Source organism: Podarcis erhardii (genome assembly GCF_964252035.2).
Source record: "Podarcis erhardii genome assembly, chromosome: 2".
NCBI classification, from domain to species: Eukaryota; Metazoa; Chordata; class Lepidosauria; order Squamata; family Lacertidae; genus Podarcis; species Podarcis erhardii.
In genome coordinates, this window is record NC_138498.1 from 120,005,762 (window position 1) to 120,278,352 (window position 272,591).

The window sequence follows — 272,591 nt, forward strand, 5'->3', positions numbered from 1 at the left end:
AGGAAAACAGCCCTGGATCCATTTTGACTCCCAAACTGACCAAATGTTTTCTCTGCAAGGTCAAGGAAAATGGAAAAGCCTCCCCATTGTCTTTTCCTTCACAAATCCTGTCTTAAGGGTATGTCTGTGTATGAATAGGATGAGCCTGTGACCTGGCTCAGGAATTAAGTATTTATCGTTACAAAAGACTGGCCAGGCTCCCCAGGGTATCCAATCAAGTAAGCATTAACAGGTAAGCTGCCAGACAGGAGGTAAACAACACACTCAGATTTCTGTTGTAGACCGCCCTTTCTGTGATATCGGTATGATGTGTCTGGGGGGTGGGCTTGGGCTACACCCCTTTCTGTGATGTATGTATTATGTTTCTGGGGGTGGGCTTGGACTCCAGGGCTTGCAATTTAAAGTGTCTATATAAGGGCGGGCACACCTTGGTTCTGGGTCCTCCTCTTTCTCCTGCGTGTGAAGAGGGCACTCTGTTGCAACAGTTCAATAAAGATCAGGCTTACTAGCTGCTTTGCTTCTCCATATTCTCTGGCTGGCCTCTGTTCTTTTCTCCGACTGATGGAGAGCCTGGAAAACGACTCTATAAGGGCTCTTGTGTCCCCCCATAAGGGAATAAGGGCAGATTTACGTTTATGTTTCTTACACATCCATGACAGACGGGAGCTCTGCTTAAAAACCTCCAAGGAAGGACAGTCCACAATTTCCCGGGAGGAAACCGTTCCACTGTCCAACAGCTCTTACCATCAGAAAGCTTTCCAAAATGTTGAGTTGGAATCCTGAAATATACTCAGAGTCGACAGCTCATAGCGGTGAGGAAGAATGGAAGTTCCCCCAGAATGCCTGCTTTATATACATTATTTACACAATGGGCCCCACGTGATTGGCTAATTCCGGGATTCACCTGTAGGCCAATCTGGTTGCGGATTCACTTCCACCTGGAGCTGGATTGGGTGGCTCCTGTGGACCAATCAGACTGCTGCATTCTGAATCCTATTGTTCTAGGACCAATCAGACTGCTGCCTTTTGGGTCCTATTCAACTCAGTACATAACAAATCCCCTTTGTTGTAACCTGAAGCCATTGGTTCGAATCCTACCCTCCAGAGTAGGAGAAAACAAGCATGCTCCCTCTTCCACGTCACAGCCCTCCTAAGGCTTGGTTTCCAGACCCGTGGTGCTTGGAGCTCAATCAGTGCAAGATATATTAAGATATACTTTCTTGGGCTCCATGATCACTGCAGATGGTGACAGCAGTCACTAAATTAAAAGACGCCTGCTTCTTGGAAGAAAAGCAATGACAAACCTAGACAGCATCCTAAAAAGCAGAGACATCACCTTGCCAACCAAGGTCCGTATAGTAAAAGCTATGGTTTTCCCAGTAGTGATGTATGGAAGTGAGAGCTGGACCATAAAGAAGGCTGATCGCCGAAGAATGGATGCTTTTGAATTATGGTGCTGGAGGAGACTCTTGAGAGTCCCATGGACTGCAAGAAGAGCAAACCCATCCATTCTGAAGGAAATCAGCCCTGAGTGCTCACTGGAAGGACAGATCCTGAAGCTGAGGCTCCAATATTTTGGCCACCTCATGAGAAGAGAAGACTCCCTGGAAAAGACCCTGATGCTGGGAAAGATGGAGGGCACAAGGAGAAGGGGGCGACAGAGGACGAGATGGCTGGACAGTGTTCTCGAAGCTACCAGCATGAGTTTGACCAAACTGCGGGAGGCAGTGGAAGACAGGAGTGCCTGGTGTGCTCTGGTCCAGGGGGTCACGAAGAGTCGGACACGACTAAACGACTAAACAAGAACAACAAAATTAGGCCACCGATGCCATAGAATCATAGAATCATAGAGTTGGAAGAGACCACAAGGGCCATCGAGTCCAACCCCCTGCCAAGCAGGAAACACCATCAGAGTACTCCTGACATATGGTTGTCAAGCCTCTGCTTAAAGACCTCCAAAGAAGGAGACTCCACCCCACTCCTTGGCAGCAAATTCCACTGTCGAACAGCTCTTACTGTCAGGAAGTTCTTCCTAATGTTTAGGTGGAATCTTCTTTCTTGTAGTTTGGAACCATTGCTCCGTGTCCGCTTCTCCGGAGCAGCAGAAAACAACCTTTCTCCCTCCTCTATGTGACATCCTTTTATATATTTGGACATGGCTATCATACCACCCCTTAACCTCCTCTTCTCCAGGCTAAACATGCCCAGCTCCCTTAGCCGTTCCTCATAAGGCATCATTTCCAGGCCTTTGACCATTTTGGTTGCCCTCCTCTGGACACGTTCCAGTTTGTCAGTGTCCTTCTTGAACTGTGGTGCCCAGAACTGGACACACAGACCCATCTAGTTGATATCCCTGCATTGCGGAGGGTTGGGGTCCCTTCCGACTCTACAATGCTATTATTCTATGGCACCTGCTCTGCTCAACCCCCTGCCTCTTGCCCGTTTTCTCTCCAGTCACTGTCCAGCTACTCTGCGTCTCTGCAACCCGCCTCTCGCTTTTCTCCCTTGCATTTCCCCCCTCCCCATATTCTCTGTGGGTCTCCTTCACCCAAATGCAAGAGGAGGGGGCTCACCAGATCCACACCCCCCCCCTGGAAAGGACAAAGGCCACTTTCCCCAGGTGGAGGCGCACCACCTTCCAGGAACCGGCTTCCGGCTTGCAAAATAAATCTTCTCTTTGCGCTCCTTGCGCGCGCCAAACCTCCGACTTCTCTCCAAGGTTCCCTTTGCAAAGCTGGAGGGGTGAAGTCTTTTGCTTTAGAGCAGTGTTTCCCAATCTTGGGCCTCCAGCTGTTTTTGGACTACAACTCCCATCATCCCTAGCTGGCAAGACCAGTGGCAAGGGATGATGGGAATTGTAGTTCAAAAACAGCTGGAGGCCCAAGGTTGGGAAACACTGCTTTAGAGGACACGCTCCCCCCTCTCCTTTCCCAATTTCCTTCCTCTCTAGGAATCGCTCTCCTCCGCTTCACTTTAACCCTTTCTTCCTCAGCTTCTGCCTTCTGGAAGAAGGTACAGCACAGGGTTATAAAAGCCAGGACTAGCCGCCTGAGAAACAGTTTCTACGCAAATGCAATTCTGGTTGTAAACGCAGCATAAGGAGTCCCTATAGTATATTGTATTTTAAAATGGGGTTTCAGAGTTTTTAGGGTTTTTTGAATGTTTTATGTAGTTTTTCAATTTCATTGTTCTGTATGGGACAATGACAATATATTGTATATCATATATTGTCCAGGCAGCAGTGACGAAATTAAAAGACGCCTGCTTCTTGAGAGAAAAGCAATGACAAACCTAGACAGCATCTTAAAAAGCAGAGACATCACCTTGCCAACAAAGGTCCGTATAGTTAAAGCTATGGTTTTCCTAGTAGTGATGTATGGAAGTGAGAGCTGGACCATAAAGAAGGCTGATTGCCGAAGAATGGATGCTTTTGAATTATGGTGCTGGAGGAGACTCTTGAGAGTCCCATGGACTGCAAGAAGATAAACCTCTCCATTCTGAAGGAAATCAGCCCTGAGTGCTCACTGGAAGGACAGATTGTGAAACTGAGGCTCCAATACTTTGGCCACCTCATGAGAAGAGAAGACTCCCTGGAAAAGACCCTGATGTTGGGAAAGATGGAGGGCGCAAGGAGAAGGGGACAACAGAGGACGAGATGGTGGGACAGTGTTCTCGAAGCTACTAATATGAGTTTGACCAAGCTGCGGGAGGCAGTGGAAGACAGGAGTGCCTGGCGTGCTCTGGTCCATGGGGTCACGAAGAGTCGGACACGACTAAACGACTAAACAACAACATGGTCCAGGCAGCAGAAATAATAACAGCCTGGGAACCGTAGATTTTTGCAAATGCAGCCAATCTGATCCACGCTTTCCAGCGGTGCAGCCACATTCTGCACCCCAAGTTGGGTTTTTAAAAAATAAAAGGTAACGTGCAATGGAGCCTTCCTCCATCCCAGATGTTTTGCACTACAACTGCTGGAAGGTTTGTTTGTTTTTTCCCCATTTCATTTGTATCCCAAGGAGCTCAAGGCATTTTATCCTCACAACAGCCCTGGGAGGTAGGCTCAGGTTGAGAGACAGTGGCTGGCCCAAAGTTGCCCTGGGAGTTTCATGGCTGAGTGTGGGGAATGGAAGCTCACTTTCCCAGGCACAAATCCAACAGGCTAAGCCCACCTTCACCTTGCTGTTTTCTGAACTCGGGGAAGAACCATGGCTCTTGCAAATTCTGCCTCTCCCGGAGATGCGCAAAGGCCCAGTCTTACGGCTGGTGCCACAACTTTGAGATTAATCCAGAGTGAGAGGCCTGAGTTGTAAACCCTAACTGAAAAGGCGGTCTGCAACAGAAATTTGAGTGCTTGGTTTATCTCCTGTCTGCCAGGTTATCTGATAATGCCTTATCTGATTGCCTTTCCTGGTAGTCTGCCCATTCCTTTGAGATGGTAATCACTTAATTCCCGAGACAATCACCCTCTCCCTCCTTGCAGAGAAACATTCGGTCAGTTTGGGAGTCAAAATGGTTGCAGGACTGTATTCCTGTGCTGCTCCAGACCTTAAAATTCTTTTAACAGTTCCCCCGGAAATGGAGAACTGGGTGAAGGATCAGGGAGCGGAGACCAGTTCCCAGGCAGTGGCCCTGGTCGAAGGTCTCTTCCTGAGCCAGGCAGAGGAGAAGCAGCAGCAGCTGAGACAGTTTCATCCTGGTAACTCCCAGAGATCTGTGGTGGCTGGCGAACTCTGCGGTGGGGAGGGGGGTCGCTTAAAAGAGGAAAGAGTTGCAGCTCAGTGGCTCTAGGGTGCAGAAGGTTCCGGGTTCGGTCCCCGACATATCCAGGCAGGGCTAGGAAATCATCCCTGCCTCAAACCTGGAGAGATGCTGCCAGTCAGTGCAGACCGTACTGAGCTAAATGGTCCAGTGGTCTGATTCTGGATGAAGCAGGTTTCTCGGTTCCTATTTAGACAGCTCTCCATTCCGAAGCAAGAGGACAAGAAACTTGCTTTGCCTTTCACCTGTGTCCAAATATTAAAGGTAAAAGGCCCCCTGACCATTAGGTCCAGTTGTGGCCGACTCTGGGGTTGCGGCGCTCATCTCGCTTTAGTGGCCAAGGGAGCCGGCGTACAGCTTCTGGGTCATGTGGCTGAGGAGATTTCACCCCTCCCATATCCAAGAATCTGCTGATGTTCTCTGCTGATTCTCCAGAGAGGAGGGGGCATTTTCTGCTCTCTACTTATTCCGCTCCACCTCACATCAAAGAGAGAGAGAGAGACTGAGTTTTAGAGAGAGATCGTGTGTAGAGATAAGGTTGCTGCTAAGAGCAGCTGCAGGCACTCAGTGCAGTTCAGCATTTTCGCTTAGACCTCATTTAGCTCTGTACATAGTTGTGTATTATAGTTGTAGATAGAATAAAAGAAGATATTCTACAGAGCTGCTCTCCGAGTTGTTTATGCTCTGCTATACTCTGCTATACTCTGCTGTGCGACGACTGTCTTCTTGTTGGAGTGAATCCGGTGCTCACAACTCTAAGCTGTGAGTCCACAGCACTGTGACCTGTTCCTGTGCAGAAGGTGGTCTCTGGAAGTGCTCCCCAGCTCGCCTAGCCCAGTCGGGCTGAAGTGGATGAGTCCAGTAGGTGGCACTGGCTCAACGGCAATGCTGACAGTGGCCAGCATGACTAAGCCGCTTCTGGCGAACCAGAGCAGCGCACGGAAACGCCGTTTACCTTCCCGCCGGAGCGGTACCTATTTATCTACTTGCACTTTGAGGTGCTTTCGAACTGCTAGGTTGGCAGGAGCTGTGACCGAGCAACGGGAGCTCACCCCGTCATGGAGATTCGAATCGCCGACCTTCTGTTTTTTTTTTATTATTATTATTTTTATTATTATTTTTATTATTATTATTATTATTATTATTATTATTATTATATTTATTAAAGTTTGAGAATACAACAAAGAAGAAAAAGAAGAAAAAAGAACAAAAATATCAAGAAAAACAAAAATAATCAAACAGCAAAAAAGAAAATACAGAAAAATACAATAAACCTTATTAGCTTAACTTATTTGACCTCCTCCCGCCTCCTTTTTTTGTATTCTGCTTCAATTAATTATTTCAGCAAATCCTTTCCATCTTTCCCAAATTATTAACCAATAATTTATCTCAACATAGTATAATTTTACTTTCCCTCATTTCCTTCCACAATCTATTTAACTTAAATCCATTATAGTATTTATACAAAAGTCACATAGTTTCTTTCCAGATTCCGTCTAAACTTCCTCAATTTTGCTATATTTTTGTAAATAAGCTTTAAATTTCTTCCAGTGTTCTTCCATCAACTCTTCTTCCTGGTCCCGGATTCTGCCCGTCATTTCGGCCATTTCCATAAAGTCCATCACCTTCATCTGCCACTCTTCCCGGGTGGGTAGATCTTGTGTCTTCCAATATTTTGCAATCAGTATTCTTGCTGCTGTTGTAGCGTACATAAAGAAAGTTCTGTCCTTCTTTGGCACCAATTGGCCGACCATGCCCAAGAGGAAGGCCTCTGGTTTCTTCAGAAAGGTATATTTGAATACCTTTTTTATTTCATTATAGATCATTTCCCAGAAGGTCTTGATCTTTGGGCATGTCCACCAAAGGTGAAAGAATGTACCTTCAGACTCTCTACATTTCCAACATTTGTTATCAGGCAAATGGTAGATTTTTGCAAGCTTGACTGGTGTCTTGTACCACCTATAAATCATTTTCATTATATTCTCTCTTAAGGCATTACATGCCGTAAATTTAATACCTGTGACTGTTCCCAGTCAGACATCATGATATTATGTCCTACATCTTGTGCCCATTTAACATAGCTGATTTCACAGTTTCATCCTGGGTATTCCATTTCATCGAACCGCCGACCTTCTGATCGGCAAGTCCTAGGCTCTGTGGTTTAACCCACAGCGCCACTCACGTCCCTTGTCCTAGATACTATTCAAGTGCAATTTCAGCACCCCTGCACATTTTTCTGTTTTTTTTCCTGTCTATGCATTACTTCCCTACCCTGTGCCCACCCCCTCCAGGAATGTTCTCTCTCTTTCTCTCTCTCCTCCCCCCCTGCTGAGTTGCTTTCTCCCCCCCACCCCCCTCATATTTGAGCAAAAGGGACCCATAGGTCATAGAACAAAACATGTCCCCCATATCAGTCTCTACAGAAGGTGCTGCAACTCTCTTAACAACTTGACCTCACCCGCAAAGGTCTCCCTCTGGTTGGCCACTGTGAGAACAGGATGCTGCCCTAGAAGGGCCTTCTTATGTTTTTAATAATATAAAAATAGAATCCGAATACAGTCAACCTCGGCTTCTGAACACCTCCGTTTTGGAATATTTCGGCTCCCGAACGCCAAAAACGTGGACATACATGTTCCAGTTTTCGAACGTTTTTCGGAAGCTGAACATCCGACGCGGCTTCTGCTTGAGTGCAGGAGGCTCTTGCAGCCAATCAGAAACCGTGTCTCGGTCGTCAAACATTTTGGAAGCTGAACGGGATTACGGAACGGATTATGTTCGACAACAGAGGTAGGATTGTATAAAATGTTGCTACTTACTGTTTTGAACACAATGGTACGTTACCATAAAACACCATTAAAGGATTCTGTGGCATGTATCACTTAGAAATGTTCTTCTTTTCTAGAAACCATTTATACAATATTTTTTTATTTTGAGGAGGGAGAGTGGAATTGCATTTGCAAATGGATCAATTGATTAATCCTTTCTCAAGAGTGTTAATAACAGGATTGTCACATGACATCTTTGTGGCTTTGCAGGATAAGGGATCCCCCTCATTTCAACTGTCTTTGCTTCAAGAAGGAATCTGACGGAAGAAGGAAGCGATCCTACAGCTCAGGCAGATCCACTTCCTGGAGGCCGAGGGACCCCGAGAGGTTTGCAGCCGACTCCACCATCTCTGCCGTCAGTGGCTGAAGCTGGAGAGAGACACCAAGGCTCAGATCCTAGATTTAGTGATCCTGGGGCAGCTCCCTTTGGGAAGGATTTCTAAAGGTTTGTGTTATGTACTGAACAATAGGATCCAAAAGGCAGCAGTCTGATTGGTCCTAGAACAATAGGATTCAGAATGCAGCAGTCTGATTGGTCCTAGAACAATGCAGCAATATGATTGGTTGGCAGGAACCACCCAATCATGCTCCAGATAGAAGTGAATCCACAACCTGATTGGCTTACAGTAGAATTCCAGAATTAGCCAATCATGTGCAGCCCATTGTGTAAATAATGTATATAAAGCAGATACTTTGAGGGGACTTTCATTCATTCCTCCTCACCACTATGAGCTGAATAAAGAGCATGAAATCACTTTGCGACTCTGAGTATATTTCACTGGCGACGAGGATGGGATCCCGCTGAGCTGACTGCCACACACAGCACCGCAGCACCGCCACCTGCCGCACCGCTGCCTCGCACCGTGTATCCAGGCTTCAGCTCCGGGACCCAAGGAACTCAGAATGGCAACCGACAGCAGCTTCTCGCCGTTCAACCCAGCATCTGGAGACTGGGAAGCGTACGCCTCCCGTTTCACCTTCCTCCTAGAAGCCAAAGGGATCACCGATGAAGAAGACGCCAAGAAGAGGGCAATATTCTTCAGCGTCTGCGGAGAGGAGACGTTTGAAATCGCCCAGGCTCTCCTTGCACCTGAAGACGTCGCTACTGTTCCATACAAAACAATAATGGAACAGCTGAAGGGGCACTTTTCGCCACAGCCCTCAGTGGTGGCTCGTCGAAATGCCTTCTACGCAAAGCGGCAAGCCCCTGGGGAAACCATAACCGGGTTTGTGACCTCTCTCCGCCAAGCTGCCCGGTTCTGCAACTTCTCAGAGCTGGAGAACATGCTTCGTGACCGCCTCGTCGGTGGCCTGAAGGATGAGAAGCTGCAACGATGCCTCTACGCTAAGAAGGACCTAACGTTCCAGGTCGCTCTGGAGGAGGCCCTGGCAACAGAAGCTGCCGAGAGGTCGACACAAGAGGCACGGCCGAGCCAGCCGTCCCAACCGAGGGTCCACCACGAAGACCTCACCAACGACTCAGGATCCGACAGGGAGGAGGTGCACCGAGTACAGCAGCGCACTCAAGCAGCCCACATACCACAGCTGCCTCGACGAGAAGGAGGGAACTGTGCAAGCTGTGGAGAAAGTCACGAGAGGAGGACCTGCCGTTTCTGCAACGCAGAGTGCAGGCAGTGCAGAAAATTGGGACACATCGCCCGGGTGTGTCGGGCTCGGCCCACCTGACGCCAGGCATCAGATGACCCATCCAAGAGCCCCAGGTTCCGGGGCCCAACGCACCAAGGCAACTCAACGGAGCTCACGGACTTCCAGGTATACCAGTTGCCCCACCCCAACTTAGAGAAAATTTATGTAGAGGTACGGATAGAGGGGGCCCCATGCCGCATGGAGCTTGACACGGGTTCAACTCTATCCATAATCTCGGCAAGGACCTTAAGGAAACTGTGCCCTACTGGCGGTCCCAAACTCAGGCCGGCCCCATTCACCCTCCGGGACTTCCAGAAACGTAAGGTCCCCACAATGGGGGTGGGGACCTTCAGGGTGCAATACAGAGGGCGGACGCGGCAACTGGACTTGCTTGTGGTCAAGGGCCCCTACATTAGCTTACTGGGATTGGCATGGTTTGGACCACTGGGGCTAGCCATCACCGGGGTGAACCACATGAGCTTACAAGTGGACGTGGACGCCATATGCAAGGAATTTCCGGGGGTTTTCGATGGGAAATTGGGACAGTATACGGGCCCCCCCATTGCTCTACAGCTTGACCCTGCAGTACGACCGGTCAGGCTCAAGGCCCGCCGGGTCCCGTTCGCCCTGAAACCCCGTATAGATGAGGAATTGGACCGACTCGTGGAGCAAGGAGTGCTGGAGCCGGTGCCTAATGCCCCCTGGGAAACCCCACTCGTCACACCCGTCAAGCCTAATGGTTCGGTCCGCATCTGCACAGACTACAAATGTACCATAAACAAGGCCCTCACGGCCCATGCATACCCAGTGCCAGTGGTCAGCCATGTCCTTGCCACCCTGGCTGGGTCGAAAATTTTTGGCAAGCTGGACTTGGCCCAAGCATATCAACAGCTGCCGGTAGATGAGGCTACAGCAGAGGCACAGACGATTGTGACGCACAGAGGAGCGTTCAGGGTAAAGCGGCTGCAATTCGGGGTCAGCGTGGCACCAGGCATATTCCAGAATCTAATGGACTCTCTCCTTAAAGGGATTCCTGTGTCACCCCCTTCTTCGATGATGTGTTGATTGCCGGGCCCACACCCGAGGAGTTTGAAGACCGCCTCCGCACCGTTCTGCACCGTTTCCAGACGGCGGGTCTCAAGGTGAAGCGGGAAAAATGTCTACTAGGAGTGCCTCAGGTGGACTTTCTGGGATTTATGGTGGATGCAGAAGGAGTCCACCCAACTGGGGACAAGGTATGGGCTATTTGTGATGCCCCAGCGCCCAAGAACAAGACTGAACTTCAGGCCTTCTTGGGACTATTGAACTTTTACCATTCCTTCCTTCCCCACAAGGCGGCGGTAGCGGAGCCCCTACACAGACTCCTGGACAAGCGGGCTCCTTGGGTGTGGGGCCAGCGCCAGGAGGCCACATTCCAGGCAGTCAAGGACTTGCTTGTCTCAAACTCGCTCTTGGCACACTTCGACGAGAGGCTGCCAGTTGTGCTAGCATGCGACGCCTCACCCTATGGCATTGGCGCTGTCCTGGGACACCAACTCCTGGATGGAAGAGAGGTACCGGTGGCATACTTTTCCCAGACACTCAACGAAACCGAGCGGAACTACTCACAAATCGACAAGGAGGGTCTGGCAATCGTGAAGGGAGTAAAAAAATTCCATGATTTCTTGTACGGGCGGCCCTTCACTGTGGTGACTGACCACAAGCCGTTGCTGGGCTTGTTTGCCCCCGAAAAGCAGACCCCTCAAGTGCTGTCTCCTCGCGTCCTCAGGTGGTCAATTTTCCTTGCCAGCTACCAGTATGCACTGATTCACCGCCCTGGGAAGGCGATGGGCCATGCGGACGCCCTCAGCAGGCTACCACTACCGGAAACAGGCCCCGACCCAGCACCTGCACAAGAGGTTATGAGCCTGGAGCTGCTTCCCGACCGCCCCATTCAGGCACAAGAAGTTGCACACCATTCCAAGAGAGATAGAGTCATCTCCCGGGTCCTGGACTGGGTGTGGAGGGGATGGCCCAGCAGCAGCCCCGGGCCAGAATTCGCCGGCTACACAACCCGCAAACATGAACTGTCGGCCCACAAGGGGTGCCTGTTATGGGGAAGCAGGGTCGTTGTTCCCCAGCCCCTCCGCAAAAGGGTCCTCACAGCCCTACACGAGACACACCCAGGGGTAGTAAGAATGAAAGCCCTTGCCAGGAGTTATGTGTGGTGGCCGGGGATCGACGGAGAGATAGAGGCCTGGGTCAAACACTGCCAGGCCTGCCAAGAATCCCGCCCAGATCCCCCAAGGGCCCCAGTCCAGTCCTGGGAGTCCGCCCGAGCACCATGGTCACGCCTGCATGTGGACTTCGCTGGCCCCTTTCAGGGGAAAACATTCTTCATAGTGGTGGACTCCTACACCAAATGGCTGGAAGTCGCACTGGTACCGTCCACTTCTACGTCCGCAGCCATCCGGGTACTACGCAGGCTGTTTGCAACCCACGGGCTCCCTGACACTCTCGTCTCAGACAACGGGACTGCATTTACGTCAGGAGAATTCCAAACCTTCACAGCGCAGAACGGCATCCGCCACATCCGTTCGGCGCCATTCCACCCAGCCACCAATGGCCAAGCAGAACGCATGGTGCGGACCACCAAGGACACCCTTCGCCACATGACGCAAGGGGATTGGGAGTACCGCCTTGCCACATTCCTTCTAGCACAGCACAGCACCCCCAGCTCAACGACTGGCCGGAGCCCCGCTGAACTACTAATGGGTCGGCGCCTTGCAATCAGATTGGACCGCCTTCACCCCGATAGAGCTCAGGATGAGGTAGGGGTGGGGGAAGGCAGGAACCCCCGGACCTTCGAGGCCCAGGACCCAGTGTACGCAAAGAATTTTGGGGCAGGCCCTGCATGGGTACCCGCCACAGTCACCAGGGTCACTGGCCCCGTGTCGTACAAGGTGCTAACAGATGGGGGGCAATGCTGGCGCCGCCACTGCGACCAGATACGGCGACGATTCCCGGGAGAAAACCAGGAGGAGGAGGACAGGTCAAGGGAGTCCCAAGGGAACAGTGGGGCAGTGAGGCCCATAGAGCAGCAGGGGCAAGCAGGAGAGGCAGAATCAGTAAATACAGAGAGGACCCGTGAGGCCGAAAGGACACCAGAACCAGAACTACGACTGAGCGAGCAGGTTGTACCAGACCAAACAGCCCCATCACAGCCAGCATCCTTGGAACACGAGCCAGAACCTGAACCCCGGACCAGGGAACACCCCAGGCCGCAACGCACACGTAGGCCGCCGGCGTACCTTGAGGACTATGAATGCGACCTCCCGGGCAGGACTGGAACTTAGAGGGGAGGGGTGTTATGTACTGAACAATAGGATCCAAAAGGCAGCAGTCTGATTGGTCCGAGAACAATAGGATTCAGAATGCAGCAGTCTGATTGGTCCTAGAACAATGCAGCAATATGATTGGTTGGCAGGAACCACCCAATCATGCTCCAGATAGAAGTGAATCCACAACCTGATTGGCTTACAGTAGAATTCCAGAATTAGCCAATCATGTGCAGCCCATTGTGTAAATAATGTATATAAAGCAGATACTTTGAGGGGACTTTCATTCATTCCTCCTCACCACTATGAGCTGAATAAAGAGCATGAAATCACTTTGCGACTCTGAGTATATTTCAGTTTGAAAAAGAATTATTAAAAAATAATGAGAAATTGTTATCAAGAATGTACAAACCACTGTTGGAATGGGAGACGAAAGATGAAGAGGTTAAAGCTGTAATGATACACTTGGCAAAAGATATAATATACCAGTTGAATCATGGGGAAAATTGTGGAAAGGGATTTTAAAATTCCCAGCATGCAGTTCATTAAAAGAAAATTCTATTAAGATGATATACCGATGGTATTTCAGTCTAGTAAAGCTTGCTAAAATGTATAAAGATACCTCTAATTTATACTGGAAATGTAAGGATAAGGAAGGTAATTTTTTTTCCTATGTGGTGGACATGTAAAAAAGTAAAGGGCTTCTGGGAAATGATATACAATGAACTTTAAAAAATTCTTAAAATTGCGTTTGTTGAAAAAAACCCAGTGGCTTTTTTACTAGGTGTAATAGGAGAATTGCCAAGGAAGCAAAAGAGACTGTTTATTTATGTGATTACAGCAGCCAGATGCTACTAGCCCAGATGTGGAAAGAAGAAAAGGTCCCAACGAAAGAAGAATGGATAACTAAGATGACTGACTCTGCCGAAATGGCTAAACTTTCCGTGAAGATCAGGCACCAAGATGAGAAAAAATTCAATTTAGAATGGGAAAGCTTTATATATTTTAGAGAACACTGTAAAAACCTCAAAACATTAGTAGGTCTGATGTAACATTGATGAACTAAGAATAGAATTAGGAGGGGGAAAAGAAGAAATATAATTATATGCAAGGAGAATAAAGGGGGGGATGGAAACAGGAGAGGGGCGAGGAAAAGCCATTTATTGCAAATTTGGATTGAATATCTATATACCAAAAGGGGAACTGTTGTTATTTTGAAAATAAAATATTTTTTATTAAAAAAAATAGTTTAGAAAACTTTTTGGGGCGCCCGTGCAGCTGATCCAGAGGGACTTTCCGGAGGCGAGACCAGCGCCTCTCCTCGCTCTCTGCCCGGAGAAGCCCAGAGGCTCCTGCCGCTCGGCTCCGAAACGGTTAAGAGCAGCAACAACAGCGCTGAGATTCCTAGAGCGGAGAGGGAAAAGGCAGGTGGATCATATCATATATTATAACGGGTGGGGTGGGAGAGTGGAGGTGCTGCTGGAGGGAGTGTGGGGAGGGATAAAAAAAAAAAAAACTCCTATTAGGCAAACCGTTTCAATGTAAGTTTTTTTCTGCGTCTCCTTTTTCTAGTCATCAGTTTATCCAGATTTTCACATCTTGTTACTTTTAAATAGAGCTCTTGAAGATTGATGGTCATTTTGGTGCAGATTTCTCCTAATGCCCACGCTTTTGCAAAGGGCATTTCCCCTAATATTTACATTTCCCATAATTAATGCATTCTGTATATAATTCCGCTAAAAAAATGCTTTATACGTCTTTCCCCCTTTTTATGGGGGTAGGACATCTTTTAGATAGATAGATAGATAGATAGATTCTTTATTGTCATTACACAAGTGCAACATTGCACAAGTGCAACGAAATTGGATGCCATCCCTTAAAAACAACAAAAGCAAAACAACAACAACAACCAAACAAACCACATTCCAGCCACACCCACACCCACACTCATCAAACTCCCAGGTCACACTATCGAGTTACTGCATTTAAGAAGGCCACAGCTCTTGGATAGAAACTATTTTTCAGTCTATTTGTCCTTGACTTGATGTTTCTGTATCTCCTGCCAGAAGGCAGTAGTACAAACAGACTGTGTCCCGGGTGAGATGCATCCTGCAGGATATTGTTTGCTTTCCTAAGACAACGGGAACCGTACAGTTCTTCCAAAGATGGGAGGGGATGACCAATAATCCTTTGGGCTGTGGTTATGACCTTCTGGAGCACCTTCCTCTTCCTAGCTGTACAGCTGGAGAACCAGGCACAAATACAGTATGTGAGAATGCTCTCTATTGAGCCTCGGTAGAAGGACACCAGCAGTCTCTCACTCAGATTGTTCTTCTTTAAAAGTCTGAGGAAATAAATTCTCTGCTGGGCCTTCTTCACCAGAGCAGTGGTATTTGCGCTCCAAGTCATGCCCTGATCGATAGTCACTCCCAAAAACCTGAATTCCGCCACCGTCTCCACCCGTTCCCCGTTGATATACAAGGGCTGAATGTCCGCCTTTTTTTTCCTGTAATCCACCACCAATTCCTTGGTCTTAGCCGTATTAAGAGCCAGATTGTTCTCTCCACACCAAGCACAAAGCCGCTCCACCTCGTCCCGATAGGCGGACTCATCCCCTCCTGAAATGAGCCCCACCACCGTAGTGTCATCAGCAAACTTGATGATTTTGTTGCTGGAATAAATGGCTGTACAATCATACGTATAGAGAGTATAGAGCAGGGGACTCAACACACAACCCTGTGGTAAGCCGGTGTTAAGGCTAAGGGCTGTGGACATATGTGACCCTACTCTAACCCTCTGAGAACGTTCTGACAAAAAGTAGGACATCTTTTCCCAATGGAAGGGCAGATCTTTCTCCTGCTCTCCTCCCTGCAGGCCAACTTGGGCAGGTGGGGGACCTTCCTTGGTCTCTCCATAGGGCTTGGGGTCAAGGCAAACCCTGAAGCATTGGGAAACCTTCTGCTGGGGCTACCCCTGGAACTTGTAATAACGTTAATAATGATAATAACAACAGCAACAATTTATTTATTTATACCCCGCCGTCCCTGGCCAGGACCGGGCTCAGGGTGGCTGGCATGAAATATAAATTACAATAAAATGTAATAGAAAATTTAAAAAAACAGTTGATTAAAATATGGCTTAAAATACAGTGGATGAAATATCCGGATTAATGCATCAAACACTGGTAGGGGCTCATTATCAAGCCTACCTAGTGGCAGTGAAGTCAGTAAAGAAATTACTGTATCCTTTTCTGCCTCCGTTGCATCCTCATTATGTCATCTGGCAGAGCTTTTCTGGGTTGTACGGGGCCTTCTACACCTTGGCCCAAAGGGGTTGGTATAACCAGCAGGAGCTAGCTGTGACTTCTTTGCAAAGCATTTTGAAGATAAAATGGCTTGCATCCACCAAGAGCTTGACTCTGCTGTTACAGCAGATGAGTCTCAAAGGATGTCCAGAGCACAGTCTAGTCCTGTTGTGTTGAATGAGTTTTTTCAGTTGGTAAGGCTCGAGGACATGGACAAGGTGCTTGAATCAGGCATGGAATCTTTCTGGAGCGACTCTCTGAACTAGGGGTGGGTGGCCCTGCTTTGCGGTGGTTCCAGTCCTACTAGGATGGTCGTTCCCAGAGAGAGTTACTTAGGGAATGCATTTCAGCCCCATGGAAGCTTCAATGTGGGGTTCCACAGGGCCCAATCCAATCCCCCATGTTCTTTAACATCTACATGAAATCGCTGGGAGGGGTTATCCAGAGGTTTGGAGTACGTTGCCAGCAGTATGCTGGTGACACTCAGCTCTATTTCTCCTTTCTATCTGAAGATGAGGCAATGGAAGTGCTGGACCAGTGTCTTGCCTTTGTAAAGGGCTCGATAAAAGTGAGGCTCAGTTAGTGGGTGGTTCCCTAGAGCAGGTACCACTTTAGCAAATGGGGCTTCCCGCTGCCACCACACGATTTCTGTTCTCATCCTGAAGCAAAGTTCTTAACCTGAGGTACTATTTATGGGTTAGCGGAGTCTGTAACCTGGAGCATCTGTAACCTGAGGTACCACCGTAAAAATAAATAAATAAATACAACATAGACATAAGGGTTTGTAGCCACCGACAGCCTAGTCCTGAATTTATACAATCCTCTTTTTTAAGCCTTCCAAGTGGGTGGCTCAGTATTGCCTCTGTACATCTCAGCGGAGAGGAGGAAACTACCAGCCCCACATATTTATCATATATACACATATGGGGTTGGACTAGGTGACCATTGAGATAAAAAAACTCACGTTCTCTAAAATAGTCTATAAAGTTTCCCCATTCTTGATTGAATTTTTTCTCATTTGATCGGTAAGATTAGCCATTTCGGCATAGTCAATCATCTTAAGTTATCCATTCTTCTTTCTTTGGGACCTTTACTTCTTTCCACCATGTCTGGGATAGATAAACAGTCTCTTTTGCTTCCTTGGCATTTTTTCTCCTATTACACCTAGTAAAAAAGCCTCTGGGTTTTTTTTAACAAACGTAATTTTAAGAATTTTTAAAAATTTCCCAGAAGCCCCTTACTTTTTTACACGTCCACCACATAGGAAAATGTGGAAAGAAGACAAGGTCCCAATGAAAGAAGAATGGAAAGATGGACTCTGCCGAAATGACATTTATGAACTAAGAATAGAATTAGGAGGGAGAAAATAGGTTGAAATTAATTAATTGAGGAAATATATAGTAATTGTAATATATTGTAATGCAAGGAGAATAAAAGGCGGGAATGGAAAGGGGGGGAAGGCAATTATTGCAAATTTGGATTGGATATCTGTGTACCAAAAGGAAAAACGTTGTTATTTTGAAAATAATTATAATAATAAATAGTTTAGAAAACTTTTTGGGGCTCCCGCGCAGCTGATCCAGCGGGGCTTTCCGGAGGCGAGACCAGCGCCTCTCCTCGCTCTCTGCCCGGAGAAGCCCAGAGGCTCCTGCCGCTCGGCTCCGAAACGGTTAAGAGCAGCTGCGACAGAGCTGAGATTCCTAGAGCGGAGGGGAAAAGGCTGCCGGGAGAATGGCAGCTTCCGCTTCCTGTCCCGCTTGGAGGGGGGGGAGATACCTGTCATGGCGGCGGCTGTCCTTCCTCGCGGAGGCGCTGGAGGTGGGTCGTATGTGTTATGTATTATAAAGGGGGAGAGACGGGGGGGGGTGCAGCTGGGGGGAGAGTGGGGAGGGATGAAAAAGAACCCATTAGGCAAACCCTTTCAATGCAAGTTCTTTTCCTCTGTCTCCTTTTTCTAGTCATCAGTTTGTCCAGATTTTCACATCTTATTATTTTTAAAGAGAGCTCTTGAAAGTTGGTCGGCATTTTGGTGGGTGCCGATCTCGCCTAATGCACACGCTTTTGCAAAGGGTATTTCCCATATGTTTCCCATAATACCCCTGCTTTTTAACATCTGCATGCAGCCGCTGGGAGAGATCATCAGGGGGGTTGGACTGGGTGTCCATCAATATGCGGATGAGACCCAGCTCCGCCTCTCTTTCAGATGGGAACCAGTGAAGGCGATGAAGGTCCTGTGTGAGTGTCTGGAGGATGGATGGCAGCTAACAGATTGCGGTTGAATCCTGACAAGACACAAGTACTGTTTTGAGGGGGCAGGTTGGCGTGGGGGACTCCCTGGTCCTGAATGGGGTAATTTTACCCTGGGAGTCATTTTTGGACCCGCAGCTGTCCATGGAGGTGCAGGTCAATTCTGTGTCCAGGGCAGCTGTTTACCAGCTATATCTGGTACAGGCTGAGACCCTACCTGCCCACAGACTGTCTCACCAGCACCTTCTGGCGGTTCCCTCATTGCAAGAAGTGAGGTTGCAGGGAACCAGGCAGAAGGCTTTCTTAGTAGTGGTGCCCTCCCTGTGAAACACCCTCCCATCAGATGTCAAGGAAATAAGCAGCTATCCTATTTTTAAAAGACATCTGAAGCCAGCTCTGTTTAGGAAAGATTTAAATATTTAAATGCTGTATTGTTTTTAACACTTGATTGGGAGGCCCCCAGAGTGGCTGGGGAAACTCAGCAGCCAGATGGGCGGGGTATTTATTATTATTATTATTATTATTATTATTATTATTATTATTATTATTAAACATTTCCCATAATTAATGCATTCTGTATCTAATTCTGCTAAAAAATTTTCATTTATAGGTCTTCCCTCCTTTTTATGGGGGTAGGACATCTTTTCCTAATGGAAAAGATCTTTCTCCTCCCAGCAGGCCAACCTGGGCAGGTGGGGGACCTTCCTTGGGCTCCCCATAGGGCTTGGGGTCAAGGCAAACCCTTAAGCATTGAAAAACCACCTGCAGAGCTTCCCCCTGGAACTTGTAATAATTTTTATCTGGCCTGATTTTACTATAATTTGTTACATTTATATACCTCCCTATACCCACAGGCCTCAGGACAGTTCACAGGATAAAATTACAATATAAAAACTCAAAGTACATAATCAAAACAGAAACAAAAACAACCCAATAACATCCCCCCAACACACACATTTTAAATTTGTGTTTCAGTTAAACAGCAGTTTCTGCAAGAGCAGTTCTGGGCAGAAGAGGTTTTTTAAAAAAGGAGAAACAAGCAACTTCAAGTCCACATTAAAAGTCCACGTGTTGCTGCGGCCTTATACCGACAGGCTAATAATGATAATACTACTAGTAATACAAATATTCCTGAGCGTCCTCTCCCACTTTGTGGAGTCCGATTGGCCCCCTTGTACACTCCAAGCTGGGAGACTGAACGCAAGTGGATGAAAGATCCTAATTAATGCAACCAAAGACTGGTAAGGGCTCATTAGCAAGCCTACCTAGTGGCAGTGAAGGCAGCAAAGAAAGCATAGTTTTTTGCCTCCATTGCATCCTCATTATGTCGTCTGGCAGAACTTTTCCGGGTTGTACAGGGCCTTTTACAGGCTGGCCCAAAGGAGGTGGTAGAACCAATGGTAGCCCGCTTTGACTTCTTTGCAAAGCATGTTGTTGTTAAAATTGCTTGCCACAATGCTACATCGATTGCAGGAGAGATCTGACCAGGTTCATATGGCAGGGTAAGAAACCCCGCATAAAATACAAATTACTGACTGACAAAAAAAGAAAGGGGCGGGTTTCGCACTCCCCGATTTAAGAACATATTTCAAAGCCTCGTGCCTATGTTGGATAAAGGATTGGATCTTATTAGAGAAAACATAGACTTGATTTGGAGAGTTGCAACAACAGGTACGGATGGCATAAAGTCAAAGTCCACAGAGGGTTCACTAATCATATAGTCAGAAATGCTCTTTATAAAGTGTGGACAAAATACCAACCATTATTAGAACCCCAAACGCCATGGTGGCTGTCCCCAGTAGAGACTTTTGCAGTCAAAAAAGTAAATATGGAGGGAAATTGGGCAACCCATAGTCAACTATTAAAAGAAGACAAGGACATCTGAGATTGAAAACATTTGGAGAGATAAGGCACTACCTCACCAATTGGCTTCCATATCACTAAAAAATTGGCTTTGGGAAAGATGAATCCAAACTACAAAAAGCATTATTACGAAATGACAAAAAATATTATCTAAAACTGTTATTGGAATGGTATCTGAAAGATGAGGAAGTAAAGGATGTAATGGTTAAATGGGCCCAGGACATCGGCCCCACAATACAGATGTAACAGTGGGAGAGACTCTGGAGGTTAGATATCAGATTTACTGCCTGTTATACTATCAAGGAAAACCTAATGAAAATGTTATACAGGTGGTATGTGACACCTTTCAAACTAGCCAAGATATGTAAACTCAAATCCAACCGATGTTGGAAATGCAGTAAAGCAGAGGAAACAATGATACATGTATGGTGGAGCTGTGAGAAAATTAATAAATTTTGGGGGTGTATCCATGAAGAACTAAGAAAGATGCTCAAAGCTCCTATAGAAAAAAAGCCAGAGGCATACCTAATGGGCATTATAGGAAAGGACACCCCACAGGATATCAAAAGGTTATTCTTATATGCCACAGCTGCATCCAGATTATTACTTGCTAAAAATTGGAAAGGGGGCATTATTCCCACAAAAGAAGACTGGATAAGTAAATTATGTGACTTTATAGAATTGGCCAAACAGCAGCCATAAGACACCAGTCTAATCAGAATTTAAGGAAGAATTTATGACAAATTAATAATAGGTGAATGTTGAATACTATCAAAAACACAATGTAAATAAGAGTGTAGAATATTGAAAGATGTCGAGCTGAGGCGGAGGGAAGTCCCAGTGTTGGAATTTTTATTTTATATATCTTTATGTTGGACTCTTTTATTTTATGAATGTTATATTGATTGTATATATACTTTCTATAATAAATTTTATCGAGGAAAAAGAAGAAGATAAAATTGCTTCCATCCACCAAGACAGCAGATGAGTCTCATGGGGTGTCCAGGGCACAGTCTAGTCCTGTTGTGTTGGATGAGTTTTTTCAGTTGGTCAGGCTCGAGGATATGGACAAGGTGCTTGGATCAGTCAGGGTGACCGTTTGCACTCTTGACCCTTTCGCCTCTTGGCTGATAAAAACCAGCAGGGAGGGAACAGCAGGCTGGGCCAGGGAGATGATCAGTGCCTCTTTACAAGAGGGGGTGGTCCCTGCATGTTTGAAGGAGGCAGAGGTAAAACCACTCCTTAAGAAACCTTCTCTTTCCTGGGCAAGGTTCTGGAGCGAGTGGTTGCAGACCAGATCCAGGTGCTTTTGGAAGAAACTGATTTTCTGGATCCATTTCAATCAGGATTTAGGCCTGGTTTTGGCACAGAAACTGCTTTGGTCGCCCTCTATGATGACCTCTGTCGAGAGAGAGACAAGGGAAATGTGTCCCTGTTCATTGTTCTCCTCCTCTCAGCGGCTTTTGATAGCATCCACCATGGTATCCTTCTGGAGCGACTCTCTGAACTGGGGGTGGGTGGCACTGCTTTGCAGTGGTTCCAGTCCTACTTGGATGGTCGTTCCCAGAAGGTGTTACTTGGGGAATTCATTTCAGCCCCATGGAAGCTTCAATGTGGGGTTCCGCAGGGCCCAATCCAATCCCCCTTGTTGTTTAACATCTACATGAAATCGCTGGGAGGGGTTATCCAGAGGTTTGGAGTACGTTGCCAGCAGTATGCTGATGACATTCAGCTCTATTTCTCCTTTCTATCTGTAGATGAGGCAGTGCAAGTGCTGGACCAGTGTCTTGCCTGGGCAATGGACTGGATGAGAGCCAACAAATTGAAGCTCACTCCAGATAAGGCTCAGTTAGTGGGTGGTTCCCTAGAGCAGATGGCTGGAAGGTCGCCTGCTCTTGATGGAGTTACACTTCCTCTGGAGGAGCAGGTTCGTCGCTTGGGGGTTCTCCTGGATCCTTTGCTGTCGCTCGAGGCTCAGATGGCCTGGAGTGCCTTTCATCACCTTTGGCTGGTGGCCCAGCTACACCCCTTTCTGGACAGGGATAGCCTATCTACCGTTGTCTATGCTCCGGGAACTTCAAGGTTAGATATAGATATGCGTTATACGTAGGTCTGCCTCTGAAGACAGTTTGGAAACTTCAGCTAGTGCAGAATTCAGCGGCCAGGTTGCTCACCGGCGGTTTGAGCATATTGCCCCCATCCTGGTCTGACTGCACTGGCTACCAATTAGTTTCTGGGTCCAATTCAAATTGCTGGTTTTGACTTGTAAAGCCTTAAATGGCTCAGGACCAGGAATACTTCAAGGACTGCTTCTTTCCATATGAACCTACCTGGACCCTGAGATCCCCTTCTGAGGCCCTCCTTCGTGGGCCTCCTCCTCACGTGGTCCGGAGGGTGGCAACATGAGAACAGGGCCTTCTCTGCAGGGGCTCCCTGTCTGTGGAATGCTCTCCCCAGGGAAGTTCGCCTGGTGCCTTTCTTATAAACCTTTGTTGTTGTTTAGTCGTCTTAGTCGTTTCCGACTCTCCGTGACCCCATGAATCTTTTTTATTATTATTAATTTTTTTATTACATTTTTCCATAATATCTCCAATCATACAATTTTCCACATCCCATATTTTGACTTATTGAACCTCCCTCAACTCCTCTGACAATCATCCGTAGTTAAATTTCTATCTTCACATTCCTTAATTATAATATCGCCTTTAAATAAAATTTTTCTGTCCTCATTTCCATTCTTGCAATATTCCTTATTTTTTCACAAAGCTTCTTTAAAACACACTAGCGTTGTTTGTTCCTCACATACAATCTTCAGATATTCTCTGAATTTTCCCCAGTCCTCTAGAAACTTATGGTCTCTTTGAAGTCTGATTTTTCCAGTTAATTTGTCCAGTTCTGCATAGTCTGTTAGTTTTGTTCTCCATTCTTCCAAAGTCGGTAGTTCTTCTTGTTTCCATTTTTGGGCCATCAGTATTCTCGCTGCTGTTATTGCGTACTGGAAGAGTTTACAGTCCCTCTTATTTATATCTTTTCTAGTTATTCCCAGTAAGGTGGTTTCTGGTTTCTTTATGAAGCTATATTTCAGCATTTTCTTTAACCCATTATATATCATTTCCCAGAACCCCTTCACTTTCTTACACTCCCACCACATATGAATAAATGTACCCTCTTTCTCTTTACATTTCCAACATTTGTTACAGGTTTTGTACATTTTTGCCAATTTAACTGGTGTCATATACCATCTGTATACCATTTTCACAACATTTTCTTTTAACGTAGTACATGCTGTAAACTTCAGATTTTCATTCCAATTTTTTTGCCAATCTTCCATATCTATACTATACCCTAAATCTCTGGCCCAGTGAATCATTACCGCTTTAACTTCCTCATCCATCGTGTGCCATTCCAGTAAAATTTTATACATTTTTGAGATTATCTTACAATCATTATTAACAATTTCTGTTTGAAATTTCGAATCTTTTTCTTTATACCCTTTTTCTTTCACATCCTTTTTAAACATATCACTTATCTGATAATAGTGCAGCCAGTCAAATACATGTTCTTTTACTTGCTCATATGGTTTCAATCTCCATTTCTCTCCTTCTTTTACCACTAAGTCTCCGTAAGTAATCCAATTACTCCTCATGTTAATTTTCTTGACTCCCATAACCTCTAATGGGGATAACCAATGTGAAACCCCCATTTCTAATAATTTTTTGTATCTGTATTATTTTGTATCTGTATTATTTTGTATCTGTATTATTTTGTATCTGTATTATTTTGTATTAAAAACTTCCCTACACATTGCTGCCTCCAGTTGTCTTCTAAAATTTGCATAGTTATTTTTTTGATAACTGACGAGAGGGCGTTCCACAGGGTGGGCACCACTGCCAAGAAGGCCCTCCGCCTTGTTCCCTATAACTTCCCTTCTCACAGTGAGGGAACTGCCACAAGGCCCTGGGACCTGGATCTCTGTGTCCTGACTGAATGATTGGGGTGAAGACGCTCCTTTAGCATTTCATCAGTTTGCCTTTTTATTCCATCAGGAGATGTTGAAGTGATGCTGGCAGAAGGGGAACAATCAGAAGTGTCACCGAAAGGATCCAAAGAAGAGGGGGAGCAAAGGAAGCTGAGGGTTCAAAATGGAGGCAGAAGGCGAGAGGGGAGACGAAGGCAGAAGCCGGAGGCTGACTCTGGTATGTCTCAGGGTGGTGAAAATCAAATTCCCAGAGAGGAGAAACCTTATAAATGTTTGGAGTGTGGAAAGAGCTTCAGTAACAGTAGTGCCCTTACCTCGCATCAAAGATCTCATACAGGGGAGAAACTGTATATATGTTTAGAGTGTGGAAAGAGTTTCAGTCGCAATGATGCCCTTACCAGGCACCAAAGATCTCATACAGGGGAGAAACCGTATACATGTTTGGAGTGTGGAAAGAGCTTCAGTCTGAATAGTACCCTTACCAGGCATCAAAGATCTCATACAGGGGAGAAACCGTATACATGTTCAGAGTGTGGAAGGAGCTTCAGTCAGAATAGTTCCCTTACCTCACATCAAAGATCTCATACAGGGGAGAAACCGTATACATGTTCAGAGTGTGGAAAGAGCTTCCGTGACAATCGTAGCCTTACCGGGCACCAAAGATCTCATACAGGGGAGAAACCGTATACATGTTTGGAATGTGGAAAGAGCTTCAGTAAGAGTAGCAATCTTAAGTCCCATCAACGAACTCATACAGGGGAGAAACCGTATACATGTTCGGAGTGTGGAAAGAGCTTCCGTAACAATCATAGCCTTACCGGGCACCAAAGATATCATACAGGGGAGAAACCGTATACATGTTCTGAGTGTGGAAAGAGCTTCAGTAACAGTAGCCATCTTAAGTCCCATCAACGAACTCATACAGGGGAGAAACCTTATAAATGTTTGGAGTGTGGGAAGAGCTTCAGTCAGAGTACTGTCCTTATCTTGCATCAAATATCTCATACAGGGGAGAAACCCTATAAATGTTCAGAGTGTGGAAAAAGCTTCAGTGAACGTGGTACCCTTAAATTGCATAAAAGATCTCATACAGGGGAGAAACCGTATACATGTTCAGAGTGTGGAAAAAGCTTCAATCAAACTGGTAGCCTTAAGTTGCATCAACGAACTCATACAGGGGAGAAACCGTATACATGTTCAGAGTGTGGAAGGAGCTTCACTCAAAGTAGCACACTTAAGTCGCATCAACGAACTCATACAGGGGAGAAACAGCATACGTGTTTGGAGTGTGGAATGAGCTTCGCTCGCAGCAATGGGCTTACTAGACATCAACAAACTCATAGAGGCAGCAAACCTTATAAATGCTGGGAATGTGGCAAGAGCTTCAGTCGCAACGACTACCTTTCCTCGCATGAAAGAATTCATACAGGGGAGAAACGATATACATGTTTGGAGTGTGGAAAGAGCTTCAGCTACAGTTGCAGCCTTACCTTGCATCAAAGATTGCACACAGGAGAGAAACCGTATAAATGTTTGGAGTGTGGCAAGAGCTTCAGTCGTGGTAGCTTACTTACACTGCATCAAAGAACTCATACAGGAGAGAAACCGTATACATGTTCGGAGTGTGGAAGGAGCTTCAGGTGCAGTAGCTCCCTTACGATGCATCTACGAACTCATACAAGAGAGAAACCGTATACATGTTCGGAGTGTGGAAAAAGCTTCAGTAAACGTGGCACCCTTAAGTCGCATGAAAGAACTCATACAGGAGAGAAACCGTATACATGTTCGGAGTGTGGAAGGTGCTTCAGTCACAGTCACTCCCTTAAGTCGCATGAAAGAACTCATACAGGGGAGAAACCGTATACATGTTGGGAGTGTGGAAGGAGCTTCAGTCACAGTCACTCCCTTAAGTCACATGAAATAACTCATACAGGAGAGAAACCGTATACATGTTGGGAGTGTGGAAGGAGCTTCAGTCAGAGTAACCACCTTAAGTCGCATCAAAGAACTCATACAGGGAGGAAATCTTAGAAATGTTTGGCCTATAGAAAGAACTTATGTGACAAGGACTCCCTTACTAAACTGAAAAGAACCCGTACTAGGGAAACAGAAATGTTGGAGTGTGTGAAGATATTTAATCATATCAAATAACTCCTACGGAGAGTAAAACAATGATTGTATTCAGAATTAGAATTTGCTTCCATTAGAATTTTTATTCCTTTTAGTGGCTGTGTTGCAGATTATTCTCCCGATCAGAGTTAGATTTACATAGCTATGTTCTATTTTTTTTCTCATGCGTTATTTCCCATGTATTCATCACTTGTATATAGCGGTGCTTTCATATTTCTCCCATCCCCAAGATTTGTTAATCTGGTGTGAATTGATCTGATATTTTTCATAGACACAAATGCATTCTCTGGTATTCTGTTGACGTTTGTAAATGACGTATCTTTGCAATGAGAGTATAGCCCCTCAGATCACAGCTCTAATGAACAAATGCTGTTGAAAAACATATACTGTATAATAAGCCTCAATACGCAGTCAAGAGAGAAATTATTCTTCTTTGGCGTAGCAGAGTAAAATTGTCTTCCATGAACACAGTCTTAACAGTGAGTCCGTAAGTGACTGTGGAGGCCAATTCTGGACCCACACATCCTTCCACAGTGGGGACATAGCTTTCCAGGCGGGAGTTGATCATGGTTGGGGTTTGCCATGCATGCCTTCCTCTTAGCACGCTTCTCCCTTGCGTTCTGAGTTCGAATGTCACCTTTGGTTGAGAGAGACATTAGAACAGTATAGAATATTTCAATATAGTATTTTCCAGCCTGTGTCTACAGTGTTAATAGGTCACTGTTTCAGGATGTGTGTTTCTTCACCTTCATGGTGGACTCTAAATGGCCAAAATATTGTGAAATTCTAGAACAAGATGGTGAAAAGGTTAAACTTCAGAGTTATGAGAAATTAAAGTCCAAAGTTCGAGATTGGTTGCATTACCATCAGATAAATGAGACATTTAAGCAGGACAGGGAAATAGGATTCCAGAAGGAGAGGTCAAAATTAGAAACAGAATTGTTAGAACCCAATACAAAAAATTTGTCAAGAATGTATAACTTGCTGTTGAAATGGAATACACAGGATGAAATGGTGAAATCAGCTATGATTAAATGGGCACAAGACATCGGTCATGACATTATGTTCGCTGACTGGGAACAGTTATGGACCACCGGTGTTAAATTTACGGCATGTAATGCCTTAAAAGAAAACATAATGAAAATGATCTATAGGTGGTACATGACCCCAGTCAAGCTTGCAAAAATTTATCATTTGCCCAATAACAAATGTTGGAAATGCAATGAGACTGAAGGTACTTTTTATCACCTTTGGTGGACCTGCCCGAGGGTTAAAGCCTTTTGGGAAATGATCTATAACGAAATTAAGAAAGTCCTTAAGTGGACCTTTCCTAAGAAACCTGAGGCTTTTCTCCTGGGCATGGTTGGCCAATTGGTGCCAAAGAAGGATAGGACCTTTTTTATGTACGCTACCACAGCAGCAAGAATTCTTCTGGCAAAGTATTGGAAGATGCAAGAACTACCTACTCTGGAAGAATGGCAGACAAAGGTCATGGACTTTATGGGACTGGCAGAGATGACCGGCAGAATCCGCGACCAGGGGAAAGAGACAGTGGAAGAGGACTGGAAGAAATTCAAAATATATCTTAAAAATTGTTGTAAAATTGAGGAATGTTAAGATGTCAAGGGGTAAGAAGTAGAGAATTACAGCTATAACTAACAAGCTTATGGAAACGTAATGAAAGGGAACTAATAGACAAACTGACTAAAGGGTTGCTAAAGAATTCCAAAATAAGGATGCAGCGAAAGGGAGGTATGGGGAAGTCGGAGGAAAGAAGGTGTATGAAAATAAGATTATGAAATTATACATGTTTAAATGTTTTGTATGTTTTTGTCTTGTGTTTTGTTTGTTTTTATTATGTGTTTGAAAAATGAATAAAAATTATAAAAATAAAAATAAAATAGAGTGTTAATAGGTCACTGTTCCAGGATGTGTGTTTCTTCACCTTCATCTGCCTAGCAGGGATTTCAGTTTTATGTCTCTGAAATATCCAGGCAGTGGCCGGAATAGAGGCAGTGGAAAGAATATGACGAAATAAAAGAACATCTTCAAAGCTGGCTGCATCATAGACAATTAAAGGATATCTTTAAAGAGGACAATAAGAAAGGCATCTCATAGTCGGTTTCCAAATTCCAAAGAGGCAGTGATAGAAGAAAGTACAAAATTATTTTTAAAAGGCATATAACATTCTTTTGGAGTGGGAAACCAAAGACGAAGAAGTAAAATTGGTAATGATTAAATAATGGGCCATAACATACAATTTGAAGATTGGGTAAAATTGTGGAAAGTAAATTTGAAATTTACAGATTGTATACTATTGAGAGAGACCTATATGAAAATGATGTATAGATGGTATCTATCACTGGTTAAACTGGAACAAATGTATAAAAATGAAAAGAGAGTGTTGGAGATGTGAAATAGAAGGTACGTTTTATCATATGTGGTGGGATTGTAAAAAGGTAAAAGCCTATTGGGAAATGATAAATAATGAATTGAAGAAAATGTTGAAAATAACTTTTCTAAAAAACCCAAAAACCTTCTTACTAGGTATTTTAGGCCAAGACATAAGGAAAGGAAAGAGGACTTTATTTATGTGTGCCACTACAGCAGCAAGAATGTTGATTGCACAAAATTGGAAGACTGGAGAAATACCAAGTAAAGAACAATGGCAGGAGAAGTTGATGAACTGTGAGGGGAGAGACTCCACCAGGCAAGGCCTCTTTCCACCTGCCTTGCCCCACTCTCTGCTTCTCAATGTGTATTGTATTGTTTTATGTACTGTGGCTTGCCATTGTTTTATTGATTACAGTTTAGATATTATTGTAACTGTTGAGTGGATTTCTGTTTAACTTTTATATGTTGATATTATTATTTTATACTGTTCTAATTGTTGAATGTTACTTTTTGGATGGAGGTTGCCTATTTTAAAGTTATGTTTTATTATCACATTTTTGTATTGCATTAGATTGTTATAAGATGTACATTTTTTTGTTTCTTCAGCTTGTAAGCCGCCTTGAGTATTGTAAGATAGAAAGGTGGTATACAAATTAAAAATGATGATGACGATGATGTAGAACTGGCAAAAATGACAGACACACTAAGAGAAAAGGACAACAGCGACTTTGAAAAACAATGGGAACCATTTATAGAAACAAAGAAACAAAGATAGACTTGATGGCAGGATTTAAATAAACATTCACACTATTAGTATTAGAAAATGTCTAGAAGATAGAGAAATATGGTGTGTTTACTTTTATGTATTTAGGTTTGATGTTATGTTATTAATAACTTTTTCTGTTAGGAGGTAGCAAGTGTTGTGTTTGCAGGCTCCTGTGCACAGCGGAAGGATGAGGAGTACGTGCCACATACTTTACATTACTTTATTTACACTTCAAAGCTGATAGATTACAGAAATGCATCCTGCCTCTGCGAGAGCAGAGAAGCAACCTCTCTCCTCGGAAGCACAGAGAGAACTGAGAAAAACAGGAAACCAGTGTACGTCACATCCAGTCTCCTTTCCCGTGGGAAAACCCAACAGTACGCTGACTGTGGAATGTAAACACCTGTCTTATGACAAGCACTTCGCTGCACAGTGAAGGAAGCAGAAACCAACATCCTCCCCCTTTCTGTGAACATCACTGGGCAGCGTGTTCGTACAATATCAGTACAAACCCAACTTCTGCACATAGGTATAGTGTTGATCCCTTGATACAATCTTGGACAATACATCAGCAGGAATTTCATTACCTGGCATATAGGACACCGTTACGAGTCCCTTCTGAATACGTTCCCTAGCATGTTGCAACTTCAATTGCAAGTGCTTCGTGCTTTGCTTACAACCTTCAGAATTCAGCAAAGCCAAACATGCTTTGTTGTCCTGGTAAACCTGGATTGGACATTTGACAGGAATTTTCATGTCTTTGCACAATTGTAACAACCATTCACAATCTTTAAGTGAATAAGACAGTGCATTCAGTTCAGCTTCACAAGTACTTAAGCTAACTGTTGTTTGCTTCTTGCATGACCAATCAAATAGACCCTGATTGTACATATAGCAAACTCCAGACGTACTTTTCCTGTCTGTAGTGTCACTTCCAAAACTTGCATCTGCAAATATCTCAAGACCACCAGATTTCTGATTGTTAAATCTTAGTCTGTAATGCATAGTGCCTTTCAAATACCGCGCTATGCGTTTCAGAGCTTTCCAATCCTTAACAGTAGGATTGTTTACTTGTCTGCTTAGCAAATTACAGCTAACAGCAATGTCAGGTCTTGAACATCTGGCAATGAAGTTTAGCTTGCCTAGCACACTTCTGTACAGTGTAGTGTCAGAAAATGCTTCTTCAGTGTCATCTACCTGATAACCTGTTGTCATCGGTGTGTCTACAGGGTTAGCATCCATCAGGTTTAGTTTGCTTAACACATCAGCAATTTTCCGTGACTGGTGTACTAGAATGTTACCATCTTGATCTCTCTCTATTTCCAGAGATAGGTAGTTGTTTACCTCACCAAGATCTTTCATGTCAAAGTGCTCTTTCAGTTGAGCTAGGGCATTATTGTACATTGTCAAAACAAAATAGAAAAATTCCTTCCAGTAGCACCTTAAAGACCAACTAAGTTAGTTCTTGGTATGAGCTTTCGTGTGCATGCACACTTCTTCAGATACACTGAAACAGAAGTCACCAGACCCTTCTATATAGTGAGAAGGTGGGGAGGGGTATTACTCAGAAGGGTGGTGGGAATGGGTGATTGGCAGATAGCTGTGTTGAGCCTGTTGACGACTCTTAACGACTGCAATAGGTCTTACAGGAAAAAGCAGGGGTGAAAAGGTGAAAAATGGCTTTGTCATGTATAATGAGATAAGAATCCAATGTCTTTGTTCAGACCAGGTCTCTCCATGGTTTTGAGTTTGGTAATAAGCTGCAATTCAGCAGCTTCTCTTTCCAGTCTATTTCTGAAATTCCTTTGTAATAGAACAGCTACTTTGAGATCTTGTATAGTATGTCCTGGGAGATTGAAGTGTTCTCCTACTGGTTTCTCTGTCTTGTGATTCCTGATGTCCGATTTATGTCCGTTTATTCTTTGGCGTAAGGTTTGGCCTGTTTGTCCAATATAGAGAGCTGAAGGACACTGTTGGCATTTGATGGCATACACAATGTTAGACGATGAGCAATTAAATAGTCCCGAGATGGTATGTGTGATGTTGTTGGGGCCAGTAATGGTGTTGTCCGGGTGTATGTGGCAGCAAAGTTGGCATCTGGGTTTATTGCAGGCTCTGGTGCCAGTGTCCGTGTTGAGTCTGGTTGTAGTATTATTGTGGGTTAGGAGTTGTTTAAGACTGGGTGGCTGTCTGTAGGCAATGAAAGGTCTTCCTCCCAGAGCTTGAGAAAGAGAACTGTCATTGTCCAGGAGAGGTTGCAGATCTCTGATGATGCGTTGTACTGTTTTAACTTGGGAGCTGTATGTGATGACTAGAGGTGTTCTGTTATTTTCTTTTTTGGGTCTGTCTTGCAGCAAGTTCTCTCTGGGTATCAGTCTGGCTCTGTTGATCTGTTGTCTAACTTCATCTGCTGGGTATTTTAGTTCTAAAAAGGTTTGCTGTAGATCTCTTAGGTGAGAGTCTCTGTCTGTAGAATTGGAACAGATGCGGCTGTAACGTAGTGCCTGGCTATATGCAATGGACTGTTTGGTATGTTTGGGATGGTAGCTAGAGGCATGTAGATATGTTTGTCGGTCAGTTGGTTTACGGTATAAGGTAGTGTCTATGCGCCCATCCTGTATTTTTATAGTAGTGTCCCAAAAATGTATTTCTTGCATAGATTGATTTATTGTTAGGTTGATTGTGGGGTGAAAATCATTGAATTTCTGGTGGAAGGTGTCCAGGGTCTGTTGACCATGTGTCCAGATGATAAAAATATCGTCAATGTATCGCAGGTACAAGAGAGGTTTGAGTGGGTAGCAGTTTAGGAAACGTTCTAAATCTGCCATGAAGATGTTGGCATACTGTGGGGCCATGCGGGTGCCCATTGCTGTGCCGCTGATCTGAAGGAACAGGTCATCACCGAATTTGAAGTTGTTGTGGGTAAGGACAAATTGGCAGAGTTTGGTAGCAAAGTCCGCTGTGGTTTTATCTGAAATGGTGTTCCTTATAGCAGTGTTTCCCAACCTTTTTTGGGCAAAGGCACACTTGTTTCATGAAAAAAATCTCGAGGCACACCACCATTAGAAAATGTTTAAAAAATTAACTCTGTGCCTATATTGACTATATATAAAGTAACTCTCTTTAATAGGAATCAAATAAACACAAAGAAAGTATTTTATAATTACTTTATTATGAAATAGTAAGTACCGTATTTTTCGTCCCATAGGACGCTCCGTCCCATAGGACGCACCTACTTTTTTGAGGGGGGAAATAAAGGAAAAATTTTTTTCCTTTATTTCCCCCCCAAAAAACCAGGTCGGGGAACAGTGGGATGGCGGTGCTGCGCCTCCCCGCTGTCCCCCGAGCTTGTGGGGCTGGCCCATGTCTGCCTGGCGCGAGGGGCGCTCTGCTCCGAAGGGCGCCCCGTGCTCCGCGCTGCCAGCTGACGCCCGCAAGCCTTGCGCTCCCGGGGGGAGATCCCCCGGGTGCGCAAGGCTTGCGGACACCTGCGTGGAGCACGGGGCGTCCTCTGGAGGGCGCCCCGTGCTCCGCACTGCAGGCTGCTGCCCGCAAGCCTTGCGCTCCCGGGGGGAGATCCCCCGGGTGCGCAAGGCTGGCCGACACCAGCGCGGAGCACGGGGCGTCCTCCGAAGGGCGCCCCGTGCTCCGCGCTGCCAGCTGACGCCCGCAAGCCTTGCGCTCCCGGGGGGAGATCCCCCGGGTGCGCAAGGCTTGCGGACACCTGCGTGGAGCACGGGGCGTCCTCTGGAGGGCGCCCCGTGCTCCGCGCTGCAGGCTGCTGCCCGCAAGCCTTGCGCTCCCGGGGGGAGATCCCCCGGGTGCGCAAGGCTGGCCGACACCAGCGCGGAGCACGGGGCGTCCTCCGAAGGGCGCCCCGTGCTCCGCGCTGCCAGCTGACGCCCACAAGCCTTGCGCTCTCGGGGGGAGGTCCCCCGGGTGCGCAGGGCTGGCCTACAACAGCGCGGAGCACGGGGCGATGGGATGTGGGAGGGAGCTCGCTCCCCGCCCCGCGTGTGCTCGCCGCCGCCGCCCTGCCTCTCGCCGCCCGACTCGCCCGCCTCCCTCCCACGGCACACCAGGCAACGTCTCGCGGCACACTAGTGTGCCGCGGAACACCGGTTGGGAAACACTGCCTTATAGCTTGTAAACCATCGTTGTGTGGGATGTTGGTATACAGAGATTCCACATCCATAGTAGCTAGTATAGTATTGTTAGGAAGATTATTTAAAGATTGTATTTTCCTCAGAAAATCTGTGGTGTCACGTACATAGCTGGGAGCACTGATGGCATATGGTTTCAGAACAGAGTCCATATAACCAGAGACACCCACTTTAATAGTGCCAATACCTGAAATGATGGGGCGTCCTGGATTTCCTGGTTTGTGTATTTTAGGTAGAAGATAGAAAGTTCCTGGTCGAGGTTCTGTTGGTGTGTTTGTGAGGATCTGTTCTTGGATGTGTGGGGTAAGCTCCTTAACAATCTTGTTCAGTTAAACTTTCATCAGCTTTAGCTGGTAGCCCAGCTACACCCCTATTTGGTCAGGGATAGCCTGTCTACCATTGTCTATGCTCTGGGAACTTCAAGGTTAGATTCAGATACGCATTATACTTAGGGCTGCCTCTGAAGACAGTGTGGAAACCAGCTAGTGCAGAATTCAGCGGCCAAGTTGCTCACTGGAGTAAGGCGGTTTGAGCATATTACACCGATCCAGGTCTGACTGCACTGGCTACCAATTAGTTTCCGGCCCCAATTCCAAGTGTTGGTTTTGACCTATAAAGCCTTAAATGGCTCAGGACCACAATACCTCAAGGACCGCCTCTTTGCATATGAACCTACCCGGATCCGGAGATCCCCTTCTGAGCCCCTTCTTCGTGTACCTCCTCCTCGAGAGTTTCAGAGGGTGGCAACACGAGAACTGGCCTTTTCTTCAGTGGCTCCCCGTCTGTGGAATGATCTCCCCAGGGACACTCGCCTGGTGTCCTCATTATACACTTTTAGGCACCAGGCAAAAATGTTCCTTTTAACCAGACCTTTGGTTGATCTGTTTGACATCCTATGCCCTTTTTCAAATGTGGCTCTTTTCTGGAGGGGTGTTATTGGGTTGCTGTTTTTATTCTGATTATATATGTTGTGATATTTTCTGTGAACCACGCTGAGACCTCCAGGTATAGGGCAGTATAGAAACACTGATAATGATAATGATAAAAAATTTATTATTTGTACCCTATCCATTTGACTGGGTTGCCCGAGCCACTCGAGCTGGCTTCCAACAAGTATAAAAGCATAATAAAACATAAAACTTTAAAAGCTTCCCTATACAGGGCTGCCTCCAGTTGTCTTCTACAAGTTGTATAGTTGTTTGTTTCCTTGACATCTGATGGGAGGGCGTTCCACAGGGTGGGCACCACTACCGAGAAGGCCCTCTGCCTCGTTCCTTGTAACTTGACTTCTCACAGTGAGGGAACTGCCACAAGGTCTTTGGAACCTGGATCTCGGTGTCCTGACTGAATGATTGGGGTGAAGACGCTCCTTTAGCATTTCATCAGTTTGCCTTTTTATTCCATCAGGAGATGCTGAAGGGATGCTGGCAGAAGGGGAACAATCAGAAGTGTCACCACAAAGGGGCAAAGAGGAGGAGGAGCAAAGGAAGCTGAGGGTTCAAGATGGAGGCAGCAGGCGAGAGGGGAGACGAAAGCAGAAGCCAGAGGGTGACTCTTGTATGTCTCAGGGTGGTGAAAATCAAATTCCCAGAGAGGAGAAGAAGCATGAATGTACAGTATGTGGACAAAGATTTGGTAATCGCTCCACTCTTACTTTACATCAAGGACTGCACACAGGAGAGAAACCGTATACATGTTCAGAGTGTGGAAAAAGCTTCAGTCGCAGTTATCAGCTTACTAGACGCCAAAGAACTCATACAGGAGAGAAACCATTTACATGTTCAGAGTGTGGAAAAAGCTTCAGTTGCGGTAGCTCCCTTAGGTTGCATCAAAGAACTCATACAGGAGAGAAACCGTATACATGTTTGGAGTGTGGAAAAAGCTTCAGTCGCAGTTATCAGCTTACTAGACACCAAAGAAGTCATATAGGGAGGAAATCTTTAAAATGTTTGGCATATGGAAATAACTTCAGTGACAGGGGCTCCCTTCCTAAACAGTAAAGAACTCGTACGAGGGAAACATCTTAGAAAGGGTTGGAGTGTGCGAAGATCTTTAATCATATCAAATAACTCCTACAGAGAGTAAGCCAATGATTATGTTCAGCGTTAGAATTTGATTCCATTGGAATTTTGATTGCTTTTAGTTGCTGTGTTGCAGATTATTCTCCTGATCAGAGTTAGGTTTACATAGCTGTATTCTGTTATTTTCCCATGCATTTTCCATGTATTCATCACAAGTCTCTCACCAACCCTTGTTGGCGTGGCCAGAACTATTCTACCTGTAGGAGCGTCTCCACCCCCATCGTCCAACCTGGACACTGAGGTCCAGCTCCGAGGGCCTTCTGATGGTTCCCTCACTGCAAGAAGTGAGGTTACAAGGAACCAGGCAGAGGGCCTTCTTGGTAGTGGCACCCACCCTGTGGAACGCCCTCCCATCAGACGTCGAAGAAATAAACAACTATCTCACTTTTAGAAGACATCTGAAGGCAGTTCTGTATAGGGAAATTTTTAATGTCTAATGTTTTAACAATTTTTTATGTGCTGTATGCTGCCCCGAGTGGCTGGGGAAACCCAGCCATGTAGGTGGGATATAAATATTAAATGATGATGATTTGATAAATCTGCTAATGGATTCATTGTGCAACATTTTGATATTTGTCTCAATGTTTAGTTGTAATATGGTCTTGTGTTGATTTTAGTTTAACTGTTTTTAGCCTCTTCTGCATAAATGTTGTTGAAAAACAGGTATGCTGTGTTCTCCCCAGCTCTCCCCTCCACTAGTATTCTCCCCCCCCCCCATTCTGAAAATGTGAAATCCACTGTGCAGCTGTGTGCAGGTATTTGCTTATCTGGTAATCTGGCAACGGAAGAAGATGCAACCTCATCCAGAACACAACACTAAAAAAAACCAAATTATGTTTTAATTACAATTTTTAACTACATCAGATTTGCACAGAAGAGCAATCAAAGATTTAAAAATTCATGTGTGTTAGCGGGACAGTTTCCCTGTTGCATAGTCTAGTGAAAGGTGATATTTTGGTCCTGAACTCTGCTGATCAAATCCCTGATAGTGCAGGTCATAGTCCAGGAAACTTAACCCATCTTTTTCAAGGGATGCCTGTTAGAAACTGTCCTCTGGTCCCCCCCCCCCATATGTCTGTCGTTCACTAAAATGCTTGCCCTTCCCATGACAAGGTGCAAGCCCTTCCTGGGAATTCCAGGCAGAGAGCTGCTGAACCCCAGACCCCAAAAGGAAATCCAACCTCATCCCGCAGGCAATGCTAAAGATTGAATTCTTTTATAATGCAGTTTTAAAGTTATATTTGCACCAAAATGTAAAAAATGCCTGTGTTAGGAAAACAGTTGCCCTAGGTACTCTAGTGCAGGCTTTCCCAAACTTGGGTCTCTAGCTGGTTTTGGACTATGATTCCCATCATCCCTTAATACTGCTAGCTGGGAGTGATGGGAGTTGTAGTCCCGAAAGATCTAGAGACCCAAGTGTGGGAATCCTGCTCCAGTGAAAAGTGAGGATACGGACGTGAACTGCGCTGATTCAGTTGTAGATGGCATCTTTCTTGGCTCCAATAAGAGTTCAGGGAGCAAACGGCCTCTTCCTCTGATGACGTCTCTCCCCCTGCCTTGCTGAGCTTGTGTGTTTCTGCGTCCTTGCAGCCATGGGATCTGCTGCTGTTCAGGCTCATGCCACTCTCTGTGTTGCCTTGTCAGAAGCTGCCCACTGGTGTCCCCCAGCCCTACTCCCCCCCATGTGTGTCATCCACTGTAAGGCTTGCACAAGCCATTGTTCGCCACTGGCAGAGAGCCTGCCCAGACCCCAATGTGTCTGCTTCCTGCTCCGCCACTTCTTTTGCCAAAGGTTGCCCATTCTCCACCAGAGAAGAAGGCAAGCAGGTCCTTAAGGCCTCCCGCTGCCACCACACGATTTCTGTTCTCATCCTGAAGCAAAGTTCGTAACCTGAGGTACTATTTATAGGTTAGCGGAGCATCTGTAACCTGAGGTACCACTGTAAAAATAAATAAATAAATACAACATAGACATCAGGGTTTGTAGCCACTGACAGCCTAGTCCTGAATTTATACAATCCTCTTTTTTAAGCCTTCCAAGTGGGTGGCTCAGTATTGCCTCTGTACATCTCAGCGGAGAGGAGGAAACTACCAGCCCCACATATTTATCATATATACACATATGGGGTTGGACTAGGTGACCATTGAGATAAAAAAACTCACGTTCTCTAAAATAGTCTATAAAGTTTCCCCATTCTTGATTGAATTTTTTTCTCATTTGATTGGTAAGTTTAGCCATTTCGGCTTAGTCAATCATCTTAGTTATCCATTCTTCTTTCTTTGGGACCTTTACTTCTTTCCACCACGTCTGGGATAGTAGCCTCTGGCCGCTATAATCACATAAATAAACAGTCTCTTTTGCTTCCTTGGCATTTTTTTCTCCTATTACACCTAGAAAAAAAGCCTCTGGGTTTTTTTAACAAACGTAATTTTAAGAATTTTTAAAAATTTCCCAGAAGCCCTTTACTTTTTTACACGTCCACCACATAGGAAAATGTGGAAAGAAGACAAGGTCCCAATGAAAGAAGAATGGAAAGATGATGGACTCTGCCGAAATGGCTAAACTTACCCAAAAGATCAGGCACCAAGATGAGAAAAAATTCAATCTAGAATGGGAAAGCCTTATGGACTATTCTAGAGAGCACTGTAAAAACGTCAAAACATTAGCAGGTTTGATGTAACATTGATGAACTAAAAATAGAATTAGGAGAGGGGAATGAAGTTGAAATTAATTGAGGAAATATATAGTAATTATATGCAAGGAGAATAAAAGGGGGGAATGGAAACGGGGCGGGGGGGAGTCAGTTATTGCAAATTCGGATTGGATATCTGTGTACCAAAATGAAAAGCGTTATTTTCAAAACTGAAAATAATTATAATAATAAATAGTTTAGAAAACGTTTTAGGGCTCCCGTGCAGCTGATCCAGCGGGGCTTTCCGGAGGCGAGACCAGCGCCTCTCCTCGCTCTCTGCCCGGAGAAGCCCAGAGGCTCCTGCCGCTCGGCTCCGAAACGGTTAAGAGCAGCGACGACAGAGCTGAGATTCCTAGAGCGGAGGGGAAAAGGCTGCCGGGAGAATAGCAGCTTCCGCTTCCTGTCCCGCTTGGGAGGGGGGAAAGATACCTGTCATGGCGGCGGCTGTCCTTCCTCGCGGAGGCGCTGGAGGTGGGTCGTATGTGTTATGTATTATAAAGGGGGAGAGACGGGGGGGTGCAGCTGGGGGGAGAGTGGGGAGGGATGAAAAAGAACCCATTAGGCAAACCCTTTCAATGCAAGTTCTTTTCCTCTGTCTCCTTTTTCTAGTCATCAGTTTGTCCAGATTTTCACATCTTATTATTTTTAAAGAGAGCTCTTGAAAGTTGGTCGGCATTTTGGTGGGTGCCGATCTCGCCTAATGCACACGCTTTTGCAAAGGGTATTTCCCATAATACCCCCGTTTCAATGTAAGTTTTTTTCTGTCTCCTTTTTCTGGTCGTCAATTTACCCAGATTTGCACATGTTATTATTTTTAAATAGTGTTAATTTTAAAGAATTTAATTTTAAATTATTTCAACCTCTTGAAAGTTGGTCAGCATTTTGGTGTAGATTTCTCCTAATGCCCGCGTTTTTGCAAAGGGTATTTCCCATCCCATAATACCCCCGCTTTGTAACATCTGCATGCAGCCGCTGGGAGAGATCATCAGGGGGGTTGGACTGGGTGTCCATCAATATGCGGATGAGACCCAGCTCTGCCTCTCTTTCAAATGGGAACCAGTGAAGGCGGGGAAGGATGGATGGCGGCTAACAGATTGAGGTTGAATCCTGACAAGACACAAGTACTGTTTTGAGGGGGCGGGTTGGCGAGTGGGACTCCCTGGTCCTGAATGGGGTAATTTTACCCCTGAAGGACCAGGTGCACAGCCTGGGAGTCATTTTGGACTGACAGCTGTCCATGGAGGCGCAGGTCAATTCTGTGTCCAGGGCAGCTGTTTACCAGCTCCATCTGGTACGCAGGCTGAGACCCTACCTGCCCGCAGACTGTCTCGCCAGAGTGGTGCATGCTCTGGTTATCTCACGCTTAGACTACTGCAATGCGCTCTGCGTGGGACTACCTTTGAAGGTGACCCAGAAACTGCAACTAATCCAGAATGCAGCAGCTAGACTGGTGACTGGAAGTGGCCGCAGGGATCACATAACACTGGTCCTGAGAGATCTGCATTGGCTCCCAGTACGTTTCTGAGCACAATTCAAAGTGTTGGTGCTGACCTTTAAAGGCCTACATGGCCTCGGTCCAGTATACTTGAAGCAGCGTCTCCACACCCATCGTTCAGCCCGGACACTGAGATCCAGCGGTTCCCTCCTTGCGAGAAGTGAGGTTGCAGGGAACCAGGCAGAGGGCTTTCTTATTAGGGGTGCCCTCCCTGTGAAACACCCTCCCATCAGATGTCATGGGGAAACTCAGCCAGATGGGCTGAGTATATATTATATTTACATTTCCCATAATTAATGCATTCTTTATATAATTCAGCTAAGAATTATAGGTCATTTATAGGTCTTCCCCCCTTTGTATGGGAGTAGGACATCTTTTCCCAATGGAGGGGCAGATCTTTCTCCTTCCTGCAGGCCAACTCTGGCAGGTGGGGGACCTTCCTTGGGCTCCCCATAGGGCTTGGGGTCAAGGTGGCCTGGAGTGCCTTCCATCAGCTTTGGCTGGTGGCCCAGCTAAGCTTCTATCTGTACAGGGATAGCCTATTTACCGTTGTCTATGCTCTGGGAACTTCAAGGTTAGATATAGATATGCGTTATACGTAGGGCTGGCTCTGAAGACAATTTGGAAAATTCATCGAGTGCATAATTTACTGGCCAGGTTCCTCACTGGAGCAAGGCGGTTCGAGGATATTACACCCATCCTGGTCTGACTGCAGTGGCTGCCAGTTAGTTACGGGGTCCAATTCAAAGTGCAAATTTTGACCTATAAAGCCTTAAGTGGCTGAGGACCACAATACTTCTTTCCTTATGAACCTAAGTTTTGCGTATGGGCACAGTTTGGCGGCACACAGTTATTCTCTTGTTTCTTTTTCCTGGACTTTTTTGTGGGGATGAAAGGGTAGGGCTCACAGTAGGGTTAGTTGGGATGGTGGTTGGGGTTGGGTTTACCTCCAGGCAGGTATGGTACAAAAGGAGGGAAAAGGAGAAGTGAGATGGTTGGGCAAGACGTGATAAAGAATGTGAATATTGTGTGTAAAGCTCTTAATGTTAGAGGTTTGGTTAATCAGGTGAAGCGAGTGAGGACTGGGAAGTACATTTGATGATGTTTTTTTGCAAGAAACATATTGTGGGGGGGGTGGGAAGAGGGAGGTTAATTTCCCTGGCTTTGTAAAAGGGAAAAAAATTTATTGCTTCTGGAACTTTGAAAAGTAGAGGGGTGGGAATAGTAATTAAATCCAATGTTGGCTTTGTGGAGAATAAGGTGTTAAGAGATAAGAATGGAAGGTTTGTTTTTGTTCAAGGTTGCTTGGAGGGTCAGCCTGTGGCATTAGCATCCATTTATCCCCCTAAGAAGCACCAGCTGGATTTTCTCTATAGGTGTTTACAGAAGCTTGAGAAATCCTCGCCTTATACAAAAGTAGTTGTGGGGGGGGGACTTTAATGTTAATCTACAAGGGGGAAATAGTTCCAAAAAGGAAAAGGGTATGAAGTTTAAAAAAATTATGTGGGAGGTTTGGATTATTGGAACTATGGATGGAGTTGTTCCCCAAGGATTACTCATATTCATTTTATGCTAGCCCACATGGAACATTCTCAAGACTGGATGGTATTTTAATATCACATGAGGCTAGGAAATGGGTGAAGGGAATGAATATTGGAATGATTAAGATCACTGACCATGCCCCCATATCTTCTTTCCTTCAAATAGGTCACATTAATAGGTCTTACCCTTGGTTGGTAGCTGATGAGCTGAGTAGGTTAAAATATAAATTGCGGTAGAAAGGTATTTTGAGGAGACTCTAGACCCAGAAATCCCATTAGCAACAAAATGGGAAGCAGTGAAGGCAGTCATTAGGGGAGAATGTATTCAGAGTTTGTCAATGTTAAAAAAAGGGAAAGAGAGAAGGATTAAGGAGGTAGAAGAAGTAGTTAGGTTATTGGAGGAGAAATTTAGGATGTCTAAGCAAAAGAAGGATAGGGAAAAAATAGATCAAAAGAGAGAAGAGTTGAAAGTTTTGGATATAAATAGAACCACTTTAAAGTTATGGTATAGTAGACACAAATATAATGAATTTGAAGGGAAAGGAGGAAAAATATTAGCAAATAAAATTAGGAATTATCAGGAAAGGAAAAATATTAGAGCTATTAGAGATGATAAAGGGGGATTGGAAACAGACCCTAATAAGATATTGGAGACCTTTTTAGGATTTTATAAAAGATTGTATGCAAATAAAGGAATTAAGGACGAAGAGGTGGATCAATTTTGTGAAGGGCTGGAGCTCCCAGAATTACAAGAAGAAAATAGAAGGGAATTGGATAAGGATATAACAGAGGAGGAAGTTAGATTAGCAATCGAATGTGCAATCGGCACCAGGATTGGATGGGTGCAGTGTGGTGTATTATAAGCATTTTAAGGATATATTGGTGCCACCTGTGACTGTACTGTACCAAGGAATTTTGAATGGAGCTTCAACTCCACCTTCTGGTTGGAGCCAAGGTTGGTATTAATTCCCAAACCAGGGAAAGATCAAACTCTGCCAGACTCTTATAGGCCAATATCGATTACTAATATGTGTTATAGAAAGTTTATTGTACAATTGGTGTGGAAAGAGCAATTTGGGCTTATGCCTCAGACGTATTTGGTGGAGGCAGTTAGGAAGGTGATGTGTATGGTGTATTTAGTGAAAAATGAGGACCTGCCTCTTACTCTCATGCCATTGGATATATATAAAGCATTTCATTCGGTGGATTGGGATTATTTGAAAAAGATACTGCAAAAATATAAATTTGGAGTGAAATTTCAAAACGTGATAGAAGCAATATATACAGAGTCCAAAGCAATGGTAGGAATTGGTGGGTCGGCAGGGGGGTACGCCCAGGTGCTAAGTGGTACAAAACAAGGGTGTCCACTTTCTCCCATGCTCATTATCTTAGCATTGGAACCATTAGCAATGAAACTCAAAAAGAATAATGAGATTAAAGGATTTGAAATCCCGGGGGAAAGGAGAGCAGAGGGGGAGTTAATGACAATGTATGCAGATGATATTATGATGATGACGGTCAAGGACCTAGAGACCCCAACGGGGCCATTAAAAAGAATTTTGCAAGGATTTTCAAAAGTATCAGGGTTAAAAGTTAGTTTTTCTAAATCACCAATGATGTGTTTAATGTGGAACATAAAACTCAATTAGAAGTCTCTGAATTATTGGGCACAGTGGTACCTCGGGTTAAATACACTTCAGGTTACATACGCTTCAGGTTACAGACTCCGCTAACCCAGAAATAGTACCTCAGGTTAAGAACTTTGCTTCAGGATGAGAACAGAAATGGTGCTCCCGCAGCGCAGCAACAGCAGGAGGCCCCTTTAGGTAAAGTGGTGCTTCAGGTTAGGAACAGTTTCAGGTTAAGAACGGACCTCCGGAACGAATTACCGTATTTTTTGCTCTATAGGACGCACTTTTCCCCCTCCAAAAATGAAGGGGAAAATTATAAAGAAATTTGGAGCGGTATTCAGTCGAAGTTGAGAATATGGGAGAAAAGGAAGGAATCAATTAGTACAAGAATTGCCTTAGTTAAAATGATTTTGTTAACCAGATTAACCTGTCTTTTTTATGTATTACCCTGGCACATACTGGAATGGATTTTGAAGGGGTGGCAAGGGAAAATCGATAGGTTTGTTTTTGCATTCAAGAAACCAAGGATGGCCGGCAGATATTGGTATCATAGAGCGCAAGGTGGAGGATGGGGGATTCCCAATTTGGTTTCATATTATGAAGCTTGCCAGTTGAGACATCTTATGATTCGGTTTGAGGGAAAATAAGAAGATTTGATAGGAGGAAAAGGAAAAAGGGAGTAGAAAAAATATCAACATTTATGGGGTCCATTTGGGTATGGGAGAAGTGGAGAAGGAAGCTTTTTCCTGATCTTTCTCCCCTTACCAAAATGTGGTATTATGATAAAATGGGCCCGTTACGGGAGCTCATCCCAAAAGAGGTAGGGGATAAATTAAAGGAGATCTCAATTCAGGATATAGAGAAAAGTTGGGAAATAGAAGGTACGATGGAAGAGGAAAGTGGAATTTGGAACAAAATTAATTGGTTACAGAAAAAAACAACTTTCCTCCCTGTTGAAGTAAGAAGAAGTTAAAGAATGTGGTAAAAGAATTATTACACCCTTCAAAGAATTAGTGAAAGAATATAGGTTAGATAGGGCCAAAATGGTTTCAAAATTGTATAACGTGTTATTATATATGGGGAAATCACCAGAGGAAAGTTTGAAAGAATATTGGAGGTTAGATATCCAGGAACAGATTTTAGATGAAGATTGGGAAAGAATTTTTCAGCAGTCACTCTTTGTTGCGACCTCTAGGATAATCCAGGAACAGGGGTTGAAGCTGGTACAAAAATGGTATTACACACCAGTAAGGTTGTATCATATCACAAAATGTGGAAGTAAGAATTGCTGGAGGAAATGTGGAGTGATGGGAACGCACAGTCATATGTGGTGGGATTCTCCATTAGTTAAGAAGTTTTGGAAACAGATTGGTATAGAAACATTGGGAATTGTGGGTAGAAGTGTGGAAATAACTAAATTACCGTATTTTTCGCTCTATAACACGCACCTGACCATAACACGCACATCGTTTTTAGAGGAGGAAAACAAGGGAAAAAACATTCTGAATGAAACAGTGGATGTATCATTTTTGTGCTTCATGCTGTGGCCACAGACATGTGATCTGATGGTGAATTTGGGGTGACCCAATGCAAAAATCCTGAGAATCCCTGTGGATCCATGCTTTGTAACCACGTTTTTGCACCATTGCAGCCCCAGGCAACAGTGGGTGTGTGATTTTGGGGGGGCAGGCTGTAGCCATGGACATGCTATGTGATCTGATGGTGAATTTGGGCTGACCCAATGCAAAGATCCTGAGGATCCATGTAGATCCATGCTTTTTAACCACGTTTTTGCACCATTGCAGCCCCAGGCAACAGTGGGTGCGTGGTTTTTTGGGGGCAGGCTGTAGCCATGGACATGCTATGTGATCTGATGGTGAATTTGGGCGACCCAATGGAAAGATCCTGAGGATCCATGTGGATCCATGCTTTTTAACCACATTTTAAGTGGGGAGGGAAGGAAAAACACAGAAGGGACAAGGAGCAGGAGAGGGGTGTGCAGAGAAGCAGCTGGCTAAGAATGCAGGAGAGGGGTATAAACGGGAGGAAGGAAAGGAAGGCAAAAGTTTTCCCTCACCTACCCACCCAAGCCAGCCAGCGCGCGCGCGCTCTCTCTCTCTCTCTCTCTCCCTCCTGCATGTTTTCACTCTGCTTTCCCCTCTGCTTGCTTGGAGGGGAGGGGCTTTCCCTGCTCTTCGTTCCGTTTGAGCAAACACAGCAAGGAAACAGAGGTGGGTGGGCAGTAAGACCCTGAGGCAGAATGCAGGAAAGCAGCCACTTCCTCTTTTCAGGTTTCCCTTCTAGGAGACGCGCGATTTGATTTTTGCCTGATTTTTTTTGCCTCCCCTCGCACCATTTGGCTCCAGGGACCACACATTCGCTCAATAACACGCACAGACATTTCCCCTTCCTTTTTGGGAGAAAAAATCTGTGTGTTATATAAGGAAAAATACGGTAATGGTTCTTATTAGCTTGGGTAGCACCGGGTTAAAAACAAAAGAGGAATGTAAATGGGTAAAATTGATGGTAATTGCAGCTAGACAGGTTAGAGCGAATAATTGGAAAAATGGAGAAGAGCCAGGGGTGAACAAATGGAGGGAAAAATTGAATAATATTATCTTTTTAGAATACCTAACTGTGAAGGTACGTAAAATGAAAGGGTTTAAGGTCAGTGAGAAAGAGGAGGACTGGTTTTAGAAGATATTGAATTATTTGGGTAGGTTTGAACAATATGGGGTGATTAAATGTTAAAATCTTATGGAGTGTGGAGTTTAATATATATAGAATTGTACATATGTGTCAGGGGTTCCGGAGGAGAGACACAGGAGGGGGAGTAAATGGAGAGTGAGGAGGAGGAATCCGAGCTAGGTGCAGGCAGTGACAGTGGCCAGAGTCGTTCCACGAGCCTCTCCAGCGAATTGGAGGACTCACAGAGGGGAGCGCCGATGGCCAGAGCAAGGGGGGCTCCAGGGGGGAAGCCCCAGGAGGAAGGGGCCAGCGGGGAGTCCCTGAGCAGCAGTTGGAAATCAGGACCAGCTTCCCCACCAGAGCGCAGTGGGGAGGGGGAGTCCCAGGAATCGGGACCAGTGCTTTCACCACCAGCGGGAGGAGAGGAGTCAGGTTTGGCCACGCCCACATCGGGAAGTGGGGAAACGGTCAGGAGGAAGGTTACCGGCTGGGCGCGCGCGCCAAGTTCAAATGTACAGGCGAGCGGCACAGCAGGGAGCCCGGAAAGGGAGCCAGGTCCTAAAGCCCGCCGGAAGGAAGGGCAAGACCAAGGGGGGTCAGCGTCAGAGGAGTCCAGGAAGGAGGAAACCCCAGAGTGCAGAAGGACCCAGCGAAGGAAAGAACAGCGTAGGAGGTGGAGCCGGGCTAGGATCTTAAACTGGTGCGGAAGGAACAGTGAGTCAGAGGGGACTTAGCCGGTCTAGAGTCAAGACGTAGGGCTGCGCGCCCTGGGGTTTGAAATGGAAACTAAACTTCAATAAAGACTTTTGTACATTACATCAACCGGGCGTTGGTCCTCTGTGAGCTGGGACCTAGAGGCAGTCATGACAAATGGAGGGGAGAATTGAATAATATTATCTTTTTAGAATACCTAACTGTGAAGGTACGTAAAATGAAAGGGTTTAAGGTCAGTGAGAAAGAGGAGGACTGGTTTTAGAAGATATTGAATTATTTGGGTAGGTTTGAACAATATGGGGTGATTAAATGTTAAAATCTTATGGAGTGTGGAGTTTAATATATATAGAATTGTACATATGGTTGATTTGAATATGTTTTTATTGTTTATGTACACCCAACGTATCGGCCGCCTGGGGGGTTTCACTGTTTGAGTTTGGTTCCTGGTTATCTACATATTTTTTTTTTAAAAAAAACAACCTACCCGAACCCTGAGATCATATTCTGAGGCCCTCCTTCGTGGGCCTCCTCCTCAAGAGATCCGGAGAGTGGCAACACGAGAACAGGGCCTTCTCTGCAGTGGCTACCCATCTGTGGAATGCATTTCCCCAGGAATGTTCTCCTGGCACCTTCATTATACGCCTTTAAATGCCAGGCAAAAAGGTTCCTTTTTAAACAGGCTTTTGGTTGATATGTTTGACATCCTATATCCTTTTTCAAATGTGACTTTTTTTTGGAGGGGGTTTTATTGGATTGTTGTTTTTATTCTGTGATCTTTCCTGAGAACCACGCTGAGACTTCTGGGTATAGGGAGGTATATAAACTCAATAAATATTAATACTAATATTAATACTTTCATTATTTGTACCCCACACATCTCACTGGGTTGCCCCAGCCACTCTAGCTGGCTTCCAACAAATATAAAAGCACAATAAAGCATAAATCATTAAAAACTTGCCTCTGCATGGCTGCCTTCAGATGTCTTCTAAAGGTTGTATAGTTATTTATCTGACATCTCACAGGAGGGCATTCCGCAGGGTGGGCACCACTACCAAGAAGGCCCTCTGCCTCGTTCCCTGTAACTTCCCTTCTCACAGTGAGGGAACTGCCACAAGGCCCTGGGACCTGGATCTCGGTGTCCTGACTGAATGATTGGGGTGAAGACACTCCTTTAGCATTTCATCAGTTTGCCTTTTTATTCCATCAGGAGATGTTGAAGGGATGCTGGCAGAAGGGGAACAATCAGAAATGTCACCAAAAGGATCCAAAGAGCAAAGGGATCTGAGGGTTCAAGATGGAGGCAGCAGGCAAGAGGGGGGACGAAAGCAGAAGCCGGAGGGTGACTCTTGTATGTCTCAGGGTGGTGAAAACCAAATTCCCAGAGAGGAGAAAAAGCATGAATGTTTGGAGTGTGGAAAGGGCTTCAGTAACAGTAGTGCCCTTACTGTGCATCATAGATCTCATACAGGGGAGAGACCGTATACATATTCAGAGTGTGGAAAGAGCTTCAGTCAGAGTGGCCACCTTAAGTCGCATCAAAGATCTCATACAGGGGAGAAACAGCATACGTGTTTGGAGTGTGGAATGAGCTTCGCTCGCAGCAATGGGCTTACTACACATCAACAAACTCATAGAGGCAGCAAACCTTATAAATGCTGGGAATGTGGCAAGAGCTTCAGTCGCAACGGCTCCCTTTCCTCGCATGAAAGAATTCATACAGGGGGGAAACGATATACATGTTTGGAGTGTGGAAAGAGCTTCAGCTACAGTTGCAGCCTTACCTTGCATCAAAGATTGCACACAGGAGAGAAACCGTATAAATGTTTGGAGTGTGGCAAGAGCTTCAATCGTGGTAGCTTCCTTACACTGCATCAACGAACTCATACAGGAGAGAAACCGTATACATGTTCGGAGTGTGGAAGGAGCTTCAGTCAGAGTAGCTCCCTTACGTTGCATCAACGAACTCATACAAGAGAGAAACCGTATACATGTTCGGAGTGTGGAAGGAGCTTCAGGTGCAGTAGCTCCCTTAAGTCGCATGAAAGAACTCATACAGGGGAGAAACCATATACATGTTCAGAGTGTGGAAGGAGCTTCAGTCACAGTCACTCCCTTAAGTTGCATGAAAGAACTCATACAGGAGAGAAACCATATACATGTTCGGAGTGTGGAAGGAGCTTCAGTCAGAGTAGCCAGCTTAAGTCGCATCAAAGAACTCATACAGGGGAGAAACGATATACATGTTTGGAATGTGGAAAGAACTTCAGTTTCAGCAGTAACCTTACCTCGCATCAAAGATTGCACACAGGAGAGAAACCGTATAAATGTTTGGAGTGTGGCAAGAGCTTCAGTCGTGGTAGCTCCCTTACATTGCATCAAAGATTGCACACAGGAGAGAAACCGTATAAATGTTTCGAGTGTGGCAAGAGCTTCACTCATGGTAGCTCCCTTACGTTGCATCAACGAACTCATACAGGAGAGGAACCGTATAAATGTTTGGAGTGTGGCAAGAGCTTCAATCGTGGTAGCTCTCTTACATTGCATCAAAGATTGCACACAGGTGAGAAACCGTATACATCTTCGGAGTGTGGCAAGAGCTTCAATCGTGGTAGCTCCCTTACATTGCATCAAAGATTGCACACAGGTGAGAAACCGTATACATGTTCGGAGTGTGGCAAGAGCTTCAGTCGTGGTAGCTCCCTTACATTGCATCAAAGATTGCACACAGGAGAGAAACCGTATAAATGTTTGGAGTGTGGAAGGAGCTTCAGTCAGAGTGGCCACCTTACGTTGCATCAACGAACTCATACAAGAGAGAAACCGTATACATGTTCGGAGTGTGGAATGAGCTTCAGTCAGAGTGGCCACCTTAAGTCGCATGAAAGAACTCATACAGGAGAGAAACTGTATACATGTTCGGAGTGTGGCAAGAGCTTCAGTCGTGGTAGCTTCCTTACACTGCATCAAAGAACTCATACAGGAGAGAAACCGTATACATGTTCGGAGTGTGGAAGGAGCTTCAGTCAGAGTAGCCACCTTACGTTGCATCAACGAACTCATACAAGAGAGAAACCGTATACATGTTCGGAGTGTGGAATGAGCTTCAGTCAGAGTGGCCACCTTAAGTCGCATGAAAGAACTCATACAGGAGAGAAACTGTATACATGTTCGGAGTGTGGAAGGAGCTTCAGTCACAGTCACTCCCTTAAGTCGCATGAAAGAACTCATACAGGAGAGAAACCATATACATGTTCGGAGTGTGGAAGGAGCTTCAGTCACAGTCACTCCCTTAAGTCGCATGAAAGAACTCATACAGGAGAGAAACGATATACATGTTTGGAGTGTGGAAAGAGCTTCAGCTACAGTTGCAGCCTTACCTTGCATCAAAGATTGCACACAGGAGAGAAACCGTATAAATGTTTCGAGTGTGGGAAGAGCTTCAGTCGTGGTAACTCCCTTACGTTGCATCAACAAACTCATACAAGAGAGAAACCGTATACATGTTAGGAGTGCGGAAGGAGCTTCAGTCACAGTCACTCCCTTAAGTCGCATGAAACAACTCATACAGGAGAGAAACGCGTATACATGTTGGGAGTGTGGAAGGAGCTTCAGTCACAGTCACTCCCTTAAGTCGCATGAAACAACTCATACAGGACAGAAACCGTATACATGTTCGGAGTGTGGAAGGAGCTTCAGTCAGAGTAGCCACCTTAAGTCGCATCAAAGAACTCATACAGGGAGGAAATCTTAGAAATGTTGGCCTATAGAAAGAACTTATGTGACAAGGACTCCCTTACTAAACTGAAAAGAACCCGTACAAGGGAAACAGAAAGGCTTGGCGTGTGGGAAGATATTTAATCATATCAAATAACTCCTACAGAGAGTAAAACAATGATTGTATTCAGAATTAGAATTTGCTTCCATTAGAATTTTGATTCCTTTTAGTGGCTGTGTTGCAGATTATTCTCCTGATCAGAGTTAGATTTACATAGCTATGTTCTATTTTTTTTCTCATGCGTTATTTCCCATGTATTCATCACTTGTATATAGCGGTGCTTTAATATTTCTCCCATCCCCAAAATTTGTTAATCTGGTGTGAATTGATCTGATATTTTTCATAGACACAAGTGCATTCGCTGGTATTCTGTTGACGTATGTAAATGACGTATCTTTGCAATGAGAGTATAGCCCCTCAGATCACAGCTCTAATGAACAAATGCTGTTGAAAAACATATACTGTATAATAAGCCTCAATACACAGTCAAGAGAGAAATTATTCTTCTTTGGCGTAGCAGAGTAAAATTGTCTTCCATGAACACAGTCTTAACAGTGAGTCCGTAAGTGACTGTGGAGGCCAATTCTGGACCCACACATCCTTCCACAGTGGGAACATAGCTTTCCAGGTGGGAGTTGATCATGGCTGGGGTTTGCCATGCATGCCTTCCTCTTAGCACGCTTCCCCTTGCGTTCTGAGTTCGAGTGTCATCTTTGGTTGAGAGAGACATTAGAACAGTATAGAATATTTCAATATAGTATTTTCCAGCCTGTGTCTAGAGTGTTAATAGGTCACTGTTCCAGGATGTGTGTTTCTTCACCTTCATCTGCCTAGCAGGGATTTCAGTTTTATGTCTCTGAAATATCCAGGCAGTGGCCGGAATAGAGGCAATGGAAAGAATATGACGAAATAAAAGAACATCTTCAAAGATGGCTGCATCATAGACAATTAAAGGATATCTTTAAAGAGGACAATAAGAAAGGCATCTCATAGTCGGTTTCCAAATTCCAAAGAGGCAGTGATAGAAGAAAGTACAAAATTATTTTTAAAAGGCACATAACATTCTTTTGGAGTGGGAAAACAAAGACGAAGAAGTAAAATTGGTAATGATTAAATGGGCCATAACATACAATTTGAAGATTGGGTAAAATTGTGGAAAGTAAATTTGAAATTTACAGATTGTAAACTATTGAGAGAGACCTATATGAAAATGATGTATAGATGGTATCTATCACTGGTTAAACTGGAACAAATGTATAAAAATGAAAAGAGAGTGTTGGAGATGTGAAATAGAAGGTACGTTTTATCATATGTGGTGGGATTGTGAAAAGGTAAAAGCCTATTGGGAAATGATAAATAATGAATTGAAGAAAATGTTGAAAATAACTTTTGTAAAAAAACCAGAAGCCTTCTTACTAGGTATTTTAGGCCAAGACATAAGGAAAGGAAAGAGGACTTTATTTATGTATGCCACTACAGCAGCAAGAATGTTGATTGCACAAAATTGGAAGACTGGAGAAATACCAAGTAAAGAACCATGGCAGGAGAAGTTGATGAACTGGGAGGGGAGAGACTCCATCAGGCAAGGCCTCTTTCCACCTGCCTTGCCCCACTCTCTGCTTCTCAATGTGTATTGTATTGTTTTATGTACTGTGGCTTGCCATTGTCTTCTTGATTACAGTTTAGATATTATTGTAACTGTTGAGTGGATTTCTGTTTAACTTTTATATGTTGATACTATTATTTTATACTGTTCTAATGATTGTTGAATGTTACTTTTTGGATGGAGGTTGCCTATTTTAAAGTTATCTTTTATTATCACATTTTTGTATTGCATTAGATTGTTATAAGATGTACATTTTTTTGTTTCTTCAGCTTGTAAGCCGCCTTGAGTATTGTAAGATAGAAAGGCGGTATACAAATTAAAAATGATGATGACGATGATGTAGAACTGGCAAAAATGACAGACACACTAAGAGAAAAGGACAACAGCGACTTTGAAAAACAATAGGAACCATTTATAGAAACAAAGAAACAAAGATAGACTTGATGGCAGGATTTAAATAAACATTCACACTATTAGTATTAGAAAATGTGTAGAATATAGAGAAATATGGTGTTTTTACTTCTATGTATTTAGGTTTGATGTTATGTTATTAATAACTTTATCTGTTAGGAGGTAGCAAGGTGGGTGAAAAGAGTAACAAACCGGAAGAGGAAGTTGGGGAAGCCTAGGAGGGGAGGGAGGAAGGAATACATAATAAAGGTTAAGACTTTAAGATGTATGTAATGAATGAAAAAGAAAAATGAATAAAATTTTATTTCAAAAAACCAATGAGTCTGTAAGTGACTGTGGAGGCCAATTCTGGACCCACACGTCCTTCCACAGTGGGGACATAGCTTTCCAGGTGGGAGTTGATCATGGCTAGGGTTTGCCATGCATGCCGTTCTCTTAGCACGCTTCTCCCTTGCGTTCTGAGTTCGAGTGTCTTCAAAGTCCATGACGCATTTGGTCGAGAGAGAAATTAGAACAGTATAGAATATTTCAATATAGGATTTTCCAGCCTGTGTCTAGAGTGTTAATAGGTCACTGTTCCAGGATGTGTGTTTCTTCACCTTCATCTGCCTAGGAGGGATTTCAGTTGTTGTTTTTTTCCAGCATAATTTTTATTAGTTTACAAAATACAAAACAAACTATAACGGTTCTCAACATATATCGCAAAATGTGACTTCCTTCAGTCTTACCACAAATCGTCCATACTGGTAATAAACAATATATCCGCATTTCTTTGTTTGTAATGCCGTAAGTCGTTCTCATTCACCCCTTTCCTTTTGGACATTACCCTTTACTTCTTACAGAGCACCTTTGAAACCCACTAGTGTTATCTGATCATCAGTTAGACTTTCCAGATATTTCGTAAAGCTTTCCCAATCTTTAACAAACCTCTGATCTTTTGTGTATCTGATTTTTCCTGTCATCCTATCCATCTCCACGTACTCCAGTAGTTTTGATCTCCAATCCTCCAATGTCGGTAGACCCTCTAATTTCCAATTTTTAGCTATGAGAACCCTTGCTGCCGTTGTTGCATATTGGAACAGCTTGTAATCTTTCTTCTTTATCTCCCTTCCTACCAAACCTAGCAGGAACGCCTCCGGTCTTTTAACAAAGGTATATTTTAACATTTTCTTCATTTCGTTGTATACACTCTCCCAGAACCCTTTAACCTTTTGGCATTCCCACCACATATGGTAGAAGGTCCAGGAGGGATTTCAGTTTTATGTCTCTGAAATATCCAGGCAGTGGCCGGTTCCTGATGGGATGTATTTGGGCTGTGTGTTCTCTCCCCTCCCCTAGAATTTCCCGTAACACCCCCCACACACACAATCTGGAAATGTGAAATCCACTATGCAGCTATGTGCAGGTATTTGTTTATCTTATAATCTGGGAAAGGAAGAAGATGCAACCTCATCCAGCACACATTAAAAAACCAAATTATGTTTTAAATACAATTTTTAGATACATCACTTTTGCACGGAAGAGCGGTCAAACATTTCAAAATACATCTGTGTTAGCGAGACAGTTTCCTTGTTGCATAGTCTAGTGAAAGGCAATGTTTCAGAACGGAACTCTGCTGATGAAATACCGAGTTACAGGTAGGTAGCCGTGTTGGTCTGCCGTAGTCGAAACAAAATAAATAGATAAGACAAGATTCCTTTCAGTAGCACCTTAGAGACCAACCAAGTTTATTATTGGTATGAGCTTTTGTGTGCATGCACAACCCTTCAGATACACGGAAACAGAAGTCACCAGACCCTTCTATATAGTGAGAAGGTGGAGAGGGGTATTACTCAGAAGGGGGGTGGGAATGGGTGACTGGCTGATAGGTGTGGTAAACCTGCTGAGGACTGTTAATGCCTGCAATTGGTCTTACAGGAAAAAACAAGGGGTGAGATGGCTAAAATAGCCTTGTCATGTATAATGAGATAAGAATCCAATGTCTCTATTCAGACCAGGTCTCTCCATGGTTTTAAGTTTGCTAATAAGTTCAGCAACTTCTCTTTCCAGTCTATTTCTGAAATTCTTTTGTTATAAGACCGCGACTTTCAGATCTTGTATAGAATGTCCTGGGTGATTGGAGTGTTCTCCTACTGGTTTCAGAAATGCCTGATAGTGCAGGTAAAAGTCCAGCAAACTTAATCCATATTCTCCAATGGATGCCTGTTGCTCATGCCCAGCGATGGGAAGGCCTGGAAAAAAAACTAGAAATATGGGGGGAGGGGACAGGTTTTTTCCTGAAGCCCTTTTTTCCTGGAAAAATTGAAAAAAAATTGTTTGATATACAGTGGTGCCCCGCAAGACGAACGCCTCGCTAGACGGAAAACCCGCTAGACGAAAGGGTTTTCCATTTTGGAGGCGCTTCGCAAAACGAATTTCCCTATGGGGTTGCTTCGCAAAACGAAAAAATCTTGCGAGTTCCCGCGGGTTTTTTCCGCTCCCCCCCTTTTCCTAAAGCGCTAAGCCGCTTAAAAGCTGATCCGCTGATAAGCCACTTCTCAGCTGATCCGCTAAAAGCCGCTAGACCGCTAATAGTGCTAATCCGCTAAGCTGTCAATGGGCTTGCTTCGCAAGACGAAAAAAACGCTAGACGAAGAGAATCGCGGAACGGATTCTTTTTGTCTTGCGAGGCACCACTGTAGTTTGAATATTCCACACACTTTTATTTTCATTTTTTTCCTGGAAAAAAAATGACTTTGGAGGGAAAGTGGGAAAAACGTGGCCTCCCCCCTTTTTCCATCCTCCCCCCCAGGACTTCCAGAACCCCCACTTTGGAGCTCCCTGCCGACAGACGCCAGGCAGGTCCTCTCACTGCAACTGCTCAAAACATTTTCGTTAGGGCCAGCGCATCTGAACACGCAGAAGCTGCATGCGATTTACTTCCTTTTAACCACTGCTGACTTTAATCATCTTTTGAATGCCCTTAAATACCTGTTTTTAACTGTGTTTTATCAATCATTTTAATGTTAATGTTCTGTTGTATATTTTTGTAAAATGTTTAGAAGCTCTCTTACCACCATACGGTTTATAATATATAATAACAAATTCCATTTAGAAAACACACAGACTCGTTTTCCTTTCAAACAGAGTTGGAGCCTTAGTGCAACAATTGTTGTTGTTCTTTAGTCGTGTCCGACTCTTTGTGACCCCATGGACCAGAGCACGCCAGGCACTCCTGTCTTCCACTGCCTACTATTCAGTAACCGGGTGTGGCTTCCCTCTGGGCCTGGCATGCAAAAAAATGGCCTTACGCTTTGCCCCAGCTGTTCTCAAGTAGAGAAGGGAAGGCCTGGGGAAAAACCGGAAAAATGGGGGGGAGACAGTCTGTCCCCCCGTTTCCCCCCAAAGCCGTTTTTTAGAAGTCCATGCGGAGAATGACAAAGAGGAAGAGGAAGAAGAAATGGAAAATGATAGCAGTAGTTGAGAAAGTGAGATAGAATAAACTGCATGTATATGTTGTGTCTTCTGTTGTTGCTTTTAAAGCACTACTCAAAGGGTAGACCTTCCATGGAGCTTAAATATTGAGGTGGACCTTAACTTTATTTGCTGTTGGTGCTAAGGGGCAATTTTGATTATTATTTATGTTGATGGTTTCTTGCTTTTTTTGATGCTTTTGAGAGAAAGGGGGGTGGTTACATGGTTTATTGCAAGCCTAATACTTTTAGATACACTGCGTTTCACACAATTTGTAAAACTACTCCACACTGAATTCCCTCCCCCCCCCCAATTTTTTCAAAATTTCCTTTTCCCCAAAAAATAACGGAGGGAAACGTCCCGTCCCCCCCATGGCTTCAAAATTTTTGGAAATTTTACATCTCAACTCTACTGCCTCCTTAGAAACTGTCCTCTGGTTCCCCCCATATGTCTGTCGTTCACTAAAATGCTTTCACTTCCCTTGACAAGGCAGAATCCCTTCCTGGGAATTCCTGGGCAGAGAGCTGCTGAACCCCAGACCCCAAAAGGAAATCCAACCTAATCCTGGAGACAATGCTAAAAACTGAATTCTGTTTTAAATGCAGTTTTTAGGATGCGGGTGGCACTGTGGGTTAAACCACAGAGCCTAGGACTTGCTGATCAGAAGGTCAGCGGTTCGAATCTCTGCGGTGGGTTGAGCTCCTGTTGCTCAGTCCCAGCTCCTGCCAACCTAGCAGTTCAAAAGCAGGCCAGAGTGCAAGTAGATAAATAGATACCCCTCCAGTGGGAAGGTAAACAGCGTTTCCATGCGCTGCTCTGGTTTCCCAGAAGTGGCTTAGTCGTGCTGGCCACGTGACCCTGAAGCTGCCTGTGGATAAACGCCAGCTCCCTCAGCTAGTAAAGCGAGATGAGTGCCGCAACCTCAGAGTCATCCGCGATTGGACCTAATGGTCAGGGGTCCCTTTAATACATGGTTCTTCCTCTGTTCCTTTTATCCCTACCAACAACCCTGTGGGGTAGGCTAGTCTGAGAGGCCACCCGGTGGGGAATTCAATCCCTGGTCTCCCAAGGCCATAGTCCAGCACTTTAACCACTACACCACACTGCCTCTCACCACTGTCTAAAAAGTCCCAACATTGTCAAAGCAGAGATCAGAGTTCCTAGAAGGGAGATATTTTTTTCCATCCCAGCTGCCTGGTCTACAAGGGGTTAAAGATGAAGTGCAGGATTCCTAGAGAGGCAGGAAACTGGAGGAGCTCTTAGTCCTCCAGGGCAAGCGCCCCTCCTCCCTCCTGCCTTGTACATGGTCCTTTTGCAGAAGAGAGGCTGCAGTGGTTGGATGTGTTATGTATTGAAGTTCTCACCCTGGCCACCAGGGGTATTGTGCATATAGTTTTCACTCAGGTCCACATCAGATAATTTAGACAGGAAACCCTGGGATGTTGTTGTTGTTGTTGTTACAATGTTGACAGCTGGCTGCCTATAAAAGCGGGCCTGCTGAGCTACTTGCAGAAACCTCTGTGTCATCTGATATGTCCACCCACTATCTCACAGAATGCATGGAAGGAAGCAGACAGGGAGGCTGGGGCCGGATCCTGCTCCAGCCCAGAGCAGCTTAGAGCAGGACCTGAGGTTCCCCCACCTCTGGCTCAGCCCCTTTGTGGTCCACGCTCCCTTGGCCAGCCTTTGCCTTGAAGCAGAACCTGGAAAGAATAGGAAAAGAGGCTGCAGGAGACAATCCCCAAACTGCCCCACTTGGGAGCTATGAAGACCCTCCTGGATGTAGACACCCTCAGCTCAGTTGCTAGTGCCAGAGATTCAGGCATTCCCACTACCAGGAGGCCAAGGGACCCGGAGAGGTTTGCAGCCAACTCCACCGCTTTTGCAGGGAGTGGCTGGAGCCAGAGCGACACACCGAGGCTCAGATCCTGGACCTGGTGGTCCTGGAGCAATTCCTGGCCGTCCTCCCCCGGAGATGGAGAACTGGGTGAAGGATCACGGAGCGGAGACCAGTTCCCAGGCAGTGGCCCTGGCCGAAGGTCTCTTCCTGAGCCGGGCAGAGGAGAAGCAGCAGCAGGTGAGACAGTTTCATCCTGGTAACTCCCAGATATCCGCGGTGGCTGGTGAATTCTGAGTGTGGTGTCTCTTAAAAGGCGAAAGTGGCTCTTGGGTGCAGAAGGTTCTCAGCTCGATCTCCAGGAGGGGCTGGGAAATCGTCCTTGCCTGAAACCTGGAGCGGGGGTGTTTGTGTGGAATTGCATTTGCACATGTGGCAACACATGGTAAACTTAAAGCCTCTACTATTAGAAAATTCTTCCATTTGTGATGCATATCTACAAGCAGTGCAATGTCCGCATTTGAAAAAACCTCCTGGAGCTGTGGTCAAGGTCTGGTGTGTAGACGTGTGTTGTAAGTCAGTATGTACTAGCATATCTCTAAGTGATCTGATGCGTCATTTATCAAAGCAGGAAAAGACCTCACAGCCTGGAATATTCAATCTCACTGGGCAAAAGACATATACCACTTGAATCATGGGGAAAGATTTTAAAATTCACAGCATGCAGTTCATGAAAATAAAATTCTATGAAGATGATGTACCGATGCTATTTCACTCCAGTAAGCTTGCTAAAATGTATAAAGATACCTCTAATTTATGCTGGAAATGTAAGGATATGGAAAGTCATTTTTTTCTATTTTCATATGTCGTGGACATGTAAAAAAGTAAAGAGCTTCTGGGAAATTATAAAAAAGGAACTTAAAAAAATGTTTAAAATTACGTTTGTTAAAAAATCAGAGGCCTTTCTTATTAGGTGTAATAGAAGAATTGATAAGGAAGCAAAAGAGAATGTTTATTTATGCGACTACAGGGGCCAGATGCTACTATCCCAGATGTGGAAAGAAGGAAAGGTCCCAACGAAAGAAGAATGGATAACTAAGATGACTGACTCTGCCGAAATGGCTAAACGTTCCGTGAAGATCAGGCACCAAGGTGAGAAAAAATTCAATCTAGAATGGGAAAACTCAATAGACACGTTTAAATAACACTGTAAAAGAGGCAAAACATTAGCAGGTTTGATGTAACATTTATGAACTAAGAATAGAATGGGGGGGGGGAGAAGTTGAAATTAATTGGGAGAAATATAATTATATGCAAGGAGAATAACGGGGGGGGTGGAAACCGGGGTGGGGAGTCATCTATTGCAAATTTGTATTGGATATGTATTCTGTATACCAAAAGTAAAAATGTTGTTATTTTGAAATTCGAAAATAAAATATATATATTTTATAATAAATAGTTTAAGAAACGTTTTGGGGCTCCCGCGCAGCTGATCCAGCGGGGCTTTCCGGAGGCGAGACCAGCGCCTCTCCTCGCTCTTTGCCCGGAGAAGCCCAGAGGCTCCTGCCGCTCGGCTCCGAAACGGTTAAGAGCAGCGACGACAGAGCTGAGATTCCTAGAGGGGAAGAAAAAAAAGGCTGCCGGGAGAATTGCAGCTTCCGCTTCCTGTCCCGCTTGGAGGGGGGGGGGAGAGAGAGAGATACCTGTCATGGCGGCGGCTGTCCTTCCTCGCGGAGGCGCTGGAGGTGCGTCATATTATTATGTATTATAACGCGGGTGCTGCTGGAGGGAGTTTTGGGGAGGGAGTTTTAAAAAACCCTATTAGGTAAATCGTTTCAATGTAAGTTTTTTTCTGCGTCTCCTTTCTCTAGTAATTCATATAATATTTTCAGTTCCCATTATTAACGCATTTCTGTACATTATTCTGCTAAAATAATGCATTTATAGGTCTTTCCCCCTTTGAATAGGGGTAGGAAATATTTTCCCAATGGAAGGGAAGATCTTTCTTCTCCTCCTCCTCCCTGCAGGCCAACTTGGGCAGGTGGGGGACCTTCCTTCGCCTCTCCATAGGGCTTGGGCTCAAGGCAAAACCTTGTGCATTAATAATAATAATATTTATTTACTTATACTCCGCCCTCCCTGGCCAGGACCTAGCTCAGGGTGGCTAACACGAAATATAAATTACTATAAAATGTAGCAGGAAAAAAATTACAAAAAAATAGTTGCTTAAAATACTGTGCATTAAACACTGGTAAGGGCTCATTATCAAGCCTACCTAGTGGCAGTGAAGGCAGTAAATAAACCATATTTTTCTGCCTCCATTCCATCCTCATTATGTCGTCTGGCAGAGCTTTTCTGGGTTGTACGGGGCCTTCTACACCTTGGGCCAAAGGGGTTGGTAGAACCAGCAGGAGCTAGCTGTGACTTCTTTGCAAAGCATTTTGAAGATAAAATGGCTTGCATCCACCAAAACCTTGACTCTCCTGTTACAGCAAATGAATCTCAAGGGATGTCCAGTCTAGTCCTGTTGTGTTGAATGAGTTTTTTCAGTTGGTAAGGCTGGAGGATATGGACAAGGTGCTTGAATCAGGCATGGAATCTTTTTGTAGCGTCTCTCTGAACTAGAGGTGGGTGGCCCTGCTTTGCGGTGGTGCCAGTCCTACTAGGATGGTCGTTCCCAGAGGGTGTTACTTGGGGAATTCATTTCAGCCCCATGGAAGCTTCAATGTGGGGTTCCGCAGAGCCCAATCCTATCCCCCATGCTGTTTAACATCTAGATAAAACTGCTGGGTGGGGTGATCCAGAGGTTTGGAGTACGTTGCCAGCAGTATGCTGATGACACTCAGCTCTATTTCTCCTTTCTATCTGCAGGTGGGGCAGTGGAAGTGCTGGACCAGTGTCTTGCCTGGGTAATGGACTGGATGAGAGCCAAGAAACTGAAGCTCAATCCAGATAAGACTGAGGTGCTATTAGTGGGTGGTTCCCTAGAACAGATGCCTGGAAGCTTGCCTGCTCTTGATGGGGTTACACGTCCTTGAAGGAGCAGGTTTGAGGCTCAGATGGCCAAGAGTGCCTTCCATCAGCTTTGACTGGTAGCCCAGCTACACCCCTTTCTGGACAGGGATAGCCTATCTACCATTGTCTATGCTCTGGCAACTGCAAGGTTAAATACAGATATGTGTTATACATAGGGCTGCCTCTGAAGACAGTGTGAAAACTTCAGCTAGTGCAGAATTCAGTGGCCAGGTTGCTCACCAGAGCAAGGCGGTTTGAGCATATTACCCCCATCCTGGTCTGACTGCAATGGCTACCAATTAGTTTCCAGGCCCAATTCAAAGTTCTGGTTTTGACCTATAAAGCCTTTAATGTCTCAGGACCATAATACTTGAAGGACCGCTTCTTTACGTATGAACCTACATTCTGATCTCAAGTGGTCCGGAGGGTGGCAACACGAGAACAGGGCCTTCTCTGCAGGGGCTCCCTGTCTGTGGAATGCTCTCCGCAGGGAAGTTCACCTGGCACCTTCCTTATACACCTTTGTTGTTTTTTACTCGTCTTAGTCGTGTCCGACTCTCCGTTACCCCATGAATCAGAGCATGCCTTGGAAACTCACTTTCCTCTCAAAGCTTCTCCTGTTTTATGTCCATGGAGGTTTCATGGCATAATACTGGAGTGGGTTACCAGTTTCTTCTCCAGGTGGATCACATTTAGTCTAAACTCTTGGCTGACCTGTCTGTCTTGGGTGGCCCTGCACGGCATAGGTCATAGCTTCTCTGAGTTATTCAAGCCCCTTCGCCACGACAAGGCAGTGATCCATGAAGGGGTTTACACCTTTAGGTGCCATGCAAACATGTTCCTTTTTAACCAGGCTTTTGCTAGATATCTTTGACATCCTGTAGTCTTTTTCAAATGTGGCTCTTTTGGGGGGGATTTATTGGGTTGGTATTTTTATATATGTTGTGATCTTTTCTGAGAACCATGCTCAGACCTCTGGTTATAGGGCGGTATATAAGCTCAATAAATAATAATACTAACAAATACTTTCATTATTTAAAAGCATTATAAAACATCAAGTATTAAAAACTTCGTTATACAAGGTTGCCTTCAGATGTCTTCTAAAACTTGTATAGTTGTTTATTTGACATCTGACGGGTGGGCATTCAACAGGGTGGGCACCACTACCAAGATCGCCCTCTGCCTCGTTCTCTGTAACTTCCCTTCTCACAGTGAGGGAACTGCCACAAGGCCCTGCGACCTAGATCTCTGTGTCCTGACTGAATGATTGGGGTGAAGACGCTCCTTTAGCATTTCATCAGTTTGCTTTTTTATTCCATCAGGAGATGTTGAAGGGAAGCTGGCAGAAGGGGAACAATCAGAAATGTCACCAAAAGGATCCAAAGAGCAAAGGAAGCTGAGGGTTCAAGATGGAGGCAGCAGGCAAGAGGGGAGACGAAAGCAGAAGTCGGCGGGTGACTCTTGTATGTCTCAGGGTGGTGAAAATCAAATTGACAAAAAGGAGAAAAAGCATCAATGTACATTGTGCGGACAGAGATTTTGTAATCGCTCAACTCTTACTTCACATCAACGAACTCATACAGGGGAGAAACCGTATACATGTTCAGAATGTGGAAAGAGATTCAGTCGGAGTGGTACCCTTATATTGCACCAACGAACTCATACAGGAGACAAACCTTATACATGTTCAGTGTGTGAAAAGAGCTTCACTCAAAGTAGTGGCCTTACTTTGCATCAAAGATCTCATACAGGGGAGAAACCGTATACATGCTCAGAGTGTGGAAAGAGCTTCACTCAAAGTAGTGACCTTACCTTGCATCAAATATCTCATACAGGGGAGAAACCGTATACGTGTTCTGAGTGTGGAAAGAGCTTCAGTCACAGCACTGCACTTACTAGACATCAACAAACTCATCGAGGCAGCAAACCTTATAAATGCTGGGAATGTGGCAACAGCTTCAGTCGCATTGACTCCCTCTCCTTGCATCAAAAAATTCATATAGGGGAGAAACGATATACATGTTTGGAGTGTGGAAAGAGCTTCATTCAGAATGGCACCCTTACCTTGCATCAAAGAGTGCACACAGGAGAGAAACCGTATAAATGTTTGGAGTGTGGGAAGAGCTTCAGTCGTGGTAGCTCCCTTAGATTGCATCAACGAACTCATACGGGAGAGAAACCGTATACATGTTCGGAGTGTGGAAAAAGCTTCATTTGCAGTAGCTCCCTTATGTTGCATCAAAGAACTCATACAGGGGACAAACCATATAAATGCTCCGAGTGTGGAAATAGCTTCAGGCGCCGGAGTCACCTAACTAGACACCAAAGAAGTCATATAGGGAGGAAATCTTAAAAATGTTTGGCACATGGAAAGAACTTCAGTGACAGGGGCTCATTTCCTAAACAGTAAAGAACACGTACAAGGGAAGTATCTTAGAAAGGGTTGGAGTGTCTTTAATCATATCAAATAACTCCTACAGAGAGTAAACCATGAATCGTTTTCTGGTCGTCCCCCTCCCCCATATTTCTGTCATTCACTAAAATGCTTGTACTTCCAATGACAAAAGCACAAGCCCTTCCTGGGAATTCCTGGGCATAGAGCTACTGAACCCCAGACCCCAAAAAGAAATCAACCTTGACCAGCACACAATGCTAAAAAATTCTGTTTTAAATGCAATTTTTCCCGATATATTTGCACAGAAGATCACTCAGAAATGTTAAGAATGCCTGTGTTTGGAAAACAATTGCCCTAGATACTCTAGTCCAGGCTTTCCTGCACTTGGGTCTCTAGCTGTTTCTGGACTACAATTCCCATCAACCCTTACTGCTGCTAGCTGGGGGTGATGGGAGTTGTTGTCCAGAAAGAACCAGAGACGCAAGTGTGGGAATCCTTCTTTAGTGAAAGGTGAGGATACGGACGTGAACTTTGCTGATTCAATTGTAGACGGCATCTTCTATAGCTCCGATAAGAGAGGAGTTCAGGGAGCAAACGGCCTCTTCCTCTGATGACGTCTCTCCCCCTGCCTTGCTGAGCTTGTGTATTTCTGCTTCCTTGCAGCCATGGGATCTGCTGCTGTTCAGGCTCATGCCACTGTCTGTGTTGCCTTGTCAGAAGCTGCCCACTGGTGTCCCCCAGCCCTACGCCCCCCTACGTGTGTCATTGACTATAAGGCTTGCACAAGCCATTGTTCGCCACTGGCAGAGAGCCTGCCCAGACCCCAATGGGTCTGTTTCCTGCTCTGCCACTTCTTGTGCCAAAGGTTGCCCATTCTCCACCAGAGAAGAAGGTAAGCAAATCCTTAAGGCCGGGTTTGCTGCTGACGTCCACGGGAACGCCAGGATCTAAGCCAGGAAACCTTGGTTCATTGTGGGGATCTGTTTCTCTGTGCACATGTGACTCGCTAGGAAATTAATTTTGGAAATTACGTTGTACCAACAGGGCAGTCAAAAAATTGAAGAATATTTGCAACCAACTCACTGCCTATTGATACGAGGCAGTAGCTTTCACTGTGTTTTAATCCAGGTTTTATTGTTTATTTCATTATTTTTAACAAGAAAATAGTCATTTTAGGGTTTTTTTTACTGATAATGTCATTGTTTTATTTTTCCTGAACCATGGATTTAAAAAATCCCAAACATATATGTATAGTAAAGCTGCATGCAAATTTTAGGGAACAAAATAATGAACGCCTACAAAAGATGAAATAGCCAAAACAAGTGTGCAGTTCCTAAGAATCCATTTACGCTTCAGTGCAGGTTTTCTCAGGAGTCAGTCCCACCGTTCTCAACAGGTGCTTAATCTCAGGGATGAGCTGTATGTCAGCCTGTCTAATACTTCTCAGGGAATTAAGAGACAATGCTCAAGATTTCTTCTTGTGGGCCACTGAACTGAGACAAAAGGTCCATTTGCCCCACCCCACCCCCATTCAGCTGCTACCGCCCACCAGAGGGTAAATGGAAGGTCCCTGTATTGTCTTTCTCCCCAGAGGAATGATTTCAATTGCGAAAACGACACTGGAGGAACCCAAGAAGCTGCCTTGTACCAGCTGATGAAGGTGAATACATCGAAACAGGGCCCTGTCCTGGTTTCCGATCCATAATTGACTTCTGACTTCTGTTTAATGATTGAAACTAAGACCTCCACGTCGAATCTGACTATAGATGAACATGTACTTATCTCTACTCATAAACTCTTATCTCTATTTCTGTAACGAATTTTTGTGTTATACCTGTCCTTATGAGTTTGAGTTTGTAATCTCTATTTGAGTTTACAATCCTTGTCAGAATACTGTACATACTTTTGAATGGATTAGTTTTTGTCACAATTGACTATTGATTTGCTAATAGGGACGACTCCCACTACTGAAACTAACATTGGCCTGAGTTCTTGGTGTGCTTTTCTCTTGGTATATTTAATAACAAGAACTCCAACTTATTTAACGTTAATCTCAGGGAAAAGCAGATAAATTCAGTTTTGGGATTCCCCAGGCAGAAGAGATTTTGGTCCTCTGAGGGTTAAATGCAGTGAGAGAGGGAATTATGCTTTTCCTTCCTCTCTGCTTGCCTGAACTCTGCAGGCTTTCACCAAAGGTCTTGGGTGTTACAGATCCTTTCCTCACTATTAGTGCCACCTGCCTCAGGTACAGTTCCATCACAATGTGATTGCTTACAGGAATCTGTGTTTGACAGTGAATGGTCTCCCCTTCCTTGGAGGTTTTCAAGCAGAGGTTGGATGGCCATATGTCAGGAATTCTTTAGCTGAGATTCCTGTATTGCAGGGGGTTGGACTAGAGGACCTTTGGGGTCCCTTCCAACTCTTATCATTCTGGCTCCCAGACTCTTAACACACTGGCTGCCAGACTTTCTGGCTCCCACCTTGTTGGTTCCATAAAATCGTCCCAATGCCTTATTATTATTATTATTATTATTATTATTATTATTTATATACCGTCCTATACCTTGGGGTCTCAGAATAAAATCAAGATCCAAACCACAAAATACAAAATAAAAACCAAAACAACCCGCACAAATCTGTTGGGGGGGGGTTGGGCCAGATGACCATTAGGTCCCATTCCAACTTTTCCCCATTCTTAGATTCGATACAACAACCCTGTGAGGTAGGTTACGCTGGGAGGCAGTGACTTGCCCCATGGCCACCCGGTGGGGAATTCGATCCCTGGTCTCCCAAGGCCATAGTCGAGCACTGTAACCACTACACCACACTGCTTCTCACCACTGCCCAAGATGTGCCATCCTTGTGAAAATAGAGATCAGAGTTCCCCAAAGGGAGAGATTTTCTTCCACCTCAGCTGCCTTAGTCTTCCAAGGGTTAAAGATCAAGTGTAGGATTCCTAGAGAGGCAGGAAACTGGAGGAGCCGCTTGGTCCTCCAGGGCAAGCGCCCCTCCTCCCTCCTGCCTTGTACGTGGTTCTTTTGCAGAAGAGAGGCTGCAGAGGTTGGATGCATGGAAGGAAGGAAGCAGGGAGGCTAGGGCCGGATCCTGCTGCAACCCAGAGCAGCTTGGAGCAGGACCTGAGGTTCCCCCGCCTCTGCCCCAGCCCCTTTGTGGTCCACGCTCCCTTGGCCAGCCTTTGGGGACAATCCTTCAGCCATATTGGAGGCTGCTGTCCAAATCCCCAAAGTGCCCCATTTGAGAGATCCTGGGAATAGCTATGAAGACCCTCCTGGATGGGGACGCCCTCAGCTCACATGCTCAGTGCCAGAGATTCAGGCATTCCCGCTACCAGGAGGCCAAGGGACCCCAGAGGTTTGCAGCCGACTCCACCGCCTTTGCAGGGAGTAGCTGGAGCCAGAGCGACACACCGAGGCTCAGGTCCTGGATCAGGTGGTCCTGGAGCAATTCCTGGCTGTCCTCCCCCCCCCCCCCCCGGAGATGGAGAACTGGGTGAAGGATCAGGGAGCGGAGACTAGTTCCCAGGTGGTGGCCCTGGCCGAAGGTTTCCTCCTGAGCCGGGCAGAGGAGAAGCAGCAGCAGGTGAGACAGTTTCATCCTGGTAACTCCCAGAGATCCGTGGTGGCTGGTGAATTCTGAGTGTGGTGTCGCTTAAAAGGTGAAAGTAGCTCTTGGGTGCAGAAGGTTCTGGGTTCGATTCCCGACATCTTCTGGCGGGGCTAGGAAATCATCCCTTCCTGAAACCTGGAGAGATGCTTCCAGTCTGTGCAGACAGCATGAGCTAGATGGTCCAATGGTCTGGTTCTGGACTTGGCACCTTCCTTGGTTCCTATTTAAACAGCTCTTCATTCCGAAGCAAGAGGGCTAGAAACTTGCTTTGCCTTTCACCTGTGCCCTCGATATTATTTGAGCGCAATTTCAGCACCCCTTCACATTTTTCTGTTTTTTCCTGTCTATGCATTATTTCCCTACACTGTGCCCACCTCCTCCAGGAATGTTCTCTCTCTCTCTCCCTGCTGAGTTGATTCCCCCTCCCCCTATATTAGAGCGAAAGGGATCCATAGGTCATAGAATAAACATATCCCCCATATTGGTCTCTACAGCCAGAGAAGGCCCTGCAACTCTCCCAACATCTTGACCTCACCCCCAAAGGCACACTCCTCCATGGTCTCCCGAGACAGGCGGATGCCAACATCGTCATGGATTCCTGCATTGCAGCGGGTTGGACTAGATGACCCACAGGGCCCTTCCACTCTATGATTCTATTCACAATATTTTCTTCACCCACAGTCCTCAGAGGCAGCAATGCTTCTGAATACCAGTTGCAGGAGAGGAGAGGGCTCTTCTGCTCGGATCCTGCCCTCTGGTTGGCCACTGTGAGAACAGGATGCTGCCCTAGAAGGACCACTGACTTGATCAAGCAGTCCTTCTTAATGTTTATAATAATATAAAAATAGTATGCAAATACAGTCAAACCCTGGCTGCTGAACACCTCCATTTTGGATTCCTTACGCCATGAGCATCACAATTATTTTTTTTTTTTTAAATATTTATTAAGGTTTTTTTAGATATAAAATACACACATAGAACAATCTTACTTCTATCACAACAAATTCTTCGCTTCTTTGGACTCCCTCACGTCCCCCTCTCCCATTTACGTCGTTAAAAATTTTTTTTCCAAACAAATTATCAGCTTGTTTACAATCTCATGTCCACACATTCAAATATAATCTAGCACTTTTTCCAATAAATTTTTATATTTTCTTTAATCTCACTTAGCATTAAATTTAAATCTAGTTTAGTGGTGGCCAATTTTTTATAATCACAATTATAAACAAATAAAGGCTTGAGGTATCTCGCTTTGCATGTCATGATTCTATCTCATGTCTTAGTTTCACCTTTTAAGTTGAATTACTGAAATAAGCGAACTTTTCCATGATATTCTAATCTTTCGAGTTTCACCTGTAATGAAACATTGGGCAAAAGATACAGGTTATAATATACCGGTTGAATCATGGGAAAAACTGTGCAAAGAGATTTTAAAATTCACAGCATGTAGTTCATTAAAAGAAAATTATATGAAGATGATATACCGATGGTATTTCACTCCAGTAAAGCTTGCTAAAATGTGTAAAGATACCTCTAATTTATACTGGAAATGTAAGGATAAGGAAGGTAATTTTTTCCCCTATGTGGTGGACGTGTAAAAAAGTAAAGGGCTTCTGGGAAATGTTATACAATGAACTTTTAAAAATTCTTAAAATTACGTATGTTAAAAAAAACCACAGGCTTTTTTACTATGTGTAATAGGAGAAAAAATGCCAAGGAAGCAAAAGAGATTTATAAACTATTTTAGAGAACACTGTAAAAAGTCAAAACATTCGCAGGTTTGATGTAACATTTATGAACTAAGAATAGAATTAGGAGGGAGAAAATAGGTTGAAATTAATTGAGGAAATATATAGTAATTGTAATATATTGTAATACAAGGAGAATAAAAGCGGGGAATGGAAAGGGGGGGAGACAATTATTGCAAATTTGGATATGTATGTACCAAAAGGAAAAACGTTGTTAATTTGAAAATTGAAAATAATTATAATAAGAAATAGTTTAGAAAACGTTTTGGGGCTCCCGTGCAGCTGATCCAGCGGGGCTTTCCGGAGGCGAGACCAGCGCCTCTCTTCGCTCTTTGCCCGGAGAAGCCCAGAGGCTCCTGCCGCTCGGCTCCGAAACGGTTAAGAGCAGCGGCGACAGAGCTGAGATTCCTAGAGCGGAGGGGGAAAAGGCTGCCGGGAGAATAGGAGCTTCCGCTTCCTGTCTCGCTTTGGTGCGCAGTTGCTGGTCATGGCGGCGGCCGTAATTTCTCGCGGAGGCGCTGGAGGTGCGTCTTATTATTCTGTATTATCAGGGGAGGGAGAGTGGGGAGGGATTAAAAAAAACCCCATTAGGCAAACCGTTTCAGTGTAAGTTTTTTTCTGTCTGCTTTTTCTAGTCGTCAATTTACCCAGATTTCCACATGTTGTCATTTTTAAATAGTGTTAATTTTAAATAATTGTATTTTAAATTATTTCAACCTCTTGAAAGTTGGTCAGCATTTTGGTGTAGATTTCTCCTAATGGACACGCTTTTGCAAAGGGTATTTCCCATAATATTTAAATTGTGCATAATTAATTCATTCTGTATATAATTCAGCTAAAATGATTCATTTATAGGTCTTCCCCCCTTTGTATGGGAGTAGGACATCTTTTCCCAATGGAAGGGCAGATCTTTCTCCTCCCTGCAGGCCAACTCTGGCAGGTGGGGGACCTTCCTTGGGCTCCCCATAGGGCTTGGGGTCAAGGCAAACCCTTAAGCATTGGAAAACCTTCTGCTGGGGCTCCCCCTGGAATTTGTAATAATTTTTATCCGGCCTGATTTTACTATTATTAAATTTATATACCTCCCAATACCCACAGGCCTCAGGGCCGTTCACAGGATAAAATTACAATATAAGAACTCAAAGTACATTATCGAAACATAAACAAAAACAAGCCAATACCCCCCCCCCCAACACACACATTTTATATCTGTTTGTTTCAATTAAGTAAGCAGTTTCTGCAAGAGCAGTCCGGGGGAAGAAGAGGTTTTTTTTAAAAAAGGAGAAGCAAGCAATTTCAAGTCCACTTTAAAAGTGTGGCTGAGGCCTTATACAGACAGGCTAATAATGATAATAGTACTGGCAATACAACTACTAATAATATGAATACCCCAGAGGGTCCTCTCCCACTTTGTGGAGCCCAATTGGCCCCCAGGTACACTCCAAACTGGGAGACTGAACGCAAGTGGATGAAAGACCCGAATTAATGCAACCAAACACTGGTAAGGGCTCATTATCAAGCCTACCTAGTGGCAGTGAAGTCTGCAAAGAAGGCATAGTTTTCTGCCTCCATTGCATCCTCATTATGTCGTCTGGCAGAACTTTTCCGGGTTGTACGGGGCCTTTTACAGGCTGGCCCAAGGGAGGAGTAGAACCAGCAGTAGCTGGCTGTGGCTTGTTTGCAACACATTTTTGGCGATCAAATTGCTTGTATCCACCAAGACCTTGACTCTGCTGTTACAGCAGATGAGTCTCATGGGGTGTCCAGAGCACATTCTAGTCCTCTTGTGTTGGATGAGTTTTTTCAGTTGGTAAGGCTCAAGGATATGGACACGGTTCTTGGATCAGTCAGAGTGATTCTAGACCCTTTCGCCTCTTGGCTGATAAAATCCAGCAGGGAGGGAACAGCAGGCTGGGCCAGGGAGATGATCAGTGCCTCTTTACAAGAGGGGGTGGTCCCTCCATGTTTGAAGGAGGCAGAGGTAAAACCACTCCTTAAGAAGCATTCCCTGAATTCCTGAATCCTAACTAAATACCGGCCAGTTGCTAATTAACATTTCCTGGTCAAGGTTCTGGAGCGAGTAGTCACAGACCAGATCCAGGTGCTTTCGGAAAAAACTGATTTTCTGGATCCATTTCAGTCAGAGTTTAGACCTGGTTTTGGCACAGAAACTGCTTTGGTGGCCCTGTATGGAACCTTCAATGTGGGGTTCCACAGGACTCAATCCAATCCCCCATGTTGTTTAACATCTATATAAAACTGCTGGGAGGGGTTATCCAGAGGTTTGGAGTACGTTGCCAGCAGTATGCTGATGACACTCAGCTCTATTTCTCCTTTCCATCTGAAGATGAGGCAGTGCAAGTGCTGGACCAGTGTCTTGCCTGGGTAATGGACTGGATGAGAGCCAACAAATTGAAGCTCAATCCAGATAAGAGTGAGGTGCTGTTAGTGGGTGGTTCCCTAGAACAGATGCCTGGAAGCTTGCCTGCTCTTGATAGGGTTACACGTCCTCTGAAAGAACAGGTTTGTAGCTTGGGGGTTCTCCTGGATCCTTTGCTGTCGCTCGAGGCTCAGATGGCCTGGAGTGCCTTCCATCAGCTTTGTCTGGTGGCCCAGGTACGCCCCTGGGCCCAGGGATAGTCTAACTACCGTTGTCTATGCTCTGGTAACTTCATGGTTAGATTTAGATACGCATTATACGTGGCCCAGTTACACCCCTATCTGGACCGGGATAGCCAATCTACTGTTGTCCATGTTCCGGTAACTTCAAGGTTAGATATAGATATGCGTTATACGTAGGTCTGCCTCTGAAGACAGTCTGGAAACTTCAGCTAGTGCAGAATTCAGCGGCCAGGTTGCTCACCAGAGCAAGGTGGTTTGAGCATATTGCCCCCATCCTGGTCTGACTGCACTGGCTACCAAATAGTTTCCGGGCCCGATTCAAAGTGCTGGTTTTGACCTATAAAGCCTTTAATGGCCCAGGACCACAATACTTCAAGGGCTGCTTTTTTCTGTATGAACCTACCTGGACCCTCAGGCTCTCATTTGTGGGCCTCCTCCTCAAGTGGTCTGGAGGGTAGCAACACAATAACAGGGCCTTTTCTGCACTGACTCCCCGTCTGTGGAAAGCTCTCCCTAGGAAAGTTCACCTAGCACCTTCATTATACACCTTTAGGCGCCATGCAAAAATGTTTTTATTCTGTGATCTTTTCTGTGAATCATGCTAACACCTCTGGGTATAGGGCAGTATATAAACTCAATAAATAATAATACTAACATTCATACTTTAATTATTTGTACCCCACGGATCTGACTTAGCTGGCTTCAAACAAATATAAAAGCATAATAAAATATTAAACATTAAATACTTCCCTGTACAAGGCTGCCTTCAGATGTCTTCTAAAACTTGTATAGTTATTTATTTGTTTGACATCTGAAGGATAGTGTTCCACAGGGTGGGCACCACTGCCAAGAAGGCCCTCCGCCTTGTTTCCTGTAACTTCCCTTCTCACAGTGAGGGAACTGCCACAAGGCCCTGGGACCTGGATCTCTGTGTCCTGACTGAATGATTGGGCTGAAGACGCTCTTTTAGCATTTCATCAGTTTTCCTTTTTATTCCATCAGGAGATGTTGAAGGGATGCTGGCAGAAGGGGAACAATCAGAAGTGTCATCAAAAGGATCCAAAGAGGAGGAGGAGCAAAGGAATCTGAGGGTTCAAGATGGAGGCAGCAGGCGAGAGGGGAGACGAAAGCAGAAGCCGGAGGGTGACTCTTGTACATCTCAGCGTGGTGAAAACCAAATTCCCAGAGAGGAGAAAAAGCATGAATGCACAGTGTGTGGAAAGAGATTGGGTAGTCGGTCAGCTCTAACCTCACATCAACAAAGAGTACACGCAGGAAAGAAACCATATAAATGTTTGGAGTGTGGAAAGAGCTTCAGTCAGAGTAGTTCCCTTATCTCCCATCAACGAATTCATACAGGAGAGAAACCATATACATGTTCCGAGTGTGGAAAGAGCTTCACTCAAAGTAGTGGCCTTACCTTCCATCTAAGATCTCATACAGGGGAGAAACCGTATACATGCTCAGAGTGTGGAAAGAGCTTCACTCAAAGTAGTGACCTTACCTTGCATCAACACATTCATACAGGGGAGAAACCATATACATGTTCTGAGTGTGGCAAGAGCTTTAGTCACAGCAGTGCGCTTACTGGACACCAACAAACTCATCGAGGCAGCAAACCTTATAAATGTTCGGAATGTGGCAACAGCTTCAGTCGCATCTACTCCCTTTCCTTGCATCAAAAAATTCATATAGGGGAGAAACGATATACATGTTTGGAGTGTGGAAAGAGCTTCAGTCAGAATGGCACCCTTACCTTGCATCAAAGAGTGCACACAGGAGAGAAACCATATAAATGTTTGGAGTGTGGGAAGAGTTTCAGTCGTGGTAGCTCCCTTACGTTGCATCAAAGAACTCATACAGGAGAGAAACCGTATACATGTTCAGAGTGTGGAAAAAGCTTCATTTGCAGTAGGTCCCTTATGTTGCATCAAAGAACTCATACAGGGGACAGACCATATAAATGTTCCGAGTGTGGAAAGAGCTTCAGGAACAGGAGTCACCTTACTAGACACCAAAGAAGTCATACAGGAGAGAAACCATATACATGTTCAGAGTGTGGAAAGAGCTTCAGTCAGAGTAGCGGCCTTAATAGACACCAAAGAAATCATACAGGAAGGAAATCTTAGAAATGTTTGGCGTATGGAAAGAACTTCAGTGACAGGGGCTCCCTTCCTAAACAGTAAAAACTCATACAAGGGAAATATCTTAGAAAGGGCTGGAGTGTGGGAAGATCTTTATTGATATCAAATAACTCCTACAGAAAGTAAAACAATGATTGTGTTCTATTCCCCCCATGTTTGTCATTCACTAAAATGCTTGCACTTCCCATGACAAGGCAGAAGCCATTCTTGGGAATTCCTGGGCAGAGAGCTGCTGTACCCTAGACTGCAAAAAGAAATCAACCTTATCCAGCACGCAATGCTAAAAAATCAGATTCTGTTTTAATGCCGTTTTTTAGATATATTTTTACAGAAGAGCATCCAGAATTGTTAAAAATGCCTGTGGTAGGAAAACAATTGCCCTAGATACCCTAGTTCAAGCTTGCCCAAACCTGGGCCTCTAGCTGGTTTTTGGACTACAATTCCCATCATCCCTTACTGCTGCTATCTGGGGGTGATGGGAGTTGTAGTCCAGAAAGAACCGGAGACCCAAGTGTGGGAATCCTCCTCTAGTGAAAGCTGAGGATACGGACGTGAACTGCGCTGATTCAATTGTAGATGGCATCTTTCATAGCTCCGATAAGAGAGGAGTTCAGGGGGGAAACAGCCTCTTCCTCTGATGATGTTTCTCTCCCTGCCTTGCTGAACATGTGTGTTTCTGCTTCCTTGCAGCCATGGGATCTGCTGCTGTTCAGGCTCATGCCACTCTGTTGCCTTGTCAGAAGCTGCCCACTTGGTGTCCCCCAGCCCTACGCCCCCCTATGTGTGCCATTGACTATAAGGCTTGCACAAGCCATTGTTTGCCACTGGCAGAGAGCCTGCCCAGACCCCAATGGGTCTGTTTCCTGTTCTGCCACTTCTTGTGCCAAAGGTTGCCCATTCTCCACCAGAGAAGAAGGCAAGCAAATCCTTAAGTCTGGGTTTGCTCTTGAAGGCCACAGGAAAGCCACGCTGCCACCGCACAATTTCTGTTCTCATCCTGAAGCAAAGTTCTTAGCCTCAGGTACTATTTCTGGGTCTGTAACCTGAAGCATCTGTAACCCAAGGTACTACTGTATAACCCTTCCCCCAATGTCAGTTGCTTCCTGTGTGTCTCTCTGTTCTCCCCCTCTTCTATCATGTCCCTCACAACAGCAGTCGATTGCGTTTCTTCCTTGATTTCATGCTCCTTTTCTCTTTGGGGGCCTTACCAAATAATTGTGTCTCTTCCCAGCAAATGTTGGGAGAGAGAACGAAGGAGAGTCACATGGAGGTGCCTTGGAACTAACCAGTTGCAACGAGAGGGGAGGCCAAATCACATGTACGGAAGGAAATGAGATGAGGAAGAATAAATCCCCTGCCTCTGAAGACGGTGACATTTTGGAAATCCAAGAAAACATGGATGGAGGAAAGGAGAGGACTCTGTGCTTAGTGTATGGGGAAATCTTTGGTTCAAAATCGAGCCTCGCTGCTCATCGGAGAATCCACACAGGGGAGAAATCCTTTAAATGTTCAGACAGTAGTAGGAGCTTCAGTGACAGATCAACGCTCGAAAGGCACCTGAGAATCCACACAGGGGAGAAACTGTTTAAATGTCTGGATTGCTTCAGTCGGAGCACCAGCCTCACTTCCCATCGCAGGATCCACACCGGGGAGAATCCGTATAAATGCCTGGAGTGTGGGAAGAGCTTCAGCGCTTATGAATACCTTACTCTTCATTAGAGAATCCACACGGGAGAGAAGCCCTATCAATGCCCTGAGTGCAAGAAGAGGTTTAGTAGGAGACACAACCTTTCATCGCATCAAAAGATTAACATGGGTGGGAAGCTGTACAAATGCCCAGAAAGAGCTTTAGCGACAGCACGAACCACCGTTCACACCGGAGAATTCACCCTAACCCAACCTCAATTCACATAAGAGAATCCACACGTGTGGAAACAGCTCCAGTAATAGCTAGTACCTCAGTTCCCACCCAAAAATCCACACAGAGAAGCCGTTTAAATGCATAGAGTGCAGAAAGAGGAGCTGTTTTAGTACTAGCCTTATTTCACATCAAACTGTCTACACGGGAGAAACCCTTTAAATGCCTCGAGTGTGGAAAGAGCTTTAGTGCTAGTAAGTACCTTGCGTCTCATCAACGGAGTCACAGAGGAGAGAACCCATAGAAATGGAGACTGCAAGGAGAGTTGAAGCCAACGCTAGTCAGCCAGTGGACCTAACTAACGTAGATTCATTACTTGCAATGGGTCTACTCTGAGGCCAAGCCTTATGAGGAACGGTCGAAGGAGCTGGGTATGTTTAGCCTAGAAAAGAGGAGATTGAGAGGAGATACAATAGCCATCTTCAAAGATCTGAAGGGCTGTGTGGCGTTTGCCCTCCTCTGTGTGTGACATCATACAGGGTTCATAGGAAAAGGGTTAACTAATTGTAAAATGACTAACCAATAGGAACCCAGGGGGCAGAGTTAACTGTGTATAAGGTTTAAGCACAGAGGGTTTTTTAGGGGTTAGAGTTAGAGTTCTTGAGAAGACAGTCTGGACTTAGAAGAGACAGAGAAGATAAGTCTGGGTTGGGCTAGTCTGGTGTGAGAGAATGAGGGAATTCGTTAAGAGGAGTCAGTCAAACAGTTGAGATAATCAGTCAGAAGGTATTAGGAAGGTATAGGCCAGTAAGGAAACTAAAGTTAAGATACTGACAGGAATATTATCTGAGAAACCATAAACTTGTTAATGTTTGTAAAATAAACTTTCTTTTTTGTTGTTGTTGTTGTTCACTTTTTAACAACTGTCTGGACTCAGTGTTTTACCAGAGAGTAACTGGTTGGTGGCAGCGGGGAAGCGAGCACAGTGGTGGCACAGGGATCAATAGACAGTTAAACGTCCGGGGACCCTGTGTGATCGCCACAGGCTGTTACATAGAATAGGGAGCAAGCTTGTTTTGTCCTGCTCTGGAGGGTAGGACTTGAACCCACGGCTTCAACCTCCAATAAAGGAGATTCTGACTAAACATCATGAATAACTTTCTGACTGTTGGACAGTGGAAAAGTTGTTGGGATACTGCCAGGGAGACAAAGGCCATCACTGCCTCCACGCCGACTCCGGACTCCGGACGTCCATTGATCTCCCATAGACGTGCAGTATCAGCAATTAGCGACATGAAGCCTCAGAAATAGATTGCCACATTCTTAGGCTGGTGCACACTCTATCAGCAGAATTCACACAGCGAAAGTTGCACTCAGGAGAGCATTATTTAGAAAGTTTATTCAGCGTTGGTCAGAACAAAGAAAAACATGACCGCCTGCTAGCGTATTCAGGCACAGAGAGAGAAAACGAAAGCAATAGCAAACATAAACATCCTGTGAACTGGAAATACGCAGACTCTGTGACTCACATAGCCTGCTCCCTTTTAAGGTGGAACGGAAATATCCTAACAAAAGTCTCCCTCAGGAGGTTGTGGACTCTGCTTCCTTGGAGGTTTTTAAGCAGAGGTTGGGTGGCCATCTGTGATGGATGCTCTAGTTGAGATCCCTGCATTGCAGGGGGTTGGACTAGATGACCCTCGGGGTCCCTTCCAACTCTACGATTCACACCATTCATTTGACGCATTATGGTGCCACGTTAAACAATTATGGCTTCCCTCACAGAATTGTGGGAGCTGGCATGTTAAAACACTCGTGAGAATTGTAGCTCTGTGAGGGGAACGGGGTCTCCTAAGAACTCTCAGCACCCTTAATAAATGGCACCTCCCAGAATTCTTTGGGGGAAGCCTTGCCTGTATAAAGCCGCGTCACAGCAAATCGGAGATATGGTGTGAATGTAGCCTTGGTTGGATACAAACCAGAGAGCTTCTATCAAAGTCGGGAGCTTTCTTCACATCAGAGAACTCACATGGGTGATGCCCAATTTTGTTAGTGTACAACGAACTTCATAACTACTCATGAACAAACGAAGAGCTTCATTCCAAAAGGGACTTAATTTTGACCCCCCCCCAAAATCCAGTTTTGGCCTGTTGATGTTGCCGTGAGTCCCACCAATAGGGGGTGGGGGTGTGTGGAATCTTGTATAAATTTTGGGCCTAAGTTACTGTGTTAGCAAGCCTTGAAAATCGTGTTTGCACTCAGAAAGGACCTAGTCAGAAATAAATTTATGGTCGCAATTGACTTAAGTCCCTTTTGGAATTAAGCTCTTCAAATTCAGGTGTGGGATAAACTTTCTAAATGCTATTCTTGTGGAAAGATCTTTCATCAGAGCTCTGATCCTTTCTCCTGCAGAGTGAAAAAAAGCTATGTCAACTTTTTGTAATTTTCTAGAGAGAGTTCTTAAAATCTCTGGCATTTTGGAGATGTTTTATTGCTCCTGTCTGTGTGTAAAGTCGTGCTTTTTGCTGTTTTGTGGTTATTCTTGTTTGGAAAGCCATCCTGGAAAGTTTAAAAATGTCCAGAACAAAATAAAACCTTTTTTCTCACTTGATTTTTTTTAAGGATACCCACTGACTTTTCCTTTAATTTAGAAATTAATAATAATAAATGTTATTTATATCCCTCCCTCCCCAGCCGAAGCCGGGCTCAGGGCAGCTAACAACAATAAAATAGTACAACATTCTAAAATCATTTCATTATAAAATTAATTGAAATCAAATTGATGGCAACTGTTAGGCTAAAGTTCTGTGAAGATTGCCAAAGGAGTGAGTTAGGCTGTGCCCTGACCAAAGGCCTTGTGGAACAGCTCTGTCTTGCAGGCCCTGTGAAAAGATGTCAGGTCCCGCAGGGCCCTAGTCTCTTGTGACACAGCGTTCCACCAGATCGGAGCCACAGCCGAAAAAGCCCTGGCTCTGGTTGAGGCCAGCCTAACTTCTCTGTGGCCTGGGACCTTCAAGATGTTTTTATTTGAAGACCGTAAGTTCCTCTGTGGGGCATACCAGGAGAGGCGGTCCTGTAGGTACGAGGGTCCTAGGCCGTATAGGGCTTTAAAGGTTAAAACCAGCACCTTAAACCTGATCCTGTATTCCGCTGGGAGCCAGTGCAGCTGTTAGAGCATCGGGTGAATGTGATCTCGCAGCGAATATCCCGTAAGGTGTCTCGCTGCAGCATTCTGCACCCGCTGGAGTTTCTGGGTCAGTCTCAAGGGCAGCTCCACGTAGAGCGAGTTACAATAATCCAGTCTGGAGGTGACCGTCGCATGGATCACAGTGGCTAGGTCAGGGCGAGAGAGGTAAGGAGCCAACTGCTTAGCTTGGCGGAGATGGAAAAATGCCGCCTTTGTTATAGCTGCAATCTTGCGCCTCCATGGAAAGGAAGGTGTCGAATATTACACCCAAACTCTTTCCTTTCAGATTCCTTTCAGTAGCACCTTAGAGACCAACCAAGTTTATTATTGGTATGAGTTTTGTGTGCATGCACACTCCTTCAGATACACTCAAACAGAAGTCACCGGTCCCGTAGGTACAAGGGTCCTAGGCCGTATAGGGCTTTAAAGGTTAAAACCAGACCTTAAACCTGATCCTGTATTCCACTGGGAACCAGTGCAGCTGGTATAGCACCGGGTGAATGTGATCTCGCAGTGAGGACCCCGTAAGGAGTCTCGCTGCGTCATTCTGCACCCGCTGGAGTTTCTAGGTCAGTCTCAAGGGCAGCCCCACGTAGAGCAAGTTACAAGAGTTATTAAGAAACTTCTTAATCATAATTTTTAAAAAGCTTAAGGGCTGAATGCAATGTTAGTTCTGCTCTTTGAATCTATTTTTACAAATTTGTAATATGCACTTTCATTAAAAAATATAATGTGGAGTACACTATGTAAGGATAAACCCAGCAAAATATACGTAAATCATAATTAGAAACATCAATAAATATTGAATGCCAATTGGTTAAGCTTAGGTCCATTAATTGTAGTGGGTTCATTCTGAGTGTATCTTGGTTGGATACAGCCTTGAGGTAAAGCAAAATGGTGGTCTGCTTCCTCATCTCAGGAGTTGGGTGCTATCGCTCATTCCACAGACAGTTGAGGAAGCCAATGGAATTGAAACAGACACGAAAGCTCATACCAAGAATTGGAGGAGAGGTGGAAAGAAGAGCTAATTTGTCTGTGGCGGGAGGTGCAATCTGGATGCTTCTGCCAGGGGTGCAATATCACCTAGCTACGGCTCTGTAGTCTACTCAAAGTTAGATACCATCTGTCAATCATGGGCATTGTAGTCCAACAGCATCCCGGACTAGGAGGTGCTGATTCTCTATTCCTCCTTTCAAAACATCACCACGGTCCCTGTGGGTAGTGCCAAAACAACACCAGGAATCCAGCTCTGTTAGCTCATATGATCCTGCCTTATAGAGCAGGTTGTGACTACGCTTGGTGTCTCTGTGTTCTTTTCTGGGAGCAAAAGCTTGTAATTCTGTTTCTCTGTGGCAGGGGTAGGTAACCTCAGGCCTGGGACCCAAATACGGCCCCCGGGACTTTATCTGGCTCTTGGAACTGTATCCTGGCCACACACCCCTCACCCTTCTTCGCACCTCGAGGCGCTGATTGGGTTGGAGGCTAGAGCATCTTCTCTTGTTTTTTTAAAAAAATTATTTGGTTTTTCATATTAATTTTTTATAGATATATCAAACATAAATCATAAAAACAAGATTCCAAGGAATCCCCTGGACTTCCATCCTCCCCTTTGTGAGTCCTGTTATTAATCATTTCCTCCCGCATCTTTTATGATGATCCAATTTTTTTACATCTCCATTGTGTCCAGAGTTCACCCTTAAACTTCAAATGATATTCCAATCCTACTAATGATTTTAACTCTTTATGATGATCTAATTCAAGATGGGTTATAAATTTTCCACATTCCTTAATAAAATTTTGGCCTTCCTGATTTCTGACTCTTCCAGTCATTTTAGCCATTTCAGCATAATCCATTACAGTGGTACCTCAGGTTAAGTACTTAATTTGTTCCGAAGGTCTGTTCTTAACCTGAAACTGTTCTTAACCTGAAGCACCACTTTAGCTAATGGGGCCTCCTGCTGCCGCAGCGCCGCCAGAGCACGATTTCTGTTCTCATCCTGAAGCAAAGTTCTTAACCTGAAGCACTATTTCTGGGTTAGCAGAGTCTTTAACCTGAAGCGTATGTAACCCGATACATCACTGTAACTTCATCTGCCATTCTTCACTGGTAGGAACTTTATCTTTCCATCTCCAGGCCAATAACATCTGCGCAGTCGTGATCGCATACATCAGCCTTTCTCAACCTGTGGGTCCCCAGATGTTGAACTACAACTCGAATCACCCCTAGCTAGCAAGGCTCAGGGATAATGGAAGTTGTAGTCCAACAACAAACATCTGGGGACCCACAGGTTGAGAACCGCTGGCATATAGTCCTTTCTGCTCCCTTGGGATTTCAGCTCCTAGAATTCCTAAAAGGAAAGCTTCAGGGTGGTTGTTTTTTTAGCAAAGGTTATTTTAAACATTTTTTTCAACTCGTTATATATCTTTTTCCAAAATCCTTTTACACTGGTGCCTCGCAAGACGAAATTAATCCGTTCCGCGAGTCTCTTCGTCTAGCTGTTTTTTCGTCTTGCGAAGCAAGCCCATTGACAGCTTAGCGGATTAGGGATATTAGCGGCTTAGCAGATAAGCGGATAAGCGGCTTAGAAAAAGGGGGGGAAGGGGGGAAAAACCCGCAGGAACTTGCAAGACATTTTCGTCTTGCAAAGCAAGCCCATAGGAAATTCGTTTTGCGAAGCACCTCCAAAATGGAAAACCCTTTCGTCTAGCGGGTTTTCCGTCTTGCGAGGCGTTCGTCTTGCGGGGCACCTTACAATTCCACCACATATTATCCAAGTAGGGCTAGGAGAGAGTTCTTGTCTGAAACACTGGGGAGCGTTTTGGGAATTCCCTTTTGGGAATTATAGGAACAGAACTACTCAAACTACAGAAATTTATTTATGTATGCGGCTGCAGCGGCAAGAATGTTACATGCACAAAAATGGAAAGAATAAGTCCCAGCCAAAGAAAAACAGATCCAAAAACTTATGGAATATGCAGAAATGGCGAAACATACTGGAAAAAGAAGAAATCAGGACCAGTGCTTTCACTACGTGTGGATCCAGAATTGGCCTCCACAGACACTTACAGACTCATTGTTAAAACCTGTTTATGGAAGGCAATCCTACAAACAATTGCCAAAGAAGAAGAGGGTTTGTGTGTGTAGAGACTGGGCTGCTGTACAATGGTAGAGTTGCCACCTGCCCTGTATAGTAAAGGATTGTCCCATATTTAAGTGTAAAATGTCCTGTATCGATAAAGAGTTTTGTCCTGTGTTTCAGGTCCTCTCTCTCTTCCTCTGCTAAATTAGGGGTCCTCTCAAATGCATTCATTTGAATGGGTTCGTGAAAGGTCATGTATTTTAAGCTCTGGGTAGTCAAGCACGGGACGTGGGTGGCGCTGTGGGTTAAACCACAGAGCCTAGGACTTGCCGATCAAAAGGTCGGCGGTTCGAATCCCCGCGACGGGGTGAGCTCCCGTTGCTCAGTCCCTGCTCCTGCCAACCTAGCAGTTCGAAAGCACGTCAAAGTGCAAGTAGATAAATAGGTACCGCTCCGGCGGGAAGGTAAATGGCGTTTCTGTGTGCTGCTCTGGTTCGCCAGAAGCAGCTTACTCATGCTGGCCACATGACCCGGAAGCTGTCTGCAGACAAACGCTGGCTCCCTCGGCCAATAAAGCGAGATGAGCACCGCAACCCCAGAGTTGGCCATGACTGGACCTAATGGTCAGGGGTCCCTTTACCTTTACCTTAGTCAAGCACGCACAGATTTACCAATTCTTGAGGGTATGTGTTTGTGTAATACAAATTCTAGAGGTGCCGTCCTGTTAGGCTGCAACAGATTGTAAAGGATTGCTCTGAAGTCGCTACAGCACCAGCTGAACAGGCAGCCCTATTTAGGGAAGCTTTTAATGTTTAATAGGTTATTGTATTTTAATATTCTGTTGAAAGCCGCCCAGAATGGCTGGGGAAACCCAGCCAGGCGGGCAGGGTATAAATAATAAATTTATTTATTTATTTATTTATTTATTTATTTATTTTATTATTATTATTATTATTATTATTATTATTATTATTATTATTATTATTATTGGGAAATAATCACCCCACCCTTTGCCAGAACAAAGGTGGCTACCCTATAATGGTGAAATTTGCATTGTTTGCTCTGGCACAGCCTACCTCGGGCATGTGGCCCTCACAAGGTCATCCAGAAGAGAATGTGGCCCTTGAGATGGAAAAGGTTCCTCAGTCCTGAATTAAAGGTTCTGCACCCTTCTCAAGTCTTGGAGGGCTTCCCAGGGGAGCATCTGGTCAGAAACAGTGAGAAGGTAAAAGGTAAAGGACCGCTGGACGGTTAAGCCAAGTCAAAGGCGACTGTGGGGTTGCGGCGCTCATCTCACTTTCAAGCCAAGGGAGCCAGCGTTTGTCCACAGACAGCTTTCCAGGTCATGTGGCCAGTAGGACTAAACTGCTTCTGACGTAACGGGGCACCCTGATGGAAGCTAGAGCGCACAGAAATGCTGTTTACCTTCCCGCCACAGCGGTACCTATTTATCTACTTGCACTGGTGTGCTTTCGAACGGCTATGTTGGCAGGAGCTGGGACAGAGCAATAGGAGCTCACCCCGTCGTGGGGATTCGAACCACTGACCTTTTGATCGTCAAGCCCTAGGCTCTGTGGTTTAGACCACAGGGCCACCCACAGGATGCTGGACTAGATGGGTCCCTGGTCTGATCCAGAAGGCTCATCTCACATTATTTGAAACCCTTTGAAATAGGGCCCTGAAAATGCCAACAGGAACAAGGCCGTGAAGCCTTCACAAAGCAGGTGCCTTGCAGTTATTCTGGAATATAATTCTCATAAATCTAAAACGCCTTCAGGGCACCCACTTGGTGAAGGCAGTCAGGGTCCATCCCAGGGTCACCTGCTCTTTCTGGAAGCAAACTGATGGCATTTTCATCCCGACTGGCTTTTGCAGATGAATGAACGAGTCTCTGACACAGGAGTGTCTATTTTGTAGTTGTCTTTTGTTTAAATATGCCTGTTGGGTTTTTTGGTGGTGTTTTAAAACCATTTTTATTACACATCACCTTGAAACAGGTGCATGCAATAATAAATAAACGAAAGAATACATTTCTGGTTTTATTTCACAAAATGTATTTACCGCTGGACTGTTTATTTGAAAAACCCTCGCAACGGTTTACGAAACAATGAAATGAGTAAAACACGGTTAAAAGCAACCATTTTAATCCTAAATACTGTAATAAAAAAAAAATTAAAACCAAGGATTAAAATTTTTGAAATATATTACCACAATGTGCAGAACAAAATACAGAGAGACGAAATATTCCCAAGAGCAAAGGACAGTTACATTATCAGATTACACACCATCTTAATATTGTATTGTTCTCCGGCTAGAGTGGCCACAAAAATATTTAAACAAAAGCAAGAAATCACCACAATCAGGATGGTAGCTATTCCTTATCCTGAGATATCACAGAATCATAGAATTATTAAGGTACCCCCAAGGGTCATCTAGTCTGACCCCTTGCAAGGCAGGAATCGCAGATCAATAATTCCCCCATCTCCACTTCACATCATGGTGACATGATCATGCACAAAATCCCAACCATCATTTTTTTACAATCAACAGAAGGATTTGAACTCCCAACAGCCCCCGCCAGCTGTGATATTGCTTCTCCATTGTTTTGGGATGTTTCGTGAAGTTTGCCTTCTGAGCAAATTTCTTTCTACACCCTAGGTGTTTTACATTTCCACGCTTGTCTGAATTCTTTAGTGGCAAGTTATATCATCTCTTCTGCATGAAGCTGCAGGTGGGAAGTGAGGGTTTTGCTACGACTAAAGCCCTTGCCACATTCTAAGCATGTTTATAGTTTCTTTCCCAGAGTCGATAGTTTGATGTGAGCCAGTGCTCTCACAGAAACTCATTCCACCTTGCGTGGACTTGAGCAGTTTCTCTCCTGTGTGAATTCTTTGATGTAAAGTATAGGAGTTAAGCCAACTGAAGCTCTTTCCACACTCCAGACAATTGTAGGCTTCTTTCTTTGTGTGAGTCCTTTGGTGGGAAGAGAGGTTGCCAATCTTCCTGAAACTCTTTCCGCACTCCAAACACATGTACGCTTTCTCTTCCATGTGAGTCCTCTGGTGGGAGGCGAGATTGCCAATCTTCCTGAAACTCTTTCCGCACTCCAAACACGTGTACGATTTCTCCTCCGTGTGGGTTCTTTGGTGAGAAGTAAGGTCTGAACTCTGGCGAAAGCTCTTCCCACACTCCAAACATCCAAAAGGTTTCGCACCAGTGTGCAGCTGCTGGCGGTAAGAGAGACTTTTGCCGTCGATAAACCTCTTCCCACACTCAGAGCATTTATATGGCTTCTCTCCAGTGTGTGTTCTTTGATGTTTACTGAGGTACTTGGTCAAAACAAAGCTCTTCCCACATTCCAAGCATCTGTACGGCTTTTCCCCCAAGTGGATTTTCTGATGGGAGAGGAGGGCATCCCTCCTGTTAAAGCTCTTTCCGCACTCCGAGCATTTAAAAGGCTTCTCCCCTTGTGTAAAGCAAGGGTTTTCTTAGTACTGAATCTCTTTTCACATTCGGAACTCATAAACGGCTTCTCCCCAGCGTGGGTTCTTTGATGAGAAGTAAGGCAAGACCTCTGGTTGAAGCTCTTTCCACACTCCAGGCATTTGAACGGTTTCTCGCCCGTGTGGATTCTCTGATGAGAAGTGAGGCTAGTGCTCCTAGTGAAGCTGTTTCCACACTGCAGGCATTTATAGGGTTTGTCTCCCGAGTGGATTCTCTGATGCAAATTCAGGTTGGCGCTTCTGCTGAAGGTTTTCCCGCACTCGGAGCATTTAAATGGTTTCTCTCCCGTGTGTATTCTTTGATGGGAAGTGAGGCTTGAGTGGTTGCCAAACTTCTTCCCACACTCGAAGCACGAATCCGGCTTTTCTCCTGTGTGAATTCTCCGGTGAGAATTCAGTCCCGAGGCCAAACTGAAGCTCTTTCCACACTCTGGGCATGTAAAGGGTTTCTCCCCTGTGTGGATTCTTTTATGCGAAGTGAGGCTGCTGCTTCTACTAAAGCTGCACCCACACTCAAAGCACATATACGGCTTCACTCCTGTGTGAAGCTGTTCGTGATAAATGAGGCTTTGGCTGTGGAAAAATGTCTTTCCACACTCCAAGCATTTGTATGGTTTCTCCCCTGTGTGGATTCTCTGGTGCGACGCAAGGGCATCGCTCCTGCTAAAGCCCTTTCCACACTCCAGGCACTTAAAGGGTTTTTCTCCCGTGTGGATTCTCTGATGGATAGTAAGGTATTCGAAAGAACCAAAGCTCTTTCCACACTCCAAGCATTTGTGCGGTTTCTCCCCGGTGTGGATCCTGCGATGGGAAGTAAGGCTCGTGGGCCAACGGAAGCACCGTCTGCAATCCAAACATTTAAATGGTTTCTCCCCTGTGTGGATTCTCTGATGTTTCTTCAGGGCTGATTTACTACAGAAGCTCTTCTCACAGTCTGAGCATTTAAATGGTTCCTCCTCAGTGTGGATTTTCCAATGAGCACCAAGGCTTGACTTGCAACCAAAGTCCTGGCTGCTTTCCTCTCCTTTGCCTGCGTCTTCTTGGATCGGGGCTGCAGAGCTGTCAACACTTTGAGACTTGCCCTCCTCCTGTTTTGATTCCATTTCTGCTGTCTGCTCTTCCCCTTTGTTGCAGCTGCCTCTTTCCAGCAACAACCTGCGGGCTTCTCTTTCATTCTCACGCTCCTGCCCGTCAGCTCCTGGAAGGAAGAGAGAGAAACAACTGGTGAGGACCCAAGGGAAAACAGGAACCCGAAATCCATGAAGGCACACAGTTAGCTGTTACGGAGCAGCTTTTCACAACATACTTAAAGGCAGATGTCAGCAAACTTTTTCTGTCCCTCAGACCTTGTGGGGGGCCGGACTAATTTTGAAAAAAATATATGAACGAATTCCTATGCCCCACAAATAACCCAGAGATGCATTTTAAATAAAAGGACACATTCTACTCATGTAAAAACACCAGGCAGACCCCACAAATAACCCAGAGATGCATTTTAAATAAAAGGACATTCTACTCATGCAAAAACACGCTGATTCCTGGACTGTCCGTGGGCCGCATCTAGAAGGCGATTGGGCCTGATCCGGCCCCGGGGCCTTAGTTTGCCTACCTACACTTAAAGGTAATCCAACAGGCATTTAAAGCACGTGACTTCCCACAAAGAATCATGGGAATTGTAGTTCCCCCCCTCACACAGCTACTATTTGCAGTAGAAGAAGAAGAAGAAGAGTTTGGATTTGATATCCCGCCTTTCACTCCCCTTCAGGAGTCTCAAAGCGGCTAACATTCTCCTTTCCCTTCCTCCCCCACAACAAACACTCTGTGAGGTGAGTGGGGCTGAGAGACTTCACAGAAGTGTGACTGGCCCAAGGTCACCCAGCAGCTGCATGTGGAGGAGCGGAGACTCGAACCCGGTTCCCCAGGTTACGAGACTACCGCTCTTAACCACTACACCACACTGGCTCTCTGTAGTATAAACAACTGGGCAACACTGGCCTGCGAGCACTCCAATTGGAGAACAGCCTTTACCGAAGGTGTCATGGGCTTTGAAGACGCTCAAACTCAGGACGAAAGGGAGAAACATGCTAAGAGGAAGGCACGCTTGGCAAATCTACACTGTGATCAACTCCTGCCCAGAAACCAATGTCCCCACTGTGGAAGGACATGTGGATCCAGAATTGGCCTCCACAGTCACTTATGGACTCACTGTTAAGACCGTGTTCTTGGAAGACAATCTTACTCAGCTACAAGAGATCGCCAAAGGAGAAGAAGAAGAGTAGCCCCTTTTAAAATGTTTATATTTTATCGAAAGCTTTCAGTGAGGAAAAAAAAAGTGGGAGCAAAGAAAAAGGGGGGGGGACACATAGAAAAATAAATAAATAAATGAAATTATAATGCAACGCGGTACAGTATATTGGAAATATAATACCATGACCCACTTTTGATCAATGGAAGGAAGACATGACAATGCTGGCAACATAGAAACAGATGGCCTCTAGAGGCAGGTTGTGTATGTATAAGTGTAATGATAATTGGAATGCATTTATAAAAATTACAACGACTTGCTAATAATTTTACACTTGCTGAGATAACTGCATTATTATTTGCAGTAGCTTTAACAAACTACTGTTCCCAGGATTAATCATAGCATTGTAGAGTTGGAAGGGACCCCAGGGTCATCTAGTCCAACCCCCCGCAATGCAGGAATCCCAGCTAAAGCATCCATGACAGATGGCCAGCCAACCTCTGCTTTGCGGGAATCCTCATTTGCCTGGGATATGCTTTAAATCAGTCCCATCAACTAGAACTGGTGCTGTGCACTAAGTGCAAGACTGAGACCATGGAGACCAGGACTGTTCTTCTGCCTACGAAGCCCATTGGGTGACCTTAAAACAGGCACCCCCAAACTTGGCCCTCCAGATGTTTTGGAACTACAATTCCCATCATCCCTGACCACTGGTCCTGTTAGCTAGGGATGATGGGAGTTGTAGTCCCAAAGCAACTGGAGGGCCACGTTTGGGGGTGCCTGCCTTAGAATATTCAGAATCTGTTTAGCCAATCAGGGATGGGAAAGCAGTGGCTGTCAAAATGTTTAATAAAACTTATTGCCAAGTGGGGGGGGGGGATTTGAACCCTGGTCTCCCAGGTCCTAGCCCAACACTCAGAAGGAAGGAAGCAGCCTCTGACATCACCACCTACCGTGATTTAGAAAAAGATTCTGGGAAGCCAGAAGGCAGCTGACTTAGCGAGGAAAACTCGGTGTGTGTGTGTGTGTGTGTGTGTGTGTGTGTGTGTGATGCCATGGGCTAAGAGTACAGAAATGAAAGCTCCAATAATTTGTTAGAACTTGCAAACTGTTTAAAAACAATACAGCATTTAAATATTAAAAACTTCCCTAAACAGGGCTGCCTTCAGATGTCTTCTAAAAATAGGATAGCTGCTTATTTCCTTGACATCTGATGGGAGGGCGTTCCACAGGGCGGGCACCACTACTAAGAAAGCCAAGCACAATAAAAAGGGCGCCTAACCCAGAGGAGCCACGACCCAGCAATTTTCCTCCATGACTTCCCTGTGAAGAGACCTTTGGTCCTGATCCAGCAGGGCTCACTCCTCCTCTGTGAAATGCACAGCCACCTCCTGGAAGGTCACCAGATCCTGGGGGAGAACAGAACATCTCCCTGTCACGCCTTATTATTATTGGTTTATTTTTCTTAGCACATTCAACATGGCAAAGAAAAAAGAGGGGAGAAATAGTAAGTACATTAAAGAAGAAAGAAAGACATCGAAAACAATAACAGCAATCATCAATTCACATTGCGAACCTAGAGATCTTCTGTAAGGTAAAGGTAAATGGACCCCTGACCATTAGGTCCAGTCGTGACCAGTTCTGGGATTGTGGCGCTCATCTTGCTTTATTGGCCGAGGGAGTCGGCGTACAGCTTCCAGGTCATGTGGCCAGCATGACTAAACCACCTCTGGCGAACCACAGCAGCGCACGGAAACGCCGTTGACCTTCCCGCCAGAGCGGTACCTATTTATCTACTTGCACTTTGACGTGCTTTCGAATTGCTAGGTTGGCAGGAGCTGGGACCGAGAAATGGGAGCTCACCCCATCGCAGGGATTTGAACTGCTGACCTTCTGATCGGCAAGCCCTAGGCTCTGTGGTTTAACCCACAGCACCACCCGCATCTCGCGATCTTCTGTATAGATCTTAAATAAAACCTGTAAGTTAATGCAAGTCTTACAGATGTGTAAACAGGTATTCACACAAAATTTACGCCTATATAAAATATGTTAGTATGTAGCCAAAGCAGTGAGGTGCTCAGACCCTGCTTAATAGACAGTGGGTAATTATTCTTCCAGGATTGTAGGGGGTTGGACTAGATGACCTTGGGGTCCCTTCCAAGTCTACAGTTCTGATTCTATGCATCTCCAGCACTAATTCCGTCTTTTATATCTAAGCAAGAGGTGGACTTGTAACAGTATATTGGGAAATGATCCACAATGAATTTAATTTTTTTTTTAAGTACCATATTTTTCGCTCCATAACACGCACTGTTTTCCTCCTAGAAAGTAAGGGGAAATGTCTGTGCGTGTTATGGAGCGAATGCCTACGGATGGCGTGGGGGATCTGCTGCAGTCGTGAGCAGAGGATCCATGGTTTCCCTTCCTTCCCTCCTCCGTGGCTCGCTTTGAAACAGCAAAGCGGGAGAAGAGCCGCTGAGGGACAGAGAGCCTGCTTGCTTTAAAGGAGCAAAGCGGGAGAGGAGAGGCTCCTTTAAAGCAAGCAGGCTCTCTGTCCCTCTCTCCTCCCCACTCAGCTCGCTAAATAGCAGCAAAGTTTTTCAGCGAGCTGGGAGGACGGAGAGAAGCAGAGCCTGCTTGCTTTAAAGGAGCAAAGCAGGAGAGGAAAGGAGCCTTCTCCTCTTAAACCCCTTGCCTGCATTATTAGCAGCATCCTTCTCCACACACCCCACGCGTGCTCCTTGTCCCTTGAGTGCTTTTCCTTCCCACTTAAAACGTGGTTACAAAGCATGGATCCACATGGATCCTAAGGATTTTTGCATTGGGCTACCCCAAACTCACCGTCAGATCACATGTCTGTGGCCACAGCATGAACCACAAAAATCATACATCCACTGTTTCATTTAGAATATTTTTTTTTCTTGTTTTCCTCCTCTAAAAACTATGTGCATGTTATGGTCGGGTGCGTGTTATAGAGCAAAAAATACGGTACTCCCCCCCCCCCAAAAAAACATAGTCCTTTCTGTTCAGACTGAATTCAGACTGAAACTCCCAGGTGTCAAAAAAAGGTTATTTATGTACGCTAGTACTGCAACCCGTGTTTCGTTAGTCCGGTCCCAACCAAAGAAGACTGGAAACTTAAGTTGACTGAATACAGTGGTGCCCCGCAAGACGAATGCCTCGCAAGACGAAAAACCCACTAGACGAAAGGGTTTTCCGTTTTTCGAGGCGCTTCGCAAGACGAATTTCCCTATGGGCTTGCTTCGCAAAACGAAAACGTCTTGAGAGTCTTGCGACTTTTTTTGCTCCCCCCCTTTTTCTAAGCCGCTAATAGCCGCTAAGCCGCTAATAGCGCTAATCCGCTAAGCCGCTAATAGGGATGCTTCGCAAGACGAAAAAACCGCAAGACGAAGAGACTTGCGGAACGGATTATTTTCGTCTTGCGAGGCAGCACTGTATGAACAACTTGCAGACTTAACATATAGAATAAGAGAACAAGAAGAACATATGTTTAAAGGAGATTGGAAAACGTTTATTGAATATGTGAGAAATAATTGCGTACAGCTGAAAACGTGGGCAGCAATTAAGACAAATTCAACAGTGTAAATAAATTTTGATGGATGCAATAACGGAATAATGAATGGTTTAGTTTTTGTAAAATATGCTGGGATTTATGATGTGCAGGATGAACCATGGAAAGAGAAGAATGTCACCGATATCTTAAGGATGTAAAATGAGTATTTTAAATTGTAAAACAGAAAACGTAATAAATATTCTGTTTTAAAAAAAACAATTCTGATTCCTTAAATCCCATAGCCCCTTTTGTTGCCCAGCTATGAATACTACAGGAATATACTTTAGAAATATACGTCTGTTTTCCAAAACTGATGGGAGTAGCAACTTCAAACCAAAAGGAATCCAAAGAGGTATTTTCAACATTACCTCCCACATCTAACTGCATTAGGCAGTGCATCCATTCACAACACCTGTTTAATTCTTCCCAAAGAATTACGGGAGTTGTAGTTTGTGCTTATGCTTTTGAATTCTGGTGCTGGAGGAGACTCTTGAGAGTCCCATGGACTGCAAGAAGATCAAACCTCTCCATTCTGAAGGAAATCAGCCCTGAGTGCTCACTGGAAGGACAGATCCTGAAGCTGAGGCCCAATACTTTGGCCACCTCATGAGAAGAGAAGACTCCCTGGAAAAGACCCTGATGGTGGGAAAGATGGAGGGCACAAGGAAAAGGGGACGACGGAGGACGAGATGGTTGGACAGTGTTCTCATAGCTACAAACATGAGTCTGACCAAACTGTGGGAGGCAGTGGAAGACAGGAGTGCCTGTCGTGCTCTGGTCCAGGGGGTCACGAAGAGTCGGACACGACTAAACGACTAAACAATAACAAAAGTTTGTGCTGAGAATTGTTCGGGGAGACCCTGGTTCCACTCACAGGAGTCACAATCCCTAGAGTGGTTTAAGAATCAACCCTTCTTTCCAGGGAAACCCTCTGGGAACTGTAGTTCTGTGAAGGGAACAGGCGCCTCTCTGTTTTTGCTCAGACAAAGTTTCCCAGCTGGATGAATGGGTATCCGCCGTGGGTCGGAGCCAGCACTGAGAAAGGCAGGTGGGCAGAGGAACCCAGATTGTTCTCTCCTCAGCTCCCAAGTGATATATTCCCAGCCTCACACACTTACCTGCTCAGGTAAAACAGAAGCAATTTTCATTTCACCACAAGGAAGAGATGGCGTTTCTGGAACCCATGGAGACTTCTCTGCTTCGGGGACATCAGTGGCAGCTTTCGCAAACAGTTCCCAGTTCTGAAAAGCCAGCAAGCATCCAAACTAGGATTTGGCGTGAAATTTACGGTGTGTTATAACATCAAAGAAAATATGTCAAAGATGCAGCAAAGATGGTACCTCACCCCCTCAAGACTATCGAAGATGTATAAAAATTTAGCGAATACTTGTTGGAGGTGTGGTGGGAGTAATGGCAAAGTGTTCTGGGGTTAATTTACGAGGAGTTGAAAAAAAATGTTTGGAATAACTTTTTTAAAAAGAGCAGAGGCATTTCTGTTAAGCATTGTTGGCAGGGACATCCCAAAGGCCTTTAGGGCGGTATTCTTATACGCAACGAAATACCCTAAGAGGCAATTCAAAACAAAAAATTATGGAAAAGTAGGATAGATATAAAACATATGTTCAAAAATACAGTAAAGGTTCGCTATCTATGCTTGCATTTGATTGACGTTGGAGTGAGACTGAGTTGAGAAATAAGACTAAGAGCACATATTGATATAGGAATGTATTAAATAAAATGTAAAGAAATATACAATAAGAAGAGTATATTCAATTGTACAAAAAGGAATATACAACGGGAAAGAAAGGCAGTCTAATGTGTCGGTATGTATATGATTTTTGGGGGGGATTAGTTTTTGTTTTTTCTCTTTGTTCTTTTTTTATTTGTTTCATTTTCTTTCTAGGTATATAAAATTTGTATATAATTTATATATACAGTGGTACCTCGGGTTACATATGCTTCAGGTTACAGACTCCCCTAACCCAGAAATAGTGCTTCAGGATAAAACTTTGCTTCAGGATGAGAACAGAAATCATGCGGCGGCAGCAGGAGGCCCCATTAGCTAAAGTGGTGCTTCAGGTTAAGAACAGTTTCAGGTTAAGTACAGACATCCGGAACGAATTAAGTACTTAACCCAAGGTACCACTGTACATGTTGGAAATTATATTCTAGTAAATCCTGTAATGTAATATGACAACGTTTACCGATGTAATATAACAATGTTAACAAATAAATAAAATGCAATTTTTTTAAAAAAAAAGGAAGCATCCAAACTAAGAAAGTTAGAGGCAAAGGAGACTTAGCTTGGTGGGGTGTGTTCACTACGCTCTCCTTGGGTGATTGGCGGGGGGTGGGGTGGGGCACGGGGACCTAGTGTGGAGTTTTGACATTTGTCAAATCCTACTGGTCCCTGTGAGGACAGGACGCTGAACTATAGATGGACCCCCTTTGGCCGGATCCAGGAGCCAAGCTCTTTGCCAGTTCCTACGATTCAACAATTCCATGTCTGCCCAAAAGCTCGCACACACCAGAGTATGAATGTTCATCTTGATAAAAAGGTGTCATTTCCCACGGACTGTCTCGCCAGAGTGGTGCATGCTCTGGTTATCTCCCGCTTGGACGACAGCAATGCGCTCTACGTGGGGCTGCCTTTGAAGGTGACCCAGAAACAGCAACTAATCCAGAATGCGGCAGCTAGACTGGTGACTGGGAGCGCCCGCCGAGACCACATAACACCGGTCCTGAAAGACCTACATTGGCTCCCAGTACGTTTCCGAGCACAATTCAAAGTGTTGGTACTTTAGTTTACTCCAGGTTACCAAGTTTTTTTCTAATCTCTAGCCAAGTTTTGGTGTAATTATCCTGAAATAAGTTTATGTTCTTAGGGGTGATCCAAATACCCAAGTATTTCGCTTTGGAAGAGATTTTCAAGCCCAATATTTTTTCTAAGTCGTCCTTTTCTTCTGCGGTTACATTTTTAACAAGCATTTTTGTTTTTGTAATATTCAGCTTAAAGCCTGCCACTTCTCCAAATTCTTTAATCAGTTCCAGCACTCTTTTCAGACTTTCTTTAGGGTTTTCAGTCATAACGAGTAGATCGTCCGCGAAAGCTTTAATTTTATATGTTTTGTTTCCCAGAGTGATGCCTTTAACAAGCTGATCCCTTCTTATCTGATTGTTCAATACTTCCATCACCAAGATAAATATCAGTGGAGACAGTGGGCTGGTTCCCTTGTTTATTTTGCACTCCTCAGTAATTCTTCCGTTGATGATCAATTTTGCATATTGTTCTGAGTAGATGGCATTTATTCCTTTACAAATATTTTCTCCCAGTCCGATTTCTTCCATTAATTTTTTCATAAACTTCCAGGACACGTTATCAAAAGCTTTTTCAGCATCTACCAACATAATAGCTGCTGGTTTATCAATTTTAATATCCAAATATTCTAATACATTAATCACACATCTAATATTGGATTGCATAAATCGTCCGGGAAGAAATCCGGTTTGATCTTTATGAATTATCTCTTTCAGAACCATTTTTAATTTATTTGCAAGAATGTCTGTAAATATCTTGTAATCATTATTTAGCAGTGCAATGGGTCTGTAATTGGCCATGTTTGAGGCTTCTGTTCCTTGTTTATGGATAAGAGTAATAAAGCTGTCCTTCCAGGTTTTCGGAAGTTTTCCATTTGCCAGAATATTATTCATTAGGTCTTTCATGGGAAGAAATAATGCTTGTTCTAACTTTTTATAGTAATTAGCTGGGAGACCATCTGGGCCCGGTGTCTTTCCTAATTTTGATCTCTGTATAGCTTGTTGCACCTCCATAGCTGTTATTGGTGAGTTCAAGATTTCAGTTTTTTCCTTAGGTATTATTGGTAGTTTATTTTTGCCCAGATAATCAATTATTTTTTCCAGAGTCTCTGGACCTTCATTATATAGTTTTCCGAAAAAACTAGCAAAGTTTTTACTAATTTCCTTAGGTTCTTGAATCCATTTGTCTTCAATTTTAATTTTATTGATAATTCTATCTTCTTTTTTCTTCTTTAATTGTCAGGCCAGAAGTTTACCAGGTTTATTTGCAAACTCAAAGTTTCTATGTCTCAACCATTTTATCTTCCATTCTATCTCTTCATTTATTATCATGGAGAATTGTGTCTGTAAGATTTTTATACTTTGCTTAATTGGTTCATCATCTGGTTTTTGGAAAAGGATCCTTTCCTTTTTTCTAATTTCCTCCCATATCTCCATTTTCTTCTCCTTTATTTTCCTTTGGGATGCGTTTTGTTGTATAAAGAAGCCTCTTATGACGGCTTTACCCGCGTCCCAAACCGTCTCTAGATCTACTCCTTGATTTAAATTAAACTTAAAATATTCTTCTAAGATTTGCTTGGCCTTCTGTACAATTTTTTCATCGTTTAGCATACTCTCATTAAGTTGCCACCTTTTAACCTTTTCTTCTTTTCCTTTAAAGTTAACCCAGACCGCGCTGTGGTCAGAAATTGTCCTTGGGTGGATTTCTGCTTTTGTAATATTATTTAATAAATCCTTTGTTGTCCAGATTGCGTCGATTCGTCCCGCCGATTTATGTGGCTCTGAGTAATGTGTAAATTCTTTCTCTGTTGGGTTCTTAAACCTCCAAGCGTCGAACAAATTCAGGAGTTCTATTAATTGGAAAAATGTAGTTGGGAGTTTGTTCTGCCTCTTTTCTTTCTTCTTTATTGTCCTGTCCATGTTTGGATTGACTACTCCATTAAAATCTCCTAATAATATAATTTTTTCCCCTATATATTCTATGACTTTTTCTTCCAGGAATTGATAGAATTCGGATTTTCTTTCATTTGGTGCATAGATTCCAATAACTATCACTTTTTCATTATTGATCTTAACCTCTATAATCACTGTTCGGCCTTTTTCATCATTATAAAGCAGTTTTGGCTCCAGCTGAGGTTTTACATAAATTACCACCCCTCTCTTTTTTTCTTTACTTGATGCAATAAACTCAAGCCCCAATCTCTTATTTATTAATACTCTTTTATGCTTTTCCGCTACATGAGTTTCTTGCAGACAGATTAGATCATATTTTTGCTTAACCAGAATATGTTCCACCTTGTTCCTTTTTGATTTTTCATTTAAACCATTTACATTCCAAGTAATAAATTTATAATCCATACTTTATTTCTTATGATATGTCAACAGGTTTAAAAAAATAATAAAAAATTACACATTCAAGGCCTCAGTATAATTTAATAAATTCCTTTCTTAGATCTGTCTCCTAACTCTCAACTGTTTGTTCAATATCCTCTGATTCTCCCAACAATTGCCGTTTTCCTCCGAGGTCTTTTCGGTATTTTCTCCAGAACTTGTCTGCGTCTAATGCCGACAGGCACTTTCTACGTTTCCCTTTGAAGAAAAAAGAGATGCCTTCCGGGTACTCCCACCTATAGTCCACTGCCTTTGCCTTTAATGCCTCGGCCAGAGGTCTATAAGCTTCTCTCTTTTTTATCAACCGATTTGGAATAATCTTGTGGACGATAATATCATTTCCTTCTGATTGAAATTTCTTCTTGTTACTAGCTTGTAAAATTCTGTTTCTGAAATCCATAGAGTTAAAAGAGACTAAACAATCAGCCGGCCAGTTGTTTACTTTTGCTACATTAGATTTGACTCTGAATGCTTTTTCTATTTTTTGTGCTACTTCTGCTTCTTCTAGGTCTAACCAAGCTGCTAGCTCTTTTGAGATTTTTTTCTCAGTTGTTTCCTCTGCGTCCTCCGTTAGTCCTCTGAATCTTAGGGTATTCTCCCTTCTCTGCATTTGCAACATCGCAATAGAGTCCAAAGTTGAATCCTGCTGTGCTTTCAGATCTGCTGTTTCTTTCCTTATCTTATCGCATTCCTTTTTCAACTCTCTATTTTCATTTTGTAATTTTTTCTGAGCTTCCTCTAGGTTCTGTGTTTTACCTTTAAGGTCTAGCACTATTTTCGTCAGTTCTGAATTTTTTTGTACTAAATTGTTGACCTGAGTTGATAACTCAGCTGCTATTTTCACATTTTCATCTATTTTGGCTCCCATTGAAATAAGTTTTTCTTCTGTTGCTTTTGCCTTTTCATTTACATTATTTTTTAAATCTTGGATATCTTTCTTCAAACTTAAAATTAATTCTCTCATATCTAATGGTTGATCCATGTCAATTACAGAAGTTCTCCTGATTTGTGAGGCTGATACTGCCGCAGAACCTGACACAGTTGTTTTTTTACCATACATCACTAAGAAATTCAATTAGCTCACTAGGTAATTTGTTCTCTTCCCTCCTGTCTTACAGATTGGATATCAATTAAGTTCAATCTTTCTTAATACAATCGTGTCAATATTTCCAATGTGATAATTAATGAATGTCAATTAAGTTCAATCTTTCTTAATACAATTACGACAATTTTACCAGTCTGATCGTGATTAACATTTCCATTATAAAGATGAATGTGCTTCCAAAATTAATCTTTTTATTTCAAATGATTCCGATACTCGGTGAAGCAGGTTGTCTCAAGATATGGCAAAGAGAAATTTCCAAATTTCTGTGGGAAGGGAAGAAACCCAGGATTAAACACCTGATCTTAATAGACATAAAAGAGAGAGGAGGCTTTTCCCTACCCGACCTAAAACTTTATTATGAGGCAGCCTGTTTCACCTGGTTAAAAGATTGGTGCACGTTGCAGGATCCGGACCTCCTGGACCTGGAAGGTTTTGACAACCGTTGGGGATGGCACGCCTACCTAATATATGGAAAAGCGAAAATTCATAAAAAATTTACCAACCATATAATAAGAAAGTCACTATTTGCTGTATGGGAAAAATATAAAAACCTGATGGAGCCTAAAGTCCCATGGTGGACTTCTCCAGTAGAAGCCATAGTAGTAAAACGGAAAAATACTCAGGAAAGCTGGCCAACATATAAAATACTTCTAAAAAATGAAGATAACCAAATAAAATTAAAAAAATTTGAGGAAATAAGAGAACACATTTCAGACTGGTTCCAATACCATCAGTTATTTGAAAAATTTAAATCTGACAAACAAAAGGGGTTCTCAGTAGAAACTTCCCGATTCGAATCTGATCTTGTAAATTCTAAAAGAAAAACTCTTTCCAAAACTTACCGACTCCTCCTTGACTGGACAGTCAAGGAGGAGGAGGTAACAGTGGCAATGGTGAGGTGGTCTCAGGATTTTGGCCATTCAATAACCATGGCCCAATGGGAAAATTTATGGAAGATCAATTGGAAATTCACAAATTGTTACACGATTAGAGAGAACTTTCAAAAAATGCAACATCGATGGTATCTAACACCATGGAAACTCTCAAAAATGTATAAAAATGTGTCAAGCAATTGTTGGAGATGCGGAGACTCAGGAACATTCTACCATATGTGGTGGACATGTAGGAAAATACAGGTATTCTGGGAGAGTATACACGCAGAACTGCAAAAAATTCTAAAGATCTCATTCAATAAAAAACCAGAGGCCTACCTCCTGGGAATAACAGATTTGGATATTCCACAAAAGAGGAAGGGTATCTTTTTATATGCGACGGCAGCAGCAAGAGTTTTGATCGCAGCAAAATGGAAGAGTAATGAAATCCCCTCTATACAAGATTGGATCCAAAAGCTGACAGAATATGCCGAATTAGATGGTTTATCAGAAAAAATAAAGAATAAATCCAAACAGGAATTTGTTTCTAAATGGGAGGTTTTCAAAGAATATCTGAAAAATAAATATAGTAGCTTAAATTCTGTTGCAGCATTCGAGGAACTTCAGTAATAGTTGCTAGGTAGAGAGAAGAAATTAGATTTATTGAGAATAAGTTTAATTATGAAAAAAATGTGTATTGGCAAAAAGTAATTTGAACTTGAAATATGGAATAGACGGGAAGTTGGGTCTTTAGTGTTAAGACCAATAGATGTTTTATTGTTTGTCAAGAAAATTATGCGTCTATGGTTATTTTTGTAATTTGTGTGTAATTTGATACTTGTGGGGTTTTTGTGTGTGTGTGTGTTTTCTTGTTTTTTCTTGTTGTATAAATAAATATTTTTTAAAAAACAAACAAACAAAAAAACAAAGTGTTGGTACTGACCTTTAAAGCCCTAAACGGCCTCAGCCCAGTATACCTGAAGGAAAGTCTTCAACCTCATTGTTCAGCCCAGACACTGATGTCCAGCTCTGAGGGCCTTCTGGCAGTTCCCTCCCTGAGAGAAGTGAAGTTACAGGGAAGCAGGCAGAGGGCCTTCTCAGTAGTGGCACCGGCCTGTGGAATGCCCTCCCACTAGATGTCAAGGAAATAAACAACTCCCTGACTTTTAGAAGACTAATGAAGGCACCCCTGTTTAGGGAAGTTTTTAATGCTTTGTTGTATTGCAATATTATTATTATTATTATTATTATTATTATTATTATTCTGTTGGGAGCCGCCCAGAGTGGCTGGGGAAACCCAGCCAGGTGGGTGGGGGTATAAATATATTATTATTATTATTATTATTATTATTATTATTATTATTATTACAGATAGGTAGCTGTGTTGGTCTGCCATAGTCAAAACAAAATTAAAAAATTCCTTCCAGTAGCACCTTCCATGCACACGAAAGCTCATACCAAGAACTAACATAGTTGGTCTTTAAGGTGCTACTGGAAGGAATTTTTTTATTTTGTTTTTATTATTAATATTATTATTATTTCTCCTTCCTTGTGCTTTAATCAAGGTCTGCCCAACCCTGATATGGGATCCTCTATTTCAGTAATCCCTTGCCACCTGACCACCTTGTAGCTGGACTAGTTAGAGAAAGAAAACAAGAGAGTGGTGCACAAATGAAACTGCCGGCACATTTGCAAAGCTAAGCAGGGACCAGTATGGTTTCAAATTGGATGGGAGACAACATGTTGAGATTCCTGCATTGCAGGGGGTGGACTAGATTATCCTTGGGCCCCATTCAACTCTACGATTCTAAACTCTCTCAACAGGTTCTCATCCTCTGCCCAGCTCAGGAGGAAACCTTCGGCCAGGGCGACCGCCTGGGAACTGGTCTCCGCTCCACATTCCCTGACCCAGTTCTCTATCTCCGGGGGGGGGGGGGGGAGGACAGCCAGGAACTGCTCCAGGATCACTAAATCCAGGATCTGAGCCTTGGTGTGTCTCTCTGGCTTCAGCCACTGACGGCAGAGATGGTGGAGTCAGCTGCAAACCTTTCGGGGTCCCTCGGCCTCCTGGAAGTGTATCTGCCTGAAACACTGACACTGTGCGTCTGAGCTGAGAAGGTCCTCCTCACCCAGGATCTTGGGATCTTCTCCTTCTTTAGTCCCGGCTGAGTGCTGCCCTTCCAACTTCCGTCCGCAATGCAAGCCAGACTCCAGTGTGGATACAGGATCGCTTCCTTCTTCCGTCAGATTCCTTCTTGAAGCGGAGATTGTAGAAATGAGTGGGGATCCCTTGACCTGCAAAGCCACAAAGATGTCATGTGACAATCCTGTTATTAACACCCTTGGGAAAGGATTAATCAATTGATCCGTTTGCTAATTCCACGCCTCCCCCCCCTCCAAAATAAAAAATAAAAAATTATTGTATAAATGGTTTATAGAAAAGAAGAACATTTCTAAGTGATAAATGCCATTGGACCCTTTGATGGTGTTTTATGGTAATGTACCATTCTGTTCAAATTAGTAAGTAGCAACATTTTATATTCAGATACTATTTTTATATTATTATAAACATTAATAAGAGTTGCTTGATCAGGTCAATGGCCCTTCTAGGGCAGCATCCTGTTCTCACAGTGGCCAACCAGAGGGAACCAGAGGGCAGGATCCGTGCAGAAGAGCCCTCTCCTCTCCTGAAACTGGTATTCAGAAGCATTGTTGCCTCTGATGACTGTGGGTGAAGAAAATATTGTGAATAGAATCAGAGTGGAAGGGCCCTGTGGGTCATCTAGTCCAACCCGCTGCAATGCAGGAATCCATGATGATGTTGGCATCCGTCTGTCTCGGGAGACCATGGAGGAGTGTGCCTTTGGGGGTGAGGTCAAGATGTTGGGAGAGTTGCAGGGCCTTCTCTGGCTGTAGAGACCAATATGGGGGATATGTTTATTCTATGACCTATGGATCCCTTTCTCTCAAATATAGGGGGAGGGGGAATCAACTCAGCAGGGGGAGAGAGAGAGAACATTCCTGGAGGGGTTGGGCACAGTGAAGGGATATAATGCATAGACAGGAAAAAACAGAAAAATGTGAAGGGGTGCTGAAATTGTGCTCAAATAATATCGAGGGCACAGGTGAAAGGCAAAGCAAGTTTCTAGCCCTCTTGCTTCGGAATGAAGAGCTGTTTAAATAGGAACCAAGGAAGCAGCCTAGTCCAGAACCAGACCATTGGACCGTCTAGATCCGTGCTGTCTGCACAGACTGGAAGCATATCTCCAGGTTTCAGGAAGGGATGATTTCCTAGCCCTGCCGGAAGATGTTGGGAATCGAACCCGGAACCTTCTGCACCCAAGAGCCACTTTCGCCTTTTAAGAGACACCACACTCAGAATTCAGCAGCCACCATGGATCTCTGGGAGTTACCAGGATGAAACTGTCTCACCTGCTGCTGCTTCTCCTCTGCCTGGCTCAGGAGGAGACCTTCGGCCAGGGCCAATGCCTGGGAACTGGTCTCCGCTCCCTGATCCTTCACCCAGTTCTCCATCTCCGGGGGGAGGACAGCCAGGAATTGCTCCAGGACTACCAGGTCCAGGATCTGAGCCTCGGTGTGTCTCTCTGGCTCCAGCCACTCCCTGCAAAGGCGGTGGAGTTGGCTGCAAACCTCTCGGGGTCCCTGGGCCTCCTGGTAGCAGGAATGCCTGAATCTCTGGCGCTGAGCATGTGAGCTGAAGGCGTCCCCATCCAGGAGAGTCTTCATAGCTCTTCCCAGGATCTCCCAAGTGGGGCAGTTTGGGGATTTGGGCAGCAGCCTTCAATATGGCTGAAGGACTGTCCCCCCCCATTTTTCCGGTTTTTTCCTCAGATATGCAGATGACACAACCTTGACGGCAGAAAGTGAGGAGGAATTAAAGAACCTTTTAATGAGGGTGAAAGAGGAGAGCGCAAAATATGGTCTGAAGCTCAACATCAAAAAAACAAAGATCATGGCCACTGGGCCCATCACCTCCTGGCAAATAGAAGGGGAAGAAATGGAGGCAGTGAGAGATTTTACTTTCTTGGGCTCCATGATCACTGCAGATGGTGACAGCAGCCACAAAATTAAGAGACCTGCTTCTTGGGAGAAAAGCAATGACAAACCTAGACAGCATCTTAAAAAGCAGAGACCCCACCTGGTTAAAGCTATGGTTTTCCCAGTAGTGATGTATGGAAGTGAGAGCTGGACCATAAAGAGAGCTGATCGCCGAAGGATCGATGTTTTTGAATTATGGTGCTGGAGGAGACTCTTGAGAGTCCCATGGACTGCCAGATAAAACCTATCCATTCTGAAGGAAATCAGCCCGGAGTGCTCACTGGAAGGACAGATCCTGAAGCTGAGGCTCCAAGACTTTGGCCACCTCATGAGAAGAGAAGATTCCCTGGAAAAGACCCTGATGTTGGGAGAGATGGAGGGCACAAGGAGAAGGGGACGACAGAGGATGAGATGGTTGGACAGTGTTCTTGAAGCTACGAACATGAGTTTGACCAAACTGTGGGAGGTAGTGGAATACAGGAGTGCCTGGCGTGCTCTGGTCCAGGGGGTCACGAAGAGTCGGACATGACTAAACGACTAAACAACAACAACAAGGTGCTACTGGAAGGAATCTTTTTTAAAAAATTCTTGTTTCGACTACGGCAGACAACACAGCTACCTACCTGTAACTTGGTATTTCATCAGCTGAGTTCCGTTCTGAAACATTGCCTTCACTAGACTATGCAACAAGGAAACTGTCTTGCTAACACACATGTATTTTGAAATGTTTGACTGCTCTTCCGTGCAAAACTGATGTATCTAAAAATTGTATTTAAAACTTAATTTGGTTTTTTAATGTGTGCTGGATGAGGTTGCATCTTCTTCCTTTCCCAGATTATCAGATAAACAAATACCTGCACACAGCTGCATAGTGGATTTCACATTTCCAGATTGTGTGTGTGTGTGGGGGGGGTGTTAAGGGAAATTCTAGGGGAGGGGAGAGCTGGGGGGAGACCACACAGCCCAAATACATCCCATCAGGAACCGGCCACTGCCTGGATATTTCGGAGACATAAAACTGAAATCCCTCCTAGGCAGATGAAGGTGAAGAAACACACATCCTGAAACAGTGACCTATTAACACTCTAGACACAGGCTGGAAAATCAGTGCATCTTCTATACTGTTCTAATTTCTCTCTCAACCAAAGGTGTCATGGACTTTGAAGACACTCGAACTCAGGACGCAAGGGAGAAGTGTGATAAAAGGAAGGCATGCATGGCAAACCCTAACCATGATCAACTCCCACCTGGAAAGCTATGTCCCCACTGTGGAAGGACGTGTGGGTCCAGAATTGGCCTCCATAGTCACTTACGGACTCATTGGTTTTTTGAAATAAAATTTTATTCACTTTTCTTTTTCATTCATTACATACATCTCAAAGTCTTAACCTTTACTATGTATTCCTTCCTCCCTCCCCTCCTAGGCTTCCCCAACTTCCTCTTCTGGTTTGTTCCTCTTTTCACCCACCTTGCTACCTCCTAACAGAAAAAGATATTAATAACATAACATCAAACCTAAATACATAAAAGTAAACACACCATATTTCTCTATCTTCTGGACATTTTCTAATACTAAGAGTGTGAATGTTTATTTAAATCCTGCCTCAAGCCTATTGACTTTCTTTTTTTCTGTAAATGGTTTCCATTGTTTTTCAAAGTCTCTGTTCTTTTCTCTTAGTCTGTCATTTTTGCCAGTTCTACTTCATCATCATCATCATTTTTAATTTGTATACCCCCTTTCTATCTCACAATACTCAAGGCGGTTTACACGCTGAAGAAACAAAAAATGTACATCTTATAACAATCTAATGCAGTACAAAAATGTGATAATAAAACATAACTTTAAAATAGGCAACTTCCGGAATAGACTGGAATATTCCAGTCACTTCCGATAATCAAGGGGACATCAATATTTAAAAAATGGCACAGGACAATTTGAAGGTACATCTGGCAGGGCAAGAAGCCAATAATTCAGTATAAATTATTGACATATGCAAAAGAAAGAGGTGGCTTCGCCCTGCCGGACTTGAAATTATACTATGAAGCATCATGTCTCTGTTGGTTAAAGGAGTGGATAAAATTGGAAAATGGAGAATTGTTGGATTTAGAAGGGTTTGACAATAGATTTGGTTGGCATGCATACTTATGGTGTGAAAAGAAGAAAATGCATACAGGGTTTGAAAACCACATCTTCAGGAGATCCCTTATTGATGTATGGGATAGGTATAAAAACCTACTTGAATCAAAACTTCCCCACTGGATATCACCACTAGAAGTGATGAGTGTCAAAAAAATTAATATGAGGGGGAAATGGATAACATATGGAGAGTTGATAATAAAAGAGGGAGGGAAATGGAAAATGAAGCCTTATGAAGAAGTTAAAGATCATGTATATGATTGGTTGCATTACTACCAGATTAATGAAATGTTTAAAAAAGAGTGTAAAGAGTATGGATATGGGGGAAAAGAGTCAAAATTTCAAATAGAAGTATTGAATAGCGAGTATAAAATTCTGTCTAAAATGTATAAAATGTTTGGAAAATAAAACTCCAAGGTGGCTTTCACCTCTGGAAGCTAAGGCCCGAAAAAGAACCAATATGGAGGCCAAATGGCCAAAATATTGGGAAATACTTGAAAAAGATGGTGACAATTGGAAATTGCAGAGCCTGGAGAAAATGAAAGATAAAGTGCGAGACTGGTTACATTATGCTCAGATTCAAGAAGTTTTTAAAAATGACAAAAAGCTAGGGTTCCAGGTGGAGAAATCGAAGTTGGAGACAGAACTGTTAGAACCGAAAAATAAGGTATTATCAAGAATGTATAACTTGCTGTTGAAATGGAATACACAAGATGAGATGGTTAAGTCCGCTATGATAAGATGGGCACAGGACATTGGGTATAATATTATGTTTGAGGATTGGGAAAGGTTGTGGACCACTGGGCTGAACTTCACTGCATGTAATGCTTTGAAGGAAAATGTAATGAAAATGATATATAGATGGTACATGACCCCTGTTAAGCTTGCTAAGATATACCATTTGTCCGAAAATAAATGTTGGAAATGTAAGGAAAATGAAGGAACATTCTTTCACCTCTGGTGGACTTGCCCTAAAGTGAAGGCATTTTGGGAAATGATATATAATGAGTTGAAAAAAGTATTCAAATATACCTTTACTAAGAAACCAGAGGCTTTCCTTTTGGGTATTGTCGGCCAGAAGGTGTTAAAGAAGGACCGAACCTTTTTTATGTATGCAACAACGGCAGCAAGAATACTCATCGCTAAGAACTGGAAAACCCAAGATTTACCCACACTGGAAGAATGGCAGATGCAGCTGATGGACTATATGCAACTGGCGGAAATGACCGGCAGAATCCGAGACCTGGGAGAAGAAAGGACGGAAGAAGACTGGAGGAAATTCAAGATTTATTTACAAAAATATTGCAACTTGGTAGAATGTTAAGAAGGGTGCCTGACTATAAAAAACTGACCATCACTAAATTGAATCTGAACTAGAAAATAAGTGTTATTATAAAAAACAAAAATCGCTGAGGAACTGTTATTTTATACGTAATTGAGTGGTTATAATTTGTATGATAATTTGCCTGGCAGAATTTATTACAATGTAAGTGTGAGCGGGAAGCGTGAGGAAGTCCAAGAAGTTTTGAAAATTTGTTAAGACAAAAGAAGTGTTGTTTATTATTGATGTATTCTTTACAAAAAACCCTAATAAATATCTTTATAAAAAAAAAAATGTATAAAATGTTGCTGGAATGGTATACAAAAGATGAAGAGGTTAAGTCGGTAATGATACACTGGGCCAGAGATTTTGGCTATAATATACAATATGATGATTGGTTAAAATTATGGAATGAAAGATTAAAATTTACGGCATGTACTGTGTTAAAGAAAATGTAATGAAAATGGTGTATAGATGGTATATAACACCAGTAAAACTAGCAAAAATGTATAAAACATGTAATAAATGTTGGAAATGTAAGGAAAAATAAGGGACATTCTATCATATGTGGTGGGAATGTAAGAAGGTGAAAGGTTTCTGGGAACTGATATATAATGAATTGAAAAAGATGTTGAAATATACATTTGTTGTTCTGGAGGTGGGGCGAAACGACAATGGCTGCTCTCTTCTAATTGTGGAAGAGGGAGCTCCGCAGAAACGGGTTGTCCGCTACGGCGAAGCGGAGACCCACATCGGAAAACCACAGGCAGCGACAGCCTGTGGCCGTGGGACTCGGCGGGCACCAGAAGCGCCCCCCGAAACGGAGAAGAGACCCCGTAAGGGGTTTCGGAACGTGGAAGGGCTGGCGCGGTGCTGTGAGTCAATCGCTCTTTCTGTGGAGTGAAGCCGCGTTGCCGCTGTCGATGAGCCCTGACCTCTCTTCCTGGGAACATTCGAATTGAAAAGCTGCTACCCGTGAGTTAGAAAGAAAGAATTGGACGCTAAATTGCTGTTAATTTGGCTAAAAGCGGGAGATGAAGCCGGGAAGTCCGTCTCCTGTCTCTGTTTAACATCAAAAGCAAGGACTTTGATCTTTGGAGCCTTTGAAGAGGCGTTAAAAGCAGTCAATCTGTACATCTAATGGAGCTGCTTCTATGGAGATTTAGGAGTTAACTCTTTGAGTGACTTACTTTTTAGTTGGACTGTGCTTTACCTCTTCTGTTGGAACTACAAATTTATAGAGAAACCCAGGCAGTCGGACTGCCTGTTTTACAGAACTGTCAGATTGCAAATTTTGACACTTTGTTGCTTTGGGCTGTTACAAGCTGAGGGCTATTGGAACTGTTATATTGAATCATCTTCTCTGGCACTTGCTGGAGACACTGTTATGTTTTTAAGACCAACTCTGCTAACTACAGGAAAACTGAAAGTTCTTCGGAAATTAAAGGCTGTATGGACATTGTCTTAGAACCATTGGAATTTGGAAAAATTTGGAGCTTTAAACAATTGACTTTAATAATTTAATTTCCTCCCTCAAAATATAATTGGGCTCCCTCTAGAGGATCTTGGATTTACAACTGCACGTGACTTTGCTTCTCTTTTTTTCCTTTCCTCCTATTTGGCTGTTTACCCTCTGGGCTGGTGGTTTCCCATGGGAACATACTCAGTCTGACCTTGACTAGTAGACAGAATTGGAATGAGTGGCACTGGGAGACCAACAAGAGCGGCTAAGGCGAAAGCAAAACAAACAACTCTGACTTTAATTTCACAGCCGCGTAGATCATCTGTCCCTGCTGTTTTGGAAGTGGAAGAAGGAATTGAGCAACCTTTGTTGGAAGATATGGCAGCAGGAGGATCTGCCTCAGTATTAGATAAAATATTTGAAAAATTGGAAGCTTTAGATAAAAAAGCGGATGAGCAAACGGCAAAGATTGATCAAAATACAGCCAGTGTCAATAAATTAACTGAACAAGTTACTTTGAATGCACAATCAATTGGCAAATTATTTGAAGCCACCGCAGAAAATCGGAAATTGGCAGAGGAAGCTAATCAAAAAGCGTAAGAACTGAAGCAGGAGGTAAAACCATTGCATAAGCAGGTTGGGGAACAACAGGCCTATCTGTCTATGATTGAACTATGGGCTCGGGAAAATAATCTGAGATTGAGGTCTATACCAGAACTTGAACAAGGGAATTTAATTGAGTTTCTGACAAAAGAATTTTCCAAGTTTGGGCCTTTGGAGGAAGAAAAGGACTTTAAAATTGTGACTGCTTTTAGACTTGGAAAATTGACAAGGAAAGACAGGCCCAGAGACTGTTTGATTACCTTGAGATCTAAGGAGGAAAGAGACAAAATATTAGGCCTACATTACGGAAAGTCACTTGAAATTTCGGACAGAAGAGCAGAGATCTATAAAGACATCCCTAAACAACTTTTGGACCTTAGATCCACCTACACTGAGTTAGTAAGACTGTTGAGGAGCAACTCAATTGTCTTCAGGTGGGAATTTCCCCAAGGATTATCTTTTACCTTCAGAGGGAAGAAGGTGAAAATCAAATCAGCCGAGGATAAAGCAAAATTTTTGAGTGCCTACGGAGAGGACCTTCAGAAAGGGATTGAAAGACCTTCAGGGTCTGGACCTGCCCCTGCACTTACACCTACACCTACACCTGCACCTTTGGGGTCAGAAGACCAGGAGAACAAGATACCACCACTAGAGGAATAACAGATTTGTCCAGGATGTCTCTGCAACTTCTGAGCTGGAACATCAATGGCGCCAACTCTCCGGAAAAAAGGAGAAGAATATTTCACATATTGAAAAAAGAACAATTGGACATTATTTGCTTGCAAGAAACACATGTGACTAGGCTCCACAGAAAAGTGTTAATAAACAAAAGATTAGGCCAAGAATTTATCTCTTCGGACCGAGTCAAGAAAAGAGGTGTGGTGTTATATGCAAAAGAGAGCCTGTCACCAAAATTTTTATTTAAAGATGAACAAGGAAGAATTTTGGCAATTGAGATACAAAACCAAGGAGAAAAGTTTTTGATATTAGGAATTTATGCACCAAATGAGGGGAAATCGGAATTTTACAAGAAGCTGCATGAGATAATGCTGGACTATCTGAACTATGACAACATCATTATGATGGGAGACACGAATGGGGTGGCATTAACCAACATGGATAAGTCACATAGCCAAAATGTGACAAAAGATGGCAGACTACCTAAAACTTTTTTTGAACTGACTGATAACATGGACTTGATTGACATTTGGAGAACAAAGAACCCCCTGGGAAGAGAAGGAACATTCTTTTCTGAAGCCCAACTGACATGGACAAGAATCGACCAAATATTGATAACTAGAGGTCTGGCACCTAAGACAAGAAAAGTGGAAATCTGCCCAAAGACCTGCTCCGACCATAATGCCGTAAAGATGGATATGAGACTTACTCCAACTGGCTCCTTCAGATGGAAGATGAATGACAATTTGTTTAGAGATCAGGAGATTACTAAAAAGGCCCAAAAAGCTTTGAAGGACTACTTTGAGATAAATTTGAACACTACAGTGGAAAAAAGAATCATCTGGGACGCAAGTAAAGCGGTTATGAGGGGGTTCCTGATACAACAGAACACTATAAAGAAAAAAACACAGAATGAGAAAAAGAACAAGATCTTGGAGAAAATCAAAGATTGTGAGAAGAAGTTAAGATTGAGACCAAAGTCAAAGGAGATCTTGAGAGAAATTAAACTCTACCAAGCACAATATTCTAAATTGATAAATCAGGAAGTGGAGTGGAAAGTCAAGTTAATGAAACAAAGATCATTTGAATCGGCAAATAAATGTGGGAAATTGTTAGCATGGCAGTTGAAAAAGAGACAAAAATTGAACACGGTCACAAATTTAGAGATTGAAGGAAGAAATATTCAGAACCCAGTGGAGATCAGAAAGTGTTTCCAGAGATACTTCAAACAACTATACACACAAGGGCCGCAAAATGAGGTGGAGATAGGACAATTTTTGACAAAGAACGGTTTACCAAGGCTGTCTCAGGAAAATAGAACAATCCTGAATCATAAAATAACACAAGAGATTGAAGAAGCCATTCAGAACATGCAACTGGGCAAATCTCCAGGGCCAGATGGGCTTACCTCCAAATATTATAAGACATTGAAAGACTATTTGATACATCCACTAATGGAGGTTTGCAATGAAATTTTGGAGGGGAAGAAGGCATCGGAGTCGTGGAAAGAAGCTTTCATCACATTGATACCTAAACTAGAAACTGAAAAGACACAACTTAAGAATTACCGTCCCATCTCCCTCCTAAATGTGGATTACAAAATATTTGCAGACATTTTAGCAAGCAGATTTAAAAAAGTTTTAAATGAAGTAATTCACAAGGACCAGGCAGGCTTTCTCCCAGGTAGACATTTGTTTGCCAACACAAGGAACATTATTGACATTTTGGAGCTTTTGCAAACAAATATTAACACAAAAGCAGTGTTAATATTTATAGATGCGGAGAAGGCCTTTGATAACATCTCATGGAAGTTTATGAAGAAAAATTTGGAAGGGATGGGAGTGGGACGGGGATTTGAGAATGGGATAGAGGCAATTTACTCAGAAGAAAAGGCTAAATTGATAGTGAACAATGTGGTGACGGAAGAGTTCAAAATTGAAAAAGGAACACGACAAGGTTGCCCTATCTCCCCTTTACTATTTATTTCGGTCCTGGAGGTGCTCTTGAATATGATTAGAGGAGACCGGTTGGTGGAAGGAATTCAGGTCGGAGCTAAACAGTATAAACTTAAAGCATTTGCAGATGACCTAGTTTTGACCTTACAGGAGCCAGAGTCTAGTACGAAAAGGGTATTACAATTGATTCAAGAGTTTGGTCGGGTGGCGGGATTTAAACTTAACAAGCAGAAAACCAAGGTATTGGAAAAAAACTTGAGACCTTTAGAATCAGAAAGGTTTCAGAAAGAGACAGAGTTAAACGTGGTTAAAAAAGTAAGATACCTAGGGGTAAACATAACAGCGAAGAATATGAGGACGAATTGCTGCTATAAAGATGAATGTTTTGCCAAAAATGCCGTTTTTGTTCCAGACTTTACAGATTGTGGACAAAATGGAGTGTTTTGGGAGGTGGCAAAGAGATATCTCCAAATTTGTCTGGCAGGGCAAAAAGCCCAGAATTAAGTTTAAGATACTAACTGATGCTAAAGAAAGAGGGGGCTTTGCCCTGCCAGACTTAAAGTTGTACTACGAATCAGCAGCTTTCTGCTGGTTGAAAGATTGGCTGCTTCTTGAAAACACGGATGTTTTAGATTTGGAAGGATTTAACAATGCTTTCGGATGGCACACATATTTATGGTATGACAAGGTTAAAATTCATAAGGCTTTCAAGAACCATATTGTCAGGAAAGCAGTGTTTAATATCTGGACAAAATACAAAGACTTATTGGAAAATAAGACCCCAAGGTGGCTATCACCAATGGAAGCTAAGGCTCGGAAAAGACTCAATATGGAGGCCAAATGGCCGAAATATTGGGAAATAATAGAAAAAGATGGAGATAACTGGAGGTTGCAGAGTATGGAGAAAATAAAAGACAAAGTGCGAGATTGGTTACATTATGTTCAGATTAAAGAAGTTTTTAAGTTGGATAAAAAGATAGGATTCCAGGTGGAAAAATCAAAGCTAGAAACAGAATTGTTAGAACCTAAGGCTAAGGTACTGTCAAGAATGTACAATTTGCTGCTAAAATGGAACACACAAGATGAAACGGTCAAATCGGCTATGATAAAATGGGCACAGGACATTGGGTACAATATTATGTTTGCTGACTGGGAAAGGTTATGGACCACCGGTTTGAAATTCACGGCATGTAATGCCTTGAAAGAAAATATTATGAAAATGATATACAGGTGGTACATGACCCCAGTCAACCTTGCAAAAATATACCATTTGTCTGATAATAAATGTTGGAAATGTAAAGAAACTGAAGGAACATTCTTTCACCTCTGGTGGACCTGCCCTAGAGTGAAGGCTTTCTGGGAAATGATATATAATGAGTTGAAAAAGGTGTTTAAGTATACCTTCCCTAAGAAACCAGAGGCCTTTCTTTTGGGCATTGTCGGCCAGAGGGTGTTAAAGAAGGACCGAACATTTTTTATGTATGCAACAACAGCAGCAAGGATACTTGTCGCCAAGTACTGGAAAACCCAAGATTTGCCCACGCTGGAAGAATGGCAGATGCAACTGATAGACTACATGGAGTTAGCAGAAATGACTGGCAGAATCCGAGACCTGGGAGAAGAGGCTGTGGAGGAGGACTGGAAGAAATTTAAGGACTATTTACAAAAATATTGTAAATTGTATGAATGTTAAGAGAGATGTAAGATTATTAACAACAGGGCACCAATAAGCTAGTTAAAAGGAAGATGAAGATAAATGTAAATATGAGAAAAGATAAATTTTGGATAAATATTATGTTAAAATTAAGTTTTTAAGGTTTGGGTGAAATTATCCAAAATTAGGGATACAATATTGGAAAATTATAAGATAAGAATTGAAATAAGGTGATAAATTGCTGGGTAAAGTTTGAAAATTTGGAACGCAGGAACGAGAGATGTGAGGAAGTCCAAAGAAGTGAAGAAAGTATGATTATTGTTAAAGTATATGTTATTTTGTTTGTTTTTTCTTTATTGTATTAAGAAAATCTTGAATAAATATTTATTTAAAAAAAATGAAATATACATTTGTTAAGAAACCGGAGGCCTTTCTTTTAGGAATGGTAGGAAATGAAATTAATAAGAAGGATTGTAAACTTTTCCAATACGTAGCAACAGCAGCAAGAATACTTCTGGCCCAGAAATGGAAACAGGAAGTATTACCTAGGGGGAAGAATGGAGACTGAAATTGACGGAATACGCAGAATTGAATAAACTAACAGGGAAGATTCAATACCAGCGAGATCAAAAGTTTACTGAAGATTGGGGAAGGTTTAGAGATTATTTGAAAAGTTTATGTGATGAACAAATAACGTTTGTGGGTTTCCAAGAAGCCTTGTGAAGAATTGAGGAATATTGTAAAAAAGAGATCAAAAGAGGGAAAGATATTTCTAAAGGCAATATGTAATATAGAAATGCGTTAAAAATATACAGTGGTGCCCCGCAAGACGAACGCCTCGCAAGACGGAAAACCCGCTAGACGAAAGGGTTTTCCGTTTTGGAGGCGCTTCGCTAAACGAATTTCCCTATGGGGTTGCTTCGCAAGACGAAAAAATCTTGTGAGTTCCCGCGGGGTTTTTTCGCTTTTTTTCGCCCTTTCCCTAAGCGCTAAGCCACTTATCAGCTGTTCCGCTGATAAGCCGCTTCACAGCTGATCGCTAAAAGCCGCTAGACTGCTAATAGCGCTAATCCGCTAAGCTGTCAATGGGCTTGCTTCGCAAGACGAAAAAACCGCTAGACGAAGAGAATCGCGGAACGGATTCTTTTCGTCTTGCGAGGCACCACTGTAAATTAAACGGAAGATTGGCAGAGAAACTGAGGGAAGTAAAAAAAAAGGGGGAAATTTGTGATGAAATGAGATTTGGTTGTTTAAATTTGTATTTGAAAATGAATAAATATATTCATATATATTTTATATATATATATAAAATAAAATAGGAAACCTCCATCCAAAAAGTAACAGTCAACAATCATTAGAACAGTATAAAATAATAGTATCAACATATAAAAGTTAAACAGAAATCCACTCAACAGTTACAATAATATCTAAACTGTAATCAATAAGACAATGGCAAGCCACAGTACATAAAACAATACAATACACATTAAGAAGCAGAGAGTGGGGCAAGGCAGGTGGAAAGAGGCCTTGCCTGATGGAGTCTCTCCCCTCACAGTTCATCAACTTCTCCTGCCATTGTTCTTTACTTGGTATTTTTCCAGTCTTCCAATTTTGTGCAATCAACATTCTTGCTGCTGTAGTGGCATACATAAATAAAGTCCTCTTTCCTTTCTTTATGTCTTGGCCTAAAATACCTAGTAAGAAGGCTTCTGGTTTTTTTAGAAAAGTTATTTTCAACATTTTCTTCAATTCATTATTTATCATTTCTCAATAGGCTTTTACCTTTTTACAATCCCACCACATATGATAAAACGTACCTTCTATTTCACATCTCCAACACTCTCTTTTCATTTTTATGCATTTGTTCCAGTTTAATCGGTGATAGATACCATCTATACATCATTTTCATATAGGTCTCTCTTAATAGTATACAATCTGCAAATTTCAAATTTACTTTCCACAATTTTACCCCATCTTCAAATTGTATGTTATGGCCCATTATTTAATCATTACCAATTTTACTTCTTCGGCTTTGTTTTCCCACTCCAAAAGAATGTTATATGCCTTTTTAAAATAACTTTGTATTTTCTTCTGTCACTTCCTGCTTGGAATTTGGAAACCGACTATGAGAAGCCTTTCTTATTGTCCTCTTTAAAGATATCCTTTAATTGTCTATGATGCAGCCATCTTTGAAGATGTTCTTTTATTTCGTCATATTCTTTCCATTGGCTCTATTCCGGCCACTGCCTGGATATTTCAGAGACATAAAACTGAAATCCCTCCTAGGCAGATGAAGGTGAAGAAAGACACATCCTGGAACAGTGACCTATTAACACTCTAGACACAGGCTGGAAAATACTATATTGAAATATTCTATACCGTTCTAATGTCTCTCTCAACCAAAGGTGTCATGGACTTTGAAGACACTCGAACTCAGAACGCAAGAGAGAAGCGTGCTAAGAGGAAGGCATGCATGGCAAACCCCAACCATGATCAACTGCCGCCTGGAAAGCTATGTCCCCACTGTGGAAGGATGTGTGGGTCCAGAATTGGCCTCACTGTTAAGACTGTGTTCATGGAAGACAATTTTACTCGGCTACACCAAAGAAGAATAATTTTTCTCTTGACTGCATATTGAGGCTTATTATACAGTATATGTTTTTCAACAGCATTTGTTCATTAGAGCTGTGATGTGAGGAGCTATACTCTCATTGCAAAGATAGGTCATTTACATACGTCAACAGAATACCAGTGAATGCATTTGTGTCTATGGAAAATATCAGATCAATTCATACCAGATTAACAAATACTGGAGATGGGAGAAATAGCAACGCTATATACAAGTGATGAATACATGGGAAATAACACATGAGAAAGAAAATAGAACATAGCTATGTAAATCCAACTCTGATCAGGAGAACAATCTGCAACACAGCCACTAAAAGGAATAAAAATTCTAATGGAAGCAAATTCTAATTCTGAACACAATCATTGGTTTACTCTCTGTAGGAGGTATTTGATATGATTAAATATCTTCCCACACCGCCAACCCTTTCTGTTTCCCTTGTACGAGTTCATTTCAGTTTAGTAAGGGAGTCCTTGTCACATAAATTCTTTTTGAAGGCCAAACATTTCTAAGATTTCCTCCCTGTATGAGTTCTTTGGTGTCTAGTAAGGCTACTACTGCAGGTGAAGCTTTTTCCACACTCCGAACATGTATATGGTTTCTCCCCTGTATGAGTTCTTTGATGCGATGTGAGTTGGCTACCATGACAGAAGCTCTTCCCGCACTCCAAACATTTATAAGGTTTCTCTCCTGTGTGCAATCTTTGATGGTAGGTAAGGCTGCCACTGTAGCTGAAGCTCTTCCCACACTCCAAACATTTATAAGGTTTCTCTCCTGTGTGCAATCTTTGATGCAAGGTAAGACTGCCACTGTGACTGAAGCTCTTTCCACATTCCCAGCATTTATAAGGTTTGTTGCCTCGATGAGTTTGTTGATGTGTAGCAAGCACATTGCGGTAAGCGAAGCTCATTCCACACTCCAAACACGGATGCGGTTTCTCACCTGTATGAGTTCTTTGATGTGACTTAAGGGAGCTACTGCGACTGAAGCTCTTTTCACACTCCGAACATGTATACGGTTTCTCCCCTGTATGAGTTCGTTTATGTGAGGTAAGGGTACCATTCCAACTGAAACTCTTTCCACACTCTGAACATGTATACGGTTTCTCCCCTGTGTGAGATCTTTTATGCAAGGTAAGGGCACCACAGTGTCTGAAGCTCTTTCCACACTCCGAACATGTATACGGTTTCTCCCCTGTATGAGTTCGTAGATGCAAGGTAAGGGAACTAGTTTCACTGAAGCTCTTTCCACACTCCAAGCATTTATATGGTTTCTCCCCTGTATGAGTTCGTTGATGCAACGTAAGGTTCCTACTCGAAATAAAGCACTTTCCACACTCTGAACATGTATACGGTTTCTCCCCTGTATGAGATCTTTGGTGCCTGGTAAGGCTACAATTCTCAAAGAAGCTCTTTCCACACTCTGAACATGTATAGGGTTTCTCCCCTGTATGAGTTCTTTGATGCCTAGTAAGCTGACCACATCGACTGAAGCTCTTTCCACACTCTGAACATGTATATGGTTTCTCCCCTGTATGAGTTCTTTGATGTGAGGTAAGCTGACCACATTGACTGAAGCTCTTTCCACACTCTGAACATATATATGGTTTCTCCCCTGTATGATTTCTTTGATGCAATGTAAGCTGACCACATCGAATGAAGCTCTTTCCGCACTCGGAACATATATATGGTTTCTCTCCTGTATGAGTTCTTTGATGTAAAGTAAGAGATGAGCGACTACCCAATCTCTTTCCACACACTGTGCATTCATGCTTTTTCTCCTCTCTGGGAATTTGATTTTCACCACCCTGAGATGTACCAGAGTCACCATCCGGCTTCTGCTTTCGCCTCCCCTCTTGCCTGCTGACTCCATCTTGACCTCTCAGCGTCCTTTGCTCCTCCTCCTCTTTGGATCCTTTTGGTGACACTTCTGAATGTTTCCCTTCTGCCAGGATCCCTTCAACATCTCCTGATGGAATAAAAAGGCAAACTAACTGATGAAATGCTAAAGGAGCGTCTTCACCCCAATCATTCAGTCAGGACACAGAGATCCAGGTCCCAGGGCCTTGTGGCAGTTCCCTCCCTGTGAGAAGGGAAGTTATAGGGAACAAGGCGGAGGGCCTTCTTGGTAGTGGTGCGCACCCTGTGGAACACCTTCCCGTCAAATGTTAACTAAATAACTATACAACTATACAACTTTTAAAAGACATCTGAAGGCAGCCATGTAGAGGGAAGTTTTTAATATTTTATTATGCTTTTATATTTGTTATATTTGTTAGAAGCCAGCTAGAGTGGCTGGGGCATCCCAGTCAGATTCGTGGGGTACAAATAAGGAAAGTATTAGTATTTCATTAACATTGTCTTATTTATTGAGTTTATCTACTGCCCTATACCCGGAGGACTCGGCAACCCACTCCAGTATTATGCCATGAAAGCTCCAGGGACATAAAACAGGAGAAGCTTTGAGAGGAAAGTGAGTTTCCAAGGCATGCTCTGATTCATGGGGTCACGGAGAGTTGGACATGACTAAGACGACTAAACAACAACAAGGTGTATAAGAAAGGCGTCAGGCGAACTTCCCTGGGGAGAGCATTCCACAGACAGGGAGCCACTGCAGAGAAGGCCCTCTTCTCGTGTTGCCACCCTCCAGACCACTTGAGGAGGCGGCCCACGAAGGAGGGCCTCATAAGGGGATCTCAGGGTCCAGGTAGGTTCATATGGAAAGAAGCAGTCCTTGAAGTATTCCTGATCCTGAGCCATTTAAGGCTTTATAGGTCAAAACCAGCAATTTGAATTGGACCCAGAAGCTAATTGGTAGCCAGTGCAGTCAGACCAGGATGGGTGTAATATGCTCAAACCGCCTTGCTCCAGTGAGCAGCCTGGCCGCTGAATTCTGCACTAGCTGAAGTTTCCAGACTGTCTTCAGAAGCAGCCCTACGTATAATGCATATCTATATCTAACCTTGAAGTTCCCGGAGCATAGACAACGGTAGATAGGCTATCCCTGTCCAGATAGGGGTGTAACTGGGCCACCAGCCAAAGCTGATGGAAGGCACTACAGGCCATCTGAGCCTCGAGCAACAGCAAAGGATCCAGGAGAACCCCCAAGCGACGAACCTGCTCCTTCAGAGGAAGTGTAACCCCATCAAGAGCAGGCGACCTCCCAGCCATCTGCTCTAGGGAACCACCCACTAACTGAGCCTCACTCTTATCTGGATCGAGCTTCAATTTGTTGGCCCTCATCCAGTCCATTACCCAGGCAAGACACTGGTCCAGCACTTGCACTGCCTCATCTACAGATAGAAAGGAGAAATAGAGCTGAATGTCATCAGCATACTGCTGGCAACGTACTCCAAACCTCTGGATAACCCCTCCCAGCGATTTCATGTAGATGTTAAACAACAAGGGGGATTGGATTGGACCCTGCGAAACTTCCATGGGGCTGAAATGCATTCCCCAAGTAACACCCTCTGGGAACGACCATCCAAGTAGGACTGGAACCACCGCAAAGCAGGGCCACCCACCCCCAGTTCAGAGAGTCGCTCCAGAAGGATACCATGGTGGATGGTATCAAAAGCCCCTGAGAGGTGGAGAACAATGAACAGAGGCACTTTTCCCTTGTCTCTCTCTCGACAGAAGTCATCATAGAGGGCCACCAAAGCAGTTTCCTTGCCAGAACCAGGCCTAAACCTTGATTGAAATGGATCCAGAAAATGAGTTTCTTCCAAAAGCACCTGGATCTGGTCTGCGACCACTCGCTCCAGAACCTTGCCCAGGAAAGGGAGATCAACAACTGGCCGGTAGTTAGGCTTTCTGAATTCAGGGAAGGTTTCTTAAGGAGTGGTTTTACCTCTGCCTCCTTCAAACATGCAGGGACCACCCCCTCTTGTAAAGAGGCACTGTTCATCTCCCTGGCCCAGCCGGCTGTTCCCTCCCTGCTGGTTTTTATCAGCCAAGAGGCGAAAGGGTCTAGAGTGCAAACGGTCACCCTGACTGATCCAAGCACCTTGTCCATATCCTCGAGGCTGACCAACTGAAAAAACTCATCCAACACAACAGGACTAGACTGTGCTCTGGACAACCCATGAGACTCATCTGCTCTCTTGGTGGATGGAAGCAGTTTTATCTTCTTCTTTTTCCTCGATAAAGTTTATTATAGAAAGTATGTATATGTTCAATATAACAATATAAAATAAAGATATATAAAATAAAAATTCCAACAACGTGACTTCCCTCTCCCTCAACTTGACATCTTTCAATATTCTGTGCTCTTACTTACATTGTGTTTTTGATAGTATTCAACATTCACCTATTATTAATTTGTCATAATCTGATTCAGCTTTACATACTTAGTCCATACATATCAACAGGTTTTCTTTAGAACAGTGTTTTTTCATTTGGTCCTGAAAGCATTTCCATTCTTTCCTTAAACTCTGGTTTGACTGGCGTCTTATGGCTGCCGTTAGTTTGGCCAATTCTATAAAGTCACATAATTTACCTATCCAGTCTGCTTTTGTGGGAATAATGTCCCCTTTTCCATTTTTAGCAAGTAATAATCTGGATGCAGCTGTGGCATATAAGAATAACCTTTTGTTATCCTGTGGGGTGTCCTTTCCTATAATGCCCATTGGGTATGCCTCTGGGGTTTTTTTCTATAGGAGCTTTGAGCATCTTTCTTAGCTCTTCATGGATACACCCCCAAAACTTATTAATTTTCTCACAGCACCACCATACATGTATCATTGTTTCCTCTGCATTATTGCATTTCCAACATTGGCTAGTTTGGAAGGTATCTTGGCTAGATTGGAAGGTGTCACATACCACCTGTATAACATTTTCATTAAGTTTTCCTTGATAGTATAAAGGTAAAAGTAAAGATACCCCTGCCCGTACGGGCCAGTCTTGATAGACTCTGGGGTTGTGCGCCCATCTCACTTAAGAGGCCAGGGGCCAGCGCTGTCCGGAGACACTTCCGGGTCACGTGGCCAGCGTGACATCGCTGCTCTGGCGAGCCAGAGCCGCACACGGAAACGCCGTTTACCTTCCCGCTGGTAAGCGGTCCCTATTTATCTACTTGCACCCGGAGGTGCTTTCGAACTGCTAGGTTGGCAGGCGTTGGGACCGAGCAGCGGGAGTGCACCCCGCCGCAGTGATTCGAACCGCCGACCTTTCGATCGGCAAGTCCTAGGCGCTGAGGCTTTTACCCACAGCGCCACCTGCGTCCCTCTTGCCACCTGCGTCCCTCTCTTGATAGTATAACAGGCAGTAAATCTGATATCTAACCTCCAGAGTGTCTCCCACTGTTCCATGTGTATTGTGGGGCCCATTTAACCATTACATCCTTTACTTCCTCGTCTTTCAGATCCCATTCCAATAACAGTTTTAGATCATTTTTTTTGTCATTTCATAATAATGCTTTTTTGTTGTTTGGATTCATCTTTCTCAATTTTTTGGGTGATATGGAAGGCAATCGGAGAGGTAGTGCCTTCTCTCTCTGAATGTTTTCTATCTCAGATGTCCTTGTCTTCTTTTAATAGTTGACTATAGGTTGCCCAATTTCCCTCCATATTTATTTTTTTAACTGCAAAAGCCTCTACTGGGGACAGCCACCATGGCATTTGGGGTTCTAATAATGGTTGGTATTTTGTCCACACTTTATAAAGAGCATTTCTGACTATATGATTAGTGAACCTTCTGTGGACTTTGACCTTACTGTAGCCAAGGTATGCATGCCATCCGTACCTGTTGTTGCAACTCTCCAAATCAAGTACCGTACTTTTCGGACCATAACACGCAGTTTTCCCTCCCTAAAAGATAAAGGGAAATGTGTGTGCGTGTTATGGAGCGAATGCAGGCGGGAGGAGCCGCTCTTGCTGCCTTTTCGGCAGCCTCTCCTCTCCTCCTCCATCGCTGGGAGGGAAGCCGGCACAGCTGAGCACAGCCTGTCTGCCTGCTTGCTGGCTTGTCTACTCTATGGCTTTTCGGCAGCCTCTCCTCTCCTCCTCCGTCGCTGGGAGGGAAGCCGGCACAGCTGAGCACAGCCTGTCTGCCTGCTTGCTGGCTTGTCTACTCTATGGCTTTTCGGCAGCCTCTCCTCTCCTCCTCCGTCGCTGGGAGGGAAGCCGGCAACAGCTGAGCGCATTCAGATTCTCAGTGTCTGCCTGCTCTATGGTTCTCCCTTACACACATGTAAGCGGCTCTGCTTTCTTTACAATGAGCTGGAAGGAGGGACAAAGAGGGCATCCCCTTCCGTCCATCCCCCAGCACCTCACCGGTAAATTCAAACAAAGCGGCTTACAAGGCTCGTGTCCCTGTGTCTCCTCCTCCTCTTTTTGCTCCCGTTCGAGGCAAGGCAGCTGCACAAATGTGAGTTCCCCCTCTCTCTTCCTTCCCTCCCTCCCTTCCTCTTCCAACTTAAAACAATATTGGGGGGCAGCCAGGTAAGCCCCACCTCACATACCACAATGGGGGGTGGGGGATGACTCCCTCAAATATTTAATGGGGTGAAAACATAATGGCACTTGGTGAAGGAGGAAATCGTTGCACAGTCATTCAAAAAATGTGGCATTAGCAATGGTTTGGATGCAAAAGAAGATGAGATTTTATATGAAGATGTCGAAGAAAGTGATGCCAGTGATTGTGAGCAGCTGAACTTCATAGATTCTGACTCTAGCACTGATGAGTTCTTGGGGTTCACAGAAGACTAGAAGAGTACTCGAACCTAAAATTCTCTCTTCATTTGTTAATGACAGTGATGATGGTTCTTAATGCCACTGTTGACTGCTGTTCACTTTACATGGTTGTAATATGATTCTGATATACCGGTTGTTTATTAAATAGTTTAGTACAACATTTGATTCAGAATATTTTTTTTCCTGTTTTCCTCCTCTAAAAACTATGTGCGTGTTATGGTCAGGTGCGTGTTATAGAGCGAAAAATACGGTATATGTTTTCTCTAATAAGAGCCAATCCTTTATCCAACATAGGCACGAGGCTTTGAAATATGTTCTTAAATCGGGGAGTGCGAAATGCCCCCTTTCTTTTTTTGTCTGTCAGTAATTTGTATTTTATGCGGGGTTTCTTACCCTGCCATATGAACCTGGTCAGATCTCTCCTGCAATCGATGTAGCATTGTGGCAAGCAATTTTAACAACAAAATGCTCTGCAAAGAAGTCAAAGCGAGCTACCATTGGTTCTACCACCTCCTTTGGGCCAGCCTGTAAAAGGCCCCGTACAACCTGGAAAAGTTCTGCCAGATGACATAATGAGGATGCAATGGAGGCAAAAAACTATGCTTTCTTTGCTGCCTTCACTGCCACTAGGTAGGCTTGCTAATGAGCCCTTAACAGTCTTTGGTTGCATTAATTAGGATCTTTCATCCACTTGCGTTCAGCCTCCCAGCTTGGAGTGTACCAGGGGGCCAATCGGCTCCACAAAGTGGGAGAGGACACTCAGGGATATTCATATTATTACTAGTAGTATTCTCATTATTAGCCCGTCTGTGTAAGGCCTCAGCCACACTTGGACTTTTAAAGTGGACTTGAAGTTGCTTTTTTCTCCTTTTTAAAAAAACCTCTTCTGCCCAGAACTGCTCCTGCAGAAACTGCTGTTTAACTGAAACACAAGTAATTTAAAATGTGTGTACTTTTATCCTGTGAATCGTCCTAAGGCCTGTGGGTATAGGGAGGTATATAAATTTAACAAATTAGTAAAATCAGGCCGGATAAAAATTATTACAAGTTCCAGGGGGAGCCTCTGCATTAGGTTTCCCAATGCTTAAGGGTTTGCCTTGACCCCAAGCCCTATGGGGAGCCCAAGGAAGGTCCCCCACCTGCCCAAGTTGGCCTGCAGGGAGGAGAGCAGGAGAAGATCTGCTCTTCCATTAGGAAAAGATGTCCTACCCCCATAAAAAGGGGGGAAGACCTATAAATGAATCATCTTAGATGAATTATATACAAAATGCATTAATTATGGGAAATGTAAATATAATAATAATAAATTTATGCCACACCCATCTAGCTGAATTTCCCCAGCCACTCTGGGTGGCTCCCAATCCAGTGTTAACAACAATACAGCATTTAAATATTAAAAACTTCCCTAAAGAGGGCTCGCTTCTGATGTCTTTTGAAAATAGGATAGCTGCTTAATTCCTTGACATCTGATGGGAGGGTGTTTCACAGGGAGGGCACCACTACTAAGAAAGCCCTCTGCCTGGTTCCCTGCAACCTCATTTCTCACAATGAGGTAACCGCTGGATCTCAGTGTCCGGGCTGAACGATGGGGGTGGAGATGCTCCTTCAAGTATACAGGACGAGGCCATTTAGGCCTTTAAAGGTCAGCACCAACACTTTGAATTGTGCTCAGAAACGTACTAGGAGCCAATGCAGATCTCTCAGGACCTGTGTTATGTGGTCCCTGCGGCCACTTCCACTCACCAGTCTAGCTGCCGCATTCTGGATTAGTTGCAGTTTCCGGGTCACCTTCAAAGGTAGCCCCACGTAGAGCGCATTGCAGTAGTCCAAGCGGGAGATAACCACAGCAGGCACCACTCTGGCGAGACAGTTAGCAGGCAAGTAGGGTCTCAGCCTGCGTACCAGATGGAGCTGGTAAACAGCTGCCCTGGACACAGAATTGACCTGCGCCTCCATGGACAGCTGTCAGTCCAAAATGACTCCCAGGCTGCGCACCTGGTCCTTCAGGGGCACAGTTACCCCATTCAGGACCAGGGAGTCCCCCACGCCAACCTGCCCCCTCAAAACAGTACTTGTGTCTTGTCAGGATTCAACCTCAATCTGTTAGCCGCCATCCATCCTTCCCCGCCTTCACTGGTTCCCATTTGAAAGAGAGGCAGAGCTGGGTCTCATCCGCATATTGATGGACACCCAGTCCAACCCGCCTGATGATCTCTCCCAGCGGCTGCATGCAGATGTTAAAAAGCATGCAGATGTTAAAAATGAATCATTTTAGCTGAATTATATACAGAATGCATTAATTATGGCAAATGTAAGTATTATGGGAAATACCCTTTGCAAAAGCGCGGGCATTAGGAGAAATCTACACCAAAATGCTGACCAACTTTCAAGAGGTTGAAATAATTTAAAATTAAATTATTTAAAATTAACACTATTTAAAAATAATAACATGTGCAAATCTGGGTAAATTGACTAGAAAAAGGAGACAGAAAAAACTTACATTGAAACGGGGGTATTATGGGAAATATATGGGAAATCCCCTTTGCAAAAGCGTGTGCATTAGGCGACATCTGCACTCACCAAAATGCCGACCAACTTTCAAGAGCTCTATTTAAAAATAATAAGATGTGAAAATCTGGACAAATTGATGACTAGAAAAAGGAGACGCAGAAAAGAACTTACCTTGAAAGGGTTTGCCTAATGGGGTTTTTTTTCATCCCTCCCCACACTCCCCCCAGCTCACCCCCCCGTCTCTCCCCCTTTATAATACATAATACATACGACCCACCTCCAGCGCCTCCGCGAGGAAGGACAGCCGCCGCCATGACAGGTATCTCTCCCCCCCCCCCCAGAAGCGGGACAGGAAGCGGAAGCTGCTATTCTCCCGACAGCCTTTTCCCCTCCGCTCTAGGAATCTCAGCTCTGTCGCCGCTGCTCTTAACCGTTTCGGAGCCGAGCGGCAGGAGCCTCTGGGCTTCTCCGGGCAAAGAGCGAGGAGAGGCGCTGGTCTCGCCTCCGGAAAGCCCCGCGTGCGCCCCAGAAAGTTTTCTAAACTATTTTTTTATACAAAATATTTTATTTTCAAAATAACAACAGTTCCCCTTTTGGCAAATAGATATCCAATCCAAATTTGGAATAAAAGGCTTTTCCTCGCCCCCTCCTGTTTCCATTTCCCCCCTTTATTCTCCTTGCATATAATTATATTTCTCCAATTAATTTCAACTTCTTTTCCCCCTCCTAATTCTATTCTTAGTTCATAAATGTTACATCAGACCTGCCAATGTTTTGACGTTTTTACAGTGTTCTCTAAAATACTCTATAAAGTTTCCCCATTCTTGATTGAATTTTTTCTCATCTGATCGGTAAGTTTAGCCATTTCGGCAGTCAGTCATCTTAGTTATCCATTCCTTCATTGGGATCTTTTCTTCTTTCCACATCTGGGATAGTAGCCTCTGGCCACTGTAGTCGCATAAACAAACACCTCTGGTTTTTTAACATACATAATTCTAACATTTTTTTAAGTTCATTTTTTATAATTTCCCAGAAGCCCTTTACTTTTTTACATGTCCACGACATATGGGGAAAAAGTACTTTCCATATCCTTACATTTCCAGCATAAATTAGAGGCATTTTTATACATTTTAGCAAGCTTTACTGCAGTAAAAAATCATTGGTACATCAGCTTCATATAATTTTATTTAATGAACTACATGCTGTGAATTTTAAAATCTTTCCACAGCTTTCCCCATCATTCAAGTGCTATATGTCTTTTGCCCAGTGAGACTGAATATTCCAGGCTGTGAGGTCTTTCACTGCGTTGCTAAACGACGCACCAGATCACTTAGAGATATGCTACTACATACTGACTTGCCACACACGTCTACACACCCGACCTTGACCACAGCTCCACAAGGTTTATTCAAATGCGGACATTGCACTGCTTGTAGGTATGCATTACAAGTGGAAGAATTTTCTAATAGTAGAGGCTTTAAGTTTACCATACAATCTTTTTTTTTTTTTTTTTTTTAATAATATTTATTAAAGTTTTCCAGTTAATTACAAATTAATAAAACATCCAATTTCAAATCTTTTTCCAATTACATCCTTTCAGGACTTCCCCTTCCCTCCCCCCCTTGTATTCCAAATCTCTCAAATAATCTCAACAAGTTCTTCTCCTCAATTCAAACTTGTTATCCTTAACCCAAATTTTTTTTTTTTTAAAAAAAAAAACATTATTTTCCATTCCCCTAAAATCGGTTTATTCCCACCACGAGTTCCCCACTTTAGAATACCATGTAGATGTATATAGCCTAAATAAAACATAGTTTACGCCTTTAAGGATTCCGCATTTCCCACCCCCCCTTTTCCCGGTTGCGTTCCCAATGTTCCTCAATGTCCGATATTTCCACGTCTCTCTAAATCATAGTCCTTTGCCAGTCCTCTTTAGTTTCGAATGTCCAATCATGGAAGGGTTCTGTCTTAAAGAGAGGCCCATTTTTTCCATCCAGATTTTTATATCCAGGAGTAAAAAACTCCAAATTATAATCCTTAAGCTTGTCAAATCTGGATGTCCCAAATGTCCCCACTTTTGACTTGGTCCAATTCTTGTTATTTTGTTGTTCTTATTGATCACACTCCTCTTTCTATTTCTTTCTGTCCCTGTTTTCCTGCACAAATGTCCTAATTCCAAAAGTTAGTTCCTTTACAGAGGCTTGTTATTCAGAAACAAAACATTACGTCAAGTTCCTTTCATTCCACAACAGATGATTCCATTGTCTTCTTCGGTGTAGTGACCTCTGTAGTCATAATAATGTTCCATTTCTGCAGTTTCCCAGGAGATAAACAGTTCAGTTCCAATTTCCAGCTAAAACTTGTAATATCCCTCGGCTCCTCTAGGTGGATTGCAAAAACTGAGTTCTCTTCCAGATCGCATCCATTAGCCCTAGTAACTTTGTAATCCTTATTTAAGACAATTTGTATCCAATTTATAACAAATATAACCAGCAAAGTCCTTGTAACATAGTCTCTATCTTATTTTCCGCTTTGACAGCTCTTTGACAGCTGTCAAAACTTGCCTTTCTCCTCTCCAAGCTCCGTCATCGATCGCTCCCGGGGTTCCAGGGGGGGTTGTTTTTAAGTCCGAATTCTACTTTCCTCCTCCAGCTCAATCTCATATTCTTCACTCGTGAGGTTAAAAACTTGCCAAAATGATGTTACTCCGATCTTAGTTATCAGATCCTTTGCTTTGACCCTTCTACAATGGAGGGGGTGGCTGACTTCCTTTTTTGCGCCTCCCCCGCTCGCTCCGAAATTTTTAAAATTTTTGTCCCTCTTTTTAGTCCAAGTTCCAATTACTTACAGGTTGTTCTTTTAGGTCCGAATTTTCAAAGGAAGAAGCCAGCGCTCTCCGCCGAATGGCATGCGGCTTCGCACGGCAGGGATAGCAGAGGACTCAAAACACCACGCTTCTCCCCGGCACCCGATCCGTAGCCTTTAAAAAGGCTCCTTCACGAGTCGGGAGGGCGCTAACGGTGTCAGCCGAGTCTCCATGTCCACGGCCCCCGTGGCCGTGGTTTTTAAGGGTCCCCGCATCGCCGGTGCGGTAGGACCCAGCCCCTGCCGTGCAGGCTCCCTCCGGAGCTCGGAGGGAGTCCGCCATTCGGCGATGGCGCCGACCCGGAAGTCTTAAGTTTACCATACAATCTTGGCCACATGTGCAAATGTGCAATTCCTCGCCCCGCCCTCAAATTAAAAAAAATAAATGGTATAAATGATTTCTAGAAAAGATCATTTCTAAGTGATACATGCCATTGGATCCTTTAATGGTGTTTTAAGGTAACGTACCATTGCAGGTGGCGCTGTGGGTTAAACCACAGAGCCTAGGACTTGCCGATCAGAGGTCGGCAGTTCGAATCCTTGCGACGGGGTGAGCTCCCATTGTTCGGTCCCAGCTCCTGCTAACCTAGCAGTTTAAAAGCACAAAGTGCAAGTAGATAAATAGGTACCACTCCAGCGGAAAGGTAAACGGCGTTTCCGTGTGCTGCTCTGGTTCGCCAAAAGCGGCTTAGTCATGCTGGCCACATGACCCAGAAGCTGTCTGCGGACAAACGCCGGCTCCCTCAGCCAATAAAGTGAGATGAGCGCCGCAACTCCAGAGTCGGTCACGACTGGACCTAATGGTCAGGGGTCCCTTTACCTTTACCATTTAGTTCAAAACAGTAAATGAACTAGAATATGGCTGCAGGATTGTCCCCTGCAGCCTCTTTTTCTATTCTTTCCGGGTTCTTCTTCAAGGCAAAGGCTGGCCAACTGAGTGTGGACCACAAGGGGCCTCAGTCTCTGGGTTGGAGCAGGATCCGGCCCCAGCCTCCCTGCCTGCTTCCTTCCATGCATCCTATGAAATAGTGGGTGGACATATCAGACGACACAGAGATTTCTGCAAGCAGCTCTTTATAAGTAAGCTGGAACTGAACTGAACAGCTCAGCCGGCCTTCTTTTATAGGCAGCCGGCTGTCAACATTGTAAGAACAACAACCCAGGGTTTCCCGCCTAAATTAACTGAGGTGGACCTGAGTGAAAACTATATACACAAAACCCTGGTGGCCAGGGTGAGAACTTCAATACATAACACATCCAACCACTGCAGCCTCTCTTCTGCAAAAGGACCATGCACAAGGCAGGAGGGGTGCTTGCCCTGGAGGACCAAGAGCTCCTCCAGTTTCCTGCCTCTCTAGGAATCTTGCACTTCATCTTTAACCCTTTGAAGACCAGGCAGCTGAGATGGAAAAAAAGACCTCCCTTCTAGGAACTCTGATCTCTGTTTTCACAAAGTTGGGACTTCTTAGGCAGTGGTGAGAGGCAGTGGGCTGTAGTGGTTAGAGTGCTGGACTATGGCCTTGGGAGACCAGGGATCGAATTCCCGACCGGGTGGGGCAAGTCACTGCCTCCCAGCCTAGCCTACCTCACAGGGTTGTTGTAGGGGATTAAAGGAAGAGAGAAAGAACCATGTATTATGTGCTACGTTCAGCTCCTTGGAAGAAAAGGCAGGTTATCGAATCAGAGAATTGTAAAGTTGGAATGGGACCCGATGGTCACCTAGTCCAACCCCATATGTGGGGCTGGTAGTTTCCTCCTCTCCGCTGAGAGGAGGCAATACTGAGGCAATACTGAGCCACCCACTTGGAAGGCTTAAAAAAGAGGATTGTATAAATTCATGGACTAGGCTGTCAGTGGCTACAAACCCTGATGTCTATGTTGTATTTATTTATTTATATATATTACCTTCTTTAGTGGAATAGTTACTCTGAATAATGGCTTTTTAGAGGTTAGGGTAAGGCAGTTGGTTTTTTGTGGGGGTTGTTTTGATTTTTATTATGTATTTTGTGGTTTTATATCTTGATTTTATTCAGAGACCCCTGGGTATACGGCGGTATAGAAATTCAATAATAATAATAATAATAATGGGGATAGGGACGATTTTATGGAACAAAGATGGGAATCAGAAAAATTTGGGAGCCACTGTGTTAAAAGCGGGGGGGGGGGGGCGGGTCGCATATTGCATTTCAACTTTCTGTGCTATTTATCTTCCCACCATTTCCCAGTAGTGATGTATGGAAGTGACAACTGGATCATAAAGAATGCTGATCGTCGAAGAATGGATGCTTTTGAATTCTGGTGCTGGAGGAGACTCTTGAGAGTCCCGTGGACTGCAAGATCAAACCTATCCATTCTGAAGGAAATCAGCCGTGAGTGCTCCCTGGAAGGACAGATCCTGAAGCTGAGGCTCCAATACTTTGGCCACCTCATGAGAAGAGAAGACTCCCTGGAAAAGACCCTGATGTTGAGAAAGATGGAGGGCACAAGGAGAAGGGGACGACAGAGGACGAGATGGTTGGATGGTGTTCTCGAAGCTACCAGCATGAGTTTGACCAAACTGCGGGAGGCAGTGGAAGACAGGAGTGCCTGGCGTGGTCTGGTCCATGGGGTCACGAAGAATCGGACACGACTAAACAACCACCACCTTGTGAATGGGATGGGCAAGGGGGGGCTGTATGGGCAGCTTCCACAGAATCAACGAGTTGGGAGGGACCCCAACTAGTCCAACTGGTCCTCTAGTCCAGCCCCCTGCAATAGAGAAATCTCAGCTAAAGAATCCCTGACAGATGGCCCTCCAACCTCTGCTTGAAAACCTCCAAGGAAGGGGAGACCATTCACTGTCAAACACAGATTCCTGTAAGCAATCACATTGTGATGGAACTGTACCTGAGCCAGGTGGCACTAATAGTGAGGAAAGGATCTGTAACACCCAAGACCTTTGGCGAAAGCCTGCAGAGTTCAGGCAAGCAGAGAGGAAGGAAAAGCATAATTTCCTCTCTCACTGCATTTAACCCTCAGAGGACCAAAATCTCTTCTGCCTGGGGGATCCCAAAACTGAATTTATCCGCTTTTCCCTGAGATTAAGCACCTGTTGGGAACAGTGGGACTGACTCCTGAGAAAACCTGCATGGGGGGTGGGGGGTTGTAAATGGCTTCTTAGCCATTACATCTTTTGTAGGCGTTTATTATTTTGTTCTGTAAAATTTACATGCAACTTTACTATACAGATAGATAAATACCGTATTTTTCGCTCCATAGGACGCACTTTTTCCCCTCCAAAAATGAAGGGGAAATGTGTGTGTGTCCTATGGTGCGAATGCAGGCTTTCGCTAAAGCCTGGAGAGCGAGAGGCATCGGTGCGCACCGACCCCTCTCGCTCTCCAGGCTTCAGGAAGCTATCCGCAAGCCTTGCAAGCCCGGCGGGAGTTCCCGTGAGCTCACGAGGCTTGCGGGCAGCAGCCTGCAGCCCCAGGGAGTGTCCACAAACCTTGCACGCCCGACGGGAGGTCCCGCCGAGCGCACGAGGCTTGGGGCGGCAGCCTGTTGCCCGAAGCACAGGGAGCCCTCCGGAGGGCTCCCCGTACTTCGGGCGAGTGTCTGCAAGCCTTGCGCGCCCGGCGGTAGGTCCCGCCAGGCGCGCGAGGCTTGGGGCGGCAGAAGGGTCTCCTTCTGTTCCTTCTCCAGGTTCGCTGAAGGGCGATGCCCCTTCTCCCTCTCTGCGCAGCACCTCTCCTGTGAAGGAGGGGCGCTGGGCAGAGAGAGAGAGAAGGCGCAGTGCTCCTTCAGCGAAGCGTCTGTCCTGGCTTCTGCTTTAGCCCTGCGCAGCCTCTTTGGGCAGGGGGAGCCTTCATCCCGCTGCCCTGAAGAGGCTTGGCGCGGTTACCCCAGAAGCCAGAACAGCCACACGGTATCGCAGAAGCCGGATCCCTCTTGCTGTTCTGGCTTCTGGGGTTCAGAATATTTTTTTCTTGTTTTCCGCCTCCCAAAACTAGGTGCGCCCTATCGTCCGGTGCGCCCTATGGTACGAAAAATACGGTAGATAGATAGATATAGATAGATATAGATATATAGAAAATCCACAGGTCAGGAAAAATAAAACAATGAAATTGTCAATAATAATAAAGAAACACGAATATTTATTAAAAAATAATTAAAATAAATGACAAAACCCAGATTAAAACACACATCACCATTTGACACATTTGGACAGCCCTGCATGAACAAAAATGTCTTTAGCGAGTGCTGATGAGTACAGTGAAAGCGACTGCCTTGTTTCAATAGGCAGGGAGTTCCAAAGCTGGGTGCAGATATTCTTCAGTTCTTTGACTGCCCCTTTGGGCAAATTGGGAACATAGCAAAATATGCATTTCCAAAATCAATTTCCTAACAAGAAGCACAGAGAAACAGATCCCCACAACGGACCAAGGTTTCCTGGCTCAGATCCTGGGGTTCCCGTGGACCTCAGAAGCAAACCCAGCCTTAAGGATTTGCTTGCCTTCTTCTCTGGTGGAGAATGGGCAACCTTTGGCACAAGAAGTGGCAGAGCAGGAAACAGACACATTGGGGTCTGGACAGGTTCTCTGCCAGTGGCGAACAACGGCTTGTGCAAGCCTTACAGTGAATGACAAACATGGGGGGGGGGGGAGTAGGGCTGGGGGACACCAGTGGGCAGCTTCTGACAAGGCAACACAGAGAGTGGCATGAGCCTGAACAGCAGCAGATCCCATGGCTGCAAGGAAGCAGAAACACACAAGCTCAGCAAGGCAGGGGGAGAGACGTCATCAGAGGAAGAGGCCGTTTGCTCCCTGAACTCCTCTCTTATCGGAGCTATAGAAGATGCCGTCTACAACTGAATCAGCAAAGTTCACGTCCGTATCCTCCCCTTTCACTAAAGAAGGATTCCCACACTTGGGTCTCCAGATCTTTCGGGACTACAACTCCCATCACTCCCAGCTAGCAGTATTAAGGGATGATGGGAATCATAGTCCAAAACCAGCTAGAGGCCCACATTTGGGAAAGTCTGCACTAGTATACCTAGGGCAACTGTTTTCCCAATACAGGCATTTTTTACATTTCTGTGCAAATATATCTTTAAAACTGCATTTAAAACAGAATTCAATCTTTAGCATTGCCTGCTGGATGAGGTTGGATTTCCTTTTGGGGTCTGGAGTTCAGCAGCTCTCTGCCTGGAATTCCCAGGAAGGGCTTGCGCCTTGTCAAGGGAAGTGCAAGCATTTTAGTGAACGACAGACATATGGGGGGAACCAGAGGACAGTTTCTAAGAAGGCAGCAGAGTAGAGATGTAAAATTTCCGGAAATTTTGAAGCCATGGGGGGAGAAACATTTTTCCTTGTTTCTTTCTGGAAAACTTGAAAAAAAATTCAGTGTGGAGTAGTTTTCAGATTCCATGAAACGCAGTGTATCTAAAAGTATTAGGCTTGCAATAAAACAGGTAACCACCCCCCTTTCTCTCAAAAGCATCAAAAAAAGCAAGAAACCACCAACATAAATAATAATCAAAATTGCCTCTTAGCACCAACAGCAAATAAAGTTGAGGTCCACCTCAATATTTAAGCTCCATGGAAGGTCTACCCTTTGAGTAGTGCTTTAAAAGCAACAACAGAAGACACAACATATACATGCAGTTTATTCTATCTCACTTTCTCAACTACTGCTATCATTTTCCATTTCTTCTTCCTCTTCCTCTTTGTCATTTTCCCCATGGACTTCTAAAAAACGGCTTTGGGGGGGAAATGGGGGGGGGACTGTCCCCCCCATTTTTCTGTTTTTTTCCCAGGCCTTCCCATCTCTACTTGAAGACAGCTGGGGCAAAGCGTAAGGCAATTTTTTTGCATGACAGGCCCAGAAGGAAGCAACATCCAGTTACTGAATAGTAGGCAGTGGAAGACAGGAGTGCCTGGCGTGCTCTGGTCCATGGGGCCACAAAGAGTCGGACACGACTAAAGAACAACAACAATTGTTGCACTAAGGCTCAAACTCTGTTTGAAAGGAAAAGGACTGTGAGTTTTTAAAATTGAATTTGTTATTATATATTATAAACCGCATGGTGGTAAGAGAGCTTCTAAACAGTTTACAAAAATATACAACAGAACATTAAAATGGTGGATAAAACACAGTTAAAAAGCAGGTATTTAAGAGACAGCAGTGGTTTAAAAGAAGTAAATCGCATGCAGCTTCTACGTGTTCAGATGCGCTGGCCTAATGAAAATGTTTTGAGCAGTTGCCGGAAAGAGTCCAGTGAGAGGACCTGCCTGGTGTCTCTCGGCAGGGAGCTGCAAAGTGGGGGTTCTGGAAGACCTGGGGGGGAGTGGAAGGTTCCCCCCCCCCCGTTTTCCCCCAAAGTCATTTTTTTCTGGAAAAATTGAAAATGAAAGTGTGTGGAATATTCAAACTATATCAAACATTTTTTTCCCCAGGAAAACAGGGCTTCAGAAAAAAAAACTGTTTCCCCCCTCCCCAATTTTTCTAGTTTTTTTCCAGGCCTTCCCATCTCTAGGCATGAGCAACAGGCATCGATTGGAGAAGATGGGTTAAGTTTGCTGGATTATTACCTGCACTATCAGGTATTTCTGAAACCAGTAGGAGAACACTCCAATCTCCCAGGACATTCTATACAAGATCTGAAAGTCGCTGTCTTATTACAAAAGAATTTCAGAAATAGACTGGAAAGAGAAGTTGCTGAATTGCAACTTACTACCAAACTTAAAACCATGGAGAGACCTGGTCTGAAGGGAGACATAGGATTCTTATCTCATTATACACGATAAAGCTATTTCAGCCATCTCACCCCTTGTTTTTGCCTGTAAGACCAATTGCAGGCGTTAACAGTCCTCAACAGGTTTACCACACCTATCAGCCAGTCACCCATTCCCACCACCCTTCTGAGTAATACCCCTCCCCACCCTCTCACTATATAGAAGGGCCTGGTGACTTCTGTTTGAGTGTACCTGAAGGAGTGTGCATGCACACGAAAGCTCATACCAATAATAAACTTGGTTTATTTATTTATTTATTTATTTGCGGCTACGGCAGACCAACACTGCTACCTACCGGTAACGCGGCATTTCATCAGCAAAGTTCATTTCTGAAATATTGCCTTTCACTAGACTACACAACAAGGAAACTGTCTTGCTAACACACACAGGTATTTTGGGGTGGGGGCGGAGAACACACAGCCCAAATACATCCCATCAGGAACCGGCCACTGCCTGGATATTTCGGAGACATAAAACTAAAATCCCTCCTAGGCAGATGAAGGTGAAGAAATAAAAATCCTGAAACAGTGACCTATTAGCACTCTAGACACAGGCTGGAAAATCAATGCATTTTCTATACTGTTCTAATTTCTCTCTCAACCAAAGGTGTCATGGACTTTGAAGACACTCGAGGGAGAAGCGTGCTAAGAGGAAGGGACGCTTGGCAAATCCACACCGGGATTAACTCCCGCCTGGGAACCTATGTCCCCACTGTGGAAGGATGTGTGGGTCCAGAATTGGCCTCCACAGTCACTTGCGGACTCATTGTTAAAACTGTGTTTATGGAAGACAATCTTACTCAGCTATGAGCGATTACCAAAGAAGAAGAATTTCTCTCTTGACTGCGTATTGAGGCTTATTATGCAGTATATGTTTTTCAACAGCATTTGTTCATTAGAGCTGCGATCTGAGGGGCTATACGCTCATTGCAAATATACGTCATTTACATCATACATCAACAGAATACCAGTGAATGCATTTGTGTCTATGAAAAATAACAGATCAATTCACACCAGATTAACAAATTTTGGGGATGGGAGAAATATTAAAGCAACGCTATATACAAGTGATGAATACAATCTGCAACACAGCCACTAAAAGGAATAAAAATTCTAATGGAAGCAAATTCTAATTCTGAACACAAGCATTGGCTTACTCTCTGTAGGAGTTATTTGATATGATTAAAGATCTTCCCACACGCCAACCCTTTCTGTTTCCCTTGTACGAGTTCATTTCAGTTTAGTAAGGGAGTCCTTGTCACATAAGTTATTTCTGAAGGCCAAACATTTCTAAGATTTCCTCGCTGTATGAGTTCTTTGGTGTCTAGTAAGGCTACTACTGAACCTGAAGCTTTTTCCACACTCCGAACATGTATACGGTTTCTCCCCTGTATGAGTTCTTTGATGCGACTTAAGGGAGCTACTCTGACTGAAGCTCTTCCCACACTCCAAACATTTACAAGGTTTCTCTCCTGTGTGCAATCTTTGATGCAAGGTAAGGCTGGCACTGTGACTGAAGCTCTTTCCGCACTCCAAACATGTATATTGTTTCTCCCCTGTATGAATTCTTTCATGTGAGGAAAGGGAGTCAATGCGACTGAAGCTCTTGCCACATTCCCAGCATTTATAAGGTTTGTTGCCTCGATGAGTTTGTTGATGTCTAGTAAGCGCATTGTGGTAAGCAAAGCTCATTCCACATTCCAAACACGTATGCTGTTTCTCCCCTGTATGAGTTCGTTGATGCGAGGTAAGGGCACCAGTCCTACTGAAACTCTTTCCACACTCTGAACATGTATACGGTTTCTCCCCTGTATGAGTTCGTAGATGCGAGGTAAGGGCACCAGTCCTACTGAAACTCTTTCCACACTCTGAACATGTATACGGTTTCTCCCCTGTATGAGATCTTTGATGCCTAGTAAGCTGGCCACAGTGTCTGAAGCTCTTTCCACACTCTGAACATGTATACGGTTTCTCCCCTGTATGAGTTCGTAGATGCAAGGTAAGGGAACTAGTTTCACTGAAGCTCTTTCCACACTCCAAACATTTGTAAGGTTTCTCCCCTGTATGAGTTCGTTGATGCGACTTACGATAGCTACTGTTACTGAAGCTCTTTCCACACTCTGAACATGTATACGGTTTCTCCCCTGTATGAGTTCTTTGATGCGAGGTAAGCTGACCACATCGACTGAAACTCTTTCCACACTCTGAACATGTATACGGTTTCTCCCCTGTATGAGTTCTTTGATGCGAGGTAAGCTGACCACATCGACTGAAACTCTTTCCACACTCTGAACATGTATATGGTTTCTCCCCTGTATGAGTTCTTTGATGCAATGTAAGCTGAAAACATCGACTGAAACTCTTTCCACACTCTGAACATGTATACGGTTTCTCCCCTGTATGAGTTCTTTGATGCGAGGTAAGCTGACCACATTGACTGAAGCTCCTTCCACACTCTGAACATGTATATGGTTTCTCCCCTGTATGAGTTCTTTGATGCGAGGTAAGCTGACCACATTGACTGAAGCTCCTTCCACACTCTGAACATGTATATGGTTTCTCCCCTGTATGAGTTCTTTGATGTAAAGTAAGAGCTGAGCGGCTACCCAATCTCTTTCCACACACTGTGCATTCATGCTTTTTCTCCTCTCTGGGAATTTGATTTTCACCACCCTGAGACATACAAGAGTCACCCTCCGGCTTCTGCTTTCGTCTCCCCTCTTGCCTGCTGCCTCCATCTTGACCCCCCAGCGTCCTTTGCTCCTCCTCCTTTTTGGATCCTTTTGGTGACACTTCTGAATGTTCCCCTTCTACCAGGATCCCTTCAACATCTCCTGATGGAATAAAAAGGCAAACTGATGAAATGCTAAAGGAGCGTCTTCACCCCAAACATTCAGTCAAGACACAGAGATCCAGGTCCCAGGGCCTTGTGGCAGTTCCCTCACTGTGAGAAGGGAAGTTACAGGGAACAAGGCAGAGGGCCTTCTTGGTAGTGGTGCCCACCCTGTGGAACGCCCTCTTGTGAGATGTCAGATAAATAACTATACAACTATACAACCTTTAAAAGACATCTGAAGGCAGCCATGTAGAGGGAAGTTTTTAATATTTTATTATGCTTTTATATTTGTTATATTTGTTAGAAGCCAGCTAGAGTGGCTGGGGCAACCCAGTCAGATTCGTGGGGTACAAATAATGAAAGTATTAGTATTGCATTAACATTGTCTTATTTATTGAGTTTATATACTGCCCTATACCCGGAGGACTCGGCATGGTTCACAGAAAAGATCACATCGTATATAATCAGAATAAAAACAACAGCCCAATAACACCCACCCCCCAAAAAAGAGCAACCTTTGAAAAAGACTATAGGATGTCAAACATAGCAAGCAAAAACCTGGTTTAAAAGGAACATGTTTGCATGGCACCTAAAGGTGTATACCCCTTCATGGGTCACTGCCTTGTCATGGCAAAGGGGCTTGAATAACTCAGAGAAGCTATGACCTATAATAATAATAATAATAATAATAATAATAATAATAATAATAATAATAAATTATTGATACTACAAAACACTTAATTGATGCTACAAAAAAAAGCATAAAATACGGTATAAAGCTTAAATAACAATAAAATAAAAAATAAATTTAGGGGGGAAATCCCTCTAATAAACATTAGATGATCACCCGAGCTAGCTGGCCAAATTAGTCCCACCTGGGCCAGCGAGGAGACCAGGGAAGAACTAGCTGTGCGATCCCAGAGTGGGTAATCTTCACAAAAAAGGGAGGGGGAGGGAAGGAAGGAAGGGGAACAAAAGATCAGGCCAGGTTCAAACTGAAAGCCAGGTGGAATAGTTCTGTCTTACAGGCCCTGAGGAAGGAAGATGGACAGGTCATCTGAGAGTTTAGACAAAATGTGATCCACCTGGAGAAGAAACTGGCAACCCACTCCAGTATTTTGCCATGAAAGCTCCAGGGACATAAAAAAGGAGAAGCTTTGAGAGGAAAGTGAGTTTCCAAGGCATGCTCTGATTCATGGGGTCACAGAGAGTCGGACACGACTAAGACGACTAAACAACAACAAAGGTGTATAAGGAAGGCGTCAGCTGAACTTCCCTGGGGAGAGCATTCCACAGATGGGGAGCCACTGCAAAGAAGGCCCTGTTCTCGTGTTGCCACCCTCTGGACCACTTGAGATCAGAAGGGGATCTCAGGGTCCGAGTAGGTTCATATGCAAAGAGGGGGCCCTTGAAGTATTGTGGTCCTGAGCCATTTAAGGCTTTATAGGTCAAAACCAGCACTTTGAATTGGGCCTGGAAACTATTTGGTAGCGAGTGCAGTCAGACCAGGATGGGGGTAATATGCTCAAACCACCTTGCTCCAGTGAGCAACCTGGCCACTGAATTCTGCACTAGCTGAAGTTTCCAAACTGTCTTCAGAGGCAGCCCTACGTATAACGCATATCTATATCTAACCTTGAATTTCCCAGAGCATAGAAAATGGTAGATAGACCAGTGTTTCCCAACCTTTTTTGGGCAAAGGCACACTTGTTTCATGAAAAAAATCTCGAGGCACACCACCATTAGAAAATGTTTAAAAAATTAACTCTGTGCCTATATTGACTATATATAAAGTAACTCTCTTTAATAGGAATCAAATAAACACAAAGAAAGTATTTTAGAATTAGTTTATTATGAAATAGTAAGTACCATATTTTTCGTCCCATAGGACGCTCCGTCCCATAGGACGCACCTACTTTTTTGAGGGGGGAAATAAAGGAAAATTTTTTTTCCTTTATTTCCCCCCCAAAAAAAAACAGGTCGGGGAACAGTGGGATGGCGGTGCTGCGCCTCCCCGCTGTCCCCCGAGCTTGTGGGGCTGGCCCATGTCTGCCTGGCGCGAGGGGCGCTCTGCTTCAGGGCGCCCCGCGCGTCGGGCGGCAGGCTACAGTCCGCAGCATGGGGAACCCTCTGTTTCAGGGCACCCCACGCGCCCCCCGGGTGCGCAAGGCTTGCCAACACGAGCGCGGAGCACGGGGCGTCCTCCGAAGGGCGCCCCGTGCTCCGCGCTGCCAGCTGCCGCCCGCAAGCCTTGCGCTCCCGGGGAGAGATCCCCCGGGTGCGCAAGGCTGGCCAACACCAGCGCGGAGCACGGGGCGTCCTCCGAAGGGCGCCCCGTGCTCCCAGCTGCCACCCACAAGCCTTGCGCTCCTGGGGGGAGATCCCCCGGGTGCGCAAGGCTGGCCAACACCAGCGCGGAGCACGGGGCGTCCTCCGAAGGGCGCCCCGTGCTGCCAGCTGCCGCCCGCAAGCCTTGCGCTCCCGGGGGGAGATCCCCCGGGTGCGCAAGGCTGGCCAACACCAGCGCGGAGCACGGGGCGTCCTCCGAAGGGCGCCCCGTGCTCCGCGCTGCCAGCTGCCACCCGCAAGCCTTGCGCTCCTGGGGGGAGATCCCCCGGGTGCGCAAGGCTGGCCGACACCAGCGCGGAGCACTGGGTGTCCTCCGAAGGGCGGCCCGTGCTCCGCGCTGCCAGCTGCCGCCCGCAAGCCTTGCACTCTCGGGGGGAGGTCCCCCGGGTGCGCAGGGCTGGCCAACAACAGCGCGGAGCATGGGGCGGCCTCCGAAGGGCGCCCCGTGCTCCGTGCTGCCGGCTTCTGCCCGCAAGCCTTGCGCTCTCGGGGGGAGATCCCCCGGGTGCGCAAGGCTTGCTGACACCAGCGCCGAGCACGGGGCGGCCGGCCGAAGCGGCGATGGGATGTGGGAGGGAGCTCGCTCGCCGCCCCGCGTGTGCTCGCCGCCGCCGCCCCGCCTCTCGCCGCCCGCCTCGCCCGCCTCCCTCCCACGGCACACCAGGCAACGTCTCGCGGCACACTAGTGTGCCGCGCAACACCGGTTGGGAAACACTGAGATAGACTATTCCTGTCCAGATAGGGGTGTAGCTGGGCTACCAGCCAAAGCTGATGGAAGGCACTACAGGCCATCTGAGCCTCGAGCAACAGCAAAGGATCCAGGAGAACCCCCAAGCGACGAACCTGCTCCTTCAGAGGAAGTGTAACCCCATCAAGAGCAGGCGACCTCCCAGCCATCTGCTCTTGGGAACCACCCACTAACTGAGCCTCACTCTTATCTGGATCGAGCTTCAATTTGTTGGCCCTCATCCAGTCCATTACAAAGGCAAGACACTGGTCCAGCACTTCCACTGCCTCATCTTCAGATAGAAAGGTGAAATAGAGCTGAGTGTCATCAGCATACTGCTGGCAACGTACTCCAAACCTCTGGATAACCCTTCCCAGCGATTTCATGTAGATGTTAAACAACAAGGGGGATTGGATTGGGCCCCATGGAACCCCACATTGAAGCTTCCATGGGGCTGAAAAGCATTGCCCAAGTAACACTCTCTGGGAACGACCATCCAAGTAGGACTGGAATCACCACAAAGCAGTGCCACCCACCCCCAGTTCAGAGAGTCGCTCCAGAAGGATACCATGGTGGATGGTATTGAAAGCCCCTGAGAGGTGGAGAACAATGAACAGGGACACATTTCCCTTGTCTCTCTCTCGACAGAGGTCATCATACAGGGCCACCAAAGCAGTTTCCGTGCCAAAAACAGGTCTAAACCCTGATTGAAATGGATCCAGAAAATGAGTTTCTTCCAAAAGCACCTGGATCTGGTCTGCGACCATTCGCTCCAGAACCTTGCCCAGGAAATGGAGATCAACAACTGGCCGGTAGTTAGGCTTTCTGAATTCAGGGAAGGTTTCTTAAGGAGTGGTTTTACCTCTGCCTCCTTCAAACATGCAGGGACCACCCCCTCTTGTAAAGAGGCACTGATCATCTCCCTGGCCCAGCCTGCTGTTCCCTCCCTGTTGGTTTTTATCAGCCAAGAGGTGAAAGGGTCAAGAGTGCAAACGGTCACCCTGACTGATCCGAGCACCGTGTCCATATCCTCGAGCCTGACCAACTGGAAAAACTCATCCAACACAACAGGACTAGACTGTGCTCTGGACAACCCATGAGACTCATCTGCTGTAACAGCAGAGTCAAGGTCTTGGTGGATGCAAGCAATTTTATCTTCAAAATGCTTTGCGAACAAGTCACAGCGAGCTACTGCTGGTTCTACTCCTCCTTTGAGCCTGCCTGTAAAAGGCTCTGTACAGCTTGGGAAAGTTCCGCCAGACGACATAATGAAGATGCAATGGAGGCAGCAAAGTATGCCTTCTTTTATCCCTTCACTGCCACTAGGTAGGCTTGATAATGAGCCCTTACCAGTGTTCGGTTGCTTTCCTCCACTTTCATTCAAGCAGTCTCCCAGCTTGTTTCCTCACCTGGAGCGTACCAGGGGGCCAATCAGGCTCCACAAAGTGGGAGAGGGTCTCAGGAGTATTATTATTATTAGTAGTAGTAGTAGTAATAGTAGTAGTATTAGCCCGTCTAAATAAGGCCTCAGCCACACTTGGAATTTTATTGTGGATTTGAAGTTGCTTGTTTCTCCTTTTTTAAAAAAAAAACTCTTCTGCCCAGAACTGCTCTTGCAGAAACTGCTTACACAAATAATTAAAAATGTGTGTGTTGGGGGGGGGGGGTAATTGGTTCTTTTTGTTTCTGTTTTGATTATGTACTTTTATCCTGTGAACCGTCCTGAGGCCTGTGGGTATAAGGAGGTATGTAAATTTAACAAATTATAGTAAAATCAGGCCAGATTAAAATTATTACAAGTTCCAGGGGGAGCCCCAGCAGAAGGTTTCCCAATGCTTAAGGGTTTGCCTTGACCCCAAGCCCTATGGGGAGCCCAAGGAAGGTCCCCCCCACCTGCCCAGGTTGGCCTGCAGGGAGGAGAGGAGGAGAAAGATCCTCCCTTCCATTGGGAGAAGATGTCCTACCCCCATACAAAGGGGGAAAGCCCTATAAATGCATTATTTTAGCGGAATTAAATACAGAATGCATTAATTATGGCAAATGTAAATATTTGGGGAAATACCCTTTGCAGAAGCGCGTGCATTAGGCGAGATCTGCACCAAAAGGCTGACCAATTTTCAAGAGGTCTTTAAAAATGTGAAAATCTGGATAAATTGATGACTAGGAAAAGGAGAGGCAGAAAAAAAACTTACATTGAAACGGTTTGCCTAACAGGTTTTTTTTTTAAATCCCTCCCCACAACTCCCTCCAGCAGCACCCCCACTCCCCCCCCCCCCCAGTTATAATATATAATAATATGACGCACCTCCAGCGCCTCCGCGAGGAAGAACAGCCGCCGCCATGACAGGTATCTTCCCCCCCAAAGCGGGACAGGAAGCGGAAGCTGCAATTCTCCCGGCAGCCTTTTCCCCTCCGCTCTAGGAATCTCAGCTCTGTCGCCGCTGCTCTTAACCGTTTCAGAGCCGCGCGGCAGGAGCCTCTTGGCCTCTCCTGGGAAAGAGCGAAGAGAGGCGCTGGTCTCGCCTCCGGAAAGCCCCGCTGGATCAGCTGCACGGGAGCCCCAAAACGTTTTCTAAACTAATTTTTAAAAATTATTTTCAATTTTCAAATTAACATTTTTGCTTTTGGTACAATCCATATCCAATCCAAATTTGCCATAACTGACTCCCCCCCCCCGTTTCCATTCCCCCCCTTTTATTCTCCTTGCATATAATTACTATATATTTCCTTAATTTATTTCAACCTTTGTTCTCCCTCCTAATTCTATTCTTAGTTCATGAATGTTACATCAAACCTGCTAATGTTTTCACGTTTTTACAGTGTTCTTTAAAATAGTCTATAAAGTTCTCCCATTCTAGATTGAATTTTTTTCTGATTAGATCTGTTCACAGAAAGTTTAGCCATTTCGGCAGAGTCAGTCATCTTAGTTATCCATTCTTCTTTTGTTGGGACCTTTTCTTCTTTCCACATCTGGGCTAGTAGCATCTGGCCGCTGTAGTCGCATAAACAGTCTCTTCTGCTTCCTTGGCAATTCTCCTCCTATTACACCTAGTAAAAAAGACTTTTTTTTAACAAACATAATTTTAAACTTTTTAAAAAGTTCATTGTATATCATTTCCCAGAAGCCCTTTACTTTTTTACATGTCCACCACATGTGGGAGGGAAAAAGTACCTTCCCCTTATCCTTACATTTCCAGTATAGAGGTATTTTTTATACATTTTAGCAAACTTTACTGGAGTCAAATACCATCATCTTCACATAATTTTCTTTTAATGAACTACATGCCGTGAATTTTAGAATCTCTTTCCACAGCTCTTCCCATGATTCAAGTGGTATTTTATAATCTGTATCTTTTGTCCATTGTATCATTACAGCTTTAACCTCTTCATCTTTCGTCTCCCATTCCAACTGTAGTTTGTACATTCTTGGTAACAATTTCTCATTATTTTCTAATAATTCCCTTTCAAACTTTAAGAATTCCTTCCCAAAGCCCTTCCCTTTGTCACCTCTGAATATGTCATTTAATTGGTAATATTGTAACCAATCTGTTAACAGAGCTTTTATATCCTCATATTCTTTCATCTTTAATTTGTAGTCTACTTCTGTTAGCAGAACTTTCTTTGTTGCCCAATTTCCATTCATGTTTACCTTTTTTAAAGATATGGCTTCCAATGGAGAATGCCACAAAGATGTCTTGTTCTCTAATAAATACTTATATTTGTCCCATACTTGGTAATTTGATTTCCCTATAATGTGGTTCAGAAATCCCTTGTGTACCTTTGTTTTCTCATACCATAAGTAAGCATGCCAACCAAACCTATTATCATGTCCTTCCAACTGTATCCCTTCTCGCAGCCAGCAGAGACAGGACGCTTCATAATATAACTTTAAAGCCAGCAGGGAGAATCCACGTCTTTGTTTTAAACATGTTAATAATTTATATTTTATTCTAGGTCCCGTCCCCCCTATCAGATAAATTTAAAAATATCCTTTTTCCATTGCTTAAAGTGTTCCACTCCTCTGACCATAGGTATTGATTGGAATAAAAACAAGAGTCTTGTGATGACATTCATTTTTATCACAGAGACCCTTCCCCACAATGATAAGTTTATCTTTCCCCATATCTCCATATCCCTTTTAACTTCATTCCAGACCTTCAAATAGTTCTATTTAAAAATATTTACATTTCTAGTTGTTAACCACAGCCCTAGATATTTCACTTTATTTTCTATCACCAGGTCTGTTTTTGACTTAAATTCATTTTTCGTTTGTTCTGACATATTCTTCAGTAATACTTTTGTATTTATTCAACTTGAAACCTGCTACTTGCCCAAAATTATCATTTCCCCCTTAGCACCCTTGGAATATCTTCCAGGGGTTCTTCCACAGTCTGCAAATGCTTTCAATTTATATGATTTGCACGCTGCTGTAATTCCTTTTATGTTTTCATCCATCCTTATGCTCCTTACATTTTCTAAACTAAACTGCCCAGCTTTCCACCAAGGAGGTCAAGGTGGCTGACATTGGTCTCCCACCCACACCTCTTTCATTTTATCCTCACACCACCTTTGTGAGGTAGGTTAGGGGGGAGAGACTGTGAATTTCCCATTATCACCCAGTGAGGGAGGATTTGAACCCTGGTCCCCCTGGGCCTCAACCAATATTCTAACCACTGCACTGTACTGCCTGTCTCAGCACCTGCAATGAATATGCTCCCCACATCAGATATCCTGATCGGGCCCTTCCTAGCAGAACTGGCCTAGTTTGCTTTTATGGGTTTTTGTGTGTGCTTTTTCTCAGAATCATAAGAATTGGAAGGGACCCCCAAGGGTCATCTAGCTCAACCCTCTGCACTGCAGGAATCACAGCAAAAAAATCCCTGATGGAAGCCCATCCAACCTCTGTTTAAATGCCTCCAACAAAGGACAGCCCATCACCTTCCAAGGGTTCAAGTGTCAAACAGCATTTGCCATCAGAAAGTTCTTCGTCTGGATCTCCTATCTCCTAATTTGAGTCCATTGATTTGGGTTCAACCCTTTGGAGCAGCAGAAAACAAGCTTGCATCATCTTCCTAGGACTAAGTAAAAGATTGTCAAACCTCCTTTCTCTCTACTGTTCCAATAATCTAATTTTGGAGGTGTTTACTGGGGTGGGTGGGGATGTCCATGGAGGCGCAGGTCAATTCTGTGTCCAGGGCAGCTGTTTATCAGCTCCATCTGGTACGCAGGCTGAGACCCTACCTGCCCGCGAACTGTCTTGCCAGAGTGGTGCATGCTCTAGTTATCTCCCGCTTGGACTACTGCAATGCGCTCTACGTGGGGCTACCTTTGAAGGTGACTCGGAAACTACAACTAATCCAGAATGCGGCAGCTAGACTGGTGACGGCCGCCGAGACCACATAACATCGGTCTTGAAAAACCTACATTGGCTCCCAGTACGTTTCCAAGCACAATTGAAAGCGCTGGTGTTGACCTTTAAAGCCCTAAACGGCCTCGGCCCAGTATACCTGAAGGAGCGTCTCCACCTGCATTGTTCTGCCCGGACGCTGAGGTCCAGAGCCGAGCGCCTTCTGGCAGTTTCCTCATTGCGAGAAGCAAAGCTACAGGGAACCAGGCAGAGGGCCTTCTCGGTAGTGGTGAAGCCTTATTTACCTAGGGATCCATCAGCCTCGCCATCCCCTGGACCATGGAGGGAACAAAAGTACCAGGAAAGCAACTTCTTCTTTGGAGAAAAGAGTTTATTGCAATCTGTGCACAGCGACAACCAGCAGGATAACTCCTGAAAGACCGGCTGTAAAGCAAAACACTTCAGCAGACTTTTTTATACTTTCCTGAACACTCTTCCCCCCTCCCATACCCTTTCCAGATTTGCCCAATCAGCTGGCAAATGTTCAACTTATTCCCTTATATGGCACATCTATATTGCTTGCTAAACACATTTTTAATGCTTGCTAAACATTCCTCATACGTGCCTTTCTGCTAGCTAAGCACTCCCCCCTCCCCTCTTGCTTATTGTGTCTTTTCTTATCTTTGCATTAGTAAGCATAAGGCAGGAAGAAGGGGCCTCCTGGCCTCCTTATGAAGTCTGGTTAAATCTGCAAACAGCAGCTAAAATGTTTTTGCAAGCTAACAAGGCAGGAAATGGACTTTTGACCTGCCAGCCAAATTTAGCAAACAGTCACTGGTGATGTGCTAACTGTCTGGCCAAATTTGCAGAAGTAAGATTAGCACAGGATTAGCACAGGATTTTACTGCAGATAGTATTTGAGAGCAACCTTTCTTAGGTACAAAGTACAAAGCACAGAGAGTATTGAAAGAAATCCTTCCCATCTCCCTTTACTGGCGCCTACCCTGTGGAACGCCCTCCCATCAGATGTCAAAGCGTTAAAAAATTACTTGACATTCAGAAGACATCTTAAGGCAGCCCTGTTCAGGGAAGTTTTTAATCTGTGATATTTTAGTGTATTTTTGGTTTATATGGAAGCCGCCCACAGTGGCTGGGGAAGCCCAGCCAGATGGGCGGGGTACAAATAATAAAATTATTATTATTATTATTATTATTATTATTATTATTATTATTATATTTTTATTATATTATTATTATTATTATTATTATTATTATTATTATTATTACATCCAATACATCCTTCCCCTCCTGCAGCATGTTTAGTGAGTAGTAGTAATAATAATAATAATTTATTATTTGTACCCCACCCATCTGGCTGGGTTGCCATGGCCTCTCTGGGTGGCTTCCAGCACATATAAAAACACAAGAAAATGTCAAACATTAAAAACTTCCCTAAACAGGGCTGCCTTCAGATGTCTTCTAAAAGTCAGGTAGTTGTTTATTTCCTTGACAACTGAAGGGAGGGCATTTCACAGGGAGGGCGCCACTACCGAGAAGGCCCTCTGCCTGGTTCCCCGTAACCTCACTTCTCTCAGGGAGGGAACCGCCAGAAGGCCCTCGGAGCTGGACCTCAGTGGGGGCTGAACGATGGGGGTGGAGACGCTCCTTCAGGTATACTGGGCTGAGGCCATTTAGGGCTTTCAAAGTCAGCACCAACACTTTGAATTGTTCTTGGAAATGTACTGGGAGCCAATCTTGAGGTATTTCAGGACTGGTGTCATATGGTCCCGGCAGCCGCTCCCAGTCACCAATCTGGGAAGTAAGCCTTTTCCCTACTGATGACTGATATTTCATTCTGATGCTGGGGGAATATCTTCCCTTTGGGGGTCCCTGGCTCTATTCTGCTGGATGATAGGCAGGTAAAACTGACCCTAACACTAACCTGTCACAAAAGACAACGACAGCCAGTGTGGTGTAGTGGTTAAGAGCGGTAGACTCGTAATCTGGTGAACCTGGTTCGCTTCCCCGCTCCTCCACATGCAGCTGCTGGGTGACCTTGGGCTAGTCACACTTCTCTGAAGTCTCTCAGCCCCACTCACCTCACAGAGTGTTTGTTGTGGGGGAGGAAGGGAAAGGAGAATGTGAGCCGCTTTGAGACTCCTTCGGGTAGTGATAAAGCGGGATATCAAATCCAAACTCCTCCTCTTCTTCTTCTTCTTCTTCTTCTTCTTCTTCTTCTTCTTCTTCTTCTGTGTAACATTAGGAGCTTTGGTCAAGGTCTGGAGTAGAGTCCCCTTGAAATGTGCCTTTTCCGGGAACAGGGTAATTTTATTGATACAGTGGTACCTCAGGTTAAGTACTTAATTCGTTCCGGAGGCCCGTTCTTAACCTGAAATTGTTCTTAACCTGAAGCACCACCTTAGCTAATGGGGCCTCCCGCTGCTGCCACGTCGCTGGAGCATGATTTCTGTTCTTAACCCGAGGTAATATTTCTGGGTAAGCGGAGTCTGAAACCTGAAGCATATGTAACCCAAGGTACCACTGTACAGCAAAGCTTTCTTATTTCAAATACAGCGGTACCTTGGTTTTCGAAGTGTGGCTTCTGATTGGCTGCAGGAGCATCCTGCAGCCAATCAGAATCCGTGCCGGACATTAAGCTTCTGAAAAATGTTCAGACACTGAAACCCTCACCTTTGGGTTTTGATTATTTGAAAGCCAATTTGTTTGGGAGCCAAGGTATGACTGTACATGCACCCCACTCTTGTTTGCATTAAGAACCGAAAGTGGCTTGCAACATTTTTTTAAAAAGGAAGCTAATCCTTTTTATTAATTTTCTTTATATATTGCTTGGTTGTGCATCCGCAGCAGTAACCAGAGGAAGGAGGACTGCTGGGACGAGCACAGAGAGAATAAATGCCTCGGTGCATCTGCATCTGCACAACCGGACGCCTCCATCTTCCCAAGCTGCAACAAAACATCTCACCTGTATCGGTCTCTATAGCCACAGCAGGTCTGCAACTCTTCAACGGTTTGACCTCATCCCCAAAGGTGCAGTCCTCCATTGTTTCCCGGGACAGACGGATGCCAATCAAACCCTTGATTATTATTATTTTTTAAAAAAAACAACCACTCAAAGCGATTTTAAAAAAGAATCAAACAACGGAATTATCTGTTAAAAACAACTATTTTAAACATTCGAAAAACAATTAAATTCAACGATATGCTAAAGCACAGATTAAAACACATTATCTGGATAGGCTTGCCTAAACAAAAAATGTTTTCGACAGCTGACGAAAAGGGAACAGGGACGGCAGCTGCCCGGTGTCAATCAGCAGGGAGTTCCAACGTGTGGGTGCTGCCACGGTAAAATACATTTTATTTTTCACAAATGTGGAATGACTATTATGTGGCACTTGCAACAGCGCCAGCTCTGCAGATCAAAGTGGTCTATGGTTATATATGGGGTAAGACGATCTCTCAGATAAACTCATCTCAACCTCAACCCAGCAGAGCAGGCACAGGGGTCCTTAGCCCCGGGGGCCAAATCCAGCCCCTCAGAACTATCCCTGGTCCAAACCTCTTCAGCCACACCCCTCAGCAGCCCTGCTTTGGGCAATTTCCTTATATTTAACATTTTGTTCTTTCTCAAGGCTGCTTTCCTCAAATCATGCAGGTTCCGGCCAGCTTCAAGATGTAAATTTCAGCTAACCTCTTTTCAGCCTCCTCAGAGGAAAAGAACAGGCTTACCCACCCATGCATTTATTTAGGGGTGCCGTATTTCAAAAAGCTGAAGAAATTGGAGTTCTTGTTGAAAGTACACTGAAAAGGATATACCAAGAGCTCTGGCCAAAAGTTTCAATACAAGGAATAATTCCTACTCGAGAGTTGAAAAGAAAAACGTGTATATTCTGCTAAGAATAACAGTTTTAAACTAATAGTAAATTTAAACACAACGTATAAGTGCGACAGTTTTAAAATAATAGTGAATTTAAACACAACGTTTAAGTGCAGAAATAATGTAGTTTCAAATATGTAGTGATATAGTATAAAGGTACATAAAATACCAGTACACAACAATTGTTTTATACAAGTCTCAAAGGCAGTCAAAAAGAGTCCATATTATATAAAGTCAGAATAAAGAATCAAATAGGGCCACAAAGAAGTATCCAGAGTATGAATTAGATGTACGACTCAGTAGTGGTGACCAGGACAGGGCCCTGTTTCGGAGTAAATGCCTTGAGAACCTTTGATCTATTTTGACATATTATTTGATATTTGATATTACCAGCTGAAGAAGGCATTTACTCCGAAACAGAGCTCTTGGTATATCCTTTTCAGTGTATTTCAAAAAGTGACAATCCAGACACAAAAATTGTTGGGCTATTTTTTTTTTTTTTTTTAAGTTCTGGCCAAAGTCGTTGAGCTCTGAAACGTCCTTTCTAAAGATCCTTCTAAAAATCGACACTTCCAGATTTTCCCGGACATGTCAGAGCTTTCCGCCCGGTCACCGTTGCCGGCGGCCAAATTCCGGATGTATGCCAACCCTAATTTATTTCCATTACACTATACCATCTTGTAGCCATAAGAGGGCCTTCTCTGTGGCAGCCCCTAAATTGTGAAACTCCCCACAGAGACATAACTGGCACCTTCGTTTTCATAAACGCTGAAGATGCACCTCTTACCGCTTCTGATGCTATAGATGTGTATTTTTAGGACCCACCCTAAGTCATTTTAAATTGTTTTGAATTTTGTGTTTTAGTTGTTGTTACGCGCCTGGGACCTGAAGGTAAAGGGCAAGTAGTCAGTTGCAATGTCATTCTGATGGTAAGAAGGATATTTTAAAACTAGGTTGGGTGGTCAAGGATTCCTTCGCAGTTATTCCTATATTGCAAGAGGTTGTTCCTTCCAAAGCTACAGTTCTACTATCATCTAATGAAGGTAAACGGTAGAAAATCCGGGACGGGTAAGGAAGACCTTCTTCACACAGCACATAGCTAAACTACAGAATTCACTGCCACAAGATATAGTACAATTAGACAAATGTGTCAAGGATAAGACTGCTAATGGCTACCATTCATGGTGGATATATATTGCCTTTAGAATCAGAGGCAGCGTGCATCTGAATCCTCGTCGCTCAGGAACAGAAGGGGAGAGGATGTCCTACTGTTCTGACCCAACAGGGATCATCTTAAGTCTTCCCACCAAGAACCTTTCAACACTCCATACACGTTTTTAATGAGTTCTTCCTAGTACGAATTATTGGATGCCCAGAAAGGATTTCACGCGTGCTTAAGATTTTTCCACGCTTCACTTATAGGGTTCTCCACTTTGTGGATTCTTCAATGTCCACAGGTGTGCCTGCATACGCAGAAGCTCTTCCCGCACCCCAAACATTTATATAGCTTCTCCCCAGTGTGAATTCTTTAATGGAAAGTGAGACGCATGCTTCTACTGAAACCCTTTCCACATGCTGTGCATTAATATTTCGTCACGAGAGTGAGTCATTTGATGTTTAGTCAGGATTCCACGTTGAATGAAGCTCCTTCCACATTCCAGGCATTTATACGGTTTCTCCCCTGTGTGAGTTCTTTGATGGGTAGTCAGGATTCCACGCTGAATGAAGCTCTTTCCACACTCCAAGCACTGGTAGGGTTTCTCCCCTGTGTGAATTCGTTGATGAGAAGCAAGGCTTGATTTAACAGAAAATGCCATGCCACAGTCTGAACATTTATAGGGCTTCTCCCCCACATGATTTTTTTGATGAGAAGAGAGGTATGTGCTCCTACTGAAGCTCTTTCCGCACTCTAAGCATTGATAGGGTTTCTCCCCTGTGTGAATTCTCTGATGAGAAGCAAGGTTTGGGCTTCGACTGAAACTCTTTCCACACTCCAAACAATTATATGGTTTCTCCCCTGTGTGAGTTGTTTGATGGGAAGAAAGTTCCGGACTTGAACGGAAACTCTTTCCACACTCCAAACATTTATATGGCTTCTCTCCTGTGTGAATTCTTTGATGAGAAGTGAGATTCACCTTCTGAATGAAGCTCTTTCCACACTCCAAGCACTGGTACGGTTTCTCTCCTGTGTGAATTCTTTGATGAGCAATGAGACCTGTTTTCCCACTGAAACTCTTTCCACACTCCAAGCATCCATATGGCTTCTCCCCTGTGTGAACTCTCTGATGACAAGTAAGGTTAGAACTGAAATGGAAGCTCTTCCCACACTCCAAGCATTGATATGGCCTGTCCCCTGTGTGGGTTCTCTGGTGAGAAGCAAGATTTACCTTTTGGCTGAAGCTCTTTCCACACTCGTAGCACTGATACGGTTTCTCTCCTGTGTGAGTTGTTTGGTGGGCAATGAGGCCTGTTCTTACGCTGAAGCACTTTCCACATTGCAAGCACTGGTAGGGTTTCTCCCCTGTGTGAGTTGTTTGATGGGAAGAAAGTTCCGGACTGGAACGGAAGCTCTTTCCACACTCAAAGCATTTATATGGCCTGTCCCCTGTGTGGGTTCTCTGATGAGTATTGAGATTCACCTTCTGACTGAAGCTCTTTCCACACTCCAGGCATTTATATGGTCTCACTCCTGTGTGAATACTTCGATGAGCAATGAGGCCTGTTCTCCCGCTGAAGCACTTTCCACATTCCAGGCATCCATACGGCTTCTCTCCTGTGTGAACTCTCTGGTGGCAAGTAAGGTTGGAACTGAAATGGAAGCTCTTCCCACACTCCAAGCATTTGTACGGCCTGTCCCCTGTGTGGGTTCTCTGATGAGAAGTGAGGTTTACCTTCTGACTGAAGCTCTTTCCACACTCGGTGCACTTAAATGGTTTCTCCCCTGTGTGAGTCGTCTGATGGGAGACAAGGGCTGTTCTGCCGCTGAAGCTCCTTCCACATTCCAAGCATTTATATGGTTTGTCCCCTTTGTGGGTTGTTCGAGGGGAAGACAGTTCTGCATTTGAACCGAAAGTCTTTCCATGCTCCAGGCATCTGTCCTCCACATGGGTTCTTTGGTGGGAAGTGAGATTTGAATTCTCCGTGAAGCTCTTTCCATACTCCAAGCGCTGATATGGTTCCTCCACCGAGTGGATCAAACAGAAACTCTCTCCACAGTCCAGGCATTTATATGGTTTCTCTTCTGTGTCAATACTTTGATGGGCCATGAGGCCTGTTGTCACACTAAAGCCCTTTCCATACTCTAGGCTTACATATGGTTTCTCCTCTGTATGGGTTCTGAAATGGCAAGTCAGGTCGGAACTGAAATAGAAGCTCTTTCCACACTCCAAGCACTGATATGGTTTCTCCTCTGTTTCCCTCAGCATGGAAGGGCTGTTCTTTTCCTGTCTCTCATCCACTTCTTCCTGAGCTGTGATTTCGTGGCAGTCAGTGTCCTGAGAGGCAGAGGCTTTCCCCCTCATATTCTGATTTGCTTCGGTTTTCCTTCTCTGCTGTTCCCTCTTCTCACATGTGTCTCTTTCCAGAGACATCCTGGGAGAGTCTCCCTTCTCCTCACTGTCCCATTCATCACCTGCTGGAACGGAGGGGGGAAATCAGTCAGAAATGAAGCCTCAAATCATAGAACGACTCAAACAGTTGTGATAAGGGCTGAAAAGACTTAAGAGGGAATGTTTTTGTATATGCTGGAATCAGCTCAGAGTGGCTGAGGCAACCAAAACAGATGGGTGGGGTACAAATACAGTCATACCTTGGTTGTCAAACACCTTGGTACTCGTCTGTTTTGGTTCCTGAACGCCACAAACCCAGAAGTGAGGGTTCTGGTTTGCGAACGTTTTTTGGAAGCCAAATGTCCAACATGGCTTCTGCGACTTCTGATTGAGTGCAGGAAGCTCCTGCAGCCAATCAGAAGCCGCGCCTTGGTTTTTGACCATTTTCGGAAGTCAAACAGACTTCCGGAACGGATTCTGTTCAAGAACCAAGGTACGACTGTAATAAAATTATTACTATTATTAGCATCATCATCATCATCATTTTAGCACAGGGTGAGGGTGCCTGCTGAAAACCTCCAAACGTCACTGGACTGACCCCAATGTAACCAGAATTATTAATACTGTTATTAACAACAGTTTGTTAGATTTGTTTCCTGCCTTTCCTCCCGAAGGAGCCCAGAAAAGCAAACAGCAAAATGTTAAAACAAAATTTAAAAATTCCTTCCAGTAGCACCTTAGATACCAACTAAATTTGTTATTGGTATGAGCTTTCGTGTGCATGCACACTTCTTCAGATGTTAAAACAGCCCAATTTAAAAACTGAATTTAAAAAAGAAACGTATTTAAAGTGTTAAAAAACCATTCAAAACAGTCTAAAGAACATTTGGAACACCTGACAGCTATCACATACCCCCAGTTATTACTTTCATGGTTGCTATGGCCAGTATCTCTCAGCCATCGAACTCCTGGGTAAACAGGAATGCTCTTAACTTTCTCCTGGAGATCAGTAACGGAGACAGTCGCGCCTCACTCGCGAGGGGGAGCCAGCACCGAGAAGCTCCTGCCAGAAATAACTGTGGACGGGGCAGCTCCATGGCCAAAGGTGAACGGAGGATGGAGTTGTAATCTAGGAACGTTTAGTAGACCACAGCAGGTTGCCTACACCTTCATTCAAAGCATCCTGAGAGCTATAGTTTCTTAAGGACTCTGAGAGTGGTTAGGTAACCTCCTATTTAATAAATAATAGTAATAATAATAATAATAATAATAATTATTATTATTATTATACCCCGCCCATCTGGCTAGGCCTTCCCAGCCACTCTGGGCGGCTTCCAAAAAAATATTAAAATAATGTAATACATCAAACATTAAAAGCTTCCCTCAACAGGGCTGCCTTCAGATGTGTTCTAAAAGTCTGTTAGTTGTTCTCTTTGACTTCTGGTGGGAGGGCGTTCCACAGGGAGGGCACCACCACCGAGAAGGCCCTCTGCCTGCTTCCCTGTAACTTGGCCTCTCGCAGTGAGAGAACCGCCAGAAGGCCCTCGGCGCTGGACCTCAGTGTCTGGGCAGAACGATGGGGGTGGAGACACTCCTTCAGATATACTGGACCGAGGCCGTTTAGGGCTTTAAAAGTCAACACCAACACTTTGAATTGTGCTCGGAAACGTACTGGGAGCCAATGTAGATCTTTCAGGACCGGTGTTATATGGTCTTGGCGGCCGCTCCCAGTCACCAGTCTAGCTGCCGCATTCTGGATTAGTTGTAGTTTCCGGGTCACCTTCAAAGGTAGCCCCACGTAGAGCGCATTGCAGTAGTCCAAGTGGGAGATAAGCAGAACATGCACCACTCTGGCGAGACAGTCCATGGGCAGGAAGGGTCTCATCCTGCATACCAGATGGAGCTGATAAACAGCTGCCCTGGACACAGAATTGACCTGCGCCTCGATGGACGGCTATGAGTCCAAAATGACTATTCCACTCACAGAGCTACAATTCCCAGAGTCCTCTGGGAAGAAGGATTCACTGCTAAACCATTCTGGGAACTGTAGCAATGTGAAGGGAACAGGGGTCTCTCTTGACAACTCTCAGCACTCATTTTTGTTCAGACAAGGTTTCCCTGCTGGATGAGTCTCTCCGCTGTGTGTGTGTGTTTCTAAATTTATCTGGGATTCTGTTCTGTGCTGTTTTTAAGCTGGGTTCTCTCTCTCTCTCTCTCTCTCTCTCTCTCTATATTTCTGTACGTCCTCTAGAGACGGACATTTAATTAATGAGTTTTATATACCGTATTTTTCGCTCTATAGGACGCAACTTTTCCCTCCTAAAAAGCAAGGGAAAATGTGTGTGCGTGCTATGGAGCGAATGCAGGGGGGAGGCAGGCAGGAAAAGCCCCCAAGAGCTGCACACAAGCTCTGTGCGGCTCTTGCAGGCTTTTCCCCAGGAGGGAGAAGGGACTGACTGGCCGCATCAGTCCCTTCCCCCACCTCGTAGAAAAGCCCGCAGGAGCCGCACACCCTTTAAAGAGCGCGCCGCTCTTGGGGGCTTTTCCCCGAGGAGGGACAAGGGACTGACTGGCCGCGTCAGTCCCTTCTCCCTCCTCGTAGAAAAGCCTGCAGGAGCCGCACGCTCCTTAAAGGGTGCGTGGCTCCTGTGGGCTTTTGCGGGAGATGGGGGAATTCCCCCACCTTCCGCAAAAGCAGGGAGAAGGTCTGGGAGAAGTGCACAGGCTGCCGGGGGGGGGGGATCCATATTTTTTCCCTTGATTTCCCCCTCTGAAAACTAGGTGCGCCCTATAGTCAGGTGCGCCCTATGGAGCAAAAAATACGGTACCCCTTGACTGTAAGAGAAAAAACCTCAAAGCATTTTACAAAAAGAATAAAATAATGGGAAAATGTGGTCAGCAACTGGATAACAACCGAACATTAATTAAGAAAAGACACAGCTATGGGAGGAAACGATCAACGTATGTTTGCAACATGAGTGGGAAACCTGATTTTAAGAAATCGTATTATATTAAAGTAATCTGGTTTGTAAAAATGTGGAAAACTGATAAAAATATTTTTTTTAAAAAAAGAAGAAAACAACGAACTGGCAAAAACCAGTTAAAAACAACTATTTTAGCCACCCAAAAGAACTGAAAATCAACAGTGCTAAAAATGGTTGTGGATAAATGAATAAGGCTTCCCTTGCAGGGAGTTGGAATATATGATCCCTGGTCACCTTCGAGCTCTACAGTTCTATGTGCTGCAGAGATAATCAGCTAAAGAAAAAAACTGTGTCTTACCCAGAGAGGCCAGAATCTCCCAGTTCTCCTCCATGACTTCCCTGTGCAGGGACCTTTGGTCCTGATCCAGCAGGGCCCACTCTTCCTCAGAGAAATGCACAGCCACCTCCTCAAAGGTCACCAAATCCTGGAACAGAAGCAAACATTTCCTCCTCACCGATAACGGAACATTTACTGTATTTTTTCGCCCCATAGGTCGCACCTAGATTTTTCTGGGGGAGGGGGGATTCCCCCCCCCCGGCACTGGCTGGCGCAGGGGAAGCCTGAGCTTCCCCCAACCCCAGCTCCCAGAACAGGCTGCCGCCCCAAGCCTTGCGCGCCCGGCGGGACCTCCCCCCCAGGCGCGCAAGGCTTGCGGAAACTTGCCCGAAGCACGGGGCGTCCTCCGGAGGACGCCCCGTGCTCCGGGCTGCAGGCTGCTGCCAGCAAGCCTTGCGCGCCTGGGGGGAGGGTTGCGGGTTAGGGTGCGGGTTAGGGTTAGGGTTTAGGGTTAGGGTTAGGGTTAGGGTTAGGGTTAGGGTTAGGGTTAGGGACAGGGATATCTGCCCGAAGCATGGGGCGTCCTCTGGAGGGCGCTCCGTGCTCCGGTCTGCAGGCTGCCACCCGCAAGCGTTGCGAGCCCGCGGGAACTCCCCCCGGGTGCACAAGGCTTGCGGACACTTGCCCGAAGCACGGGGCATCCTCCGGAGGGCGCCCTGTGCTCCGGGCTGCTGCCCGCAAGCCTTGCGAACCCGCAGGAACTCCCGCAGGGCTTGCAAGGCTTGCGGATAGCTTCCTGAAGCCTGGAGAGCGAGAAGGGTCGGTGCACACTTCATTTTTGGAGGGGAAAAAGTGCGTCCTATAGGGTGAAAAATACGGTATTTACCAGCAAAATCCTAAGTGCAGACAAGGTGGGTGGGTTTTACCCTCAGCACCGAGGATGGTTTGCGTTAATCCCCGTGCATGTGGTTTAAAATCCATTTGAACATTTTCATTCTATTAAATTGCATTTCAATGTGTGTTTTAAGATGCTTGCAACTGTTGATTAAACCGTTTTTAAAAAGCTGTTTCATTTCATTACATGCACATGTTTGAGAGATACAGAAACGAACCACAGCTCGCCTGTTTTTATTATAGAATTTATTTTTTTTCTATTTTTCAAAAGTGTTTTGACGTAAAAACACTCCAATGTTTCCCAACAAATATAAATATAAATATAAATATAAATATAAATATAAATATAAATATAAATATAAATATAAATATAAATATAAATATAAATATAAATATAAATATAAATATAAATATAAATATAAACATATATTGACTTCCCCCCACTCCTTTTGCGGTTTCTTATATTTTTAAGATTTATAACACTGCATCTCCTTAGTTACTCCAATTAGTGTATTTTTTAACATTAATTTTAACTGTTTGTTTTAGGTTACATCTTGCCTGTTTGACCCGCAACTTTAAAAAGAAAATGACGCACAGCGGAGAAATGGTTATTGCAGAGAGATAAAATCAATGCTACGAATGATAAGGCTATGATTTCATGGAAGTGCAACTGAGCAGTCAAAGAGTTCTGGTATACAATCAAATCCAGATAAAACTATAGTTTACAGGAGCCTCCCACCTGTAAGTTTGTATTTGGATGTAATTAATGAATGGCTACCATGTAGCTTCATGGTCCATAGGTTTGTCTTTGGTTTTTAAAAACAATTCCGTTTTATTTTTAATTGTATTATTTCATCCAGTGATTTTTTCCTGGGAAAATAGGTGGGGGAACTTACCACTAAATATGTTTGTTTGTTGCAGGCCCAGTCACAATGCCCCTCTTCCAGGCAGTGGCTAAATGCAAATTGTGATTAATAAACTCAAGCACACAATGATCTGGATTTGAAATGGCTAAAACTTTATTGATGACAGATGGAGGGGGATTTTTGGCTGAGGCACTGTGGGTATATATTCGTTCCAGCCCCCTTAGACAAAAAAATAATTATTATTTAATTTTTAAAAGTTAAGGGAGTTCAGTTCGCCCCCAGTTCCTGCTCCAAAAAACAAAAACAAAAAAATCCCTGATTTTTATCACAGATACATTTGCAGCCCTGGGGTCCTTTTGAAAGGAGAATAGCACTTAATGGCTGTCAGGGATTATGGAAACCACCCAGCCTGGGAGTCATTTTTGCAGCCTGGGAGTCATTTTGGACTCACAGCTGTCCATGGAGGTGCAGGTCAATTCTGTATCCAGGGCAGCTGTCTACCAGCTCCACCTGGTACGCAGGCTGAGACCCTATCTGCCTGCAGACTGTCTCGCCAGAGTCGAGCATGCTCTGGTTATCTCCTGCTTGGACTACTGCAATGCGCTCTATGTGGGGCTACCTTTGAAGGTGACCCGGAAACTACAACTAATCCAGAATGCGGCAGCTAGACTGGTGACTGGGAGCGGCGGCCGAGACCATATAACACCGGTCTCGAAAGACCTACATTAGCTCCCAGTACGTTTCCGAGCACAATTCAAAGTGTTGGTGCTGACCTTTAAAGCCCTAAATGGCTTTGGCTCAGTATACTTGAAGGAGTGTCTCCACCCCCATTGTCTAGTCCAGACACTGAGGTCCAGCTCCAAGGGCCTTCTGGCGGTTCCCTCCCTGTGAGAAGTGAAGTTACAGGGAACCAGGCAGAGGGCCTTCTCGGTGGTGGCGCCTGCCCTGTGGAACACCCACCCATCAGATGTCAAGGAAAAAGACAACTATCTGACTTTTAGAAGACATCTGAAGGCAGCCCTGTTCAGGGAAGTTTTTTATGTTAGAAGTTTTATCGTGTTGTTAATAGTCTGTTGGGAGCCACCCAGAGTGGCTGGGGAGACCCTGCCAGATGGGCAGGGTATAAATAACAAATTATTATTATTATTATTATTATTATTATTATTATTATTATTATTATTATTACCGTGGGTTACATACGCTTCAGGTTACAGACACTTTAGGTTACAGACTCCGCTAACCCATAAATAGTACCTCGGGTTAAGAACTTTGCTTCAGGATGAGAACAGAAATCGTGCTCCGGCAGCGCAGCAGCAGCAGGAGGCCCCATAAGTTAAAGTGGTGCTTCGGGTTAAGAACAGTTTCAGGTTAAGAACGGACCTTCGGAACGAATTGCGGTAAGTTCTTAACCCGAGGTACCACTGAATTATTATTATTATTAATTTTATTATTTGGAATTCCAGGTGCCAGCACAGCAATAAATCACAGCAACACAATCTGGTATAGATAGAACTTTTTTTACTCCTGGCTTTATAAGCTTAACAATTCCAAAAACTATTTACCTGCTTCTCCGATAGAGGCACACTTCTTTCTAAGTTGGCTGCAAGAACACACCCCGCCCTCAAAGGCCTACATCCTTTCAGTTTGAGGTTTATGTCTGGACTAAACGGTCTCTTACTCAGTTCCAGAAACTGAGCATGTATTAAGACAGCTCTCAGAGTGCTGAGCTTGCAGATGTAAAAAATAAAACAAAACAAAACCAGCAAGAAAACAGCTTCTGGAAATTGCATGATTTCTGGCAAACAAATGTCTCACCCTGACAATGGCATCCATAACAGGCCTGGTGGGCAGATGCTAAGGGAATGAGACATATCCAGAGAAGTGAGCCCCTCTCCATCTCCCCACTGATCCTTCTCCTTAAAAGTTAAAGGTAAAGGGACCCCTGACCATTAGGTCCAGTTGTGGCCAACTCTAGGGTTGCGGCACTCATCTCGCTTTATTGGCCGCGGGAGCCAGCGTACAGCTTCTGGGTCATGTGGCCAGCATGACTAAGCCACTTCTGGCGAACCAGAGCAGCGCACGGAAATGACGTTTACCTTCCCGCCGGAGCGGTACCTATTTATCTACTTGCACTTTGACGTGCTTTCGAACTGCTGGGTGGGCAGGAGCAGGGACCGAGCAACGGGAGCTCACCCCGTCGCGGGGATTTGAACCGCCAACCTTGTGATCAGCAAGCCCTAGGCTCAGTGGTTTAAAGCACAGTGCCACCTCCGTCCCTGATCCTTCTCCTTACCTGATCCTTTCCCATCACAGCTCCTTCCCTTCCACCACCAGGGAGAGATGTCCCGCTACATACTGCTGGCATCATTCCATCTCCTGCAAGAGACAAAAAATAATTTAATAATAATTTTTTATTTATACCCCGGCCCACCTGGCTGGGTTTCCCCAGCCACTCTGGGTGGCTTCCAACAAAGATTAAAAATACATTGAAATGTCACACATTAAAAACTTCCCTGAACAGGGCTGCCCTCAGATGTCTTATAAATGTCAGGTAGTCGTTTATCTATTTGACATCTGCTGGAAGGGCGTTCCACAGGGTGGGTGCCACCACCGAGAAGGCCCTCTGCCTGGTTCCCTGTAACTTGGCTTCTCGCAGCGAGGGAACCTCCAGAAGGCCCTCAGAGCTGGACCGCAGTGTCCGGGTAGAACGTTGGGGGTGGAGACGCTCCTTCAGGTATACTGGGCCGAGGCCGTTTAGGGCTTTAAAGGTCAGCACCAACACTTTGAAGGGGTGAGAAGGCTGTTTCGGGTTGCCTTGCCTCCAGGTTGTGCCATGAACCACTTAACGGATTTGCCCCCACATCCTGTCATTGCAGGAAGTTCGTACAGGGCTCGAACCTGCAATCTTGGCGTTGAAAGCACCGTGCTCTAACCCAGTGTTTCCCAACCTTTGGTCTCCAGCTGTTTTTGGACTACAACTCCCATCATCCCTAGCTAGCAAGACCAGTGGTCAGGGATGATGGGAATTGTAGCCCAAAAACAGCTGGAGACCAAAGGTTGGGAAACACTGCTCTAACCAACTGAGCTATCCAAGCGCAATGGATACAGAGTAAACAAAAAAACACGAGCATACCCAAGGGTGAAGCATTATCATTGCAATCCAGTGATAGGGACTCTCTGGCTCGCCGGCGGCTGCTGTTGCTACTGCTGCTAGACTCCAACTCCCCGCATCCCTCAGCCGTGGTCTAGCATCAGGCAGCAGAGGAACCAGCCCCCACGGCAGGTTGCCAGGAAAGGATAAAACGAGGAAAAGTCCTTGCCATCTGCTTTTTATTCAACATTCACAGAGAGGGGCTTGGGAATGCAGCCTTGCGGAATAATGGTGTTGTCCCGAGTGAATCTCCACCCTCTCTGTCTCTCCCATTTCCTTATGAGTTATCGCAACAGGTGCTGCAAAGTGCCCTCTGAACTCTTTCCTCTCCTACTTTCTTTTTTTATATATATACATTTTTATTGATTTTTTAACATATCAGTTCCAAGAGTCATACAACATATCTTCCCAACATATCTTCCCATCTTATACAATTTTGGGGGGGAGCCAGTGTGGTGTAGTGGTTAAGAGCGGTGGACTCGTAATCTGGGGAACCGGGTTCGCGTCTCCGCTCCTCCACATGCAACTGCTGGGTGACCTTGGGCTAGTCACACTTCTCTGAAGTCTCTCAGCCCCACTCACCCCACAGAGTGTTTGTTGTGGGGGAGGAAGGGAAAGGAGAATGTTAGCCACTTTGAGACTCCTGAAGGGGGGTGAAAGGCGGGATATCAAATCCAAACTCTTCTTCTTCTTCTTCCGTCAACACCTCTGCTGATTTTCCGTTCTTTATCACTTATTCTGCATTTCTTAATTTCCTATTACATTTAATTGTCCTTAACTAATAATTCTTTTCATAGTCTTTCTTGCAATATTTCAAATAATCCACCTTACAAAACTTCTTGCAGTCCTACTAGCGTACAGTGGTACCTCAGGTTACATATGCTTCAGGTTACATAAGCTTCAGGTTACAGAGTCCGCTAACTCAGAAATAGTGCTTCAGGTTAAGAACAGTTTCAGGTTAAGAACGGACCTCCGGAACGAATTAAGTACTTAACCCGAGGTACCACTGTAGTCTGTTCATCACAATTACTTTTCAAATACAGCGGTACCTCTGGTTACGTACTTAATTCGTTCCGGAGGTCCGTTTTTAACCTGAAACTGTTCTTAACCTGAAGCACCACTTTAGCTAATGGGGCCTCCCCCTGCTGCTGTGCTGCCAGAGCACGATTTCTGTTCTCATCCTGAAGCAAAGGTCTTATCCCGAGGTACTGTTTCTGAGTTAGTGGAGTCTGTAACCTGAAGAGTCTGTAACCCAAGGTACCACTGTACAGTCATACCTCGGGTTGAAGTAGCTTCAGGATAAGAATTTTCGGGTTGCATTCCGAGGTGACTCGGAAGTAACGGAGCACGTTACTTCTGGGTTTCGCTGCTCGCGCATGTGCAGATGGTCAAAATGACATCACGCGCATGCGCAGAACTGGTGAATCGTGACATCGCACGTGCAGACGTGCGGACACAGGTTGCGTTCACTTCAGGATGCAAACGGGGCTCCGGAACGGATCCCGTTCGCATCCAGAGGTACCACTGTAGTTCATATATTTACTCCAGTCTTCTAAGAATCTCTGATCCTGCAGGTTTCAAATCCTTTCTGTTACAGTGGTACCTCGGGTTCCATATGCTTCAGGTTACAGACTCCGCTAACCCAGAAATAGTGCTTCAGGTTAAGAATTTTGCTTCAGGATGAGAACAGAAATTGTGCTCCGGCGGCACAGCAGCAGCGGGAGGCCCCATTACCTGAAGTGGTGCTTCAGGTTAAGAACAGTTTCAGGTTAAGTACGGACCTCCGGAACTAATTAAGTACTTAACCTGAGGTACCACTGTAATTTATCTAGTTCTGCATAGTTCATTGCTCTCCTACTTTCAAGGCCCGCCGGGTTCCAAGAGAGGGGGGTCTGGAATGCTTTCAAAAGACATTGAGTCCATCAGCAGTCGCCCCCCCCCGAGGTACTTCTTCTTCTCTTCCTCTGAGCTGTGACCTCCCTCAAATCCCTCTTGTGATTCTGAACTCCTCCTCCTCTGCCCAGTCCCTGACACCTGTCAGTCAGAGGCCGATGGGAGGTGGGGTCCAGCGACATTTGGGAGGCCACAGTTTCCCCACCCACGCAGATATCCTTACCAAGCCAGGTGGCCCCTCTGTCATACTCTGGGGCGATCCCGCGTTGTGGGGGGCTCTGCCTCGTCCCCGATAGAGCTTCCTCTGAGTCAGAAAATCTGGCGCTCGCTTCTACAAGCAGGCCTTTCTCCTGGAGCAGAGATGGGAGTGGAAAAGCAAAAGGAAAAGGATGGCAGAGGCAAAGATGCATCAGAAGAAGTAGACCAAAATAGCCTATCTAGTTCCAGCAGTTGGTTGTCCAGGCTGGCTAACTAGAAGCCTCTAGGAACATAAGCTAAGGGCCTATCTAGTCCAGTGTCCTGTTCTCACAGCGGCCGACCAGGTGCCCGTGGGAAACCCGAATGCAGGATTCGAGCTCTTGTGTGCGGATTCCAGCGACTGGCATTCAGAAGAGTTCCTGTCTCCTTCCATGGAGCTTTTTGAATTATGGTAATGGAGGAGTCTCTTGAGAGTCCCATGGACTGCAAGAAGATCAAACCTATCCATTCTCAAGGAAATCAGCCCTGAGTGCTCACTGGAAGGACAGATCCTGAAGCTGAGGCTCCAAGACTTTGGCCACCTCATGAGAAGAGAAGACTCCCTGGAAAAGACCCTGATGGTGGGAAACATGGAGGGCACAAGGAGAAGGGGACGACAGAGGACAAGATGGTTGGACAGTGTTCTCGAAGATACCAGCATGAGTTTGACCAAACTGCGGGAGGCAGTGGAAGACAGGAGTGCCTGGCATGCTCTGGTCCATGGGGTCACAAAGAGTCGGACATGACTAAACGAGTAAACAACAACAACAAGCCATGGAGCCACAGCATAGCCATCCTGGCTAGTAGCTGTGAATAGGCCTCTCCTTCATGAACTTGCCCAGTTCTCTTTTGAAGCCATCCAAGATGGCGGCCATCACTGCCTCCAGTGGCAAGGAGTTCCATAGTTTACACTGATATATAAATCTGAATTGTCAAATTGTGTTATGGTTATTATGGTTTTTGTTGTAGTGTCTTTTGCGGTTGTTGTTTGTATCGAAAAAATGATTATTTTTTTTTTTAAAAAAAGGAGTTCCATACTTTAAAGTATGTGCTGCATGAAGAATTACTTTCTGTCCTGAATTCAGCTTGGATATCTCTAAGTTTCCATGTTATGAGAGAGGGATGGGGGGGGGACTATCTATTCACGTTCTCGTACTCTGCCTCATTTTATAAACTTCTATCAGGTCATCTTTTACGCCTCTTAGATAGTTTTAGGAAATCCTCCTTCACCTTTGGTTTGTTTTGGTTCTAATTCTGACTATGTATTTTGTGTTTCTTATATTGTCAGTATAATTTTCATTAACAATTTCTGTTTTCTGTTTTAGAATGTTCACTTAGACAACCTTAAAATATCAATGACTTCCTTTCTTCTCTTCCATGGTTCATTTTGCATATCATAAATCCCTACATATTATACATAAACTAAACCATTCCATTATTACATCCATCAATACTCATTTACACTGCTGAATTTATCTTAATGCTGCCCATGTTTTCAAGTGTACACAATTCCCCCCATATATTCAATAAACATTTTCCAATCTTCTCTAAAAGTATGTTCTTCTTGTTCTCTTATTCTATATGTTAAATCTGCAAGCTGCACATATTCCATCGATTTAAGTTGCCATTCTTCTTTAGTTGAGACCTCACCCATTTTCCATTTTGGAGCTAACAAAACACTGTGTTTCTTAGGCTGTCATTTTATGTTGTGGACCACACTGAGATCTATAGATGAAGGGCAATATATAAGAATAAAAATGTTCTCACCTGCTGTTCTTCCTGCTTCCTGTCCTCTGCCCGGCTCAGGAGGAAACCTTTGACCAGGGCTACTGCCTGGGAGCTGGTCTCTGCTCCACATTCCCTCACCCAGTTCTCCATCTCCGGAGGGAGGACAGCCAAGAACTGCTCCAGGACCACCAGATCCAGGATTTGAGCCTTGGTGTGTCTCTCCGGCTTCAGCCACTGACGACAAAGATGGTGGAGTCGGCTGCAAACCTCTTGAGGCTCCTCAGCTTCCTGGTAGCGGAACTGCCTGAAATGCCAGCGCTGGACATCTAAGCTGAGGGTCTCTTCCTCTCCCAGGATGCTCTCCACAGTTCTTTTCCAGAATTCCCCACTGCTTCCAGGCTCGGGGTCTCTTCCTCCTTCAAGGACAGCTGGGTTTTGCTCATCCATTGAGAAAACCTCCTACCGATTTCCGTCTAGAGGCAGAGATGGGAGCAATTGGAACAGACCACCAAATCCTGCCAAGTGTGACATTGTCCCGTTAGCAAATGGGGGGAGAATCTGTTGGGGGAACGCATGCCGGAAGTGGGAGGGGCTGGAACACGTGGTGGGAGGTGCCAGAGCCCAATGTGGGTGGGGCAAGAATCAGGCCCCGCCTCCCACATGCTATTTATCCCACACAATTCCTTTGCCACTCACTCAGTCACTGGGTGCGACCTTGGGCCAGCAGCTGCCTCTCAGCCTAAGCTACCTCACAGAGCTGTTGTGGGGATTAAATCAGGAGGGGGAGAACCATCTACTGCACCTTGTAGCAGTGAGATATCTAGCTGTCTGATGGCATAGTCAAGGAATCAGTTGCAGCGCAGGAATGATTTTTCTTTTTCTTCTTTTTTTTGGGGGGGGGGGGGAGGTCACAGCCTGTAAGTAGGTTAACCTTCCCCTCCTTAAAATAACCCTGCTATGCTGCAGATAGGCGAGGAAATGCTGCACTGGGAGCTTTTACCCTCTTCCCCAATCTCCTGGCAGATGGACTTAGACTAGCCTTGCATCAGTAAGCACCAGCGCCGCTCTTTTTCTTCTTGGTTTCAATTCTTTGTGGTGTTTCACCCCCCCCCATTCCTCCCTATGCACCCCAGACTAGACAACATGGGCGTAGGATGCCCATAATAATTCTAAATTTTTATTTATATCCTGCCCTCCACAGCCGAAGCCGGGCTCAGGGCGGCTAACAACAATAAAATAATACAACATTCTAAAATCATTTCATTATAAAATTAATTCAAATCAAAATTTATGGCAACCATTGGGCTAGAGTTCTGTGAAGATTGCCAGAAGAGGGAGTCAGGCTGTGCCCTGGCCAAAGGCTTGGTGGAACAGCTCTGTTTTGCAGGCCCTGCGGAAAGATGTCAAGTCCCGCAGGGCCCTAGTCTCTTGTGGCAGAGCGTTCCACCAGATCAGAGCCACAGCTGAAAAAGCCCTGGCTCTGGTTGAGGCCAGCCTAACCTCCCTGTGGCCCGGGACCTCCAAGATGTTTTTGTTTGAAGATTGTAAATTCCTCTGTGGGACATACCAGGAGAGGCAGTCCTGTAGGTACGAGGGTCCTAGGCTGTATAGGGTTTTAAAGGTTAAAACCAGCACCTTAAACCTGATCCTGTACTCCACCGGGAGCCAGTGGAGCTGGTATAGCACCGGGTGAATGTGATCTCGCAGCGAGGACCCCGTAAGGAGTCTCGCTGCGGCATTCTGCACCCGCTGGAGTTTCTGGGTCAGTCTCAAGGGCAGCCCCACGTAGAGCGAGTTACAACAATCCAGTCTGGAGGTGATCGTTGCGTGGATCACAGTGGCTAGGTCAGGGCGAGAGAGGTAAGGAGCCAACTGCTTAGCTTGTCGGAGATGAAAAAATGCCGCCTTTGTTGTAGCTGCAATCTGCGCCTCCATGGAGAGGGAGGTATCGAAGATTACACCCAAACTCTTAATGGACAGTACTGGCACTAATTGCACCCCCGCAAGAGATGGGAGTTGCCCCCCCAATCCCATATCCTCCCGACCCAGCCAAAGGACCTCTGTCTTCGAAGGATTTAACTTCAACCGGCTCCCACGAAAAGAATTATTCTCAGCTGGATGCCATCCTATCAGAGATGCCCAAGAAGGATAAAATTTTCCTCTTGGGTGGTTATGTGGATGCTGTGTGTGTCCTGGTTGAGCTCAGTCATAATAATAATAATAATAACAATAATAATAATAATATTTCTTATACCCGCCCAACTGACTGAGTTGCCCCCAGCTGATCTGGGTGGCTTCCAAAGAAAATATAGAGGGAAAGAAAGAAAGACACATAGATAATTAAAAGCTTTCCGAAACAGGGTTGCCTTCCATTTCCCCACGGGGTGCAATGAGGGAAGGGGCAGATATAGGATCCTGCACCCGCTATGGGGGCTTTTCCCCTCCAGCCTGCGGCATCTTCCCCGGCCAGAGGCGCCCTGGCCCCTAAGGCCGGCTTTGCACCCCGGGGCTCCCCTTCCTGCAGAGGCGCGGGGGCTCACCAGCTCCAGGCGGGGCCGCCGAGGCAGCGCTCCGGGGAGAGGCAGAAGGTCGCTTTTCTCCTCCGCCGGCCAGGGGAATAAAGACTTTGGGGAGGAGGCGGGGGAGGCAATGGGAGACTACAACTCCCATCATGCCCGGCAACTGGCTCAGCGGGCTGAGGATGATGGGAATTGTAGTCCAGTCTACCTCTGGCTCGACCTAGGCTGGAGAACCACTGCGGAAGGACCCCGCCTCCGCCACTTCCGGTCCTCCCCCGTCCTGTCTAGGATTCAGATTCACTTGGTTTTAACCCCTGGGAGGCCAGGGAGAGGCGCATCATCTCTCTCCCCGCCCCCCCATCTCTTAAAGCAGCATCAAAAGAGGGGAACGCAGAACTGTCATCCTCTTCCACCTGATTCGATTTCTCCTTTCCTATTTGTTTAATTAAAAATACATACATAGGTCACTTCCCAGGAATGAAGTGCTAGCGTAGGCAATACCAACCAACCAATGTTTATTACAGCAAACAGCCAGCATGTGGGGGGGGGGGGGAACAGATCAATAAAACAGACAAACACAAGAATGTTGTATTGTGCTTTTATTTTTTGTTGTGAGCTACCAAGAGTGGCTGGGGCAACCTAGTCTGGTGGGCGGCAGTTTCATCTGATCTTCTTTCTGCACCGCAGGGGGTTGGGCTAGATGACCCTTGGGATCCCTTCCAACTCTGCAAAACTATGATTCTTAAAAATAAAAATAAAAAAAAATTATTACTTATACCCCGCCCATCTGGCTGGTCGTCCCCAGCCACTCTGGGTGGCTTCCAGCAGAATATTTTTTATAAAAAAAACCTACAATAAAACATCAAACATTAGAAACTTCCATAAATAGGGCTGCCTTCAGATGTCTTCTAAAAGTCAAGATAGTTGTTCATTTCCTTGACATCTGGTGGGAGGGCGTTCCACAGGGCGGGTGCCACTACCGAGAAGGCCCTGTGCCTGGTTCCCTGTAACTTGGCTTCTCGCAGTGAGGGAACCACCAGAAGGCATGTTCCTAAGCTCTCTTCAAGATATACCTCTAGGCAAGTCTGCTGTTTCTTCGCTGTTGCAACCTCCTGCTCAGATGCTGCAACTGTTTGAGGCCTTTTGACCTTTTGTGGTTTTATGAAAAAGCGACATTTTCATTCCTTCCACTAGCTGACCACCTTCTGTCACCTCTTCCTCCAACCACAGTCCTCAAAAACACATACCGGTATTCAATTCAAGTATTTTGCTGTATGCAGAGGCCACCTTTGCATCTTATCTGATAGTTGTTTTTCGCTCTAGCATGCAGTTTTGTTGTTGTTTAGTCGTTTATTCGTGTCTGACTCTTCGTGACCCCCTGGACCAGAGCATGCCAGGCACTCCTGTCTTCCACTGCCTCCCGCAGTTTGGTCAAACTCATGCTGGTAGCTTCGAGAACACTGTCCCACCATCTCGTCCTCTGTCGTCCCCTTCTCCTTGTGCCCTCCATCTTTCCCAACATCAGGGTCTTTTCCAGGGAGTCTTCTCTTCTCATAAGGTGGCCAAAGTATTGGAGCCTCAGCTTCACAATCTGTCCTTCTACTGAGCACTCAGGACTGATTTCCTTCAGAATGGATAGGTTTGATCTTCTTGCAGTCCATGGGACTCTCAAGAGTCTCCTCCAGCACCATAATTCAAAAGCATCCATTCTTCGGCGATCAGCCTTCTTTATGGTCCAGCTCTCACTTCCATACATCACTACTAGGAAAACCATAGCTTTAACTATACGGACCTTTGTTGGCAAGGTGATGTCTCTGCTTTTTAAGATGCTGTCTAGGTTTGTCATTGCTTTGCTGCCAAGAAGCAGGCGTCTTTTAATTTTGTGACTGCTGTCACCATCTGCAGTGATCATGGAGCCCAAGAAAGTAAAATCTCTCACTGCCTCCATTTCTTCCCCTTCTATTTGCCAGGAGGTGATGGGACCAGTGGCCATGATCTTCGTTTTTTTGATGTTGAGCTTCAGACCATATTTTGTGCTCTCCTCTTTCACCCTCATTAAAAGGTTATTTAATTCCTCCGCACTTTCTGCCATCAAGGTTGTGTCATCTGAGGTTGTTGATATTTCTTCCGGCAATCTTAATTCCGGCTTTGGATTCATCCAGCCCAGCCTTTCGCATGATGAATTTTGCATATAAGTTAAATAAGCAGGGAAACAATATACAGCCTTGTTGTAAAACTGATCCCTACTAGTTTGGAGTCAGACCGTAGCTTTGCACACGTGAAGCTGACTTTCCCAAGAGTGGGCTTTGCATAATTTCTGCCTCGGTGGTCAGTACCCATTGGGGTTGGTAGGGCAGAAGGCAGGTGTCATGCAATGTTTGAGGAACCCGGACGAGAAGAAGGGTCTATGCCCAGAGAATCGTAGTGAGAAAACAATCAGCGGGCAGAGGGAGAAGATGGGGGGAAGCAGGAGGCATGGGAAGCTGAAGAGGTAACAGGGCGTAGTGAGCAGGGAGAGTCTGTGTCAGAAAGAAATGCAGGAGCAGGTGAGAAGCAAGGCTGGAAAACGATATAAAGCCCCTGGAACTGAGTTTCCAATCCCCTGCTCTTGAAGCTTGGCCTATACAGCGATTGGAGGATGGAGGACGGCTAACAGATTGAGGTTGAATCCTGACAAGACAGAAGTACTGTTTTTGGGGGACAGGAGGTGAGGAGGACTCCCTGGTCCTGAATGGGGTACCTGTGCCCCTGAAGGACCAGGTGCGCAGCCTGGGAGTCATTTTGGACTCACAGCTGTCCATGGAGGCGCAGGTCAATTCTGTGTCCAGGGCAGCTGTTTACCAGCTCCATCTGGTACGTAGGCTGAGACCCTACCTGCCCGTGGACTGTCTTGCCAGAGTGGTGCATGCTCTGTTTATCTCCTGCTTGGACTACTGCAATGTGCTCTACGTGGGGCTACCTTTGAAGGTGACCCGGAAACTACAACTAATCCAGAATGCGGCAACCAGACTGGTGCCTGGGAGGGGCCACAGAGACCATATGACACCGGTCCTGAAAGACCTGCATTGGCTCCCAGTGTGTTTCCGAGCACAATTCAAAGTGTTGGTGCTGACCTTTAAAGCCCTAAACGGCCTCGGTCCAGTATACCTGAAGGAGTGTCTCCACCCCCATCATCCAGCCCAGACACTGAGGTCCAGCGCCGAGGGCCTTCTGGTGGTTCCCTTCCTGTGAGAAGTGAGGTTACAGGGAACCAGGCAGAGGGCCTTCTCGGTAGTGGCGCCCGCCCTGTGGAACGCCCTCCCATCAGATGTCAAAGAGATAAACAACTACCTGACATTCAGAAGACATCTGAAGGCAGCCTTGTTCAGGGAATTTTTTAATGTGTGACATTTTAGTATATTTCTGGTCTTTGTTGGAAGCTGCCCAAAGTGGCTAGGGAGGCCCAGCCAAATGGGCAGGGTACAAATAATAAATTATTATATTATATTATATTATATTATATTATATTATATTATATTATATTATATTATTATAATTTTAATCTTTAGGAGTGTGTGGGAGACGATGCATTGTAGGCCAGAGCTGTGCGTATAATAATCCTATATTATTACGGCAGCAAGATTGCTATAGGAACAAAGGTGGAAAGTCTACAGCCCTATGCACTACAGAAGAATGGCCAATAAAACTAGTGGATTTGGCTGAGATGCTGACGTTAGCACATTTAATTAGAGAAAAATCATTACTGAGCAAATAAGGACTTGGGAATTTCTTATGGGCTTTTGGCATGAAAGAGAAGACGATCTTGTAATATCAGGATTTGAAGGTTGAAAAAATACTGATTTATAGATGACAGAATGGTTGGATCTTAGAGAATGAATACCACATATAGCTGCAGGACAGAGAACTGGAAGACCTTTTATTTATTTGTTTTGTTTTTCCTTTCTTTTCGTTTTATCTCGCTTTCTCTTTTTCTTAGTGTTTTCCTTTCTGTGTCTCCCTTCTGACTTTTAGACCTTCCTTCTCTTTTAGACCAGGCCACTGTTTCATAATAATAATAATAATAATAATAATAATAATAATAATAATAATAATTTATTATTTGTACCCCGCCCATCTGGCTGGGTTTCCCCAGCCACTCTGGGCGGCTTCCAACAAAGATGAAAAATACACTAAAATGTCACATATTAAAAACTTCCCTGAACAGGGCTGCCTTCAGATGTCTTCTGAATGTCAGGTAGTTGTTTATCGCTTTGACATCTGGTGGGAGGGCATTCCACAGGGTGGGCGCCACTACCGAGAAGGCCCTCTGCCTGGTTCCCTGTAACTTGGCCTCTCGCAGCGAGGGAACCGCCAGAAGGCCCTCAGAGCTGGACCTCAGTGTCCAGGCAGAACGATGGGGGAGGAGACGCTCCTTCAGATATACTGGACCGAGGCCATTTAGGGCTTTAAAGGTCAGCACCAACACTTTGAATTGTGCTCGGAAACGTACTGGGAGCCAATGTAGATCTTTCAAGACCGGTGTTATATGGTCTCGGCGGCCGCTCCCAGTCACCAGTCTAGCTGCCGCATTCTGGATTAGTTGTAGTTTCCGAGTCACCTTCAAAGGTAGCCCCACGTAGAGCGCATTGCAGTGGTCCAAGTGGGAGATAACCAGAGCATGTACCACTCTGGCGAGACAGTCTGCAGGCAGATAGGTGGTTTCATTTCAGTATATAAGGTGCTTTAAAATAGGTATGCATTTTTGTACATCTTTGTATATATATTTTTTATTAAATTTTCTGTTTTACAATTTAAAATACTCATTTTTACATCCTTAAGATATCCTTTTTCTCTTTCCCTTTTTCTCTTTCCATGGTTCATTTTACATATCATAAATCCTTGTATGTTTCGCAGAAACTATACCATTCAGTATTCCATTATTGCGTCCATCAATACTTATTTACACCGTTGAATTTATCTTAACGCTGCCAGGGTTTTCAGCTGTACACAGTTATTCCCCATACATTCAATAAACGTTTTCCAGTCTTCTCTAAGCATATGTTCTTCTTGTTCTTATTTTTTCTTTTTTAAAATTTTTTATTTATACAACAAGAAAAACAAACAAACAAAAAACACAAATACCAAATTACACACAAATTACAAAAATAACCATAGACACATGATATTCTTAGCAAACAATAAAACATCTATTGGTCTTAACACTAAAGACCCAACCTCCCGTCTATTCCATACTTCAAATTCATATTACTTCTTGCCAATACACTTTTTTTCATAATTAAATAAACTACTATATTTATTTTTCAGATATTCTTTAAAAACCTCCCATTTAGAAACAAATTCCTGTATTGATTTTTTCTTTATTTTTTTTCTGATAAACCATCTAATTCAGCAGATTCTGTCAGCTTTTGGATCCAATTTTGAATAGAGGGGATTTCATTACTCTTCCATTTTGCTGCGATCAAAACTCTGGCTGCCGCCTGCGAGCTGCGCATATTCTTAAGTTGCCACTCTTATTTGGTCGGGACCTCTCTCGTTTTCCCTTTTTTGGTACATCTTTGAATAAGCATCAATCAATCAATCAATCAATCAGACCAGAGCTGCGCAATTAGAACTGATTTTCCCTCCTTGGCTCAGAGAGGCGCAGAAGGAGGAAAGCGATGCTGCCTTCAAAGGGTTAAAGTGAACTGACTCCTGTTCCTGGAGAGGATGTGAATTGGGGGGGTGGGGGTGCAAAAGGAGGAGGAGAGTGGGGCGGGGGTCCTCCGGAGCATAGGCAAGCCTGTGCAAACAGCTCCCTCTTCCAGCTCAGCCTCTCTCAAGCGCTGCATCGGAGACCCCCCAGGATCTGGTTAGTCGTCTCCCCCCCCCCATAGCTCTGTGCATGGGGAGATGGGGGGCTAAAGGGGAGCCCTGGGGTGGCAGGGAGGGAGGAGGGTGCGGGGGGGGGGCACTGCAAGCAGTGGCGTAGCGTGGGGGGTGCAGGGGGGGCCGGCCGCACCGGGCGCAACATCTGGGGGTTAGGGTTAGGGGGCGCAAATCCACGGCTTAGGGGGCGCAAATGACTTGCCTTGCCCCGGGTGCTGACAACCCACGCTACGCCACTGACTGCAAGGCAGCACAGGGAGATGCGGGGTTGCTGCTGGCCCTCCCACCCCCTACTTGCCCCTCAATGGCATCTTAATAATAATATAATAATATAATAATAATAATAATAATATTTTTTTATTTGTACCCTGCCCTTCCCAGCCAAGGCCGGGCTCAGAGCGGCTTCCAAGCAATAATAAAAACAAGATGAATGATTACAAACTTAAAAACAAAAATAAAATACAACATTAAAATAATGGAACATTAAAATATTAAAATGTAGCCTCATTGCAGGAGGAGAAGGAAAAGAAGAAAAAAAAGAGAGAGAGAGAGAGAGGGAGGGAGGGAATCAAATTGGCTCCAAGCCAAAGGCCAGGCGGAACAACTCTGTCTTACAGGCCCTGCGGAAAGAAATCAGATCCTGCAGGGCCCTGGTCTCATGAGGCAGAGAGTTCCACCAGGCTGGAGCCAGAGTTGAAAAGGCCCTGGCTCTGGTCGAAGCCAATTTAACTTCCTTAGGGCCTGGGACCTCTAGGGTGTTGTTATTTATGGATCTTAGGCTCCTTTTGCACCAGGGTGGGGTGGGGATCCCGCGACAGGACTCCAACTCCCATCAGCCCCTGTCAGCACGGCCGCCAATGAGGAATGATGGGAGTTGGAGTCCATCACTCCATCCCAGGTTGGTGTTGTTTCCCGCATATAGGATCGTAGAGCATAGCTGTCAACATTTTCCTTTTTTAAATGGAAATTCCCTCATTCCAAATAGGATTCCTCGCAAGAAAAGGGGAAAGTTGACAGCTATGCCGTAGAGTTGGAAGGGACCCCGCGGGTAATCTAGTCCAAACCCCTGCAATGCAGCTATCCCAATGCGGGATTCGAACCCACGGCCACAGGATTAAGATGGGTGGCTTTTCTTTGATCGCGCCTGTGTCATCGGTTTTCCTTCAAAAGGGAAGTTTGTGAAGCACTCAGCGGCCTGGTTAAATCTTTCAGGTGAAAGGATGGAAAGGGACATCAGGCAGAGAGAGGGAGGGAGGGAGAAAAAATGAAGAAGAACCTGGAAACAGAACAACGCTGGCTGGTAGATTTTGGGGTCCAAAGCATTGCAAAGGTTGGTCACTTCTGTAAAGAGGCTGTTGGAGGTGCATCTAATGGTCTGCCTCACCAAAACAGTTAATACGTGCGCAGAATAAACTTTAGTAGTAGTATTAATATTAAACCCAGCCAGATGGGTGAGGTATAAATATTATTACTATTATTATTAATAATAATAATAAATTTTATTTATATCCTGCCCTCCCCAGCCGAAGCCGGGCTCAGGGCGGCTAACAACACTAAAACAGTGCAACATTATAAAAACATTATAAAAATTAATTAAAATCAAAATTGATGGCAACCATAAACTAAAGTTTTGTAAAGATTGCCAGAGGAGGGAGTCAGGCTGCACCCTGACCAAAGGCCTGGTGGAACAGCTCTGTCTTGCAGGCCCTGCGGAAAGATGTCAAGTCCTGCAGGGCCCTTGTCTCTTGTGGCAGAGCGTTCCACCAGGTTGGAGGCGCAGCCGAAAAAGCCCTGGCTCTAGTTGAGGCCAGCCTAACCTCTCTGTGGCCTGGAACCTTCAAGATGTTTTTATTTGAAGACCGTAAGTTCCTCTGTGGGGCATACCAGGAGAGGCGGTCCCATAGGTACGAGGGTCCTAGGCCGTATAGGGCTTTGAAGGTTAAAACCAGCACCTTAAACCTGATCCTGTACTCCACCAGGAGCCAGTGCAGCTGGTATAGCACCGGATGAATGTGATCTCGCAGCGAAGACCCCGTAAGGAGTCTCGCTGCGGCATTCTGCACCCGCTGGAGTTTCTGGGTCAGTCTTAAGGGCAGCCCCACGTAGAGCGAGTTACAATAATCCAATCTGGAGGTGACCGTCGCGTGGATCACAGTGGCTAGGTCAGGGCGAGAGAGGTAAGGAGCCAACTGCTTAGCTTGGCGGAGATGAAAAAATGCCGCCTTTGTTATAGCTGCAATCTGCGCCTCCATGGAGAGGGAGGTATCGAAGATTACACCCAAACTCTTAACGGACGGTGCTGGCAGTAATTGCACCCCCGCAAGAGATGGGATTTGCCCCCTCAATCCCATATCGTCCCGTCCCAGCCAGAGGACCTCTGTCTTCGAAGGATTTAACTTCAACTGGGTCCCACGTAACCATCCAGCCACAGCCTCAAAGCATCTGGTCAGTGTGTCTGGGGCCGAGTCAGGATGGCCATCCATCAACAGATAGAGTTAGGTGTCATCAACATACTGATGGCAGCCCAGCCCAAAACTGGGCGAGGGGGCGCATAAAGATGTTAAAAAGCATCGGGGAGAGTATCGCACCCTGGGGCACTCCACACACCAAGGAGTGGCGGGATGACAATTCCCCCCCAAGCGCCACTCTCTGTCCCCGACCAGAGAGTCCCTGGATCCCCATGTCAGCAATGCGGTGGTCCAGGAGTTCGTGATCGACCATGTCGAAGGCTGCTGGCAGGTCTAGAAGAATCAGCAGCCCCGACCTGCCTCGATCCAGCTGCCTGCGGAGATCATCTGTTAGGGCGACCAGAGCCGTCTCGGTCCCATGACCAGCGCGGAAGCTGGACTGGAATGGATCCAGAGCTTTATTATCAAAGCCTCCATGTGCAGGGGCAACATATTGAACTTCAGGTGCGGCAGCAGAAAAGGCTCTTCCCTCTTTTAAATTTATATCAAATAATATTTCTGAAATAAAGGAGGGAAGTGAGGTTTTGTGCACCCAGTAGATTAAAACACCACCTGCAAATTAAAGAATCAGTTGTGCAGCCTTTTGCAACTGAGCAACAACCTTCATTTCAACCATGTTAAAGGTAGTTTTGGTGTGAGACTTGGCTAAACTCGGTCCCTCTTCTAGGCTCTCAGTATTTTGTATGAGGGATGTACTGGAAATGTGGATTTTAGAAGATAAAGTCCCTAACAGAGAAGAATGGCAGGTCTAAGTTGATGGACTATGGCAAAATGGCAAAAATGACCGGAAGAATCAGAAATCAGGAAGACCAAAATTGCAATAAGGAATGGGGGAAATTTATAATCTTACCACCATAACACGCACGTAGTTTTTAGAGGAGGAAAATCCGTAAGCATGCCACCCGTAGGCATTTCCTCCATAACACGCACAGACATTTCCCCTTACTTTCTAGGAGGAAAAAAGTGAGTGTTATGGTGCAAAAAATACGGTATTTTATAGGTAAAGGGATACCTTGCCATTAGGTCCAGTTGTGGCTGACTGGGGATGTGGCGCTCATCTTGCTTTACTGCCTGAGGGAGCCGGCGTACAGCTTCTGGGTCATGTGGCCAGCATGACTAAGACGCTTCTGGCGAACCAGAACAGCACACGGAAACGCCGTTTACCTTCCCGCCGGAGTGGTGCCTATTTATCTACTTGCACTTTGACGTGCTTTCAAACTACTAGGTTGGCAGGAGCAGGAACCGAGCAACGGGAGCTCACCCCGTCGCGGGGATTCGAACCGCCAACCTTCTGATCAGCAACTCCTAGGCTCTGTGGTTTAACCCACAGTGCCACCTGTGTTCCAATCTTATTTTATAAACCATTGTAAACAGCTAAAATCGTTAGCGGGGTTGGCGAAAGGAGGAGAAGGGCAGAGGGGGGGCTGTGACAGCCAGATTATAAAAGTCTGAGCCTTGGCAGTGAAGCCAAAGGAACATGCAAGTGGTTCATTTCCAGCTACTGACCAGAAGAACCAGCTTTGCTTCAGCCCTGCCTCCTTATTTTGCCATCGGTGGTCTTTGCGTTTTGCGTGAAAGCAAAATCTTGCCTTTCAGGATCCGGTGACCCACTGAAGAGATGGCTCTGCATTTCAAAAAGGAGGAAGAGGAGGAGGTCTGGGCGCCCCTGGACCCTGACTGGGCGGCTCTGCATGGAGAAGTCAAGGAGGAAAAGGGCAGGATCCTGGACTCGCTCGGTGAGGGTGTCTGCCTAAAAGAGCAGTTAAGAAACCTACTTGCTGAACGGTTCCTATGCTTTCGTGCCCCAAATCCCATTCTCCTTTTCTAGTGTGATTTGATCTCTCTTCGTCGATTAAGAGCATTTATTTCCCACCTTTCAATTTAATTTTTTTAAAAAATCCACTAGGGCAGGCATAGGCAAACTCCGGCCCTCCAGATCTTTGGGACTACAATTCCCATCATCCCTGGCCACTGGTCCTGTTAGCTAGGGATGATGGGAATTCCAAACATCTGGAGGACCGGAGTTTGCCTATACCTGCAGTAGAGTGTTATGCATGGTTATAGGTAAAGTTAAAGGGACCCCTGACCATTAGGTCGAGTCGTGACCGACTCTGGGGTTGCGGAGCTCATCTCGCTTTATTGGCCGAGGGAGCTGGCGTACAGCTTCTGGGTCGTGTGGCCAGCATGACTAAGCCACTTCTGGCCAACCAGGGCAGCACACGGAAACGCCGTTTACCTTCCCGCCGGAGCAGTACCTATTTATCTACTTGCACTTTGACGTGCTTTCGAACTGCTAGGTGGGCAGGAGCAGGGACCGAGCAACGGGAGCTCACCCCGTTGCAGGGATTCAAAGCTTCTGATCAGCAAGTCCTAGGCTCTGTGGTTTAACCCACAGCACCACCCGCGTCCCCTCCATGGTTATACATTGGTGCAAAATATTAAAGGCTTTGCATCATCAAAATAGCCATTTTTAATACTCAGTTGCAGGACACATTTAATAGCTGAGAGCTGGAACAACAAGCAAATAACTAAATCAATGTTTTCGGTCCTTATTGTTTTGATAAAATTAATTCAAATTTAATACAAATTTAAAAATGGACTTTCCATCCCGCTTCCACAATGTTTCTCTTCCCTCCCTTATTTGCTGCTCAGTGTAACATACATTTACTAATTCCATTTCAATGCTTAAAAATATTTTAGCATTCATTTCCTTCCATTCTTCATTTCTCATCGACTACATATTTCAATTCCTGCATAGACTTGCATTTAATTATAACAGATTCCCCAAATGTCAGGTAGAGTTACTCTTCACTTTGTCAGCCAACAGACATCATTAACTATAAATCAATATTCCACAAATGCATATTATTCCTATATATTTATTAACAGGATTGATGTGCCTTTCGGTTATCAGAACCCCTAAGCAGTTTAGAGGGGTGGCTATTGGGTTGTTGATTTTATTTTTATTAGATATTTTGTGGTTTTATATCTTGATTTTATTCTGTGAACCACCCAGATACCCCTGGGTATAGGGCGGTATATAAATGCAAATAATAATAATAATAATAATAATAATAATAATAATAATAATAATGCTTATAATATAAAAGAGACATTAAAATTACCGATAAAACCAGAAGCTTAAAAACAAATGAGTGGAAACGGTTTTTAAAAGAAAATCATCAAATCTTAAAAAGACACATTCCAAAATAAAATCACAGAGTAGTATACCGTAGTTTTCAGTGTATAAGACGATTAAAAAATAATAATCATCATGTTAAAAATTGGGGGTCTTATACATGGATATTGTAGGGGGGGAGATTGGTTGCAGCTGCGAGCAGGAGATTGTCAGCGGCGATTGGGTGGGTGATTGGTAGCTGCTGTCGATTGGCTGCTTCTGTGTCAATTTTGTGGGTGATGGGTGGCTGTGGCAAGGCCTGGTGTTGACTGGCTGCCACTGAGGCAATTGGGCGGGCGATTGGCAGCTGCTGTCGGCAAGAGCCAGTGTGGTCTAGTGGTTAAGAGCAGTGGACTCGTAATCTGGGGAACCGGGTTTGCGTCTCTGCTCCTCCACCTGCAGCTGCTGGGTGACCTTGGGCTAGTCACACTTCTCTGAAGTCTCTCAGCCCCACTCACCTCACAGAGTGTTTGTTGTGGGGGAGGAAGGGAAAGGAGAATGTTAGCCGCTTTGAGACTCCTTCAGGTAGTGATAAAGCGGGATATCAAATCCAAATCCAAACTCTGGGCAATCTCCCCCCATTTTCTTAATTAAGAGTCCCCAAAATAGGGGTCGTCTTATACACAGGGGCGTGTTATACTCAGAAAAATATGGTACTTGTCAGATTTACCTGTGTAAAAAAAGCTTTTAGCAGGCCCTGAAGACAGCACAGCGAAGGCACTTGCCTAATATTAAGGGACAGAGAATTATTTGCAAGTGCAGGACAGACATTATGAGGGAAATTATGTGGCACATCCCAATTAAAAATTACCTGAGATCCTTCAGTTATTTGAAGCGCCCATATGGACTCTTATTGTTTTCTTGTCTTCATTGCAACAGGTGACCAAGGGGCAACTGAGGAAACGGAAGAACTATGGGGGGTGTCACTGGAAAAAGAACAGTGTGAAAAGAGGAAACAGCCGGCAAGGAAAGCAAAAGCAAATCAGGGGAGGGAAAAACCCTTTGCTTCCCAGGGCAGTGGCCGCCTTGAAATCGCAACCCCAGAAAAAAACGATAAAAGGAAGAAGACCAGTCAGTGCCTCGTGTGTCAGAAAAGCTTCAGTTCTAGGTCTAAACTCAGAGCTCATTGCAAAATCCACAAAGGGGAGGAACCCTATAAATGCTCCGAGTGCGGAAAGAGCTTCAGTTGTTTCACAAACCTCAGCAGGCATCAAAGAACTCACACGGCGAGGAAAGTGCACCCATGCCTGGAGTGTGGAAAGAGCTTCAGTTCGAACTCGGACCTTAGGAAGCATCAGATAATCCACACGGGGGAGAAACCCTATAAATGCCTGGAGTGTGGGAAAAGCTTCAGTCGCAGCACAACCCTCATTGTGCATCAAAACCTCCACACTGGGGAGAAGCCGTACCGATGCCTGGAGTGTGGGAAGAGCTTCAGTCAGAAGATGTACGTCACTCGTCATCAGAGAATTCACACTGGGGAGAAACCCTATAAATGTGCGGAGTGTGGGAAGAACTTCACGGTGAGGACGAGCCTGACTGCTCATCAGAGAATTCACACAGGGGAGAAACCGTATAAATGTGCAGAGTGCGGGAAGAGCTTCAGTCACAACTCAAGCCTAACAATGCACCAGAGGACTCACATGGCAGAGAAACCGTACAAATGCTCGGAATGTGGAAAGAGATTCAGCGTCAAAATTAGTCTTACTTATCACGAAAGGATTCACACAGGGGAGAAACCGTATACGTGCTCGGAGTGTGGGAAGAGCTTTAGTCAGAGCTCAGCTCTCTCCACACATCAGAGAATTCACACGGCTGAGAAACCCTACAAATGTGCCGAGTGTGGAAAGAGTTTCAGTCAGAACGCCGACCTTATTACCCATCAGAGAATCCACACAGGGGAAAAGCCATATAAGTGCTCAGAGTGCGGAAAGAGCTTCCGTTTGAGCACGGGCCTCAGTAACCATCACCGGATTCACACGGGGGAGAAACCCTACGAATGCCTGCAGTGTGGGAAAAGCTTCAACAACAGCACAACCCTCAGTATGCATCAGAGGACTCACTCCGAAGAGAAACCGTATAAATGCTTGGAGTGTGGAAAGAGCTTCTGTTCGAGCACAATCCTCATGTACCATCAAGCGACTCACTCGGAGGAGGAGCCCTATAAATGCTCGGAGTGCGGAAAGAGCTTCAACCTGAACAAAGACCTCACTTCTCATCAGAGAATCCACCTAGAGGAGAAGCCCTACAGATGCCTAGAGTGCGGAAAAAGCTTCAATCAGAAGATTAATCTCACGTTTCATCAAAGAATCCACACAGGGGAGAAGCCGTATCAATGCTCAGAGTGCGGAAAGAGCTTCAGTCGAAGCACACACCTTACATGTCATCGGAGAATTCACTCGGGGGAGAAACCGTATAAGTGCCTCGAGTGCGGGAAGTGCTTCAGTTCGAGCTCAAACCTCAGTAAGCACCAAGTGACTCATTCTGGGGAGAGGCCCTACAAATGCTCCGATTGCGGAAAAAGCTTTAAAAGGAGATCATACCTCAGTAAGCATCAGAGAACTCATGAAGAGGAGGAAGTGTAGAAACGCATTACGCCTAGAAAGAACATTCATTCAAGTACAACTTCTCAGATTTCACACCCAGGAGAAACCACATACCATGAGTTGCCTCTTAGGCCAGATCCACACCATAGTTTCAAAGCACATCCAACACTCATTTAAAGAACATGACTTTCCCTCAGAAATCCTGGGTAAAGTAGATTATTAAGGGGTTTTTTTGTTTAAGGAAAGGGCTTTTAATGGGGTTGAGCTGTTGTTGTTTTACTACCTGTGTGTTAATAGATTTGTTTTTATATTGTTTTAATTCTGTTATACTTTCATTACTTTTTAATATAATTTTATTTTTCGTTTTCACCTTTTACAAATATTTTGGCAAAAAATCGTAGCAAAATTTATCTGCGTTTCTTTCGACTTCCCGCCCCTCCTTTCTGCGGTTACTTACTTTGTATGTTTTTATTACTGCATATCCAGTTCAAACCTGTTTACTGATTTGCCCTGATGTTCTCTTTTAATTATTTCTTACTGCACGAATTTATGTCTGTCCTGCTAATATTTCAAGTTTTACAATGTATCTTCAAATAATCAACAAATGTTCCCCATTTTGTTTAAAAAATCTCTTCTTGGTTTCATATTCTTCCGGTAAGTTTCACCATTTCTGCATATTCCATCCATTTTATTTTCCAGTCCTCCTTTGTCGGAACTGTTTATTCTTTCCATCTCTGGACATAAATATAGTACAGTGGTACCTCGGGTTAAGTACTTAATTCATTCTGGAGGTCTGTTCTTAACCTGAAACTGTTCTTAACCTGAAGCACCACTTTAGCTAATGGGGCCTCCTGCTGCTGCTGCACGATTTCTGTTCTCATCCTGAAGCAAAGTTCTTAACCCGAGGTACTATTTCTGGGTTAGCGGAGTCTGTAACCTGAAGCGTATGTAACCTGAGGTACGACTGTAATGTATATAAATATATATATTTTTTGTGTTCTTTGGGTACCTCTCCCCCAAATATTCCTAAAAGTAAAGCTTCTGTGTATTTTTAACAAAAGTTATCTTCAACATTTTTACAGCTCATTTTAAATCATTTATCAGAAAGCTTTTGCTACCTTACATAACTACCACATATGGAAGAAAGTACCCTCTTGTGGGGGGAAAGTGGGATATAAATATAACAACAACATTAAGGGTACTGCGAATTGTAGTTCTGTGGTGGGGGAACCATAGTTCCGAGAATTCTTTGGAAGAAATTGCTTTAAATGTGCATTGGATATGCTTTCAATGGTGTGGCTCTGTGCTCAGTTTCCATAGACCACCCAGTCGTAAATATACGTTACAGTGGTGCCTCGCAAGACGAAATTAATCCGTTCCGCGAGGCTCTTCGTATAGCGGTTTTTTCGTCTTTCGAAGCAAGCCCATTGACAGCTTAGCGGATTAGCGGCTTTTAGCGGATCAGCTGATAAGTGGCTTAGCGGCTTAGGGAAAGGGGGGGAACCCGCAGGAACTCGCAAGACATTTCGTCTTGCGAAGCAAGCCCATGGGGAAATTCATTTTGCGAAGCGCCTCCAAAACGGAAAACCCTTTCGTCTAGCGCGTTTTCCGTCTTGCGAGGCGTTCGTCTTGCAGGGCACCACTGTATTGTAAATATACCAATTAAGGTGAAACATCACCCATCATTCTACTTTCACTTACATTTTGCAGCAGATTGGTGCTTCAGTGACATTGGTGAGGTTCACATGCCATGTTAAACCACAGTTAAAATAAGTGATTGTTCCATTTTCAGCATGGGAAAAATTATGGAGAGGGGATTTGAAATTTACAGCGTGTTATACATTAAAATAGGGATGCGCGTGGCGGTGTGGGTTAAACCACAGAGCCTAGGGCTTGCCGATCAGAAGGTTGGCGGTTCGAATCCCCACGACGGGGTGAGTCCCTGCTCCTGCCAACCTAGCAGTTCAAAAGCACGTCAAAGTGCAAGTAGATAAATAGGTACCACTCTGGCGGGAAGGTAAACAGCGTTTCCGTGTGCTGCTCTGGTTCGCCAGAAGCAGCTTAGTCATGCTGGCCACATGACCTGGAAGCTGTAAGCTGGCTCCCTTGGCCAGTAAAGTCAGATGAGCACTGCAACCCCAGATGAGCGGCCACGACTGGACCTAATGGTCAGAGGTCCCTTTACCTTATACATCAAAATAAAATTATATGAAAATGATGTACAGCTTGTATTTAACTCCTGGGTAAATTAGCAAAAATGTACAGGACAAGTTCAAATATTTGCTGGAAATGTAAAGAAAAGGAAGGCACCTTTTACCATGTGTGGTGGAACTGTAAAGTAACAAAGGAAATATGGGAAATGATATATAATGAATTTGGGGGGAAACTGTTTAAAATAATGTTTGTTAAAAAACAACAACAGAAGCCTTTTTGAAAAGACTGTTAATGTATGCAGCAACAGCTGCAAGGAAGCTGCCTGCCCGAAGTTGGAAAAACGATAAAATCCCTACCAGGGTGGACTGGCAGGCAAACTACTGGATTATGTAGAGATGGCAAGAATGACTGGGAAAATCAGAAACCAGGAAGATCAAACTTCAACAAAGAATGGGGGAAATTTATATCGTATTTGGCAGACTGCTGTAAATATTTGAATTCTTTGGCAGGTCTTAAATAACTCTTGTAATGTTACATAGACTTTGGATATAACGGAGGACTGAAAAAATAGGATTTATAGTATGCAGTTGAAAAAGTTAATTAAAGAACCCATGGAGGGGAGGGGGGAGGTCTTGAGATTCAGAAGAATCTTGTATAATTTTTATTATATGTTATTTTGAGTGTGAATGAATTTGTAAAATCAAATAAAAATCATTTATTTTTTTAAAAAAGTGATGGCTTCGTGTGAACTGGTAGCCCCCAGGTATATACACTGCTAAAATACGGTAACACCTTTCGGCTGCTCCCGGATTTCTGACATTGCTCCATTGAGAAGACACCAGAGTCTGACTTACTGGGATGTCCGAACCCGGCTTGCGGTCTGTTTCTCTCCAAACAATGAGCAGGAAAACAAGGACAAACCTGGTAATTTTGCTTGGAGAAACTTTCCACTCTCAAACAGGTCTTACCGTCAAGAAATTTCTTAAGCAGAGGAAAGCATAGTTATCCTCCAACCGCCTCCAGGCACTCACACAGGACCTTCACGGCCTTCACTGGTTCTGATTTAAAGGAGAGGTAGAGCTGGGTGTCATCTGCATACTGATGAACACCCAGCCCAAACCCCCTGATGATCTCTCCCAGCGGCTTCATATAGATATTAAAAAGCATGGGGGAGAGGACGGAACCCTGAGGCACCCCACAAGTTGAGAGCCCAGGGGTCTGAACACTCATCCCCCAACACCACTTTCTGGACAGGGCCCAGGAGAAAGGAGCGGAGCCACCGTATAACAGTGCCCCCAGCTCCCAGCCCCTCAAGACAGTCCAGAAGGATGTTATGGTCGATGGTGTCAAAGGCCACTGAGAGATCCAGCAGAACTAGGAAACAGCTCTCACCTTTGTCCCTAGCCCGCCGGAGATCATCCACCAGCGCAACCAAGGCAGTTTCAGTCCCATGGTGAGGCCTGAATCCCGATTGAAAGGGATCCAAATGGTCCGTTTCCTCCAGGCGTGCTTGGAGTTGTTCGGCAACCACCCGCTCAATCACCTTGCCCAAGAATGGTAAATTTGAGACTGGCCAATAGTTAGCCAAATTGGCTGGGTCTAAAGATGTTTTTTTTTAAGAAGCGGTTTAATGACCGCCTCTTTCAGCAGGTCTGGGAAGGCTCCCTCACAGAGGGAAGCATTCACCACCCCGCAGAGCCCATCGCCCAGGCCTTCCCGGCTCCCTTTTATCAGCCAAGATGGGCAAGGATCAAGGAGACAGGTGGTCGGTTTCACTTGTCCAAACAGCCTGTCCACATCCTCAGAGGTAACAGATTGGAATTGATCCCATATAACAGGACTAGACAGAACTCTAGCACTCTCCCGCCCTGGCCCTGCTCCCACAGTGGAATCTACCTCCTTCTGAATCTGAACGACTTTATCTGCAAAAAACTTTGCAAAAGCACTGCAGGAGATCTTGGGGTCCCTACCAGGCCCCAGTGGTGCAGGTGGTTCCGATAGATTGCGAAACACCTGAAAAAATCTCCTGCTGCTGTTTTCTGCAGATGCAATGGAGGTGGCAAAGAAGGCCCTCTTCGCCGTCGCCATTGCCACTGGGTAGGCTCAACGTTGAGCTCTAGCCCATGTTCGGTCTGATTCAGAGTGAGTTTTCCACCACCGGTGCTCTAGTCGTTTCAACGATTGTTTCATCGCCCTCAGCCCCGGAAAAACCACGGGGCTGTCCGGGCTCCATGCAATCAGAGAGGGCGCTTTGGAGCCAGATAGTCAATAGCCCTGGTTAACTCCGCATTCCAGTGGGCCACCAGGGAATCAGCTGAGAGGCCATCAACTTGGGATAAAACATCCCCTACCACTCTCTGGAAGCCAGTTGGATCCATTAGGTAGAGGGGGTGGACCATCCGAATTGGTCCCACCTCCCTGCAGAGGGGAAGGGTCGCGGAAAAGTCCAGTTGCACCAGGAAATGATCTGACCATGGCACTTCTTTTGTTTTGCTTTTAGTGTCAGATCACCAACATCTGTAGAGGTAAACACCAAGTCTAAGGCATGTCCGCGGCTATGAGTTGGACCAAACTTATTCAGGGACAGCCCCATGGAGGCCATGCTTTCCACGAAGTCCTGAGCGGCCCCTTGTAAGGTCGTGTCGGCATGGATGTTAAAATCCCCCAGGACAACCAAGCTAGGTGTCTCCAGGAGAACATCCGCCACGACCTGAAGCAGCTCGGGCAGGGAATCCTTGGTGCAGCAGGGAGGTTGGTACACCAATAGGAATCCTGTACTGCCCCTATTGCCCAACTTCCAGAACATGCACTCAGAGAACTGGGTCTTCCCAATAGGACGCCTGGTGCAGACTAATGACTTCCTAAGAATCACTGCAACCCCCCCTCCCTGCCCACATGACCTGGGTTGCTGTGCGTAAGAGAAACCTGGTGGGCAAGCAGCAGCAAGGACAGGCCCATTTGCTTCATGCAACCAGGTCTCTGTCACACTTGCCAGGTCAAATCCTCCATCCACAATCAGGTCGTGGATGGCAGTGGTTTTATTCATCATTGACCTGGCATTGCACAGCAACACTTTCAGGTCATGTGGGTTTCCCTTGCTGAATCCAGTATCCTTCTGGTCACGACCAGACCTGGAGGCAGGGATAGTCCTCAAACAATGACTAACCCTGCCTCCTCGGTAATGACATGGTCTGGTCTTAGCGTAACTCCTCCTCCTGCCCGTGATCACTGAGATCGGGTGTCCCAATACACACACACACACCCCCGTGGAATCTGCCCCAGCCATTCTATTGGCTGTTTCCCACTCCCAGGCAGCCCTGACCCTTCCCCTTAAAAAGCAAAATACAAACTATATAATAACTTAACAGAATAATAAAAAAGAAGCAAAGCAAGAAACATTAGTGCTAAAATTAAACTACTCCCCACCCTGACTAAATACTTATCCAAACCCAAGCAGAAATAAAATAATAAAATTATAGAATATTATAAAAAAACAACAACCACCATTTAAAGTGCAGGAAATTAAAAGCACTTAAAACATTTAAAACCATTTTGTCACTAGCTGCAGGGAGCTGCCCAGGCCTCTAAACTGTGGTGGTGAGTGCAGGCCCCGACCCCTAGGCCGGATGGAGTCGGCAGGAGAGGGAGCGGTCCCCCCAGCAGCAGCATGATGGGGTCTGAGATGCTCATTTATTCTTTCTGGCAGTTCCCTCGTTGCGAGAAGTGAGGTTACAGGGAACCAGACAGAGGGCCTTCTCGGTGGTGGCGCCCGCCCTGTGGAACGCCCACCCTTCAGATGTCAAGGAAATAAGTAGCTATCTTATCTTTAAAAGACATCTGAAGGCAGCCCTGTTTAGGGAAGTTTTTAATATTTAATGCTGTATTGTTTTTAACATGCGATTGGAAGCCGCCCAGAGTGGCTGGGGAAATTCAGCCAGATGGCGGGGGAATAAAAATATTATTATTATTATTATTATTATTATTATTATTATTATTATTATTATTATTATTATTTATTACTACATGGTTAAACACAAAATGCTATATGATGCTTTCATTCAGTAATGTCTTCAGAACTGATAGGCATAAAGGAAGAAATTAAGAAGCAGAAGAAACAGGTGTGGAAAGATTAAAAGGTCCCAACGAAAGAAGAATGGATAACTAAGATGACTGACTGCCGAAATGGCTAAACTTTCCCTGAAGATCAAGCACCAAGATGAGAAAAAATTCAATCTAGAATGGGAAAACTTTATAGACTATTTTAGAGAACACTGTAAAAACGTCAAAACATTGGCAGGTTTGATGCAACATTTTTGAACTAAGAATAGAATTAGGAGGGGAAAAAGAAGTTGAAATTATTTGGAGAAATATAATTATATGCAAGGAGAATAAAGGGGGGACAGAAACTAGGGGGGCGGGGGGAAGACAAATTTGGAAAAATGTTATTTTGAAAATTGAAAATAAAAATATAGATATTTTAAAAATAGTTTAGAAAACGTTTTAGGGCTCCCGTGCAGCTGATCCAGCGGGGCTTTCCGGAGGCGAGACCAGCGCCTCTCCTCGCTCTTTGCCCGGAGAAGCCCAGAGGCTCCTGCCGCTCGGCTCCGAAACGGTTAAGAGCAGCGGCGACAGAGCTGAGATTCCTAGAGGGGAGGGAAAAAAGGCTGCCGGGAGAATAGCAGCTTCCGCTTCCTGTCCCGCTTCCTGGGGGGGGGGGGAGATACCTGTCATGGCGGCGGCTGTCCTTCCTCGCAGAGGCGCTGCAGGTGGGTCGTATTGTTATATATTATAACTGGGGGGGGGGTGGAGTGGGGGCGCTGCTGGAGGGAGTTGTGGGGAGGGATTTAAAAAAAACAACCCATTAGGCAAACCGTTTCAATGTAAGTTTTTTTCTGCGTCTCCTTTTTCTAGTCGTCAGTTTATCCAGATTTTCACATTTTTAAAGATCTCTTGAAAATTGGTCAGCATTTTGGTGCAGATTTCTCCTAATAGACACGCTTTTGCAAAGGGTATTTCCCCAAATATTTAAATGTGTGCTTTTATTTAAAATGCATGCGGCCCAATCGCCCCAAATATTTACATTTACCATAATTAATGCATTCTGTATATAATTCCGCTAAAATAATGCATTTATAGGGCTTTCCCCCTTTGTATTGGAGTAGGAAATCTTCTCCCAATGGAGGGGCAGATTTTTCTCCTCCTCTCCTCCCTGCAGGCCAACTTGGGCAGGTGGGGGACCTTCCTTGGGCTCCCCATAGGGCTTGGGGTCAAGGCAAACCCTTAAGCATTGGAAAACCTTCTGCTGGGGCTCCCCCTGGAACTTGTAATCATTTTTATCCGGCCTGATTTTATCATAATTTATTAAAATTGTATACCTCCCTATACCCACAGGCCTTAGGGCAGTTCACAGGATAAAATTGCAATATAAAAACTCAAAGTACACAATCAAAACATAAACAAAATCAACCCAATAACACCCCCCATCCAAACCACACACATTTTAAAACATTTGTGTTTCAATTAGATTCAGCAGTTTCTGCAAGAGGAGTTCTGGGCAGAAGAAGTTAAAAAAAAGGAGAAACAAGCAACTTCAAGTCCACATTAAAATTCCAAGTGTGGCTGAGGCCTTACTTAGACAGGCTAATACTACTACTAATATCCCTGAGCACCCTCTCCCACCAGTGTCTTGCCTCGGTAATGGACTGGATGAAAGCCAACAAATTGAAGCTTGATCCAGATAAGAGTGAGGCTCAGTTAGTGGGTGGTTCCCTAGAGCAGATGGCTGGGAGGTCGCCTGCTCTTGATGGGGTTACACTTCCTCTGGAGGAGCAGGTTCGTCGCTTGGGGGTTCTCCTGGATCCTTTGCTGTCGCTCGAGGCTCAGATGGCCTGGAGTGCCTTCCATCAGCTTTGGCTGGTGGCCCAGCCACACCCCTAGCTGGACAGGAATAGCCTATCTACCGTTGTCTGTGCTCTGGGACCTTCAAGGTTAGATATAGATATGTGTTATATGTAGGTCTGCCTCTGAAGACAGTTTGGAAACTTCAGCTAGTGCAGAATTCAGCGGCCAGGTTGCTGACCGGAGTTGGCGGTTTGAGCATATTACCCCCATCCTGGTCCAACTGCACTGGCTACCAGTTAGTTTCCGGGCTTAATTCAAGGTGCTGGTTTTGACCTATAAAGCCTTACATGGCTCAGGATCACAATACTTCAAGGACCACTTATTTGCATATGAACCTAGCCAGATCCTGAGGTCCTCCTTCGTGGGCCTCCTCCTCAAGTGGTCTGGAGGGTGGCAACACAAGAACAGGGCCTTCTCTGCAGTGGCTCCCTGTCTGTGGAATGCTCCCTGTCTGTGGAAGTTCACCTGGCGCCTTCCTTAAACTCTCTTTCCTCTCAAAGCTTCTCCTGTTTTATGTCCATGGAGCTTTCATGGCATAATACTGGAGTGGGTTGCCAGTTTCTTCTCCAGGTGGATCACATTTAGTCTAAACTCTTGGCTGACCTGTCTGTCTTAGGTGGCCCTGCAAGGCATAGGTCATAGCTGAGTTATTCAAGCCCCTTCACCATGACAAGGCAGTGATCCATGAAGGGGTATACACCTTTAGGTACCATGCAAACATGTTCCTTTTTAACCAGGCTTTTGCTTGATATGTTCGACATCCTATAGTTTTTTCAAACGTGGCGCTTTTTTGGGGGGGTGTTATTGGGTTGGGTTTTATTCTGATTATATATGATGTGATCTTTTCTGTGAACCATGCTGAGTCCTCCGGGTATAGGGCAGTATATAAACTCAATAAATAATAATCCCATATCAATAAATAATTATCCCATATTAATGCTTTCATTATTTGTACCCCCACGGATTGGACTGGGTTGCCCCAGCCACTCTAGCTGGCTTCTAACAAATATAAAAGCATAATAAAACATAAAAGACTTCCCTCTACATGGCTGCCTTCAGATGTCTTCTAAAAGTTGGATAGTTATTTATCTGACATCTCACAGGAGGGCGTTCCACAGGGTGGGCACCACTGCCAAGAAGGCCCTCTGCCTCGTTCCCGGTAACTTTCCTTCTCACAGTGAGGGAACTGCCACAAGGCCCTGGGACCTGGATCTCTGTATCCTGACTGAATGATCGGGGTGAAGACGCTCCTTTAGCATTTCATCAGTTTTCCTTTTTATTCCATCAGGAGATGTTGAAGGGATGCTGGCAGAAGGGGAACAATCAGAAGTGTCACCGAAAGGATCCAAAGAGCAAAGGAAGCTGAGGGTTCAAGATGGAGGCAGCAGGCGAGAGGGGAGACGAAAGCAGAAGCCGGAGGGTGACTCTTGTACGTCTCAGGGTGGTGAAAACCAAATTCCCAGAGAGGAGAAAAAGCATGAATGCACAGTGTGTGGAAAGAGATTTGGTCGTCGCTCAACTCTTACTTTACATCAAAGAGTACATACAGGAGAGAAACCATTTACATGTTCCGAGTGTGGAAAGAGCTTCAGTCAATGTGGCCAGCTTACTAGGCATCAAAGAACTCATACAGGGGAGAAACCGTATATATGTTCAGAGTGTGGAAAGAGCTTTATTTGGAGTAACAGCCTTATGTTGCATCAACGAACTCATACAGGGGAGAAACCATATAAATGCTTGGAGTGTGGAAAGAGCTACAGTCAAAGTAGTTCCCTCACCTTGCATCAAAGATCTCATACAGGGGAGAAACCGTATACATGTTCAGAGTGTGGAAAGAGCTACAGTCACTGTGGTGCCCTTACCTTGCATCAAAGATCTCATACAGGGGAGAAACCGTATACATGTTCAGAGTGTGGAAAGAGCTACAGTCACTGTGGTGCCCTTACCTCGCATCAAAGATCTCATACAGGGGAAAAACCGTATACATGTTCAGAGTGTGGAAGGAGCTTCAGTCAGAGTAGCCAACTTAAGTCCCATCAACGAACTCATACAGGGGAGAAACCGCATACGTGTTTGGAGTGTGGAAAGAGCTTCGCTCGCAGCAATGGGCTTACTAGACATCAACTAACTCATCGAGGCAGCAAACCTTATAAATGCTGGGAATGTGGCAAGAGCTTCAGTCGCAGTGACTACCTTTCCTCACATGAAAGGATTCATACAGGGGAGAAACGATATACATGTTTGGAGTGTGGAAAGAGCTTCAGCTACAGTTGCAGCCTTACCTTGCATCAAAGATTGCACACAGGAGAGAAACCTTATAAATGTTTGGAGTGTGGGAAGAGCTTCTGTCGCGGTAGCCAACTCACGTTGCATCAAAGAACTCATACAGGGGAGAAACCGTATTCATGTTCAGAGTGTGGAAAAAGCTTTGGTCGTAGTAGCTCCCTTAAGTTGCATCAAAGAACTCATACAGGGGAGAAACCGTATACATGTTCAGAGTGTGGAAGGAGCTTCAGTCAGAGTAGCTCCCTTAAGTCGCATCAAAGAACTCATACAGGGAGGAAATCTTAGAAATGTTTGGTGTATGGAAAGAACTTCAGTGGCAGGGGCTCCCTTCCTAAACAATAAAGAACTCGTACAAGGGAAATATCTTAGAAAGGGTTGGCGTGTGAGAAGATCTTTAATCATATCAAATAACTCCTACAGAGAGTAAACCAATGATCATGTTCTGGTCCCCCCAGGACAGCCATTATTGGATTGGGAGAACTTTCTGACAGTAAGAGCTGTTTTGACAATGGAACAGTCTCCCTCGGGGGGAGGTGGGCTCTCCTTCCTTGGAGGTTTTTAAGCAGAGGTTGGATGGGCTTCTGCTATGGATGCTTTAGCCGAGATTACTTCATTGCTGGGGGTTGGACTAGATGACCCTTGGGTTCCCTTATACCTACAGTTCTATGATTCTATATACAGCAGAAACATCATCTGCTAGGCAGCCCTGTTTAGGGAAGCTTTTAATGTTTAAGAGGTTATTGTATTTTAATATTCTTTTGTAAGCTGCCCAGAGTGGCTGGGGAAACGGAGCCAGATGGGCGGGGTATAAATAATAAATAATAAATTATTAATTATTATTCTGTTGGGAGCCGCCCAGAGTGGCTGGGGAAATCCCACCAGGTGGGAGGAGTATAAATTATTATTATTATTATAATTATTATTATTACTCGGGAGGAAGTTCCCTTCAGCCAGGCTCCTCTTTGTTTTTCTAGCTCTGTCTGCTTCCTCACCCACCCTCTCCAAATGGGTGAAAGCAGCAAGGAGAGGGAGCCAAGCTGCTAGCCCCTCTGCCATTAGCGAAATTGGGATAAGGAGAGAGGGAATACTGACAAGGGAGAGTAGGGAGGTCCACTGATGCCATCTAGCCTTCCCCCCAAATTAATTTATTATTATTATTATTATTACTATTATTCATTTCTATACCGCTTGATATTTTTAAAAAAAGTCTCAAAGAGGTTTACTGCATATTTAACATCAATAAAACAATCTAGAATCAAACATTTCTACAAATGCCAAATATAAAGTATACAGTCAAGGCAACATATTTAACAGGAAACTAAAATATTATCTTAAAATATTTCAAAATAAAACATTAGAAAGGAGGTCGACTACAGAATACATATTTAACACAAATTTAACAAACAAAAAACTTGAACATTTCAAAACAAAACATTGCTAAGTGAAGCCAACTATAAAATGCACATTGAAAACAGCATAGTTTACAAGCCGGTTGACTGACTGAACCCAAAGAGGACTCCTTAATGGTTCCTCAAATCCTCTCTTACAACAGTCGATTGCTGCCTCTTGTGGCAGTGAGTTGCACAGCTTAATTCCTCACTGTGAGAAAGGGTTTCTTTTATATATCCTGACTCTTCCACCATTCAGCCTCCTGTGACGCCCCCAAATTCTAGCACTAGGAGAAATAAAAAGCTTTTCTCTACCTACTTTCTCCACACAATGCACAATTTCATAATCGTGTCACTTCTCACTTGCTTTTTCTCTAAAAAGTTCCCAATTCTGCGACCTTTCTGCACAGCGGAGTTTCTCCATCCCCTCGATAATTTGGGCTGCCCTTTTCTGAAGGTGGGGTTGGGACCACTGGGTGCAAAGTACAACTTCTGGAAAATCTCATTTATCCCTTCTTTGGGGGGAGGGAAGTTTCCAGCCCCGAAGAGCAGAGCAGACACTTCAACGTGGATGTGAAGTCTCTGAAAACAGAGAGGAAGGTGACCAGGGGTCAGAGAGCGGGGCTTGTCCCTCCCCAGGACTTGGAAAACATGGTAAATCGGCGGCAGCAGAGCTCCACGACTCTCGTGACCTGCACAACCAAAATAATTGGTACATATAGTGCTTTTAAAATGAAGAAACACACCTTTTTATGGTCCACAATTCTTTTGTTTTGCTGTGGAGAACAACCAGGCCTGGATGTCTCCTGCCAAGGCCTCACTAAGCAGGGCCTACTAATCATCATGGAACATCTTCTCCCCAGGGACTGATTTTCTTGTTTCGTTTTGTTTTTTCAAAGGAAGAACAGAAAAAGATAACAAATGCAGAATTGTTCTTTTATTGTTTATAAGGTGTGAATATACTCGGATTCGAGAGTGGATTTCATGCTCTTTATTCAGCTCATAGTAGTGAGGAGGAACGAATGTTCCCCCACAGTAACTACTTTATATACATTATTTACACAATGGGCCCCACGTTATTGGCTAATGGATACTGTTAAACAATACTGAGGTATCAGATCTGGAAGGACGTGGTAATAGATTTGGTTAGCATGCTTAATTTTGGTATGAGAAAACAAAGGTGCACAAGGGATTCCTGAACCACGTTATAAGGAAATCAATTTACCAAGTATGGGACAAATATAAGAATTTATTAGAGAACAAGACACCTTTGTGGCTTTCCCCATTAGAAACCATATCTGTAAAAAGAGGTAAACACGAAACTGGGCAACATAAAAATATCTGTTAACAGAAGTAGAAAACAAATTAAAGGTAAAGAATATGAGGATAAAAAAGCTCTGTTAACAGATTGGTTACAATAGTGCCAAATAAATGACATATTCAAAGGTGACAAAGAGAAGGACTTTGGGAAGGAATTCTCAAAGTTCAAAAATGAATTATTAGAAAATAATGAGAAATTGTTATCAAGAATGTACAAACCACTGTTGGAATGGGAGACGAAAGATGAAGAGGTTAAAGCTGTAATGATACACTGGGCAAAAGACAGGTTATAATATACCACTTGAATAATAGGAAAAGCTGTGGAAAGAGATTTTAAAATTCATGGCTTGTAGTTCATTAAAAGAAAATTATATGAAGATGTACTGATGGTATTTGACTCCAGTAAAGCTTGCTGAAATTTATAAAGATATCTCTAATTTATGCTGGAAATGTAAGGATAAGGAAGGAGCTATTTTTTCATATGTGGTGGACGTGTAAAAAAGTAAAGGGCTTCTGGGAAATGATATACAATGAACTTTTAAAAATTCTTAAAATTAAATTTGTTTAAAAAAAACAGAGGCTTTTTTACTAGGAATAATAGGAGGAGAATTGCCAAGGAAGCAGAAGAGACTGTTTATTTATGCGACTACAGCAGCCAGATGCTACTAGCCCAGATGTGGAAAGAAAAAAAGGTCCCAAAGAAAGAAGAATGGAAAGAATATTGACTATGCCTAAATGGCTAAATTTTCCGTAAAGATCAGGCACCAAGATGAGAAAAAATTCAATCAACAATAGGAAAACTTTATAGAGTATTTTAGAGAATCTGTAAAAACATCAAAACATTAGCAGGTTTGATGTAACATTTATGAACCAAGAATAGAATTAGGAGGGGGAAAAGAAGTTGAAATTAATTGGAGAAATATAATTATATGCAAGGAGAATAAAGGGGGGGACGGAAACTAGGGGGGCCGGGGGGAAGACATTTATGGCAAATTTGGAAAAATGTTATTTTGAAAATTGCGGAAAAAAATTAAAATAGTTTAGAAAACTATTTGGGGCTCCCGTGCAGCTGATCCAGCGGGGCTTTCCGGAGGCGAGACCAGCGCCTCTCCTCGCTCTTTGCCCGGAGAAGCCCAGAGGCTCCTGCCACTCGGCTCCGAAACGGTTAAGAGCAGCGGCAACAGAGCTGAGATTCCTAGAGGGGAGGGGGAAAAGGCTGACGGGGGAATAGCAGCTTCCGCTTCCTGTCCCGCTTTTGGGGGGAAGATGCCGAATATGGCGGCAGCTGTTCTTCCTCGCGGAGGCGCTGGAGGTGGGTCATATTGTTATATATTATAACTGGGGGGGGTGGAGTGGGGGCGCTGCTGGAGGGAGTTGTGGGGAGGGATTAAAAAAAAACCCCATTAGGCAAACCATTTCAATGTAAGTTTTTTTTCTGCGTCTCCTTTTTCTCGTCGTCAGTTTATCCAGATTTTCACGTTATTATTTTTAAAGACCTCTTGAAAATTGGTCAGCATTTTGGTGCAGATCTCAGCTAATGCTCACGCTTTTGCAAAGGGTATTTCCCCAAATATTTACATTTGCCATAATTAATGCATTTTGTATATAATTCCGCTAAAATAATGCATTTATAGGGCTTTCCCCCTTTGTATGGGGGTAGGAAATCTTTTCCCAATGGAAGGGCAGATCTGTCTCCTCCTCTCCTCCCTGCAGGTGGGGGACCTTCCTTGGGCTCCCCATAGGGCTTGGGGTCAAGGCAAACCCTTAAGCATTGGGAAACCACCTGCAGGGGCTGCCCCTGGAACATGTAATAATGTTTATCCGGCCTGATTTTATTATAATTTATTAAAATTGTATACCTCCCTATACCCATAGGATAAAATCGCAATATTAAAACTCAAAAGTACATAATCAAAACATAAACAAAATCAACCCAATAACGCCCCCCCCCAACCACACACATTTTAAAACATCTGTGTTTAAATTAAATACAGCACTTCTGGGCAGAAGAGGTTAAAAAAAAGGAGAAACAAGGAACTTCAAGTCCACATTAAAATTACAAGCGTGGCTGAGGCCTTAGACAGGCTAATACTATTACTATTACTACTACTAATACCCCTGAGCACCCTCTCCCGCCAGTGTCTTGCCTCGGTAATTGACTGGATGAGAGCCAACAAATTGAAGCTCAAACCAGATAAGAGTGAGGCTCAGTTAGTGGGTGGTTCCCTAGAGCAGATGGCTGGAAGGTTTGTAGCTTGGGGGCAATCCTGGATCCTTTGCTGTTGCTTGAGGCTCAGATGGCCTGGAGTGCCTTCCATCACCTTTGGCTGGTAGCCCAGCTACACCCCTATCTGGACAGGGATAGCCTATCTACCGTTGACTATGCTCTGGGAACTTCAAGTTAGATATAGATACGCATTATACGTAGGGCTGCTTCTGAAGACAGTCTGGAAACTTCAGCTAGTGCAGAATTCAGCGGCCAGCTTGCTACCAATTAGTTTCCGGGCTCAATTCAACGTGCTGGTATTGACCTATAAAGCCTTAAATGGCTCAGGATCACAATACTTCAAGTACCACCTCAATACTTCAAGGGCTGCTTATTTCCATATGAACCTAGCCGTATCCTGAGGTCCTCCTTCGTGGGCTTCTTCTTCAAGTGGTCCGGAGGGTGGCAACACGAGAACAGGGCCTTCTCTGCAGTGGCTCCCCGTCTGTGGAATGCTCTTGCCAGGGAAGTTCACCTGGCGCCTTCCTTATACACCTTTGTTGTTGTTTACTCAACTTAGTTGTTTCCGACTCTCCGTGACCCCATGAATCAGAGCATGCCTTGGAAACTCACTTTCCTCTCAAAGCTTCTCCTGTTTTATGTCCATGGAGCTTTCATGGCATAATACTGGAGTGGGTTGCCAGTTTCTTCTCCAGGTGGATCAAATTTAGTCTAAACTCTCGGCTGACCTGTCTGTCTTAGGTGGCCCTGCACGGCATAGGTCTTAGCTTCTCTTGAGTTATTCAAGCCCCTTCGCCACGACAAGGCAGTGATCCATGAAGGGGTATACACCTTTAGGTGGCGTGCAAACATGTTCCTTTTTAACCAGGCTTTTGCTAGATATCTTTGACATCCTGTAGTCATTTTCAAATGTGGCTCTTTTTTGGGGAGTGTTATTGGGTTGTTTTTATTCTGATTATATATGTTATCTTTTCTGTGAACCATGCCGAGTCCTCCGGGTATAGGGGGGTATATAAACTCAATAAATAATAATACCATATTAATACTTTCATTATTTGTACCCCACGGATCTGACTGGGTTGCCCCAGCCACTCTAGCTGTTTCTAACAAATACAAAAGCATAATAAAACATTTAAAGCTTCCCTCTACATGGCTGCCTCCAATTGTCTTCTAAAAGTTGCATAGTTATTTTTTTTGACAACTGGGTTGTTTTTATTCTGATTATATATGTGATCTTTTCTGTGAACCACGCTGAGTCCTCCGGGTATAGGGCGGTATATAAACTCAATAAATAATAATACCATATTAATACTTTCATTATTTGTACCCCACCGATCTGACTGGGTTGCCCCAGCCACTCTTCTAACAAGTATAAAAGCATAAAACATTTAAAACTTCCCTCTACATGGCTGCCTCCAATTGTCTTTTAAAAGTTGCATAGTTATTTTTTTTGACAACTGACGGGAGGGCGTTCCGCAGGGTGGGCACCACTACCAAGAAGGCCCTCCGCCTTGTTCCCTGTAACTTCCCTTCTCACAGTGAAGGAACTGCCACAAGGCCCTTGGAACCTGGATCTCTGTGTCCTGACTGAATGATTGGGGTGAAGACGCTCCTTTAGCATTTCATCAGTTTTCCTTTTTATTCCATCAGGAGATGTTGAAGGGATGCTGGGAGAAGGGGAACAATCAGAAGTGTCATCAAAAGGATCCAAAGAGGAGGAGGAGCAAAGGAAGCTGAGGGTTCAAGATGGAGGCAGAAGGCAAGAGGGGAGACGAAAGCAGAAGCCGGAGGGTGACTCTTGTACGTCTCAGGGTGGTGAAAACCAAATTCCCAGAGAGGAGAAAAAGCATGAATGCACCGTGTGTGGAAAGATATTGGGTAGTCACTCAACTCTTACTTTACATCAAAGAGTGCACACAGGAGAGAAACCATATATATGTTCCGAGTGTGGAAAGAGCTTCAGTCAGAGTCACTACCTTAAGTCGCATCAAAGAACTCATACAGGAGAGAAACCGTATACATGTTCAGAGTGTGGAAAAAGCTTTATTTGGAGGAGCAGCCTTATGTTACATCAAAGAACTCATACAGGGGAGAAACCGTATACATGTTCAGAGTGTGGAAAAAGCTTCAGTCGGAGTAGCCACCTTAAGTTGCATCAATCAACTCATACAGGGGAGAAACCGCATACATGTTTGGAGTGTGGAATGCGTTTCGCTCGCAGCAATGGGCTTACTAGACATCGACAAACTCATCGAGGCAGCAAACCTTATAAATGCTGGGAATGTGGCAAGAGCTTCAGTCGCATCGACCACCTTTCCTTGCATGAAAGAATTCATACAGGGGAGAAACCATATACATGTTTGGAGTGTGGTAAGTGCTTCAGCCAGAGTTGCAGCCTTACCTTGCATCAAAGATTGCACACAGGAGAGAAACCTTATAAATGTTTCGAGTGTGGGAAGAGCTTCAGTTGCGGTAGCCAACTCACGTTGCATCAACGAACTCATACAGCAGAGAAACCGTATACATGTTCGGAGTGTGGAAGGAGCTTCAGTTGCAGTAGCTCCCTTAAGTCGCATCAGAGAACTCATACAGGGAGGAAATCTTAGAAATGTTTGGTGTATGGAAAGAACTTCAGTGACGGGCTCCCTTCCTAAACAATAAAGAACTCGTACAAGGGAAACATCTTAGAAAGGGTTGGCGTGTGGGAAGATCTTTAATCATATCAAATAACTCCTACAGAGAGTAAACCAATGATCGTGTTCTGGTCCCCCCAGGATAGCCATTATTGGAGTGGAAGAACTTTCTGACAGTAAGAGCTGTTTTGACAATGGAACAGTCTCCCTCGGGGGGGAGGCGGGCTCTCCTTCCTTGGAGGTTTTTAAGCAGAGGTTGGATGGGCTTCTGCTATGGATGCTTTAGCTGAGATTACTTCAGTGCTGGGGGTTGGACTAGATGACCCTTGGGGTCCCTTATAACTACAGTTCTATAATTCTATATACACCAGAACCATCATCTGATAAACAACTCTTATCACAAGCTTGGCAGATCTGGAGATATACTTGATCATCAGATAATGCCAATATTATTCACTTGGACTGTGCTGTTTGAACCCATGTACAAGTCTAGGTGCCTATTCTATAGTTCCCAAAGCAAGGAAGGATTGGACTCTGATTAATAAAATACACATGAGGATTGACCAGCAAGACTCTGGGAGGAGTGCGTATAATAATTCTCTCCCTACCCCTTGGCCCAGGTCGTTTTATTCACAAAAGAACTCTTTACACAGTGTTTGTAAGAACCAATCAGATTTCCTCTGAGCATTTCAAAAAACCCCATGTGGGACAAAGTTAGATCAGTAAAGGAAGGAAGGGTGGTATTCACCATCTCTTTGTGAACTCTCTTCCTGAACTCTCTTCCTGGCCCTAAGATCTATCTAAAGATTAACAAACTACATCAAAGTAACCTATTAACTTCATGGCCTAGGGTGCCTGGTGCAGCAACTGGTCTGTGTCCTAGAATGCTTATACGTGCTTGTCAGACATAGAGAAATGGCAGTAGAGAAAAAGGGCATAGGTGCAGAGGCTTGTGGGATTTGATCAGAAATTATTGTCAATGAATCAAACCCAGTCAACGCAGTGCTTTCATTGCAGACACAATGGCTTGATGCATATCATTCCTCATAGTAATCCCGTCTGATCACTATAGTTATAGCTGCTATCTCTGTTTCATGTACATCATAAAATGAAACAGAAAAAGCTGTACGAAAATAAAATCTTTATGAAAATTTCAAAAAACTCATGAGTCCCACCTACACTGGAAAAAAAAAGGGATCTGTTCACATCCCTTATGGTTAGCTTACTGCAATGTACCGTACAAAGAGCCACCCTTGAAGGTTGGGCCACAGGCTGTAGCTGGTGCAGAACGCAATAGCCAGGTGGCTTGTGTGACAGAGGTAAAGGACCCCTGGACAGTTAAGTCCAGTTAAAGGCAGCTATGGGGTTGCATCTCTCATCTTGCTTTCAGGCCGAGGGAGCTGGCGTTTGTCCACAGAAACTTTCTGGGTCATGTGGCCAGCAGGACTAAACCGTTTCTGGCGCAATGGAACACCGTGACGGAAACCAGAACTCACGGAAACACCATTTGCCTTCATTCCACAGTGGTACCTATTTACCTAATTGCACCGGCGTGCTTTCGAACTGCTAGGTTGGCAGGAGCTGGGGCAGAGCAGCAGGAGCTCACTCCGTCGCACAGATTCGAACCGCCAACCTTGCCATCAGCAAGCCCAAGAGGCTCAGTGGTTTAGACCACAGTGCCATCCACGTCAGGCTTGTGGGAGGAAACTACTGCCAGCATAGAACAGCCTGCTAGTGGGATTTGCACTTGCTACCAATCTGCTACTGGGCTGAGTTCAAGGAGTTTGTACTAACGTGCAAGTCCCTGTTCTGCTCAGTCCCAGATATACAGTAGAGATTCTCCTGCAAGTTCCAAAGATCTCCAAAGCACACAGCCAGAATGGGGCTTTTAGTGTCACTGTTTGTGTTCTGTGGAATGGCATCCCTTTCGGGGGAGGGGGAATTGGGACATTTTCCACCTTTTTCAGCTGGATAAATAAATTTTAATAATGGGTGTCCACTTGTTACAGTTTTAGTCTTATTTTTGTTGTTGCCTTGGTGTATATAACTGCTTTTTAAAACATTTTTTTATATAATTTGCCTTGGGACGGTGGTTTAGAAGGCAATCAATTGTTTTTTAAAAATATTATTAAAATACTTTTCACGTTTATACATTTCACTAATTTTACAATCATTTTGATATTTCAAGGTTTGACTTCCTCCTCTTTCTGCGGTTCCTTAAATTTATTTTTAATATCTTCTGCATATCCAAATTAACTTAATTTGCTCATTTATTCATCTTCTTTAAATATATACTGGTATAAAACTGCAGGTTATTACAATAATCCTACCAATGTTTTTATCTGTTTACAATTTATCTGTAAATATTCAATAAACCATTTCCATTCTTTTATTTAAAAAAATGTTATCTTGATTTCTTATTCTTCTGGTAAGTTTTGCCATAGAAGGCAATCGTATTTAAGGCAATCAATAAATCACTGTTACAAATAATATGATAATAATTTTTGCTTTTTCTACTGGCATCTGACCAGGGTTAATCCTCCTGTGGATTTTTGTAAAACGGGAAAACGGTAGATAAACAGAAGCAGAGCTATAGAAAGAGATATACGGAAGATATACACAAATAGATAAATCTCGCTGTACCAAAAGAATAAGACTTGTGATGCTGACACACAGTCGTTAAACCGGTTGAGTATTGCCAGTTAATTTACTTGCATTTCTGAAGATATATTATCATCAAGCAGAGTAAAAGGGAACCTTACCGAGAGAGGACACGATCCTGCAAATCTCCTTCATAATTTGGCTGTTCAGGGCTCTCTGGTCAGGACCCAGCAGAGCCCATTCCTCTTCAGTGAAACTGAGTCCTGAGAGGGAAAGGGGGGGAAATGCTTCCTTGCAAATATCAAAATAGACCGGCCTACAAGCAAAATCCCAGAGCCTTGTTAAGGGGAACTGAATGGGCATTGCCCTCAGGATTAATATACATTGGTACCTTGGTTCTCAAACTTAATCCATTCTGGAGGTCTGTTCCCAAACCAAAGCATTCCAAAACCAAGGCGCACTTTCCCATAGAAAGTATTGTAAAATGGATTAATCCATCCCAGAACACAGACAGACCTCAGCGTAACACTCAAAACAGAAGCATAACACTCACAATTGAATCAAGGCACATTTGGCTTCCCAAAAAAGTTTGCAAACTGGAACACTTACTTCCGGGTTTGCGGTGTTTGGGTTCCAAGTTGTTGGAGTACCAAGGCGTTTGAGAACCAAGGTACCACTGTAGAGGCTGCAGAAGCTTTTCCCCCCACCTGGGAGCCTCTTTCTATTCAAGACAATATTAGGGGCGGATCCAGAGGCAAAATTTGCTACCTCCATCCAAGGAAACAACAGGCATGATCAGAGTCAAGGGCACATTTCGGCTAGGCAAAAACACTCAAGGAGTGTCTTCTGTGTTGCTGGGAAGGGGGGGTGGCCTGGGGAGAGTCCTAAGGGCCAGAGAGAGGCTTGGAGGGCCGCAGTTAGTGCCCCTGACTATGATGCCTGAGGTTCCCCACTCCTGATTCAAATCTTCATGAGTGGCGTTGACAGCCTTCCTAATGGGTAGCAAGATAGCGGTACCGGCAGGGTCCCCGGTCCTGATTCCCTCTACCTGATTTGGTGACCCAGAAAGAGCTTGTCCTCCATCCCCAGTCTTACAGACTTTTATATTCACCTTTTCATACCTTTTAGCTTTCCAAAACGCTTTTCAAATTTTAAATGACTGTATCCCACCCTTTTATGCTGGTCTATGACGGTAATAAAAAAATTGTATTATAATAAAACACCAAACATTTAAAACTTCCTGATACAGTGCTGTGACTTCCCAGGGAATGCTGGGAACTTTAGCTCTGTGAGGAAAAATGTGTCTCCTAACAGCTCTGCTTAACAAACTACGCTTCCAGGATCCCCGGCGGGGGACAACAACAATGGCATTATTGTTTAAAATGGTTTGATATTGCTTTAAATGTATAGTTCAGATGGGGTGTTATCAGGTCTACAGGCTGACCTCGGGCATACAACACAATGCACCCTAATTTGTATACTTCTTCGCCTTTTTCTATTTCCTTATCCTGCGTCCCCTGCTCTGAATAACAACTTGTCACTATTTTGTGATGTTTTTGTAAGGCCTAATAAACTTATTGTTCAACTAAGTTGTGCAGGGTTTCGGGGTGGGGTGGCGAAGCTTCGCTTCTCCAGGAGAAATACATTTTGCGCAATTTATTTGGCTTCTGAAGTCACTGCTATGCCATGAGGACTGGGAACCGTCCTGCCACCAAACAACTGCCTCAGGATATCTTTCTATGACATCTGGAAACCAACAACTCAGCTGGCGAGCGAAGGGAGAAGTCACCAGGTTGTGAAGATTGTGGAGCATCTTTGGTGGCAGCCCTGTGTTAGGAAGAGCATTTAAGGCAGCCCACTACAGAGTCGACACACACCAGCCTCTGGAACAGGCAGCCCCACCTCCAGTGGGTCACCCCCTTTGAGAGCGGTCAGTTGTTCCGTCTTCTCCAGGCTCAGCTTCAGCAAACAGCAAAATCAAGCCAATGTGTACCTGCTGAGGCCGACACTCAGGGAACCAGGCAGTGGGCCTTCTTGGTGGTGACGCCCGCCCTGGGGAACGTCCTCCCATCAGGTGTCAAGGAAATAAACAACTATCTGACTTGTACCAGACATCTGAAGGCAGCGAAGCTTATAATGTTTAACAGGTTATTGTATTTTAATATTCTGTTGGAAGCCGCCCAGAGTGGCTGGGGAAACCCAGCCAGATGGGTGGGGTATAAATAATAAATTATTATTATTATTATTATTATTATTATTATTCTGTTGGGAACCACCCAGAGTGGCTGGGGAAATCCCGCCAGATGGGAGGGGTATAAATTATTATTATTATTATTATTATTATTATTATTATTATTACTCGGGAGGAAGCTCCTTTCAGCCAGGCTCCTCCTTGTTTTTCTAGCTCTGTCTGCTTCCTCACCCTCCCTCTCCAAATGGGCAGAAGCAGCAAGGAGAGGGAGCCTATGTGGTGGACGTGTCAAAAAGTAAAGGGCTTCTGGGAAATGATATGCAATGAACTTTTAAAAATTCTTAAAATTACATTTGTTTAAAAAAAACAGAGACTTTTTTACTAGGCGTAATAGTAGAAGAATTGCCAAGGAAGCAAGAGACTGTTTATTTATGCGACTACAGCAGCCAGAATGCTACTAGCCCAGATGTGGAAAGAAGGAAAGGTCCCAAAGAAAGAAGAATGGGAAACTCAAGATGATGGACTCTGCCGAAATGGCTAAACTAACCGTGAAGATCAGTTCACCTGGCGTGCTCTGGTCCATGGGGTCACGAAGGGTCGGACACGACTAAACGACTAAACAACAACAACAACAAGAACGGTCAAGATCAGGCACCAAGATGAGAAAAAATTCAGTCTAGAATGGGAAAGCTTTATGGATTATTTTAGAGAACACTGTAAAAACATTAGTAGGTTTGGTGTAACATTTATGAACTAAGAATAGAATTAGGAGGGGGAAAAGAAGTTGAAATTAATTGTAGAAATGTAATTATATGCAAGGAGAATAAAGGGGGGGGAATGGAAACCAGGGGGGCAAGGGGAAAAGCCATTTATTGCAAATTTGGATTGGATATGTATGTACCAAAAGGAAAAATGTTATTTTGAAAACTGAAAATAACATATATATATATATATAAATATATATATATATTTAAAAATAGTTTAGAAAACGTTTTGGGCTCCCGTGCAGCTGATCCAGCGGGGCTTTCCGGAGGCGAGACCAGCGCCTCTCTTCGCTCTTTGCCCGGAGAAGCCCAGAGGCTCCTGCCGCTCGGCTCCGAAACGGTTAAGAGCAGCGGCGACAGAGCTGAGATTCCTAGAGCGGAGGAAAAAAGGCTGACGGGAGAATAGCAGCTTCCGCTTCCTCTCCCGCTTCCGGGGGGAGATGCTGAACATGGCGGCGGCTGTCCTTCCTCGCGGAGGCGCTGCAGGTGGGTCATATCGTTATATATTATAAGTGGGGGGGGGGGAGTGGGGGCGCTGCTGGAGGGAGTTGTGGGGAGGGATTAAAAAAAAAACCCCATTAGGCAAAGCGTTTCAATGTAAGTTTTTTTCTGCGTCTCCTTTTTCTCGTCGTCAGTTTATCCAGATTTTCACATGTTACTATTTTTAAAGACCTCTTGAAAATTGGTCAGCATTTTGGTGCAGATTTATCCTAATGGACACGCATTTGCAAAGGGTATTTCCCCAAATATTTACATTTACCATAATTAATGCATTCTGTATTTAATTCCGCTAAAATAATGCATTTATAGGGCTTTTCCCCTTTGTATGGGGGTAGGACATCTTTTCCCAATGGAAGGGAGGATCTTTCTCCTGCTCTCCTCCCTGCAGGCCAACTTGGGCAGGTGGGGGACCTTCCTTGGGCTCCCCATAGGGCTTGGGATCAAGGCAAACCCATAAGCATTGGAAAACCTTCTTCAGGGGCTCCCCCCTGGAACATGTAATAATTTTTATCCGGCCTGATTTTATTATAATTTATTAAAATTGTATGCCTCCCTATACCCACAGGCCTTAGGGCAGTTCACAGGATAAAATTGCAATATAAAAACTCAAAGTACATAATCAAAACATAAACAAAATCAACCCAATAACCCCCCGCCCCCCGCTAACCACACACATTTTATTTTTATTTTTTTAAAATGATATTTATTAGAAGTTTAAAAATTACAGAAAAAAGTAGAAAACAACAACAAAATTAACAAAACATACATTACAATACATAGAAAGGGGGGAAAACATAAAAACCTTCTGCAGATTGTAGCAGGAACCCCCCCACCCCAATCATTCTGTTTGTATAAACTTCACACTCACACACTACATACGCCACATTTCTGTTATAAATTCATAGAAAATCAACCATACATTGGATTTGCACTGTTCCATTTTTATTTTACTCCATATGACAAGAACTAACCAAGGGGGGTGACTTAGTCTTGGTCTCAGCACATACACAGGAGCCCTGCCCATACCAACCCTGATGATCCCAGACAGAAGACAATCAAGATCACAAAGAACCTGCATATGGGAGTGGATTCAAACAAAGGACACTGATCAGATCTTCCCTCAGGGGGCAGGAAACTGCAAACTGCCCTTTCTCCTCTGGAAAGCACTCATGGGGAGGGGGAAAGGAGGAACCAGCCAGGTGACAAGACACTCAGGTTACCACCACAACTCCTCCCTCAGCCCCTCCTTTCTGTAATGTATGCCTCCCTCAACCCCTCCTTTCTGTAATGTATGCATGACGTTTCTGGGGGTGGGCTAGACCTAGAGGAGGGGAATTTCAAAAGTTTTTATAAGACCTTGCACACTATTCTTCTGGGTCTTTCCTCTCTCCTGCACGTGAGGGGAATACCCTGTTGCAACAGTTCAATAAAGGCCAAGCCTACAGGCTGCTGTTTTGCTCCAAGTTATCCTGGTTGGTGTCTTTGTTTTGTCCAAGGGAGCCCTCGGATTTTTCCTGTAACAAGATCTTCTTGTTTATACCTGCACTTGACCTTGTCTTTTGTTGATCTTTTTCTTAATTTCTTTCCTTTCTCATTGAAGAGTAGGTCTCGGGGAAACCCCACAGTCCCATTCCCCACATTCAGCAATGTAGTCCAGAAAGTATTTAAAAGCATGTTTCAAAGTCCCTAATTTTGGAGGGACTTTCAAACCACACACATTTTAAAATATTTGCGTTTCAATTAAATACAGCAGTTTCTGCAAGAGGAGTTCTGGGCAGAAGAAGTTAAAAAAAAGGAGAAACAAGCAACTTCAAGTCCACATTAAAAGTGTGGCTGAGGCCTTACTTAGACAGGCTACTACTACTACTACTAATACCCCTGAGCACCCTCTCCCGCCAGTGTCTGGGTAATGGACTGGATGAAAGCCAACAAATTGAAGCTCAATCCAGATAAGGGTGAGGCTCAGTTAGTGGGTGGTTCCCTAGAGCAGATGGCTGGAAGGTCGCCTGCTCTTGATGGGGTTACACCTCTGGAGGAGCAGGTTCATCGCTTGGGGGTAATCCTGGATCCTTTGCTGTCGCTCGAGGCTCAGATGGCCTGGAGTGCCTTTCATCACCTTTGGCTGGTGGCCCAGCTACACCCCTATCTGGACAGGAATAGCCTATCTACCGTTGTCTATGCTCTGGTAACTTCAAGGTTAGATATAGATACGCATTATACGTAGGCCTGCTTCTGAAGACAGTCTGGAAACTTCAGCTAGTGCAGAATTCAGCGGCCAGGCTGCTCACTGGAGTAAGATGGTTTGAGCATATTACCCCCGTCCTGGTCCGACTGCACTGGCTACCAGTTAGTTTCAAGGTGCTGGTTTTGACCTATAAAGCTTTACATGGCTCAGGATCACAATACTTCAAGGGCTGCTTCTTTCCATATGAACCTAGACAGATCCTGAGGCCCTCCTTCGTGGGCCTCCTCCTCAACTGGTCTGGAGAGTGGCAACACGAGAACAGGGCCTTCTCTGCAGTGGCTCCCTGTCTGTGGAATGCTCTCCCCAGGGAAGTTCACCTGGCGCCTTCCTTATACTCCCCATGAATCAGAGCATGCCTTGGAAACTCACTTTCCTCTCAAAGCTTCTCCTGTTTTATGTCCATGGAGCTTTCATGGCATAATACTGGAGTGGTTTGCCAGTTTCTTCTCCAGGTGGATCAAATTTAGTCTAAACTCTCGGCTGACCTGTCTGTCTTAGGTGGCCCTGCACGGCATAGGTCTTAGCTTCTCTTGAGTTATTCAAGCCCCTTCGCCACGACAAGGCAGTGATCCATGAAGGGGTATACACCTTTAGGTGGCGTGCAAACATGTTCCTTTTTAACCAGGCTTTTGCTAGATATCTTTGACATCCTGTAGTCATTTTCAAATGTGGCTCTTTTTTGGGGAGTGTTATTGGGTTGTTTTTATTCTGATTATATATGTTATCTTTTCTGTGAACCATGCCGAGTCCTCCGGGTATAGGGGGGTATATAAACTCAATAAATAATAATACCATATTAATACTTTCATTATTTGTACCCCACGGATCTGACTGGGTTGCCCCAGCCACTCTAGCTGTTTCTAACAAATACAAAAGCATAATAAAACATTTAAAGCTTCCCTCTACATGGCTGCCTCCAATTGTCTTCTAAAAGTTGCATAGTTATTTTTTTTGACAACTGACAGGAGGGCGTTCCGCAGGGTGGGCACCACTACCAAGAAGGCCCTCTGCCTCGTTCCCTGTAACTTCCCTTCTCACAGTGAGGGAACTGCCACAAGGCCCTGGGACCTGGATCTCTGTGTCCTGACTGAATGATTGGGGTGAAGACGCTCCTTTAGCATTTCATCAGTTTGCCTTTTTATTCCATCAGGAGATGTTGAAGGGATGCTGGCAGAAGGAGAACAATCAGAAGTGTCACCGAAAGGATCCAAAGAGCAAAGGAAGCTGAGGGTTAAAGATGGAGGCAGCAGGCAAGAGGGGAGACGAAAGCAGAAGCCGGCGGGTGACTTTGGTACGTCTCAGGGTGGTGAAAACCAAATTGGCAGAGAGGAGAAAAAGCATGAATGCACCGTGTGTGGAAAGATATTGGGTAGTCACTCAACTCTTACTTTACATCAAAGAGTGCACACAGGAGAGAAACCATATATATGTTCCGAGTGTGGAAAGAGCTTCAGTCAGAGTCGTTCCCTTAAGTCGCATCAAAGAACTCATACAGGAGAGAAACCGTATACATGTTCGGAGTGTGGAAAAAGCTTTATTTGGAGGAGCAGCCTTATGTTACATCAACGAACTCATACAGGGGAGAAACCATATAAATGTTTGGAGTGTGGAAAGAGCTTCAGTGAAGGTAGTTCCCTCACCTTGCATCTACAAACTCATACAGGAGAGAAACCGTATGCATGTTCAGAATGTGGAAAGTGCTTTATTTATAGTAACAGCCTTAGGTTGCATCAAAGAACTCATACAGGGGAGAAACCGTATACATGTTCGGAGTGTGGAAAGAGCTTCAGTGACAATGGTACCCTTACCTTGCATCAAAGAACTCATACAGGGGAGAAACCGTATACATGTTCGGAGTGTGGAAGGAGCTTCAGTCGGAGTAGCCTCCTTAAGTCGCATCAAAGAACTCATACAGGAGAGAAACCGCATACGTGTTTGGAGTGTGGAATGAGCTTCGCTCGCAGCAATGGGCTTACTAGACATCAACAAACTCATCGAGGCAGCAAACCTTATAAATGCTGGAAATGTGGCAAGAGCTTCAGTCGCAGTGACTACCTTTCCTCACATGAAAGGATTCATACAGGGGAGAAACAATATACATGTTTGGAGTGTGGAAAGAGCTTCAGCCAGAGTTCCAGCCTTACCTTGCATCAAAGATTGCACACAGGAGAGAAACCTTATAAATGTTTCGAGTGTGGGAAGAGCTTCAGTCGTGGTAGCTTACTTACACTGCATCAACAAACTCATACAGGAGAGAAACCGTATACATGTTCAGAGTGTGGAAAAAGCTTCAGGTGCAGTAGCCGTCTGACGTTGCATCAAAGAACTCATACAGGAGAGAAACCGTATACATGTTCAGAGTGTGGAAAAAGCTTCAGTTGCAGTAGCTCCCTTAAGTCGCATCAAAGAACTCATACAGGAGAGAAACCGTATACATGTTCGGAGTGTGGAAAAAGCTTCAGTCACCATAGCACCTTTAAGCTGCATCAAAGAACTCATACAGGAGAGAAGCTGTATTCATGTTCAGAGTGTGGAAAAAGCTTCAGTCAGAGTAGCTCCCTTAAGTCGCATCAAAGAACTCATACAGGGAGGAAATCTTAGAAATGTTTGGTGTATGGAAAGAACTTCAGTGACAGGGGCTCCCTTCCTAAACAGTAAAGAACTCATACAAGAGAAACATCTTCGAAAGGGATGGAGTGTGGGAGGATCTTTAATCATATCAAAAAATTATGGAGAGAGGATTTGAAATTTACAGCGTGTTATACATCAAAATAGGGACGTGGGTGGTGCTGTGGGTTAAACCACAGAGCCTAGGGCGTGCTGTTCAGAAGGTTGGCGGTTCGAATCCCCGGCGACGGGGTGAGCTCCTGTTGCTCAGTCCCTGCTCCTGCCAACCTAGCAGTTCGAAAGCACGTCAAAGTGCAAGTAGATAAATAGGTACCGCTCCAGCAAGAAGGTAAACCGCGTTTCCGTGCACTGCTCTGGTTCGCCAGAAACGGCTTAGTCATGCTGGCCACATGACCCGGAAGCTGTATGCCGGCTCCCTTGGCCAGTAAAGCGAGATGAGCGCCGCAACCCCAGAGTCGGCCACGACTGGACCTAATGGTCAGGGGTCCCTTTACCTTATACATCAAAATAAAATTATATGAAAATTATGTACAGCTTGTATTTAACTCCTGGGTAAATTAGCAAAAATGTACAGGACAAGTTCAAATATTTGCTGGAAATGTAAAGAAAAGGAAGGCACCTTTTACCATGTGTGGTGGAACTTTAAAGTAACAAAGGAAATATGGGAAATAATAGATAATGAATTTGGGGGGAAACTGTTTAAAATCATGTTTGTTAAAAAACAACAACAGAAGCCTTTTTGAAAAGACTGTTAATGTATGCAGCAACAGCTGCAAGGAAGCTGCCTGCCCGAAGTTGGAAAAACGATAAAATCCCTACCAGGGTGGACTGGCAGGCAAACTACTGGATTATGTAGAGATGGCAAGAATGACTGGGAAAGTCAGAAACCAGGAAGATCAAACTTCAACAAAGAATGGGAGAAATTTATATCATATTTGGCAGACTGCTGTAAATATTTGAATTCTTTGGCACGTCTTAAATAACTCTTGTAATGTTACATAGACTTTGGATATAATGGAGGACTGAAAAATTAGGATTTATAGTATGCAGTTGAAAAAGTTAATTAAAGAACCCATGGAGGGGAGGGGGGAGGTCTTGAGATTCAGAAGAATCTTGTATAATTTTTATTATTTGTTATTTTGAGTGTGAATGAATTTGTAAAATCAAATAAAAATCATTTTTTTTTTTTTTAAAGTGATGGCTTCGTGTGAACTGGTAGCCCCCAGGTATATACACTGCTAAAATATGGTAACACCTTTCGGCTGCTCCCGGATTTCTGACATTGCTCCATTGAGAAGACACCAGAGTCTGACTTACTGGGATGTCCGAACCCGGCTTGCGGTCTGTTTCTCTCCAAACAATGAGCAGGAAAACAAGGACAAACCTGGTAATTTTGCTTGGAGAAACTTTCCACTCTCAAACAGGTCTTACCGTCAAGAAATTTCTTAAGCAGAGGAAAGCATAGTTCTCCTCCAACCGCCTCCAGGCACTCACACAGGACCTTCACAGCCTTCACTGGTTCTGATTTAAAGAAGAGGTAGAGCTGGGTGTCATCTGCATACTGATGAACACCCAGCCCAAACCCCCTGATGATCTCTCCCAGCGGCTTCATATAGATATTAAAAAGCATGGGGAAGAGGATGGAACTCTGAGGCACCCCACAAGTGAGAGCCCAGGGGTCCCCCAACACCACTTTCTGGACACGGCCCAGGAGAAAGGAGCGGAGCCACCGTATGACAGTGCCCCCAGCTCCCAGCCCCTCAAGACGGTCCAGAAGGATGTTATGGTCGATGGTGTCAAAGGCCGCTGAGAGATCTAGCAGAACTAGGAAACAGCTCTCACCTTTGTCCCTAGCCCGCCAGAGACCATCAACCAGCGCAACCAAGGCAGTTTCAGTCCCATGGTGAGGCCTGAATCCCGATTGAAAGGGATCCAAATGGTCCGCATCCTCCAGGCGTGCTTGGAGTTGTTCGGCAACCACCCGCTCAATCACCTTGCCCAAGAATGGTAAATTTGAGACTGGCCAATCGTTAGCCAAATTGGCTGGGTCTAAAGATTTTTTTTTAATAAGTGGTTTAATGACCGCCTCTTTCAGCGGGTCTGGGAAGGCTCCCTCACAGAGGGAAGCATTCACCACCCCGCGGAGCCCATCGCCCAGCCCTTCCCGGCTCCCTTTTATCAGCCAAGATGGGCAAGGATCAAGGAGACAGGTGGTCGGTTTCACTTGTCCAAGCAGCCTGTCCACATCCTCGGAGGTAACAGATTGGAATTGATCCCATATAACAGGACTAGACAGAACTCTAGCACTCTCCTGCCCTGGCCCTGCTCCCACGGTGGAATCTACCTCCTGAATCTGAGCGACTTTATCTGCAAAAAACTTTGCAAAAGCATTGCAGGAGATCTTGGGGTCCCTACCAGGCTCTGGTGGTGCAGGTGGTTCCGATAGATTGTGAAACACCTGAAAAGGTCTCCTGCTGCTGTTTTCTGCAGATGCAATGGAGGTGGCGAAGAAGGCCCTCTTCGCTGTCGCTATTGCCACTGGGTAGGCTCGACGTTGAGCTCTAGCCCATGTCTGGTCTGATTCAGAGTGAATTTTCCGCCACCGCCGCTCTAGTCATCTCAACAATTGTTTCATCGCCCTCAGCCCTGGGAAAACCACAGGGCTGTCCGGGCTCCATGCAATCGGAGAGGGCGCTTCGGAGCCAGATAGTCAATAGCCCTGGTTAACTCTGCATTCCAGCGGGCCACCAGGGAATCAGCTGAGAGGCCATCAACTTGGGATAAAACATCCCCTACCACTCTCTGGAAACCAGTTGGATCCATTAAGTAGTGGGGGCGGACCATCCGAATCGGTCCCACCTCCCTGCAGAGGGGAAGGGTCGTGGAGAAGTCCAGTTGCACCAGGAAATGATCTGACCATGGCACTTCTTTTGTTTTGCTTTTAGTTAGTGTCAGATCACCAACATCCGTAGAGGTAAACACCAAGTCTAAGGCATGTCCGCGACTATGAGTTGGGCCAAACTTATTCAGGGACAGCCCCATGGGGGCCATGCTTTCCACGAAGTCCCGAGCAGCCCCTAGTAAAGTTGTGTCGGCACGGATGTTAAAATCCCCCAGGACAACCAAGCTAGGTGTCTCCAGGAGCATATCCGCCACGACCTGAAGCAGCTCGGGCAGGGAATCCTTGGTGCAGCGGGGAGGTTGGTACACCAATAGGAATCCTGTACTGCCCCTATTGCCCAACTTCCAGAACATGCACTCAGAGAACTGGGTCTTCCCAATAGGACGCCTGGTGCAGACTAATGACTTCCTAAAAATCACTGCAACCCCCCCTCCCCGCCCACATGACCTGGGTTGCTGTGCGTAAGAGAAACCTGGTGGGCAAGCAGCAGCAAGGACAGGCCCTTCTGCTTCATCCAACCAAGTCTGTTACACATGCCAGGTCAAGCCCTCCATCCACAATCAGGTCGTGGATGGCAGTGGTTTTATTCATCACTGACCTGGCATTGCACAGCAACACTTTCAGGTCATGTGGGTTTCCCTTGCTGATTCCAGTATCCTTCCGGTCAGGACCAGACCTGGAGGCAGGGATAGTGCTCAAACAACGACTAACCCTGCCTCCTCGGTAATGACATGGTCTGGTCTTAGCGTAACTCCTCCTCCTGCCCGTGATCACTGAGATCGGGTGTCCCAATACATTCCCCCCCCCCCCCCCCCGTGGAACCTGCCCCAGCCATTCTATTGCCTGTTTCCCACTCCCAGGCAGGCCTAACCCTTCCCCTTAAAAAGCAAAATACAAACTATACAATAACTTAACAGAATAATAAAAAAGAAGCAAAGCAAGAAACAATAGTGCTAAAATTAAATTACTCCCCACCCTGACTAAATACTTCTCCAAACCCAAGCAGAAATAAAACAATAAAATTATAAAATATTATAAAAAGTAACAACCACCATTTAAAGTGCAGCAAATTAAAAGTACTTAAAACATTTAAAACCATTTGGTCACTTGCTGCAGGGAGCTGCTCAGGCCTCTAAGCTGTGGTGGTGAGTGCAGGCCCCGACCCCTAGGCCGGATGGAGGTTACAGGGAACCAGACAGAGGGCCTTCTTGGTGGTGGCGCCCGCCCTGTGGAACGCCCACCCTTCAGATGTCAAGGAAATAAGTAGCTATCTTATCTTTAAAAGACATCTGAAGGCAGCCCTGTTTAGGGAAGTTTTTAATATTTAATGCTGTATTGTTTTTAACACATGATTGGAAGCCGCCCAGAGTGGCTGGGGAAACTCTGCCAGATGGGCGGGGTATAAAATTATTATTATTATTATTATTACTATTATTATTACTATTATTATTATTATTATTATTAGTATTATTTATTACTACATGGCTAAACACAAAATGCTATATGATGCTTTCATTCAGTAATGTCTTCAGAACTGATAGGCATAAAGGAAGAAATTAAGAAGCAGAAGAAACAGGTGTGGAAAGATTAAAAGGTCCCAACGAAAGAAGAATGGATAACTAAGATGACTGACTGCCGAAATGGCTAAACTTTCCCTGAAGATCAAGCACCAAGATGAGAAAAAATTCAATCTAGAATGGGAAAACTTTATAGACTATTTTAGAGAACACTGTAAAAACGTCAAAACATTGGCAGGTTTGATGCAACATTTTTGAACCAAGAATAGAATTAGGAGGGGGAAAAGAAGTTGAAATTAATTGGAGAAATATAATTATATGCAAGGAGAATAAAGGGGAGACGGAAACTAGGGGGGCCGGGGGGGGAGACATTTATGGCAAATTTGGAAAAATGTTATTTTGAAAATTGAAAATAAAAATATAGATATTTTAAAAATAGTTTAGAAAACGTTTTGGGGCTCCCGCGCAGCTGATCCAGCGGGGCTTTCCGGAGGCGAGACCAGCGCCTCTCCTCGCTCTCTGCCCGGAGAAGCCCAGAGGCTCCTGCCGCTCGGCTCCGAAACGGTTAAGAGCAGCGGCGACAGAGCTGAGATTCCTAGAGCGGAGGAAAAAGGGCTGCCGGGAGAATAGCAGCTTCCGCTTCCTGTCCCGCTTGGGAGGGGGGAAAGATACCTGTCATGGCGGCGGCTGTCCTTCCCCGCGGAGGCGCTGGAGGTGGGTCATATTGTTATATATTATAACTGGGGAGGGGGGGAGTGGGGGTGCTGCTGGAGGGAGTTCTGAGGAGGGATTAAAAAAACAAACCCCATTAGGCAAACCGTTTCAATGTAAGTTATTTTCTGCGTCTCCTTTTCCTGGTCATCAACTTGTCCAGATTTTCACATGTTATTATTTTTAAAGACCTCTTGAAAATTGGTCAGCATTTTGGTGCAGATTTCTCCTAATGGACACGCTTCTGCAAAGGATATTTCCCCAAATATTTACATTTGCCATAATTAATGCATTCTGTATATAATTCCGCTAAAATAATGTATTTATAGGGCTTTCCCCCTTTGTATGGGGGTAGGAAATCTTTTCCCAATGGAAGGGCGGATCTTTCTCCTCCTCTCCTCCCTGCAGGTGGGGGACCTTCCTTGAGCTCCCCATAGGGCTTGGGATCAAGGCAAACCCTTAAGCATTGGAAAACCTTCTTCAGGGGCTTCCCCCTGGAACTTGTAATAATTTTTTGTAATTTATTAAAATTTTATTGTAATTTATTAAAATTGTACAGAATCATAGAATCATAGAGTTGGAAGAGACCACAAGGGCCATCGAGTCCAAACCCCTGCCAAGCAGGAAACACCATCAGAGCACTCCTGACATATGGTTGTCAAGCCTCTGCTTAAAGACCTCCAAAGAAGGAGACTCCACCACACTCCTTGGCAGCAAATTCCACTGTCGAACAGCTCTTACTGTCAGGAAGTTCTTCCTAATGTTTAGGTGGAATCTTCTTTCTTGTAGTTTGGATCCATTGCTCCGTGTCCGCTTCTCTGGAGCAGCAGAAAACAACCTTTCTCCCTCCTCTATGTGACATCCTTTTATATATTTGAACATGGCTATCATATCACCCCTTAACCTCCTCTTCTCCAGGCTAAACATGCCCAGCTCCCTTAGCCGCTCCTCATAAGGCATCGTTTCCAGGCCTTTGACCATTTTGGTTGCCCTCCTCTGGACATGCTCCAGTTTGTCAGTGTCCTTCTTGAACTGTGGTGCCCAGAACTGGACACAGTACTCCAGGTGAGGTCTGACCAGAGCAGAATACAGTGGCACTATTACTTCCCTTGATCTAGATGCTATACTCCTATTGATGCAGCCCAGAATTGCATTGGCTTTTTTAGCTGCCGTGTCACACTGTTGGCTTATGTCAAGTTTGTGATAAACCAAGACTCCTAGATCCTTTTCACATGTACTGCTCTCAAGCCAGGTGTCACCCATCTTGTATTTGTGCCTCTCATTTTTTTTGCCCAAGTGCAATACTTTACATTTCTCCCTGTTAAAATTCATCTTGTTTGTTTTGGCCCAGTTCTCTAATCTGTCAAGGTCGTTTTGAAGTGTGATCCTGTCCTCTGGGGTGTTAGCCACCCCTCCCAGTTTGGTGTCATCTGCAAATTTGATCAGGATGCCCTTGAGTCCGTCATCCAAGTCGTTGATAAAGATGTTGAATAAGACCGGGCCCAAGACAGAACCCTGTGGCACCCCACTAGTCACTCTTCTCCAGGATGAAGAGGAACCATTGATGAGCACCCTTTGGGTTCGGTCAGTCAGCCAGTTACAAATCCACTGAGTGGTAGCATAGTCAAGACCGCATTTTACCAGCTTCTTTACAAGAATATCATGGGGCACCTTGTCAAATGCCTTGCTGAAATCAAGGTAGGCTACATCCACTGCGTTCCCTTCATCTACCAGGCTTGTAATTCTGTCAAAAAACGAGATCAGGTTAGTCTGACATGACTTATTTTTCAGAAATCCATGCTGACTATTGGTGATCACAGCAATCCTTTCTAGGTGCTCACAGACTGTTTGCTTAATGATCTGCTCCAGAATCTTCCCTGGTATTGATGTCAGACTGACTGGGCGGTAATTATTTGGGTCCTCTCTTTTCCCCTTTTTGAAAATAGGGACAACATTTGCCCTCCTCCAGTCTGCCGGGACTTCGCCTGTTCTCCAGGAATTTTCAAATATGACTGCCAGTGGTTCTGAGATCACATCTGCCAGTTCTTTTAATACTCTTGGATGCAGTTCATCTGGCCCTGGAGACTTGAATACATCTAAACTAGCCAAGTATTCTTGTACTATCTCCTTAGTTATTCTGGGCTGTGTTTCCTCTGCTGAATCATTTGCTCCAAATTCTTCAGGTCGGGCATTGTTTTCTTTATAGGACAAGACTGAGGCAAAGAAGGCATTGAGGAGTTCAGCCCTTTCTGTGTCCCCAGTTTGCATTTCACCATCTTCTCCTCTGAGTGACCCACTGTTTCTTTGTTCTTCCTTTTGCTACAAACATACCCATAAAAGCCTTTTTTGTTGCTTTTAACCTCTCTAGCAAGCCTGAGTTCATTCTGTGCTTTAGCTTTTCTGACTTTGTGTCTACACATGCTGGCTATTTGTTTGAATTCCTCTTTGGTGGTTTCCCCCCTTTTCCATTTTTTGTACACATCCTTTTTTAATCTTAACTCAGTTAAAAGTTCTTTAGATAGCCACCCTGGCTTCTTTAGGCACCTTCCATGTTTCCGTCTCATTGGTATTGCCTGGAGTTGTGCTTTTACTATCTCCCTCTTAACAAACTCCCAGCCATCATGAACTCCCTTTCCTTTTAGTATTACTGTCCATGGGATCTCACCCAGCACTTCCCTAAGTTTTATGATGTCGGCTTTCTTAAAGTCAAGAAATTGAGTCCTAGTATGCTTGGCTGCTCCTTTCCACTGTATAGTAAACTTCAGAAGAGCATGATCACTCGCGCCTAATGATCCTTCCACTTCTACCCCACTAACCAGGTCATCAACATTGGTTAGGACCAGATCTAAAATGGCTGTTCCTCTTGTTGCTTCTCCCACTTTCTGGACAATGAAGTTGTCTGCAAGGCCAGTGAGGAATCTGTTTGACCTTATGCTCTTGGCTGAGTTTTACATCCAACAAATATCCGGGTAATTGAAGTCACCCATTACTACTATCTCCCTTCCTTTTGCATGCTTGGCCATCTGTTCCAGGAAGGCATCATCTATGTCCTCCGTTTGACTTGGGGATCTATAGTAAACTCCCACAGTGAGGTCCCTGTTATTCTTCTCTCCCTTAATTTTGACCCAAATGCTCTCACTTTGGTATACCTCCCTGTACCCACAGGCCTTAGGGCAGTTCACAGGATAAAATCGCAATATAAAAACTCAAAGTACATAATCAAAACATAAAATCAACCCAATAACGCCCCCCCCAACCACACACATTTTAAAACATTTGTGTTTAAATTAAATACAGCAGTTTCTGGGAGTTCTGGGCAGAAGAGGTTAAAAAAAAGAGAGAAACAAGCAACTTCAAGTCCACATTAAAATTACAAGCATAGCTGAGGCCTTACTTAGACAGGCTACTACTACCACCACCACCACCACTACTACTACTACTAATATCCCTGAGCACCCTCTCCCACCAGTGTCTTGCCTCGGTAATGGACTGGATGAAAGCCAACAAATTGAAGCTCAATCCAGATAAGAGTGAGACTCAGTGGGTGGTTCCCTAGAGCAGATGGCTGGAAGGTCGCCTGCTCTTGATGGGGTTACACTTCCTCTGGAGGAGCAGGTTCATCGCTTGGGGGTAATCCTGGATCCTTTGCTGTCGCTTGAGGCTCAGATGGCCTGGAGTGCCTTCCATCACCTTTGGCTGGTAGCCCAGCTACACCCCTATCTGGACAGGGATAGCCTATCTACCGTTGTCTATGCTCCGGGAACTTCAAGGTTAGATATAGATATGCGTTATACGTAGGGCTGCCTCTGAAGACAGTTTGGAAACTTCAGCTAGTGCAGAATTCAGCGGCCAGGTTGCTACCAATTAGTTTCCGGGCTCAATTCAAGGTGCTGGTATTGACCTATAAAGCCTTAAATGGCTCAGGATCACAATACTTCAAGGGCTGCTTCTTTCCATATGAACCTAGCCTGATCCTGATGTCTTCCTTTGTGGGCCTCCTCCTCAAGTGGTCTGGAGGGTGGCTGCGCGTCTGTGGAATGCTCTCCCCAGGGAAGTTCACCTGGCACCTTCCTTATACACCTTTGTTGTTGTTTAGTCGTCTTAGTTGTGTCCAACTCTCCGTGACCCCATGAATCGGAGCATGCCTTGGAAACTCACTTTCCTCTCAAAGCTTCTCCTGTTTTATGTCCATGGAGCTTTCATGGCAAAATACTGGAGTGGGTTGCCAGTTTTTTCTGCAGGTGGATCACATTTAGTCTAAACTCTTGGCTGACCTGTCTGTCTTGGGTGGCCCTGCTTCTCTGACTTATTCAGGCTCCTTCCCCACGACAAGGCAGTGATCCATGAAGGGATATACACCTTTAAGTGCCATGTAAACATGTTCCTTTTTAACCAGGCTTTTGCTTGATATGTTTGACATCCTATAGTCTTTTTCAAATGTGGCTCTTTTTTGGGGGGGTGTTATTGGGTTGATATTTTTATTCTGTTTATATTTGATGTGACCTTTCTGTGAACCACGCTGAGACCTCCGGGTATAGGGTGTTATATAAATTCAATAAATAATAATACTAACATTAATACTTTCATTATTTGTACCCCACGGATTGGACTGGGTTGCCCCAGCCACTCTAGGTGGCTTCCAACAAATATAAAAGCACAATAAAACATAAAACATTAAAAACTTCCGTACACAGTGCTGCCTCCAGTTGTCTTCTAAAATTTGCATAGTTATTTTTTTGATAACTGACGGGAGGGCGTTCCACAGGGTGGGCACCACTGCCAAGAAGGCCCTCTGCCTTGTTCCCTATAACTTCCCTTCTCACAGTGAGGGAACTGCCACAAGGCCCTGGGACCTGGATCTCTGTCCTGACTGAATGATTGGAGTGAAGACGCTCCTTTAGCATTTCATCAGTTTCCCTTTTTATTCCATCAGGAGATGTTGAAGGGATGCTGGCAGAAGGGGAACAATCAGAAGTGTCACCGAAAGGATCCAAAGAGCAAAGGAATCTGAGGGTTCAAGATGGAGGCAGCAGGCGAGAGGGGAGACGAAAGCAGAAGCCGGAGGGTGACTCTTGTATGTCTCAGGGTGGTGAAAATCAAATTCCTAGAGAGAAGAAAAAGCATGAATGCACCGTGTGTGGAAAGAGATTGGGTAGTCACTCAACTCTTACTTTACATCAAAGAGTGCACACAGGAGAGAAACCGTATACATGTTCGGAGTGTGGAAAGAGCTTCAGTCAGAGTAGCTACCTTACGTTGCATCAACGAACTCATACAGGGGAGAAACCATATAAATGTTTGGAGTGTGGAAAGAGCTTCAGTGCAAGTAGTTCCCTCACCTTGCATCTACAAACTCATACAGGAGAGAAACCGTATGCATGTTCAGAATGTGGAAAGAGCTTTATTTATAGTAACAGCCTTAGGTTGCATCAAAGAACTCATACAGGGGAGAAACCGTATGCATGTTCAGAATGTGGAAAGAGCTTTATTTATAGTAACAGCCTTAGGTTGCATCAAAGAACTCATACAGGGGAGAAACCGTATACATGTTTAGAGTGTGGAAGGAGCTTCAGTGAGAGTAGGACACTTAAGTCGCATCAGAGAACTCATACAGGGGAGAAACCGCATACGTGTTTGGAGTGTGGAATGAGCTTCGCTCGCAGCAATGCGCTTACTAGACATCAACAAACTCATCGAGGCAACAAACCTTATAAATGCTGGGAATGTGGCAAGGGCTTCAGTCGCATCGACTACCTTTCCTCGCATGAAAGAATTCATACAGGGGAGAAACAATATACATGTTTGGAGTGTGGAAAGAGCTTCAGCCAGAGTTCCATCCTTACCTTGCATCAAAGATTGCACACAGGAGAGAAACCTTATAAATGTTTCGAGTGTGGGAAGAGCTTCAGTCGCGGTAGCTCCCTTACGTTGCATCAACAAACTCATACAGGACAGAAACCGTATACATGTTCAGAGTGTGGAAGGAGCTTCAGTCAGAGTAGCCACCTTACGTTGCATCAACGAACTCATACAGGAGAGAAACCGTATACATGTTCGGAGTGTGGAAAAAGGTTCAGGTTCAGTAGCTCCCTTAAGTCGCATCAAAGAACTCATACAGGAGAGAAACCGTATACATGTTCAGAGTGTGGAAAGAGCTTCGGTCGTAGTAGCTCCCTTAAGTCACATCAAAGAACTCATACAGGAGAGAAACCGTATTCATGTTCAGAGTGTGGAAAAAGCTTCAGTCGGAGTAGCCACCTTAAGTCGCATCAAAGAACTCATACAGGGAGGAAATCTTAGAAATGTTTGGCGTATGGAAAGAACTTCAGTGACAGGGGCTCCCTTCCTAAACAGTACAGAACTCGTACAAGGGAAACATCTTAGAAAGGGTTGGCGTGTGGGAAGATCTTTAATAACTCCTACAGAGAGTAAACCAATGATCGTGTTCTGGTCCCCCTAGGACAACCATTATTGGAGTGGAAGAACTTTCTGACAGTAAGAGCTGTTTTGACAATGGAACACTCTCCCTCGGGAGGTGGTGGGCTCTCCTTCCTTGGAGGATTTTAAGCAGAGGTTGGATGGGCTTCCGCTATGGATGCTTTAGCCAAGATTACTTCATTGCTGGGGGTTGGACTAGATGACCCTTGGGGTCCCTTATAACTACAGTTCTGTTTCTATATACATCATCTGCTAGACAGCTGTTGTCACAAGCTTGGCAAATCCGGATATATACTTGATCATCAGATAATGCCAATATTATTCACTTGGACTGTGCTGTTTGAACCCATGAACAAGTCTAGGTGCCTATTCTATAGTTTTGCTTTTCATATCCTATCTGCTGTTATATGTAGCGTTCCCAAAGCAAGGAAGAATTGGACTCTGATTAATAAAATACACACGAGGATTGACCAGCAAGACTCTGGGAGCAGTGTGTATAATAATTCTCTCCCCCCCCCCCCGGCCCAGGTCGTTTTATTCACAAATGAACTTTTTACACAGTGTTCGTAAGAACCAATCAAATCAAAAAAACCCATGTGGGACAAAGTTAGATCAGTTACAGATGGGTAGCTGTGTTGGTCTGCCATAGTCAAAACAAAATAAAAAAATTCCTTCCAGTAGCACCTTAAAGACCTTAAAGTGTGCATGCACACGAAAGCTCATACCTAGAACTAACTTAGTTGGTCTTTAAGGTGCTACTGGGAGGAATTTTTTTATTTTGTTTTGAAAGTTAGATCAGTAAAGGAAGGAAGGAAGGGTAGTATTCACCATCTCTTTGTGAACTCTCTTCCTGAACTCTCTTCCTGGCCCTAATCTATCTAAAGATTAACAAACTACATCAAAGTAACCTATTAACTTCATGGCCTAGGGTGCCTGGTGCAGCAACTGGTCTGTGTCCTAGAATGCTTATACGTGCTTGTCAGACATAGAGAAATGGCAGTAGAGAAAAATGGCGTAGATGCAGAGGCTTGTGGGATTTGATCAGAAATTATTGTCAATGAATCAAACCCAGTCAACGCAATGCTTTCATTGCGGACACAATGGCTTGATGCATATCATTCCTCATAGTAATCCCGTCTGATCACTATAGTTATAGCTGCTATCTCTGTTTCATGTACATCATAAAATGAAACAGAAAAAGCTTTACAAAATAAAATCTTTATGAAAATTTCAAAAAACTCATGAGTCCCACCTACACTGGAAAAAAAATAATGGGATCTGTTCACATCCCTTATGGTTAGATTACTGCAATGCACCGTACAAAGAGCCACCCTTGAAGGTTGGGCCACAGGCTGTAGCTGGTGCAGAACGCAATAGCCAGGTGGCTTGTGTGAGCAAGGTAAAAAAGGTAAAGGACACCTGGACGGTTAACTCCAGTCAAAGGCGACTATGGGGTTGCAGCTCTCATCTTGCTTTCAGGCCGAGGGAGCTGGCGTTTGTCCACAGACAACTTTCTGGGTCATGTGGCCAGCAGGACTAAACCGCTTCTGGCGCAATGGAACACTTTGACGGAAACCAGAACTCACGGAAACATCATTTGCCTTCCCGCCACAGTGGTACCTATTTACCTACTTGCACCGGCGTGCTTTCGAACTGCTAGGTTGGCAGGAGCTGGGGCAGAGCAACAGGAGTTCACTCCGTCACACAGATTCAAACCGCCAACCTTGCCATCAGCAAGCCCAAGAGGCTCAGTGGTTTAGACCACAGTGCCATCCGCGTCAGGCTTGTGGGAGGAAACTACTGCCAGCATAGAACAGCCTACTAGTGGGATTTGCACTTGCTACCAATCTGCTACTGGGCTGAGTTCAAGGAGTTTGTACTCACATGCAAGTCCCTGTTCTGCTCAGTCCCAGATATACAGCAGAGATTCTCCTGCAATTTCCAAAGATCTCCAAAGCACATACCCAGAATGGGGCTTTTAGTGTCACTGCCTGTGTTCTGTGGAATGGCATCCCTTGGGGGCAGGAATTGGGACCTTTTCCAGCTGGATAAATAGATTTTAATAATTGGTTTCCACTTGTTACGGTTTTAGTCTTATTATTATTTGTTGCCTTTGTGTATATAACTGCTTTTTAAAAGATTTTTTTATATAAATTGCCTTGAGACGGTTTAGAAGGCAATCAATTATTTTTTAAAAATACTTTTCATGTTTATACAGTTCACTAATTTTACAATCATTTTGATATTTCAAGGTTTGACTTTCTTCCCCCTCTTTCTGCGGTTCCTTAAATTTATTTTTAATATCTTCTGCATATTCAAATTAACTTAATTTGCTCATTTATTCATCTTCTTTAAATATATACTGGTATGAAACTGCAGGTTATTACAATAATCCTACCAATGTTTTTATCTGTTTACAATTTATCTGTAAATATTCAATAAACCATTTCCATTCTTTTATTTTTAAAAAATGTTATCTTGATTTCTTATTCTTCTGGTAAGTTTTGCCATAGAAGGCAATCATATTTAAGGCAATCAATAAATCATTGTTACAAATAATATGATAATATTTTTTACTTTTTCTACTGGCATCTGACCAGGGTTAATCCTGTGGATTTTTGTAAAACGGGAAAACGGTAGATAAACAAGCAGAGCTATAGAAAGAGATATACAGAAGATATACACAAATAGATAAATCTCGCTGGACCAAAAGAATAAAAATTGTGATGCTGACAGACACTCGTTAAACCTGTTGAGTATTGCCAGTTACTTTACTTGCATTTCTGAAAATATATTGTCATCAAGCAGAGTAAAAGGGAACCTTACCGAGAGAGGACACGATCCTGCAAATCTCCTTCATAATTTGGCTGTTCAGGGCTCTCTGGTCAGGAGCGAGCAGAGCCCATTCCTCTTCAGTGAAACTGAGTCCTGAGAGGGAGAGGGGGGGAAATGCTTCCTTGCAAATATCAAAATAGACCGGCCTACAAGCAAAATCCCAAAGCCTTGTTAAGGCGAGGTGAATGGGCATTACCCTCAGGATTAATATACATTGGTACCTTGGTTCTCAAACTTAATCCATACCGGAGGTCTGTTCCCAAACCAAAGCATTCCAAAACCAAGGCGCGCTTTCCCATAGAAAGTAATGCAAAATGGATTAATCCGTCCCAGACTTCTGAAAACAACCCCTAAAACAGCAATTTAACATGGATTTTGCCATCTAACGAGACCATTGATCCATAAAATGAAAGCAATAAACAATGTACTGCAATCACATGATCAAATCAGTCGGTAGCTGAACTGGGTTCCACACAGTCACAAAAACAATACAAAAAGAGCCGCAAAAACAAAAACGCAAAATACATAGCAAAAACAGACAGACCTCAGCGTTACACTCAGAACAGAAGCATTACACTCAAAATTGAGTCAAAGCACTCAAAACGGAGGCACATTCGGCTTCCCCAAAAAGTTTGCAAACTGGAACACTTACTTCCGGGTTTGCGGTGTTTGGGTTCCAAGTTGTTGGAGTACCAAGGCGTTTGAGAACCAAGGTACCACTGTAGAGGCTGCAGAAGCTTTTTCCCCCACCTGGGAGCCTCTTTCCATTCAAGACAATGTTGGGGGCGGATCCAGAGGCAAAATTTGCTACCTCCATCCAAGGAAACAACAGGCATGATCAGAGTCAAGGGCACATTTCGGCTAGGCAAAAACACTCAAGGAGTGTCTTCTGTGTTGCTGGGAAGGGGGTGGTGGCCTGGGGAGAGTCTCAAGGGCCAGGTAGAGGCTTGGAGGGCCGCAGTTAGTGCCCCTGACTAAGATGCCTGAGGTTCCCCACTCCTGATTCAAATCTTCATGAGTGGCGTTGACAGCCTTCCTAGTGGGTAGCAAGATAGCGGTACCGGCAGGGTCCCCGGTCCTGATTCCCTCTACCTGATTTGGTGACCCAGAAAGAGCTTGTCCTCCATCCCCAAGGAGAGATGGCTGAGTACAAATTGTCAGCACGGTTTCATCACCTGCGAGAGACAAAGAGGTCAGGAATGTTGGAAGGTCAACAGCAGGGATCATGCAGTTTATCAGCTAAGGGTTAAATCTGGTGGTGTTTAAAGAGAGCTGGCCAAGAGGGGTGGGCAGAGGCTCTGCTTAGCAACCAAGCAGAGCGGCATGACCTTCACTGAGGAAACGTGCTCGGATTGGCTGGGTGGTTCTGAGGGAGCTTTCCTCTGCTATGTTTGGATGAACGTCTCCCTGCTTTTGCTTGCTTTTTCCGGAAAGTGATATTGGTTCTTTTCGCAGTAGCACGTGCTTGTCACGTAGACAAGAAGTTTGGGGTCAGTTTAGCCCAGGGGTCAGCAACCTTTTCCAGCCATGGGCCAGTCTACCATCCCTCAGACCATGTGCTGGGCTGGACTATATTGGGGGAGGGAGGGTAATGAATGAATTCTTATGCCCCACAGAGATGCATTTTAAATAAAAGTACACATTCTGCTCATGTAAAAACACCAGGCAGGTCCCACAAATAACCCAGAGAGGCATTTCAAATAAAAGCATTCTTTTTTAAAATTAATATTCTTGATTGATTAAAAAATTTACATATCTGTACAAACATTATGTACTATCTCTTAACAGGTAAAAATAGAAAGAAAATTATATAAAATAGAACATTTATAAAGAAAGAAAGAAAAATAAAGAAGTAGCAAAGATAAGAAACAAAGAAATGGTGCATGCTCTGGTTATCTCCCGCTTGGACTACTGCAATGCACTCTACGTGGGGCTACCTTTGAAGGTGACCCGAAAACTACAACTAATCCAGAATGCAGCAGCTAGACTGGTGACTGGGAGCGGCCGCCGGGACCACATAACACCGGTCTTGAAAGACCTACATTGGCTCCCAGTACGTTTCCGAGCACAATTCAAAGTGTTGGTGCTGACCTTTAAAGCCCTAAACGGCCTCGGTCCAGTATACCTGAAGGAGCGTCTCCACCCCCATCGTTCTACCCGGACACTGAGGTCCAGCTCCGAGGGCCTTCTGGCGGTTCCCTCACTGCGAGAAGTCAAGTTACAGGGAACCAGGCAGAGGGCCTTCTCGGTAGTGGCGCCCTCCCTGTGGAATGCCCTTCCACCAGATGTCAAAGAGAACACCAACTACCAGACTTTTAGAAGACATCTGAAGGCAGCCCTGTTTAGGGATGCTTTTAATGTTTGATGTATCATAGTATTTTAATATTCTTTTGGAAGCCGCCCAGAGTGGCTGGGGAGGCCCAGCCAGATGGGCGGGGTAGAAATAATAAATTATTATTATTATTATTATTATTATTATTATTATTATTATTATTATAAAAGACAAAGTCCTGGAGCATCCGTGGGTCGGATTGAGAAGGCGATTGGGCCGCACCTGGCCCCTGGGCCTTAGGTTGTCTACCCTTGGTTTAGCAGATGGATGGCCTTATTTCAATGTCCCCTTGGATCCTGCAACCTGAGGGACTGGCACTCAGACAAGTGCCACATCGTGCTCATCCTGAACCTGCAAGGAGCCATTCTTCTGGTCGAAGGTGCCCATCTATGCTTACTCCGTAAGGCGGTTTCTCCGTCACCCTCCTGATTGATAGGCCACCACAAGGAACGTTTCCTTGGCCTCAGAGAAATCTCCTCCTCCCTCTGCAGTTTGTTCCTTTACCTGAAACAGCAATGAGGACTAGGATCAAAAATAAAATTATAAGAGGGAAAACACTTTTGGGGGAGAGTTGAGACAATCTAGAAGACTTTGGGCAATTAGTGAAACGTTTTAGGGTATCTCACCCTCACTTTACCAGCTCCTGGGAAATATCTCAGGTGAGGATGTATTTTAATTGATTGTCTGATTTTATGTTAATGTGTTATACATTTGATGTTAGCCGCTCTGAGCCCGGCTTCGGCTGGGGAGGGCGGGATATAAATAAAATATTATTATTATTATTATTATTATTATTATTATTATTATTATTATTATTATCTCAGTGAAACTGTCTCTCTCACCTGCTGCTCCTGCTGCTCCTGGTCCTCTGCCCGACTCAGGAGGAAACCTTCGGCCGGGGCCACCGCCTGGGAACTGGTCTCCGCTCCGCATCCCCTCACCCAGTTCTCCATCTCTGGGGGGAGGACAGCCAGGAACTGCTCGAAGATTACCAGGTCCAGGATCTGATTTTTCGTGTGTCGCTCTGGCTTCAGCCACTGATGGCAAAGATGGTGGAGTCTTGGGGTCCCTCGGCCTCCCGGGAGCAGAAATGCCAGCATTGTACGCCTAAGCTGAGGGTCTCTTCCGCACCTGCGCTGATCTGCGTGGTTCTTTCCCAGAATCCCGCACTGCGTTCAGCCTGGATGGTCCAACAAGCACAAGCATCTCTTCCTTCTTCAGAGCCAAAAGGAGTCATGTTTCTCCATGGAGGCTGAACCAGCTCCTCCCGTTTCTGCCAGTTTCTGTCTCAAGGTGGAGATTCTCCTAATCTGAGGGGCCGCCAGGTCCTGCAAAGCCAACAGCAAATTATTGGTGAGTAAATGGTTGCACTGTTGGGCAGGAGATTTTCCCTGAGCAACTGTGGATGAGCCCATCTCGCCACCAGGCTAGAGAGTGCGGAGATTTGAAGATGGACTACAAACATGAGGGAGGCTCCTTTATTTAATTAATTTTTATTTATTGAATTTACAGGTGAAACTCGAAAAATTAGAGTATCGTTTATTTCAGTCATTCAACTTAAAAGGTGAAACTAATATATGAGATAGACTCATGACATGCAAAGCAAGATATGTCAAGCCTTTATTTGTTATAATTGTGATGACTACGGTGTACAGCTGATGCAAACCCGAAATTAACAATCTCACCTGTATATACTGCCCTTTACCCAGAGGTCTCAGGGCGGTTCACAGAAAATATTGCAATATATAAAATCAAAATAAGAACAACCAAAGAACCCCACCCCCGTCCAAAAAAGCGCCACATTTTAAAAGGGTATAGGATGTCCATCAAGTTAAAAAGGAACATTTTTGCCTGGCGCCTAAAGGTGTATAATGAAGGCGCCAGGCGAACTTACCTGGGGAGAGCATTCCACAGACGGGGAGCCACTGCATGTCAGGGCCATGTGCTAATTTTGACATACTTTAAATTTAATTTAATTTAATCAAAGTAATACTTACCTGCAGCAGCTGAGATTCAGTACACTGCCTAGATATGGAGGTTCCTCTCCTCTCACAGCTAAGACAGCAGCTTTGCTTGTGCATATCCCATATTTCTGTGACTGGGGTGTGAGCCTGGGGCTTGGGAGCCCAGGGTTCAAATCCTCACTCAGCCATGAAACTTATTGGGTGGCGTTGGGCCAGTCATTGCCTCTCAGCCTGACCTCCCTCACAGGTTTGTTGTGAGGATGAAACGAGGAGTGGGGAAAACCATGAAGGCCACCTTGAGCTCCTTGAAGTGAAAAAGGTGGGATGTAAACGACGTTTCAGCAATAAAATCACCTGCCCATTGGCAAAGGTAAGCATGGTTTCACATGGGATGGTGACTACACGTTGTGATTCCTGCACTGAAGGGGGTTGGACTAGATGACCCTCGGGTCCCTTCCAACGCTATAACTCTGTGATCAGGGCTGGAGCTACCTTAGGCCACCTAGGAAGCAGCGGAGGGAGTAGACTGCAGAGGGGCGCAGTTTCACGCAGATTCGTTTTTTGTCCTGTCTTGTAAATGACGGATAATATGGTGCTTTTATATTTTGAAGAATAATGTCATTTCTACGAGCCAACTGCTTTTGAAAATTTTGTTGTTGTTGTTTAGTCGTGTCCGACTCTTCGTGACCCCATGGACCAGAGCACACCATTAGCAATTTTGCTGGGGGGCGGGGTGTGTGTGCGCGTGCAAGTAGCTAGTCTTCTCTAGGGTTCTAGATTCGCACTGGTGTTTATTGATTTTGATTGATTTATGGGGGCAGCTACCCCTTCCTCTCTAGGAAGCAAGCTCCGCTGTTATTAACCCTGAGAAGGCCAAGCAGCGACAAATATCTCTGCAAGCAGGATGGATGCTTGTGCATTGCACCAGATGATGATGATGATAACTTGTTGGGCGGCTTCCAAAAAATATAAAAACACAATAAAACATCAAACATTAAAAACAACCCTAAACAGGGCTGCCTTCTGATGTGTTCTAAAAGTCAGATAGTTGTTTATTTCCTTGACATCTGGTGGGAGGGCGTTCCACAGGGCGGGCACCACCACCGAGAAGGCCCTCTGCCTGGTTCCCTCTAACCTTGCTTCTCGCAGGGAGGGAACCGCCAGAAGGCCCTTGGAGCTGGACCTCAGTTTCCGGGTTGAACAGTGGGGGTGAAGATGCTCCTTTAGGTAAGAGGTGACATGATAGAAGTTCATTGTAACAGATTTATGGTGTTAAACTGTTAGGTTTTGTAAATATTACGATTTACCGTATTTTTCGCTCTATAACACGAACCTGACCATAACACGCATGTAGTTTTTAGAGGAGGAAAACAAGGAAAAAAATATTCTAAACGAAACAGTGGATGTATGATTTTTGTGGTTCATGCTTGTGGCCACAGACATGTGATCTGACGGTGATTTTGGATCCGTGCTTTGTAAACACGTTTTAAGTGGGGAGGGAAGGAAAAGCACTCAAGGGACAAGGAGCATGCGTGGGGTGTGTGGAGAAGGATGCTGCTAATAATGCAGAAGAGGAGCATAAGGGGAGAAGGCTCCTCTCCTCTCCTACTTTGCTACTTTAAAACAAGCAGGCTCTGCTTCTCTCCCTCCTCCCCAGCTTAGAGAGCTGAAAAGCTTTGCTGCTATTTAGCGAGCTGAGTGGGGAGGAGAGAGGGACAGAGAGCACGGTTTAAAGCAGCCAACCAGACAGGAGCCGCTTACACCTGTGTAAGTGGCTTTCTCCCGCTTTGCTGTTTCAAAGCGAGCCACGGAGGAGGGAAGGAAGGGGAACCATGGATCCTCTGCTCACGACTGCAGCAGATCCCCCCCCCCCCCGCCACCCGTAGGCATTCGCTCCATAACACGCACAGACATTTCCCCTTACTTTCTAGGAGGAAAAAAGTGAGTGTTATGGTGCAAAAAATATGGTAATTAGAACTTGCATGTTATAACTGGGATGTGTTGCAAGACAGTCTCAATGTGCATTAAAACGGGTAAGGTAAGGGGTCTGAGGTGTTTAATTAGCATTTATGTGTAAAGACTGTGCTTCAGTCAGTCACCCGCTTACATCACCCCCTTCTAACAGACCCACCAAGTGTCCCCGTTTTCTAGGATTTACTGAAACCATCCTCATTTCTTATTTGATCCTGGAACGTCCTTATTTTCCTTAGGATGTCCCTATTTTCATCAGAGACATGTTGGGGGCATGGTGTTAGGCGACCCCCCCAAGCCAAGGAGATAACTCTACAACCTTTAGAAGACATCTGAAGGCAGCCCTATATAGGGAAGGTTGTTTTTTTTTTAAAAAAAATGTTTAATATTTTATTATGTTTTTATATATGTTGGAAGCTGCCCAGTTTTGCTGGGGCAATCTAGTCAGATGGGCAGGGAATAATAATAATAATAATAATAATAATAATAATAATAATAATACAGTGGTACCTCAGGTTAAGTACTTAATTCATTCTGGAGGTCTGTTCTTAACCTGAAACTGTTCTTAACCTGAGGTACCACTTTAGCTAATGGGGCATCCTGCTGCCGCTGCACCGCCGGAGCACGATTTCTGTTCTCATCCTGAAGCAAAGTTCTTAACCCGAGGTAATATTTCTGGGTTAGCGGAGTCTGTAACCTGAAGCGTATGTAACTTTCTCTGTGTCGCACCAGCTGCAGTTGATAACAAAATGGATTGTGTTTTGTTGATGAATAGTTATTTTTTTTAAAAAAAGAAGCAAGACCCCCACCCCAGGTTAATTAGTTAAGTCCCCAAATGTTCTAGACTCCACTATGAAGCATCTCAACTTGATGGTTCCTAACGAAGGCCAGGGACACATCACAAGGGCAGCCACAGACCCACACTGACAACCACAGCTCCCAGTAACTCACACTGTATTTGTCCTCTTGGGGGCTTCCCACTGGGGCACCTGATCAGCTAGTGGAAGAAGAGGAATGTGGACTAGATGGGCCTCTGGGTCTGCACTGCCTTGTCGTGAAGACCGTTTAAGATAAGAGGACGCCATTTTCTGTTCAACTCTTACGATGCCATCTTGGTTTAGTGATTGTAACATCATGACTGGTCTATATCATTCAGCTGCATGTTTCTCTCTGGGGCTCTAAATGGGGTCTTGTTTTGAGTGTGACTTTTGGATGTGAATATATGAACTTGTTGGAGAGAATCCTGCCAGATCTTTGAGGGGTCAATTCCACAGGCATTTCTTGTTCTAGCTCTTAGTATCCCAGGAGAGAAATCAGATGTAGCTGGTGCTGAAAAGACCCTCCTTGGGGGAGCATTGTGCGTTTGGGGTGGGGCTGAGGAACACAGGGAGGGTGTCCTGTGAAATGTATAGGGCAGCACAGCCCACGGGACCCCTTCCAGAAGCTGCCGGACTGCAGCTCCCGTCCTCTCTGACCCCTGGCCATGCTGGATGGGTCAGAGGGGAGTTGGAGTCCAGCATTATCCAGAGGACACCCCATTTGCTGCCCCCGATAGACAGAATCCAGCCTGTAAATACAGAACGTTAATGCATCAACCCTAAACACATATAACTGGGCAGAAGCCCCACTCAATGCAATGAGCTTTCTTTCTGACAAAGTGTGGAGATGGGGAGGCTGTATTTGCAGAGGGCATTTGAAGCTGACACCCTGTTCAATTTCTTTTTTATTTTCTTCCCATCTGAGGTCTCCAGAGTAAGGAGCTATCCTGCCTGACGTGGGGGAAGGGGTTCATTTTGTACTCCTCTATAAATCCAATGATGCATGCATTTTCACAGCTGCATAAGGTCTTGTGGGGAGAGGGAGGTTTCGTAGAATCGCAGAGTTGCGAGGGATCCTGAGGGTCATCTAGTCCCACCCCCCTGCAGTGCAGGAAACCTTTGCCGAACGTGGGGCTCAACCCACAACCCTGGGATTAAGAGCCTCCTGCTCTGCCAAATCAGACATCTCAAAAGGAAAACAAGACTCAAGGTGAGGAAAAGATGATTTATTGGGACTGTTAAAAGTGTGACTGCCTCTTTAAGAAGAAGTGAGCTGCAGAGGGAATTCTGGAGAAAGGAAGGAAAATGAATCTTCTCAAAGGGCCCTTGAAAAACTGCCCAAGGTTCTCCTGGTGGGTAAATGGTTTGTTAGATGAGTCACTCTGGTCTGGAGAGAAACTCTTGCTGGGCCTGAGAGGCAGATTTAGTGTCCTCAGGAGATAATGAGGTGGGTTGTATAATTTCCCCACAGATGAAAGAAAGGGAGGAGGGTCTCTCCAGAGAACGAGGCTCCTGAGAACGTGTAGAGTTCGGCTCCTGAGTCGGCGTCAGAAAAAGACACACGTCCCCCTTCATAGTCCAGAGTCACCCAGATCCTCCTGGGCTTCTCACTCAGGGACAGAGGAGAGGAAACAGGGGAGGTGCAGGCCAAGTACCCCCCTCCCGTCCTCCTCACAGCCCAGACCCCTTCCTCAGGATTGAAGCCGAAATAGTCCTCTCTCTCCACAGACTTCCTGGCGACCCCTAAAGCCCACCCTTCCCCACTTCCCACAGTGACTTCCCAGAAATGTCTGCCTGCTGTGAATCCCTCACGTCCCAACACACAAGAGGGGCATCTGAATCTCTCAGGTTTATCAGGCAGGGCTTGAGGTTTCTCTCCCAATCTCAGGCTTTTCCGATCCTTGGACAGGATGAGTTTGGGATGGGCTGTGTCTGGATCCAGAGTGACATTTGCTGTTGGGGAGAAGATGAGGGAAAGAGAAGATCAGGCAGAGTCAGCAAAGAGACAGAGATGGACATCCTAATCCAAGAAACACCCCAAAAACCCAGATTCCCTTTCAGATCAAGGGGATTTCCTTGCATCGCATGTAAGGCTGAGACTCCTCCTTGCAGACTCTCATCAGAATAAATAACTTCCTTGTTGATTTTTAAATCAGTTTCCTTCACTTTCTTATATTCAATGTCCATTGTGCCTGCCCTCCTTCCAACCCAGGCATTTTCTAAGGGGAAAAACCACCCAGTAAACCTTTTACTCATCTCTTCTGTGTTAGGGAAGGAGAAAGAGAGAATTGGAGGAGGCAGGAGAGGAGAGAAGCTGCCCCCCTCTGACCATCTCTGTGGGAACTGGCCTTTGGGGACCTCTGGGTTGGGCTGGGGGAGGAGGACCCCCCTGTAATAATAATAATAATAATAATAATAATAATAATAATAATAATAATAATATCAACATTTGCATACTGCCCTTCATCGATAGGTCTCAGGGTGGTCCACAGCATTAAAATACAACACAAAACCACATATAGGCTTCCCCTCACTTTTGCGGGAGTTATGTTCTGGGCCCTTGTGCACAAAAGTGAAAATCGTGTTAAGTGGGGAGCCTGTTTATTCCTGCTCTCCATCTCTCTCACCCACTTGGTCTCTCCTTCCTCCCTACCATCTTGGAATTTTAGGCCTTGTCGCCAGGGAAGAGGAGGCAGGTGGAAGGGCAATTTTACAAAGGACTGCTTATTCCATGCTTCTCTTTGGGATTTAATATACACCATAAGACTAGTTCCCTGGGGGAAGGGGGGAATAACTCAAAAGGTTACCAGTTTGGGGCTGAGATAGTCATGATAGGCAAGTGTAGGGCTGCCCTATCTTGAAGAGCAAGAAAGAAGACACATTTGCCAACTTTGACTTTTAACCATGGATCGCTATGACGACTCATTTGAAATACCCCTACTATATGTAGGCTATAGAAGCTGTGATATATTGCTAGTAGCAATATTGTTAACTTTCAACAACAAAAGAATAGTAAGAATACTTGCCACATGAAATATTTGGGCACATGTTCACATCTTTCTGAACGTAAATGTGCACAGAACTATTTATTAACCTGTTAAACATCTGCATATGGACTCTCCTTAAGGGCAGGGGGATCTTAACTCTTGCCCTCCCGGACTCCTTCTCCAAGATCTTGTAGCTGAGCCAGCGTCCTTTTGGTTCAGCCACAAGAGAAGGGGTTTTAACAGTATGTCGCTAGCTTAAGATGCTGATCTGTTGTGATTCACTGCTGCAGACTAGCTAAGCAATGTGCCTTAGATCTGATTCTAATGCAGGCATAGGCAACCTCGGCCCTGCACATGTTTTGGGACTACAACTCCCATGATCCCTAGCTAACAGGACCAGTGGTCAGGGATGATGGGAATTGTAGTGCCAAAACATTTGGAGGGCCGAGGTGGCCTATGCCTGCTTTAATGCAATATTAAATTTTTTCATGGGTTCCTGGAAACAAAAAAACTTAACAAAAAAACTTGGGGACATTCTGCCAAATTTTAAAAATCTGCCCCGATACAGATTTTAAGAAATTTTAATCATGAAAATAGAAGACATGGCTGGCGAAAAGAGGACATTTGGCAACCAGACCTGAAAAAGGTCACATGATGGAAAAGCAACCCAACTCTCTCTAGCCAGGGGTAAAACTCTTTCCTCCTCTGCCTGATCCTTCTGGGAAGTTTCTTTCCCCCCCTTCAAGTCCACCCTCTCTGCCTTTGTGGCACAAACAGCATGGCTAGAGTCTAGCTGTGGATGGTTCTCAACTGTACAGAAGAGACTCTTGACCCCCCATGAAACAATAGTCCCGACCCCTCCTGTGAATTGGGGTCTTATGTGAAATTTACCTCTGTGGAGATTTCTGAAAGACCGGACATCTGAGGAAGCAAAAAGAGGGTTAATAGCTAAAAAAAAAATATTTTAAGCAAAAGATGACATCATAGAACAAATAATTGCAAAAACAACTTTACGCCTAAGGAATTAAAACAACTAACCTGTTTAGCTATGATTCCTGCATTGCAGAGGGTTGGAGTAGATCAGGGGTCAGCAAACCTTTTCAGGAGGGGGCCGGTCCACTGTCCTCAGACCTTGTGGGGGGCCGAACTATATTTTTTTTGGGGGGGGGGATGAACAAAATCCTATGCCCCACAAGTAACCCAGAGATGCATTTTAAATAAAAGGACACATTCTACTCATGTAAAAACACGCTGATTCCCAGACAGTACGTGGGCCGGATTAGAAGAAGATTGGGCCGGATCCAGCCCCCAGGCCTTAGTTTGCCTACCCATGGAATAGATGACCCTTGGGATCCTTTCAAGCTCTACTATTCCATGATTCCATGGGGAAATCAGAAGTGGTAAACCATGCTAGAAAATGGTGGAATATAATCATTCAGAATCCATGAATGAAATGGGAATCTGTACTGAATGGCTGGAGGAAGGTTAATATCTGCACCAAGTAAAGTGGTGGGGGAAAGCTGTTGAAACCGTAATTTCCAAGCATGCTGACAAAGCAGATTGCAGAGGAAGAATCGGCAGAGCTTTACCGTGTAATTCAAAGGGTCTTGTCAATGGGGAGTCCTCCCTCCTGGAATGGGGCTGATCTCATAAGAACAGTGGGAACTCTCAGGAGATGGGAATGGCTGAAGCACGAGAAATGGCTGGTGAAATGGCCTTGGCTCTGCTGCTTGGAGACCAGCCTGGCAGGAGGCAGAGGAGGGACTGGGTGCTTGTAGGTGCCCCTTTTTAACACACTTCACGATGGAGAAATCCAAGCAAATCTCGAGAAGCCTCAAAAGAATTGTGTGGAGGGAAAACAAAATGCAAGGGAGGTTCCTTATACATGAGAACTCAAAACCAGGGACACTGGACTGACCCAGCAGGATTTTCCTTAAGGGTTTTGTAAGATATTGTATGGCTCTGAGGCTTTTCCCTACAAACAAGCAGTATATCGATTTTATGAAAGAAAGCAAAATCTATAAAATCAAGGGTGAAACCAGGATACTAGTCTATAGGCAGGAGTAAAACTCAGACTGGTGTGCGGGTTCTTCGCAGGGACAAGCTCTGCCCCCAATCCAAGCCTTCAACCTCCCTCCCAGTTCATTCATGGGACATAGAAAGAACCCAAACACCCCTAGAGGACTGTTTTCCCAGAGTTACGCCATTGATGGGGGTCCCATAGTCTGCAGAACAGACGGTTCAACACCCATGAAATATCAGTCCCCATCCCTCCTGTAAAATTGTTCCTCCCCTGGAAATTTACCTTTCTGAAGCTGTTTTCTGTATAACACAGCATCTGAGGAAGCAAAAAGTTATAAAGTGTAAGGGCAACACTCTTCCCCCTGAAATAAATCTCCATACAAAAGTAACACTTCATAATGTAGCATCCTTGAATTGACTCCATTCAGAGCAGGGGAGCCTCCAAAAGGACAACCCCAGATTGTGAAGACTGGTAACCAAAAGGAAAAGGAGGTTCCGTATAATTGAAAAGAGATACACTCTGGTTCAGGCTTCCTTTACAGGATCCAGCGTCACAATATACATGGGCCATTCTGGGGGACAGGAAATGAAGGCTGGAGCTCCAAGAAGGAAGGGATTCTGGGGTTACCTTTCCATTGTTTCATTGCATCTTCCACAAGGTGATTTAGATCACAGGATTCCAAGACCCTGTTCCTCAGCTCTGGAGGGAAAGGCAGTGGCTTCTCTGGACTCTCTCTTTTCTCATACCTGGTGAAAAGAAAAACTATGTCAGCCCATTCAAATCCGCAATTTCTGTTAAAGGAAAAGAAAGGAATTGGGAGGAGGAAGCTGGCTGTGGGAGGCCTAGAGGGACAGGCAGGCCCTGAGTGGGGAGTTTCTTCCTCACTACGGACTCCTCAGCCAGACCCCCAAGGGCCAAAACAGCAGCCCCAGGCCTCTGAGTCTCCCCACTGATGTCTATTCAAAGAAGCAGCAGAATCATATGGTATCAAGGGGCAGGAACTGTCTGAGGGTGATGAGAGCAAAGCTAGATGTCCCCTTTCTCAAGATGTCCCCAGAGAAGGGGTGAGGAAGAAAAAGAGATGTACTTCTGTTGGGAAACAATAAATGTTCCTTAAAACCTCTACTCTGAACCTGAGTGACACCTTGAATTGAAATACTGCAGCTGGAATATGGTCAAGAAAATAGCCAATTCCTGTTCCTTGGTGAGAAATCGCACCCCCCCAAGGGGCTCTATGGGGCAGGAGTTTGCTTGGGACAGGGTGGGGGGCCGGCAGAGTGACTGAACTGGTCAGTCTAGAAGGAAACAACAAAGGCAGGCACGTCCAACTCCCAAGAGACTGAGATCTCCTCACAGTATAAAAAGACCAACTGTGATCTACCCATTGTCAAGTCCCAAAGAGGGGCCCCTGCTTTTACCTGTGAGATGCCTCAGGGAGTGAGTCCTCCAGTCTCCCCCCTGCAGCCCCTGGAGGGCCATGTCTGAGGTTCCTGCATCCCGGCCTCATGGAGGGATGCTAATGGGAATGAGCCAGATCCACTTACCTCTGCAAGGTGCTTCTCACATCCTAGAGGGGAAAAGAGAAGGGAATTCACTGCACCCCACAGGCCACACTAGGAAGACCCCCTCAGACCCTGCCCCTCGGATGTCAGTCTGCCTGGCACATGCCAAGGTTGTGGGCAGGGATGGCGGAACCAGCCAGTTTTGGTTTCTCACAGCTTTTATTTCTCCAATCTGAAATTATTAATTTTTCCAATATCAAGTTCTCTACATTTCCACATCAGTTTGCAATTATTGTTGAAAATCCTTATGAAAATTCAGCAGCATTAAAGGGAATCTCATGTTTATGGATTCAATAGAAGATTCCACTCCATCTCTTGTCTTAGATTATACTGTAATTTATTAACTTTAATCCAGTTTGCATTGTGCAATTCAGACGTAAGTAAGCCTACAGGATAATCCTACCAGGGAACTGTCCCAAATTGTCTTCCATAGAAGTCCCCAAATTTCAAATTCTACTTTCCAACTGGAAATAAGAAAAGCACCTGCAGCATAAAATGCCTCCAAAGGGGTAATAAAGCAGCTCCCAGTCCATTTCCGAGCACAATTCAAAGTGTTGGTGCTGACCTTTAAAGCCCTAAACGGCCTCGGCCCAGTATACCGGAAGGAGCATCTCCACTCCTATCGTTCTGACCGGACACTGAGGTCCAGCACCAAGGGCCTTCTGGCGGTTCCCTCGCTGCGAGAAGTGAGGTTACAGGGAACCAGGCAGAGGGCCTTCTCGGTAGTGGCACCTGCCCTGTGGAACGCCTGCCCAGCAGACGTCAAGGCAATAAGCAACTATTTTAGTCTTAAAAGAAAACTGTAGGCGGCCCTTCTTAGGGAAGTTTTTAATGTCTGATGCTGTATTGTTTTTAATATTCGGTTGGAAGCTGCTCAGAGTGGCTGGGGAATCTCAGCCAGATGGGCAGGACAAAATTTTATTATTTATTATTATTTATTATTAAGCTCAGTGTTTCTTTGGGCTCATCCACACTTCTGCTTTTCCCTTGCCCAGAAAACACGGGTCCAAGTGGTTTTGCCTTTGCCTTGCCGCTTTCCCTCAGGGAAAACCTTCTCCTTAGTTCAACATCTAAGCAAACGTCAATCCCGAGAAAACCTGGCTGAGGTTTGCTCTAATTCAGCAGTAAAGAGCAGCAGGTTTTCCTGGAGGAAAGGGGTGGGACAAGCAGCAGTCTGGATGAGTCCCTCTGTCTTGCTCTTTGGTCACTGTGACTGAGCACCATTTTGGGTTGATCTGAATCCATTGTTAAGGGGATCAACCCAGAGGTTTTGCAGGGAACCGGAAGAGAAGCTTGGTCAAGAGACTGGCTCATGTCGGAGGGAGGCCTGAACTCATCCTCACTGAAGCCCAGCACAGGGCAGGAAGGCAGCATTGCCAAGAAGGAAGGCATTTGGAGACAAATCATCAGCAAAGAGCAGAAAACCACCTCCTGTTCCATCAAGAACACAGAAGAATCTCTAGTCTGCATTCAGGTGAGTTAAGCATCCCAGGTCTCTTGGGTCTTCCTGTCCATTACAAACCTGACTGGAGGCTCCATCATCTGAGCCCCTGCACTCCTTGTATACATGAAAGAGACACATAAAGGATGGGAGGCAGCCTTTTCCTGGAGCCTTGGGCTGCTCCTGCCACCGTCTTACCTGCAGGAGTTCAGTCGCTGGCTGCTGACGCTTCTCCTCCATCTCCTGGATGATCCTCTCAAGAGAGGAGAGATTCCAGGAGAGTCTGGCCAGCTGCTCATCCCTTCTCCCTGCAATCTCCTTCTCCACCTCTTCCACATGATTCAGCAGACCTTTTTCTTGTTCTTCCAGGAACTGGCGCAGTTCTCTGAACTTCTCCACAATCTTCAGCCTCTCCGTTTCTGTTAATTTCTGCAAGAAAAGAGGAGGTCTGAGTGTGTTTGGTCCTTAGCCTCAAAACAGCAGAAACAAAATTATGAGAATTAAACAGGGAGGACACTTCTGATTTTTCATAGACATGAAACCTCCAGTGGCTAAAGAAGTAAACCTTTATTTGGGGGGGGGGGGCTCTCCATTGCTGTTTCTGTTGATGTCTATTTTGCAGACAGATACTGCCTAAAGGAAGGAGCTCTTTTTTCCTAGCCATGGATGTTCCCTGCATGTTTTAGGGCATGGCATAACCAGAGTTCACAGTTGTTCAGAGAACATCCAGGGACATAAAACACCTCTCAGTTTAGACTGGGGCCATTTAGGTGTAGGAAGGAACAGAAACAAAAGAGAACAAAGTGCAGAGTTCATCCCCAGAGCTCCCCTGTTTTCTTTAAAGGTTTTAAAAAGCCTGAGTTTCCTAAAAATGAACAAGAGAGCACATTTAGAATTCAGTTCTTTAGTAATATTTATGGTAAATCAGGATTTGGATTAAATTGCTTCCACCCTTTCAGCTCATAAGTCCTCAGGCTTCTCCTTGACTGCTATTCACATAATAAATGACAACGGGAAATAAACTCAATTTAGCTGCATTCAAAGGTGAACTTACCTAATTCGCTCTTGCTGAAAAAATACGGAGACCAAAACAGAGCTTTAAAATTCTGATATTTTCAAGCTTGACCCAGCCAGGTAATATTCACAAAAAATGAGAAATGTGGAGAAGCTGAAACGGGCAGATTTCTCCATCCCTCCTCAGTCCTGACTCGATGACGACGACTTCTTCTTCTTCTTCTTCTTCTTCTTCTTCCTCTTCCTCTTCCTCTCTATTGAATTTATATACTGCCCTATACCTGGAGGTCTCAAGTGCTTGTTCCCTGTCTAGTAACAACAGAGACACTTACAAGGAGGTCTTTGCTTTCCTTGTCCAGACATGCTTGATAGGCCAGAATTTCCCCCCTCTCTTTCCTCAGAATCTCCAGGCGGCGACAGATCTCACCCTAAAGAGAAAAGGAAAAACTCAGCTTTGATTTGAGACACACAGAGAGATGAAAATCACAATGGCTTCTTGCGCCCAGTGGCCTTGCTAGAATAGCAAAGTAATTTACTGGTGGAAATAAAAGTACAGAGGTTTTCAGCCTCTTTGGGTCCACGGCTCCATGGATCAACTACCCTGTGGGGCTCAGGATCCCAGTTAGGTTCCCCCCTTGCCTGCAGAGCTGGCAGCCCCTCACCTTTTCTCAAACACCCTCCCTTGTGGAGTGATCTCTCAGCCTCCTCTCCTTTCCTTCGCGGTCCCAGCCTGACTTCTCACCTTGAGGTCTCAGGGAGAAGTGAGAAGAGGAGGAGGAGGAGGAGGAGGAAGCTAAGGCAGGATCCAACCTGGAATGTACCATTCTAGCGTCAAAGAGATAGTGAGGTCAGCCCAAGAGGCGAGAGATGCAGGGATAGACCAGAGCGTCTCAAAATTTGGGGTGGGAGGAGATCCTCAGCCCCCCAAACCTCATTGCAGAGGCTCCACAGCACCCCCAGAATAAGCCAACAGTAGGTGCTTCCACTCCCCACTCCCAAATCTGCTTCCAACAGATACTTGGGGGGTGGGATCCTGCACCATCTGGTCAATTCCTGGCTAACAGTCCCCGTCCACTCCCCCCAGCTGATCCCTTGCTGCTCTCTGTTTTGCAGGGCATTGAGGAGGAATCCTGGTAACCAAAGGAGACATGTACTTAGTTGTTTGTGTGCCATTTACATTTCTACTGTTCTAAATATGTACAAAGCAGCCTTTCAGGGGGATGTGGACGAGGTTAACCCTTTCTCTCCCCGCCAAGGTCCCAGTTCAAATCTTTGAAGCTGCTGTGAGTATTTCAAGATCCCCTTGTCCCCCTGGCAGAGAGAAAGACTTCAACGCCCCCCTCCAGCCATCCCAGGAGCCCCCAGGCTTCCCCTGGGCTGCTTCCAAGGGGATAAACAAGGACCAATCTATGCCATGCCTAGTTTGGACCTGAGAATTCAAAAGCAAACCTCCCAGGAAGAATCCACAGCTATTTATTTCTCCCCCTCCAGATCCAGAGATCTCCTACCTTGTATTCCTCGAAAGCCTCTTCCAGAGGAATCACCTTGTGATTTTCATGTTCCTTTGATTTGTCACATACCAGGCAGATGGGGGCCACGTGGACTTTGCAGAAGAGCTTGAGGGGCTCCTGGTGCTTCTCGCAGACTCCTCCTTTCCCTCCTTCCTCCTTTCCCTCCTGGAGGCTGAGATTCTTCACTATTTCCACCACATTAGCCAGTTGCCTGTTGGAGACGAGGCTCCTTCTCTGGACTCTTTCTCTGCACTGAGGGCAGGAAGCCTCTGCCTCCGCTTCCCCCCAGAAGAGGACCAAGCAGGATCGGCAGAAGTTGTGCCCACACTCTGGGATGGTGACTGGATCCTGGAAGTAATCCAGGCAGATGGAGCACGTGGCTTCATCCCGGAGACGCTGGATGTGACCCCCCGCAGCAGCCATGGCTCCCTCGCGCTGAAGACCCGAGTTAAGTTTCGCTTTCTCCCTTTTCAGCCACTGGGAGTTTCCCTTCCTGGAAATGACTCAGTGATCACGTGATTTTTCTTTTTCTCTCCTTTAAAAAAGCATGTCTCCAGGTCTTTGCAATTGCTGAATGTTTTCTCAAGTAGCAGCCAATGCTTTTGGATTCCTTCCCATACACACAAACACAGGCACACCTAGTAAGTTGTAGTATTCATACTGCAACATTTTTCATTCATAGGCTTCCTTGTCATTCTTGAATTGGAGAAAATCTGCTTCTGCCCTAAAAAGACAGGAGTTCTGATTTAGCAGGCGGGACTTGATTCCGTGAAGAGAACTCCTAAAAATCTGGTTGCTGGTTCTAACTTTATCCCTTTTTAGCAGGCTGGCAAAGAACTTCAGATTGGAACAGACACTTTCAGCCTTGCCAACCTGGTGCCCTCTGTTTCCTTAAGTCTACAGCTCCCATCATCCCTGGCCAGGACACCTGCAGGTATGGTTGGGAAGACCTTGCAGAGCCACTGCCAGTCAGTGCAGGCAATGCTGACCTGGATGGACCAGGCAGAAGGCACCATCTGCATGGTGGCAGCCCAGTTATGGCGTTCCTTCCCTAGATATGAATGCCTGATGAGACTTGGCTATTATTATTAATCGATATTACTACACTGTGTAAAGTCTTCCTATATTCCTAATAAAGTGTGGTGCCTTCCAATGGCTGAAAAACCTGGAGGGCTTTAACAGGGGATTAGATACAATTCCTGGAGGATAAAATTTTGGTAGGGGACGCGGGTGGCGCTGTGGGTTAAACCACAGGGTCTAAGGCTTGCCGATCGGAAGGTTGGTGGTTTGAATCCCCGCGACGGGGTGAGCTCCCATTTCTCGGTCCCTGCTCCTGCCAACCTAGCAGTTCGAAAGCACGTCAAAGTGGAAGTAGATAAATAGGTACCGCTCTGGCGGGAAGGTAAACGGCGTTTCTGTGCGCTGCTCTGGTTCGCCAGAAGCGGCTTAGTCATGCTGGCCACATGACCTGGAAGCTGTACACCGGCTCCCTCGGCCAATAAAGCGAGATGAGCACCGTAACCCCAGAGTCAGTCACGACTGGACCTAATGGTCAGGGGTCCCTTTACCTTTACCTTAAGACTTTGGATGGTTATATGCTCTGCCTCTGTGGTTGGAATGCCGAAGAACATCCTCATGAATGCTCCATGTGTGGGGAGAGCTTCCAGCGAGGATCCGCCCTGACTGAGCACCAGAGGGTGCACATGGGAGAGGAAGCGTACGAATGGTCTGAGGACGAGAAAGCCTTTCCCCAGTGAGAGATCTGGGTGCGCCATCACAGAGGCCTCATGGAAGAGAAACCACACAAGTGTCCCAAGTGTGGGAAGAGGTTCAGCCAGAGAACCAATTTGGAGAGTCACCTGCAAATCCACACGGGAGAGAGGCCTCACGAATTCCTGGACCGGAGAGACACGTTACTCAAACACCGGAGAACCCACACAGGGGAGAAGCCGGACGAGTGCCATGATTGTGGGAGAAACTTCAAGCACCCATGCCACTTAATTGAACATCGGAAGACGCACACAGGGGAGAAACCCCACTGAGTGTGGGGCAAGTTTCCATCATCCTTGTAGGTTGACTGACCATCAGAACATCCACACAGGAGAGAGGCCTCACAAATGCCGAGTGCAGGAAAAACTTTTCTCCGTGAGATACGCTGATCAAACACCAAAGGACCCACACGGAGGAGAAACCTCATGAATGCCCCGAGTGCGGAAAAAGCTTCATGCAGAGGAAGGGATTAATCGGACACCAGATAATTCATTTAGGGAATACGTCCAGCTAATATTCTTGAAAAGTGCCACATTCCACAGAAAAACAGAGGGAGAAATGTTGTTTACAACCTGATTTGCAGTGAAGAACACACACCTTATCTCTGTCACAAGACAAAGGCAGATGGCCAGTTGTTGTTGTTAATTCAAGAAAGTTCTCTGCTGAGGTTTCCTGCCCCAGAAGGGGACAAACAAAACTGCCCACCCCCTGCTCTGGTCCCCACGACGGATGGAGGCAGGGAGACAGAGACACATTATCTCCACATTGCAGATTCTCATAGCACTAGAAGTCGTGGCCCCCAAACAAAGCTGATTGTTGGGAGATCCAGGACAGAAAAAAGCATTTCATTGTGGAGCGTGTAAATGAACCATGGAACTCACTGCCACTGGAGGCAGAGACGGCAACCAACTTAAAATCATGGAATTGCATAGTTGAATGGTACAACAAGGGTCACCTAGTCCAGATCTCTGCAATGCAGGAATCTTTTGCCCAACATGGTCTCAAGCCAGTGACCCTTAGATTAAGACTATCGTGCTCCACCCATTGAGCTGGGGAGAAGACAAGGGGACAAATTCATGGAGCACTAGGCCGTGAAGCACAATGGCTCTGCTCTGCCTCCGCAGTCCAGAAACAGAAGGCTTCTAAATCTCAGGTGCTGGAAACTACGGGGGGGGGGGAGGCTGGTTTTACACACTGGTCCCGCTTGCAGGTTTCCCAAGGACATCTGGGGGGGCCCTCTTGGGCCCTGGACCAAATGGGCCACTTTTTGTGTCCTTCCATGGGGTGAGTGGAAACTCACAGGGAAACTTACAATTACACACAAAGATCGCCAATAGGGGATGGAGCAAGGGGAGGTGGCCCTCTGGCGGGGGGGGGGCAAAGGTGTCTTTATTTTGACATTTGCCACCACCCCGTGGGAAACGCAGGAAAAGGAGATCAGGCTGCACAGGTCAGTAGTCGGCGACCCTGATAGTGGAGCCAGAGAGAGTCCTGCCAGATCTTTGAGGGGTCAATTCCACAGGCCTTTGTTGTTCTAGCTCTTAGTATCCCAGGAGAGAAATCAGATGCAGCTGGTGCTGAGAAGACGCTCCTTGGGGGAGCACTGTGCGTTTGGGGTGGGGCTGAGGAACACGGGGAGGGTGCCCTGCGAAATGTATAGGGCAGCAGAGCCCATGGGGCCCCTTCCAGAAGCTGCCGGACTGCAGCTCCCATCCTCTCTGACCCCTGGCCATGCTGGATGGGTCAGAGGGGAGTTGGAGTCCAGCATTATCCAGAGGACACCCCATTTGCTGCCCCCGATAGACAGAATCCAGCCTGTAAATACAGAACATTAATGCATCAACCCTGTGGATGGGGGAAGGGGTTCATTTTTTAGTCCTCTATTAATCCAATGATGCATGCATTTTCACAGCTGCATAAGGTCTTGTGTGGAGAGGGAGGTTTTGTAGAATCGCAGAGTTGCGAGGGATCCTGAGGGTTATTTAGTCCCACCCCCTGCAGTGCAGGATCCTTTGCCGAACGTGGGGCTCAACCCACAACCCTGGGATTAAGAGCCTCGTGCTCTGCCAAATCAGACATGTCAAAAGGAAAACAAGACTCAAGGTGAGGAAAAGATGATTTATTGGGACTGTTAAAAGTGTGACTGCCTCTTTAAGAAGAAGTGAGCTGCAGAGGGAATTCTGGAGAAAGGAAGGAAAATGAATCTTCTCAAAGGGCCCTTGAAAAACTGCCCAAGGTTCTCCTGGTGGGTAAATGGTTTGTTAGATGAGTCACTCTGGTCTGGAGAGAAACTCCTGCTGGGCCTGAGAGGCAGATTTAGTGTCCTCAGGAGATAATGAGGTGGGTTGTATAATTTCCCCACAGATGAAAGAAAGGGAGGAGGGTCTCTCCAGAGAACGAGGCTCCTGAGAACGTGTAGAGTTCGGCTCCCGAGTCGGCGTCAGAAAAAGACACACGTCCCCCTTCATAGTCCAGAGTCACCCGGATCCTCCTGGGCTTCTCCCTCAGGGACAGAGGAGAGTCATCAGAGGAGGTCCAGGCAAAGTACCCCCCTCCCGACTTCCCCACAGCCCAGACCCCTCTCTCAGGACTAAAGGGGAAGATGCCCTTTCTCTCCACAGACTTCCTGGCGACCCCCAAACCCCACCCTTCCCCACTTCCCACAGTGACTTCCCAGAAATGTCTGCCTGCTGTGAATCCCTCACGTCCCAACACACAAGAGTAGTGCCTGAATCTCTCAGGATTTTTGGGCAGGTTTTGCTTTTTGTCTCCATATCTCACACTTTTCTGATCCTCGGATAGGATGAGGTAGGGATGAGCTGTGTCTGGATCCAGAGTGACATTTGCTGTTGGGGAGAAGATGAGGGAAAGATTAGTAGACTCAGCCAAGAGGGAGAGAAGGACATCGTGACCCAAGAAACACCCGAAAAACCCAGATTCCCTTTCAGGTCAATGGGATTTATTTGCATCGCATGCAAGACTGAGACTCCTCCTTGCAGACTCTCATCAGAATATTTTTTTTTTTAAAATATTTTTATTAATTTTACAGGATACAGAGATACAGAGAAGAAAAACAGATAAAAGAAAAAGAATATAAAAGTTTCAAATTTCCGTAATCCTTTTATCAAATCTACTGGACTTCCCCACATCCTCCAGACCTTGCATTATTTATAATACAAACTTCAGCAATTTGTCATCTTATTTCATAACTTATTGTATCTTTCAATTTATCATGTTATCAAATTCCAAATATTGTACACCAATTCTTATATATTTTAATTAAAACACAATAAAATTATTTCCTAATTCCACCTCAAATTTCTTGTACCTTAATTTTCATTTCACCTAATTGCTATTGCTGGGGCTAATATTTCCTAAATGGTGCATTTTCTTAGCATTCATACAACTTATAATGTTTTTGTAGATAGTCCTTAAATTTTTTCCAGTCCTCTTCCATTGCTTCTTCTCCCAAGTCTCGGATTCTGCCAGTCATTTCAGCCAATTCCATATAGTCCATCAACTGCGTCTGCCATTCCTCCAGTGTGGGTAAATCTTGTGTCTTCCAATGCTTTGCGATGAGAATTCTTGCTGCAGTAGTAGCATACATAAAAAAGGTTCTATCCTTCTTTAACACATTCTGGTCTACAATGCCCAGAAGAAAGGCCTCCGGTTTCTTAGGTAAGGTATATCTAAATACCTTTTTTAGCTCATTATAAATCATCTCCCAGAAGGCCCTCACTTTCGGACATGTCCACCAGAGGTGAAAGAATGTCCCTTCCGCCTCCTTACACTTCCAACATTTATTATCAGACAGGTGATATATCTTAGCAAGCTTGACTGGGGTCATGTACCACCGGTATATCATTTTCATAATATTTTCCTTCAAGGCACTACATGCCGTAAATTTCATTCGGGTGTTCCATAACCTTTCCCAGTCTTCAAACATAATGTTGTGTCCAATATCCTGTGCCCACTTTATCATGGCGGATTTGACTATCTCGTCCTGTGTGTTCCATTTAAGCAGCAAGTTGTACATTCTAGAGAGCAGTTTATTTTTTGGTTCTAACAATTCTGTCTCTAATTTCGATTTTTCTACCTGGAATCCCACCTTTTTGTCCACTTTAAAAACCTCCTGAATTTGGGCATAATGCAACCAATCTCGCACCTTGTTTTTTAATTTTTCCAAGCTCTGTAACCTCCAATTGTCTCCAATTTTTTCAATTATTTCCCAATATTTTGGCCAATAGGCCTCCATATTGAGTCTCTTGCGTGCCTTGGCCTCCACCGGTGAAAGCCACCTCGGGGTCTTACTTTCCAATAAGTCTTTGTATTTTGTCCAGACCATGAAAATTGCTCTTCTAACAATATGGTTTTTAAACAGTTTATGAACTTTAACCTTGTCATACCACAAATATGCATGCCACCCAAAAGCATTGTCAAACCCTTCCAGATCTAGGACATCAGTGTTCTCCAGCAGAATCCAATCTTTCATCCAGCAGAAGGCTGCAGATTCATAATATAACCTCAAGTCTGGCAGGGCAAATCCCCCTCTTTCTTTCGCATCAGTTAAAATTTTAAACTTTATTCGGGGCTTTTTGCCCTGCCAAACAAACTTAGAAATATCCTTCTGCCACTTTCCAAAACATTCCACCTTGTCCACGATCTGTAGGGTCTGAAACAAAAATAACATTTTCAGCAATACATTCATCTTTATAGCTGCTATTCGACCTAACAAGGAAAATTTCAATCTTGACCAAATTTCCATGTCTCGTTTAATTTCTGACCAACATTTCTCATAATTATCTTTAAACAAATTCAAATTTTTGGAGGTCAGATACACCCCTAGGTATTTCACTTTTTTAACCACATTTAATTCTGTCTCTTTCAGGAACTCATCTGTTTCTGTAGATGTCAAATTTTTTGCTAAAACCTTAGTCTTTTGCTTGTTCAACTTGAATCCCGCCACTCGACCAAAATCAGAAATTAATTCTAAAACTCTTTTAGAACTAGAGACTGGCTCCCGTAATGTTAATACCAAGTCATCTGCAAATGCTTTCAATTTGTATTGTTTCACTCCGACCTCAATTCCTTGTACCAACCGGTCCTTTCTGATCATGTTCAATAGCACCTCCAGGACTGAAATAAATAATAGAGGTGATAGGGGGCACCCCTGTCGTGTCCCTTTTTCTATTTTGAACTCCTCTGTCACCACATTGTTAACAATCAATTTAGCTTTTTGCTCTGAATAAATTGCTTCTATTCCATTTTCAAACCCCCGTCCCACTCCCATCCCTTCCAAATTTTTCTTCATAAACATCCAAGAAATGTTGTCAAAGGCTTTCTCCGCATCAATAAATATTAACACCGCTCTAGTGTTAAGATTTGTTTGTAAAAGTTCCAAAATGTCGATAATGTTTCTTGTGTTATCAAACAAATGCCTACCAGGGAGAAAGCCTGCCTGGTCCTTATGGATCACTTCATTAAGGACTTTTTAAAATCTATTTGCCATAATGTCCGCAAAGATTTTATAATCCACATTTAGGAGTGAGATGGGACGGTAGTTCTTAAGTTGGGTCTTTTCAGTTTCTAGTTTGGGTATCAATGTGATGAAAGCTTCTTTCCACGTTTCCGGTGCCTTCCTCCCCTCCATAATCTGATTACAGACCTCCATCAAAGGTTGTATCAAGTAGTCCTTCAAAACCTTGTAATATTTGGAGGTAAGTCCATCAGGGCCTGGAGATTTGCCTAGTTGGAGGTTCTGTATGACACTTTCGATTTCCTGCCGTGTAATTTTATCATTCAGGATTGTTCTCATTTCCTGGGGTATTTTTTGTAATCCATTGGTTTTGACATATTGATCCACCTCAAACTCTTTCTGCGGCCCTTGTGCATAAAGTTCTTTGAAGTATCTCTGGAAACACTTTCTAATTTCCTCGGGTTTCTGAACAATTCTCCCTTCAATCTCTAGATTTGTAACTGTATTTAATTTTTGTCTTTTTTTAACTGCCATGCTAGCAGTTTCCCACACTTGTTAGCTGATTCAAAAGATCTTTGTTTCATTTGCTTAATTTTCCATTCCACTTCTTGGTTTATCAATTTCGAATATTGTGCTTGGAAAAATTTCACTTCTCTCAGCACTTCCTTCGACTTAGGCCTAGATCTTAATTTTTTCTCTCCTTCTCTTATTTTCTCCAATATCTTCTCCTTCTCTTCATTCCAGAGTCTTTTCTTTATCGTGTTTTGTTGTATTAGAAACCCTCTCATGACTGCTTTGCTTGCGTCCCAGATTGTTCTTTTTTCCACCGTAGTGTTTAAGTTTATCTCAAAACAGTCCTTTAGAGTTTTTTGGGCCTTCTTAACAATCTCCTGATCTCTTAGTAATGTGTCATTCATTTTCCATCTGAAGGATCCGGTTGTATTTAATCTCAATTCCACTTTCAAGGCATTATGGTCGGAGCAGGTTCTTGGGCAGATTTCCACTTTTCTAGTCTTAGGTGCCAGTCCTTTAGTTATCCATATTTGGTCGATTCGTGTCCATGACAGATGAGCTTCAGAAAAGAAAGTTCCTTCTTTTCCTAGGGGGTTCTTAACCCTCCATATGTCAATCAGGTCCATATTGTCAGTCATTTCAAAAAAGGTCTTAGGTAGTCTGCCATCTTTCGTTATGTTTGCACTTTGCGACTTATCCATATGTACAGACACCACCCCATTCATATCTCCCAACATGATGATGTTGTTGTAATCTAGATAATCCAGTAAGGTCTCATGCAACTTCTTAAAAAATTCCGATTTTCCATCATTTGGTGCATAAATTCCTAATATCAAAAATTTTTCTCCTTGTGTTTGAATTTCAATCGCCAAAATTCTGCCTAGTTCATCTTTAAATAAAAATTTCGGTGACAGGCTCTCCTTTGCATATATCACCACTCCTCTTTTCTTAACTTTATCCGAAGAAATGAATTCCTGGCCTAACCTTTTGTTAATTAACACTTTCCTATGGAGCCTTGTCACATGGCTTTCTTGAAGGCAAATAATGTCCAATTGTTCTTTTTTCAAGATATGAAACACTTTTCTTCTTTTTTTCGGGGAGTTTCCGCCATTTATGTTCCAACTAAGCAGTTGCAGAGACATTCTGGATCAATTCGTAAGTCTTACAATGGGGTGTCTTGATTTTCCTCCGATCCCGGTGGTGGTAAAGCTGGTCCAGCTCCAGGTGTAGGTTCCGGTAGTGGCGGTGGCCAAGAAGCTGCTGCCCCTTTTTGGAGGTCTTCCCCGTGGTCGTGTAGGAACTTCTGCTGGTCCTCTGGTGTTTTAATTCTTACTTTCCTTCCTTTGTAGGTAAATGATAGTCCTTGCGGAAACTCCCACCTATAAGGGATTGCGTTGTATCTCAACAATTTTGTCAGTTCTAAATATGAGGCTCTAAGATCCAAAAGCTGTTTGGGTATATCTCTGTAAATTTCAGCCTTTTTACCTTGTATCTCCAAAGATTTTTTAAAATGTAGGCCTAGTATCTTGTCTCTTTCTTCTCTTGATCTCAAGATGACCAAACAGTCTCTGGCCTTGTCTTTCTTTACCGATCTACCCAGTCTGAATGCCGTCACAATTTTAAAGTCTTTATCTTCTTCTATTCCCCAGAACTTGGAAAATAAAAGTGTCAAAAAACCCTCCAAATTACCTTCCTCCAATTCTGGGATGGCCCTCAGCCTGAGGTTATTCTCCTTATTTTTCAGTTCAACCATTGACAGGTAGGCTTGCTGTTCCCCTACCTGTCTTTGCAGAGGCCTAACTTCTCCCTTAATCTCATCAACCTTTTTGTTCGCTTGCTCTGCTTTTTGAAAGGCTTCCTCAGCTAATTTATGATTTTCAGCTGTTGCTCCTTGCAAATTCTCAATTGCTTGGGTATGCTGGGAAACCTTTTCAGACAGTTTACTAATAGAGGATGTTGCTTGGTCAATTTTTGTTGATTGATTGTCCACCTTTTGGTTCAAAATTGCTAATTGCTCCAAAATTTGTTTCAAAACTGTTTCAGACCCTCCTGCTGCCATATCTTCTGCAGCAGGCTGTTCAGCTTCCCGACTCTCATCAGAATAAATCCAGGCATTTTCTAAGGGAAAAAACCACCCAGGAAACCTTTTACTCAGCTCTTCTGTGTTATCTAAGAGGAAAGAGAGGAGAACTGGAGGAGGCAGGAGAGGGAACTGGCCTTTGGGGACCTCTGGGTAGGGCTGGGGAAGGAGGACCCCCTAATAATAATAATAATAATAATAATAATAATAATAATATCAACATTTGCATACTGCCCTTCATCTATAGGACTCAGGGTGGTCCACAGCATAAAAATACAACACAAAACCACATATAGGCTTCCCCTCACTTTTGCGTGACTTATGTTCTGGGCCCTCGTGCACAAAAGTGAAAATGGTGTTAAGTGGGGAGCCTGTTTATTCCTGTTCTCCATCTCTCTCACCCACTTGGTCTCTTCTTCCTCCCAACCATCTTGGAAGTTTAGGCCTTGCCGCCAGGGAAGAGGAGGCAGGTGGCAGGGCAATTTTACAAAGGACTGCTTATTCCATGCTTCTCTTTGGGATTTAATATATACCATAAGACTAGTTCCCTGGGGGAAGGGGGAAATAACTCAAAAGGTTACCAGTTTGGGGCTGAGGCAGTCATGATAGGCAAGTGTAGGGCTGCCCTATTTTGAAGAGCTAGAAAGAGGACACATTGGCCAACTTTGACTTTTAACCATGGATCGCTATGACGACTCTCATTTGAAATACCCCTACTATATGTAGGCTATAGAAGCTGTGATATATTGCTAGTAGCAGTGTTCTGAACTTTCAACAACAAAAGAATAATAACAATATATATTGCTCCCTCACTTGCCACATGAAATATTTGGGCACATGTTCACATCTTTCTGAATGTAAGTGTGCACAGAACAATTTATTAACCTGTTGAACATCTGCATGTGGACTCTCCTTAAGGGCAGGGGGATCTTAACTCTCGCCCTCCCAGACTCCTTCTCTAAGATCTTGTAGCTGAGCCAGCGTCCTTTTGGTTCAGCCACAAGAGAAGGGATTTTAACAGTATGTCGCTAGCTTAAGATGCTGATCTGTTGTGATTCACTGCTGCAGATTAGCCTAACCAGGTGCCTTAGATCTGACTCTAATGCAGGCATAGGCAACCTCGGTCCTCCAGATGTTTTGGGACTACAACTCCCATGATCCCTTGCTAACAGGACCGGTGGTCAGGGATTATGGGAATTGTAGTGCTGAAACATCTGGAGGGCCGAGGTGGCCTATGCCTGCTCTAATGCAATATTAACATTTTCATGGGTTCTTGTAAACCAAAAAACCAAACAAAAAAAAGGGACATTTTGCCAAATTTTAAAAATCTGCCCCGATACAAATTTTAAGAAATTTTGATCATGAAAATAGAAGACATGGCTGGCGAAAAGAGGACATTTGGCAACCAGACCTGAAAAAGGTCACATGATGGAAAAGCAACCCAACTCTCTCTAGCCAGGGGTAAAACTCTTCCCTCCTCCGCCTGATCCTTCTGGGAAGTTTCTTTCTCCCCCTTCAAGTCCACCCTCTCTGCCTTTGTGGCACAAACAGCAGGGCTAGAGTCAAGCGGTGGATGGTTCTCAACATACAGAAGAGACTCTTGACCCCCCATGAAACACTAGTCCCCCCCCTCCTGTGAATTGGGGTCTCCATGTGAATTTTACCTCTCTGGAGACTTCTGAGTGACTGGACATCTGAGGAAGCAAAAAGAGAGGCTTAATGGTCTACACTGCAATAGTTCAAAGAAAATCTTTTTACAAAACATCACCATAACATAGCATCTGTTGTTTCCTTATTTCAAGCAAAAGACGGCATCATAAAACAAGTAATTGAAAGACAACAACTGTAGGCCTAAGGAATTAAAACAACTAACGTGTTTAGCTATGATTCCTGCATTGCTGGGGGTTGGAGTAGATCAGGGGTCAGCAAACCTTTTCAGGAGGGGGCCGGTCCACTGTCCTCAGACCTTGTGGGGGGCTGAACTATATTTTTTTGGGGGGGGGGAATGAACAAAATCCTATGCCCCACAAATAACCCAGAGATGCATTTTAAATAAAAGGACACATTCTACTCATGTAAAAACACGCTGATTCCTGGACAGTCCGCGGGCGGGATTTAGAAGGAGATTGGGCCGGATCCAGCCCCCAGGCCTTATTTTGCCTATCCATGGACTAGATGACCCTTGGGATCCTTTCAAACTCTACTATTCCATGATTCCATGAGGAAATCAGAAATGGTAAACCATGCTAGAAAATGGTGGAATACAATCATTCAGAATCCATGAATGAAATGGGAATCTGTACTGAATTGCTGGAGGAAGGTTAACATCTGCACCAAGTAAACTGGTGGGAAAAAGCTGTTGAAAGCGGAATTTCCAAACATGCTGACAAACCAAAGGAAGAATCGCCCGAGCTTTACCCTGTAATTCAAAGGGTCTCATGCAATGGGGAGGCCTCCCTCCTGGAATGGGGCTGATCTCAAAAGCCCCAGAAGAACCTCTGCAGATTGTGTGGAGGGAAAACAAAATGCAAGGGAGGTTCCCTATACATGAGAACGCGACAAGATGGACCCTGGACTGACCCTGCAGGATCCTCCTTGAGGGCTTTTGTAAGATATTGTAAGGCTCTGAGGATTTTCCCTACAAACAAGCAGTATACAGATTTTAGGAAAGAAATCGAGAGTGAAACCAGGATACTAGTCTATAGGCAGGAATGGAACTCAGACTGGTGTGCAGGTTCTTCGCAGGGACAATCTCCGCCCCCAATCCAAGCCTTCAAACTCCTCCCAGTTCATTCATGGGACAGACCAAGAACCCAAACACCACTAGAGGACTGTTTCCCAGAGTGACGCCATTGATGGGGGTCCCAAAGTCTGCAGAAGGGACGGTTCAACACCCATGAAATATCAGTCCCCATCCCTCCTGTAAAATTGTTCCTCCCCTGGAAATTTACCTTTCTGAATCTGTTTTCTGTATAACACAGCATCTGAGGAATCAAAAAAATATAAAGCATTAGGGCAACACTCTTCCCCCTGAGATAAATCTCCATACAAAAGTAACACTTCATAATGTAGCATCCTTAAATTTACTCCATTCAGAGCAGGAGAACCTCCAAAAGGACAACCCCAGATTGTGTAGACGGGAAACCAAAAGGAAAAGGAGGTTCCGTAGAATTGAAAACAGATACTGTATTTTTCACCCCATAGGACGCACCGGCCCATAGGACGCACCAAGTTTTTTGGGGGGGAAATAAAGAAAAAAAAATTATTTCCCCCCCAGGCGCTTGTGGGGCCGGCAGCGGGGAGAAGCGCTCTTCTCCACGCCGCCCGCCTGCAGATTAGGTCCGGAGACAGCGGGAGGTCGCGCTGCGCCTCCCAGCTGTCCCCGGAGCTTGCGGGGCTGGCGGCCGGGAGAAGCACGCGTCTCCCCGCCATCAGCCTCCAAACCACATCGGAAGACAGCAGGATGGCGGCGTTCCGCCTCCCTGCTGTCCCCCGACCTTGTGGGACTGGCGCTGCGGCTCTCCTGAAGCCTGGAGAGTGAGAGGGGTCGGTGCGTACCGGCCCCTCTTGCTCTCCAGGCTTCAGCGAAAGCCTGTATTCGCCCCATAGGACGCACACACATTTCCCCTTCATTTTTGGAGGGGAAAAAGTGCGTCCTATAGGGCAAAAAATACGGTACACTCTGGTTCAGGCTTCCATTACAGGATCCAGCGTCACAATATACATGGGCCATTCTGGGGGACAGGAAATGAAGGCTGGAGCCCCAAGAAGGAAGGTATCCTGGGGTTATTAAATTCCATGCAATAAGAGCCTGGCATGTTCAGTTCTGAAGAAATATTAGAATTCCCAGTGTGAAATCCTGGCAGCCATTTTTCATTACCTTTCCATTGTTTCACTGTATCCTCCACAAGGTGATTTAGATCACAGGATTCCAAGATCGTGTTCCCCAGTTCTGGAGGGAAAGCCATCGGCTTCTCTGGACTCTCTCTTTCCTCATACCTGGTGAAAAGAAAAACAATGAATGGCCCCATTGTGGCACCCTAATTATTGCAGGAGATCTCAATAACATGAAGAAAGTTGAGGTTTATTTCCCAACAGGTAATTCAACGTGATCTGTTGACACCCACCTCCAAGCCCTGGTCAGTGGCTTGGTAAGGATGCTAAACAGCACAAGGGACAAGGGGCAACCCTGTGCGACATTACCGGAGGGCTCCCATGGCTTCAAACAATGCTGCCCCATAACAACTTTCTGAGAAGGTCCCAGGACGTAAGGGCCAAACCCCTGAAATGGAGTGCCTGCAATCCCTCCCTCCCTGAGCCTCTCTAGAGGATGTTAGGAGGAGGAGAAGAAGAAGAAGAAGAAGAAGAGGAGGAGGAGGAGGAGGGGGAGGAGGAGGAGGAGGAGGAGAGTTTGGATTTGATATCCCACTTTATCATGACCCTAAGGAGTCTCAAAGCGGCTAACAATCTCCTTTCCCTTCCTCCCCCACAACAAACACTCTGAGAGGTGAGTGGGGCTGAGAGACTTCAGAGAAGCGTGACTAGCCCAAGGTGACCCAGCAGCTGCATGTGGAGGAGCGGAGACGCAAACTCGGTTCCCCAGATTACGAGTCCACCGCTCTTAACCACTACACCACACTGGCTAGTGTTTGAAATTACCAAAGCCAATGAACAGAAGGTGGAAGAGAAAGAAAAGAGCCCCCATCCCTGTGCGAAGTGATGTGGGGAGGGAGGGAGGGAGGAGGCAATTGACCTTGAACCTTGGAGGTTGAATTGGGGGGCTATAAGTTCAGAAGAGGGGCCCCTGCTTTTACCTGTGAGATGCCTCAGGGAGTGAGTCCTCCAGTCTCCCCCCTGCAGCCCCTGGGGGGCCATGTCTGAGGTTCTTGCATCCCGGCCTCATGGAGGGATGCTAATGGGAATGAGCCAGATCCACTTACCTCTGCAAGGTGCTTCTCACATCCTAGAGGGGAAAAGAGAAGGGAATTCACTGCACCCCACAGGCCACACTAGGAAGACAATCCTCAGACCCTGCCCCTCGGATGTCAGTCTGCCTGGCACATGCCAAGGTTTTGGGCAGGGATGGCGGAATCAGCCAGTTTTGGTTTCTCACAGCTTTTATTTCTCCAATCTGAAATTATGAATTTTTCCAGGATGAATTTCTCCACATTTCCACATCTGCTTACAATTATTTTTTTAAGATCCTTGTGGAAATCCACCAGCATTTTAGGGAAATTTAATATTTGTGGGTTCAGGAGAAGATTCCATCCCATCTCTTGTCTTAGATGATAATTTATTAACTATAATCCCATATGCATTGTGCAATTCAGACGTAAGTAAGCCTACAGGATAATCCTACCAGGGACCTGTCCCAAATTGTCTTCCACAGAAGTCCCCAAATTTCAAATTCTACTTTCCAACTGGAAATTTAAAAAGCACCTGCAGCATAAAATGCCTCCAAAGGGGTAATAAAACAGCTCAGTGTTTCTTTGGGCTCCTCCACACTTCTGCTTTTCCTGTGTCTAGAAATCACAGGTCCAAGTGGTTTTGCCTTTGCCTTGCCGCTTTCCCTCAGGGAAAACCTGCTCCTTAGTTCAACATCTAAGCAAACGTCAATCTGGAGAAAACCAGGCTGATATTTGCTCTCATTCAGCAGTAAAGAGCAGCAGGCTTTCCTGGAGGAAAGGGGTAGGACAAGCAGCAGTCTGGATGAGTCCCTCTGTCTTGCTCTTTCGGCACTGTGACTGAGCACCATTTTGGGCTGATCTGGATCCATTGTGAAGGGGATCAACCCAGAAGTTGTGGAGGGAACGGGAAGAGAAGTTTGGTCAAGAGACTGGCTCATGTTGGAAGGAGGCCTGAACTCATCCTCGCTGAAGTCCAGCACGGGGCAGGAAGGCAGCATTGCCAAGAAGGAAGGCATTTGGAGACAAATCATCAGCAAAGAGCAGAAAACCACCTGCTGTTCCATCAAGAACACAGAAGAATCTCTAGTCTGCATTCAGGTGAGTTAAGCATCCCAGGTCTCTTGGGTCTTCCTGTCCATTACAAACCTGACTGGAGGCTCCATCATCTGAGCCCCTGCACTCCTTGCATACATGAAAGGGACACATAAAGGATTGGAGGCAGCCTTTTCCTGGAGCCTTGGGCTGTTCCTGCCACCGTCTTACCTGCAGGAGTTCATTCGTAGGCTGCTGACCCTTCTCCTCCATCTCCTGGATGATCTTCTCAAGAGAGGAGAGATTCCTGGAGAGTCTGGCCAGCTGCTCATCCCTTCTCCCTGCAATCGCCTTCTCCACCTCTTCCACATGATTCAGCAGACCTTTTTCTTGTTCTTCCAGGAACTGGCGCAGTTCTCTGAACTTCTCCACAATCTTCAGCCTCTCTGTTTCTGTTAATTTCTGCAAGTAAAGAGGAGGTCTGAGTGTATTTGGTCCTTGGCCTCAAAACAGCAGAAACAAAATTATGAGAATTAAACAGGGTGGACACTTCTGATTTTTCATAGACATGAAACTTTCAGTGGCTAAAGAAGTAAACATTTATTTTGAGGGGAGGCCCTCTCCATTGCTGTTTCTGTTGATGTCTATTTTGCAGACGGATACAGCCTAAAGGAAGGAGCTCTTTTTTCCTAGCCATGGATTTTCCCTGCATGTTTTGGGGCATGGCATAACCAGAGTTCACAGTTGTTCAGAGAACATCCAGGGACATTAAACACCCCTCAGTTTAGACTGGGACCATTTAGGTGTAGGAAGGAACAGAAACAGAGGAGGAGGAGGACAAAGTGCAGAGTTCATTCCCATAGCTCCCCTGTTTTCTTTAAAGGTTTTAAAAAGCCTGAGTTTCCTAAAAATGAACAAGAGAGCACATTTAGAATTCAGTTCTTTAGGAATATTTACGGCAAAGCAGGATTTGGATTAAATTGCTTCCACCCTTTCAGCTCACAAGTCCTCAGGCTTCTCCTTGACTGCTATTCACATAATAAATGACAAGGGGAAATAAACTCAATTTAGCTGCATTCAAAGGTGAACTTACCTAATTCGCTCTTGCTGAAAAAATATGGAGACCAAAACAGAGCTTTAAAATTCTGATATTTTCAAGCTTGACCCAGCCAGGTAATATTCACAAAAAAATGTATTTATGAGGGTAAAGTACAGATCAGAATATTTATACAAGGAGGTAGCTACCCTAACATCTGTTGGTAAGCTTGTGTGGAGAAGCTGAAACGGGCAGATTTCCCCATCATATCTCAGTCCTGATTTCATTCTTCTTCTTCCTCTTCCTCTTCCTCTCTATTGAATTTATACCTGGAGGTCTCAAGTGCTTGTTCCCTGTCTAGTTACCACAGAGACACTTACAAGGAGGTCTTTGCTTTCCTTGTCCAGATCTGCTTGATGGGCCAGAATTTCCCCTCTCTCTTTCCTCAGAATCTCCAGGCGGCGACAGATCTCTCCCTAAAGAGAAAAGGAAAAACTCAGCTTTGATTGAGACACACAGAGAGATGAAAATCACAATGGCTTCTTGCGCCCAGTGGCCTTGCTAGAATAGCAAAGTAATTTACTGGTGGAAATAAAAGTACAGAGGTTTTCAGCCTCTTTGGGTCCACGGCTCCATGGATCAACTACCCTGTGGGGCTCAGGATCCCAGTTAGGTCCCCCCTTGCCTGCAGAACTGGCAGCCCCTCACCTTTTCTCAAACACCCTCCCTTGTGGAGTGATCTCTCAGCCTCCTCTCCTTTCCTTGGTGGTCCCAGCCTGACTTCTCACCTTGAGGTCTCAGGGAGAAGTGGGAAGAGGAGGAGGAGGAGGAAGCTAAGGCAGGATCCGACCTGGAATGTACCATTCTAGCGTCAAAGAGATAGTGAGGTCAGCCCAAGAGGCGAGAGATGCAGGGATAGACTAGAGCGTCTCAAAATTTGGGGTGGGAGGAGATCCTCAGCCCCCCCCCAAAAAACCTCATTGCAGAGGCTCCACGGCACCCCCCAGAATAAGCCACCAGTAGGCCCACTCCCAAATCTGCTTCCAACAGATACTTGGGGGTGGGATCCTGCACCATCTGGTCAATTCCTGGCTAACAGTCCACGTCCAGCCCCCCCCCCCACGCTGATACCTTGCTGCTCTCTGTTTTGCAGGGCATTGAGGAGGAATCCTGGTAACCAAAGGAGACATGTACTTAGTTGTTTGTGTGCCATTTACATTTCTACTGTTCTAAATATGTACAAAGCAGCCTTTCAGGGGGATGTGGACGAGGTTAACCCCTTCTCTCCCCGTCAAGGTCCCAGTTCAAATCTTTGAAGCTGCTGTGAGTATTTCAAGATCCCCTTGTCCCCCTGGCAGAGAAAAAGACTTCAACGCCCCCCTCCAGCCATCCCAGGAGCCCCCAGGCTTCCCCTGGGCTGCTTCCAAGGGGATAAACAACGACCAATCTATGCCATGCCTACTGTGGACTTCAGAATTAAAAAGCAAACCTCCCAGGAAGAATCCAGCGAAACAAAAGAAGTGCCATGGTCAGATCACTTCCTGGTGCAACTGGACTTCTCCGCAACCCTTCCCCTCCGCAGGGAGGTGGGACCGATTCGGATGGTCCGCCCCCGCCACTTAATGGATCCAATTGGCTTCCAGAGAGTGGTAGGGGATGCTTTATCCCAAGTTGATGGCCTTTCAGCTGATTCCCTGGTTGCCCGCTGGAATGCGGAGTTAACCAGGGCTATTGACTGTCTGGCTCCGAAGCGCCCTCTCCGATTGCATGGAGCCCGGACAGCCCCGTGGTTTTCCCCGGAGCTGAGGGTGATGAAACAATCGTTGAGACGGCTAGAGCGCCGGTGGCGGAAAACTCATTCTGAATCAGACCGGACACGGCTTAGAGCTCAACGTCGAGCCTACCAAGTGGCAATGGCGACGGCGAAGAGGGCCTTCTTCACCGCCTCCATTGCATCTGCAGAAAACAGCAGCAGGAGACTTTTTCTTTTTTTAAAAAAAAATAATTTTTATTGGGTTTTTACATTTTATAACAACAAACACACACACAAAGACAAAAACACACAAACACACAAATACAATTACATACCCTAATTTTCTTTACCCACTTTCATTGACTTCCCCCCACCCCCTCCTCTTACATCCCAGTTCCAAAATTAATTCAGCAAGTTCTTACCTAACCTCTTAAAGATATTCATATTGTTTTTAAAAATTAAATTCTTTTTGTTTATCTATGTTCAACTTATCCAATTCTCTTATAATCATTAATTTCTTTTTTTTTTAAGGTCGATCTAACTTCCCCTCCACAAATTTTCCCTTTATTATATTAATTATAGGTCACATTGACCAAGTAAAACAAAACATAACATTTTATAGTTCTATTCTCTCCCCCCCCCCCTGCCCCGGTTTCTGTCCCTTCCCAGACAAATGTCCAAAAAACAAACAAAAAATAGTTCTTAGCCCGGATTCCTCACGTCTGAGGCGTCTGATTCTCTGTCAGTCCCTCTCTGCCAACTATGTTGGTAATCCTCTTTGTTGGTCCTAAGACCCCGAAGGAGTTCAGTCAGAGTCACATCATATTTTCTTTCATCCAGAATGTTAAAGAGTGTTTGCTGCGAAAGACCATCTAGTTTTCCATACTCAAGAGGAAAGTCCCAATCATGTTGCTTTATTCTTTTTAGTTTTAATATTCCAAGTACTCCAGGGACTTCTCTCTTCTTCTTTCTCATCTTTCGCAGGTTTGTAATCCAAAGGTCTTCTTGCTCATACTCTAACAATGCAGATTCCTGGTTGATATTTTCCACTTGTAGTGTCTGAACTCCTTCTTTCTTCTCTGTCAATTCCAAAGGCATCTCTTCCTGCTCAGCTGCAGAGTTTTTATCATGCGTCTCCTTTGTGCATTCAGCAGAGTTGTTTGTTTCAGAATTCAAGGTCATAAAAACTTTACTCAGAGCCATACTCTGCTCCTGCAGGATTCCCACAAGAAAGAACATTTTTTCTATCTCCGCCAGTAATTTTCCCTCTGCAGCCATTGTAATGTCACTAATTCCCCCTAGGGGGCTTTCAGTTATTTAGTAGTCCTTTTCCAATAATCTGTTACTTTGTTATTATCAATACTTTGTTTCCAATCGCCTCAGTCCAAATGTATCAGCTTTAATTCCAAGAGTTGTTAAATAACAAAATTCTTTACTTTGTCCGCCCGTTTGACAGCTTCTTTGACAGCTGTCAAACTCCTTTCACTTCTTCCTCCGGCACCCAAATAGGACACTCCCGGGTTTTTGGGGGGGATTACACACAAAGTTCCAAAATTCCCTTTCTCTCCAGCACAAAATCTTCTTCTATCAAATTTGTGAAAAACTTTTAAATCATCAAAACAGTATTCATTCCGCCTTAATTCTCCGTTCCTTGCTTTAAATCGTCTACAAGTAGAGGGGGTGCGGACTTCCCTTTAACACATCCCCCGATCGTGCCGAATTCACAGGATAAAATTTTTAAAGTCCAAATTCCACTACTCACGGGTCCTTTGTTATCCAGTCCAAATTTTGGGAAGAAAGTCAGCGCTCTCCGGCCATGGCTTGCGGCTTCACTCCACCGAAGTAGCGGTCTACTCTCAGCACCACGCCACTCTCCGTACCCTCTCCGCAGCCTTTAAAAAGGCTCTTCGTGGGTTGGGTAGGGCGCTTAAGGTGCCCACCGAGTCACCAAGTCTGCAGGCTTCCGCGCCTGCGGTTTCTGAGGGTCCCCGTGTCGCCGGCACGGCAAGACCCGTCTTCAGTAGAGCCGATTCCCTCCGGAGCTCGGAGGGAATCCGCCATTAGCCGTTCGCGCTAACCCGGAAGTCCCAGCAGGAGACTTTTTCAGGTGGTTCGCAATCTATCAGAACCACCTGTACCACCGGGGCCTGGTAGGGACCCCAAGATCTCCTGTAATGCTTTTGCAAAGTTTTTTGCAGATAAAATTGCTCAGATTCAGAAGGAGGTAGACTCCACCGTGGGAGCAGGGCCAGGGCGGGAGAGTGCTAGAGTTCTGTCTGGTCCTGTTGCATGGGATCAATTCCAATCTGTTACCTCCGAGGATGTGGACAGGCTGCTTGGACGAGTGAAACCGACCACCTGTCTCTTTGATCCTTGCCCATCCTGGCTGATAAAAGCGAGCCGGGAAGGGCTGGGCGATGGGATCTGCGGGGTGGTGAATGCTTCCTTCTGTGAGGGAGCCTTCCCAGACCCGCTGAAAGAGGCGGTCATTAAACCACTTATTAAAAAAAAAATCTTTAGACCCAGCCAATTTGGCTAACTATTGGCCAGTCTCAAATTTACCATTCTTGGGCAAGGTGATTGAGCGGGTGGTTGCCGAACAACTCCAAGCACGCCTGGAGGATGCGGACCATTTGGATCCCTTCCAATCGGGATTCAGGCCTCACCATGGGACTGAAACTGCCTTGGTCGCACTGGTTGATGATCTCCGGCGGGCTAGGGACAAAGGTGAGAGCTGTTTCCTAGTTCTGCTGGATCTCTCAGCGGCCTTTGACACCATCGACCATAACATCCTTCTGGACCGTCTAGAGGGGCTGGGAGCTGGGGGCACTGTTATACAGTGGTTCCGCTCCTTCCTCCTGGGCCGTGTCCAGAAGGTGGTGGTGGGGGGTGAGTGTTCAGACCCCTGGGCTCTCACTTGTGGGGTGCCTCAGGGTTCTGTCCTCTCCCCCATGCTTTTTAATATCTATATGAAGCCGCTGGGAGAGATCATCAGGGGGTTTGGACTGGGTGTTCATCAGTATGCAGATGACACCCAGCTCTACCTCTCCTTTAAATCAGAACCAGTGAAGGCGGTGAAGGTCCTGTGTGAGTGCCTGGAGGCGGTTGGAGGTTGGATGGCGGCTAACAGATTGAGGTTGAATCCTGACAAGACAGAAGTACTGTTTTTGGGGGACAGGAGGCGGGCAGGTGTGGAGGATTCCCTGGTCCTGAATGGGGTAACTGTGCCCCTGAAGGACCAGGTGCGCAGCCTGGGAGTCATTTTGGACTCACAGCTGTCCATGGAGGCGCAGATTAACTCTGTGTCCAGGGCAGCTGTCTACCAGCTCCACCTGGTACGCAGGCTAAGACCCTACCTCCCCGCGGACTGTCTCGCCAGAGTGGTGCATGCTCTAGTTATCTCACGCTTGGACTACTGCAATGCGCTCTACGTGGGGCTACCTTTGAAGGTGACCCGGAAACTGCAATTAATCCAGAATGCGGCAGCTAGACTGGTGACTGGGAGTGGCCGCCGGGACCACATAACACCGGTTCTGTGAGATCTGCATTGGCTCCCAGTACGTTTCCGAGCACGATTCAAAGTGTTGGTGCTGACCTTTAAAGCCCTAAACGGCCTCGGTCCAGTATATCTGAAGGAGCGTCTCCACCCCCATCGTTCAGCCCGGACACTGAGGTCCAGCGCCGAGGGCCTTCTGGCGGTTCCCTCATTGCGAGAAGTGAGGCTACAGGGAACCAGACAGAGGGCCTTCTCGGTAGTGGCGCCCGCCCTGTGGAACGCCCTCCCATCAGATGTCAAAGAGATAAAGAATTACCTGACGTTCAGAAGACATCTTAAGGCAGCCCTGTTCAGGGATGTTTTTAATATGTAATGCTGTATTGTTTTTAATACTGATTGGGAGCCGCCCAGAGTGGCTGGGGAAACTCAGCCAGATGGGAGGGGTATAAATAATAAATTATTATTATTATTATTATAATCCACAGCTATTTATTTCTCCCCCTCCAGATCCAGAGATCTCCTACCTTGTATTCCTCGAAAGCCTCTTCCAGAGGAATCACCTTGTGATTTTCATGTTCCTTCGATCTGTCACACACCAGGCAGATGGGGGCCACGTGGACTTTGCAGAAGAGCTTGAGGGGCTCCTGGTGCTTCTCACAGACTCCTCCTTTCCCTCCTTCCTCCTTTCCACAGACTCCTCCTTTCCCTCCTTCCTCCTTTCCCTCCTGGAGGCTGAGATTCTTGGCTATTTCCACCACATTAGCCAGTAGCCGACTGGAGACGAGGCTCCTTCTCTGGACTCTTTCTCTGCACTGAGGGCAGGAAGCCTCTGCCTCCGCTTCCCCCCAGAACAGGACCAAGCAGGATCGGCAGAAGTTGTGCCCACACTCTGGGATGGTCACTGGATCCTGGAAGTAATCCAGGCAGATGGAGCAAGTGGCTTCATCACGGAGACGCTGGATGTGACCCCCCGCAGCAGCCATGGCTCCAGCTGAAGACCCGAGTTAAGTTTCGCTTTCTCCCTTTTCAGCCACTGGGAGTTTCCCTTCCTGGAAATGACTCAGTGATCACGTGATTTTTCTTTTTCTTTTCTTTAAAAAAGCATGTCTCCAGGTCTTTGCAATTGCTGAATGTTTTCTCAAGTAGCAGCCAATGCTTTTGGATTCCTTCCCATACACACAAACACAGGCACACCTAGTAAGTTGTAGTATTCATACTGCAACATTTTTCATTCATAGGCTTCCTTGTCATTCTTGAATTGGAGAAAATCTGCTTCTGCCCTAAAAAGACAGGAGTTCTGATTTAGCAGGCGGGACTTGATTCCGTGAAGAGAACTCCTAAAAATCTGGTTGCTAGTTCTAACTTTATCCCTTTTTAGCAGGCTGGCAAAGAACTTCAGATTGGAACAGACACTTTCAGCCTTGCCAACCTGGTGCCCTCTGTTTCCTTAAGACTACAGCTCCCATCATCCCTGGCCAGGACACCTGCAGGTATGGTTGGGAAGACCTTGCAGAGCCACTGCCAGTCAGTGCAGGCAATGCTGACCTGGATGGACCAGGCAGAAGGCACCATCTGCATGGTGGCAGCCCAGTTAGGCGTTCCTTCCCTAGATATGAATGCCTGGTGAGACTTGGCTATTATTATGAATCGATATTACTACACAGTGTAAAGTCTTCCTATATTCCTAATAAAGTGTGGTGCCTTCCAATGGCTGAAAATAAAACACACTGGAGGGCTTTAACTGGGGATTAGATACAATTCCTGGAGGATAAGACTCGGGTGGCGCTGTGGGTTAAACCACAGGGTCTAGGTCTTGCCGATCAGAAGGTTGGTGGTTTGAATCCCTGCGACAGGATTCTATAACTTAGCAGAGTTTACATTCCCCTTTAAACGCACAGCAGGTAGCTGGTTGCAGGCTTGTTTAAGCATCTCGGGTGGCACTGTGGGTTAAACCACAAAGCCTAGGACTTGCCGATCAGAAGGTCAGCGGTTCTAATCCCCGCGACAGGGTGAGCTCCCATTTCTCGGTCCCAGCTCCTGCCAACCTAGCAGTTCGAAAGCATGTCAAAGTGCAAGTAGATAAATAGGTACTGCTCCGGCGGGAAGGTAAACGGCGTTTCCGTGCGCTGCTCTTGTTCTCCAGAATCGGCTTAGTCATGCTGGACACATGACCCGGAAGCTGTACGCCGGCTCCCTCGGCCAATAAAGCGAGATGAGCGCCGCAACCCCAGAGTCGGCCACGACTGGACCTAATGGTCAGGGGTCCCTTTACTTTGGTCATAATAACAAGCTACACCCAACTAAATCCTACTTAGTGCCGACCCTTTGAAATTAACGTTGGGATTTTTAATTCATTTCAGTGAGTCTACTCTGAGTCTGAGTAGGACTAGCATCTGAGGCAACCATGTGGGAGGGGGGAGGGAGGGAGAGAGCTATGTAAATTTACATAGCAGGAGGAGTGCAAAACTAAGAGCAAATGTAAAAAGGATGGGACAGCTGCATTTTCCTGCACTGCAGAGGGCTGGACTAGATGATCCTCAACACGGTCCCTTCCAACTCTACAATACTATAATTATACTTTTCAAATTCATATATTTCATTAATTTTACAATCCATTTAATATTTCAAAATTTGACTTCCTTCCCCCTCTTTTTGAGGTTTCTTAAATTTATTTTTTCATCTCTTCTGCAGATTCAAATTCATTTAATTATCTACTGTAAATACATGCTCTTTTTTTCCTGCAGATAAAAACATTAGCAGGATTATTGTAAAAATAAAAACATTACAATCATCCAGCTAATGTTTTTTTCTGATTACAATTTATCTGTAAGTATTCAAAAAATCATTACAGTGGAACCTCGTGTTACGTGCCGTCCCCCTTACGAAGGCTTTGGGTATCGAGCTCCACTAACTCGGAAGTAGATGCTCCTGGTAGCAAACTTTGCCCCAGGATGAGAGCAGAAGTCGCGTACCTGCAGCACAGCAGCAGTGGGAGGCCACATTAGCTAAAGTGGTATCTCAGGTTAAGACATAGCTGTCAACCGTCCCTTATTTGGCGGGAAACTCCCTTATCCCAGTGCCGTGTCCCGCTGCTGTCCCTTACTGATGATGTCCCTTAAATTTCCCGGGTTTCATGCTCGCCTGGCTCGGGAGGGAAGCAGCGGCTCGGGGGCCTCTGCCTCGAGAGAGCGAGCGTGCACGAGCTGCCACCTTGTCCCCCGCAGGGGCGCGTCGTGAGATGCGTGGTGGCGGGTGGGCAGGCAGCCCCTCTCTTGCAAGACCTCCGCCGCGCTGCCAGGGGAAGCCAGAGGCGGCAGCAGCGGCGGCAGCTGAGAAGGTGACCTGAGGAAAAGGAGGGATGCAGAAGGGCGGCGCTTCAGCAGCCGCCGCCGCGCCACAACCACCTCATGCCGGGCTCGCGGGCGGCGTGGGCGAGAGTCTCCCTCCCCCCCTCTCTTGGGCGGGGAAGGGCCGTTGGAACTCCTCGCGCCAGGACGACAGCAGCCCCAATGTGCTGCTTAGCATCCCCTCCAACCAGTGCAGCATCTTAATGTAGTGATTTCCCCCTCTGCTTCCCTTTCATAACTCTATTTTTATAAATCATTTGTCCACCCATAGTTCAAATTTTTACTACAAGTTTTCTGTCAATCCTACCAATGTATGTAACTCTTGACAATAGCTTTTCAACTAAATTATAAACTTTCCCCATTCTTTATTAAAGAGGTCCTCTTCCTGGTTTCTAATTCTGCCTGGAAGCTTTGCCATCTCGATGTCGTTCATCAGTTTTGTCTGCCCCTCTTCTTTGGGCGGATTTGTAGACCCTTAGGATCATCTAGTCCAACCCCCCGCAAAACACAGTCAGTGGCAGCCAAAGCAGCCTGGCTCCATCAGTGCCGGATTTCTATATAAGCTAAGCCAAAATCCCTTATTTTGGCTGCTGATCCCTTATTTTCGAGGCTACTGATCCCTTATTTTCAAATCTGTAAGTTGACAGCTATGGGTTAAGAACAGTTTCATGTTAAGAATGGCCCTACAGAACAAATTAAGTTCATATTCGGAGGTACCACTGTACCTGTATCAAATTTTCATTAGGCCAGACATCCGTACGCTGTCAGTCATCTCTGGTGGCAGGTCAGGTCTGGTATAGACCAAATGCAGAATACACTTACAGGCATACCTTGGGTTACAGACACTTCAGGTCGCATTTTTTCGGGTTACAGACCGCCAGAAGTACCGGAATGTTACTTCCGGGTTTTGGCAGTCGCGCATGTGCAGAAACGCTAAATTGTGCTTTGTGCATGCGCAGAAGACCAAATCGTAACCCGTGCATGCGCAGACGCGCTGCTCTGGGTTGCGGACGCTGCGGGTTGTGAACGTGCGTCCCGCATGGATCACGTTCACAACCCGAGCGTCCACTGTATTGCAAAACAGATGCTTTTGTTAGACAGCTAGTTTTTAGTTACATTCTCGTCAGTTTAACAGCATAGCCATTAAAACAGTTGAAACAATTAAAACAATAAGATCAGGAAGTTCAAACTCAGGGGAATTTTTGCTTGTCTTCAAGAGCCAGCGGAATGCCAATACAGTGGTACCTCGGGTTACATACGCTTCAGGTTACAGTCTCTGCTAACCCATAAATAGTACCTCGGGTTAAGAACTTTGCTTCAGGATGAGAACAGAAATCGTGCTCTGGTGGTGCAGCGGCAGCAGAAGGCCCCATTAGCTAAAGTGGTGCTTCAGGTTAAGAACAGTTTCAGGTTAAGAACAGACCTCTAGAACGAATTAAGTACTTAACCCGAGGTACCACTGTACTGATGAGGCCTCTCGTATTTGAGTAGGGAGGGCATTCTTCAATAGGTAAAGAAACCCACCTCTGTGTTACTGCTAACTAACCAGATTCTGTTAGCTGGCCATAGTGCCCTCACTGGGCAATGGAGGGGAAGACAGTTTTTCAGGTAACCTGGTCCAGCAGAACCATAGCTGTCAACTTACAGATTTGAAAATAAGGGACCAGCAGCCTCGAAAATAAGGGATCAGCAGCCAAAATAAGGGATTTTAGGCAACCAGCTGAAATACGAAGTTAAAAGGGACCAGATAATTTGGGAGAGCGGTGCCGGTTTTTAGCCCTTCGTTTCCAGAGGTTGCTGCTCAAGAGACCAGCAGATGAAACACTGCAGTTAAATAACTACAAGCAGCAACCACTTTTCGCGCAATACGAAGTCCAAGCTACGAAGATGCTGCTGCAGTTCTGTATCTTTTCTCTTGTGCTCCATCTGCAGCTCTCAGTTCCATCAGGTGGGGTGGGAGGAAGGGGGGGAAATAGCGCCCGAAATAAACCCGCAGATCAGACCATCTATGCTAGTCTACCACTACAAATCTATGGGAGAAGTGCTTGCGGTCCTTCCCTTGTAGCCCTTGGAACACCTGCCCACGCCTCTGCCTCCTCCTCTCTCTGAACTGCTTTCTCTGTGGTTGCCCTCGCTCTCCTCTCAAGGCTCTTCATCAATTCATAGACCATGCCAGGCTGCCCATCTCATCCGGATCCTTCGGCGGCACAGCCGCAGTACGGCCTAGCGGGAGCGGCGGCGACGAGCAGAGGGGAGGCCCCAGGCAGAGACGCTCAGTTCGGCACACAAGAGGAGGGTGGTGGCGGAAGGGCCCGAGGCTCCCGCCAGTCCCGGTGGGGAGGGGCTCCCGGGGGCCGTGGCTGGTGAGAGGAGGCTGGAGGGGGGCGGGCCGGGCAGCCAAGCAACACAGTTGGAGCCTCCCTCCTCCCTGGCCGGCAGGGTGGGAGGGAGAGGAGCTGCTTCCTTTGAAACCCGGGACATTTAAGGGACATCATCAATAAGGAACAGCAGCGGGACACGGCGCTGGGATAAGGGAGTTTCCCGCCAAATAAGGGACGGTTGACAGCTATGAGCAGAACCCCACATTTTGTTGTCAAAAGTGGCAGATATCACTGGTTTGTTTGTTTGCTTGTTTGTTTCCCCCGAAGGACTTCTCGCCTCCAAACCTGACCTTGTTTCCTGGCTGGAAGAAGTAGAAGAACCTTTCGTGCCGATCTCAGAGGAAGGGGAGCGATGGGCAGGGACCTGCTTAGGTGTCTGGTGACAACCTTTTCAGGTGCCAAATTATATAATTTAGGTGCTAGAATGGATGGTTTGATGATTTACTTTATTTCTGTGTTCCAAAATCTTATTGCTGTATTTTTCCGTCTATGAGACACCCCCATATATAAGACGCCCCTTGCCGCCAGCAACCACCATTTGACTGCCCCCTCACCTCGGCGCCAGCCTATCAACAGCAGCCCTTGCCGCATACACCAATCAACATCCAATCCTATTGTTGCTAACAATCGCCTGCTCGCGGCAACAACCAATCGCCAGTCCACCCTCAGCACTATACGTGTATAAGACGCCCCCAAATTTTTGACATTATTTTTAAGGGAAAAAACCCTAGTCTTATACATGGAAAAATATGGTAATTTCAATTACACTCCAGTCGATATAACAACAACTGCAATATTAACGACTTCCCTTTGTATTGACACATTAAATGATTTATAAACCTACAAATTAGTTTTTCTAAGATGTGTTATCCTTGCATGTGAAAGCCTCTCTTTCCTGTGGTTTAATATTGAATATTCTGTTCCGTTTCCCATGTAATAAATACCGTATTTTTCGCCCTATAGGACGCATTTTTCCCCCTCCAAAAATGAAGGGGAAATCTGCGTGCGTCCTATGGGGCGAATGCAGGCTTTCGCTGAAGCTTGGAGAGCGAGAGGGGTCGGTGCACACCGACCCCTCTCGGTCTCCAGGCTTCGGGAAGATATCCGCAGGGCTCCCTAGGCTACGGATAGCAGCCTGCCGCCCGGAGCGCAGGGGGCGCTGAAGCAGAGCGCCCCGCGCTTCGGGAAGATATCCTTTTCTCCTCTAAAAACTATGGTAGGTGTGTTTTTAAAAGCTCGGGCTTCCCCCATAGCTTGGGGGGGGGAATAATTTTTTCCCCTTTATTCCCCCCCCCAAAAAACCTAGGTGCGTCCTTTTGGCCGGTGCGTCCTATAGGGCGAAAAATACGATATATCTTTTGCACGCCTGACCACCTTTGTATTACGGTTTTATGTCTCTTTTTTAAAAAATGGCTATCTCCTTTTTTCTTGGCTTTCAAAGGCCTCTGGCATGCTGTGATGCTTTAATAAATATTCCAATCCCATTTTGTGAGCAGCATTGGGGCTCATTTCTTGTTCAAGCCTTTGGACCCCCAGAGGTGTGAGTGGGGAGGGGAGATTCCCACTGGGCTGCAGACACAATATATATTTAAAGCATGTAGCCTTCCCCAAAGAAACCTGGGAAATGTGGTTTACAGTTCCCAGCGCCCAGAGAAAGCTATGGAATATTAAGGGTATTCTTATTCTCATTCAGCCTTCATTGGCATAATTTAGACAATAAAATCAGAAAAGGGGGGGGGGATCAACCATACAACATTGGCAAGCCAGACCTATAACACATAAAACATATAAAAGACTCAGTAGCCACCATTAAGTAAAATTAAGTGGTTTTAGGTTCGACTTTCAAAATCTCGGCTAAATAGCCTGAAACAATTTCAGTTGTTTCGGGAATATCATTCCTCAACAGATACTGGATTACAGATTCTTTGCAGATAGGTACTTTGAGCTTCAAGGGAGTCGGCAGTAGGTCTCTGCGAAGAATGTCAAAGAGAGGGCAGTCCAAAATTATATGGTACAGTGGTACCTCAGGTTACATACGCTTCAGGTTACAGACTCCGCTAACACAGAAATAGTGCTTCAGGTTAAGAACTTTGCTTCAGGATGGGAACAGAAATTGTGCTCCAGTGGCGCAGCAGCCGGAGGAGGCCCCATTAGCTAAAGTTGTACTGCAGGTTAAGAACAGTTTCAGGTTAAGAACGGATCTCCAGAATGAATTAAGTACTTAACCCGAGGTACCACTGTATATTACAGTGCTTCCCCCCCCCCCTTAAAAATATGTTTAGGGGTAGTCTCATTTTGACTCAAGAAAATCCCCATTTTATGGTTCAAACCAGGAAAAATAAACAGAGTAAATGGATAAAAGTATAAAGATTCACAAAATGTTTAGGGGTATGCGTACCCCTGCATACCCCTAGAAAAAAGGACTTGTATATTTGTATCTGGTGTATTCATATGACAAGAACAAAGTCTATTCTGGAAGTGTTTTGCTTTTTTTAACTTCCAGACAGTACAAATGAGTGGAATGCATTTAAACTGGCTAACAAAAAAACCCCCTCTATAATATGAAGGGAAATCTAAAGTATAAAAATTGTTGGGTACCATTCCATGAGGAGGCTACGTAAGCAGATCAACGTACAGAGGAATGAATTTGCCGCCAAGGAGTGTGGTGGAGTCTCATTCTCTGGAGGTCTTTAAGCGGAGGCTTGACAACCATATGTCAGGAGTGCTCTGATGGTGTTTCCTGCTTGGCAGGGGGTTGGACTCGATGGCCCTTGTGGTCTCTTCCAACTCTAGGATTCTATGATTCTAAGTTTTTGAAATTCATGATCTAACAGGCGCTGCTTAATGCAAGAGAAAATATGTAACTCATCCAGTAAGAGGAGACTATTGCAATCCCTATTGGTTTGAGTTTAAAGGTAATTACAGAAAACCATGTAAAATGACGCAAATATCTCCGTAAATAAGTCAGTAAGCTTTCTGAGTCTGTACTAAAAATTAATTTTTAACCAGTACAGTGGTACCTCTGTGACGAGAACCAGCTCGCCATCCGGGTTAAAAAATTAATTCATTCTGGAGGTTTGTTCTTAACCTGAGGTACCACTTTAGCTAATGGGGCCTTCTGCTGCCGCCACGCGATTTATGTTCTCATCCTGAAGCAAAGTTCTTAACCCGAGGTACTATTTCTGGGTTAGTGGAGTCTGTAACCTGAAGCGTCTGTAACCCGAGGTACCACTGTATTTAAATGAAGGGTATGTCTCAGGTGCTCAATTTGAGAGATTCAGGCATTTCCGCTACAGTGGAAACTTGGTTGTCGAACGTAATCTGTTCTGGAAGACAGTTCAACAACCGAAAACATTCGACAGCCGAGGCTCAATTGCCAGTCAGCAAAATCCATTGAAAAATGGAGGGGGAAATGGAGAAACGCGCCTCAAAAACAGAAGCATTCACTTCTGGGTTGTCGGCGTTCGGGTTCTGAATTGTTCAGCTTCTGAAGCGTTTGACAACCAAGGTTCCACTGTACTAGGAGGCCGAGGGACCCAGAGAGGTTTGCAGACGACTCCACCATCTCTGCCATCAGTGATTTTGGAGAAACCACTTGAAGCATCCATCGTGTCAAGCTACTTCAATTGCTTTTGTTCGGTTTGCTGATGGCAAACAGCTGAAAGCCTCTAAATTTTGATAATCTTCTACTTCTTCTTTGGCGATCACTCATAGCCGAGTAAGATTGTCTTCCATAAACATGGTTTTAGCAGTGAGTCCGTAAGTGACTGTGGAGGCCAATTCTGGATC

At 45.0% G+C, this 272,591-nt stretch overlaps 13 protein-coding genes across 34 annotated transcripts; 7 read left to right on the plus strand and 6 right to left on the minus strand.

The window, feature by feature from the left end:
- The first annotated feature begins 17,610 nt into the window (after nucleotides 1–17,610).
- Nucleotides 17,611–37,310, plus strand: LOC309336689 (uncharacterized protein). Of its 6 annotated transcripts, none has more exons than XM_081852861.1 (4): nucleotides 17,611–17,672; nucleotides 24,011–25,583; nucleotides 25,752–26,789; nucleotides 27,989–29,280. In XM_081852861.1, exons 1-3 carry the CDS (start codon nucleotides 17,636–17,638, stop codon nucleotides 25,972–25,974), a joined length of 1,833 nt encoding a protein of 610 aa, XP_081708987.1. In that variant the 5' UTR covers nucleotides 17,611–17,635; the 3' UTR covers nucleotides 25,975–26,789; nucleotides 27,989–29,280. The 6 variants fall into 6 exon arrangements, with proteins under 6 accessions (XP_081708987.1, XP_081708989.1, XP_081708988.1 ...); XM_081852863.1 differs by having other exon boundaries at nucleotides 25,920–26,789; XM_081852860.1 differs by adding an exon at nucleotides 19,077–19,342 and having other exon boundaries at nucleotides 17,619–17,672; nucleotides 24,011–26,789.
- Nucleotides 37,311–38,517: 1,207 nt separating this feature from the next.
- Nucleotides 38,518–54,909, plus strand: LOC309335217 (uncharacterized protein; the record flags this gene model as incomplete). Its single annotated transcript, XM_081850091.1, has 4 exons — nucleotides 38,518–38,641; nucleotides 47,447–48,883; nucleotides 54,109–54,191; nucleotides 54,823–54,909. The coding sequence occupies exons 1-4, from the start codon at nucleotides 38,605–38,607 to the stop codon at nucleotides 54,907–54,909; spliced, it is 1,644 nt and encodes a 547-aa protein (XP_081706217.1). The 5' UTR covers nucleotides 38,518–38,604.
- Nucleotides 54,910–59,021: 4,112 nt separating this feature from the next.
- Nucleotides 59,022–190,848, plus strand: LOC309337013 (uncharacterized protein). The gene is made up of 3 exons (XM_081853633.1): nucleotides 59,022–59,066; nucleotides 60,193–60,230; nucleotides 189,490–190,848. Exon 3 carries the CDS (start codon nucleotides 189,504–189,506, stop codon nucleotides 190,770–190,772), a length of 1,269 nt encoding a protein of 422 aa, XP_081709759.1. The 5' UTR covers nucleotides 59,022–59,066; nucleotides 60,193–60,230; nucleotides 189,490–189,503; the 3' UTR covers nucleotides 190,773–190,848.
- Nucleotides 59,054–74,799, plus strand: LOC309337046 (uncharacterized protein). 7 transcript variants are annotated; one of them, XM_081853702.1, is made up of 2 exons: nucleotides 59,054–59,161; nucleotides 71,731–74,799. In XM_081853702.1, the coding sequence occupies exon 2, from the start codon at nucleotides 71,745–71,747 to the stop codon at nucleotides 72,855–72,857; it is 1,113 nt and encodes a 370-aa protein (XP_081709828.1). In that variant the 5' UTR covers nucleotides 59,054–59,161; nucleotides 71,731–71,744; the 3' UTR covers nucleotides 72,858–74,799. The 7 variants fall into 7 exon arrangements, with proteins under 7 accessions (XP_081709828.1, XP_081709831.1, XP_081709827.1 ...); XM_081853705.1 differs by lacking the exons at nucleotides 59,054–59,161; nucleotides 71,731–74,799 and adding exons at nucleotides 60,220–60,284; nucleotides 61,659–64,538; XM_081853701.1 differs by lacking the exon at nucleotides 59,054–59,161 and adding an exon at nucleotides 60,240–60,367.
- LOC309336330 (uncharacterized protein) lies at nucleotides 83,122–104,089 on the minus strand. Its single transcript, XM_081851950.1, has 4 exons — nucleotides 100,934–104,089; nucleotides 99,631–99,796; nucleotides 88,018–88,151; nucleotides 83,122–85,774 (listed from the first exon to the last, which is right to left on the minus strand). The coding sequence occupies exons 1-4, from the start codon at nucleotides 101,246–101,248 to the stop codon at nucleotides 84,329–84,331; spliced, it is 2,061 nt and encodes a 686-aa protein (XP_081708076.1). The 5' UTR covers nucleotides 101,249–104,089; the 3' UTR covers nucleotides 83,122–84,328.
- Nucleotides 113,928–123,631, minus strand: LOC309336898 (uncharacterized protein). 2 transcript variants are annotated; one of them, XM_081853386.1, is made up of 2 exons: nucleotides 123,476–123,631; nucleotides 113,928–115,961 (listed from the first exon to the last, which is right to left on the minus strand). In XM_081853386.1, the coding sequence occupies exons 1-2, from the start codon at nucleotides 123,510–123,512 to the stop codon at nucleotides 114,505–114,507; spliced, it is 1,494 nt and encodes a 497-aa protein (XP_081709512.1). In that variant the 5' UTR covers nucleotides 123,513–123,631; the 3' UTR covers nucleotides 113,928–114,504. The 2 variants fall into 2 exon arrangements, with proteins under 2 accessions (XP_081709512.1, XP_081709511.1); XM_081853385.1 differs by having other exon boundaries at nucleotides 113,928–115,964; nucleotides 123,476–123,616.
- LOC309336858 (uncharacterized protein) lies at nucleotides 133,067–141,105 on the minus strand. Its single transcript, XM_081853294.1, has 2 exons — nucleotides 141,056–141,105; nucleotides 133,067–135,672 (listed from the first exon to the last, which is right to left on the minus strand). The coding sequence occupies exons 1-2, from the start codon at nucleotides 141,090–141,092 to the stop codon at nucleotides 134,129–134,131; spliced, it is 1,581 nt and encodes a 526-aa protein (XP_081709420.1). The 5' UTR covers nucleotides 141,093–141,105; the 3' UTR covers nucleotides 133,067–134,128.
- On the minus strand, nucleotides 148,443–166,235 carry LOC309336540 (uncharacterized protein). Of its 2 annotated transcripts, none has more exons than XM_081852468.1 (6): nucleotides 166,111–166,235; nucleotides 163,610–164,043; nucleotides 161,829–161,955; nucleotides 158,855–158,937; nucleotides 154,823–154,949; nucleotides 148,443–151,623 (listed from the first exon to the last, which is right to left on the minus strand). In XM_081852468.1, the coding sequence occupies exons 2-6, from the start codon at nucleotides 164,015–164,017 to the stop codon at nucleotides 149,546–149,548; spliced, it is 2,823 nt and encodes a 940-aa protein (XP_081708594.1). In that variant the 5' UTR covers nucleotides 164,018–164,043; nucleotides 166,111–166,235; the 3' UTR covers nucleotides 148,443–149,545. The 2 variants fall into 2 exon arrangements, with proteins under 2 accessions (XP_081708594.1, XP_081708593.1); XM_081852467.1 differs by having other exon boundaries at nucleotides 148,443–151,626.
- LOC309336757 (uncharacterized protein) lies at nucleotides 171,842–184,015 on the plus strand. The gene is made up of 4 exons (XM_081853034.1): nucleotides 171,842–171,937; nucleotides 176,019–176,158; nucleotides 178,480–180,352; nucleotides 183,033–184,015. The coding sequence occupies exons 2-3, from the start codon at nucleotides 176,041–176,043 to the stop codon at nucleotides 180,183–180,185; spliced, it is 1,824 nt and encodes a 607-aa protein (XP_081709160.1). The 5' UTR covers nucleotides 171,842–171,937; nucleotides 176,019–176,040; the 3' UTR covers nucleotides 180,186–180,352; nucleotides 183,033–184,015.
- LOC309336897 (uncharacterized protein) lies at nucleotides 187,022–209,085 on the plus strand. Of its 7 annotated transcripts, none has more exons than XM_081853383.1 (3): nucleotides 187,022–187,066; nucleotides 197,073–197,571; nucleotides 208,082–209,085. In XM_081853383.1, the coding sequence occupies exons 1-3, from the start codon at nucleotides 187,030–187,032 to the stop codon at nucleotides 208,956–208,958; spliced, it is 1,413 nt and encodes a 470-aa protein (XP_081709509.1). In that variant the 5' UTR covers nucleotides 187,022–187,029; the 3' UTR covers nucleotides 208,959–209,085. The 7 variants fall into 7 exon arrangements, with proteins under 7 accessions (XP_081709509.1, XP_081709507.1, XP_081709505.1 ...); XM_081853381.1 differs by lacking the exon at nucleotides 187,022–187,066 and adding an exon at nucleotides 194,418–194,507; XM_081853382.1 differs by lacking the exon at nucleotides 187,022–187,066 and adding an exon at nucleotides 194,447–194,507 and having other exon boundaries at nucleotides 197,076–197,571.
- A 4,963-nt stretch (nucleotides 209,086–214,048) lies between these two features.
- Nucleotides 214,049–221,030, plus strand: LOC309336969 (uncharacterized protein). Its single transcript, XM_081853521.1, has 2 exons — nucleotides 214,049–214,118; nucleotides 219,049–221,030. The coding sequence occupies exons 1-2, from the start codon at nucleotides 214,082–214,084 to the stop codon at nucleotides 220,413–220,415; spliced, it is 1,404 nt and encodes a 467-aa protein (XP_081709647.1). The 5' UTR covers nucleotides 214,049–214,081; the 3' UTR covers nucleotides 220,416–221,030.
- A 10,654-nt stretch (nucleotides 221,031–231,684) lies between these two features.
- On the minus strand, nucleotides 231,685–241,466 carry LOC309336938 (zinc finger protein RFP-like). 2 transcript variants are annotated; one of them, XM_081853465.1, is made up of 8 exons: nucleotides 241,009–241,461; nucleotides 239,833–239,928; nucleotides 238,685–238,915; nucleotides 237,028–237,050; nucleotides 236,111–236,229; nucleotides 235,766–235,798; nucleotides 234,352–234,381; nucleotides 231,685–232,426 (listed from the first exon to the last, which is right to left on the minus strand). In XM_081853465.1, the coding sequence occupies exons 1-8, from the start codon at nucleotides 241,432–241,434 to the stop codon at nucleotides 231,906–231,908; spliced, it is 1,479 nt and encodes a 492-aa protein (XP_081709591.1). In that variant the 5' UTR covers nucleotides 241,435–241,461; the 3' UTR covers nucleotides 231,685–231,905. The 2 variants fall into 2 exon arrangements, with proteins under 2 accessions (XP_081709591.1, XP_081709590.1); XM_081853464.1 differs by lacking the exon at nucleotides 234,352–234,381 and having other exon boundaries at nucleotides 241,009–241,466.
- Nucleotides 241,467–244,885: 3,419 nt separating this feature from the next.
- On the minus strand, nucleotides 244,886–264,084 carry LOC309336886 (zinc finger protein RFP-like). 2 transcript variants are annotated; one of them, XM_081853361.1, is made up of 8 exons: nucleotides 263,599–264,084; nucleotides 258,206–258,301; nucleotides 257,021–257,251; nucleotides 255,791–255,813; nucleotides 254,731–254,849; nucleotides 253,802–253,834; nucleotides 252,515–252,544; nucleotides 244,886–245,627 (listed from the first exon to the last, which is right to left on the minus strand). In XM_081853361.1, exons 1-8 carry the CDS (start codon nucleotides 264,055–264,057, stop codon nucleotides 245,107–245,109), a joined length of 1,512 nt encoding a protein of 503 aa, XP_081709487.1. In that variant the 5' UTR covers nucleotides 264,058–264,084; the 3' UTR covers nucleotides 244,886–245,106. The 2 variants fall into 2 exon arrangements, with proteins under 2 accessions (XP_081709487.1, XP_081709488.1); XM_081853362.1 differs by lacking the exon at nucleotides 252,515–252,544.
- Nucleotides 264,085–272,591: the final 8,507 nt, after the last annotated feature.

Coding starts and splice junctions, on each gene's coding strand:
- LOC309336689 (XM_081852858.1), top strand. CDS start 17,636: ATGGCGGCGGCTGTCCTTCCTCGCGGAGGCGCTGGAG. Junction 17,673..24,010: donor TCCTCGCGGAGGCGCTGGAG/GTGGGTCGTATG, acceptor TTATTCCATCAG/GAGATGTTGAAGTGATGCTG.
- LOC309337046 (XM_081853699.1), top strand. CDS start 68,594: ATGGCGGCGGCCGTAATTTCTCGCGGAGGCGCTGGAG. Junction 68,631..71,730: donor TTCTCGCGGAGGCGCTGGAG/GTGCGTCTTATT, acceptor TTATTCCATCAG/GAGATGTTGAAGGGATGCTG.
- LOC309336330 (XM_081851950.1), bottom strand. CDS start 101,248: ATGAAGACTCTCCTGGATGGGGACGCCTTCAGCTCACATGCTCAGCGC. Junction 99,797..100,933: donor CAGAGGAGAAGCAGCAGCAG/GTGAGACAGTTT, acceptor GTGGCTTTGCAG/GTCAAGGGATCCCCACTCAT. Junction 88,152..99,630: donor AGAAGATCCCAAGATCCTGG/GTGAGGAGGACC, acceptor GTTCTCCCCCAG/GATCTGGTGACCTTCCAGGA.
- LOC309336898 (XM_081853385.1), bottom strand. CDS start 123,512: ATGGCGGCGGCTGTCCTTCCTCGCGGAGGCGCTGGAG. Junction 115,965..123,475: donor TCCTCGCGGAGGCGCTGGAG/GTGGGTCGTATG, acceptor TTATTCCATCAG/GAGATGTTGAAGGGATCCTG.
- LOC309336858 (XM_081853294.1), bottom strand. CDS start 141,092: ATGGCGGCGGCTGTTCTTCCTCGCGGAGGCGCTGGAG. Junction 135,673..141,055: donor TCCTCGCGGAGGCGCTGGAG/GTGCGTCATATT, acceptor TTATTCCATCAG/GAGATGTTGAAGGGATCCTG.
- LOC309336540 (XM_081852467.1), bottom strand. CDS start 164,017: ATGGATGAGCAAAACCCAGCTGTCCTTGAAGGAGGAAGAGACCCCGAG. Junction 158,938..161,828: donor CAGAGGGGCCACCTGGCTTG/GTAAGGATATCT, acceptor TGTCTCTTGCAG/GAGATGGAATGATGCCAGCA. Junction 151,627..154,822: donor GGAGATTCTGGCCTCTCTGG/GTAAGACACAGT, acceptor CCTCCGTTCCAG/CAGGTGATGAATGGGACAGT.
- LOC309336757 (XM_081853034.1), top strand. CDS start 176,041: ATGGCTCTGCATTTCAAAAAGGAGGAAGAGGAGGAGGTCTGGGCGCCC. Junction 176,159..178,479: donor CAGGATCCTGGACTCGCTCG/GTGAGGGTGTCT, acceptor TCATTGCAACAG/GTGACCAAGGGGCAACTGAG.
- LOC309337013 (XM_081853633.1), top strand. CDS start 189,504: ATGCTGGCAGAAGGGGAACAATCAGAAGTGTCACCGAAAGGATCCAAA.
- LOC309336897 (XM_081853379.1), top strand. CDS start 194,462: ATGCCGAATATGGCGGCAGCTGTTCTTCCTCGCGGAGGCGCTGGAG. Junction 194,508..207,507: donor TCCTCGCGGAGGCGCTGGAG/GTGGGTCATATT, acceptor TTATTCCATCAG/GAGATGTTGAAGGGATGCTG.
- LOC309336969 (XM_081853521.1), top strand. CDS start 214,082: ATGGCGGCGGCTGTCCTTCCCCGCGGAGGCGCTGGAG. Junction 214,119..219,048: donor TCCCCGCGGAGGCGCTGGAG/GTGGGTCATATT, acceptor TTATTCCATCAG/GAGATGTTGAAGGGATGCTG.
- LOC309336938 (XM_081853465.1), bottom strand. CDS start 241,434: ATGGCTGCTGCGGGGGGTCACATCCAGCGTCTCCGGGATGAAGCCACG. Junction 238,916..239,832: donor AGGAAAGCAAAGACCTCCTT/GTAAGTGTCTCT, acceptor CTTTTCTTGCAG/AAATTAACAGAAACGGAGAG. Junction 237,051..238,684: donor CAGCGACTGAACTCCTGCAG/GTAAGACGGTGG, acceptor TTTCCCCTCTAG/GATGTGAGAAGCACCTTGCA.
- LOC309336886 (XM_081853361.1), bottom strand. CDS start 264,057: ATGGCTGCTGCGGGGGGTCACATCCAGCGTCTCCGTGATGAAGCCACT. Junction 254,850..255,790: donor GTGAGAAGCACCTTGCAGAG/GTAAGTGGATCT, acceptor TCTTTTCACCAG/GTATGAGGAAAGAGAGAGTC. Junction 245,628..252,514: donor ACTCAGAAGTCTCCAGAGAG/GTAAAATTCACA, acceptor TCTCCCCAACAG/CAAATGTCACTCTGGATCCA.